Consider the following 288,358-nt stretch of genomic DNA (forward strand, 5'->3'; position numbering starts at 1 on the left):
AGGTAGTCGAGGAAATTCTTCAGGTCTCACGTTAGTTGTCACCCTAGCCAATAAAACCTTTTCTAGATCCTCCCATAACACCCTCTATATCTCCCTTGCAGCTCTTCTGCAGTTACATTCTAACAATGTGATGCCTAGGTTCCACGACAGCAGGGCTCCTGCATGGTCACCATCAGCTACAGTGTGCGGCAATGCCCAACATGTGACAGGAACCCAGGAAACAGCAGCTGAGTGACTGGCAAACTCCAGCAGTGTCATGAGGAGCTAAGTCCCAGTTTGAAACCAGGCAGACTGGTCAGACTGCAACTGGCCAGACTAGCTCACCTGGCAAATGGCTGTTGCTTCGCTACCACTATTTCTCCCCCTCTTGTAGCCAGTACATCCCCTCATTACTGAGACCCTCTCAAGTTCTTCTGTCCTTTCCTTCACACTTCTTCCTCCACCCCCCATCATTCTTCCTTGCTTCTGTAGCCTTTTCTTCATATACCGCTTCATCTCCCCTTACGAATAGCCCAAAGTCAGGTATAGGTCATGGGGAAAGAAAGGAAGCAAGAAAGGAAGAAAGCAAGAAAGCAAGAAGGAAGGAAGGAAGGAAAGAAGGAAGGAAGGAAGGAGAAAAAGAGAGAGAGGAAGGAAGGAAGGAAAGAAGGAAGGAAGGAGAGAGGAGGGAGAGAAGGAGAGAGGGAGTAAGGAAGGAAGAGAGAAAGAGGGAGAGAAGGAGGGAGGAAGGAAGGAAGGGAGAGAGAGAAAAAGAGGAAAGAAGGAAGGAAGGAGGAAAGGAGAGAGGAAGGAAGGAAGGGGAAGGGAGGGAAAGAAAGAAAGGAAGGAAGAGAGAGAGAGGGAGGGGAGAGGGAGGGAGGACCATCAAAATAGAATAAAACAAAAAACCCAAACTGTTTAAAATAGACTATTGCTTAATTTTGAGAGATGTATTCCCAAAGATTCATATACTTCAAAACTCACATAATTCCACTTTCGTTTTTCCATAGACATAAATTTAAATTAAGGAGACGTGTTCCCAGAGAGTGTACACACACAAGCACTGTAAACTCAGGGCCTCATTACGATGGGATTCATATTTCAGCCATGTATCCAACATTTTCCCATTATCCTTTCTAGTTATTAAGATTTTTTTTTGATGCGTTAAAAGTGGACCTATTTTACTATTGCCTCCTATTTTCTAAGCATCAGTGCTAATATTTTGCAGAGAATTTCCTCCTCAATTACTTCTTCACAATGTGTTATTATATCTTCTGTTCTGAATTTTGATTCAGAGGTCTATCCTCCAGCACCAGCAGCAGTATGTAATAAATGCTTGCATAACGTTGTTCTAGGATGTTTAAAAAACATGCGAACTTTCCTTACAGGGAAAGTCCTTGGAGAAGTACTGATGCTCATAAACAGCAGTGTGGTTCACATGATTGCGATGAGGAGAGTAGCTATTTCTGTTTACAAGATAACTTTTGCCATGAAATGAAAATAGCACAAATTTAGTCTACAATTTACTCTGCTAGCAAGCTTTTTTGGATGGGGCTAGGGGGTGATTAGAATTGTTCCCTTTGTTGTGTGCAGAAAATGAGACTTAATTTCATATGGTATTGTTTGAAATGCACACAAAATGTAACCATATATATTTGATGAAAATAACAGGGGCCGTGCCTTTTAAAACCTTTTGGCCGAGGGAAAAACAATCACTGCTTTATTTCTCCTGGTGTTTCTCTAGCTGCATGCTGAACCTATACACTGATTTGGTATTTTTTAAGTTGATGATGGAGAAACAGAGACAGCAGGAAATCAAGGAAATAGGAGTTGTGCAACAACTTGCCATTTTGTAAATTTACTTTTTAAATATTCTCAAAGAAAAAGTAAAAGAACCCAACCTCACCAGCCTTTTGATTGACTAAACCATTAATAACAAAATGTATCACCAGTGGTTGAGTCCTGATTTAAGAGGTGGAAGACGGGGAAGGTTTTCAATGGTTTAGAAATTAGACTATATCACAACCAGAAAGAGGGGAGGGGGAAATATATATATATATATATATATATGTACACACGTATGTGTGTATATGTATATACATATATACGTATATACACACATACGTGTGTACATATATATATATACACACATATATTACATATATTTATATATATATATATATATATATATATATATATATATATATATAAATAGAGATTTGCCTTAACTTGTCTTCTGGAATCAGGATGGTACTTAATAAGTCAATGATTCAAATCTCTCCTCATGAGATACAATAAATACTAAAAAAAAAAAGTGACTTAAAAAATTGAGTCCCAGAAGAGAAATTATTTAATATTGTACAAATTCTCAGAAAATACCCACCCAGACCATTGAAGCAAGTGAGTGTCTGCTGAATGCTCACCCTAGAATCCCATGCTGCCACCCCCCTCCTCACCCTGAGCTGATTTTCACTGAAGGGAACTGCCTTGCTCAAGCTTATGCATCCTACAGAAACCTACCTCGTGCTTCATCTAGGCTCCCAAATATTCAATTGTGTGGGCGGGGGGCGGGGGGGGGTTGCTGAAGCCTTTGTTGCAACTGCATTGCTGCTCATCTCCTCCCAAGGCCCTGTCGTGCCTGCTTCACTCCCTTAGCACTGTTGCTTCTGAGAGCACTCCCCAGCAAACCCCCTAAAAGCTCATCTCCAGCTCAGGGTCAATTTCCAGAGGACTCGTAATAGTAAAGTAAACACGAGAAGAAAAGTGATCTTTTTAGTACGCCTTCATATAGAAATCAGGAAACTATCATTTTCCGATTTCCCATTCAAAGATTGTAGAGAGAAGATTTCAGACAGCAGAACGCAGAGCAACAAGCAGCCTCAGGAATAGAAACGGTACCTCTAACCTCCAGTTTTCAGAAGAGGGGCTGAGCTGAGACTCTAGAATGTTAACAGCCATAGTTCTGGAAAATCCTCACTTTCTTAGACCAACTCTTTTTCTTTTTTTTTTTTTTTTAAGATTTTATTTATTTATTTGTCAGAGAGAGACGAACACAAGCAGGAGCAGAGGGAGAGGGAGAGGGAGAAGCAGGCTTCCTGCTGAGCAGTGAGCCCAATGCTGGGCTCCATCACAGGACCCTGGGATCATGACCTGAGCCAAAGGCACACGCTTAACAAGTGAGCCACCCAGGGGCCCCAGACCAACTCTGTTCTGCCTGACGTGCTGTCAACCTGAGAAGCAGGCAGAAGTCTCCAGCAATTAACTTGACACAACATGTAAATATAAAAGAGAAACTTGGTCCAACAGGTTGTCACATGGCAAGAAAAATAGAGCTCTCCACTGAGAATGGCCCAGTTTGGGTGAGGTCTTCCCCTGACTCTTTAATGGGGAAGAGAAAACCCACATGTGATTCTTATTCCATGATGGTAGATTATCTTTCCTCCGAAAGTACACTAGGTACTATGAAACCCTGTATCCACTCCAAAAGTTCATAAAAATCCTGTCAGTTATGCAGATTTCCTTCCTCTTTTGTAATCATCCTCTTTACCTCCCTACATGTCCTACTTCCAAACCCAGTCTCCTCTGGTCACCATGCCTTTGTCACCCAGTCAACACTCACAAACACTCCCTACATCCCACTTTGCCCTCCCTTCCCCCCATCCCCCCCGAAACACAACTTCCTACCAGTTGACGATATTCTAGATGCTAATCAACCTGTAAGAGGCTTCCCAGAGGTTTCATTTCCCCTCCCCCATTTTCATTTGATTTGATCTCCCTACAGAGGGAGAACCCTCTGTAGTCCCTGCCACAGCTAACTGGGCCCAGGGAGACTAACAAGACCTACTACTGTGAGCAAGTAAATTATCTGACTTTTGCCTCAGTTTCCTCATCGTTCATATATGGATAATGCCACGAAGCTCATAGTGTTGTGAGAATTCAAACTGAATGGGACTTGTGTAATGGGACTTCTCAAAATGAGTCCTGCAGCCTGGACAGTGCCTGACCCATACCAGCAGTCACCTGGCAAAGGAGAGCTAGTATCTCTTCCTCTCATACGGATGATAAAGCCAGATGATTTCCCTTGAGTGTGGGTTGAGTCTAGTGACTCATTTCTAACAATAAAGTACAGAAAGAGAACATTGGAAAAAGCACATCGTAACTTTACAGTGCAAAAGACTGGTTCTGTCTTAGATCCTTGCAGAAAACTCACCTGGCTTTTAACTTTGGTTTTGCTCTTAGGTTTGTCCTAAATCCACTGCAGGTACATGAGTTTCAACCTGATGCCCCATCTCCCCTGATTTTAACCCAGCACAGGTGCCTAGGAATTGAACTTGGGACCAAAGATCTTTTGTTGTAGGAGCATAGTGTTGAGGTTCCAGAATGGAGACAGATTATGGAATCTGCACCATGAAGAAGAAGGATGGGATCCCCTAGGGAAAACATAATTAGGAACAGAAAGCTAGAGGCTGGAGGCAGAACACCAGGGAATATCAAAATTTCTAGGGACCAAGGAGGGTGGTAAGAGATGTACAAGGAGAAGCAGAGTAGAGTGTCAGGGAAACCAAAAACATAAGTTTTCAAGCCATTTGTGAGTCATGAAATCAATTTACTTAGTTGTAACTAGCACAGAAAAAGAATGGAACTGGAAATATCAGAGTTTCTTGAGCGCTCAGTTGGGAAACTTTAGTTCACCTGTGTATCTGTATGTGTTTACTGGGTTGCTATATAAAAAGTTCTTTCTCAAAATGAGTTGCAGTCAAAGAAATTGGAAAAGCACTGAAGTAGGAGTTCCAAGGGGGAGGAGCTGTCCACAGACCCAAATGCAGTAGACAGGTCTAGAAAGGCAAGAGCTGAATCAAAATATCCACGGGGTGTGAGCTCATGCTACAGTGGTAATGATTTCACGATATATAAAGTATCAAATCAACACTTTGTACACCTTAAACTTATGCTATGTCAATTATATCTCAATAAAGCTCAATAAAGCTGGGGGGAACATGTCCATCAGATATGGTAACCTGGAGGCCAGGTGACCTGGTCATAGTAGTTTCCATGGTGCACTGGAGAAGGAGTGCCCACAGCACTGGGTGGAGATGTGTGTGGGAACTTAGATGGGGTGAGAACAAGAATAGGTCTCCTTGTCAAATTTCTTGGCAGAGAAAGGAAGAATCGGGCATCTATGGGGGGCGGGGGTGAAGATCAAGGTGTATTGCTTACTAAGTACAGAACTTAAACAAATCTATAGAAGTGCCTGAAGACATGGGGCCAAGTGGATCATTGATGAAGTGAGCTCTTGGAAAGAAAGGGCCAGGAGAATGGCTGTAAGAGCTAATTGTGGTCAGGGGGAAGCAGACAGTCTAATGTGGATGACATGTGGGTGCACATTAGTGGGGAGTGGAAACTGTGGCCATTCACATGTGAAAGCCTGAATTTCCTCCATAAAATAAAGCTGACATTCAGACAGTAGCTCAATGTGCTATTTCATGGGGCAGCCAGTGACTCAGTCAATTGAGTGTCTGACTCTCGATTTCAGCTCAGGTCATGATCTCAGGGTCATGAGACCAAGCCTTGCATCAGGCTCCATGCTGGGTGTGAAGCCTGCTTGGGATTCTCCCTCTCCCTCTACCCCTACCCTCCAGCCCACCTCCCGCCACTCTCTCTCTCTCATAAATAATCTTAAAAAAAAAAAAATGAACTATCTTAACAATTTTTATAATATTGTAGCTCTACCTACAAGATACTAAGGAATTTCAACTATGGAAGCTACCAGTCACATAATGGTGTTGCCCAGCTAAGCCTAGGACGGTAAGGGGCCCAGGATGGGTGCTGAGGATGGGCTCCAGCCCCTGAGCAGCTGAGAAGAGGTGTGCCCAGGCATGTGTTGCACAGCATCTCAATGTTGGCAGAGCAAGAGATGGGACAGCTTATGCTGTTGGCGGCAGGGACCAAGGTACAGACTCTCTGAGTTCAGCTCAGGTGGGAAGCCAGGGTGTCCAGGCAGGTGCCTGGGTATGATAAACTAGTGGTGCATCTAGCGCTCCCTAGTGGCAAAAGGTACCGTGTGGTTCCCATCCACCAGAACCAGAAACTCCTGTAACATTTTTTGTACACGGGCCAAATACTTAGTATTTTCGGCTTTGAGGGCCATTTGATCGTTGCACATAAAGAAATGAGCATGGTTGTGTGCCAACAAAATTTTGTTTACAAAAACAGGCAGTGAGCCATGGCTTAAGGACCTCTGCACTTGAATATTTTAATAGGAATATTATCAAAACAGCCTGATATTGTTCCCAAATGAAATCATGGCTCAGATAAGGCTATCATTTAGATAGCGATCATACATTAAACAAGGCCTAAAAAATACACAACTTATTTGGAAATTATGTGCTAATGATTGGCACTACCACCCAGATCTTTAGGAAAATAATTTTCTGGTATAGATAATTTTGCCTTTAGTCAATGAAAATCGATGTCATATAAAGTTGAGGCATTGAGTTGTATATTACTGCGTGTTTCCATACTGGTTACCTATTTTGAGGATCATCTTTGAGATGACGAGGAGGAGGATAATTGATTTGGGGACAGTAATGAAAACCTGGAACAACTGAAATAAAGCAGTTGATTTCCATTTCCTAAGGACACTACAATGACTGTAGCACTGCATGAAGAACACAACTGAGGACTAGGATCCTGAAATTTTCAGAGATGTCAAGATTGGGAGATTTCTTCTGAGGACCCACGTGTATCAGCAGATTGTGGGTTGGGGATTTTTGGATCCATGTCAGGCACAGACACAAATGAGTAAGGCATGGTTCCTCCATTGGGCAAGTCAGGAAGTGTTAAACAATTTCTAACCTCATCTAACCATCAGCATTTCCAGGCTTCCCCTAGGGCACTCACCCACAGGTAAGCATAGTTTCTACTTCTGTTCCCATTTCCTTTACTCCCAGTAGCTTGTGTATGTTTACAAGAGGATGCCTGACGTTCAGAATTTGGCTCCAGAAGCCAAAGTACTCTTCTGCTTCCATAGGGAAAACGGCGTGCATATTTCCGGACAGCAGAAAGAGCTGGTAAGTCTGGAATCATCTGATTCCAGATTTAGAGAATCATCTGATTCTCTAAAACGTCTTAAAGTAGTTGTTATTCCCATTGTAGAGATAAATTGACTGAGACTTGGGGAAATGAAAAAAGAAAAAACTTTTCACAAAAAGTAAGTGGCATAATTAGATTTAAATCCAGCTCTGCTTAACTATAGGCTTTTGCTCCTTCCCATACCCTAGAGCAGTGGTTCTCTGTGTATAGTCCCTGAGCCAGCAACAGTAGCACCTGAGAGCTTATTCGAAAGGCAAATTCTCTCATCTGAACACAGACCTACCAAATCAGAGCTGCGGGGGGTGGGACCAGCCATCCACTTTAGCAGGACCCCAAGGGGCTCTGACACGTGCTTAAGTTTGAAACCACTTCACACACAGCCTCCAGGAAAGAGGGGGACTGCAGTAGATTATAGGATGGTGAGCAAGACTAGGCTTGCGTACACTGAGCAGCCCTGAACAAAATACTAAGGTGCTAAGGAAGGCGGCCAGGCAGCCAGATTGCTGATTCTCTGGCCACTTGATGTCCAGCTCTTTAAAGGCAAAGCGCTCCTACCACACATTGCTGTGAATAAAAGGAAAGAAACATACAAGAGCTTCATCTTATTTTGTTGATATCGTCTCTTCTAACAACCTATGTGCTACATAGCATCACTATACCAGAGATGAGGAACAAGCTAGGTAAGGGACCCAGGGCCAAGCTACCACCAGTGACAAATCCTGGGCTTCCAAAGGGCAGCTCTGACCCAGTCCTGGGGGCATACCACCTCTGCCCGCTGGTGGACCGCAGAAAGAGGGGCCGGGGAGGTAAGGGGAATGAAGACCGGCAGTCACTCATGTGGAGGGAGTCGACATGAAGCAGGTGTCATTGAACTAGTGATGTTTTTACACAGCATACCTTCCAGGTGTCCAGGTGAGAACACAAGGTGGACGAAGGACACAGCATCTGTCAGGACTGTGCGAAGTGCCGCCCCAGGTGAATCTGCCCTGCTGTGAGAAAGAGGCACAGCCAGAACATAACTCCCAGAGCCATCTATGGCAATGCTCTCTGACCCTCAGACGTTCCAAAATGATTAAAACCAAGAGCAACCCCAACCTAACAACCCAACCCATAGCCTCGTTCTCGAAACTTCCCAAACCAACGCCGAAACCCGCCCCACCCATTATGCCTCCAGGCCAATGGGCAGGACAAAAATTCAGGAAGAACACTCAATGCCCAGACAAGTAAGTGTGTTGTTTTGTTTTTCCAAGCTGTAGTGACGAAGGTTTAAACAAACAAGCACTCACACCTCCAGCCAAGGAAGGGCGGGAAGGGGCAGTCAGGTGTGTGGACCTGATGAACACAGGAAGCTCGAGGTCCAGACAGGAACCGACCAGCCCCCTGGGAGACCCATGTCTTTTATGTGCTCAGCCAGTGCTTTCCCACAGGGTTCTTGGGCAACTTCGTACAAGCAATGAGAGAGCTGACTCGGAAAAAGGACCTCAAGAGAAGCATTTGCAGATTCTATTTGCATGGCATCGGGTATGGGTTGCCACTCATTATGCCCCAGGGCTAGCAGGCCCTCCTGCAGGGTGGAGACTGGAAGGTCTTTCTACAACCAGGGTGGTAGAGCCTGTTTCAAACAAAATGAAACACTGCTGAGTCACACAAGTTTTCCATTCTTCCTGTTTTCTGCCTCTTTGATTAGATGAGAGTTCCTAACTGGGAGCAATCGTTATTTGTCAAATCTTTCACAACGCTTTTTAAAAGAAGGATCTGAAATAATACACGAGTCACACCCCTCTTATTTCCCCCAAACGGCATTAAGGTCAAGTTGTAGCACTATTGATTTCCAAGTGTTCATTATCTGTCTTTTCTCCAAGGGTAGGCTATTAAAGGTAGTGAGGATAAAAACCATTCCTAACTAATTAGCTCATTCTAGAGCTAACTGCCAATTTTTGGAACATGTTAAAGCTCTCTCAGAGAGCTGGTTACCAAACTGTCACTTCGGTCACTGTTAGAAACCATACAATTTTTTTTTTCTGGCCTCCCACTAACCAAATAATTTACCTCCTGTCTCTTGAGATTTGCACACAGTTTGTGACGCTAGAACAAATATCCCCTGAACATTTTCATGGCACTTACCAAGGAACAACATAATATGGAGTGGGTGTGGGGGGGAGGGGACAAGGGCGGGGGTGGGGGGGGATGGACGGGGTAGTGGGAGGGCTAGAGGATGTAAAGTCACAGCTTTGGCTACCACAACTAGACACAAATGAAGGCCCCAGTCTATATAAATGGTAGCTAAATTTCATTCGGTTCTGTGCCAGGCTTTGACGATAACCTAAGGCTTAAATAATCTCAAATTAAAACAGAACCATCAGGGCAATGATAAATACAACTCCAAATATAATTATAGGTTCACTGTAATTTTCACTCAGAGGGACAAAGCAAAATAAAGCAATAAATTGAGACCACAGACTCCAGTCAAGAGATGTGAATTTTAATTCCAACTCTGTCATGTGCTATTTGATCACAGAAAAGTTATTAAAACTATCTGAATATTCATTCCCCCCTTTGTGAAATGAGGACGCCATGACTTACTTCAGGGGATTGTTCTGAAAAACTGTGTTCGGTTAGCTTGGTGTGTGGCACACAGTGAGTGCTCAGTGAGCACACTACCATGTCGCTCCCCCAAGGAGACAGCTCATTATTGGTTTTAGAAATTAGATGTTGATGCTTCAAAAGGTCATTGGAAGATCAGCCCAATCAAATTCGTATCCAGTCAGAACTCAAGAGCCCTGTCCTGTCAGACTGACTGCCCACTCTCGCAGTTTAAAATGACACCGTCCTTCTGGCGGACTGTGAGGCACAAACATCCTTCTCCAACCTTCCACACAACCTGCTGAACAGAAGTAACCCAATCAGGTTCTTCTGGTCGGTTTCCCTTTCCCGCCAGCTGTCAGCTTCTCAAAAGAAAAAGCTCCAGCAAGGTTGAGGTGTCCTCTACACTCCCCAAATCAGGCTGCATTTATTTATCGTATCCCGGGTTTTCTCCATGGATGACCTATTTCTTAATTCCGCCAGCCCCTCCTGATACATAAAAGCCTCAGCGGTCTCCCTTTGAGAGAAAGGAGACAAAAAAGGAGGAAGTAATGAAAACCAAAGTGAAATAAAGGAGACGTAAGGGAGTAAATGAGCACAAGAGACCCGGACCTTAGAAACTCGAGGACCTTGTGTGGAAATGCAGAGAGACCCTTTTCTCAGGCAAAGGTTGAGTGCTTTCTTGTAGAAACTAGCTTCATCTCGAGGCTAGCTAGCTAGTAAGTCCAGTTACAATGAGGGGGCTGCTGTGAGACCACGGCTAAGCTCACCATTAAGTGAGCCAACAGGACAACTTAAGATTTCCCTCTCCAATTATGTAACTCAGGGGTCTCTATGCAACATCACAGTTGAGAAAGTGTTTTTGGCCAGAGAACCAGCATGGTGTCCTCATTTCTGAGGAACAGTCTGCTTCCTGACCACATACTCTGGCTCCATGGTAGGGACTGTGGAGCAGCTCATAACCTGCTAACAGCAGCAAGACCTGTAAAACTAGCAGCCACAAATTTCCGGAGAGCTGATGTTTCATGTCTCCCACTTAATCCTCACTCTAAGACTGCAAGAGGTCCCCATTTTAGAGATGAAGGACCTGAGGCCCCCTGACGTTAAGTAGCTCATCCAAATCCACGTGGTGGGGCTGGGATTCAAATCTTTATGATGTAATCTTTACGATGCCAGTACTGGACAACGCTCTCAAAACCTTGAACTCCAAAGTGCTCCTTTAAAGGGCATATCTGTGCCTTTTGTTTTTAAATTATTTCACTGCGCAGTCTTCTTATGGATGTATTTTTTTATTTTTAAAGATTTGAGAGTGAGAGAGCACAAGGAGGGGGAACAACCGAGGAGGAGGGAGAAGCAGACTTCTGATGCAGACTCCTGATGTGGGGTTCGACCCCAGGACCCTGAGATCATGACCTGAGCTGAAGGCAGACGCTTAACTGACAGAGCCACCCAGGCGTCCCTCATGGATGTGCTTTAAAACATAATTTGGTTCCTTTAAAACAGCTTAGTGTTGGTCTTGGGTTGATAACTGTTGAAGCTGAGTGATAAGTATACGGAGTTTCATTATATAATTCTACTTTTGTTATGTTTTTGACTATCTGTAATAAAAAGTTTGGGTGGTTTTTGTTTTGTGTGTAGTTTTTGAATTGACTCTTTGGAAATTTGGGGGAGTCGATACGAATTGCTGGAGTGAGATTTCCTCGATCTCACTGAGCTACAATAACCCTGACCACATTCTACGAACAAGCAACTCCAGGACTGTCCCTCCTCAGTGTTTGCACGGCCTTGTCACACTGCCGCTGGAGAACCCACGGCAGGGGTGTTGGTCCCTTTTACATGGCAAGACCTGGCTGTTCAGAGTGACTTTCAGAGAAGGCAGAATTTTTCCCAGCCTCCACCCCACCCATGAAGCATGTCTACTCGGGCGTGGTAGATTTCCCAAGAGGCGGCAGGCTGCTGTGGAAGGTGGCGCCTGGCACCTCCACTGGGCTTCCTTACCTGTGACAGCTACCTAAGAAGTTTTTAGATAGAAAGATTGGGTTGGTCAGGACCACACCTCTGAACTTGCCAGAAAAAACAAAAACAAAAACAAACAAAAAACCCACAACATCCAGGCAAATAGTTCTAGATTTCTTACCTATACCTCTTTTCTATCAATGACTTTCATTATTTCAACTCCTCTATTATTTTTTTTATGATGTTATCCACTTAGGCATAATTCCCTGGCTAAAAACAGGAAATAAGGGGCCACAGGAAAAAAAAAAGTAGGTGAACAGGTCATAATAATCCTTCCTGCTTTTACCTGTCACTCCCACAAGACAAACAGGCAGGCGGCACGTCGAACTCCTCCCTTTCCTGAAGGAAGGGTCAGAGTGCGGGATGGGGGCCACCAGTGCTCCGCTAGGGAAAGGTCAGGAAATTCTGGCACTAGCCTCACAATGGACAGGTATCCTTTTGCATAATTAAGTTTTCCTTCTTATGACAAGAGAGGCTTCACTGGAAAAGGCTGGCATGTTCTTGAGTTGGGTCTCCTTGGTTAATGTTGTTTCCGTTGTGAGGTCTAAGCCTGGTCCCGGGACCCTGAAGGTAAAGGGCACAGCAGTGCCTTTAAATTTACACCATCTGAGCTGCCAGTGTCACCCAGCACGAAAAGGTAAAATGAAAATAATTTTTCCCTTCACAAGTAAGGGGGAAACAAAATACTAAAAGCTGAAAATAAAGCAACAAACAAAACGGGTGAATGCATAGTAAAGAAAATAAGACAAAGGAAACAGATAATTACTTACATAAAATATCCTAGAAAAATTTAAGCACAACCTCTATTCTGTCTACCACATTCCCCCAAAGCTAGGATAAACTGAGTGGTAAAGGGTGGGTTTTATATGAAAATGAACAAAAAACACCATTCGAGTTCTATTGTTCTTTAGCATCAAGATTACTCTTCTTAAATAAAGCCAATTTGCTTATCCATCAGTTCATGAGTTTAGTGGTATCATCTTATAGGCCTAAAGCCTAAAGTATGCCAAAATGTTAAAATGGAAAAAAACTAAACCGGTACTCACAAATTGGGGAGCAAGGTATAAAACTGTCTAGCCAGAAACCAATTCCATGCCATGGTACTTCCAACTCAATAAATAGATTTTAAAATATATACATATATACAAATAACTTAAAAAGCAAAGTGAACACAGTAAATTAATGCATAATAGTAATAGAAAGGTGTATTTGGCTGGTTGAAAACAGGTTTCTACAGAGTCCAACTGGCCAGAAAGCCAGGATCCAAAGTTATTAGTAAGAGTAAGGCACTTCTGGGGTCTGTGCTGTGTGGCACAATGGCAAGCAATTAACTCAAAACTCACCAGTAGTTTAGATATTTAATGGGTGGGAGCACATCGCCAAAGAACTCAGCTACATCTGAACACAGAAGGTGATAATTAATTTTAAAAAGTTGTATCGTTAATTCCAGGATGAATTTATTTCACGGAGAGAAAACAAAAAACCAAGAGTATCATGATTTTCCTAGATATCACATAGCGTCTGGTACTTTCATTGCTTTTTATGACATTATACCAAAAAAAAAAAAAAAAAGGGAAAGAAATCAACAGAAACATACCAAAGCATACCCCCATGCCCCTTAAATTAACAGATTTAAAATTAAAACTGGAAGCAAGTATTTGTTATACTTTGATTCAAACTCTATTTACAAATTAAATTGCACTTACAAAGATAGCAACATTTCTAATATGGTTATTTTGCTTTATTGTGGTTTTATATCTCAATATAAAACTTTTAAAGCTTTCTTCCATAAAAATCATACTTTCTTTTGCAGTACATAGTTAATTTATCCACTGAATTTCTGAACCAGTTTTCTCCTTTTGTGCTTTTCTCCTCTATTTTATTTTACAAATGGCATATACCTTCCAAACAGGTACAATCAGATGCTGCACTCATTACGAGAGACTCATTCATAAAAAGTTAAAGTGTAAGACATGAAATATTAGCAGTCTAATCCTTTGGTTCCTCTTTTTAAAAAAAATCTACTGATAAAATTTACAAATTGGTGGTAACTCTTCTTTTTGGTTAAAAACAAATCCACCAGGTAGATTACTGATTAAAATCCAACACTGCTTTAAAAGCACCACACTCCTAGTCTCATCTCACTGCTCATCGATGCCACTGCGTACAATTGGTTTGACATGATTCAGGATACAGTAAGGCACAAGTGGGTGGTACAAGTGAAAACAAATACTTTAGGACTGTTTTGTTTTTTTTTTTCCTGCACAAATGCTAAAATATGTACCGTTTCCAAGATAAAATAACAAAAAAGAAATACACATTTTTTGTTACGAAATACCTATACAAAATTTTTAAATTTACACCATCTGAGCTGCCAAAAAGTTTTTTAAAAAAGGATCAATTATGCGCCGTACATAAAACTCTCTCTCATCAGTAGGTCCAAGAGAACTTGGGCTCAAAATGTCCCAGCACTTTATGGGAGGGAGGAGGATCAACAAAACTTCCCTTCCTGCGCTCCCTTACCCCAACATAAGACAGAAACAAAGGTCAGGTGTTTACAGTAGTGTATTCTACTTATGACAAATGACTGGAAGTCAGGGGAGAGGCGGCATACCGGGGGCGCACTGGTGCCCTGGCTGGCTGAGGAGCCGGATTAAGGCACTTCCATGGGGACAGCAGCAGCCCAGCATGCGGCCTGGGCCGTGATGCGCACGCGCCCACGTTCCGGGGCGGTGACGGGCACGCACACACGTTCCAGGGCGGTGCCGGGCACGCACAACGTTCTGGTGAAGCCCCAGGGCCACGCGCGGCTCCTGGGGAGGAGACAGGATCTCAACAGCAGGGGAAGACACGGGAGGTAAAACTCGGAGGTGAAGTTCTATACAGAAGTGGTCACTCGGTCAATGGCGTGATTGACCTCGTTTTTGTTTGAATCCAGTCCTTTAGCAGCATTCATGTCATTCCGTAAATTCTCCACTGTCTTTTTCATGTTCTTTAGCTCCCCTGGGTGTGGAGTGGCTCGCCGCAGAAGTGTTCTCTGAAAACAAGCAGGGGAGTGAGTGTGTGGGTTTTATGTCATTACTCTTTCAACAGGCAGCTTCAAGGTAGGGGCACTGGGGGACAAAGCCTCCCTTCTCGGGATGCAGGCGCTCGGAGGGGGCAGAAGCGCCTCCTCGGGAGCCCCGCATGCTGCTTTTCAGCTGCTCACTGGCAGCTCAGGGAGATGAAGGGTGTCACGGGCACCTCAACTGGTCCACTTAGAAGGGTTACTTTCAGAATAAAAGAATACTCTGTAAAATGTAAGATTAGCATAAGATAAAAATTAAGTTCCATGAAGGGCAAGGAAACAAAGATTTTTAAGATGTTGGTGTGGGGTGTGAACAAAGAAAAAGATAAAGGAGTAAACAAATTCTAACTTACAATCATTGCAGTGGTCTACCACTACCTGAAGTGGATCTGGCTTCCTTCAACACGGAGGCACGCGAGTGGAAGGAAAAGGGAAGCGAGAGAGAGAAGAGCTGCTTTTCTTGGCCGCTATGTGTCTTATTTGTATTTACTAAAGAGAGTTCACATTTTTCTAATAAAGGCCACAGTGCTGGGAGTGAAGTGTCTGGGAAGGGACAATCTTTAAAAAAACTCTTATTTGACCTAGCAGGTGCTCTCTGGCTCCTAAGACAGCATTTCTGTCTATAAATGGCCTGTCCAAGGAGTTTCAGGAGGAGGAGCCTAAAGTACGGTGACACAACAGCCAAGAGCACTACTGAGACAGTGAAAGAACCGGTGAATTCCTCATCCTCCGGCCAGCCAAGAGGTAAGCACTGAGGACTCCTTTCTGCTGAAGTCACTTTGTTGTGCCTAATTCCCATTCTGTGCTCCATTACTGTAAAGATAAAATCCCATTTGGTGACAGCTGGAATAACAGACACCACAGCAGTCATTTAAAAGCCACCCTTTGCTTTGGGGGCTGTAGGTACTCCCTCTTAGCTCTGCTTATGAAAATCTCAATTAGCAAAAGGAGTTTAAGAAGCCAAAGTTAACATGTAATAATATTTCAAGAGTTGTCACAGACTCCTGAAGACATCAGCTGGCCGACAGACATTTTTAAGGTGTGGATAGAGTAAGGCTAAGTAATACCTTCAAATCTATTCCTGATTTTTGTATGAAAACTTGTAAATAAACCCAACTAAGATCATAAGCACTCTGCCTGAGGATGAAGAGAAGAATGATTAATTACATAAAGGACAGAGAGAAGGACAGAGAGAAGCACAGCTCCACAGAAGGTAAGCCAAGTAACACTCTGAAGTGCAAATGGAGTCATTGCCATACACCTCTAAATGGTGGTGGGGAGGAGACTTCATTCACCAAGAACAACAAAAACAGAAAACAAATTTCTGGTGCCTGGGTGGCTCAGTTGGTTAAGCATCTGCCTTGGGCTCAGGTCATGATTCCAGGGTCCCGGGACTGAGTCCCGCCTGGGGCTCCCTGCTCAGCGAGGAGTCGGCTTCTCCCTCTGCCCCTCCTAGTGCTTATACACTCTCTCTCTTGCAAAAATAAATAAAATCTTAAAAAAATAATAATAAAAAAGGGGAAAAAAAAACCCAGAGCAAATTCCCAGTTTACTGGAGGCAAGAAAGGATGCTATCACAAATAAGGAACAAGAGTATAAACTATTCCAAGAAAAAATCCCAAAAGGTCCATTTGCTTTATATACATTTGGTGAATCAGTACCTAGAAACCTAATTTTGTCTTCTAAAAAATTCTCACATGCTGAAGGCTAAGCAGAGAACAGACAATTTGAAATTAAAAGAAATCCTTATTAGGTGCCACTATTGGTCTTAGAAGGCTTTTAGATTTTGCATTTTCAGGGAGGCCAACAATCTCCATTTCCATACCGTTTCATTGTCTTCTTCATCTCTCTCATCTTCCAAAAATCGGATTGCACTGACTCTGTTCACTGCACGCTCATTCCAGGCGTCATCCGGGACATCATTCACCAAGCTCTCGAGTGCCCCACAGCGAGGGAGGTTCTCTGTCATGACAAAGACCACATCAGTGGGGAACCTGAGTTTGTGTGACTGGTAACTGCTATGTAGTATTTCAAAAAAATTAAAAAGAAAAGAATCTAGGACAGGGTTACCGTTTCTTTTCAATGTTGCATAATTCTATTTGAGATCATATAAAATATCTGCCAAACTAATGTTTAGTATTTCATCACAGAATGTCATCATAAGTTATAGAATCCTTTTTCACAATTCTTTTCTATAAGCTAACTTTAAAAACTTTATTGTGGTGAGGGGGTGCCTGCTTGGCTCAGTCAGTTAAACATCCAACTCATGATCTCAGCTTAGGTTTTGATCTCAGGGTTGTGAGTTCAAGCCCCCTGTTGGGCTCCATGTTGAGTATGGAGCCTACTTAAAAAGACAAGACAAAAAACCTTTCTCATGACACTGATGTAGTTGAACATGTTGGACTCCAATACTTTCCTTAGTAACACTTCTGTTGTCTTCCCCTTGGGGTCTTAAAAGCTCCTCTAACAAGGCTGGAATTGGCAAAATGGCTTTGGGGCTTTTCCACCTAGGGGATTCCTGTTCTCCCAGTGCACTCTAGTTCTCTTTTATCAAAACCAACTCTCAGCAGATTTATAATGGCAATTTGATGTTAGTGTGAATATTTTTTAAAACCACACATAATTTATAAAACAAAGATACAATGACTTAAAATAACAGACTGGCCTAAAAACTATTTGTCATTGGGGGCACCTGGGTGGCTCATTCGGTTAAACACGGACTCCTCATTTCAGTTCAGGTCATGATTTCAGGGTAGTGAGATCAAGTTCCAGTCAGGTTCCGCACTCAGTGTGAAGTTAGCTTGAGATTGCACTCCTTCTCCCTTTGCCCCTCCCACTCCTGCTCTATCTCTGTAAAATAAATAAATCTTAAAAAAACAAAAAACAAAAAAACCTGTTTGTCAGTGGTGTTCAATACTAATCTTCTAAACCACCAGTCTGGATTTTAAGGGACTCTGTCAACTTTTTTAAGAGTACTTGTGTTTTCAGTCTTAGCAATAATTCAAATACAAAAGGCTGTTTAAGCAGGTGTGAGGGATACTTTTTCTTTGAAGGTACAGAGGAAAGAACCTTCCCAGAGGACATCCACAGTGACCTCACCCCAGGCTGGCTCTAGGGGCACATTAGACAAATTACAGACGCACATGGGAGTAAGAGGTCTTATGGATAGGTATTAGCTCCTACTAATTCTCATAGCCATGTGAATATTGTTCTTAATTCACCTTGGCAAGTAGGTTCAGAAGGCAGCTGAGGAAGCAAGACGCAGGTCAAAATCTTCTCTCCTGTGGTGTGGTCTGTGTCCGTCTGGAACGTGAGTAGGGGCTGCGACTGGTTGTCAGACAACCACAAAGCCTTCAGCTTCAAGGCAGTCAGGGATAAAGGCAGATGTAACAGCCTAATTTAAAGCAAAAGAAGACATCAAGGTCTCAGATTTTATAATTACATCAATTCCTATCAATACAGAAAGAAAATAAAAACATTACAAAGAACCTCCTGGGATTGGATTCAACATGGAACAAGATACTGTGTTTATAATAAAACCCTCGGTGTACTCTTTGTGAGCACACTCGGTCTGTCACTGTGCTTCTGCTGTCCTCTCTCTCATCAACACCTCTGGCCACAGGGCAAAACATTAGGAGGTTTCGATTTAAAGAGAAAAAAAGCCAGTCTGACCATGGAAGGACACAGTAGCAGGAGTTCTTACCGAGTCAATGGCAACAGCCTCCTTGACGAAGGCCTGTTTTCAGTAGCACCTGGCAAAAATGAGGAAGAGTGGAAGGAGATTCCTGGGGTGCTGAAGAGTTTAAGTGGCAGTTATAATAAAGATGAAAACATTTTCTTCCTGCACTGCATTTTCTTTGTCTAAGGAGATTATTTTAGGTATCCATCTTAAGCTTGTATCTTCTAGTTTCTAGAAACTTCCACTTCCCCAGACTCCTATGGGATAGTTAATGTCCACTTCACATTGTTTCAGTTTCAAGTGAGATCATATGTATTAAGGCACTTTAAAAACTGTAATGTGACACCTAAAGATTAATTCTATATTAATGTTAGCACACGTGTCTGACAAAGTGACTGCACCTAGTTAACTCTATTTAGCAAAAACCAGCACCGGGAATCATGTACATTTATATTCACCAAAAGACTACTTTAGTGCGGTGGTTCTTAACCAGGGACGCTTCTGCTTCAGGGACATCTGGCAATGTCTGTAGACATTTCTGGGTGGTACTCTTGGCATCTAGTGGGTAGAGGCCAGGGATGTTGCTAAATATCCTATAATGGTTAGGAGAGCCGCCACATCAAAGAATTATCTGGCTCAAAATGCTAACAACGGCTGGGGGTGAAAAGACTGCTTTAGTAAAAACCAATGCCTTATACAAGTCTACTAATGCACTATGAAAACAACCAAACCTCTGCAGATACCAGGAATTTAAGGTTTAATGAATCTAAGGTTGTATTTGATCAAGTATTTTTACTCTAAAGATGGCTCCATGTGCATTAAATTATAATCTCAGCAGTGACTTTACAAGCTGGACAGTAATGAGCTGGCTGCATTCTGTGAGCCACAAGATAAGGCACATTTTCTTAAAGAAATCCTTGGCCCATGAACTCCGTAAAGAAATCACATGGCAGCATGTATTGTTGGAGCTCTTTTATGAACTTGCATACCTGTCTCCAGTTTAACACATGTGGGAGGTCTACATGTACAGCTTACTTACTGAGAAATCAATACTGCATTATCAGACATAGATGCCACTCTGAATGAGCAGGCTTAAGGAAAATTAATTCGAACTCTATGTAGGGATATGAAGAGAAGTTGTACTCCAATATTATTAAACTAATCTAAATAAAATGTAAGCACAGAATGTTGTTACTTTAACAAATGAAGCAAAAGTTATCAAAGAGTACGTGGAGTGTTAACAACAAATGCATTATTAACAAACTTCCAAAGAACAAATTAATATCATTTACAACATATTTCCAATATACTAGTTATGGAGATGACAAAATATTTTCTTTTCCTAACAATTAGTCCAGCAAAGGTTGGCCCATCCCACACATACGTACTGGGTGCAGTACTGAGTCAGTGGAATTGTACCTTAGGTGGGAGTTAGATTCTAGAATTAATGCATCCATGAGACCTGCATATGTTAAAGTACCCTTGAGAAGTCTCTGTGTATCATACACTCTAGTACTTTGCTAATAAGGGCCAAACTGAGTGAGAAATACATATTTTTAAATCCCAGAATCTACCGAGTTCAGTGATAGGCTCACACCATGAAGGATGCCCAAGGGATCTGAGGAAGCAGGCCTTTACAACTCCACTTCCTATTCTGAGATGTTGGGTCTTTGAGTGAGATAGAAAGTGAAATCTCTTATGCTTATACAAAAAATTATTCCTGCCTCTGCCCAAAGGCTGTCACACATTTACCCAAATGTAAGGAAGTTAAAGACAGATGTGTATTTGCCAGATCTGATGACAGGGATTTTTTTAAAACAATATCCTAGCACACTGTGAAAGCGTTAAGTACTTTAAACTCTTTTTCATTTTAATGAATAAAGGGATGATTCTTTTGAAAGTTTCAGGGTCTTACACAAGAAATTTACAGTCAATATCTCTAGATTTCTTAATCATAAGAGCATAAAGAAAAAAATAGTTGAGATTTGAAAACTGGCACAAAACACAAATACTCAAACATGGTCATTGTATCTTCTCAGAATAATGGGCTTTGCAGCTAAGTGCTAAATAAAGCAAAGGCATAAATAAAACACTAAACAGTGCATCAATAATAAGTAACAGCTTCTAAGGATAGCAAATCATAAGATAAAAGTTAAAATAAACTACTAGTCTCTACAACAACAGATCTTATAATCATATTCAACCAAGCCATATAAGATTAGTGACTTGTCTGGAACACCAGTTTCCCCATCAAGAATCAGTGCCAGCTTGAACATGGCTGCTGCCAACTGAGCACACCACCTCTGGTACCTTCTGTATACTGCAGACTCAACACAAGGAACCACAGCCCTATTTGTACACATCTCACATCTCCCTGTTTTATTAAGGACCACATCCCCTCAAAATAAAAAGCCTGTGGTTACTATTTATATCAATGGTACAAGGACTAAAGCAAACGAATAACCATACCATGAGCTATGTCTCTCATTTCCAATTAAATCCCTGACCAACTAACCTGAGGTGACCTTCCCCACCTCTGCACTATTGTAGCAATTGTGCTGTCAAATTTACTTAACAACTACACATGGCCTACTGACTCGACCTATAGTTGCATGCTTCTTACAACTGAATGTTTCATCTTTTACCTCCTACTAGAATTTTTAGTTCTCAGCAAGTTTTCAAAACTGCTTAAAGATATGTAGAGAAAACATATCAGTGGGAAAATTTAACTAGTACTAAAATATCTAAAGGGAAAGCCCCCTGTAACCTCAGGCCTCCACTCTGCCTCTACGGGAACTATTATTAATGTTTTGTTATAATACATAGATAGGTTGTTTTAAAAGCAAAAACAAAAATGAGAATGCTGTGTTATGTCCAATAGCTATTCTTCTTACTTGGTACCATGGGCATCCTGTGTTACTACACAGAGAAATTATGTCACTCTTCTAACTACTTACTATTCCACAGTACAAGTACACTGCTATGTTGTATTTTGCCTTTTAATAGTTTTTCTCCATTTTACTGAGCTATAATTGCCATGTAACATTGTGTAATTTTAAGGTGCACCTGAGATGATTTGATACATTTATATATTCCCAAGTGACTATCACAGTGGAGTTTTAGTTAACATCTCCATCCAGTCACATAATCACCACTTTTCATGCATGTGCGTGTGTGTGTGTGTGTGCGCGTGTAGCCCATTCAAAGATCTATTCTCTCAGCAAATTTCAAGGATATAAGGCAGTATTAAGTATAGTCACCATGCTATACATTAGGTCCCCAGAACTTACTCATCTGGTAACTGGCAGTTTGTACCCACTGATCAATACCTCCCTACCTCCCCTACTCTTAGCACATGGTGACCACCATTCTACTCTCTATTGCTAGGAGTTTGGCTTTTTTAGATTTCATATGTAAGATCATACAGGATTGTCTTTTTTGTGTGTGACTTATTTCACTTAGCATAATGCCCTCAAGGTCCATCTATATTGTCATAAATAACATGATTTTCTTCTTTCTTAAGGCCGAATAATATTCCATTATATGTATCATACCGCATCTTCTTTATCTGTTCATCTGCTGATATTGTTTAGGTTGTTTCTATATCTTGGCTACTGTGAACAAGAGAGCACAGATCTCTTTTCAATATCCTGTTTTCCTTTCATTTGGCTATATGCCAGAAGTGGGATTGCTACAGCATATGATAGTTAAATTTTTAATTTTTTGAGGAACCTCCATACTGTTTTCTCTAATGGCTACACCAATTTACATGCCCACCAGCAGCAGGGAACAAAGGTTCCCTTGTCTCCCCATCCTTGCTAACACTTGTTATCTTGTTTTTTTTAAATAACATCCACTCTAACAGCTGTGAAGTAATATGTTTTAATATTTTTAAATTTAATTTTTGGGATTGTAAAATTCAAAGGTACAAACTATTTCTCCATTGACAGCCACTGTTTCTAGTATTTGGTACTACTCTCCCTCAAAGATTCTCAAATACTAGATATTGTGTAGTGGGGGGGATAGTCCTATGGGAAAGAGTAAGAATTAAGGAAATGGATTCTGTGTCCATGGGTTGCTGATGATAAAAGACATCTTCTCTGTTACTGTACCAAAAGATTTGATATTTGGTTTCCAAGTGGCATTTTATAATAAGTTACCCTATCAAATATGTCGAAGAAAATTTGTGGAAACTAATATATAGTCTGTGTTATTTGCTATTTTTACATGCTTAAGAGAAGAGGCAAAACTTCTGTTGTATGTGGTATGATTTCCCATGGTGTAACATTTCTGTAAGCTAAAAAGCTGACATTGTAGCCTTTTTTTATTAGTTTCTATACTAATACTTTAAGTAAGTAGTAATTAAATATTTTAATAGGTTTAAAATTTGGTTATGAATCTGTATATACATGTGACACATTAAACTGACTCAGATGACAGATACGTAACTCTATTTTTTAATGGGGTTTTCTCCACCCCAGCCCAAGCATAATAAAAATTTAACTTTCCCTTCTGAGAACTAGAGATTAGAGCCTTCACTCATGTGAAAAACAGTTTTCAGGCATCAGAGCCATCTTCTGCTCAGGAATTAATGATGCAATTTCATGTTCACAGGTGTGGCAAGAGTCTTGGAAGGTTGGGAGTTACTGAGTTTCTACTGCTGGAGTTTAGGAAAGAACAATCCTTCCCAAGCTTTATGCTGCACATGAGACTCCATTCAGCAGAAAGTCAACACTCAACTCAAATTAATCCTGAGTTTCTAGTAACCAGTCAGTGGTTTAAGAATCTATCAAGATGTCCTAAAAGCCTTCACTTGAAAATGGTGGGCCCCCCACTAAGGTTCACTGAGTCCTGCTATTTATTAGCGCCACAACCTACAATCCATTGGCCAGCATGAGAAACGGTGGCTTGTGTCTGACCTAAGTGACCAGTTAATTAGCACTTAGCACACAATCCCCCAAACACTCTTCCGACCGCTGTTGCTATCTCTCATTTAAAATCATTGATCATTTTCCCCTGGCTGGGCACTTTTCCTCCTATCTAACTATGTAACACTTGAAAGCATTTTTAAAATTCCTTTGGTGATGCAGCCTGTGATACAAGGTATTTCGCAGTGGCCACCTATTCACTCTGCAAAACTAACATTTTTAACATTTTCATTTGGGTGACAAATATTTACCAGGTTCTATCATGTACCAGGCACTGTGCAGGGATAAAAGGCACAGTGGCCCAGATATCACATCTGACATCACACAACTTAAGGTTTAGACATTCATATACGCATAGGCTGGCAATTATTATATGGTGCTGTGAGTCCTATGTTAGAGGGAATTCAAAGAAGCAGGCTCCATACAAAGAAAGCTCCCTGGAGAAAATGAAAACAGCAGTGGGAATCAGAGAAGAGGGTCTCAGGCAGAAGGAGTAGCTGGGCTAGGCTCCAGGGAAAGAAAGGGCACATGCAATCTGAGGTGACGAAGTTAGTTCAGACTGGCTGAAACAAATCTATATTCTACACAGGTGAACAGAAGGCATATTCCAAAACCAGGAAGTGGTCTACCATGACCTCTCAAGCACAACTTGAAAAATTGTACTGCTGTGACCTTGGGGAATACCAGATGGGTCGCTCTTCACTTTGATTATGACCACTTGGTGATTCTGACATTAGCCAGAGATCCTTTGGCCAGAAATGTGCCCCCGAATATAATTTTTACAGTTTCAGGGGGTTCAGAATCACCAGCAAAGTATATCAAGATCCCTGGTTAAAATATAGTTCAAACTTGTTGAAGCTCATTCTTCAGATAAGGAAACCCAGAGGTGCACGATGACTTACAAAAGCTACAAAGTTAAGGTAAAACCTAAGTATCCCAGTTCTCAGGCAGCACTGTTTCCCTCACATCACTGTACTGCTGTTCTGGGAAGCATTTCTACAGAAGGGTCTACTTAAATGTCAAAGTGCCTCCCACTCAGGTCATCCCTGACCTCTTTACTCCATCCAGCTCCATCACTCCTGCTCTCAGATTAATAATTTTCTGGGTCCTGGGTCATTCAACTAATTAGTACATATTCTATAAGATGAAGCAAAGGCAAGATGGCAAAGACACATGACAAAGGTTGGGGTGAATGAACATTTGGTTCTTTTTCTCAAAAAAAGCAAACCAGAACATGCTTACCTGTTCCCTGCCACATCCAGGACATGAAGCTCTGTGGCCTGCGACACCTCTGAAGGTATCCGAGTTAGTCTGTTGTCACGCACACAGAATACAGTGAGGCTGCAGCACCCTCCAATCTACAATGAGAAAGAAAATACAACTTTTTTCCAGGTTTTTTTGTGAAAGATGGTGGTGGGACTGGAGTATCTTATTTGTCAAATGGCATGAAAAGGACACATAAAATGATACCACATGATTTTAAGTTTCACTGAGACCAACTATGATTAATTTAAATCATACAAAACACTAAGTAGTCCAGTAAGTTCATAAAAATCTCAGCAATGCATTAAATGTATATGTTCTAAATTAAATCAAGAAAATAAACAGTACAGTTCAAAAAAATCTCATTCTGAAAAGCAAGTCATTTTCCGTTGCTATCTAATGCAATTGTATTTTTTAAATATGTTAACTAGGCTACCCAGGTCCAGACAAATATTATTTGGTAATATAGGTAATATTTGGTAAATATTATTTGGTATATTAAGAATTCTAAGTTTCAAAAATAAGGCCAAGAATGATATATACACACCCCTTCAAAGACCTGCCCATTATATTATATTAAATCCAGTGTTCCCAGTGTCCCCAGTTCATTTAAAAAAAACAAAACAAAACAAAACAAAACAAAAAAAGAAAAAAGAAAGAGGGAAAAAAGGATACTGGATAGATAATACAGTACATTAATTTTCTACTATACATCTTTTAACTACTTTTGGTCACTCACAGCTTAATTTAGTAAATATGTTATTCATTTCCCTTTCACAAAATCAATAATATTTTAGCAAAAACTGAATGTGGTAAATACACATATTAATCTGGTAAACTTAATGCTTGTAGAAACATCGATATCTACATCCACGACAAATTTGATTACTATTTTTTTATTTATTTTTAAAGTCAGCGATTCAAAGATAATTGAGCTTTGTATGAGCCTGGTTTTCAAAAAAAGAACATAAGCACAAAAGAACTGAATCAGTCTCTTGAGCAAACTGGCCAGGGTTTCTATGGTCAGGAAAGCTGAACCAAAGGGATGGAAAAATAACTCAATCTCAGACACAACATTCTGCAGGACTCCATCCAGTACTACATTCTTCCTGTACTCACTATCCTGACCCAGAGCGATTGCAAGCAAAGGCTTATGAAGGAACCTATTGATGTCTCTCTGACACATGGAAAAATACTCCACAGCTTCCCACTTGAGGAGAGGCAGAAGACTTGCATCTTCAATTATATCTGAGTACATCTTATACCCTTTTCTATGTATACATATGTTTAATACATGTATATACCTTAAAAAAGCATAATGCATATTTATGAAATTGCTACATAATTACCTTCATGAACAATCTTACTATGTCTTCCCCTAAGAGTTAATATAAAGACTTGAGATCATGTATTTAACCACAGTATTTAACCATAATGGATGTAAAAGAAAAATAACATGTAAGAAAACACGAACTAACATTTGTCTAAAATGGATTACACCCAGATATGTAGAAAGGCTTTTAGATTGTCTCCATGATCTCTCAGTGTTCACATTTCCCATCCCACCAAGTGGTGCGTTCACTACCCTCTAAAACGTAACATTTTGATTCCACTGTGTCTTACAGAAATGCTCTTTTTTTCTGTCCTTTTAAATCTTATCAACTGTCCAGAAGTAGCGAAACATCCTCTACACCATCGAGTCTTCCCCAAACCCTACAGTCCACACTGATATACTGCTCTGTGTTTCATTTGCAGTTATGGTCTATACAAACCCTCTGACAGATTGTTTCACTGAGTTAACTTGCACATGTCCATATAACCACAGTGCGTGGTAAGTACAGTACCCATCCTACCCACTCATCAACTTTTCTCATTTAGATATGTTTATATGCTTATGTTTATTTACTTACTAGTGAAAGGCTGCTACTTGAAGTTAATATCTCCTTCTATGTGTAGAAATGAAAACCACAAAACTCTTTTTAAGAATCATTAGAGAGGGCTCTCTTAGGTTTTAAAAATGCAGGGCCCCAATATCATGCCCTGAAAGAGATCTACAATAGGATCTTTAAGGGGCTTGGCATTCTTCCCTCTTGAGGAAGGGAATCATTAGTTTTACTCAGATGCCCAGGAGTATTATGGAAGGAATCTAAGCTTTGAATGAAGATAGAGGATAGATATGATTAGATTTTCTCTGATAAACTGAGATGATCCCAACAAAGATCTATTCATGGGAAGAAATCCCCAAGTTCTTCATGGAGGGGAACCCCCCGTGACTCTGCTCCCCATGCACTGGCTCTGGGTTCAGTGGTGGGTCTGTGTGCCATGTGGGAGGTCTTCCAGGTCAGCATGGGGCTAAGGCTGGACCTCACCTTAACCTTATCATCCTGGCCTGGCTTTAACACAATAAGATTTATCTGTACTCCAGGGAGGCAAAGCAGTTATGCACATAGACAACCCTCACAATGGCAAAATTAACTACTGGAGCATGTACAGAACTGAGATTGCATCATAACTGTGGGCACTTTGTCATGAAGCTGTCCACTGCTCCAGCCACCTGTTGGATATCTGTTTGGGCCCCTAATACTATAGCATGTGAACGTTTTCAATTTGTATCATGTACATATATTACCTATTAAAAATTAACTCATTAAAATGGGTCAGAGAGGGCTCTAATAGCTGTTGAAGCAATAAAAGTTCTGGACAAGTAAATACCTCTTAAGACTCTGGGAGGGGGATAATGTGAATTCTCAGTGGAGTGCGTGAGCTATGTACTGTGTTTACATCTCATTTATTTATTTTTTCTTTTTCTTTTCCCATTCTAATCTCAAATCCATTTGAGACCTCAAGGAGTGGAAAACAATTGTATGCAAGAGCCTGCTAGGCACTCTGGGTTGTCACAGCAGGCAGAGTGACCTCCTGATCTCCATTGTTGAAGGGTTTCGGAAAACAATGAAACAATGCCCACAAAGAGAGAGTGTTATTGCCAGTGTGCCGGGACGCCTTCATCACCCTCAGATGCACGCGCCATCCCAGGCAAAACAGTGCACAAACAGAGACCTTTTTCCAAATCATCCAGGAAGGGATGGCATGAGCCTTTGGCTTTGAGAAAAGATTATTAAGCAGTAAAAACCATAATTCAAAAGGTACAGTTTTCACAGACATCAGAGGGGAACATGGAGCCCTGGAATGGATGCTCTGGGATCACACAGACCTGGGCTGGACCTGAGGCTCAATCCTGTGTTTTGTGTGTTTGACTATGTTACTTTAACCAAAAGTAACAATCAGGATTCAATTAAATGAAACCACAAACACAATTTAGCAACTATCATAAAACCTGGTCTAGTAAATGTGGCTGGCAAACCAATATGATGGTTATTGTCTTTTCAAGAAGTCAAAGTCCTGGATCCAAAGGACCAGGTCAGTCAACACTTGTGTGCCTGCTGTGTTGTTGGAAGTGTGCTGACGTTGTTGAGTTCCTCCCAGAACATCCCTGACCTTCTTAAAAATCTCTCCCTTGCGAGGCATCACGGTGACAAAATGACAAAATGTCACTGTGTTAAATACTAGGGATAAATACACTGTGACTTTACTGCTAGTGAAGCACCGGTGTGATCTCAGTACTGTAGGATACATATGGCTCATGTGTGTTTCTGCTTTCTCTCTCAGGTCCAGGAGGTAGTTTACCAGGTCCTTAGTGATCGTCAGAATAAAATGCCTGTACCATTTAGAAATTCTGGGAAGCAGAGTCACTGTTTAAATAACTTATTACCATCTATGTAGGAAGCTGATATTTTTATACTTCCTAAAACCACATAATAGTACCTTCCCAGAATACAAGGGGTTGGACTTGGAGAACTACAGAATGTAGCTGAGAATCTTTGTTTTGCTGGTTTGTGTATCTTAATTCCAGATGATACCTTCCTTCACTGTTTGGACCTGATTTAACCCATCTGGAGGAGATGGGACCTGCCGGTCATTGAGCAAACCCTTAGTCGGGTCAGCTGTGCTACATGTTAATTGCCTGGAGGTGACATTATTCAAGAGGAGATAGTCAGTGATCCAAAGAGAAAAGCCTGTACTAGTCATCATAGCCTACCTATATTCCATTTTCTGAACACCTGCCCCAAGTGTAAAGAAACTTTCATTTTTCCTTCAGTATTGGCCTTTTAATATTCTGTGTAACAGAATGAAACCCTTATTTCACTGGCAGAAAGGGAAACGAACAATAAGCGATATCTGGTGAAAATACAATTTGAGCTGTAATAATATGGTGAGTAATTTTAGAAAGCAAAGACTGTTTTTTGCTTTTCCCACCATCATCTGTGGCATATTATTCGAATGTTCCTATTTCATAAATATTCTGGAAATCATGTGGCTTTGGGACTTCTGAATTGTTGGGCCACTGACATCAAAATATCCACTATTACAGCATTTTTCATTTCTAATTATAAAACAGTAAGTTATGTTGATTGGAAAATAAAAACCATAAATACGCACATGTAAAGGCACAAGGAAAAATCTAAGACCAAATCCTACCCCAAAGGGATAATCGGTATTAACATTCTAAAGTACAATCTTTCAGTATTATTGCCACGCATTTGTGATTTCATATATATATATATATATATATATATATATATATATATAGTGATTTCATATATATATAGATATATATATATTTTACATATAAATTTTATACACGCGCACACACACACACACACATACACACATGCTTTGATGAAATTAGGAGCAACACTATGATCTTCAGCACTTCTGTTTACATATGACATCAGGAATGTCCTCCCACATCAGTATGTTTCTAAAAGGACTTTTATTAACCACATAACTATTTCATTCTACAGATGTCTTACAAATCACAAATCTCCCACTTAAGACACTGCTAGTTGGTTCTGCCATTTTGTGTAATCTTGGGCGAGTTACTGTAGCTGAGTCTGGGTTTCCGGGTCTTTTGGATGTTGATAACGACTTACCTATACCTCACAGGACTGTTGTGAAGATTAGACACGGATATGGAGGAAAGCACAGTGCCGGCCACATGTGAGTTGCCCCTACATCTACATGAGAAATAGCCTTTTGCCTGGTTTTCCTGTGTACCACAACTGTGTTCCTAGGACAAAGCCCTAGAAGTGGCACTGCAGAATCAAAGGGTATGAACACTTTCAAAGGTTTCAATATTACTGTGTTCCTTTCCAGAGAAGATGTAATAATTTATACTTCCCTATCATTTATGCATTTTCCCATACCCTCGCCAGCATTTGGCATCATTTTTTTTTTAATCTTGACAAGTTCATAGGTCAAAAAGTTTCCATTAACATTTCTGTGAATGCTGATGGTGCTAAAATTTTTTCACATTGATAATCATTTCTATTTTTTCTTCTCTGAATCACTTATTGCTTATTGTGATGGGTTCTTTGCTTCAATTTGTCTACTTTTCTCCAGTGGAAACCTCTTTTTCTTAATCATTGGGAAGCATTTCAAGTAGAGTGAGGCGAGACCTCCTTAATCTGTAATGTTCTAAGTGTCCTCTGGCCCTCAGGGTGTCTCTACCTTCTTGAAGATCAGAAATCTAATTTTCATGTAGACAAATCTATCAACTGGGTTTTGTTTTTGTTTTTTTTTTAACACTTCTTTCCACTTTCAAGTTTGGAAATGCCTTCTCCATTTTGAAATCCAGTGGCCAACTATGTTTTATTCTTGTATTTTTAGGTTTTACCTTACCCCTTTTAGCAATAATCCATTTTAGAATATGATGGAAGTTTACACTAAATTGTAATAAGAAGACAGAAAGCTATTCATAAAACGAATTCTCTCTCTGAAAATCAAAATATTTATGGGTGATTAACATTTACAGAGTGCCTGTTTAAAAACAAAAACAAGATTTGATGAATGATCTGTAAATCCTATCTTTTGACTGCGTAAGTGTGATGAAGTCAGAATCACTTTCATTTTGACTTAATGGAGACAAAAGACTAGACTCTAAACTTGGACACATGCTCAATTTCTTCCAGCCAGAAACTCTTTAAATGGTGCAGATTGTTCAAAGGTAAGATTTGGCTGGGGAATGTTATGAAGTTGCTGGTTCTCTTTCCTCATACCCACAATCACACATAACTAACTCTCTTGTCTGTCCACGCATCACACAACACGGTCTCTTTTTAATTCTTCCCTCCACCAAAAACATGCGTTTTTTAGGGAGCCTTCTTTCCCCCAGAAGCATACACACTTACATGACAGGATGAGAAATAAAAGACACAATTAAGTTGCTTGAAAAATCAGAAGCATGCCACATGTAGCAAATAAAGCAAATCTAGTCTTTCCATTAGAGAGAGAATTGTGCTGACAAACTGGAATTCAGTGAAGACAGATGAGCTGCCACGTTATGCCTTTTGGAATTTCTGAATAACTTAAAATGTAATTCACAGAAAAGCATTCTTTTGGGAGAGAACAATCTGAACAAACCTGACAACTGACAAACACATAACAAAATAAGGTTCCAGGCCATGCAGTCATTTAAAAGAAAACAAAAACAAAACTGCGTTTAAAGGAAAATGTCCAATATTTTACAATGAGGAACACACAAAGCAGTCAGTTGATTTGAAATCTTCATGCATTTAAGAAGCAAAATGGAAGTTAGAGATGCAACTATGGTCTGAACAATACTTACAAGATAACAAGTTTACCCGACTTTCCTAAATTTCCAAGCAGCTAACAATTAAGAAAACAAGAGACATTCATTGATTTGCAAACGTTTACTACAAATAACACCACAAAACACAAACAGAATCTATAATTGTGACCCACACAGTACATTTTCCCTCATTTGGGAAAAACAAACAAACAAAAAAAACCAAATAATTGTTGCCAGAGACTAAGGGGCCGTGCTCTAAAACATGATATACACTAGTATCAAATTAAAGAAGAACAAAAAATAGAAAGAACTACATGGCACACAGACCAATCGCAACTAATACAACTGTGGGTTTGGGGCATATATATTGAATCGGTCAGCATTTCAGTTTAGATGTGTCATGCATGCAACTTGATTGTTCAAGAGAGAGTAGTAGAGTTTTGCAAGTGCAGAATCCAATCATGGAAAGTACAGGATATGATCAAATGGTATCAAGCTTGGAGGCAGAGCAAGTACACACACATACACGTAGTCCCTAGGCCCAGCCCCGCTCCCCGATTCCACACACACGCACACACACGCACGCGTGCACGCGGTTACGGGGCCTACCACACTCACGCACTGCACAGACTCATGGCACAGCTGTGCTATGCAGACCAACATGACACACTTCACAGTCAGGTGGCCTGCAGTGGTCCGGCTGCTCAGCCCCGATGGTCAACAGCAAGCACTCAGCAGCCGTTTCTACAGGGTCACCACTGTAACCCACAGCAGAATTAGGGGCATGGGCTCAGCGCATTTTCCTACCGTGGGAGGTGAGTGTGCATGAGTAGCAATGAAGGTATGTTAGAAGAGAGCCAGTTCCTAAAAAGCTCAACTCTCTCTGCTTCCTCTCCCAGCTACAGGAAAGGGCTCAGACTTTATTCAGTTATCAGACTCTACATGCCAGAAAACTAATCACAATTTCAAGGAGAGCAGATAATATGTGACAGCGAACTAAAATGCATTAAAGCTAGAACTACTTTCATACCATGTCCACTTCCCACATCATGAAATGCCATTCTAATAAATTTACACAGACACACAGCACATGGTGGGTATATCCATCTGAAGCCTGGGTTTCATTCTCTTAAAATGTGAAGAGGACAGATGCTCACATGAGGACAGATGCTAACATGATGGCAGTAATTTTACACAAAATGTTAAAGTTGTGCTTAGGATGTATTCCTTTGCAAGAGAATCGGAAGAGGGGCATAGGGAACTGCGTGGGGAAACTTCCTGGGAGATGGACATTCAACTCCCAAGTGCTCTCTTCAGCACTAACCTTGAAAATGTTCCTGAAATGTATTAATTTTATAACACGTCCAAACGAAAGACTGTCTGACCTCTCTTTACCATCTTAAGGTCCTGTCTTACCTCAGGGCCACATGTGGAAAGGCTGGATTGCGTCTGTATGCCCTAAGTGGCCATGCTTTCCTTGGCCTGTGGAACAATAGTGAGCAGGCTGTCGGGGGACACATCTCTGGAGCCCATTCTACCGACTGCTAGCTATGTGAGGCCTGCTAAGGAAGGCTTTTCACCGGCCTTAGCTTCTTCATCTGGAAAATGAGGAACTCTGGCTTACGACCTCAAAAGCTGTTGTGAGGATTCAGGGAGTTAACAAACACGACAGCACCGAGCACAGGACGTGCATCTAGAAAAAAAGTTAAGAAATCTTTTCTACTTCTCTGTGCACGTGTCTACCTGTCCAGTCTGCTACCCATTCAATAAGAATAAAATCAATATTCAGAATATCAGCCCTGTGTTTTGGTTTATCACTGTGAGACCAGAACCACAATGTTCTGATTGGCAGAATCTCTTACTTGTGTCCCAGTTTAGCAGAGGTGTACTGAAGTCTTTCTGTGGGGAACAGTTTTCTTTAAGTGCCAGTGCTCAGAGTAAGGGTGGGTCAGAATATGGTCACATTTATGATAAATACCCTCCCTTGCTTCCTTTCGGTAATGTTGGCTGTCTTGCCCGGGCAGAAGACTGGGAGACAGTGGGTGTAGTGCCACAATGAGGGGAGAGAAAGAGAAGCCAAGCAAAGCTCAGACACCCTGGGAAGGGCCCTAGGAAAACAAGAACCCGCAAGTTCTGGCTGGTGGGATGGTAGATTTGAAATTATCCCAAGAAAAATAAAACAAAATAATAAAAAATATAAACAAATAAAATTATCCCAAGAGAGATGTTGGAAAGGGTCAAAACAGAGAAAGGAAGGACACTGAGCCTGGCCAGGGATCCCATCACACGATATCACACCTTTTCATGTGAGACCTAACAAAGGGGACAGGGCTCACCGACATTCGATGGGGGTAAGAAAGGCAGCTGAACTGAGTTTCAGGCTAACGGTTAACAAAAAAATCAACTACCCATCTCCCAGTTCCCCTAGTTCTAAATAGAAGGTAAGCCTTTTGTTAAATATCACACATGCGTCTTTGTTTCATCTGCTCTGGGTCCCCTTGTTTTCAGCAATTCCCTTGCCAGGACTGAAGTGCCTCTACATCTGTACAACTAGTCCCCACAATGCCTGGTGATAGGCTCTTCTCTTGGTTGGATCACTGACAGGGAAAAAAAATTCCTAAGAATCTGGCTATAGCTTCCCATTCACCTCCCTCAATGTGAATGCCTTTGTGAAGAGTTCGTTCGTTCTCTCCCAGATATGAACACTGCTCGGTATCAATCTCTGTCCAAGAAAAGGGTTGCATCAAGATCCACTTTTATAATTCCAGTGGCTTAGGAAGCAGTTTAATTTCACATTAAACTCAGACCCAACGTTATCTGCTTCCTCTGCTAAACCCCCAAGTTACCTGTTTCTGTCAATGGTTCTCTGTATGGCAAAGCCAGAAATGTCAAATCTCTCCCACTTTTAAATCCTATCAACTCACCTTTCTCAAATGCTCATAGTCATCTGGACTTGCCTACCCTCTTTAAAGTCACTGCTGATGGTTCTTTGATATAATTCCTCCAACCATCTATATGCTCACAAATGAGAGTACATAACATTTAAAAAGCACCACATTAAATCTTTTAAAATGTATGACACTTTTGATCTCCTGTGTGCTATTATTTCTTTATAATCATTATTGTTTTTTTAAAGCACATACCTCTTTTGGTAAAGACACTAATTTATTTCTGTCTGCATTCAAGTTGCTCAACTTCTTAAGTTTTCCAATGCTCTTAGGTAAAGTCTGTTAAAACAACATTTTAATTATTAATTTAATACATTTTTTTAACATGACTCACAGTAAAACAGATCTTTTCAAGGATTTAAAGAATATAATCTCATCCACTAAGAGACATAATTGTTCTTTCTGAATATCAGATAGGTCAAAGCTCACTTGGAAGATGTAAAATTAAATATTCTATATTTTTGTTAAAACCAGAGTATGTTTCAATGAAATGGAGTCAAAGGCATGGGCCTGGAAACAGAGAAACACCTAGTAAAGAGGTAATGCTCTTCAACCTAAGTAAAAATTTGCACCTCAAGATTCATCGTTTATTGCCTGCACCTTTGAGAACCACACTGGGAGAATGGCTTGGATGACCTGGAAGCCAGAGGGCTGGGGGGACCAGAATCCAAAGCGGGGTGCTGTGAAGCGGCAGAAGGGAAGGTGGCATGGAGACAGGAGCAAGGCAAGCAGGGTTGGGGGGTCGGGTACACAAAGCACTCTAGGAATCAGGTAGGACCCTGGTGGAGGGGAGAGCTTCAACACTCTGCTAGAAGCCAGCGGTGAATGTTATGTTTACCTCTGTAATGATAAATATCTGTAAGCCTAAAACCATAAACTAGCATGAGAAGATTTGGGTACTTCCACGACACCCACCAGAGGAGGATGCCCACGCTGCTAGAGGAGAGATGTGGCTTGGCTCCTGCACCAGCTCCCTGTCCTACCCACTCGTGTTATCTTTCTGCTCTTTCCACCTAAAGAGCCTTGCTTATTGTTTTTATAAAGAAAGGAGAAAAGAGAAGAGGAAAAGGAGCAGGGAGAGTAAGGTAGGAAACAGAGTGACAAAATGAAAGAGCAAGGTAGGAACGTAAGCTGAAGCAAACATAGCTGCTACAAGACAAGGAAGAGAGGAGGAAGAGAGGATAGAGTGATCAGTGAGAGCCTGAGGAAAGCAGAGAAAGCAGCAGGAAGGGAGAAGCAACAGAGATCCACTGTCATCCTGCCCATCCGGATCCCCCCAGCACCACGACCAGGTGACTGACACCAAAGCTTTGCCCTTGGGAGAATGGGGAAGTCCAGCCCAAGTGTGGACACCTGCAGCCACTGCCACCCCCAATTTCCAGGGTGGGGTAAGATCTCAGTTCCACACTCAGCCCCCAAAGAGCACTCATCCCCCTGCCCCTATTCCCACCAAGGCTTTTCCCAGCCAAACACCACTTTCTCCCCTTTTCTCTCTTTCCATCTGCTCGAAGAACCCTGAGAGAAGGTTGCCCCTGGCGGACCCTGGACACCATGGTGGAGGCATCAGCACAACCACTGATGGGCTCATCCCTACCCCTCACTGGACACCTCTGTCAGCGGAGCCTAACTACCATTCTCTTCACTGAAGCAGGTTAAAAGCCAGTCGTCTTTATGCCCTGCATTTGCTTTGAAGTCCTTATTTAGATGTAAGAAATAAAATTTCCACACAGTCCACCCCAATTATGAGTAAGTAGAACCTACCCTGATAAGCCTTTCTGATACAGAAACCACACGACACATATCCATTTGAATGTGTACCCCACACTCACCAGGAGCCGGTTTTCTGTAAGAACTAATTCAGTGAGGCTTTCACAGTCCCCAACTGCTTCTGGCAGCTGTGTGAGTCTGTTCTGATCCACCTTCAAGATCGACAATTTCTTTAGTTTTCCTGTAAAAGCATTATTTCAGCTCATAGGTTACAACTGTCTTCCTAATCATTATTTGGTATCTCTTATCTGCTGTTCTTTTTGTTTTAAATAGTTACTTTTTTTCCCCCTCACCCAGCTTTTCACATTATGAAACCACATCTTTCTCATTTAGATCACTAAAGGTGGAGAGTTTTATCGGAACATCAAAAACAGCTAGCAATCAGAAACAAATCATTTTAAAAGTCACTACATAAAAAATTGTATCAAAGCCAGAAACTTGATAGAAAAACAAATAACTAGCTCTTGACAGATCTTTAAGGACAGGAAATGTTTCATGTACAAAGGAGAGAGACTTTCATCTTACTCTAAGAATCATCCTCACTAAAAACAAAAAATAAAGTGTGGTTTATTCTATCACCTAGAGTGAAAGTGGCTTGGTGAAGACTTCTGAAATGAATGGCTCTAGAGATACAGAATAAAATGGAAACCTTTGAAATGCCACATGAAGAACTGAGTGTATTTCACTCAGGGCAGAAAGAGTGGATTTTCTGGTGGTGCCCGCAGGCGATGGAAAACAGGAATGGGGTGAGCACAGCTTCCTCAATGTCCCCACTGAGTGAAGAAAATCCTCAATCTTTTGGATTCTCATTTTCAACCATAATTCAAGGAATAATCCTACAAAACAGATAGCCTTCAATATCTACTGAGAGAGGCTGGCATGGGGACACTGTCCCCAGGAAAATCAGAAAATGGCCTCTATCTTAAAGGAAATGTAAAGCTGAAGAAAAAATGTTGAAAAAATTAACTTGCTTTGTGTGTTGCCACACAGCAGGGCAGGAGAACTAACAGAGTCATAAGCTCTTTGTTTAGCATAGTCAATAACCTACTAACACTGTCTCCAGAGAGTTTCCACCTGTCCTCACCGGCAGGAGAGGCTTTCTCCACAGGGCAGGGCACACTGAATTGAATCGACAGATCTCCCTGTAACTGAGGAGTCTCCTTAACAGTATTACTGGCAGGGCACCTGGGTGGCTCAGTGGGTTAAGCCTCTGCCTTCGGCTCAGGTCCTGATCTCAGGATCCTGGGACTGAGCCCTACATGGGGCTCTCTGCTCAGTGGGGAGCCTGCTTCCCCCTCTCTCTCTGTCTGCTGCTCTGCCTACTTGTGATCTCTCTCTGTCAAATGAATAAATAAAATCTTAAAAAAAAAAAAACACAAAAAACGGTATTACTGGCAAGTGGTGTTGCTGCCTCTCCCTGAACACTTCAAGTTACGGGGAGCTCATCTCTTCACTAAGCAGCCCAGACTAATTTGTAACCAATATTTCATTTATATCCTTCCCCTATAGCTGTCTGAACTAGAAGATGGAGTAACAAATCGACTTCTCTTCTACAGGACGGCCTCTCAAATGCTTGAGGTCAGCCATTTCACACTTCCTACTTCCTATGCCTAGCAACAAAACATCCCCAGTTGCTACAACTATTTTTGGATACCAAGTATCATTCTCACCGACCATCTCTACCTGGACTCAAAATCCCCATCAATTTTCCACCCAGGCCGAACCAAAAGACAACGTCTGTGTTCCTCCCCAGTTGTTATGATCAGATATTGCTTTCATCTTGACCAAACATCAGAAAGGAAGTGGTTCTCTGTCCTAGAGCTTCTTCAACTACTGAAAATCCTTCAGAAACCTGCTTTGATATTTTGAATAAAAGCTAAACAAAGGTCAAAGACAGCAACACTTTGTTAACTGTGGTTCAACATAGTTTCTTACAACCTCTAAGTGGCTTCGCAATGGTAGAGCTCTCGGTCCACGTCTGTTTATACCTTCCTTGAGTTTATTTTCTCACACAGGACTGAATGCCTTTAGGATAAAGGAAATGTCTGAACTAACTGATTTTAAAGGAAATGACAGACAATGGTTAAAGGAAAAGACTATTCTCAACGTATGAAAAAAGGATCAACTCAAACACACCATTCCTCCCTAGGTCATGTAGTGAGGTCAGAGTCACTTTCTCATTAACTACTTAGGATGCTCACATAAAAATTTCTTAAAGACTGCTCCCATGACTGAAACTTATCTATTATTCAGACTAATCTCTACTGAAAACAATGGAGACAAGATGCAGAAGAGACAGAGGAGTCGACACTTAGAAGTAATCATACCTACAACTGCTACTGAACCAGGATGACAGAAATACTTGCCTATCAAGAAACTTCAAGTACATTAAATGTTCTCTGCATTCCTTCTTTAAGAACAAATAAATGACACGGAGACTAAAGGAGCCACATCGCCAGCCTCTGAGAGTGGTGACCAAAGGATCAGAGTGATCCCCAAAGGCCCGAGACAACAGCCAGCACCTTTAGTAGGGAATTACTTTCTGTACTTACCGATGCCATCTGGAATAATTTCTAGTAAGTTCTGGGAAATGACTAAATCCGTTAATGAAGTCAGGCCACTGATTTCTTCAGGAAGTCTTTCCAACCTATTTTCAGAGACATCTAAGCACAGTAGGTTCTTCAGATTTCCTATTTCCTACATCAGTGACACAAAAAAGAGACTCATGCTTCAACCTGCCACAGTACAGAGGAATTTCTTACAGTGATTTTTCACAGTCAAATCCCAAAGTTGTCCCGAGGATGTTTCTTTAGCATTTATCTATATGAGAAGGCTGGAATAAATTTCCAGACCCCTTTCCAATGAAAACGGGAAGCTGTAAAAATCACAGACACGGCTCTGGGAAGGATGCCAAGCCCTCCAACTTCAGGCAGGTAAGGAATCATTCTCACGTAACAGATGAAAAGACTGGCACCAAGAGAGAACAAATGACTCTATGGTTACATAATTTTAAAAAAAAGGGAGTCTCGAATCCAGTTCCTCAAGTTTTGGAATCAATCACTTCAATAAGCAACTCGTACTTCAGGGTAACCCTGAGATTTTCTATTAAGAAACCATCTGTACACACACACACACACACACACACACACACACACACACACTATCTCTCTCTCTCTTTTCCCATCATGCCCCAGATCTGATGTATTACTTTCCTGATAACCCCGTGGTATTTTTATTCCCCATCCTGTGACTCCGAAAATAATGGGAATTCTCCCAACCAGGATTTCTCCTAATTTCCTAGAGAAATCTAGGTATTAATTAGACCTTCACCACATCAGTTGCTAATCTGTCTCCTTTTCCCAAATGCAGCCAAGACCTCAGAAAGAGACTGCAATTATCTCCTTCCTTCCCTTGGCTGTGAGTGAGGTCCTCATACTTTCAGTGCTGTAACTACATCCAGAACATGCTACGAGTGCTTCCTCCTGGAGTTCAACCTCCGCATCAACATGGCCTTCCTCACCTACAGCACACAGCACCATCACACCTGCTTCAGCCCACTGAGCAGACATCTGAGCATCTGATCTGCTTTAAACTAGGGGCACCTAGGCCATCAGGAAATACACCCGGACTTTAAAGACTGGCTATAAGGTATATCAAAGAATGAAATTCAGGAATAGTGAGACAAAAACTGAGTAAGAGGAAAACGCTTGTTTTTTAATTGTTGGGTTTGTTGGCTTATGTTTCTCTGTCATTTTACCAGAAGGCAAGCCTGCTTACAAAAGGACTCCACGAGATGACTATGTACCTAGAAGTCTGTGCAGACTCTAATTCATTTGGAACACGGTTCTCACATTTGATAATAGTCAGAAAAACCTTAACACTATGACAAAACAGCTAAAACATAAGAAGTATTTGCAAAAATTTTGAAATAAAAGCTTTTAACATTTCTTTTACATCAACTATTACAGAAAAGAATGTGGTCACAATCATCCCAAAGCACTTGGCACGTCACAAAGACTGTCAGAAATGGACACCATCTAAGAATCAGAAGTCCTAGCAATTTACAAAGTTGCTGGGCTTGAAGTAAGCCACGTGGGGAGCAAGGATGAAATAAAATACAGACTTCACCAACTAAAGGATGTATTTTCTATCTTTAGAAATGGTGGGTTGAGGCTTTCAATTTTTCTGTGGCAATGTAGCATGATGAATGCTTAATATATGTTACCAAATGTGCTTTTTCAACCAATGTTTTTGGTTTCAAGATCCCCGTTACAGAAAATTACACATAGAAGCAGGGAATATATGAGTGGTGCCTGTGGTTATTTTATAATTTGGGGGAAACAATGTAAAAATCACCACTTACCTGAGGTAATTCTGACAGCTGATTTCCATCCAACCAGAGATCCTTTAGATGTAAGAGAGCTCCAATTGATTCTGGCTAAAACAAACAAACAAAAATAATCCTATGGTAACAAAGTTCCAATGTTGAGTCTTCCACTAAGAAAGAATCCCAATTCAACAGTTAATAAATGGGTACTATACAGGATGTCTGTTGGGACTTTTCCAATACAAGTCCCCCATCCTAAAAGCACTCCCAGTGCTCTCCAAGAATGTTGGTGATTTCCATTTATGCCCGTCATCTCTAGTCCTGACCCTCCCCACCCCTACATCACAATTCTTAACATGTATGAACTGAAGCACATTCTCTCATGTTGCCAAGCTATATCTGTGAAAATACACCCCTACAGATTTCCCCTAAAATACGTTTTGATGACACATAGGGACAAAATTAAATCTAAATCTCTTCAGTACAGACTTACCAAATTATATATTTCATTGTTTCCTAAATCAAGTTCTTCTAGTCTCCGCAGCTGGGTAAGAGAGCTATTTAAAAAAAAGAAGAAGGAACTCTTAGAGAGTACTTAGAAATGCTGAGCAACATGGTATTCCTCACTTGGACTCATTCCCAAAAACATTCGGACTGCATGGCTCTAAGTATTACCAAGGAAAAACTATTAAGGGAAGGCTGGCATCTCCCAAACTTTCCAAAAGACACAGAATCTCTTTTTGACAAAGTACTGTAGTACTTTTTTTTTTTTTAAATACTTGAAGAAATTCATGTAGTACAAAATCCCCTCTTGTTTTGCCCAGAGACTCACTCAGGAAGATATGTAAGAAGATTCTCTCTCAGTTCCAGGGAAGCCAGGTTATAAAGACTAGAAATGAACAAGAGGAAAAAAATATAAGGAAAATTCCCGAGATTCTTCTTCCCATTCCCCCCTTCATAATACACTCCACAAATAGCAATTCTTAATAAAACCTCGTCACTTCCTCCCAGGAGAAAAATATGTATAACCACTACCCCTACCCTCATTAAAAACAACATACTATCTACCCCCTCAGTTTTAATATTAAAATAAAAAGAGAAGCATCATCAACGTAAGGCACCCTTATTTAAATACTTGTACAGTTGATATGTAAAAATAACTCCGTAGTCCTTAAAGACAAACCACTGCTTGGAACCAAGATAGAAGTCAACTGTGTGCTTCCAGACTTTAGAATGTCAAATATGTGCAGGTACCATAAAAAACAGTAATGCCTTTAATCTCACAAAGATCAGAGCTCTTCTTCAAACATCAGTGAGAGACCAATCATGTTTGAAAGTAGTAGGCATCTCAGTCCAGAGGGCCCACATGCTATACCTAAGATCACAAATTCTAGGGATGCCTGGGTGGCTCCGTAGTTAAGTGTCTGCCTTCGGCTCAGGTTATGATCCCAGAGTCCTGGGATGGAGTCCTGCATCAGACTCCCTGCTCAGAGGGGCTTCTGCTTCTCCCTTTGCCTCTGTCCCCCTCTGCTCCTTGCTCATGCTCACTGGCTCTCACTCTCTCTCTCTCCCAAAAATAAATAAAATCTTTAAAAAAAAAGACCACAGGGGCGCCTGGGTGGCTCAGTGGGTTAAGCCGCTGCCTTCGGCTCAGGTCATGATCCCAGGGTCCTGGAATGGAGTCCCGCATCGGGCTCTCTGCTCGGCAGGGAGCCTGTTTCCCTCTCTCTCTCTCTGCCTGCCTGCCTCTCTGTCTACTTGTGATCTCTCTCTGTCAAATAAATAAATCTTTAAAAAAAAAAAAACAAAAACAAAAACCACAAATTCTCAGAGTACCTGGAAGCAACAGTATGGAAATAATGGCCATTTAAATGCATCAAGGACACCTCACGTGGTGCCCAGAACACAAGACCGATTCAATAAATGGGAGCAGTAATGTTTGTTTCATTCCTATGGAACACCACAGTAGCATGCTTTTCTGCAGATTCTGTTGCCTCTCGGGTGTAATCCATGCCTACCAGGAGCATGATGAAAGGAGACAGATGTTTTCCCAGGACACTAATGATCTGGGTGGAAGCTTCATATGCAGTGGCGGCTCTGCCTCACCAGAAACCTCACAAGCCCAGGGACGCATTACTGATTCGGAAGGTAACAGATTCATCTATTACTCCACCAGGTGTTGTACTAAGCTCTGCACCAATCAAAACACAAGGTTTTGCTCGTATCACCACAGTAATGTTCAAATTTGGAGGACTTTTACCATGTAAGCACACAGAACACAAGGAGTCAAACCGTATCCCAACACTCTAATCTGCCTTAATCTTCCATTCTCCTTCCAACATAAAAGCCAGAACCAAAGCTGGTTTCATAACATCAGGAAACGTAAATCTGATTTGCACAAACAATATATATACATATGCGAAGACTATTTGCTGGAAAAGGTATCTTAACTTGATGAAATGCACAAATTCTGTATCTCCTCCAATTTTAGAAAACTGAATACTTTTCACAATTAAAGGCAGAAGCAAACAAAACTCTTCAGAACATATTTTTTTAAAAAATCAAAATCCCTGCTAACAATTATGAATTTAATGCTGACATTCTTAAGAAAAAAAGGAAGGCTGAAGTTGCAGCAATGTAGCTCTACTTTGGGTGGGCCAGGCATTCACACAGAAGACAGAAGAACGGGAAGGAGAGGGAGGTGAGAAGGAATTACCTGGCATCTATTTCCAAAAGCAACCTGTACACGAGGGTGACAAGTAAACACTGTACTGCTTTGCTTTCAGCTTTGGTGTAAACCCTGGCCAGTTTCATTGGGGAGGTAGTAACCTTTAGCTATTTTCACATTCATATTTTAACAATCACTGATGAAACTGTCATTTTTTCTGTTCAACATTCATTGCTTTCACACCAATTTTGACGCATGAAAGGCACACACTAATAAAAGAAGGAAAAAGTCCTTGCTTCACAAACCTTACTGGCAGGCATCACTGAATGCCCTCTTTAAAAGTGGTTTTCCTGGGGTGCCTGGGTGGCTCAGCCATTAAGCGTCTGCCTTTTGCTCAGGTCATGATCCCAGGGTCCTGGGATGGAGTCCTGCATGGGGCTCTCTGCTTAGAGAGGAGCCTGCTTCTCCCTCTGCATCTTCCCCTTCCCTGCTTGTGCTCTCTCTCTTTCTCAATCTGACAAATAAACAAAATCTTTAAAAAATAAAATAACAATAAAAGCAGTTTTCTGCAGGCCTTGATGATGAGCGTCATCCTGAGGCCTCACGCCTGACCTGGACCACCTGCCCACTCTCTGGCACGGCACACAGCTCCTCACACACATCATACTCTCTCATACTCTTGATTAGTAATGACCCGGCTGGGTGATGACAGGCCAAGGACACAATTAGGAACAGGGTGCTTTGTGTAAATTCCATTAGGAAGGGCCAAAGGTACGATCCAAGTCTGGTGGGAAGCCAAAACTGCAGCCCTCACCCCACAACGCCTTGAGGCGTCTCAGGGGCCCTCTATTCTCTGGAATCTCTTTATAATTTCGGTTTTAAAAGCAGCTATCAATCTGGGGCAAATATGTCAGTCTTACCTTCTTAACCGCACCAAGGACACTAGCACTTTTACAGGTTTATGTCATTTTAAAAACAGGATACACATTTTTAAATTAGCTTTACATTTTCTCTTGAGGTAAAAAGCACAGGCCACAGTTACTAAAAGCAATAATGCTTGAGCAAAAATACTGCAAAAATGCCCGCAGACTTCCAAGTGTACAGAACTTGCTAACGACCTGTTACAGTCAACGTACGGTTCCCACCACTACCATGCTAACACCCAAGTAAGCAGAACATCCTGTTAAGCAAAAAAGTTCTGATTCCAAAACTTCTTAGTTTCTACTGTTTGGGGGCCTGGAGGGGAATAAGAATGTATGGGTGTTGCAACAACAAAAAAATACCTGATTTTTCTAACTTTTCAAAATTCAACAATTAATTTAAAACAAAGTATTTAAAATAAGAGCTTTTCTGAGGCAATACTTCCCCTAACTTTAAACTATTTAAAATGAAGGAACTCAAGCATTCCATCGGGCTCTGTGGACCCAGTGGCCAAATGCTACTCTGAGAAGAGTACATAGGGTCGGGCAGGAGACAGGGCCTGGCCCTGGCTCCACTTCTGGCCTGTCCCTCACTAAGTAGCTGCTGGACTGCCCAGCTCAGGTGCTATCCCAACCTCCCCTAAAATAAAGATAAACGTATCTACTATGGCAATTAGGGTAAACTACGTTTTCCATTTTCCCATCAAGTCAAGAGAGCAAGTGTTGCCCCTTATTTCCTTGAGACAGCCCCCAGCCCTGTGCAGTCAGGTACCTTCTAAGTGGGCATGCCCTGCTACAGGACACTCTCTATCACAGGAGTCATCCCCGCTACGGAGGACTCCCTGAAGTGCAGCTCCCAGAGACAGTGAGCTGCTGGCCCTGGCCAACTTGTAGAAAGATACAAGCTACATAGTCCCAGAGCAAGTACAGAATCCTACCAGCCCTCTCCAAACTATTCTACTAACAGCTGACATAAAAGGAGATCTGCCTGAATACAGATTTAGACCAGAGAAATTAATATAAAATGGAATGACTAAATGAATGAATGAATGGTCTCCCTTAGTCTTTCAGAATACAGCATGCATCTTCAATCCAGATGTCAAGATAGTGCCTTCCCATCAAGGCAACCTATTCAACGTAGCACAAACACCTCTGCCTGCCTCCCTTATAGCACCTAATAAAGAAAAATGTGCTCTGGCAAATGCGGCGCTGGGGGAGTCAGACACAGTTCTGTCCGCTTCTGAGACCAGGCTCTAATCCCTAGGACGAGAGAAACAAGGAGACTCAGACTCCACATGTCTTTATCAGCCACTTCAGTTAAAACATGAGAGTATAGAGACCAAAGAAAACGCCAGGTGTTTCTAATATTTTACACGTCAGAAAATGAGACACTGGAGATGCAATACGAGAATTACTGGTTTTTAACACTTCGACTACTAGCAATGATACCAGCAGCTTATTATATGATAGATATTGTTGTAAGCCCTTTATAAGAATCAGCTCTGGGGATGAGAAAACTAATGCAGCAAAGTATTCAGTAGTAAGTTTTCTTTCCACCTTCCTCCCTCATCTATCCAGTTTCCCACCACGGAGACCCTTCTCACTGAAAATCACCCATTTTTTTGTTAGTCACTTATGTATTCATGCAGAGTTCTCTTTCATGCAAAGACAATCAAGTATCTTCCCAGTCTTCACATGCAACTTATTCCACACACATCTAGTACTTTGCTTTGCTCTGATTTTTTTTTTTAAGATTTTATTTATTTGTCTGAAAGAGACAGAGAGAGAGAGAGAGCACACAACCAGGGGGAGTGACAGGCAGACAGAGGGAGAAGCTGAGCAGGGAGCCTGATGCAGGACTCAATCCCAGGATCTTAAGCCAAAGGCAGACGCTTAACTAACTGGGCCTCCCAGGCGTCCCTGCTCACAGATTTTTGTCTCATTTCTTATTTATAAATATCTGTATTTTTTTTTAAATAACTGCATAGTATCTCACTTCTTTATACACCTTAATTTTTTTAATTATTCCCTCATTAACAGTTATTTTACTCTTTAATTTTAATATTTGGCGAATTAAACTTCTATGCAATACTACTGGAGTGAACTCATCCCCATCCTACAAAAACATGATTTTCTCTTCTTCCTGTAACTCCTTTCCACCATTTCTACCAGCAAATGGGGTAAAATAACAATAACCACCACAAACAACTTAATGAGCTCTTACAGAAAAAGAGTACATTAAAGCATTTCTTCTGAACACATTAATGCTTAATGTTTTACACAGTTCATGAGAGCAGGGACAAAAGTTATAACGTAAGTCAGAATGTAGGCCATCTGTATTTTTAGGATTCTATTTCAGGGACTGGATGAGTGGTTACTTTAAAGAATTTACATCTGTTCTCCACTATACTTGAAAAATCCCCTTTTAATCCACTTGGATTTATTTTTCCATTTTGGTAGCCAAAATCATTAAGAAACTAAAGAATAAAATAAATTGAGGTAGAACAAGAAAACAAATGGTAGTACACTATAAAACCATTAAAATATACAATCTATAAATATTCATGGTAATATTATTTGACAGGAGAAAACACCACAATTATTAGGGACAGGGAGAGTTTGCATAAAATTTCTGCCTTTTAAATACCAAATTAGTATTTAAGAAATCTGTGGTAAATTTCCTTATGGTGGTTTTGCTCTAGAAACTTCTAAAAATCTTTATTTTTATAGAAATAAACATTTTATATATATATATGATGAAACAAACATTTTATAGAAATTCCTAGGCCTCAAAAAAGAGTAGCGGGCACCTGGGTGGCTCAGTGGGTTAAGCCTCTGCCTTTGGCTCAGGTCATGATGTCAGGGTCCTGGGATTGAGCCCTGCATCGGGCTCTCTGCTCAGCGGGGAGCCTGCTTCTCCCTCTCCCTCTGACCCTCCTCCTCTCTTGTTCTCTGTCTCTTTCAAAAACTTTAAGAAAAAAAGGGGGGTGGGGTGGGGGAGTAAGATTTATTCCTTTCAGGCAGCATGCACTAATACAATATAGGTAAGCAGCCTGGTCCTAGGCCTTATTAAAATTTATTAAAAGGCCCACTAAAATTAAGGTCATCATTCCCAAGGGTAGCAGACACAAAATCAGACCCGCACCCTCTATTTCCATCTGCCAGGGAACCCAGGGCCTATGTACTTGCTCTACTTTTATTAGCAAATGGCATAATTAAATGTTTACTGATAATAACCATTTCGTGACTGATAGCTACGTTCTGGGCACTGTGCCAGTCCGTTATATATTCCTTCTCCTATAAGAATGCTATTTTTTGAGGAGCAAATTTAAATAGAGTAGAGATATTTGGATATATTTAGACTAACTTATTTTTGTTCTCTTTTTTTGAGGGTATGTTTCTTTAATAACCAAGGATAAGGAATTTCATGGAGACAGATACATAAAGACAAATGCCCCCAGATGGAAACAGAGGCTCCCAAGTTTCTCAAAATTCTCTACAAGTTCCCACTGGAGTCTTATAACCTCTCAACCTTGCTCCCACTCCTCGTGGCCTGAAGGTCTTGGAGGCTCTGGCTATGTGTACCGCCTTGTCACTATGTGAGTAACTGAGGCGAAACGACTTCAGCGCGTTACTCATGAGGCTACATTAGAGAGCATTTCCTGCAAGAATAAATAGGTCAGCCTCCCAGGTACATCCTTCAGCAACACCAGGTTTAAAGTTGGCCTAAAGACCCATCACCACTACCGAATTCTGGAAAACTGTCATCGCCCAAAAAGAAACTTCAGGTTTCTGTTGGCCATTTGGATAAGACACCACCTCACACCTCACACCAGTCAGAATGGCTAAAATGAACAAGTAGGGAAATGACAGATGCTAGTGAGGATGTGGAGAAAGAGGAACCCTCCTACACTGTTGGTGGGAATGCAAGCTGGTGTAGCCACTCTGGAAAACAGCATGGACATTCCTCATAAAGTTGAAAATAGAGCTACCCTACCACCCAGCAATTGTACTAGTAGGATTTACCCCAAAGATACAAGCATACAAATCTGAAGGGGCACATGCACCCGAATGTTTATAGCAGCAATGTCCACAGAAGCCAAACTATGGAAAGAACCTAGATGGCCATCAACAGATGAATGGATAAAGAAGATGTGGTGTGTATATATAAAATGGAATACTATGCAGCCAAAAAAATGAAATCTTGCCATTTGCAACGACATGGATGGAACTAGAGGGTATTTTGCTGAGCAAAATAAGTCAGTCAGAGAAAGATAATTATCATATGATCTCATTGATATGTGGAATTTGAGAAACAAGGCAGAAGATCATTGGGGAAGAGAGGAAAAAAATGAAACAAGACAAAACCAGAGAGGGAGACAAACCATAAGAGACTCTTAATCTCAGGAAACAAACTGAGAGTTCCTGGAGTGGAGAGGTGGTTGGAGGGATGGGGTGGCTGGGTGATGGACATAAGGGAGGGTATGTGCTATGGTGAGCTCTACGAATTATGTAAGACTGATGAATCACAGCCCTGTCCCCCTGAAACAAATAATACATTACGTGTTAATACAAATTAATTAATTAATTAAAAAAAAAAAAGAAATTTCATATCCATCAGAGGTTGTTTCTTATCCTGGCTCTGCCCTCCCAACACTTACCCTCCCTCACTCCCTACCCCAGGCACTGGCAACCACTCATCTAATTTCTGTCTCTATGCATTTGCCTATACTGGATATGTCATTTGAATGGAATCAGACACTATGTGGTCTTTTCTATCCGGCTTCTTTTACTGAACATGTTTTTAAGGTTCATCCTGTTCTAGCATGTATTGGTACCCCAATACTTTTTCGGCTAAATATTTCACTAGATGAATATACCACATTTTGGTTATCAGTTAATCACTGATAGAAATTTGAGTTGTTTCTACCCTTTGGCTATTACAAATAAAAGCAGCTATGAACATCCATGCACAAGTTATTGTGAGGCATGCTTTAAATTCTCTTTGGTAGTGGAATTGCTGGGTTATATGGTAACTATTTCCAGCTTTTTGAAGTGGGACCTGCTTCTTCAAGTGCGGGGCATGCTTCTCTTTCCATTCCCACCAGCAGTGGATGAGGGCTTCAGTCTCTACACATCTTCACCAACATTTGTTATTATTGGTTTTTATTAGAATTAGTGGGTCTAAAGTGGTATCTCACTGTGGTTTTGATTTGCTTTTATCTGATAACTAAAATGATGTTGAGCATCTTTTTATGTGACTATTGGTCATTTGTTTATCTTCTTTGGACAAATCTCCATCTTTATTTTTTTTAATTGGGTTATTTATCTTTCACTATTGAGTTTAAAGAATTCTCTATATATTGTGGATACAAAGCTCTTATCTGATACATAATTTGCAAATATTTTCTCCCACCTGCACATTTTCTTTTCACTTTCTTCATAGTGGACTTTGATGCATAAAGTCTTTAATTGTGGTGAAGTCCAGATTTATCCATTTTTTTCTTTTGTTGTGTGGCTTTTGGTGTCACATCTAAGAAACCACTGCCTAATCCAAAGTCATGAAGATTTACCCATTTTCTTATAAGAGTTTTAGCTCTTACATTTAAGTCTTTGCTCCATTTAGAATTAATTTTTGTATGTGGTGTGAAGTAGGGGTGGGACTTCATTCTTTCGCATATGGATGGATAGTCAGTTGTCCCAACAGCATCTGTTGAAAAAACTATCCTTCCTCACTGAACTGTTTTCGCGCTCCTGTCAAAATCAGTTAACTATAAATGGCAAGGGTTTATTTCTGAATTCCCAATTCTATTCCAGTGAACTCTGTGTCTATCTTTTTGTCAGTACCACACATCTTGATCACTGAACCTTGCTAGTTACGTTTTGAAATCTGGAAGTGTCAATCCTCCAATTTTGCACATCTTCTTTTTAAGACTGTTTTGGCTATTCTGGGTCTCATATCTCCATTTGGGGCTCAACATGTCAATTCGTGCAAAACAAAAAAAAAGCCAACTAGAATTCTGATGGGGATTGAGTTGAATAAGTAGATTTATTTGGGGAGTATTGCCATCATAACCATACTAAGTCTCTTAATCCATAAACACTGAATGTCTTTCCATTTATTTAGATCATTTTTACCTTCTTTCAACAATGTTTTGTACTTTGCTATATACGTGTCTTACATTTCTTCTGTTATATTTATTCCTAACTATTTCATTCTTTTTGGTGCTTTATAAAGGGAACTGTTTTCTTAATTTCATTTTTGGTTTGCTCAGTGCTAGCATATAGAAATAAAACGGATTTTTACATTTTAATCTTGTATCCTGTAATCTTGCTGAATTCATTAACTAACTCCAATGGCTTTTTGTGGATTCCTTAGGATTCTTTCTATATAAGATCATGTTCATCTGCAGGCTAACCCATTTTTGAAAAGTAAAAAAAAAAATCGGTATGGGATTTACTTGAGTAGAAATTGATAAAACTGATCTCAAGAAAAATATTTCATTAGCATGGTTTTTGAAAGACAAATTCACTTACACTTTGTACCAATATTTGAAAACTCCTTAAAGCAAAAGTATCCTTCCTGGCTTTACCGGTAGAATCCTCCAAGAGGTTTTAGTGAGAGAAAAGCAAAAAGTCATTGTTCACCAAACAGTGTTTTTAAGGGCCTATCTGAAAAGTCAGTATTATTCAGCCAGTGTCCTTAAAGCCTACCCAAGCCTGGGAACTCTGCGAAGACCATAAGGAATGCCTCCCTTCTTGGCTGCTGCCCTCCCATGATAACTGGCAATTTCAGTGATATGTAGTCATTTACTTAATTTTACCCCCAGGGTTTTCTAAAAGGGATATAAAGAGGTCTTTATAAAATGCAAACATGTAAAAAATTTCAAGAAATAGAAAGTGCAGCTTCTTCATGGGACAAAGTTTAAGTTCAAAATCCCAGCTCTTCCAGCCACCAGCAACACAACCTGGGCGAACTATCTATCCCCATTTCACAGACAAAGCTTACGAAACTCAGGATGGTTAACACTAACCACGAGTAGTATTGCTGTACTGACGCCGTATATGTGCCTAACAGAGTATCCCCCCCCTTGTAAATGTCAGCAACATGGCTCCTCCAACTCCTCAGTTTCCTGCAACTCATGGATATTAATACAGCTGCTCTCACTGATCATCAAAATTAGCTATGAGCTTTCTCATTTTTGTCTCGTAACAAAAACAGAAAAGGAAATGTGATAAATGTCAGAACTGATATTAAGAGGAAGAAGCTTGGGATGCCTGGGTGGCTCAGTCAGTTAAACGTACGACTCTTGATTTCGACAGGGGTCCCAAGATTAAGACCCACTCTCCCCCTCTGCTCCTCCTCCTGCTCTTACTTGCTCTAATAAATACAAAAAAATCTTAAAACGAAGAAGCTTACCAGTTCTTCTGGTGAGATTCTCCCCCCCTGAAAATATATACTAAAATCTCTCCCTAATGGCTCCTTTTATCAGGGAAACTAAGCAATATTAATGGACAACAATTATTCTTCATTAGAAGGTTTTAAGTGCAATGGAGATAGGTTTCTTTTTTTCCATAGTTTCTTCTTTAATCAACAAATATGGCATTAAGTCAGAAAACTGACTGCATAGGAAGAGGCCAATGTGGTCCTCAAAAAGCTTTAAGAACCTAACTGGGGGGACGCCTGGGTGGCTCAGTGGGTTGAGCCGCTGCCTTCGGCTCAGGTCATGATCTCAGGGTCCTGGGATCAAGTCCCGCATCGGGCTCTCTGCTCAGCAGGGAGCCTGCTTCCCTCTCTCTCTCTCTCTCTCTCTCTCTCTGCCTGCCTCTCCGTCTACTTGTGATCTCTCTCTGTCAAATAAATAAATAAAATCTTAAAAAAAAAAAAAAAAAAAAAAGAACCTAACTGGGTTGCCTCTACCATCAGGGTGGAAGCTAGCAGAGTGAAGGAGGTAACACTGTGCACCTGATCCCGGTTACTCATTCGTTATGACGGAGCAACACTAGGGTTGGTCTAGACACAAAGAGAGTTTAACAACCAAAGACTCCCCCACTTACAGCGTACAATGTGATCCAGGTGCAAACACTTGAACACTGAACCACTAAACCTCTATGTACAGATAAAAGAACTGCATGGGCAGTAAAGCATCGGTCAGGGAACCTGTGCGTTGAGGATCTACATCACCTCTTCCCATCGTTGGAGAAGGCTTAACAAAAGAGGAAGAATTTCAATCATTTAGTGAGGACAAACCTCGGCTAGTTGGTAAAGACAGGAAACAGGGAAACCATTTTAAAGCTCATTGTCATGACAGGCTCTGAAGCTTTGCACTGGCTTTGAGCAAAGCGTGCTGGGTCTATATCACGGTAAAGGCTCCATGGTGCAGTAGACAAGTAGTACTGGACAGCAGCAACAGTGGTCTCCACACTTCACTTGAAAATTATTTGCTGCAGACTTTTTTCAAGCAAATGTTAAATGCAACATCAATATAAAAAAAATTAAAAAGCTAATGAGAGACTTGCCCTGGCACAAACAAGGATCAGCAAACCCCACCCACCAGAGCACCTTTTTTACTCTCCACAGTGCCAGAATTCACTGCGACCCCTAGGGATCTGAAAAAGAACTGAAGAACTGCCATCCAGCTTAACTGACTCCTAGTCTCTTCCAGAATGGGGGACCTCACACACTTAAGTACACAGAGGTACTTTTCACTTAATGTTCTTTAAGTAAAAAAGAAAGCATTTAAAAATATTTTATTAAAAATTTAAATAAAAAATCTTTTGGGCTGTCAGTGTGAGAGCCCTGTATTATGTAGCCAATCTTTTGTTTTATGTCTGGGGACAAAACAATTGGTTCTAAATTATTTTAATGCTTGGTGTAATGGCTACACTAGGTGAAAAAATTCTTCACAAGTTACACTGACTCTTTCAAGAAGAACCATATTCTCAGCTTCATTTATTAAATCGTCATACTAATTTTTAAAAGTATCCTCTGCTTATGGTAAGATCTTTATTGAAATTCTGCTGATAAACTGCCACCCCTCCCACGTCAGTCACTTGTTTAGGAAGACTCATCAGAAGTTGCTGTGTTTTTGTATCTTTAACAAAAAAGAATTTTAAAAGCAAAATCTTTTGAAGACGAGTTAGCATCTCACTCACCGTTAAACATCACCTTTACTTTGAAGGACAAGGTACCACACTAATGTGCAGTCACAGAAAAGGGTCAGCAAATCGGGGACATTAAAACTTTTTAGTAAAAGAAAAAAATGTGTGACTTTGCATGAGGGAACCAGAGTGCTCCAGTGTGGTTCAAAAGATTTTCGTGATTATTCCTCGTCTCATTGAGATGTATTAGAAGGACTCTACTCTTTGAGAGACTTGCTTTATTAAAGTAACCACAGCGCTGGCACCTGGCCGTGGAGTGTAGGACATGAGCTGCAGTGCTCTGCACCCCTGGAAAGCACGACCCCCGTGTGATGCCAGTTCCCTCCCACACTCTGACGGCCAGGGCTCTGTGCTCCCCAGTGTTCCTAAAAGGGCACTCCAGGATTCAGTGGAGCAACAATTTCAGCTTTCATGCACTGGGGTGCCCAGGGAAGCAGCAGCCAGCTCACAGACACACCACAGAATACTTGACACTTGAGAGGGACACGGCAAGACTCCACATCTGTTAGCCGCTACGTGAACCACGAGCTCAGATTGTTCAGTTTCCACACTAGACGGCGTGACATTCCTTCTAAGACATTGTATCTTCGCAAAGCTGGGTTTTCAGTGACAAAAGGCAACTACCGGGTGAAAAATCAGTGTAGAACGGGAAAAGAGCTGGCGGTGTGAGAGGCTGGGCAGTGCCCGGCAGGGACCCACATCCTGCAGAAATATGTGGCGATGTTTAAAAATGAAATAAAAATATTTATTCTTTCCATTTATAGGTATTGCTTTTTCAAATAGCTACCAGGTTGTTAGGGCAGAAGTACTTAAGTTGGTTAGAGTTACCTATTTAATAACTGCCCCAGTTAGATATCACCAGGGCCACTAAGAAAATGTTGCTGTGCCCCCAAGGGCCATGCAGTGGTAGTGTGGGAGGAGTAGTGGGAAACACGGGGCAGAGACCATAAGAGCGTGCTCCTGTTCCAAATCTGCCATCAACCCCCAAACACTCCTCCAGTTACCCGACCATCAGCAAACCGAACACACTATGGGAGAGATGCTCACTGGTGGCCCCAGCTTTGAGGCACGGCAGTTGGCTTGCCCTAAAGGCCTCGCACTCTTCTCTAGGCTGGACGCTCCTGCCTATCGCGAGGTGGCCCACGTCCTTGACACATCCATAGCTTTCCCAGTTCATGCCAAGTACTGTGCTAGTCGCTGAAAAGAGAAACTGAGGTCCCATTTTCAGTGATGCTCAAAAGGCAGACACTGAGGGGGCTGGTGCATTTGACCCATAAGCTGAATTAATTTACACAAAAACTCTCACTTCAGAATCTACAAAGATAACAGTAACTCTGATCATTCAGATGTCCATTCATGTCCTTTTCAAATTTTTTTGGAATATCAAATTCCAATTTGGAATATCAAGTCCAATTGAATTATAAAACCATACTATCTCTGAGTAGCTGTTTGGTTACTAAATATTTGGTTCAGTGCTCTAGAACCATTTGCTCAAGAAACCATCTGGGAATCCCCTGGGAAACTGAAGAATTGTTTTTATGAGGTAAGTCCATAAGTTTCAAATACTGACTTGCTTAAAAATGTAGTATACTTATGCATATATGCAATTTCCACAAGAAATTGCCATTTCAACTATTTCAAGGTCCTTTCCAGCACAGTCTAGGACACCAGAGGTGCCCAATCTTTTCTAAGGAGTCTGTTCTTTGTTCTTTTCTACTAAGTGAAAACTTGCTGTTACTTTAGTGTGCATCAATCTTAAATCCAACAGGTAGAAATCATGGAGTCTCTTCTTTGATTAAAAATAATAACAACAACCAGGAATAGAAAACTCCCCATTTTTCATTTTCACAAATTGACCTAATAGGAAATAGTTGATTCACTTATCTGCCTCGTATTCTTATTTCCTGGGTGATGATTCACCACAGGGTACAAATTCAAAGTGAGAGTTTATTTTAGAAGCAATCAGTATACATAAGGCCATAATAGTAACACAAGATGATTAAGTCTAAAATCAAAACAAAACACAACAGTATCCTTACTATTGACAGAATATGCAGATAAACAAGAAATCCTAAACACTGACAGAGTACAGATACTAAGAGAAAAGATGGAACAAAGGATATGTAATTTATTCTAAAATGATTATTAAGTAACACTTTTTACTAAAACAATGCAGTGGGAAGTGACAGGGGTACTTTTGTCTATAAGAACATATTTTCCCTCAAAGCATTCAGGCTTGTTAAAAAGGATCTGAATTGGGAGACCGAAGGGGTGAACAAGCCAGCAGTCAGTGGGAGGCTGAGAAGGAATAGGAAGGAGGGTATCAAGGGAATTAGATTCCAGAGATTCCTGAGGAGGAAGAGGAGTCAGTTTAGATCTTTAAATGGCTACTACTATATTCATTAGAAATACATGAATCTTGACACAGCAAAAGCGGTAAGTCCTGAAATCCACAGTAAGACATTATTGTTTCCTCTGCAACAGATCCCATAAACTCAGAGTGTACTGGGGGCTTCCTGTCTCCTTCCCCTCCTGAGACATTAAGGACACAAAACTGCATCAGCAAGTCTACTGACAAATGTTTAAACAGCTTACATCTCAGAAAAGCATGAACTTGCAGGCTGTCTTCCGCCTGCATAGGAGGGACAGGAGGGCAAACTTGTCTGTGAAAAAGAGGCTACTTCCACAGACCTCTGGAGAGAGACCCCTTGCAGAACAGACATCTGTCAGACACACTGCAGTTCTCAAAAACGAAATTTCTGTTTTGCCTTAGGACTCAGGCAGGACAGGTGAGCACAAAGAAAATCTTTTATGACCCTGGGGAACACTGGTCCACCAGCTTTGGTCGGCCAGGTTGGGCTTTTAGTTTAAGTGGTAAGGCATGAATCATGAGCCTGACTTAACCCACTGTATGTCCTGGAGGTACGGAAAAGATCTGCTGAGATAATTAATTCATCTGAGGGGATGAGTAAGAGAACATTTTTATTTCTTGCCATAGCCGTTCTCCCTGACCTCTAAGCCAGGAACGTGGAAATGTACTCATCCCACCCCATCAGTCTCCCAGTTCCACACCTGCTCTCCAAACACACCGTTCCCCCTCCCCCACTATTCTCTGGTCTGTATGGACAAACACTGGTGGACACAGCCGTTGTTCAGGGGTTCCCACTCCAAGTTTTCAATAAAATCGCCAAGAGTGATAGTTCCTAACACTACCACTACCTAATTTATTAGCTGCCTATACGACTGGAGTGACCTTGTTTGCTTAAGTTAACTACTTTGGAATCCAACAGTTTGAAGAGCATGTCCAAACAAATTAGGTTTTTCAGTAGTAACAAGCAGCATTATCGTTTCTGGCCCTAAAAATTTAGGGGCAACTGAAAGCAAAAAATACTGGAGTCCGGTTATGATCCTTCTTTAGGGTGAGATTTGAGACTGGGTAAAAGGCTTTCTGAGTAGAAAAACCAGAGCTGTAAAAGAGGAGGCTGGAGTGGATGCTATAAACACCCTTCTACCCTGACATACACAAACCTCACAAAAAACTTACTTGCCAATATTTTCAGGCAGGGACTGCAGTGAGATGTCATTTACAGAAAGACACGTCAAATTCTGTAATTCAGGAAAGCTTTCTGGCAATCTGAAACAGTAATGACAACAAAATGTTGTTAACTGAAAAAGAAAAGTGCATGTACAGTGTAAACTAGACATAAATACGATGAGTTCTGCCATATGTTAATTGAAATAACCTCCTATAAACTAAAGTATAAAAGGCATGTTTGCTTTGTCTTCCTAGACAGAAGGTACTGATAAGGAACAAAACCCAAGGCTCGGTTTACCTAGAAGTACAGAGGCATGATAAATGCTTGGTGGGGGGATCCAGAAATAATTAGAAAAGATATGCAAGCTCTCAGAATAAAGGAGAACAAATGCTGTGGCAGAAAGAAACAGGTAAACAGCTGCTGAAGCAGAAAGTGACTATGAGTGAAAACACTTGATTGATTAGCAGAAAATAAAGAGAAAGTTTAGCCCAGAAGATTATAATAAAACATAGGATAGCAGCTTAATAATTTTTGTTCTGTAGATTATAATACCCAAGGCAAGGCTATGAATTACTCAGAAGTGATCAATTGACAGCAATTGCCGCTTTCTTAATATTTTTCTTTTAACTCGATTTAAGATGCCAGTCACTTGAGATTATTATATGTTTCACTATGTTCTATACAAAAGGAAATTTTTTATACTTCCCTTAAATTCTACTGAAGAGTTAGATTTCAAAATAAAAATATTCAAAAACTTGCAAAGAAAGCTCACTTTCAGTATTTCTGTGGTTACCTCCAGTTACGGAGGAAAAAAAAAACTAAAGTTAAAAAGATCTTGTTGAATCTAAAATGCCAAAGGTCTTTATACATAAATCTGCTGATATAGACAACAGAACACATGACCCATTTTTTTTTTTGGAGGGGGAGGAGGAGGGGCAGGAAGAACTTCTTGCTTTAGCGATAGCCTCTGCATTAGAATCTTGCATTTTTTTTTCTTTTTCTAGGTTCCTTTTTTTTTAAAGCAAATTCTAGGTTACTGTTTAACATAAAATATAGGTAATTCTAAGCTTCAAAAGAAAATCCAAGCCCTGCAAGATGAGAGTTCTATGATTTTACTATGACTGAGATACATTCTCAGGAATGGTTTTAACAAAGTTGAAACCTCTTCCATAGCATAACAGAGGTAAGATTTTTTATTTATACTTAAGAAGGTGCAACTGCATCTGCTTACCTGAGTTTCTACTTAAAGTACATATCATTTTATAAAACTAGCTAAAATGATCTTCAATATAAAGAAAATATATTTTTAAATGGCTGACTTCCTTGTTTTACTGGCTGTCAGCATTAAGGGCTGAACCGGTAAGTGTGAGGCGGAAGCTACAGATATCAGGCTCAAAGAAGGGAATTCTAGTCTGAGCTGCCACTCAGAGGTCACATCATCTCAGAAGGTCATTTAGCCTCTCAGCCTCGTTTCTTCAGCCATAAAATAAGTAGGTCAAACTCAATAATGTTTCAGGTCCTTCCCACTCACAGATAAGTCGTCATAATTCTTAAAGGAGTGCACCTGCCAAATCAAAAAGGCTTTAAGAAACCTCCCAAATGTGAAGCCAGGATAAAAACTGAGTAAAGCCTCCTACAATGTGGGTGTGTTCTGGTCCAGGGAGTTTTGAGATAATGCTAAAGTCATGTGTCAGCAGGCATTAGAAAAGGAAAACTAAAGAGGTAGAAAAGGAGATTAAGCAATTGAATGGCTTAAAAAAAAAAAAAAAAAAAAAAAAAAAGGGAAAAAAACCTTTAAGCAATTGAATGGCTTAAAAAAAAAAAAAAAAAAAAAGGGAAAAAAACCTCCAGGGCAGCATAATGAGAATTTCCCAGCTGCCTAAACCTACAAGCTGCCTTAAGGATAAATAGCTTAGTTCAGTTCACTCCATTCCAGAAATTAAGGGAGAGCTGAAGATAAAATGATAAACAACAGAGGAATATAAGTTAACTTTCTCAGTTTAATTGGGAAGTCTTGGTCAAGGTGAAAACTTAAATATAAGTTCCAAGTGTTAATGAAAAAAGTACAGATTGAACATCTCAGAAGCCCCGCAGAGGGGATTCTGGGGAGTAAGTAAAGGCTTCCCAAAGAAATGTCATGCGGAATATACACCTTACAGGAGTGCAGAAAGAGCAGAGAGTGAAACAAATGACCTATGAGTACTTTATAACAGCGAGTGTGACGTCTGACACAAGCAACAGAGGGCAATGAACGTGGAAAGACAGGCCAAGTTCAGACACAGGGAAGGGGAGGCGGCATAACACCTGGAGAAGCAAGGACTTTACCTCAGGGACAGGGACTACAGAAAGGTCTGAAGAACAGGGACAACTGTATGGATGATGGTTAAGAAAGAAGACAAGATGAGGGCAGCGATAAGTTAGAGCTTACTGAATTTACTGCTTTTCATAAAAATAGATATTATTAGTAACATTCTCACTGAAATCCAAAAGAGGAAAATCAAAAATATTTTAAAAACATATTTACTTCTTAAAAGTACCAGATATGGGGAAAACAACACCAAATAGACATTCCCTGGCAGTCCATACCCAGAAAGACCCAAGCAATGTGTGATATGTATCCCAAATTTTAACCTCATCTCAATTTTCCTTAAAAAAAAAAAAGAACAGGAGGGAAGTGGGAAGAATACATTTATTCTGAGGCTGCTTACAGAGTCTAGAAATCATAGACATGGACCCACCCAGCTTAGAGGTACCTCTAAGAACTTTTCCTGAGGACTGCCTCTGCATTGCCAGATGTACAACAATTCAGGTAACCTGGCAACACAGGCATCTGGAAGGCAGTGATCAGTGGCCTCATGACTCAGCCAGCAGCCATGAGGAGGGGCTAATAACAGTACCACTCAGCTATGCCCAGGCAGGGTGCTGTGTCATACCAGAAGAAGCAAGATCGGAATCAGTAGTAGAACAGTGACAGGTGGCTCTATGTGGAGGAATAACCCCAAAGAAATCCTCACAGTTATTGCTAAAGTAAGGGAACAGTGATGTGAGCAGAGTTTTTGTTTGTTTGTTTTAAAGGAAGAGTTGGAGGAAAGTTGAGACAGTAAGTATGCTTCATTACTGGAGTGGAAAAAACATCCCTTATTAGGACTTGAATAACTAGAGGGTAAGCTCTCTGGGAGTTTAGAACTCAGCCTTACCCCACAAGATAAGCAATAGAGTAGAGTATTTATTAACTACTTCGGTGCTTCACATGGCTTCAGAAATGTAGTCCTCACTCCTGTTTTGTATACTACTACATGGTGCCTCCCCTCACCCAATATCTGTTCAATGTTCCATCAATAGCACATGTGTGTCTTTCACTGCACAGTGTGATTTATAAACAAGTATCTGTGAAAGTCAATCATTTTTTTTAAGATTTTATTTATTTATTTGACAGAGAGAGATCACAAGTAGGCAGAGAGGCAGGCAGAGAGAGAAAGAAGGAAGCAGGCTCCCCACTGAGCAGAGAGCTCAACTCAGGACTCGATCCCAAGACCCTGAGATCATGACCTGAGCCGAAGGGAGAGGCCTAACCCACTGAGCCACCCAGGCGCCCCGAAGGTCAATCATCTTTGATAAAGATGGCCATCCATCTAGGTACCCCCACGATGGGTGACCAGGTTGTGTTCATGGTTTGGTTCTCAAAAAGGGTATCCTCAGTACTATAGACAGCAAAGCAAGCAGAAAGGTTACCTAGTCAGTGGGTTTCCGCTGAAGTCAGCTATCTGCAGTGCTTTACAGAATGAGATGCTTTCTGGAATTTCTGGAATATCTGTAGGAGCAAAGAAAATATCTATCATTTACCACCATCATTACTACTTTTCATCATCCTCAAGATGGACAAAAGTCACAAGAGAATATCTAGTAAGTACTACCTCTACCTAAATGAAGCATGGATTTCTAGAGTATTTTTCTATCTTTATTTTATATTTGCTTTCCTAATAGAAGATATATTCTTAGTAGAAGCACATTAAAGAAAAACTATTCAAGAGCCAATGGATGGACCTTATACCAAATGAAATAAGTCAGAAAAAGACAATGTAGGAACTCAAATTATATGTGAAATCTTATAAACAAACCCAAAAACAACCCATGGAGAGATCAGATTTGTGGTTACCAGAGGGGGGAAAATTGGATGAAGGTGGTCAATGGTACAAACTTAAAGTTATAGGACAGGTAAGTACTAGGGATGTAATGTACAACATGATGACGATAGCTAACACTGCTCTATGGTATATTTGAAAATTGGTAGAGAAGTGCTATAGGTTCTCATCAAAGGGAGAAAATTTCTTTCCCTTTCTTTCTCTTCCTTTTATTTTATCTATATAAAATGATGGATGTTAGCTGAGTGGTAATCATTTCACGATATATGTAAATCAGACCATCATACTCTCTACCTTCAACTTATATAGTGATGAATGTCAATTAGTTCTCAAGAAAAGTGGAGGGAAAAAAACCACGACCACCAAGTCCCATCACCCTATCAGAAGTCACAGATGGCATTCTGTCGTAATTCCCAGTAAGCTAGTTTTTCTTACATTTTCACATAGTTATATCAGTACACAGTATTCCAGAGTATGCATCTTTAAATTATGGGCTTTCTTCTTCTGGGCATAAACGTAACAATTTGGAAATTACACAAAAGTCCAAAGACGAAAATAAAAACCAACAGCATTTCCATCACCTAGAGATAATGATTTACTTTGATGTATTTTTTTTCACTGCCATCACACACATGCACACACACAGTGTATATAAAAAGATTAGATTTCAAAATACTAGATTCATGCTGATTTGGGCTTTTTTCAGTGTACATCATTTTACAAACTTTTCCCATCTTTATTTGTCCAGTTTGCTGTTTTTAATGGCAGAAAACCCACTGCATATATTTTCATATTTCATTTAATCAATCCCTCATTGTTAGACATTTAGGTTGTTTCCAAGTTCCTGATGTTATAATCATATTTATATCCATTTCTGATTATTTCCTTAGGCTAGCTCCCAGAATTGTAATTACTGTGTCAAAGGCATTAGCAAGTCTACAGTCTTCAGTAAATACTATTAAACTGCCTTAGAGGAAGGCAAGTTTACTGCTTATACTTCCATCAGCCTGTACGAGGTGCCTAATTCAACACTTCTCTTCCTCCTTTCTTTCTCTGACTTTTAAAAACTGCCAATACTGGGGCACCTGGGTGGCTCAGTCAGTTAAGCGTCTGACTCTTGATTTCAGCTGAGGCTATGATCTCAGGGTGGTGAGATCGAGTCCCGCATTGGGCTCCACACTGGACGTGGAGCCTGCTTAAGATTCTCTCTTACCCTCTCTCTACCCTGCTCTCACTCTTCAAACAAACAAACAAAAATCCTGCTAATACTATTGGTAAAAATAGCCTGGCAACATTTTGTTTTATGTTCCTTTTATTACTAATGAGGCTGAATATTTTTCACTATGTTTACTGATCACTAAATATTTTGATTTTGAAATGACCAAAATTGTTAAATTTCTCTTTCTCTTGGTACAAAACCTGGGGTTACAGCTTTTAGGGCTTTAAAGATTTATTTTATAGCATTTAATTTCAAGGGTACATTTATTTTGGACATATTAACATTAAGAAGGCCTTAAATAGAAAAGGTTCTCCTGGTCCCATGCTGTTTCTTCTACTAATTCTACAAGTGCAAGCCGAGCCAAAACATACCTAATATTTCTCAGGTGGGAGTGGCAGGGAGAAGAGAGAAATAAAGGGGGAAATGGATGCCCTGGTCCATCAACCGCAAAGTAATCAGAAGCTACATAAACGCTTTTAGTTCAAACTTCTAAGCCAAAATCATTTAAGTTTGTGGTAACATTCTTGTTACACTCCTCTCTGCCTTGCATGGCCATATAAGGTAGTAAAGAACAAACACCATGACCCTAGTTTCATAAACATCACAGCTATAGACACACATGCACACAGACTTTAGTCTGGAATGGATTTTTAAAACACACAAACATTTGGGGGTCCTGAGGTACAAATATACTAGGCGGGTCTATTAGATGTATTACTTTATTTCACCTCAACATAAATTATTTTAACTTCCATTGTACAAAATGGACAGTAAGGCTCAGAGAGATGAAATGACTTCCTCATCATCACAGGCCTATTCCACTGAGTACCTGAGCCTCCCATGCTGAGATCACAGCACCGTCATGCTTAAGCATGAATGACCACACACAAATCCATCACAGAACAAGCACAGCTATCTGGGCAAGTGAGGCAGTGACATGCCGTGGCCTGCTTTGGTCTGAAAGGTGCTGGCTGGCCTGTGCACTCCATGACAGTCCCTCTTCTGCCACTACTTCTAGGCCTGGTGAGTGGTCTTTATAAGACTGAGAAAAGAGGTGTATGCATCACACCAGGAACGTCACAAGTGCCAAAGAAGATCAAGCGGGACACAGAAGTACACATTTTACATCAACTTGCTGCTCTATCCTAGACAAGGAAAAAAAAAAAAAAGGCAAGGAAACAGAAAGAGGAAAGGTATGTCCATTAGGTATCATCTTTAATATTCTTCAGAGCACTAGAAACATCACTGAGGCTTGGGAAGATGGGCCTGTCAGGGGAACACATGAAAAGTGGCTGTGAGAAACTCTGGTCAGGACTGGTCTGGAATCTAGAGATCTGAGGGTAACAAAAGTTAAGTGCCAGAGAACTCAGTCCACACAGAGCTGACAGAGAGGTCTGCCTCATAGGAAGGCATTCCCTCCTTAGTGTAACCTGCTCATACACACAGGAGAAGTAGCAGATCAGCAAAGAGAACACAGGTTTACTGACTCTCAAGACCATTTCCTTCTACCATATGCACGTTCTGAACCTGAAGAAAGAGAATGTATTTGCTTGTGCAAATAGAAGCTTTAGATAAGGATAGGAAAGGTGTGGTATGAAGAGTCCTGAGTACTGGTATGCTTTAGGTTGCTAAAAGTATTGGAATAAAAAACCAAGGAAGAAAACATTTACTCACCCTTAAATAATACCCAGCTAAAATGTCATATACTCAGGGACACCTTCCATGGGTCCCAAGATGAGACTGGATTCACCCACTCTCAGGCTTCACCTTTGTGAGATCTGTGACAGTTTTAATAATTTTGTTTGCAGTCAATCACCTTTATAAAATTCTGTGTTCATTGGAAAGAAAGACCTTGTGGGTATTGTCTGTTGCTGCTTCCCTAAAGCTGACACAGTAGTGAGCTTAAGCAGTACACAAGTGCCAAATGAATGATAGGCTGATGTTACTAAGCACCTATAACAGTTGCTCTCTCATTTGAGTCATGAACTCTCCCCATAAGGTTAGTATTATATTCATTTTATTACTGGTAGGAATACTGCTTAGTCCCAGATCTTTGACAAGATGGAATATAAAGCTTTTAGATTATTCTCAGCTGAAATTCCCTTTGATCCTTAAATGTTTTGCTCAGGACAAACAGGAGGTTTGAGAGTAAAAATATGAGAAAAAAATATATAAATGCCACCTTCTCAATGAAACCTAGGCTGAGCACTAACCTCATTAAAAGACTAATTTGAATCCTTTCCCCCATGCCAATTCTTACATTCAATTTCCAAATCCCTCTCATATTCTCTAATTATTGTTCCTGGTCATCCTTTTCTGTCCACTCCTACTGTTATCAAGTTAGTTCAGACCTCAACCATCTAGATGACTAGAATATCCTCTTTAATGGTTTTGCCCTGTATCCAATTTGTCCTCCATCAAATCCAAAGAGCCACAAGAGCAGTCTGCACCAGTTTTCTGCATTTGCTAGTTTTATGCCCAAGCACAAACTACTTAACCTACCTGTGCCTTGGTTTCCTTAACTGTAAAATGAGTCATCAACAGACTTTTTTTTTTAATTAATGCCAGCACATCATACCTTCGGTGCTACACAAGTTCATAGAAAAGAGAAAATTAGACAAAGAAAACTTACACTTTGAACCAAATAAATAAGAATGGAGGAGAAACCCAGGCATGAATGGGACACTGAATGCAGTGAAGAGAGGGTAAGTCCTGGGGAAATATGGTGCAGCATAAACTTCAGGATATCAATATGGGAGTATGTGAAGAGAAGGCTGAAGCAAGCTCTTGATAACAGATTACCAAATGCCAGGTTGAGCTATTTACAATTAATTTGCTAGACAAGGAGTTTCCTCTTCTATAAAAAGGGGAAGTCACCTCTGGCTTAGAGATGTCCCAAGGATAAAGCAGAGTAGCATGAATAAAAGCACATGGCACTCTGTCTGACCTCTTTCATTAATATTTGAGGGAAACCAGTAGAGAGGACCACTGGTTTCCATTCAAGGCCAAATAATCTGAGGAAGAACAGTAGCATTATTAATAGAGATGAGATGATTTAGAGGGCTTTTGCCATTGTTTTAACTATCTGAGAAGCAGTAATGATTAACTTCTGAACACCTATTTACATAAAAATATTAGAAATAATGAGATTTTCATCTACTCATTAAGGAATGTACCCCTAAAACTTCTACGTCCAAACAACCCCCATAGTTCAAGCTTCTATATAAGGTGAAACAAACAAATTTTAATCATGTTTTTCATTAATTCAAACTGGCTTTGTCTCATCTAGTCTAAGAATAACAGCATAAAATTTGATATTTACAAAATGTCTGTGAATGATTATAAAATTAAGTAATCTTTTCCCTACAACTTTCTTAAGATAACCTTTAATTTGGACCCACTCTAAGCCATGATTATTTCTGAATCAGAATTGCCTCAAATTAGTGAGATATAATCGTACTTAAAAAATAAAAATAGTGAATCTGTAGTTTACCAATATGACCGTTACTACAGTCTGTATACAGGAAATGGAAAATTACCCCTAACCTCTGTCAGTGAAAAATATCTTCACCTCCACCAGAAAACAATCCTGGCACCATTAACCCCAGGGCTTCCGAGACAGACTACAGCTTTCACCACAGATATGATCAGTTAAATAGTAATTTAAAAAGACATATTCTTTTCTGGACATCCATTTGTAACACACCAAGCTGAGATTCTACCTTCCTCACTTTCCTGCCCCCCCAAAATACAGAGGCTTAGCCCACATTCTTGAGTGGGGAATGAGGGCTCTCTTCCTACATGTCCAGAATCCTCATGGTGGACCACACCCCTTCCTGAAAAGCTATTGCCATTTTGGGACCCCTCTAGTGATGGAGATAGATTGGACTGATGGATGTCTCAGGTTTCTGCTAGGCACATTTGAGTTTACAAACGTCCAGGGCATTTCCTTTCATGGAGGACTGTGCACAGTCTGTTTTGATGGTAGCCCCCATACATTGAACAAAATCTTTCTGGATAAATCAATTACTCACTGGCATTTCTCGTTTTATATAAATAGCATCTCTTTTCCTCCTGGGCTCAAAACTTATGTGATGTTAGTAAGTGAGAATACTAGGTTCTCTCCACGGAGAACACCATAAAAACGTTACACAAAACAAAAGTCTTAGATATTTTATGGCTACTCTCTAGGGTTATCTAATTCATGTTGACAGCATTTAGACATAGGAAGTTGAAGAAGCCTAGGAATGCTTAAAGAAATCAAATGCTGACTCCCCCCCATTAATTCATCTTTTTTTTTTTTTTTTTTAAGATTTTATTTATTTGCTTGACAGAGATCACAACTAGGCAGAGAGGCAGGCAGAGAAAGGAGGAAGCAGGCTCCCCGCTGAGCAGAGAGCCCGATGCGGGGCTGGATCCCAGGACCCCGGGATCATGACCCGAGCTGAAGGCAGAGGCTTTAACCCACTGAGCCACCCAGGCGCTCCTTAATTCTTTTTAAAAAATTGCAAAGAATAATATTTTAAACTTCTGGGGCTATTATGTGGCAAGTTGGTAAGTTGAAATGTTATTTTTGAAAGTGGGGCAAGAGCTCTGTAAGCAATCATCTCCACTCGTTGCATCAGCAAGGTGGCTGTGTTAGCTTCATTAGGACAAGGTGCTAGCTAGCAAGGTTGGGGGCCTGGATTTGGTCCAAGTGTGGGGCAGCCTCTTTCCCTGGTTCCAGCCATGCTACACTCTGAGGACACTTTGTAAAACTTGTGACTGAAAAAACAGCCACGGCTGTGCAGCCTGTACTGAGCGCTTAAAAAAGTATCATGCGTGCTTTTCAGCACTGCACAAATTAACTCCCGGAAGTCTTCACGATGACTAGGAAGGCTACGGAGATCGCCTCCATTTTCTGGATGAGGAACAGAGGCACGGCAGGGGTACGGGCCTGGCCAGTAGGCAGGAGGGCCAGGCTTTGAACATGGGCCTTCTCCCTGCAGAGCCTGTGCTCCTCACTGTAAACTTGTCTTGTCTCTAGAAAGAATGTGTGAGGTCAGGAGAAACCGCAAAATCCAACCCGAGCGCCCTGCTGCCAATAGCCGCTGGCGTGAGCTACTTGTGGAAAGCCTAGGGGAGCGCTGCCTCTGAATCTCCAGAAACTCAACTGAAGGGAGCCCAGGGAGGGGGTGGGGGGGGGAATGGGGAGCGCTATCCCATCTGACAGTTTAGGACAGCTTCAAACATTTTGCTTCTCCCGAATTCTTCTGATTAAATAAAACCAAATAATCCATTTTCAAGATAATGTAATAAAAAATATCGAAGTAACAAGGAAGCTTTAAATTTAATCCTGTGGCATGGTTAATCTTAACTTTCGGTTATGACGTAGTATTGAAGCTGAGTCTAGTATTTGATTAATAAGATAACAGTGAAATGTCTCCTCATTATTTCTTGCCTAATGTAACTCCCACCAGGCAAGAGAAAGAATTTAATCAATGCCACTGACAAAAGTGCAATACAGTGTCATGAAACTTCTATTAAACCTTCTTTGAATCCCCTCAGATAGAGTGGGCCTCCCACAGTGCCCAATACTTCTCTCTGTAAGCACTCTGCTCAAAGGTGATTAGTGATAAACATTTACTCAATACCGCGCTTCCCCCTAGATGTGTCCTCCACTAACACTGGGATCAGATCTACACTGTCTCCCAGGGGCTCCCCCACCTTTACCACAGTGTAGGTCTTTAACAGGCGGGAGTTCAACAATACTTCCTCACTCATTGCACTGGGCCTGGATCAGAAGAGAGATCTCAGGGCCAGCACCCTCACTTAGCATAGGTAAACATCCACTGCTTTGAGCCTTGGGTCCCTCACAAAGGGCGTGTTCAGATTATCTGCCTTATCCAACAACCAGGGCTACTGAGAGGTACAATGAGGTAAGATACAGGATAACTTGGTAAAGCACAAAGATGGAAAGGAATAAAAGAGGGGAAGAAAAAGGCAATTCTCCTTAAGCAGCACTGACTGGTTTTGACTGTGGGTCACTTTTTATATCAACTTCTGGGATCTGGGGCGAATGTTTTCTTGCCTTCCTCTTAACCCCAACATAACACTCAGACTAAAGGGAAAAATGTCGTCAAGAACTTCTATCAAAAGACAAGAAATGGGTGTTTAAATAAGTCTTGGTTGTTAGTATCCAATCTTTTTTTTTTATTTCTTTTTTTAAAGATTTTATTTACTTATTTGAGAGAGAGAGAGCAAACACAGTGGGGGGCAGAGGGAGAAGGAGACTGCCCACTGAGCAGGGAGCCAGACACAGAGCTCGATCCCAGGACCCTGGGATTATGACCTGAGCTGAAGGCAGACGCTTAAACCGACTGAGCCACCCAGGTGCCCCATTAGTAACCAATCTGAGAAAAAGATTGGTGTAACTGCATGAACTGTTACAAATTTGAAGACAGTACCTCATTACCACATCACTGATGTTAAACCAAGTCAGAGACGAAGGAAAAATAATGCAGCATAAACAGACGGAGCCATCATAAAGAAAGTCACCCCGTGAACTGCCCTGCAAAGAAATCCAGGGCAGAGGCAACCCTAACAGGAACATAGCAATTCACAGCATGCGCATGGACATCAGAGACAGCTACCTTGCCTGAACGCTGCACCGACATTCAATAATCCACTTTAAGACTTGTTCAAGGATGAACAACTGCCCATCAGAGTTTAATTACATTTATATTTCTAGTCTACAAAGGGAAAATATGTAAGACATGACCTAAAGGTATTAACTCAATTTAAATAAAATAAAATTTTTTAAAAAAGAAAACGAGGGCCATGGCTCACCCTGGTCAGTGCTGAGCGGACAAACCCAGCTGGCCGTCATGGTGGTGCCTGTGTGCACACTTACACACATACATGTAGCCCTCCTTCAGTTATACAGACACTTTACAGTTTCTAACACAATACTGCTGCTTCCGATCTGAAATTGCTACCCGACTGCCTGGTACTCAGAGGAGCCTCTTTTGAAGTTAATCACCTAACAGTTATTATCACTGCCACCTCAGCCACAAGTGGAAACTCAGGCACTCAGAGAAAAAGCTGGGGATAGGCTCAAGATCAGGCCAAGCGACAGTTACGGCTCTGAAAAAGAACTCCTCCCCTCCAATCCCTGCTGTTCCATGGGCCGTCTCCAAAGAGGAAGAGCCGCCATCCTTAGGGCCTATGCTGTACCAGGTTCTGCAAAGGGCATTTTGCATGAAGCATCTCTAACCCCGACAGCAAATTATGAGATTAACAGATGCAGAAGCAGGCTTGGGAAAATTAACCAGATTGTCCATTGTAGAAGAGCAGAGCTTTGAAATTCTAGTTCATCTGCCTCAGGGCTGAGGAAGCCAGAGAGAAAGCTACTGAGGAGCGGGACAGTCAGATCCGATCAACTCCAAACAGGCCGAATAAGAGATGCTTGGGGAGGGGCGCCTGGGTGGCTCAGTGGGTTAAAGCCTCTGCCTTCCGCTCGGGTCATGGTCCCAGGGTCCTGGGATCCAGCCCAGTGTCGGGCTCTCTGCTCAGCAGGGAGCCTGCTTCCCTTCCTCTCTCTCTGCCTGCCTCTCTGCCTACTTGTGATCTGTCTGTCAAATAAATAAATAAAATCTTAAAAAAAAAAAAAAAAAAGAGATGCCTGGGGAAATGACTATGGAGAGAAAGAGGAGGTAGAAACACAAGCCTGCAACTCTGAGCTATCCCATTTGGCAGGCATTTCACACACAGGTGGGGGTGGATGCACAGTCTGAGGAAGCAAGCAAGCGTGAACCTCCTGTTATGGGGCAGGGGCCACCCAACAGGCAGAGGGAAAAGAACTATGGGGGCACAGCCAAGAAGTCAGAGAGCAACGAGTGTCACCAAGCGACAATCAACAGGTAAGGAAGAGGTAGACTTGGCTACTGGGAATTTGCTGTGGCCTTCAAGAGGAAATACACATAATGGTTTGAGGGGAAGTAAAAAAAAAGGAGGCTGAGAGGCCAGTGTTATCCACTGACTTCTGTGGAAAAAGAAAAAGGGAGTATAAAGCAGTAGGGGCTCAAGTCTAGTAAGAGACACAGGATTCCTAATCAGTAGACAAGGCAATTGGGTGGAAGGTGACAAGATTTTCTGATCATGAAGCCAAATTTATCTAAAAGGACAGTTGTCTTCTGTTTCATCAGAAATGATATTCTGCCTGGAGGGCTGAAATCTCTGTCTTTTACTAAAATGGCATTGATAATTTTCCTTATCAAAATAAAGAACAACCCTGTGTCATAATCCCATTTAAAAAAAATTATAAGGCCCCATTAAAAATCCGTAAGACTGAGAACCTGGGAAAGTATGCCTTCAAAAAGCCTGGAGGAGAGGAAAGGGTTTTGTAGCTTGAGGGAGATACCAAGGTCAGGGGAGAAGTTCAAGTTAATGTGTTTGAGTTCGATTTTTGTTGTTGTTTGGAAAATTGGTGGAATGAACAGGGAGGCAGACAGATGTGGAATGGGAGAAAGCTGTGAAAGCACAATCCCATCTTTGCCCAGAAGGCAACAAGAAGGGCGGCACAGGGAGGGAGAGGAGACCTGGAGCGTACGGATTTCAGAGCCCTGGTTATGAGAAAAGGAGAGGAGAGGAGGCTGGGAGAAGGCAGGCCCCAAAATGGAGAGCCGACTCAATGGATGAGACCCACTTATCCATAGCAGAGGCAAATGACAAAATCCCATGATCCATGGTCTTAAGAAGAAACAAGTCATCATACTATGGAAGATTCTCAGGAAAAAAACAAAAAAACAAAAAACAACAAAACAAAACAAAACAAAAAACAAGAAAAATGGGAGGGTCCTATTAGCATGGAATCCTTATTATGTATAAAAAACCATCGATGGAGACCTGGCCAGACACAGAATTCAAACACTGCAACTTATAAACAACCAGTGGAGAACAGAACAAGCATGCAGACAGGGATGCTGACAAGCTGTAGTGAAATACTGAATGGTGTGACTCTGGGCACACTTGGTACATCATATTGCTTCATTGAGAATTATTTACTACTTGGGTAAAACAAGGTCCTTGTGTGCCAAACAGTCTGGCTGATTAAGACACTCTGAGTGCTGTAACGCTGCTTGCCTGACTCGATCCTGCCTAAAATATCTGGGATTGTCAAACAAGACTAAATATGAATCCATGATTCAAGTCTGCATTTGCTGCCACAGCTGTTCCTCTGGGTGTGCAGGGGGAGAAGAAAATGCTAAATGGAAATTTTTTTCAAAGGCATCATCCCATTTATCATATTATTCCAACCACCACAGACTCACCCAGGAGGCAGCCAGCCTTGTAAACAAAGGCCTAATTCCTGCCTGAGCAGCCTTCCCCGTGCGTGTAAAGGCACAACACGGAGCAGAAAGGCTGACGCGGATCTCTCTATACAGAGAGACCCATGGAAGGCCCACAGAGGGAAACTTTGTCAAAGTTTTATTTTAGAGTCTTGGTAACTTCTGCTGCCAAAAAACTTTCCCAGCCCAAAAGGTTTTTGCCTAATTCCAGCCACAATTACCAAAATAACCTTTACGCCTCAGCTTTTCCTCCCCAGCAGAGTTCTGGCTAAGCAAACACAAATATGTCTTGAGACACAAGACTGCGATTTGCAAATATAAAAATAAATTAACCAAAAAGCAAAAAAGAATTACAGAATTGTAAATGTTAGGTTTCATATAGAATAATGGAAAGGGGCAAACAAACAAACAAACAAACCATGTGGACAGTTTGGCATTTGGGTAACCTTGTTCCCAGAACAAAATTCTGAATAGTGCCTATTTAAACCTCTCGGTAACAGCAACTAAATACCAAAAACTAAAAAATAGCATTTGTATTCATCTCCTACTTCCACATTCACTCAAAGCTGCAGTTTATTTTAATTATTACCATTTAATAGGGAAAAAATTAAAACGACTGGTATTTATGCATCAAAATTCTCTAGGAAAATTCTAAGTCTTCCAATAGATGAATGCTCTCGATCCAAAAAATAAAGTCTTCAACTTTTCTCCAAGTCTCCTCCATCTTCCCTGGACAAGACTCCCTCCCCTGAAGTGCAAATCAGCGCCTGTGGTTAGACCCTTCCTTTGCATGAATTCTACGGGCTTGCTTCCCTGTCTCATGTTACCTTTTTGAGTATACTTAATCTTTGCATGAGGATCTGTGACTCTTGTCAACCGAAATTAAACATCCTACTAAACGTGATGTTCTCTTCTCACACCCCCACACCACGCACAGTGTTTGTGAATTGACAGACTCAACCACAGGCTAGAATGAGTCATTCAAACCCTAAAATCACTCTGGGTAACAGAATAGATGAGAGGGTGCAGGGCCGGGAGTGACTGCAGTTCTCCAGAAAGACAAGAAGCCATGTGGCCCAAATAAACTAGCCAAAACACGGATTCCCAACGGCTGTCTTCAGCTCTTTCCGATGCACATCCCTAACCTAGGTCTACTGAAACCACTGCGTGCTCCAGAGCCTAGGGATCCTCAATTTCAGAGTACATTGCAATCAATGAGAGCACTTAATTGATGATAAGGTGCCCCCCCCTTCCCCCCCCCCCCCCCGCCCCCGCCAGCAACTGTTTCACCAGGTCCAGCGTCCCGGGAAGGAATCTGCCTTTTTAATGCAACACTCCTGGAGATTCAGATAAAGAAGGTCTTAAAGCTGCCCCTGAGAAACACTGACGCATTTAACTTAATTGGTTCTCAGTCCTGACTGCGTATCAGAACCACCTGAGGCCAATCATCACCTGAGATTCCAATAAATCCACCTGGGGTGGGATTAGGGCAGTGCTTTAAAAAGGGCTGAATCTAATATGCAGCCATGTTAGGAACCACTACCCATGAGGCCCTGGTCATTTTAGTGTGTATCTGACAATTACTTGTGGCTCCCATCCATAATTTACCTCCGTAATAAAGCTATTTCTGCTCTTAGATTGAAGCAGAGCCAACACGTAAAGTCTGTGTGTGCTGAAGGCTGTGTTAGGTTGCCTCAAATAGGACATAAAACAACACGTAACAAGGGAAAGTGTTTTGTTGTTCAGTTGAAGATGGGGAGTGGATGGAAAGGGGAACCGCTTCAATCTACTTGAACTGCCTCCTTCCCGTATTTAAGTAGAATAAATTTTTAAGAAATCCCTTTACCTATACTACAAGCATACCTTTCCAAAAGTAGCCCTTTAAAAAAAGAGGTTAACCTAGAAAACAGAGTGCAAAAGGTATTCTAAAAAGGGCTCAAAAACATGTTTACAAGATTCAAAGAAATACTGTAGAAAAAGCTTAATGGCTTAAAAATTACTAATTGTCAACTGACAGAAGAAAACATATGCTATTTATAATGTATTTAACTTCTTAAAAAGAATCAAAATGTATACATTAAAATTAGTATTATCCCCTGAAAGCAGTCATCACATGAGGCATGCATACAAATTCTTCTGGCACCAACACTTGCTAAATGTTCTGGAGCTCTTAGAGTTACAGTGAGTGGTTTCTCGCAACTCAATGTTTTGAGAAAAACTTGCAGAACCAATGCTGTTTCTATGAATTATAAAAAATTCAGTCCTAGGGCCCAGTATAAAATATACTCTGTGTTTCAGGGAAACGTCACTCTGAATATGATCTATTATGGCAAGTGTGGTTCTATTCTCATATCCCAGAGTAAGCCTCACAGGCCCCCCAGCCGCCAACCAAGTTTAGGATGAAAAGGGTAAGAAAGAAGGGGAAATGTTTGCTTTTTTACTGAAGGGTAATTCGAGTTGTTATAATAGACACTTGAATTTTGGACTAGGTAAAAATCATTTCCTGTACTTAAGCCATTATTCTATGGATTTAATTGAAGGCAAGAAAGGTCAGATTGTGAAGACATCAATTTAACCTAAATGCTGTTTGGGATCTTGACCCCACCAGCAACTGTTTAGGTTCTGTTAGTCCCCTAGCTCCAATTTAAATTTACATGAGCTTTCCTGGGGATTAAAATGCAGACTCCAGGGACCCTGCTCAGAAATTCTGATTGTGCAGTCCTTATGTAGGGTGGAAATATGCCATTTTAACAAGGATTCTAACAGCGGTAGTGTCAAGCCCACCTGGAGAAACACTGCTCCAAGTGAATGAAGAGCGTACTCTGAAGTCTAAATTTCTAGACAGAAGGAATACTTGTTCTCACCATTCCTATAAGCCCCTTCTTCTGTGGTCTAATGATCAGCAGGGCATTCTCATTTTCCCTTTTATTTTTTTTTTAAAGATTTTTTTATTTTATTTATTTGACAGAGAGAGATCACAAGTAGACAGAGAGGCAGGCAGAGAGAGAGAGAGAGGGAAGCAGGCACCCTGCTGAGCAGAGAGCCCGATGCGGGACTCGATCCCAGGACCCTGAGATCATGAACTGAGCCGAAGGCAGCGGCTTAATCCACTGAGCCACCCAGGTGCCCCTCATTTTCCCTTTTAAACCTATAAATATGGTTTTGCCCACATTGTCGGAACATCTCTGGGGGTATACTGTGGCCTGTCATCACTTGGACAGAATTATTCCTCCTACTGCTGTATACGTGATAGTTCCTCACTGCCTGACACAGACGGGAGGCACAGTAAAGGCTGTTTGAACTCAGTGCAGAAGTTCAGACATACTCCTTTTTAAGAACCTAAAACGCATTATAAATATCTCACCTTCTAATTCCACGGAAGTGCTAAGCTTGTCACCCCTGACAGTCATCTACCAGGTTCTGAATAGATTAACTTTATGCACATAATTGAAGAAATTTGCCCCTCCAGGCTGGATGAAGGGACTACAAACCCTGTCCCTTGTTAAACAGGGTCATCCATATAAGAAGCGCTCCTACAAATCAAAAGGTGCTTTCCTCTCCGCCAGTTTCTCTCTGAAAATTACAGTAGAAGGCATGGAAGCAATACTACCAACGGCTAAAAACATTGATTTGTTCATTTATTCATTCATTTGTTCCTTTACCCATTTATTTAAGGAGCTGCCTATGTGGCAGAAAGGACAGTGAATAAGAGAGACACAGTCTTGACCCACTGTGATCCACCATCCAGTGACTGAGAGAGGTATCAGAAACATAGCCCAATATCATGTGAGGTCCACGACCAGCAGTCTCAGCCAAGGCTGGAAGAGTCTGGAAGTAGAAAGGGCAGGTTGCTGACTTTTCCTTCACTTGCCTCCATCAAGTTTTTACCATATACTAGTTTTATAATTTTTTTTTTTTTAATCGCAAGGACAAGTAAACTTGGAAATACCAGGGGTACATGCAATTATTAAAAGGTCTTAGACAGAGAGAACTCTGTCTGTGGGCTTTAATACTCAATGGGGAATAACCAGACTTAAAATGTCCAGAGTCCACTCTGGTCCTAGCTCTAGCTAAGGACCCGACTCCAGAAGAAAAATATCAGTGGCCGGTGACCCGCACCTTTTCACCTTGGGGTCTGCTTCTCCGGCAGCAGCAAAGCCTGCATAGCTCATTCCCAAACATGTACACATTACAACTGGAGAGTTATGAAATTCCTCCCTTAATTATATCACGGTTCGCTATCCAAGACATACAGCACCATCATGACGGCTCACATCCCCTCGAACTGGCAGATCCAGCAGGAAACAGTGACTGCTGCTGTTTCCTCCTGGAAATGGTCATTGTTGGTGTTTCTCAAGCCTTCCTCTGATCTCTCAGAGTCCGGGGAAAAGTATAAAACAACAAACAATATGGGCTGTACACCACTTTTGACATTGCTTTTGTAGTCACAGATGACCTCCCAGATGCCAAAACCAATAGAAACTTTTCAGTCCACGTTTACTGGACTGTTCCACCCCATTGTACGCTATAGCCTTTCCGGATGTGCTTCCCTGCCTTTGGTTCCACCTTGAAGCTCCTGTGGCTCTTCCATTTCTCCTCAGGCCTTTCATGACAGGGCCTGCGAAGGGGCTGCCTTTCTACAGCCGGTGCTTCAGCCACTACAACAACTGCATCCATTAACCTGCAAGCCTGAGCGCCATCCCACAAGCTCAATGCCCTCTGTGATACTTAATGTGATGACTCAGCTCACCATTCTCTTGCTGGGCCTTTTCTGCAAGAGCAGTCAACAGTGCTGACAAACCCTCCTGCTGTTCCTTCTCCGGATTTTGCAGTGGGCCTCTTCCTCTGCTTTCCCTGTAACAGTAATATTCTGCAGGCTCATCTCCCCCTCAACACTGTATTCTCCTCCTCTCCGTGAGTGACCTCATCTATGCCGATAGCTTCAATATCACCTACACATGAATGACGCCCAAACCTTTACCTCCTGCTCAAATTTCTCCCCTGAGCGTGAGACCCTTATACTCAGCTGTCTACTGAACCACCTCCATTTAGATATCCCAAAGCATTTCACCTTCCACATGCCCACAGACACGCTCATCTTTCCCCTCCACGCCTGAGCTTTCTTCAATGTTTCCCGTTTCTTCTGCACTGGGAAACGAGGATTTAACCTCTCCCTCACCCTATTGCTCCACATCCAGCAATCTTCCCACTTGTCACCCACACGCCTGGCCTGACATCTCTTCTCCTGTTCCTCTCTCTGGTCTTTCCACCCCCAACATGGCCTTCTGCATCCAGGCTGCCCTCCATCAACTTCATGTCCCTGCTAGTGCCAGAATGAGATGTGAACCACCCCCCTCCTGGAAACAGTTTCACAGCTCCCCACTGCTCTCAAGAAAACATTCCTCAGCCATGCACACAGAATCTTCAAGATCTCACTGCCATGCACAAATGCCGTGCATTTCCCAAATTCATCAGACTATTTCACACCTTCAGACACACACTCGTGCCATTTCATCTGCCCAGAAATATCCTTCCTGTCCTTTATCTCTACCTGCTACTTGTTCCTCAGAGCCTGAGAGTCATCCGTTCCAGGGAGAAGCCTCCTTAATATCCCCTTTCCCAGGAATGATCAGAATGATTAAGACCCTCCCTCCCTAGACTCCTTCAGGCAGCCTCTGAGATTCTCCACATAGTCCTGGTATCACAGATGGACTTGGTCCCTCCTCCCTTGTGGCCTCAATCGCCTGAGAGCCATCACTAAACAGACTTGCTATCTCTAGCTCCCGGCACATAACTTACATACCTGGTGCTGGTTAAAAATTCAGGAAGTGACTAAAACTTATTCTAAATCTCTGTTCTTGCTCCCACCTACCTTATCTCAGTGAAACATACATTCTAGCCAGGACTTCAGGAGTGCTTTGTTGTGCTTTTCATAATGAAATCTGATGCCTTCATTTAGAACATTTCTTTGAGCTTATCTCTTCCCATATGGATCCCTTAGAAAGGTCAATAGAGTTGGTAACACAGAAAAGAGGGATTTGGGAGATAAGATTAAATTCAATTGGCAGCAGGAAAGGGCTGTAGACCAAAGCATCTGCTCAGAAAATGCCATGCAACTACAGGGAGCAAGTCTCTCTGCCATGCTCGTCGGTCAAAGCTGAAGGCGGACCAGTCCATGACAAAAGCCAAAGGCAGGGACCGCAATATACAGGAAAAGCAACACCTACCTGTTCTATTTGACAGTGTGCAAAGCCCCAAATAGAGTGATGCTTTAAAAGGCGTGTGAGGAGGTATAGGGCAAGTCATGACTTCCGGATGCAAAGGTGCTCCCTGTAATTGTGCTAAAGCACACGCCCATGGCATTTGACTCACTTATGGCCAACTTCAGGCTGGCCCAGGCCCTTGCTATGCTGTGGACCCTCCGTCTTAAACAGAGAGGCCGCTATGCAAATAACCAGCTGAGGAAAGGACAGATGCCAGGGACCTGCTCAGTCCCCTCCAGCGGTGTGCTGCCTCCCCATCTTCGCTTAGGCCTCCCCTGCGAGAGCTCAGTCTCCTCGGCCCCTCTGGCATTAACTCAGGAATCCCTCCCAGCACTAGGCTGCTTTTGCTTTGAACATGTGTCAAGTTATCGGTGCTCAGACCTCCCACTAATTTGCTCAGACCCCCTTGTTCATCCTGACCCCCCATTCATCAGCCCCACTCGCAACACCATCAAACAAAAGTGAAACGACATAAGTTAAATACTTCAAGATAGCAACTCTTACTGTGTTAATGGTACTTTCACCAGGTACCCTCATGAACAAAGCATACGTTAGGTAAGTAGAGAACTAATTGCTTCACAATACCTTAAAAGCAGGTGAGCACATAGACTTGGGTCTGCTTCTCTGCCCACATTCCTTCCATCTGTACCTCTGTAACTATATGGCCATAGGGACTAACTGTGCCTCCCTGACTTCTTTCAACACAAAAATCCCAAATCAGGTAGAAATTTCTAAACTGCTTATTCACCTCCTCCTTCACTCTGTTTGGCTCTGAACTTACCACATCTGTCTGGAAATTCCCCTGTCCTATCAGTTATTTAGCTAACACCAATCCTACCTTTGAAACCTACAGCTTCCTGTTGTGTTAAAGTTATAGATCTGTTCATATTTTTCCCCAGAAATATAAGAAAGTAGGAGTTAATTAATCTGCCCTTTCAAACACTTTATCTGCCTTTTACACTTTAACAACAATGAGACTAAGTGAACAAAAGTAAGATACATGTGCTGCATAATCTCAATTTTATAAAACCGGTAAAAAAAAAAAAAGGAAAAAGAAGATAAATAAAATACATTAAAAAACATTGTTGATGATTATTTCTCAGTAATAGGATATAAAATTTTTATATTGAGGAGATAGAACTGTGATTTTGGAGTCTAATGAGCCCGGGATCAAATACCAGCTCCCCTATTCATTAGCCATGTGCCCAAGAAAAAGTGTTTTATCTAAGACTCACTTTGTTTTGATTGAGGTATAATTGATGTATAACCTTACCTAAGTTTCAGGTATGCAGCGTGATGATTCAGTATTTGTACATATTATCAAATGACCACCACAATAAGTCTAGTTAAAATCCATCACAAGTCTTCTTTCTCGCAATGAGAACTCTCATGGTGAGAATGTAGTCACAAGTTGTTTTGTTTTTTCTTTGTCTTGAGAATTTTTAAGATCTACTACTCCAAACAACTTTCAAATTTGTAGTACAAGGTTACTACTTATAGTAATTGTGCTAAATATTACATTCCTATGGCTTACTAATGAAACTCCATGTTCTCATCTGTAAAGAGAAGATACAAGTGTATTTCTTGGAGCTGATCTGAGGATTAAATGAGATACTACATGATGCACAGAAGTGCTCAGCCTCTTAGCTGGCATAGAACTAGCACCCAGTATATATTCTGATAATAGAGATTCACACCATTCTCTTGGCTTTCCAATAACGTGGATTCACTTTTATTTGTGATTCACTATTATTAACTCTTAATAATGGAGGGCTGCTTCCAAGGGACATTCCTGTTGTCTAATCTCTTTCCTTCCAAAGGTAAAAATCCTATCCAGTCTTAGTTTTTGGCTCTCCTTGTTCTACACTTCTAGCAAGGCACCAATCTTCTGTGATTGCGAGCTTTTGCCAAAACGGCACAATTACCTTAGAAGTGTGACACTGCAGCTTATTGAGAAAACCCCCCCACCCCATCCTTCAGTAGATGATGTTCCTCTTCTGGCCAAAGAAGATTTACAAAGCACCTCTTAAGGTGGGCCACTTCTACAGGTACTGAATTCATTTACTATGTACATTTCTAGGAGTTTAAATGTCTTTGAATCATTTTTCCATTTTAATCTCCAAATCTGGGGAGCACCGAGTCATAATACTGTCCACATCCTTTCTCTAACATCAAATGAAACGAATAGCCCTACCTTGATCATCTTCAATATGCCCCCAAAATAATTAGCAGGGCCACTCTTCAGGGTTTCTTACTTCAGCCCAACCATAAGCAGGAGTCTGATTTGGCGCATAGCTCATTTTCTTCAAGCCTCAGTTTGCTCATCATTCACCCTGAGGTGCCTCATCTTACAGGATAGCATGTGCGTGAGACAAACACAGGTGTGAAGAGGTAGCACAGTGCCTGGCCATAGGAGTCAGCATCTAAACGGCACGTTGGGCGGGAACATCCCTCACCTGTACCACTCCAGCCTTCAAACTTGCCGTGTCCTCACCCCTGCCCTGCATTCTGAATCTCACAGTGCTAGTTCAGATCCCCATGACCCAACATGAAGGCAAAGATGGAATTAATTACAGCAGCTAACACTGAGTGCTCCTCGTGCACAAGGCATGGTTCCAAGCACTTTACATACACAGCCTCTTTTAAGGGTGACAGCACCTCTATGAAGTCAGTGCTACTACAGTCTCCATCTTACAGATGAAGAAACTGAGGCATAGAGATGTTAAGTAATTCGCTGGAGATGGTGATTCCTGGCTTGAAAACCTTAACTTTTGCCTAGAGCAAATGCTTCAAACATTCCTCAACTATAAAATTCTAATTTTCAAAATATATTTGTTTCTAAAAATTCAAATTAAGAAACATACTTCCATGCTTGCATAGGTTTTATGCTAATTATTAGGATCAGTGGCTATCAATCATCATCTATGCCTGGGTTTAAAAATTTTGGTGCAGATGTGGGAAGGAAGGCTACCTTGTCCTCCTATGGGCATGTACCTAAACTTCCTATAAATGGATCACTCACTGGGAGGTTGGGATAGTGCAATAGGATCTTGTGTATGTGTGCATGTGTTTACTAGGGCAGCATGTGATCAGTGACATAAAAAATCATACAATTCCAGCATTCAATTATTTGCCAGTTGTGGCAGATGATGCTAGTGCTTACGCAAGGTTTCTCTTCCTATACAGGTATCTAACTTCATAACATAAATCGGCCAAGAGAACATGGACAGAAATGACGTAGAGCACTTCTCAACATGACCCATAAAAACTGCCCATGAAGTGGCACCTGGTGGCTCAGTTGGTTAAGAGTCAGATCTTGGTTTCAGCTAGGTCACGATCTCAGGGTCCTGAGACTGAGCCTGGCGTCAGGCTCCATACTGGGCAGGGATTCCGCTGGGGATTCTCCCTCCCTTTCCCTCTGTCCTTCCCACCCTGCACTTGTGCTCTCTCTTTCAAATAAAGGTTTTTACATAAACCCTTAACATAAAATTACCCATGCACAATCCCCCAACTTCTCCCCCTCCCACGAGGACCTTGGAGGCTACTAGTTGAGTGAAGATGTAGCATTACAAGCAGCAGCCTGGATCCTTAATTGTATAGAGCCTCTCACTACCGACCTCCCTAAGTCTCTGCCCACCCCTCTCTCCACTGGACTATAAGTTGAGCAGTAATAAAGTTGAGCACTTGAGATTTTGGCTTTTTTTTTTTTTCTTTAAATCAATAGTCAGTCTCTCTTGATAACTGCAAAGAGCTTGGCATTTCACCTGACAGAACAAATCCTTCACAACACAGTAATAGTCAGCTATATAATAATAAGAGAAAGAATCCCATGACAACTCATACAGTTTCAGTTCTTATGCACTGGGTACACTTCTTTGATTTTTTGATAAATCTTATAATTTTCAGTGAATATCTAAAAGGCAAACACTGAGATATTTGCATTTTTTTTAAGATTTTATTTATTTATGACAGAGAGAGAGATCACAAGTAGGCAGAGAGGCAGGCAGAGAGAGAGGAGGAAGCAGACTCCCTTGCTGAGCAGAGAGCCCGATGTGGGGCTCGATCCCAGGACCCTGAGATCATGACCTGAGCCGAAGGCAGCGGCTTAATCCACTGAGCCACCCAGGCGCCCAGATATTTGCATTTTTAATGATACTGTTGACTCTGTAAATCTATAACAAACATTTGAAAGAAATATCCAACAATGACACAAGGCTGAGGAAACCATTCATTATTACCTCCCTCCAAATTTACAACTAAAATACAAAAATTTTTAAAGACCATCTGATTTCAACTTGAAACCACAAGAGCCCCATTCTCCCTTCAAGCTTCTTTCAAATCAGTTACAGTTACTGACAAGGCTCTGCAAGCCCCAGCACTTTATTTATGTAATAGTATAATAGCTGTTACGGGCAGTTCCTCACATAAGTCTGTTGGGCCTGTAGATTTACCTCCTTAAAGGATGTAAAAGTAAGACAAAGGGCCTTACACAAATATAGTAGGTGCTCAATAAATTTTACTTAAAATAAAAAGATAATTATTATTATTCTGGGTTATAGTTGATAACTGTAAATATAAAAAACAAGAGGCCAGGGTCCAAGACTTTTTCAAACTGAAAAATAATTCAGAATCATCATTCATTATTAACTTTGAGCAGATATGTTAGGTTAAAGATCTATTCAACACTTATAAGGCTAATTTTAAAACCAAATCATTTCTATATATAATCCTCAAGCTGCAGTTCTCAGTACTGCTCCTCAATCACTTTCTCCTTCTTGGATCCTTCATCCCTTTCTAATTTGTGCCTTTCCCAGCTTAATAAGCTCAGAGCATCATTTGCATTCATGGCAGCATGTCTCTGTCAGCATCCTGACAAAGAGATGCCATCCAGCCTTTAGCTGCCTAGAGGCTCAGCATCACTTGGCTCAAGGCAGATTCACATGACAAAGTAGGTGACCTCAAAATCAAAATGAAGCAATATGGCTGCTCACTTGCAATCACTTTGAGAGCTGGAAACTGTCAAAGTGATGCCTACATAAATTGCCTAATAAAAAAAGGAACAGAAACTGTTATCCTACATGTTGGAGTTTTGTTTTATTTCAGGAGAAACCATTTTTTTTTAACAATTATTTTTGCTTCTCTAACTTTGCCTAATTTAGGCACTATGTAAATCCACCATTGTTTTTGGAAATTTTGGCATCTAACAGAGCACAGCATTTAGAGACCAAGTGAATGAATGAAGTGAGCAGGGACAAAGGAGGGAGGCTGACAAAGAATTTAGAGAACCTCAAACTAACCAAAGAGCTTGTTGACCTAAAAAATATATTCAGAGGTGTTATTCTCAAATTCAAAGGTTACCATCTCTACTGCAAACCTAATTAAAAAAAAAAAAAAAAGCAAGAGAGAAAGTTATATAAACCTACAACTTACTCACAAAAGTCACAGCTTTTCTGGTAATAGGGAATTAAGCCATATTGCCATAATAAATAACCACAGTTTACTCTTCTATACATTCTGACAAAGCAAGGACAAGACAGGCAACCTAGGGAGACCCTTCTAGATGCCAGAAAAAAGGATTCAGATATTTGGGAGAAAGGCTAAGAAAAAAATGCAATAAGTGTCAAATATGGCCATCAAAAGGGATCTATAGTATCAAGGGTTTAACTTCTGTAGATTATCTGAAAATAAAAATACATAATATTCAGACTTTATTTCACTTGTGGAGTCATTGTGAAGCATATCTCCATAATGGTTTATATATAATATATAAAGCAAGCTTAGTTTTTTTTTTTTAAAGGCAGCTAGTACTAAAAGAGAAATAATAAAAAATGTGTAGCTATACTGGATTCTTAGAAGATATGTGGTCATGAACTTCAAAACTCTGTCTTTGTATTCTGAAAACAGATATAACAGAAAACATATTTAAAGGTGTACCTGCCCTTTGGTAGTTAATACATGATTTTCAGACCTGTTTCCATTGATCAAAGTTTTATGGAACCCTTTTGAAATTGCTATCTGAAGCAGATGTGGAGTACCATGATAATCAGTGTCCTGCTTTATTGCCTAAGTTGGCATTAAAAAATGTTTGGCTGTTTTTAAAAACTAATTCATTCTAAAAAGTAAAACTACTAGTCTGAGGATATGCAAAATCATACATTACAAATTCTGAAAGAGTTCCAAAAACATTTTGAGCAAAGACAATGTTCTAAGAATTTCCCTTCTGATTTAATAATTTGTAAATTAAATTGGGATGGATTTTCAGTTGTATTTGCTAAAGTACCATGGATGTTCCTTTACTATCCAGCAGGGAGGGACATATATGTAAAGCTCATTTCAACTTTTTCAGTGTTTGAAATGGTTTCTGTACATACTCACATTTCAACAATGCTCCCTGGTTGCGGGGGGTGGGGGAACCTATTTGAAGCATGTTAAGGTGATTAGAAATATCACATAAGCCTAATTTATTTCTATCTCTGCTTTAAAAATAATAGCTATTATTATTATCTGAAATTAAAACATGAGGAAAAGGGAATTTTTTTTTTCTCCATTAACCCTTCTTAACTTAACAAAAGTGAAGGTACAAGCTAAGACAGAGAAAGCTCTCATGATAAAAAGTGGCAGGTCTTGCAAAGCTGAGACAGCAGGCTCTGGGTTGGAAAGTGTCCTGCTCTCCAGACACAAGGCAGAGTGGCCCATGGGGCTTCCCTTTATGGGATGTCTCCTGCAAGACTTCAACAGTGCTGGTGACAAGAAAACTCGTCTACTGTAATATTAAGTCCAGCCACCAGAGCGGGGTGCTAAACAGAGTGATAAACTTGGGCCAGAATCAGGCTGTGAGAAACAAGAAAACAATGGCTTGACTGTGGCAAGTCTGAAGTCTGCATGGGTAAAAGCTGGCTTCTGCCACACTTGGGGTGTGGGTACATGTAGTTACTACAAAAAAAAAAAAAAAGGCTAACTGTTCACAATTAAGTAGGAAGACTTTTAGGCACACTGGATTTACTGCTTGCCAGAAAGAGCTTTTTTCAGGACATCCTCAGAAGCATCAAGACTTGATGTTATACAAGGTCATTTCAGTAGGCTTCAAAAACTGGCTTTGGATTTCATTAAACAAACCCACAGCCACAGACCACAGACAGAGGTCAGCATCTTGTGGCTGGACAGAGGACAGCTAACCCATGCATTTAATCAATGTCTAATCTCTAGACTTTAGGGGATGATGACCCTGCTGGTAGACAGGCAGTCCATCCACTCACTCTAAAGTGTCGTCCTGATGCTTGTGATGACTTGAACTAAAACTATCCTTTAGTTTCTTCAAGTCTGCACAGTACTTAGCCAGGGTATGTGGTCTCTGGCTGTGTTTTCCTGTATGCAGTACTATCTGCCCCATACATGAAATAAATTCATGGGCTTTCTGGCATAAGATGCTCCTACTAAGCAGTGGGGTTCGTCCACACCAGCCAGCCCTGTCCTTCGCAATGCCGGCCCTAGCGGTAAGCACCTGTATTCTTCAGCAGTTACTTCATTCTTTAAATGCCCTCTTCAAATCTGAGTGAAATTCATTTTTAAAGAAGCAAATTGCTTTAAGTCACTAACATGAATAAAAATAGCTGCCCCCAAATATGGAAGATAAATGTAATAATAAATATAGTGTCATTAAATTCCACCAAAAGCAAACCAAAAGGAATATTTTTTTTTTAAATGGTAACTTTCTTACCATGACTCAATATTAAAAATGGCGGTTTTGTGGCTCCACTTAAAATCAGCTCTAGCAGTACCAGTGGTGTATGCCTCGCACTTTGGGAAAAACTGAACTAAATGGATGATGATACAGTACTGTGATGTAAGTCAAATTACAGCATAGGCTATAAAATTCAAATTACCAGCCCTTCAGGCAGGATGCATGACGCATTAACAAAGTCGGCCTGAGATTCTTGGATAGCAAGATAATACTATGGGGTAATACCTTTTCTTACATATCCAGAGGTCGTTTCCCTCAAACAGCTAAAAATCAGTTAGCAGAGAATACAGACATACAGTCCAGGCATTAAAATGTTTGCATTTTACCACGGAAAACCGCTTCAGACCTTAATTCAGGGCCGTAAGGTTTCTTTAGGCAATTTAACACCATATTCAGATACCAATTTCTTACACTCCAGTCAGCTTTTAATCTGTGTTTATAGGAAACACCTCATTTCTTTTATTCCAAGTTTATTTTAGCTATTTGCCTGATTAAAAAAGTAATCCACTGTCAGAACATGAGAAATCTGTCACTTTCCTCGCCTCCCGCAGGGTTTGTGTGAAGTGGTGCCTTACCCCAGTCCTTCTCAGGATATGGCTCAACCCTGGCAGGTGAGGCCTGTCCATAGTTGGCCCAGTGCTGAGCAGCAAAGCCAGGGCTCCCACCCAGAGTCCTGCCTGCCAAGCATGTCCAGCCATTTTGGAGGCAAAACCATGCTCATCCCAAGCCTCTCTCTTTTTACCCCAGAAAAGTCTCCACAGCCCATATATAAACTCCAAGCACGCTCTCTTTCTTCCTAAGCTCACTGTTCTCTTTTCTAATACAGTACACAATCCCCTTGACTTTGTGCCTGAAATAGCAGAAAACAAAGCCACAAAAGTCAGGGATTGGAGGTCTTGGCAGTTCTTCTTAGCATAGGACATGGGCCTATAAAAACTTCTTTCCTCCTCATTTATAGATTTTTCTGGAGACAAACACAAAACTTGTCTTTTCTCCCTCACTTGAGGAGGGAACACCAGGACAGGTATAATATTTCTCCTGGAATGAAAGCCAACTGGAGCTTAGGTTGGTAACAGCATCTTACCCATTGACCAGTAATATCCTGATTCCACACGAGAAGGTACAGGGCTGCCGGGGAGCAAAGTCATGCTCATAACTATGTGAAGCAGCTGAAGGAACATTAGTGGTGAGTTTTGGGTAGTGATGGGTCACATCCTGTTACTTAGCGTGTTCAGTGGGATCAACAGGGTTGGCAGCCGCTGGGGACTTCTTAGCAATGCAAAATCTCAAGCCCCTCTCCAGACCTACTGCATCAGAATCCGTATGGTAACAAAATCCTATGGTAATTCATCACATGTTCAGGTTTGATGAGCATTAATCCAATGACTTGAGTGGTCTGGTATTAATATCCTGCCTCCCACCTCCACGGCCAAGCAATGTTCTCTGGAAAATCAGGAATTGAGGAAGCCAGTGAAGGTCCTACCATGACAGAGACAGAGACAGCCCTGGCTATAGAACAGCCTCTCGACCGTGGAGAAGCAGCCTCAGCACAAGCAACGGAAAACGAGAGGCTCCCACAGGCCTCCAGACTTAAACCCGAACCCTCACAAATGCCTGTATCCATACAAACAAGGGGTTTTCACAATGCCTCTCAGGCTACAGACATTGCAACCCTTATTTACCCACTCAGTTGCCTAGGAAATTCACATTAATGTGATTTTATCTATCAAAAAAAAATAATTATGAGATAGAACAGTGAGATTGTCTGACCTGGAAATAGCTCAAGAGCCATGTTCCTGTTGGTTAAGCTAAATGATGACCTTGTTCTGCTCTGTCCACACACACCACACACACACAAAACATACCACACACACCACACATACAATAAACACAATACACCACACACACACCATATACACAAATCACACACCACACACATAACACACATCACACACCATCTACACAACTCACACACCACACACAACACACACATCACACACACACCACACATCCATGCTATTGAGCCAGAGTAAGGCTCTAACCAATAGGGGAAGGGGCAGCTGACTCCTCTCAGCATTTCTAAGTGAGCCTGATAAGAAGGTGACAGGATCTGTAGGATCTTTCACAAAACTCTCAACACCTGCAGAAGGGAAGGGATCATTTTGTGTCCTGACACTGACTTCAGAGAAAACTTAATTTCTTTCATCAACATGCAGGAAGGTATAAAGGGACACATGGGAAGAAGCATGTAGCCATTCCTTTTTTTTTTTTTTTAAAGATTTTATTTATTTATTTGACAGAGAGAGATCACAAGTAGGCGGAGAGGCAGGCAGAGGGAGAGGAGGAAGCAGGCTCCCCGCTGAGCAGAGAGCCTGATGCGGGGCTCGATCCCAGGACCCTGAGATCATGACCTGAGCCGAAGGCAGCGGCTTAACCCACTGAGCTGCCTAGGCGCCCCAGCCCTTCTTTGTAAATAAGAATGTTTGGCAAGAAACAGCTGATATGAGTACTGGTAAACAGGGCAGCTGCCAATGCCAACTTCCCACAGAGTGGCCCGGTCACGTCAGACTGGGCATCTTCATGTTCTACGTGTCTCCTCTCCCAAATAATTAAAGCCAGTACTTCGCCCCCTTCTCAAGGATTTCTGGACCCCTGCTTATTTTCCCTTCTAATGCCAATTTCAAAATTGCTCTTCTATTTCTTCAGATCGTGTATTTCAGTGACCATTTTCCTAAGTCACTGCTTCCTTGCAGAATTAATAGCCAGCTACTCTTTATGATGGAAATGATTGCTGAGACAAGGGAGAACAGTTTCAGTGATATATACATTAGATAAATGTGATACAGGATAGCCTTAGTGGCAACTCTGGCCTCAGATGCCTGTCCCATGTCACACTCTGGGTGTAAGGGAAGCCACATCTGTGCTGAGGGGTGAGGCCAAGCTTTGCAGGACCCGTCTCCCCTGTCCTGCGGCAACTGATTCTTAGGCTGTCCAGGGACCTGGAGTTTATGGTTTATATTTGGCTTTTAAAAGATGAGCTGGGTCAACCACTTCTCACTTAGAAATATGTCACTGGCAAAGAGATGCCACAGCAGGGGCAGAAGCCAAAAAGTGCACAGAAAGAGACCACAACCATTTGGGCCTGGAGAGGCCAGTTTCAAGAGAGCAGATTACTCAGGAAGGAAGAACAGAGCACAGACCAGCAGAGGCAGACACACTGCAAGACAGAGAGAGGCCATGAAACTCCAAAGGTGGTCAGATGTCGGCTCCAGGCCAATGCTTCTGGAATGTTAGCTCCACCCCCATCCTTAAAATCAATAACCTCTACCTAAGCAGATCTGGGTCCTCTGCAACCAAATAAGTCACTCCAAAACACACTAAATAAGTGAATTTATTTTTCATTTAAAAAAATATATATTTTTTTACTTTTACCATTACCTTCAAACTAAGAAATAATTCTCAAGAAAAATAAAAGTAGACCCTATGTCAAGAACATATAGCCTGGACTACAGACCGTTTCCAATTCCAATTCCAATGGGATCTGGTAGATGACAGAAATTTCAAAGCTGTTAAATGTAGAAGGTGGGGCACCTGGGTGGCTCGGTGGGTTAAAGCCTCTACCTTCGGCTCAGGTCGTGATCCCAGGGTCCTGGGATTGAGCCCCTCGCATCGGGCTCTCTGCTCAGCAGGGAGCCTGCTTTCTCCTCTCTCTCTCTGTGCCTGCCTCTCCGCCTACTTGTGATCTCTGTCTGTCAAATAAATAAATAAAATCTTAAAAAAAAAAAAGTAGGAGGTAAAGTAATTTTTCCTTCAGCACATTTTCTATCAAGTACTGATTATCACTGTTGTCTTAGAACAGTGACCCACCAAAAAAAATCCCTGTCTGAGCCTTGCACTTTCTGTGGAAGACATGAGAATGAAAGATCAAGACCTGAGATTCACTGAGAAGAAACTTGTAGATTTTTGTAGGGAAGCAAAAACAAAACATGAAACAGGTATGTAATATGAGAGAGAAGGAAAAGGATCATCATTTCTATAAATAATTCACAGCACACTGGGGCCTATCCCAAGGAAATTATACCAGTCTTTGTGAGAACTGAACCCCATCACTAAAGACAGGACCACTGGGAGCTGCCGTTTTAACTGAAAGTAATTAATCGTGTATGCCATGACAGGCAGGGGTACCAGTCCACTCCAGGAGTGCTGTTGGGGCTATAATACACGAGGTTAAAACAGGGCACCCATTCAAAAGTGAAAGGCTAAACAGACTATAAACCTAGTAGAATGTTCAAGTAAAAAAGGAAGTACTTCATTCTCGTGAAATCTGGAAATCAAAATAAACTCACAAATACACCACACAAACTCAAGTGAGCAGAACCACCAATGGCCCAGTTAGAAATAATTAAACTGACAGAGAGGCCCGGACAACAAGCTGCTCTGTTCACTATGGGGAGACAGATTCTCACAGGCATGTACCAGGCCACTGAGCCACAGCCAGAGGAACCAAACTCCCCAAGGACGGCTGCCCCTCACCTCAGCAGCCTCTGAGCACTGGACAAATGACCACACCAACAGCTCTCAATGTCATGTTCAGTAAAACAAGGTGGTTGGGTTATATTATCTACCAGTCCCTTCTCTAAATCAGACTAAACCTACTTTGAGAAAATCACCTAAAAACTGTGTTATGAAATACCTCTGGTAAATACCCACAAGCTGACTAAACCATTCAATAATGCCATTAATTTCATCCCCAAATTTATACATAGCTTTCCCATATCCATCAGAAAAAGCATGTCCAACAGCATTCAACCAGCTATATTTACTCAAAATCATGCCCAGCACCAAGAGAGACAAATGGACAATTCAAGTGGAATCTTTTTCTTACCATTTCGAGACACATCAAGTTCCACCAGCTGCATGAAGTTTGCTATTTCTGGAGGGAGCCGCTGAATTTCATTATCACTAAGTCCAAGCTTTCGTAATTTGACTAGCTGGAAAAATTGCTGAAAGAGAAAATAATTTCACATGGATCTCATATATATTTGCAATGTAAACTTTCTGCCCAATATGAAATGTAAAAGAATGTCTTTTAAAAACTAGTGAGGATTGTACCAATATCAATTTCCTGATTTTGGTATTTTAACAGTCATGTAAAGATACTACCACTGGGATAAACTGGGCACAAAGGACGTCTCTGTGCTATTTTTGCAACTTCCTATCAATCGACAATTATCTTATAAGTTTTAAAAAATGAGTTAGTACCTCAATGAGAATGGTAATTACTCCTTTAAACTATCCAGTGGGTGGTCACATTTTCTACTTCTAGAAACAGATAATAAATCTGCAGTGTTAAATAAACAAATGTAAAAATTAGAAAATATTTTAGAGGACATTTTAATAAGAATTACTGTGCATCAGAAAATATATAAATATCCCACAAATGTGTAAAGGGAAAAAAATTGTTTTTGACCAATCTAAAGCAGAGCCTGCACCATACACTTCCATTAACCGTGGCACACTGAGCACACGCCTTTTTCCCCACACCTTTTAAAAGTGTACTAAAATGACACTAAAAGAATACAGAAATGAATAAAATATAAAAATATGAAATAAATGCATGAAGACAATTAAAAATGAGAGGGGACAAGAAGTACACCAGACATGCCACAAAATCCTCGAAGCCAGAAAACAGATGAACAAATGGGAACTAACAAAAGAATCCAAACAAAGCTGAAATTCAAGCCTGTGGAGTGAGAAGTCAATAGGAAATTAGGTCCAGGTGACCTCTGAGAAGGAAGAACTGGTTGAAAATTTATATAAAGAACAGTTGGGTCCCCATATCTTCTTCTCTACCCTGCACAGCCAAGCAAGAGAGTGGCAATTTCCTCTCTAGGAGAGTTGACTTTAAAGGACAGCTTAGGGCAGGGATGAGGCCTCCTACTAAAAATAGGGGGACTCGGGGCGCCTGGGTGGCTCAGTGGGTTAAAGCCTCTGCCTTCGGCTCAGGTCATGATCCCAGGGTTCTAGGATCAAGCCCCCGCATCGGGCTCTCTGCTCAGCAGGGAGCCTGCTTCCTCCCTTCTCACTCTCTGCCTGCCTCTCTGCCTACTTGTGATCTGTCGAGAAAATAAAATCTTTAAAAAAAAAAAAAAAGGGGGGGACTGATCAAAGCCCGATCAGTGAGATCCCACCCTCTTCCCACAGCCAAGTTTCCAGGCATGAGAACAGACCCTGTAGATGTGAATTATAGATGTGAAGTTCCAGGTTGTAAGCCTCACCCATGCACACAGAGCTTCCAACCATCTCCACGCCCCTACCGCCCCTTTCAAGTGTCTGGATATTTCATTTAATCAAAGCCAAGGTTCTCTAGACACTTGAGGAAAGCCCCTAACATGCACGAGACTATCCATGTCCCTTCAAATATGAAAGAAATAGGATGTGGGAGGCAAAAAAAAAAAAACTTCATCAACTAAAAAATGTAAGTAACACCCTCAGAGAAATAAGAGAAAATGAAGCAACATGATACCATAAAAAGGAAGCTTCAAAATAATAAGCTTTTGGAAATAAAATTAAAAAAAAAAAAAACCTGTAGCATTAAAAAAGAATCCAATAAAAGAGGTGAAAAATAAAATTAACAAAATCCCTCAGAAAGTAGGGTAAAAAGACTACAAGACAGAGATATGGGAGAGAAAAAGACATGAGATCAGTCCACAAGGTATGATATCCAACTAACAGTTATTCCAAAAAGAGAGCACAGGGGACTTCAAAACATGCATTTTCTGTTTTGGAAAAGTCCACCACATGGCCAATAAAATTAATGATAGAGACATGGAAGAATACCAAGAAATATAACAATTCAGAATACCAGAAATAAGAAGATTCCAAAAGCTTCCAGAGACCAGGGGGGTCAGGTGGGGGGTCATAATGAAGAACTGGAATCAGAAAGGTGCTGGACTCCACAGCAGCCTTGAAAGTAAGAAGGCCTTGGAGCAATGCCTTCAAAATTACAAGAAAACATTATTTCCAACCTAAAATTACATATCCAACAAAACCATCAATCAAGAACGACGACAAAATAAAGACATTTTTAGACATGCATGGTTTTAAAACAATGTATCTTCCTTGCACCCTCAGGAATCCATTAAATGTGAGCATAACTCTCAAAGGAGGAGGATCTGATATCCAGCAATCAGAGAATCAACAAAACAGAGACAAAAGAAATTCCCATGATAGAACAGTGAAGGGACTTCCAAGATGTTGGCTGAGTAGCAGGCCCTGGGAGGGACCAGTCCACACTGCAAACAGGGAGGCTCCCAGAGGAAAGATTATTGGGGGCAAAACACACATCTTTGGGATTATCTGATGTGTTTGAAAGTATCAAGAAGATTTGTTTATTGATAAATTAGAAACAGGGGCACTTGGGTGGCTCAGTGGGTGAAAGCCTCTGCCTTCGGCTCAGGTCATGTTCCCAGGGTCCTGGGATCAAGCCCCACGTCAGGCTCTCTGCTCAGCGGGGAGCCTGCTTCCTCCCCTCTCTCTCTGCCTGCCTCTCTGCCTATTTGTGATCTCTCTCAAATAAATAAATAAAATCTTTAAAAAAAAAAAAAAGAAACAAAGTAAGCAAAAAAGGTAGGAGTTATTAATTTCAGGAAAAATATAAAGTATGAGAAGTCATATTCACAATATAAATTTAAGACCTGATTATGAAAAATATTTAGTTGTAATGTTTTAATAGCTACATATTGATAAAAACAAAATTGGTGTTACGTCAATATTTCGAGGATAGAGAAGAAATCGTAAGTGTTAAAGTCTCATTTTCTATAGAAAGAAATCAAAAGATAACTATAAAGTGAAAAAAAATCAAACTAAAATTAGCAAGCTTAGCAATGTGGGGGCATACAACAGTAGAAAGAGCTTAGAGCTGGGGGTTCTCAAGAGCCAGAAACTGGAGTGGGGACAGGGAAGGCAAGAGGCTACTCTTCTTCCCTGTCACACTAGGCTTATTGGATTAAAAAAAAAAAAAAGTGATTTGCATATATTACTTCGCTAAAAACAGAAATTGAATTTACAAAGGAAAAAGTCTCTGTAAGATTATAGGCTGCTCAAAATGAATAATTCTGAAAGATGCTAACAATTAATAAATGTCAGTTTGGGTTTTTTTTTTTTTTGTAAAAGAGACTTTTTACTTCTATAATCAAAAAGAAGACACTAACAACACTTGGGAAGCAATAAGGCAATACATGGAACATAAGTTTTCAAGTTCACTGACATTTTTTTTTTTTAAGATTTTATTTATTTATTTGACAGAGAGAGATCACAAGTAGGCAGAGGCAGGCAGAGAGCCCGATGTGGGGCTCAATCCCAGGACCCTGGGATCATGACCTGAGACGAAGGCAGAGTCTTTAACCCACTGAGCCACCCAGGCACCCCAAGTTCACTGACATTTTAATGATACTTTAAACATCTGTCCTTGTAATATAATTGAAAATAAGAAAAACAAGCTATAATGCACAAGATGTCTTTGCATTATCAACAAAAATGAAAAACTTGAAAACACACATATCAAAGAAGGGAAATGGTTAGCATGTTATTAAATAATTCAATACTAAGTGACAAAAAGGATTACTATGAAGACCACATAACTTGAAAAAGACTTAGAATGCAAATATAATTTTAAAAAGACAAAAATGCAGGTACATTATGTAAAAAAGCATGTGTGCACGTTGACAGGAAGGAAACACAAGAAAAAAGTGGTTTCAGGTAATAAGGAAAATGCATAAACAGCTTTATTTTTTAACAAAAAAGAAAGATATTTTTAAATAAAATGATGAATCTCAGAAAACGAATGCTACCAATTAGCTGTATATGATAATGAAAGTGCTCCGTGAAAGGACTAATCCTTTGGATTTCTTTAATCATACAGTTGAGATTTAATTTCTTAAGAAAGGTATTGAAGTTTCTTGATGCTGGTTGTATGAAAGCATTAGCTGACACAAAAGCCATTCAAAAGAGTCACATATTTGAATAATTGAGCTTATGCCAATTGTTCAAAGAGGCTGACAGTTTCATAATGCATCAATGTGTTTACTCAAGCATGAAAACCTCACTTTATTTTCCAGGAAAGATATAATAGCAACAGGACAAAAACATCACCAATTCCATACATTCAGGGACCATTCAGAAATAATCCAAGAAATCAAGTCACTAAGGTACTTCGATCTGCAGTGAATAATAAGTATGTTTTACGACTGTGGCAACAACATACAAATCCTCAGAGCCAGCAGAAATCATAACAGCAGGCAAATTAAAGTTTTGTTCTGCATGTTAAAAGCACCCTCAAAGAGACGGTCACAAACACTACCTTCTTCAACTTGGGAAGCAGATACCAGACATAAAACGACCCTATCTGACAGGTTCCCAAAATGAAAACAGTAATTCCTAAGACCTTCCCTCACTGCCCTGATGGGATCTTAATTCATCATCCAAATGTTTTATAACTATTTTCTTACAAGACGGACACAATGCCTCTGAAACTTTATGAAATCCTCAGGTTTTCAATGTCCTCAGGGTGAAAAAAAATCCAACAAGATCTAAGCTCTTCTGCCTCCTCTTTGACATTAGCCAGGGCACAGGAAGAACAATTCACGTAGCTGTCTTGGCAGGGCGCCAAGCGCAGAGCGATCATGTGACGCAATACACAGACACCATTCTTCAACTATACCATGTTTGATTACAGCACACTGGCCCACTTTAGAGGACACTGAGTACAATTACATGCAAAGGAACCCAAACGGCCTTGGCTCGTTAGGCCACACCACAGCCTTCTTATAGCCACCCTTGCTTTTAGTAGATGCAGAGTCTTTAATTTGGCTGTACAGCTCGTTTCCTTTTCCCAGTACACATTTCTGACAAGATTCTTTTTCCCTCTCTTTTGGTAGACTGTTGGTGACCTTCTTCTTCTTAGAAAGGGACATAGGAGTATTCCTGGGCTACGGAGGTGGTTCAACATTCACAAATCAATCAATATCATACATCACATTAATAAAAGAAAGGATAAGAAACAAGTGACCCTTTCAATAGATGCAGAAAAAGTATATGACAAGGTACAGCATCCATTCTTGATAAAAACCCTCAACAAAGTAGGTTTAGAGGGAACATACTCAACATCCTAAAGGCAATACATGAAAGCTAGTATCATTCTCAATGGTGAAAAGCAGAGAGCTTTTTCTAAGTCACAAACACAAAGGATGTCCACTCTCACCACTGTTGTTCCACACAGTACAAGAAATTCTAGCCTCAGCAATCAGACAACAGAAAGAAATAAAAGGCACCCAAACTGGCAAAGAAGTCAAAATTTTACTCTTCACAGATGACATGATAATGTATGTAGAAAACTCAAAAGACTCACCAAAGGGACGCCTGGGTGGCTCAGTTGGTTAAGCAGCTGCCTTCGGCTCAGGTCATGATTCCAGCGTCCTGGGATCGAGTCCCACATCGGGCTCCTTGCTCGTCAGGGAACCTGCTTCTCCCTCTGCCTCTGCCTGCTATTCTATCTGCCTGTGCTCGCTCTCTCTCCCTCTCTCTCTCTGACAAATAAATAAATAAAATCTTTAAAAAAAAAAAAAACTCACCAAAAAACTGCTAGAACTGATATAGGAATTCAGCAGTATGGAAGGATATAAAATCAATGCACAGAAGTCAGCTGCATTTCTATACACTAACAATGAAGCTGAAGAAAGAGAAATCAAGGAATCAATTCCATTTACAACCGCACCAAAAACCACAAGATGCCTAGGAATAAATCTAACCAAAGAGGTTAGTAAAGGATCTGAACTCAGAAAAGTATAGAAACATTCATGAAAGAAATTGAGGAAGACATAAAGAAGCAGAAAAACATTCCATGCTCATGACTGGAAGAATACTGTTAAAATGTCTATGCTACCCAAAACAATCTATACAATCAAAGCAATCCCTATCAAAATACCATCAGCTTTTTTACAGAGCTGGAAAAAATATTCCTGAAATGTATATGAAACCAGAAAAGATTCTGAATAGCCAAAGGAATGTCGTAAAAGAAAACCAAAGCTGGTGGCATCACAATTCCAGACTTCAAGCTCTATTACAAAGCTGTCATCAAGACAGTATGGTGCTGGCACAAAAACAGACACATAGATCAATGGAAACTGAACAGAGAGCCCAGAAATGGACCCTCAACTCTATGGTCAACTAATCTTTGAAAATGCAGGAAAGGAAATCCACTAGAAAAAAAGGTAGTCTCTTCAACAAATGGTACTGGGTAAACTGGATAGCCACATGAAGAAGAATGAAACTGGACCACTTTCTTACACCATACACAAAAATAGACTCAAAATGGATGAAAGGTCTAATTGTGAGACAGGAATCTAACAAAATCTTCAAGCAGAACACAGGCAGCAACCTCTATGACCTTGGCCACAGCAACTTCTTCTTACACACTGTCTCCAAAGGCAAGGGAAACAAAAGCAAAAATGAACTACTATGATTTCATCAAGATAAAGTTTCTGCACAGCAAAGGAAATAATTAATAAAACTAAAAGGCAACCTATGGAATGGGAGAAGGATATTTGCAAATGACATACCAGATAAAGGGTTAGTATCCAAAATCTATAAAGAACTTATCAAACTCAACACCCAAAGAACAAAAATCCAGTCAAGAAATGGGCAGAAGACATGAATAGACATTTCTCCAAAGATTTCCAAATGGCCAACAGACATATGAAAAAATGCTCCATATCCCTTGGCATCAGGGAAATACAAATCAAAACCACAATTAGACACCACCTCACACCAGTCAGAATGGCTAAAATTAACTCAGAAAACAACTGATGCTGGCAAAGATGTGGAGAAAGGGGAACCCCCCTACACTGTTGGTGGGAATGAAAGCTGGTGCAGTCACTCTGGAAAACAGTATAGAGGTTCCTCAGAAAGTTAAAAATAGAGCTACCATATGGCCCAGCAATTTCACTACCAGGTATTTACCCAGAGGATACAAACACAGTGATTCGAAGGGACACCTGCATCCCCAATGTTTATAGCAGCAATGTCCACAAGAGCCAAAATATGGAAAGAGCCCAGATCTGTCTGTCAACAGATGAATGGATAAAGATGAATGGATAAATGGATACATATATACTTCTTTATCCATTCATCTGTTGATATACATATGTATGTGTGTGTGTGTGTGTGTGTGTGTGTGTGTGAGAGAGAGAGAGAAATACAGTGGAATATGAGCCATCAAGAATGAAATCTTGCCATTTGCAATGACATGGATGGAACTAGAGGGTATTATGCTAAGCAAAATCAGTCAGAGAAAGACAAATACCATTTGATTTCACTCATATGTGGAATTTAAGAAACAAAACAAAACAAAACAGGGGAAGGGAAGGAAAAATAAAATAAGATAAAAACAGAGAGGGAAGCAAACCATAAGAGACTTTGAACTCTAGGAAACAAACTAGAAGGGAGGTGGGTGGGGGGATAGGGTAATTGGGTGATGGCACTAAGGTGGGTATTTGACATACTGAGTACTGGGTTTATATGCAACTGATGAATCACTAAATTCTACCCCTGGAACGAATAATACAATATATGTTAACTATACTGAATTTAAATAGAAATTAAAAAAAGAAAGGGACATAGGAGATCTCAGTCCTAAAAGAGCTATGTCTTTTTAATTACTATATGGTCAAGGATGAGTCAATTATCCCCCTATTGCCCAAACTTATCCTCAGAGTAAAGAAAACATAAAGCATTGTTACAGATTCACCTAGAGGACAACAGCATAAAGAATGTTATTAAACTCCTGAAAAATTGTTTGATTCCAGCTATAATGACACCAAAATGACTCACAGATTTCCCTTCTGCATTCAAATGCTTCAACTAAATGGTCACCCCTTTTCATTCTACGTAACTCTCATCACATTCCTACTCCTTTACCCTTTGACCTGAACTACCTTTTTGGACAACTTCTTTGACAAAGCTATGGTAAACCAATGGTTCTAATCTTGAGAGAGATTAACACCTGTTACAGGATAGAGGTAACCCTTAAACAACACAGGTTTGAACTGCATTTTTCAATAAATATGGTATAGCACTATAAATGTATTTTCTCTTATGATTTTCCTAATATCTTCTCTAGTTTACATTATTCTAAGAATACAGTGTGAAATACATAGAACATACAAAATAGGTGGTAATTTATTATTTATATTATAGGTAAGTCTTCCCCTCAACAGTAGGCTATTAGTAGTTAAGTTTTGGAGTAGCCAAAGTTATATGCAGATTTCTGACTGTCCTCAGGGGTGAAGGGTAGCAGCCCGAATCCATTATCATGTTGTTCAAGGGTCCACTGTATATCATTTGTTCTTTTTTGTGAAATTTATAAAAAAGTGACTATAACTTCCTTACCCAGAAATTCTATTCCTAGGTATACACTTCTTTTTTTAAATTTTCACATATGTTATTTCAGAATACCTCAAAGAATGTGCTTGACAGAATTATTTATAATTGCCCAAAACTATAAATAACTCAAATACTCATCGATATTAGATCTAACAGAGAAGTATATTCTTTTTTTTTTTTTTTTTTTTTTTTTTTTTTTTTTTTTTGACAGACAGAGATCACAAGTAGGCAGAGAGGCAGGCAGAGAGAGAGGGGGAAGTAGGCTCTCTGCAGAGCAGAGAGTCCAATGTGGGGCTTGAAGATGCTGGGATCATGACCCGAGCCAAAGGCAGAGGCTTTAACCCACTGAGCCACCCAGGTGCCCCCAGAGAGGTACATTCTTAAAATGAAATTCTACATAGCAATCAAAATGAAAGCTTATTTACTGTTAGTCATTATAGGAAGGAGTCTTAGAAATAATATTCAGCAAATGAAGTTTTCACCAAAAAAAAATGCATGTATGTGTGTGTACACACACATACACAATATATATAAAGCTGAAAACTAAACTACTTTGTTTGGAAATGCACACAGAGGTGGTAAAAACTATAAATAAAAGCCAAGAAGTGATTTCTGTGAAATTGGGGTAGTGGTAGTGGCTACCTGTAGGTATAAGGGAGAAGACTGTGACCAGGAAGAACACGTAATGGACTTTTGGAGTCCAAGCAATGTTAAATGTCTTAACCTGAGTGACAGTTACAAGAATTCATTCCATAATTTGTTTTAAGTTACATTTACACCTTGTGCACTTTGCTATATATTTGTTTTATTTCATAGTAGAATAGTTCTGAAAGTTTTAAACTATTTACTAATCAGGAAGGAAAATACTAGACAATTAGCACCAAGGACATCCAATTCTTTAGCTCATCATAGTGAATGATAATGAAAAGGAATGACATAATACCTGGAGAAGAGTAGAAAGAAAACGACCATAGTGACCAAAAGCAACAGGAGTAATGATCATGCTACAGCCAAAATGATAAAGCGACTGGCCTCTGTTAAGGGATTCTCTGTGCTTGGCCGTAAACTAAGGACTTTATAGGGATTACATTCTTTAATCATCTCAATGTTGCCACCATGCTGGTACCTACATGTACCAGTTAACATCTGCTGCATAACAACCCATCGCAAATTCTAAAATGATATTTTTTTTTTAATTTCTCACATTCTGTAGGTTGGCTGGGCAGTTCCTCTGCTGCTTTCATCTGAGCTCACTCATGCAACCCTGACCGTCGGCTGGAAGGTCAGAAAGGCTGAAGATCCACCCTGGCCTGACTCGTATGGTCCGGCATTTAGTACCAATTGTTAGCCAGAGCACCTCTGTTCTCCACATGGCCTCTGCCCTCTCCCTTGTGATACACTGGCTTCTCTACATGAAGCTCTCCAAGCAGAACTCAAAGGTGGCAAAGGAAGAGGCTGCAAGGACTCTTGGGGCCTTGAAATATGCATGCTGTCATTTCTGCCACGTTCAGGGGGCTGGAGAATTAGTCTGTACCGGCAGATGAAAGAAGCAGTAAAAATCACATTGAAAAGAGGCATGATGGGAGAAAACTGGTAGATGAAATGGTCTACCATAAAGTGAGTAGGAGCCGCAGGGATGCCACAGAAAAACATAAAAACTGGATAGATTATCCTAGAAACTTCTATGCTGGATCACAGAGTAACAACTGTTTAAAGAAAATTTAAACAGAAAATAGAACAATATATTGTACAAACTTTGGCCAAGATTTTTGAGTCATGAGAAAGTTACAGGTAAAGGAAGAAACCCAAGAAATATTCACAGAATAGTGACAGGATTGGCTGTCTGAAGCAGAGAGTTCAAATAATCATATTTTACATCTAGGATCTGAATTTGAAAGAGTTCTAGCAGACACTCAAAAAGGAGAACTAATGATGAAAGAAGCATTAACAAGACTGTGTGTGTGTGTGTGTGTGTGTGTTTTGGTAAAGAGCTATGGAATGGGAATGTCCCCAGGTGAATCACTTTGTTCCCTTGTTTAAAAAAGGTGGGGGGGAGCATAAAATGATTGAAGGGTTTTTAGTTCTAAAAATTGTAAGATTGCATTTCAAAATAACCTTCAGTGCACTTTAAGAAAAATGAAAGTCCTATTAGCACACAACACAACAAGCATGAGGTTAAAAATGCATAAAATTACAAAAAGTAGATTAGTGGTTGCCTACCAAACAGAGAATGACTGCTAATGGGTATGGGGTGACAAGGACATTCTAAAATTAATTGTGGTAATGGCTGCACAACTCTGCATATACTAAAAACCACAGTATCAAGCACTTTAAATGGGTACACTGTACAGCGTATAAGTCATAGCTCAATAAAGATGTCCAACCATGCACAGGACTGGCAGACATCAATGAAGAAGAAATCCCTTTTGGTGATAAAAAACTAAGCAAGGGGTACCAGGATACCTCATGTAGTTGAATCCCTACAGGGACCAAGGAAGCTAAGTATTTTATCTCCACTTAACAAATAAGAAAACTGAGGTTTCCACCTCATTCAGCGGCTTCCCTAGCACTGCTGCTACTGTTAGTCAATAACATTCTTTAAGGAAAATTCTAAAGCACAATCACATTGAAGGCTCAGAGAGCAAATAAAATGCTCACATAGCTTTGCGCAGTGGCAGTATCAGAGCCAATGAGGTTTATCTGAGGCCCAATTACTGCTAATTAAAATGTGCAGGTAACTGACAAAAAACATTTGGGAAACTATATTTTCATTAGCTAAGTAAAACAAAGCCAGGGGAAAGGGGCGTTCAGGCTTGGAAAAGGGTAAGGAGTTAAACTGCGCCAATGCTGTATTTCATCTTGATGAATGAGTTGAAAGGGAAAGGAAAGAGCACGCTAATGAAAGCAGCATGTAAGAGCACATAAGTGGTGTTGCTGCCCACGAGATCTGGGCCAAAAGAGGAGACATAAAAGGAAAGTAATCTGGACAGATGAGAAAATGAATCCACTTCTTGGATCACGGGCAGGGCAAGTAACTGCAGATAAAGACTGAGGCAAGGGGAAGACTGACAAAGACATGGAAAGCAGGAGACAGAAATCTGAAACAAGTTTATAATATGATATAGCAAAAGAGCATAGAAAGAAAAAAAGGCTTGGTCCAGTTTGGGGGCACAGGGGAAGGTATCACCCAGCTCCAGGACAGTCTTGGTAAAATTCAAAAAAGACTAACAACACTGTCTATTCAACTGGCAATCCAATTTCTTTTTAAACCATTTTCAGATAAACTTACAAGGGTATTCAAAAGAGTCACAAATACTTAAGAATTTGAAACACTGATTCACAAAATTGAAAGCTTCTATCCATGCAATATTACATGGGCCAGGTCACAGATACTAAATACGAAATGAGATAAAGGTTTAACTCCTCAATAAAACTAACCACTTCCTCTATAATCTAAAGCAGGAAGAAATCTATTTCCTTGCCCACTTATTTGTCCAAATAAATGAAACATATCACAGGAGAAAAGTCTCCTGTTTTAAAATACAAATTTTTTTAACTGGTTCACAATTCAGCAGCACAGATACCCTTTCTTTGTACAACAAAGAGAAGAATGTGGGCTCTTATCTTTATGTGGCCCTTAAAGGTCACAGGTAAATCAAATTTCAGAGAAGGAAATCAGTTTCCCACTGAGTGCTAGGATGTATACTTGAACATTTACAATAAAGATGTTTACATTTACCTTGCTTAAAATATTTCTCTTTCAAATTTTTCTGTCTTCTGGGCTCCACCAATAATTTTGTGTTCTCCCATTTGTTAATGTATTTCCATGTTTTTGAGGTGCTTTCATACATCATTAAGCTATAACCATTACTGAACCCTAACAAACGTTATGAGTGCCCTAAGGATATTCATAATACCATAATACCCACCCCCAACAATTAAAATAGCTCAGGTGTGAATCACCTTGAAAATCATGAAGCCAGGAATGTTTTATTTATTATGCTATGACCAGAAGAGTAGATAAAGCTGGCAGAGGTATTTGCAAGGGTTTAAAGAGGAAAAACTTCTATCAAAATGAAGATGAATTAGGTGCTTGCTTCAGCAGCACATATTATAAGTAGCATAAATTAGAGCAGCACTACTTTACTGAGAACCTGAGTGAGGGGACAAGCCAAGGACATGGAAGGACACGCTGATGGCACAAATGGAGCCTTGACAAGACTTGGATTGAGCAGGACCAGCACAGCACAGAGAAGGGTCAAATATGACAAAGTTGGGAAAAAGGATCAATGTGAAATGCTACAGGGGAAGGATTAAACATAGGATGGTAGATTCAAGCAATAAACCATTATATGACCATTAAAAATCTTATTTCTCTACTGGAACTATACCAGAATAAAAAGCTTCTGCACAGCAAAGGAAATCATCAACAAAACAAAAAGGCAACCTATTGAATGGAGAAAGATGTTTGCAAAAATGTATCTGATAAAGGGTTGATATCTAAAACATACAAAGAACTTATACAACTCAACACTAAAAAATATGATTAAAAAATGGGCAGAGGACCTGCATATAGACAAATTTTCCCAAAAAAGACATCCAGGTGGCCAACAGTCACATGACAAGATGCTCAACATCACTGATCACCAAAACACAATGAGATATCACCCCACACCAGTCAGGATGGCTAGTATCAAGAAGATAAGAAGCAACAAGTGTTGGCAAGGATGTGGGGGGAAAAAAAAGGAACCTTTGTGCACTGCTACTGGATTGTAAATTGCTGCAGCCACTGCACAGAGGTTCCTCGATAAATTAAAAATATAAATACCATATGATCCGGCAATCCTACTACTGGGTATTTACCCAAAGAAAATGAAAACATTAATTTGAAAAAATATATGTATCCCTACGTTTATTACAGAATTATTTACAATTGCCAAGGTATGGAAGCAACCTGATCGTCTACTGGTAGATGAATGGATAAAGACGACGTTGTACATGTACACACACACACACACACAGAGGAATATTTCTCAGCCACAAGAAAGATTTTTGTCATTACAACAACATGGATGGACCTAAAGGGTATTATACTAAGTGAAGTAAGTCAGAGAAAGACAAACACCACATGACTTCACTTATATGCGGAATCGAAAAAACCAACCAAACAACAACAAAAAAAAACCACCAAACTTTTAAATACAGAGAACAAGTTGGTGGTTGCCAGAGGGGAGGTAGGCAAGGGAAGGGTGAAAGAGATAATGGGAATTAAGAGGTACAAACTTGGAGCGCCTGGGTGGCTCAGTGGGTTAAAGCCTCTGCCTTCAGCTCCGGTCATGATCCCAGGGTCCTGGGATCGAGCCCCGCATCAGGCTCTCTGCTTGGCAGGGAGCCTGTTTCCTCCTCTCTCTCTGCCTGCCTCTCTGCCTACTTGTAATCTCTGCCTGCCAAATAAAAAAATAAAATCTTTAAAAAAAAAAAAGGTACAAACTTCCAGCTTTAAACTAAATAAGTCACAGGGATGAAAAGTACAGCACAGGGAATAGCCAATAATATAGTAATAATGTTGTACAGTTACAGATTGTGACTACACTAACTATGGTGAGCACCAACTAATGCACAGAACTCTCAAATCAGTACGTTATACACCTGAAACTATAATACTGCATGTTAATTATACTTCAATAAAAAATGTGTAAGTCATGTGTCTGAGGAACATTGAATAATACAAATACATGTGTTCTAGGGTTATCAAAAAGAATTTTAAAATTGTATATATGGTATAATTCCTATTTTGGTTATATGTAATAGGAATTTCAGGGAAAAACCTTTCTTTCTTTCTTTCTTTCTTTCTCTCTTTATTATAGTTTAAACTCTAGGTACTTAACATACAGTGCAATATTGGTTTCTGGGCAAAAATTACTTTAAAAAGGTGTATCTTCTGGGGAAAAAAAGAACTTAAACTCAATGATTTATGATCATTTTGATGTCTTGATGTTTTGTATTATAGAAAGCCAAAGATTCTATTTATCTGAAGAAAGAGTTGCTTTTCCTTCAAACTTGAGCCAACTGTAACTTCAAGCAAAACTTGAAACCAGTTTACATACCGAAATAGTTCTTCCAAAAGAAGTCAAAGAAATATTAAATTAAGTTTTATTAAAAGGGGCCTTATATTTTGGCACAGGATATTCAATAAGGTTGAATTTTTCATATATTGTATCAGGAAAGCATTACATGACTCAAATGGAATAAAATGTGTTTAGTGGACGTTCTATCTTGGATTCAAGACAATTTATGCACACTAATAGCATTAATAAGCACTACATATATACATAATAGGCCTAGCTGATACAGAGTTTTTAAGTGCAAAAAAAGATGTTCAAATAAGATGTAGTTCTTACTTTCAACAGACATCGAGGAGCTGACATAAAACCAGTGGCTTAAACTACAAAGAAGAAAAAGTGAAAATCATAATAAATGAGGCACAAAATGATACAAAAGGATAAATGCCTCTTGTCATAAACTACATGTTATGCTCTTTCAGGTTAAATTTTAAAAAGTCAACTAGGGTGTTTTATGGTCAGTCACGCCATACCAATAAGAAGATCAAAGATTCCTATGAATCAGATTCCTTTGAAAGGTTCCTATGAATCCATTCATAAGAATGGATTATTCAGGGGCAGCTGGGTGGCTCAGTGGGTTAAGACTCTACCTTCGGCTCAGGTCATGATCCCAGGGTCCTGGGATCAAGCCCCACATTGGGCTCTCTGCTTAGCGGGGAGCCTGCTTTCTCCTCTCTCTCTCTTCCTCCCTCTCTGCCTACTTGTGATCTCTGTCAAATAAATAAATAAAATCTTAAAAAAAAATGGATTATTCAGGGAAATGTTGAGAACACTGTTTCTGAATTTTCCCAGGAAATACACCAACGTGTGGATCAACAAGTAGTTCTTCTGAAGTACCAGCCTCAGCTAAGAAAAAAGATGGGCAACACCGATGCGCCCTTACCTTGGAAGCAGAGATGATCTTGGACTGCCCATGAGTTAATGTTTCTTGTCTCCTGAACATTAAATGGACACCCTCCCGAGCGAACGTTTGATCTTTCCAGACAGCAAGAAAGAAATGGAGGGATTCAGTCACTGACATGGTATTTCAAAAATTAATCTGAGTTACCAGAGTGTGATCATTCAAGAATGGACCATAATCTTCTAAGGCAACATTTAACAGCACTTTAGTGTGTATTTATTTATCAAGAGATCTTGAAGGGCTGGGGGAAGGATCTCACTAACCACTTAGCACATACAGCATTTGGGCCTCCTGCAGCCAGGAACCCGTCTCCAACCAACAGCAGCATGGCTTACACGGGAGCCCTGCAGCAGCCACCAGGATGTTACTATATTTATTTGGGAGAGTGGGTTTCAAGGAATTGCCAGGGTACTTTTCCAAAAGAGGCGGGAGTGTATCACCAAGCCATAAAATATAGCTAACATTAAAAGAACAAATAACCCAAGCATCAGACGCAGACCTACTGAAGTCTCACGGGACTCCAAATAATTTAAATGTGTGACTTGATCTCTGCATAGGCTAAGAGGTCACTGTTAGGCCCTAACCAGATTCGGGCATTTAGAAACATGATAATCACTGCAGAATTTAATAGTGGAGAAGGGTTTTACTTGCCCTAAAACATTTTCTACATATTCTAGATACATATGAGCTACCACATACATTTTGGCATTTCTAGAATCACATTTTAAGATTAAAATTGTGTAATGAAGTAATTTTAGTAGAAGAGTGTCCCTCCACCTAGACATATTTGCCTTCCAAAGTGTTTATAGCTCTTCTAAGAGCAGCCTTGCATCGTTAAAATAGTCCTCTCTGATTTAAATTTCTCACACACACTAAATTCACACGGTTTCCTACTGGCTGACCAAAACACTTGTGAAAAGCAAGATGGAAAAAACTGAGAGTAGACTCCCTAGCAACTCACAATTATGCAAAAACAAAACAGAGCTCATGCTGATCGCTACATTTTCGCCCCACAAACTGAACTAAATATTAAATTCTAATATTAATCCAGATGAAGAACCACAAACACAAGGCCTAATTTTGAAAACTTTCTGAATCGCCCTACTGTTTAAGGAACAAGAGAAACCATTAGTGCCAACTGATTCTGCTCAACTCCCATGGTCTGCAGTTATCTCTGATCAAATGCTAAAGCCTAACAAGTCTGCTTTCTTTGTGGCGAGGAAAGGAAAAGCTCTCTCAGAGCTGCATCTTTAAGCTGCTCTTTCTGACATTCTTTAAATTTTATTTTACTGTTTACCAGCAAACTTAGTAAGAGGCCAAGCTGACATTCCTGGTGCTCATTTAATGTAAGGATATACACCTCAACACACACACACACACACAAAAAGGAATGTACCACCGTGCTACATGGTGGCCTGTAGGCCACACAAGGAACCACTCCACTTGCTAACCACAGCATCCATCTAAGGACACGGTTCTTTCATTGTGATGAAGCTCTTCAAAAACTTTCTGTCAGTGAGCTTGTATGGCTGACCAGCTGGTTCCCTGGGATGAAGACCACAAACCAAGCACTTATTCATTCAGAACATCACCCCCTCAGGAGTTCTCAGTCAGAAATCTGTGACATGAGATCAGCAAGAACAGCTTAGAAACATTCAAGAAAAAAAGGAAATGTAGGAATCCTAAAGAAAATGAAGAATCCCAAAATAAAGTATGAGGGACAACAGATTTCCTTCTGTTCCTGGACCTCCAGGAAATAACCAACAGCTCCAAGCATCCAGACAAAATGAAATGCCATGAACCCGGCTCCATAGAATATCCTGAGGAGTTCTGTGTTCCCAGACTTCTGTGCTATTGGCCCAGCCTCCTGTTCCCAGCTGAGTCGAGCTTTCTACCCAGATACCTGTAACTCATTTTTCCGTGTTGTGGCGCACAATCCCATATCATCAGCACCAATGTGGGCTGGCCCTGACCTGGTACCACTGTCCCCTTTTCTCCCTGGAAAGCACCTTCCACAGTCTGGCAATCCTGAGGGATGACTCATCAAGGACTTCTTTGAAGAAAGAATATCTCCTATGCATGGATTAAAGCAATTTAAAATTAAAATGCTGCATTATGAGAGCAGACTTCGACAAGTCTAATTTCAAAAACTTTCCAACACTTTACTTTTTACAAAAGCAGCTCTCAAATAATGAGAAATGCTTCCAAGGTGGCAGGTACTAGTCTGCATACATAATGTCACTTACTCCTTTAACTCTGAGCCAGGTGACCACTTTAATTTCACAAATAATGAACCCGGAGCACAGAGAATTTACAGTTTATAGAGGTGTGTCCACCTGTCTACTGTAAACAGTAGGGCCAAGAAGCACGATGGAATCCAAGGTCTGTAATCCCAATTCCCTGATTTACTGGTTGGCTGTGTGAGTTCAAATGAGTTGCTTTGCCTCTCCATGCCTCGGCTTCCTCATCTGTAAAAGGGGGTAATAAGAGCTATAATCTCTCTCACACAGAACTGTAGGGATAATTACATGAGTGAGTGTAGGTTAAGCGTTTAGAACAGTGCCTGACATGCAAGAAATGTTTAATAAATGTAAGCTACCACTACTCTTATGCCGCCACATTCACACGCCCTCCTCTATATCCAAGTTAGTGAGACTCTTCAAATCTAAGACATTCAGATCCAATTATACATCCTGCTGCCTTTGGAGTGTATGGTTAGGATGGAGCTCAATGCTGAACAAGAATCATGCCAATACAAGACTTTTTTTAGACTTCTTTCTTTTTAGACTTCTTTCATTTTCGAAAGGAGAGAAGGACCACAAACAAAAAGTCATTATACACATAAATCAAGAGATGGCTAGATGGCTGGGGCCCAAAGCTTAAAGCGCCTCAAGAAGAGACCATAAGTACTAGCCAGCAAGTCCAGTAACCCATATTCAACCAAGTACTCAAGCTACTATGCAAACACAGCAAGTAAATTCAAAACAACTGTTTCATCAAATCATTCATCATAATCAAATCATTAAAAACAAAATAAAGCAGAAAAGTAAACTGAAACAAGAAAGGGCTGTATGGATTTCGGGGAAGCTCAGTAACCCAGAGTGTGCAAAGCAAGTCAAGACTCAAGGTGGATCTGACCTGGGCACAAACAGAACACAGGGTGGGAAGGGAGGTCTGGGACGTCCGACCACGAGGAAGATGCTGTGTGCATCAGAGACTTCTGGGCAGCCCGCAGCTCAACTTGCCAGCTCTCCTGGGGGGTAGCCTGCCTGGTTTGGCACTGCAGGGGGCTGCCCTGAGGCAGGACTCCTTCAGTCCTGGTCCTGCAACTAGATCTCTGGGCTTCCTTTCCAGTGCCAACAGTCTTTAACTATGAAAAAGGAAGGAAGGAAAGCAGGTGATACCAATTACCCGTGTTGTTTTTCATTGGCCTTTAAACAGAGAGCTTCCAACTCTCAATTGGGTTATGTTCCAAACAGTCATTTGTAGGTCACAGAGGGAAACTAGGAACGCACACCCATATGCATAGAAACAACATTACTTGCCATGATTAAGCCTTCAAGTGAGCCCAGAAGTCTACTCAACCCATACCAGTATAAATGTGTCTTCTCAAAAGTTTCCAAGGGCTGTCCACTAGTCCCAGAACAGAGTACAAACTCCTTCTTAATCTCCTATTCAAGGAACCCTTAACCTGGGCATATTCTATATTACCCACCATCAAGGTTTTTGTAGGTTTTGACAACTTATAAAGTGCCTTCTTCTGTGTCATGCCACCAAAGAACCAGCCAGTGAGCAATCAGTCATTATGAACTGAACTTTAGAAAGGCAACACGGCCCCTGAGGCCACACCTGCACGCAGCCTCTCTGGCTGCCAGTCCAGTGTCCTGTCCAGTCTACTTTCTGCCCCACGACTGCCCTCGTGGTCGTTCTAAGGTCAGTTGCCACACCCACAGACCCGTGCACCCCACTTCTGGCCCCAGTGACTCACCTGTTATGCATCAGCCTTCAATGTTCCAAACACCCTTTTCTGGCTATCAACATCTTACTCAGCCTTAAAATGCTACACCCTCTCGGAAGCCTTTCTACCCTACCCCCCGGGCAAAATTCAAACCATTCCTCCAGAACATTTTGTCTGTGCTCCTCCACTAGGTGAATAAGCCTTCGGGGTATTACACACACCACCGTGCCCCTCGGAACACCTACTACAGCTCAGCTACACAATAAATACTCAACCTGAGGTTGTCCGGTGAAGTGGCCTAACACTATTTTGGCTGTTTTTTATTAAAATATTACTAGAAAATGAATGCTACATCCTAATTCAGGATACTTAGAGCCTATCTATGCTCTGTAAGCAACACTAGCCCCACACCCACAATCTCGAGTCAGGAAAACGGCGGGGGGGGGGGGGGGGGGGGGGGGGGGGGGAGCGGTGGTAGGGAGGAGCGGCTTTTGCATCAGAATGGAGAGAACCAAACCGTCCAAATTTTAATAATTACTGGGGCATTTATTAAGCATGGATTCCTAGGCCCCACCTCAGACCTATTCATTCACCATCTTCAGAATGAAGGGCTTGGGGATCCAAGAGTTTAACAAGCACTCCCAGTTAACTCTTTTGATCAAGTAAGTTTTGGGAACACTGGCTTTGACTACTGGGTCTCCAACATGGCTGCATGTTAGAATCACCGAAGTAGAGGCACCTGGGTGACTCAGTGGGTTAAAGCCTCTGCCTTCGGCTCAGGTCATGATCTTAGGGTCCTGGGATCGAGCCCCGAATCGGGCTCTCTGCTTGGCGGGGAGCCTGCTTCCTCCTCTCTCTCTCTCTCTGCCTGCCACTCTGCCTACTTGTGGTCTCTGTCTGTCAAATAAATAAATAAAATCTTTAAGAAAAAAAAAAAAAAAAAAAGAATCACCGAAGTATGCCTTTCCTGAGGAAGAGCCAGGGTTAAACCATGCATTCATTACAGGGCTGATATAGTCCCCAAGAGGATGACAATTAACGGTGGGGTATTTTAAAAGTCTTACCTATGACAATGGTCTGGGTTCACAATACATCTGTGGTATTAAAATTTCATGATGGAAGGTGCAATTAGCCAAAGAAGCTCCTGTGGGGGAGAGGGTGGGGGTCATACCCGAGCACACACACATGTGCACATGCAGCAGAGTGTCACCAGGCGGCAGTGACAGCCCCAGATGAAAAACAGATGAGCAAGGAGAAGAAAGGCAACTGTGATCATGCCCTTCCTCTGCCTGAAACATCCTTCAGGATGTTAGCCAGGAAGTTACTCGAAGGGGTAGAAGCCAGCAATAACCAGAGAAGGAGAATGGAAAAACATAGGCAATAAAAAAGTATATACCATAAGAAACCAGAAAGTAGATCAATAAAATATAAAATATAAAACATATTTATAAATATAAAAGTCCTACTTTTAGAATAGCTTAAAGACAATTCAGTTTATGGTCCTAAAAGCTGGGCTATCTCCTGTCCCCCACTTGCCCCAGCAAACCGGTTCTTAGCATAAGCCTCAGGTTCTGAGACTCCATCCTCAGAGAGTTTGAGCCTGCACTGGGGCTGATGCACTTTCATTTATAAAGTTCCCCAGGTGATTCTGTTGAGCAGCCAAGTTCTGGAAACATGATTCTAGACCTGCTTTTATAAACAAATAACACAGCTCCCTTCCTCTTCATAAAGGTCTTCCATCCCCCACCTACTGCTGCTCTTTTTCTGAAAGCTGACTCAGTACAACTTCTAATGCTATTTGGCCAAAAAATTCTTTGTTTCTAAAGCCACTATGAACTTATCCTCTTTCTACACCTCCAGGGACAGAAAGCATACCTATAGTGTTTATAAGACTCCCTATTTTCCACACCAAAGACTCGCCCGCCGATTCCCAGTGTTAATTTTCAAAACGGCAGCAGTAGAGAGAGTTTGCTGAATAAGAGAGGTTGAGCCTAACATGGCGTCCAGGTTCCACGGCCGAAGAGGACCCACCAGCTGCCCAAATTAGCAGGCTCCTATATAAGTACATTTTTAAGGCAAGGCAGCCAAATTTTAGAACCTGGTCACTTTTCAAACATTTCTTCCTCCGTGTAGACCCATGAAACTTTACAACTAAAGTGTATTCCTCCCCCATTACATATTCAAGATTTGGAACCTACTACCACCATGAAGTGTTCCTAAAAACCACACAAATCAAAAGTGTAAGGAAAACTTCACACATCTTCTCCATGTATGGTTGCCAGGAAAAAGTGAGTACTTGCCAGGATACCAGACCATGCTCAGTACAGAGTCACCAGAACAGCAAAGCTAGTGAGAAGAGTTGGTCACAACCTGTGAAGAGCTGAAAGTGGGTCAGGAGAGATTTGCAGGGAATGTCAAATGGCCTCTAAGTATTCGAAGGCTTGTCACACGGTCAAAGGATGAGAGTTGTTTGGTATGGCCCAGGGGCAGGAAACTAAAGTCAGAAAAATGTTCCTCTATAAACCGAGCTAAAATGTGACAGGGTCCTCTGGGAATACAGTGAACCCTGGGTGTAGGCACAGCCCAGAGGACTACTTTGTATGGTTTTACGAAGCAAACTGATAAATCCGATGGACAGTCCTAAGATTCTACAATCACAATTTCCCTACCATAGTCTCCTCCTCCCACTCAAAATTTTCCAAGGTTCTTAGATAACAGTTTGTGATATGCACTTTGGCCTACAATTACCTAGTACCAAGTCCAGTATTTGCAAGAAGCAGCAAAGCAATCTACAGATTATCTGGAGTGAGAAGACAGCATCCAAAATTCAAGTCAGAACATGATGTCACATCCCCTGGAGAAAAAGAGGAAACATTGACGAAGTCAGGTAGCAAAAAAACAGCACTACTTTTCTTGAATACTGGATGGAGGGAAAAAAGAGTGTGGCAAGACAGCATCATTGACTTGGCTTTTTCATGAGGACAGATGCTGCAATATACTCTTTATGGAAGGATTCGCATCCTTCCTTGTGAGTTATAAAGAATTTTTAAATATGGAATTTTAATTGATTCTTATTAATATTTTCTATGCTAATAGAAGCCCCTTGTCCTATTTTTAAATTTTTTTTAAAGATTTTTATTTATTTATTTGACAGACAGAGATCACAAGTAGGCAGAGAGGCAGGCAGAGAGAGAGGAAGGAAAGCAGGCTCCCCGCTGAGCAGAGAGCCAGATACGGAGCTAAATCCCAGAACCCTGGGATCATGACCCGAGCCGAAAGGCAGAGGCTTAACCCACTGAGCCACCCAGGTGCCCCCCCTATTTTTAAATTTTAAAAATAAGCCTCCTAGATGGGAACATTGAGAGTTGGAGAGACATTTCTGAGTTAAGTGCCGAGATGTCTCAGACAGAGAACAAATGACCATTGCTTTAACTCTGATCCTAATGAGGATCGGGGAAGATGGAGAGTTCAGGAAACCTTAAAAGTTTGAACTTGGGAGATGCATTCTAGCATACAATCTATTTTCATGTCTTTGTGATGGCTGAGCTAGAAGAGCCAGAGGACACATCATATGATAGGGTTTGCTCAAACACCGCTTCTAGCACCTAAAAGGCTCACCCCCTAACTGGGCTCAGCCTTCCCTACAGATGGGAATGAGTTCACAACTCCCTGGAATACACATGTGGGTTAAATGTCTACAAGAACAAGACACCACAGAGAAATGTATTCCCCATGAAACCATTGTTCCGTTGCATTATGAAGAACCATATGGTACCAGGACCCAGAATGGAAAAAATGGAAGGAGAATTCAGTTACAGTCAAGGAGATCTCAATACTTTGCCAGCAACAGGGAGGAGGCCATTTGTCTGGTAATCCTGAGCGAACCACAATCAAAATGTGAATCAACTGCTTCACTGTCCATGCATCTAGTAGGACCTGGCTACCAGCCTGGCCACCCTACAAGCACTGAAAACTTGCCCTCCCTGGCAACCTCGAGGAAGACATGCTTTCACTGCCCAAAGTCATTACTTAGGAGGATAATGGAAATACCAACAACATTCCAGACTACAGAAAGACTGATAGGATAAACCTCACCTGATTTTGCCTTGACCTCTTCCATTCCAAGGGTATACTTGAATGAGTGAGCTTTCTCTGGCTTTTCGTGGGCCTTTATTTTAGTGTTCCCCATCTGTTCGAACACTCAAGAGGCAAGTTTTAACCACATTCTTTGGTCTCTCTCTGGCATCGGAGCCTTTGCTATTGCTGTATCCTCCCCAACTCCTCTGCAATTTTCTTCCCTCGATTGCTATGTTCTTCTTGTCAAGGATCTGTACTCTTTACTGGCCACCTGACATTTTAACAGTGGATGAGCTATTCTTACAGGACCTAGAAATATACAGCTGGGGTAGGAACAAAGAGAAAGTGGTATTTCAATTCATGACAAGTGCAGTAATTATATTTCCTGTAATAAATTTATTTCAAAATAATCACTGACAAAGCCTAAGCACTTTTGATTGGCCCCATTCAAAAGAGGGGGAAGGGAAACAATCATATATACCACATATATTTTAAAATTTTTTAAAAAGCCTAGCATTAGAAAGCAAAGCATTAACCTTGACATGTTTCCAAAGTCAATCTTGCAATGCAGCGTTAATAACATGGGCCAGAGCAGTTAACTGAAAAAAACCTCCTTTCCAGCCATCTTTAGTAGGGCAGGAATCTGCATAGAATCTGGGAAAGGTTACCAAGGCACAATAACCTGAGAGGAAGTAAAGAGAATGTATTAAAAAGGAAAAAGCAAGAGATTACTTCTCAGATAGTTATCAAGACCATCCCATATTCTCAGAGTAGACGAGATACAAAACAGAACAGTACCACCATCATAAATTGTGTGCCCCTCAAAGTGCAGTGGGGGCTCTCAGTGACAGGTACAATGGAGTCTGAGAGTCGGGTGACTCAGCCTTTAGGCATGGGAGGCACAGGGCTGAGAGTCCAGGATACTTGGAGGGGTGCTCAAAAATGCTTTAATTTCTTTGAAGGTGAAAAGGGAAAAAATGAATAAAATAACAATGAATCCAGCCTAAATTTTATTTGTCTATCACAGACACAAAATATGACCAATAATAATTTTATGGGGGAAGTGCCACAAAGGCAAAGTGCCCACGCTAGAGCCCAGGAGAGCTGTATCCAGCTCTGCCTGTAGAGAAAAAGCAAATGCTATAGAGTTTCTCGGGTCTGAGGCAGGCATGTGAGAATCTACAAGGCATTCAAGTGAGGCACAGCATTAATACAAATGATTTTCCACAGTGAAAGCTCAACAGTGAACTCTATTACAAAGTAAAGAAAAAAAAAATAACTTTTGCTTTCAATTGTTCAAAGAAAGCGTGGTGCAAGTGACAGATTCTTTAAGTTTTTTTTTTTTTTTTTTTTTTTTTATTTATCTGACAGAGAGAAATCACAAGTAAGCAGAGAGGCAGGCAGAGAGAGAGAGGAGGAAGCAGGCTCCCCGCTGAGCAGAAAGCCCGATGCGGGGCTCGAACCCAGGACCTGGGATCATGACCTGAGCCGAAGGCAGCGGCTTAACCCACTGAGCCACCCAGGCGCCCCGCAAGTGACAGATTCTTAAGTGTTCTCTAAATGACAGAAGATAAGCTCTGACACCGGAAGACAGATCAAGTAAGTCTTCAGAGCCTGAAGGAGATCCTTCTATGTAATAATAGTGTTGACCTTCTAGTGTGTTGCCTTGTTCTTTTCTCCCCTACTCACTTCTATTTCACTTTAAAACTGTCTTCTTACCAAACTGTGATTGTACTCTATGTACAATTCAATGTCTTGCCCGTTTTTTTTTTTGTATATTATATCAGAATAATTTCCTAAGTCCCTCAACAGAACATCTGGAATGCACCAAGGTCTGCGATAACACCTCTTACAGTGTTCTCGACAAAATGCCAAAGGATAAAATGGAGGGACTCAAGGCTGGTTCAATAACCAAAGTCAACCCAAAGCATGCTGACCAGTGGGCTCATTAGCTACCTGTTGGACGAACTACAGGGCTATGCTATGACCCAGGTTTTAACTAATGAATTTAAGACACTGATACTCATCAGCAGAGTGCCTACTATGTGCAAAACTGCACTACATGCTTTATACACATGGACTCACCCTACCCTCATAAAAAGCTTGTGAGAAAAAGATTTTCCCATTTTATACCAAGGGAAGAGTATAGGGATGGAAGTTCAAGGAGACTGACGATCTGCTGAAGGTCAAAACTAGCACAGAGCAGAAGAGACGTCTCAGTTCCGTCTCCAGCTCCTACCTTCTTTCCATTTGATGGCACTTTTATTCCATTTTCAGGGTTCCTGAAACGAGTCAGTAAGTTGTGTAAAAATCAGATGGAAGAGGATCTCTTTAAAGGCAGTTATAGAGCCAATGTGCTAATCTAATGAGATTAAATTGAGCCCTGAGAAATGCAAAGTCTTACAACTGGATCCGAGGAGACTAAAATTCTGTACAGAATGATGGAGACCTGACCCAAAATCAGCATGCACGTACAAAACTTGGGGATGGCTTTACCTAGAAAGCTCAGTGTTGAGTCTAAGAGTTGTATACCCAAAGGTATACACACTAAACTATAAGCTCACTATGAATCCAATAGTTACATATGCATTTGTATGCTTTAGGACTACATTCATAAAAATATTAAGCCCAGACTGAAGGAAGTGACAGTTTTTTGCCCTAGGCTGGTGTATGTCCTCTGGGGATCACATTCTACAAAGTTTTGGCAAAAAATAACATCTCTATAAAAGCATAACCAGGTAAATTAAATGGACTGGAATTTTCTCTTTTTTTTTTAATATGAGACTAGCTGGAAGTGGGGGTAGGGCTGACTCAAGGACAGAGAGGACAGTGGCATACATTCCTTCAAACACACAGAGCCCCCACTGCCCTCACCCTTCCGTCTGACTTGGTATTTCTTTGGCCCACGCAGTGGAGGGTTTGCACTCCTTTACAGATGCATGAGCAGATAAAGTACCTTCCCAATCCAGGCCTAAAATATTGAGGATTCTGCTAATAGCAATTTAGACTTCTCCCCCAGAGCTTACTTCATATCCACTCAAGTCATCATTCAGGCACTTCTGTGAAGAGAAGGCAGGGACGCCATTTCTTCAAGTACTTTTCAAGGCCCCGCTGAATGACATCCACCTCCCACTCCTTCCTGCCAGAAGCATGAATCCAGGGAAGGATAAGAAGATAAACGTGACTGGTAACAAAGGGACGTGCTGAGACGTAAACCCAGAAAAGCTATCTGAACATCGGTTCTGCAAACTGCTTTTGCCTTATTAACCCTCATCATCTCAGCACTTCCACCTAACTCATTTTTCCAGCACAACACCCCAGTCACCATCTGACTCTTAACTGCCTCCGTCTTCCTCGGCTCTCAGCAATTCTTTCCTTTGATCTTCCAGGGCTTTAACCTGGCCTCTGATCACTCCCCATGCGGGTCACCGCTGCCTCTTCCCCAGCCTCTCCACCCAGCAGTGCAGCTGGCTGGTGAGTCCTCCCTGGTGCTGCTCACTGCCCCTGGCGGGGTCTGTGCCCTCCCAGATGGCTTCAAACCCCCCACACATGTGCTGCACAAAGCCTTTAGCTGCCCTAGGTGAGTTCTGATGCTCTGCCTCAGATGACTCAGACCTCAGAACATAAGAACACTGATGAAATAGGATTAAATGAGGATTGAAGTACCCACTGCCACTTCCTAGAAGTAAAAGGAAGTAAATCTGGCAAATCACTTGTATGACCACGATGCTGACTCCACCAGGAAAGATTCAAAGGCATGTTCAAGAAACAAGAAGAAACAATTTAGAAAGTATTTCTGATTCCTTCCTTCTCTATCTTTCTCCATGCTCATCACATCACACATAAACATGCAGACACATGGTCACTTAGAGTTTATCACTGTTCTGTTAAAAAGAGATACTGTGCAATGCAATCTACACCTTTCTTTTCTTACAAAACAATGTATCAAGAAAGATCCTCCATGACAACTAACGAATAAAGCTCTACCTCATCTTTGTAAGGATTGTACCAGACTCATGGCACATTTGCATCATGATTTATTCAACCATTTCCCTGACAGCATTCATTTTATTCGCTTTTCCTTCCCTCCCAACCCCCCCCCCCCATTCATTTTTTGTTTGTTTGTTCTTTCACCACCACAGGAATGCATTAATAAAAATCCTTCCATATATATCTTGACACACTGGTATTTCTATTTTTATTTTTATTTTTTTTTAAATATTTTATTTATTTATTTGACAGAGAGAAATCACAAGTAGGCAGAGAGGCAGGCAGAGAGAGAGGAGGAAGCAGGCTCCCTGCTGAGCAGAAAGCCCGATGCGGGGCTCGAACCCAGGACCTGGGATCATGACCTGAGCCGAAGGCAGCGGCTTAACCCACTGAGCCACCCAGGCGCCCCAGGTATTTCTATTTTTAAAACAGAATGCCATGCCATGGAATTGCTGGGCTTGATTTTTCAATTTTAAAAGATATTGCCGAAATGGCTTCCAAAAGGGCTATTTCACTCACATATCCACCATTGCCCTACATCCCAGAGGCAGCCTTTTAAAAGATCATTTGTATTAATGCTTGGATATCCACGACTATCTCTGGAAAGATACAAAGTAATAGAAAAGCAGCTTTCTGGTCTGAAGAGAAGTACAGGCCTGGGGAAAAGGGAAGGGACACCCACTTTCCACTACACACACTTTCTGCATTGGCTTAATATTTTACCAGGTGCCTATATTACAGGTTCAGGATATAAAATGCTCTTTAAAATATTAGTAGACATTTCAAAGAAAATAAGCATTGTCCTTACAGTATTGACTCTATGCAACTAAATGTTGTGAAGTTAAAATAAATGGAATTTGGTTTAAATGATCCTTTTGGAATACCTACGTTACTCTACATTTTAGGGATATAAAAATTACAGCAGCCCCTTCCCTCAAGGAGCTCCGAGTCCAGGAAAGAAAAAGACCCGTGAGCGGCATCCGCAATGCCCAGGTGGCAGCTAAGATGTTCGGGGTGAAAGACGACTTTAGGTTTGCTCGGGAGCCAGGAACTGGCATGCAACTGAAGTGTTAGACAATCACCACCTCTGGTTTACAAGGGACTTTTTTCTTCTGCCTCTTTAAATGTTTCTGTATTTTGTCAGTTTCAAAATGGGCATCAATATCACTCCCACAGTCATGGCCAAAAAAAAAAAAAAAAGGTACTCCCGCCCAAAATTCAAGTGCCAGCATAAAAAATGTTAACCCAAATGAATTTTTTTTAGCTTTATTTTTTTTTTAAGATTTTTTTTATTTATTTGACAGACAGATCACAAGTAGGCAGAGAGGCAGGCAGAGAAAGAGAGGAGGAGGAGGAAGCAGGCTCCCGCTGAGCAGAGAGCCCGATGTGAGGCTCGATCCCAGGACCCTGGGATCACGACCTGAGCTGAAGGCAGAGGCTTTAACCACTGAGCCACCCAGGTGCCCCTAATTTTTTTTTAGCTTTAAAGTTAAAGCATTAATTAAAATCCTGGCTATCTCTTTTTGTCTTAACTAATGTGCTACCATGTTTTTTTTGTTTGTTTTGTTTTGTTTTTTTTAAAGATTTTATTTATTTGACAGAGAGAGAGAGATCACAAGTAGGCAGAGAGGCAGGCAGAGAGAGAGAGAGGGAAGCAGGCTCCCTGCTGAGCAGAGAGCCCGATGCGGGACTTGATCCCAGGACCCTGAGATCATGACCTGAGCCGAAGGCAGAGGCTTTAACCCACTGAGCCACCCAGGTGCCCCTACCATGTTTTTAAAAAGGAAGACAGCTGGATTGTTAGAGGGCAATCGGGCTGTTTCAGATTGCCCGGCACATGGGAAAGCACTCACAAGAAGTAGTGCAGGAACGGGAAAGAAGAGGTGTCATTGTGTCCCTCCTCCTTCCCTCTAGTCCGCATGAGGTTATTTACAAAGATTTAGTTTACAAAGTATCCTGGAAAATATTTAAAATCTTGAAAGCATTTAAAAATCTTATCCTTGGGAATAAGGAACTGTAATATGCTATTTATATATCCTACTGTAGTAAAGCTATATTCAATAACATTAACAACAAGTTTAGCATTACTTTGATTTTGGTAATTCAAAACGAACATAAAAAGGCTTTTCACAGATTTCTATAGTCACAAGGAACTTAGAATTTCCATCTCTGATTTCTCCTTCCCCACATGTTTCTTTTCCTAAGATTCAAGGACCTGCAGAGAGAGATATCATGGGGATCAATTCCTAAAACAAGTCTATATCTTCTGTAAGGTAACAAACACAGAAGCATTACCATATAATAAGAACACAGACCTAACAGCTATTTTGTAGTCCAAGGCTAAATTATCCTGAATATAATTACCAACCCAAGAATGAGGAAACATACCGAACAGGAAAAAAAAGTGCCCTTTGGTACCACACTCACCATAATTTGTATGCTAAAAATACCTAATAGTCCAGCGTCAAAGGCAATGAAGACTAAAGCCTCTTTTACTTTAAAACTGCTTCGAAACTTGAATTACATTAGACACACCTTCATGCATTTGCCAAAAGAGCTCACGTTATAAAAGCTGAACTTTCAATTAAAATTTTAAATGATTAGCAAGAAAAGAATGCAGAGTTGTTCCACTTCAAAAGTTACAAAGGGGAGATGAAAACGAAAAGCAGCAACATGCTTAGGTACTCGTTAAACCTGCTTAGATTGGGGATACAGGAAGTGTTTTGTTTTGACAGCACCATGGGCCAAAACCAAGGCATTATTTTTCAGTGCTAGCATTAAAAACAAATAAAAATAAAACATGTTGTAAAAACTGGCCTGCCTGTCTTCCCGGAAGATCAAGATCACGTTGGCCAAGAGGAAACGTTTCATGGGGACCACTGACTGTGCACAGGGCACCCAGTCTTCACGTTCCTGTGGTCACAGGAGAAAGGGAATTTAACCTAGATTTGTCCACTGAAAACTGACACATTCATCTCCCTGTACGTGGAACAAGCATAGGCCAAATGTATGGTCTGGAGAGTCCCCGCGCCTTGGCAGGGCAGGTCTACAGACAACCATCACCATGTTTCAGTGACCTGAGGGGAGAGGATGAGACCTGAGCAAGGCCTCAGAAACAGCTCCTGAGGACACTCTCAGCTGTGTGTGTGTGTTGGGGGAGGGGGTGGTGTATGTGTGTACACGCAAGTACATAGGAGGAAGAAGCCCTAAGGTACAGTGTAAAACAAGAGACAGTCAAATCTCAGGTTATGAACTTGGAATTACAGGCTGTGCCATAAACAGCAGCACGAAGCAGAACAAAGAGGCTGCCATCACCCATGTGCCCCACAGAATACTGGACTCTAGAACACAGGAGAAAGCATAAAATGCGATCCTTATCCTCAGGGGTTAGTTATATACTCCCACGGACAAATATGCCAACTTCAGAGTAGGGATAGGGATCCTCTATTTGTGCCCAACAGAGCTGGACGCTTTGTGTATTATCAGTGCACCCTCACAATGCCCTCCCTTGGTACTATCACCATTCTCATTCTCAAACAATGACAAAACCGAGGCTCACGGATGTTAAGTAACTTTGCCATCTTTCCAAAATCACGTAACACTAAGTCTCTTCAGTCTCAAAGCCCACTACACCAGCGTTTCTCATTCTGTGGACACAGGATCACCCAAGATCATTCACCTGGGTCACCTCCAAACATTACAGATTCCTGGGGTCCCACACTGATGTAATGAATCCAAATCTCTGGAGATAGAGCCCTAGCATCCATGTTTTAAAACAACTCCTGGGGGCACCTGGATGGCTCAGTGGTTAAGCCTCTGCCTTCGGCTCAGGTCATGATCCCAGGGTGCTGGGATCAAGCCCCAAATGGGGCTCTCTGCTCAGCGGGAAGCCTGCTTCTCCCTCTCCCACCCACCCTGCTTCTGTTCCTTCTTGTTGTGTGTCTCTCTCTCTGTCAAATAAATAAATAAAATATTTTAAAAATAAAATAAAATAATAACTCCTAGCTGCTTCTGATAAAGAACCAAGTCTAAATGAGCCACTGTGGTGCCCCCACAAGCGATTCGCCAGTGAGAAGCAGCCTGGTTCTTTAATAGACAGACAATTTAGCAATAGGCTGTGTGTGTGTGTGTGTGTGTGTGTGTGTGTGTGTGTGTGTTTGCATTCTTTAAAATCATCACTTAGGCTGGCTCAATCAGTAGACCATGCAACTCCTGACTTCAAGGTTGCAAATTCGAGCCCCACATTAGGTATAAAGATTACTTAAAAATAAAATCTTAAAAATTACTTAAAAATAAAATTCTTTTAAAAATCATCACTTAGGAAACCCATTCCCCAGTGGTTCCTAACCTAGAGTTTCCAGAGTTCAGCAGGTCCACAGTGACGATAATGCAGGTCCCAAAGGCTATTTTAGTATTTCGAAGGCCAAGAGAAATTGTACATTCATCTCCAAAAGACTAACTAAATGTCTTTGGAAATGGGAAATTTTAACTGTTAAGCCACTTAACAGATACAGTGTATCTGGAAGCAAAGTCTTTAAAGCTGGACTGAAAGGCACATCTGTGCGCCCCCCCCCCACCCCCAGGGACACACAGCTGAGCAGCACAGCCAACACGGTAGCCTTACTTCACGGTCACACTTCCCTTTCACACAGAGCTATGATCTTGCCCAGGCCAATCCATAACCTTATTCTTATTCAAGAACCCAGTTCTTAGCCTGTCCCAACACTAACCGCACCATCAAAGGGACAAAGATCCGCAAATACAGGTGATGGCTGAAGCTACATGTAGGCGGTCTGCAGACAAACAGTGCTTTGAAATTTGAGTAAAACCCAAGAAGTGATTAATCTGAAGGGCAAAACATGCATTTGGATGTGAAATGCCTAAGTTTCACTGTCATTCCTCTATAGTCACAACTCATTAATTCACAAATTTTAAAAATTAAGAAAATATAAAATTTTACTGAATCAATACCAAAATAAAACAAAACAAAAACTACCCATTACTTTAAACAACTAACTCGGCCTGAACCCTGTAAGAAAATGAAGAGGAGATAGAGAAGTAAATACAGAAAGAAGAAATGAGAGAAAAAAGGGCAGGAAAGAAAATGCCATGAACAAGCAAAAGAGAAGGTATGAATCAAGAAAGAAAGGAGTTTGGGGCACTTGGGTGGCTCAGTGGTTTAAAGCCTCTGCCTATGGCTCTGGTCATGATCTCAGGATCCTGGGATCAAGCGCCCCCGCATGGGGCTCTCTGCTCAGCAGGGAGCCTGCTTCCCGCCCCCCCACCTGCCTCTCTGCCTACTTGTGATCTCTGTCAAATAAATAAATAATATCTTTAAAAAAAAGAAAGAATCTTTAAAAAAAAAAAAAAAAGAAAGAAAGAAAGAAAGAAAGGAAGGAAGGAAGGAAGGAGTTCAGGGCACCTGGGTGGCTCAGTGGTTTAAAGCCTCTGCCTATAGCTCTGGTCATGATCTCAGAATGCTGGGATCAAGCCTCCCAATGGGGCTCTCTGCTCAGCAGGGAGCCTGCTTCCCGCCCCCCCACCTGCCTCTCTGCCTACTTGCATCTCTGTCAAATAAATAAAATCTTTAAAAAAAGAAAGAATCTTTAAAAAAGAAAGAAAGAAAGTTCAAGAATAGTGAACAGAATTAAGGATGCAGGAGTTTCCGAAGGAGCGAGCTGATTTTGTATCACGATCTGTAGTTCACTTGAGCCATAGGCTTCAGATTACCATCACCACCTATTAGCTCCTACTGAAAAACTAATTAGCTAGTTAGTTCTTTATCTTTCAGACCTCCATCCTACAAACGGAATGAAATGACCAGGAAGGTAAGGCATTTACCAAGACTCTGGGATTCAGTTCACAAACACCTCCCACCCACCTCCTTCCTGCCACAGTCCTAGGAATGTCAAGGGGTTTGTACAGCAGAGGGCACAAACAGCCCAAGTCCAGTCTGTACACCTGATAAACAGTGAATGTTTAAAACCGTTGAATAAGATGTCAACACCTAAAAATCGGGAGACCTCACATAAAAATTCTGATTTTCAGGGCAAAAACAAAAAACAAATAGCAAGCAAGCAAGCACTGAGTGAAGCAGCGCACGTGCGTGCACTTGCGCGCGCGCATACTCACACACACACACACTCATACACGCACCAGGCCCGCATCCCCATGTGACAGGGCCGGGCTGGGGCTGAGCCTGGGCCGCAGTGGTAATGGCTGTCCTCTTCATATGCCACATGTTCTCTCTTCTGCTACAGCTCTGTCTGCAGCTAGACCTCCTGAGCCTACACTGTCCACAGGAGCCTGCCACAGGTGTCTAGCCTCATGGCTCCTAATGGAGGTGACCCATCCAACAAGCAAGCCTAGCAGCTCCTGCTGACTTCCACACCCACTGCACATTACCATCCTCTCCTGGGTCCCCGCCCTGGAATCCTGACCTCACCCAGAGGTGCTTCCTTTCCCCAGAGCGGTTTCCTTTCCCCTACATTCAACTCCAATATTTCAGATCTGGCCATGACCTCTCCCATGGCTTCACTTCCATTATTTTCTCCTGACCATCAGCCTCTTGCTTAAAAATTCCCTTCTTTCTCTGCTTATGCAGCATCACAAATATCTTTTCCATCAGAAACATCAGTGGCCTCATTCCCTCCTATCCTGCCACCTACAATCTACCTTTCTGATCCTGGAATGGTATGGTTGAGCACGCTAGAGGGAAAACAAAAAACAAAAAACAAAAAAAACACACAAATCATGAAGGCTGCTGGCACCACCAGAAATTCTCACCAATCCAAGGAATGCCCATTAGCCCCCTTTCCAGCTCCAGCACCCACAGGAACCCCTGCTTAACCCCCACCTCTCACGTAGCCACTGCCCTATCTCATCTTTCCCTGAGGAAAAAAAACCACCAGACTCAATCTCTCATTTATCCACATGCATCCTTTCCCTCATTCCTCAAATCCAGTTAAGAGGTACACAGTCACTGAAGCTGAAAACTCAACTGTTACCCTATTACACTTGACCCCTGCAACCATCAGACTCTCCATTTCCAATGTGGTCAGTCACCAAGTCGCCTATTTGCCTCCAAAGTATTCTCCCAGTCTCCAATCTTGTTCCCCTCAAAGCCATCCACAATCTGCTTCAAGTCTGACAAGACACCCCTGGGCTTAAACTCTGGTGACAACAAAACAGCCGCCAAGCTCCCTCACCTGGCATTCAGAGCCACCCATGATGGAGCTGCTGCCTGCCCTCTGACACTCTTCCCCGTGCACCTCCCACAGCACTTGGCTGTGTTGTCCCTCCAGCCCTCCACCACCAGGAACCTTTAGCCACCAGCTCTAAAACTAGGCCTTCATCACCATCTGCTTGGGTGCCTGATGCCATCACTAAACCCCAACACCAAACAGAGACTGGCATTCATTTTTGCCTCCCTGGAGCCTGACAACGCAGTGGGCCTTCAGTGCCACGCCAGCTGCATGAAGATCTCAAGGCCACCACTTGACCAGATCTGCCAAAGTAACATCTCACAAAAAACATCAGCCTTTGGAGTCTCGCAGACCTGGGTTTAACCCCAATCAGGTTGTTTCCCACATGAGTGACTCGGTTTTCTCACCTGTAAAATGGGCCTTTTAAAAATCCCCCATGTAAGGCTGAACCCAAAGACGGAACAAATTCTGTGTAAGTGCCTGCAAGTGCAGCTGGAAAACTGTGGGCAGTCAGTGAAGAGCTGCTATTCTCACTTTCAAAACTGCAGCTGATGTTTCATTCCACTCTCCCGAGGCGAGGGCAGGTTATCCCGTGTGTGCAGGGTGTGGGCAGCCCAGCCCACGGCTTCAGAAACACTTCCTGCCTCTTGGCCATTTTGCTCCTCATTAACACCTCCACTCAGAGGCAAGGGAGAGAGGACCGTCCTTCTGTCAACATGACTAATGATGTGTTATCTCTCTGTGCTACTGTTGACCCTCTGCCAACAGGACGTGCTGACTCAGCCCACACCACCACCTCGCTCTCAGGTGGACAGCCAGAGGACGGGACAGACTCGCTGGCCTGAGAGGCAGTCTGGGGCTGCCCAGAGATCCTCAGGGGATGCTGGGCTCGGACCAACCCAGATGAGCCTGTGGTGCTGGCACCGTCAGCTCCTCAGAAGAACTCACTACAGAGAGGCACTAGAAGGGAGCAACAGACACATAAGAAATGTCTGAGGATTTATGTACCTAAACTACACCATAAAAAAAAAAAACATTTTTTTTCAATGCAACAGACATTTTTGGAGCATTTCTTTTGAATAAGGCACTAAATTCCCAAATGTCTGGGACAGAGACACATAAAATCAGTCCCTGATGACAAGCTGAGGGGAATATACAGTTGACCAACAAAGCCCAGTCCTGACAAACAGGAGAGAAGTGAACTGAGAAAGGGTCAGGGGAGCATGGAGACGCAGATGTGACTGGAGAGCTGGGTAGACTTCATGGAGGTGGTGGCATCGGCACTGAAGAAGAGCATTCCGAGCAGAGCACTGACAAAGGCACAGAGATCGGGAAAATCTGAGACCGTGCAGTCACAGAAATTTAACACTTAAAATGTATAAGAGAAAGTACCAGGAAGTACTTAAAACATACATTAGAATTTAACAATTTAGAAAACAATTTGGTAATTTAATCTTTATATTTGGTAATTTAACCTTTATAATATCCTATTTACTTCTGTTTTCCTCTCCTGAAATTTCACACATAGTGTGAATAAAATCTAGGGAAAAAAATGTCTACAAGTATGAGGTTTTTTTTCCTTTCTTTTTTTCAAGAATACTTTGAAACAGAAATCTCTCCTACTAGAGACTTTTCCTGAACAGATGGTCCTTGTGTTTTTGGCAGAAGACATGGGTTAAACCAAAGAGAGACATAACAACGACCCACTACTCGCTGGCGGGAAACGAGGGTATCTGCCACAGTCAGCCAGGCTCATACTGTCTGTCTCCCCTGCCCTCCTCCAGCAGCAGGCAACTACACCCCACACCCAGCCCCAAACCTCTTATGCCCATTCTTGCCTATCTAAGTCCCGCTTAGAGCGGAAAAACAAACAACAACAACAGACAAAGGGAGGCCCCATGACTCTGTGGATGCCTCTCCTGGAGATGCCACCCTCTGAGGGGTTGTGGCAGGATAGAGGCTCAGTTGGTCCCACCGAAGGCCCACCAGTGCCCTGTGCTGCCAACCCGCTAAAGCAACCCCACCAGCACCTTCCTCCGGGCCTGCTTATAGGTGAGGTGGCGACAGGCCTACTGAAGGCATTTTAGGCTGCAAAGCTTCTTATTTGCAGTCAAGAGTATTCCAGATACACTCCTCCGTTTCTCCAGGACAGACCCTCTGTCAGGAAAAACTACCAAGGAACTGAAACCACAGAAGATCCCTGACGCTCCTCTTGAGCCAGATTTACTTGGGATCTACACCTGAACCTTGCAATAAAACACTGAGATACATACATTTTAAAAAGGCTATAGAAACTACACCTCATCAGCAATAACCCTCTACTTCATTTACCCTACAAAAAATACATATATAATTTTATACATATATACTATAGATTTCAAATATATATATTATATACTTATATAGAGACTATAAATTTTACATATATAGGTTATAGATTAGATATATAATTTGATCTATAATCTTTCTATATAATATACATTATATAGATTTTCTTTTTCAGTGGTTAGTTACTAAGGAGAGGCAGGGATGGGTTAGGGTGAAGACTTGGTATAGGATTAGCTTCTTTCTTCTCCTGGCCTCAACAGAACTCAGTGAATCACTCAGCAGAGATGCGAGGCATATGTAAAAACCTCTTCTTGCCATTCTAGAATGAAGTTACCAAGAACAAGGTATGTAAATAATTGTAACATGCCATGCACCAAGGCAGGTCTATTGTAAAGCACATATTTTCTGTTAACTTCATCTCAACGGCATCCATTTCCAACAGTACTGGAATATATGCAGTTCCAAAAGGCACATTAGAACCTCTTGATGAGGGCGCCTGGGTGGCTCAGTGGGTTAAGCCGCTGCCTTCGGCTCAGGTCATGATCTCAGGGTCCTGGGATCGAGTCCCGCATCGGGCTCTCTGCTCAGCAGGGAGCCTGCTTCCCTCTCTCTCTTTCTCTGCCTGCCTCTCCATCTGCTTGTGATCTCTCTCTGTCAAATAAATAAATAAAATCTTTAAAAAAAAAAAAAGAAAAAGAACCTCTTGATGATAATAACCTTTAGAGTCAAGGCCAAGAACTGCCTCATAAGCGAATCAAATATTTGAGATCATGCTTTGAAAACAGAGACCAAGTGCATAACAGCTGAATAATTATGACCAGAATTAGTGAAGGTGCTGCTATGATAAAACCGGTGTTCATTATGTTCAGTGAGACCCACAGGTTTTCCAAATGGATGTGCTTTTCCTTTAGGAGTTTGTAAGGCTGCAGCTATAAGTTACTTGCTGAAGGAGAGAAATCCAGCACCAAAGAATGAGGGCCACTGATCTTCTTTTAAAGATTATGCTTGAGTGAGCACATTAATCTTTGGTGACCTGATTCTTAAAATGATATTTCAGCTCAGCGCTCTTTTTCTTAATGAGGCAAAAATAACTCAGGCATCAGGGGTATCTCTCTGTTCCCTTTCACAGAACAGACACAACTCCTGGCCCATCAGGTGGCTCTTCATGCAGATGACATGTCGCCCCATATTTAACCTTAAGGAAGGAAGACACAGTGGTTAGGAATAAGGGCACTTGAACCAGACTGCATCCCTTGACCCCATGCTCTGCTGCTTACTGGCTGTGTGACCTCAGCAAGTTAATTCATCTGTGTCCCAGTGTCCTCAACAGCAAAATAAAGCTATTTATGTAAAATGAAGTAATGTTTGTTATGAGGATTAAATGAGTTAATCAGAGGAAGTTATTTAGAACAATTCAAGGCACACTGCTCAAAAAAAAAAAGTGTGTTATCTCTATTATAATTATCATTACCCAGACTTCCTCTCCTAAGTTCTAGGTCTCATAAATACTCCTGACGTGTCCCAACTCAAGTACTTACCAGTTCCTAGTTCCCATGCTGCTATATTCCCATTCCCAGTCCTCTCTAACTCAGTAAATGGCTCTGCCACCCCCCAGGTGACAAAACCAAACCCTGAGTCCAATACAGCAGCAGGTCTTCTTGACTTGACCCCTAAGACATAGCTCATTACTCATGCTACCACCCTGATCCAAGTCACCATCAGCTGTCCTCTAGAACCTTTCATTAAAAAGCCTCCTCTCCCAGTGTCCCCACTTCTCTGAACTCTTCCTCTCTGCAGTCTCTAACCAGCAGACAGAAGGAACTTTCTAAAGCCTAAGTCAGCTATCCTATGGCTTTATGAATCATCATCATCATCTGAACTCCTCAACAGGGTCTCAGAGCCCCGACATACATAAACCCCACTAACATGTTCACCTTGATTTCCTACTCCTTGTCATACTGTGTTGCAGCCTCACTGGCCCTCTTGCTGCCCATAAAATGGCCAAGCTCCTCCACAAGTCTATGTAAGGACCTCTGGCAAATTCACGGTTGCCTTACTGAGCGACACAAAAGTCACCTCCTTAGAAAGGCCTCCTCCCTCCTATTGCTCCCTACCTCCAGCTCCCTATTCGGTTTTCTTTACAGTTTTTCTTTACAGTTCTTTACAGTTTTTATCCTTATCTGAAATTCTTATTTACTTTTCCACTTACTGGCTGTCTCCCTTACCGGGCACGGAAGCTTATAAGAATAAGGCAAGATACCTATCTTTCTAGATAGAACAATGCCTAAAGCACAGCCAACACTCAGTAAATCTGGGCCATGGATAGAGGAAGGAGGGAGGCTGTGTTAGAATCCAGCAGAGATGCACCCCAGTGCCCATTCCTGAATGGAGCTGCCTAGGAAGCCAAATACCAATATCTAGTAAAAAGCTGCTGCCTTTGATCCTAGCACACTCCCTGAAAGCCACCTCAGTCTGAAATTAATCCATCCAAAGAACCCATATTCATCTTCTTCTTCTTCTTCATTTTAACTGGGGAGAGGATTTAGAAGCAGGTTTGGAGCTAACCCACGCTTGGGCGTGGAGCCCAGTAGGGGACTTAAACTCATAACCCTCAGATCAACACCTAAGCAGAAAACTAGAGTCAGACACTTAACCAACTGAGCCACCCAGATACCCCCAAAGAACCCATATAGTTAATCATCAGTCCCCAAACTAAGTTTGCCTAAATACAGTCACAGTACTCAAATCAATGCAAAGTAAGGTTTAAAACAACCACCTCTGAACTGTTTCAGTTCATTTAACAAACTCAATACCCCAAAAACAGATAATCATGTCAATAAATGGGCAGAAGACATGAATAGACACTTCTCCAAAGAAGACATACAAATGGCTAACAGACACATGAAAAAATGTTCATCATCATTAGCCATCAGGGAAATTCAAATCAAAAGCACACTGAGATACTACCTTACACCAGTTAGAATGGCAAAGATTAATAAGATAGGAAACAAGTATTGGAGAGGATGCAGAGAAAGGGGAACCCTCTTACACTGTTGGTGGGAATGCAAGTTGGTGCAGCCACTTTGGAAAACAGTGTGGAGATTCCTTAAGAAATTAAAAATAGAGCTACCCTATGACCCTGCCATTGCACTACAGGGTATTTACCCCAAAGATACAGATGTAGTGAAAAGAAGGGCCATCTGTACCCCAGTGTTCATTGCAGCAATGGCCACAATTGCCAAGCTGTGGAAAAGAGCCAATATGCCCTTCAACAGACGAATGGATAAAGAAGATATGGTCCATATATACAATGGAGTATTACACAGCCATCAGAAAGGATGAATACCCAACTTCTGTATCAACACGGACGGGACTGGAGGAGATTATGCTGAGCGAAATAAGCAGAGACAGTCAATTGTCATATGGTTTCACTTACTTGTGGAGCATAAGGAGTAACACGGAGGACATTAGGAGAAGGAAAGGAGAAGTGAATTGGGGTAAATTGGAAGGGGAGATGAAGCATGAGAGACTGTGGACTCTGAGAAACAAACTGAGGGGTTTGGAAGGGAGAGGGGTGGGGGGACGGGTGAGCCTGGTGGTGGGTATTAAGGAGGGCATGTATTGCATAGAGCACTGGGTGTGGTGCATAAACAATGAATCCTGGAACACTGAAAAAATAAAATAAATATTAAGTAGATATCTGATAAATTATTAAATATCCAACCACATCAAAAAAATAATAATAATAATAAAAAATAAAAGGGACAAAAAAGTCCCAGCCTTGTTGCCCATTTCACTTCACTTCTAAAAGCTGGGTAAATGCAACTGACATGGAAGAACATCTCAGTGTTCAAAAGCTGTTGGTGTGTGGGGATAGGGGGAGGTGAGAGCATGTTGGGGGAGTTGGGGGGGCATGGGCCTATAGGATGGGCATGTACCTATGTGCAGGGGCTGTGGGTATCTGTGAGGGCATGTGGGTATGTGGGAGGGTGTGGGTATGTGGGAGAGCGTGGGTCTGTGGAGAAGGTTTGAGTCTGTGGGGATGTTAGTCTATGGGGAGGGTGAGTCTGTGGGAGGGTGTGGGTCTGTGGAGAGGGTGTGGGTCTGGGGGGCTGTAAGTATGGGGGAGGGTGTAGGCATGTCAGAGGTGGGGTAATGTTGAAGGGGGTATGGCTATGGAAGGCTGTGTTGGTTTTTATTGTTGTTGTTGTTGTTTTTGTTTTTTTTTTTTAAGATTTTATTTATTTGTCAGAGAGAGAGGAGAGCGAGTGAGCACAGGCAGACAGAATGGCAGGCAGAGGCAGAGGGAGAAGCAGGCTTCCCGCCAAGCAAGGAGCCCGATGTGGGACTCGATCCCAGGACGCCGGGATCATGACCTGAGCCGAAGGCAGCTGCTTAACCAACTGAGCCACCCAGGCGTCCCTGTTGTTGTTTTTGTTTTTTAGGGCTGTGTTTTAACCAGAGAAAATCTGCTGATCTTTTTCCCTTAACTGGTTCTGGAAATCAACAGCAGACCACAGGTGGGTATTTGGAACAGCTTCTCCTTATCACCAAATCCTTGATTATAATTATTAAGTTTAGACTTGTGGTTCTACTAAACCCCATTAGGCAACCTCACAGAGTATGTGCACAACTGTGGGGTCACTCTCCTAAGGTTAGCACTATGGCATGAAGTCATAAAATTTCATAAAATTAGCATCAAGTCATACAATTTCACAAAATTAGAACTCAAAGGGACCCTAAACATCACTGACACCATCCCTTCATCACTCAGATAAGGAAACCCAGGCTCAAAAGATTAGATTATTTGCCCAAGGTCACAATGCTAGGGCCGTTGAGCAAGGAAAAAAATTAGGTCTGACTATCAGGACCATGCTGATCTCACTCCATCATGATGCTACCCATCCATGCAAAGACTACAGAAAGCCCAGCTCTTCTTGTAATAATCATTAAGCTCTCACCTACAGGTCTCGTCCAAACCCACTTCTAATTCCACTCCCCAACAGGGCTGAAAACTTCCCCAAGAATGCTACTCAAATATGTATTAAATGTATGCTCTGTGCCAACCACCCAGTTAGGCAGCAGGAGTGCAAATAAGAAAAAGTGTGTAGCTTTAAGAAACTCACTTTGATGGGAGGCAGAAATAATTACAAAGAGGTATGAATAATGACACAGGTGTCCCCAGAGACCAGAGAGGAGGGAAGGGAAGGCTTCCCAAAGGAATGTTACCTCCCTAACTGTATCCCACAGGATGAAGAGCAATGAGCCACGCAAAGAAGTAGAGAAAGAGTAACTCCCGGAACACAGAGTAATAAAAAATGAAGACTCAGAAGCATGAAATGATATGTTGGTAACCAAGGGCAGCTAACTCTTGCTGAAACACAAGCTGGAGAGCTCACGCTGGAAAGAGATGGGAGATAAGAGAACAAAAACATTGCCAGGTTGTATCCTGAAGGTGTGAGAAGCCACTGCAGCAGGAAGTCATTCGTCACATTTCTGTTTTAGAAAGATCACTCACCCAGCTAAGTACTAAGAAAGGATTTGAAGGAGAAATGGCTGAAAAAGTTTGAGCCTCTGGGAGAGGCTGATCCACACAGTCAGCACACCAAGTCAGCACTCATGCTTCCTGTCCCCCAACATGCTTTCTATCATCTTGGCCCCTGCTCCAGAAACAGAACAAAGGCAACCCAGAGCGAGGGTCTCTGCTCCACGGCACAACTTTGTGTCGCCTCACAAAAGCTCCATCTGCAATACCTGCCCAACTTTCCCAGCCCATCTGAACCCACCTTCAGTGAAAACCAGAGTCTTGCTTTCCTGATGCCCCAATGAGCCTTCTGCAAGGGGCCACAGCAACTCTTGGTTTACTGATCCATGTGACTCTGAGCCACATTAGAAATTCCATGACCCCAAACTTTTCTCCCCAACTAAAGAGTGTTGACTACCTAAAGGAAAGACTTAGCTGCCAGTCTTTCAAAGCACTGGAACACATATCTGATTAACTGACTAAAGCCCATCTGAGAGCTTTTCCAGCCTAGAGGAAAAGAGTCACAGTCAAAAATAAAGGAAGCAGAGATGACAGAACCAGTCTCCAGGCTCCTAGAAAATCCACTATTAAAGAAACATTTGTATAGCAGTACAAAATATGTACCAAAGTATTTAATCCAGCATGGTTCATCACTGCAAAAAATTAGAAACAATTTAAATGTCCAGCAATAGGAGAAAAGTTAAACCAGTCAACTGTGGTATATCCAGTAAAGTGAAATACTACAGCACCAGTATCAATGCTAAAATACATCTACGCATACTGATAGAAAAGATGTCCAAGACAGCTTTAAGTAAAAAAACAGGCAGCAAAGTAACTTATATAGTAAGAGTTCTTCATTATAACAATAATAAGCATATGGCGGACTAAGGACCTACTTAGAAACTGTCCCTGCTCCCCTTCCCGTAGGGGATTTACTTGGAGACAAGTCCCAGAAACCAGCTTCAGGTAACAAAGCCCAGATACAAAGGTGGGTCAGGCCAGGTGGAGACATCCGATCAGTGGGGGGATGCATACTGTCTCCCTGGTTACCAAGGAGTATGAGCCCCGCCCTTTGGGCGCCAATCCCAATCAAGGTGTAATAGGCTGGTTCAAATGTCTACTAGGGTCAATTGTAACTCAATGGGTCACCTAGCATCACTGTGGAGTTTCCTGTGTGTGTTACAATCTCATTGGCCACCTGTGTGTGGCCAGGCCCGACCACATGGCCTTTGCCCTTAATAGCTAGTCTGTGAAACAGAGAAGGGTCACCCTCTCTTGTAAGAGGTGCAGCCCCGAACGTTCGGTTAGATTCTTGATGCTTAGTGCGAAATAAAGCTTTGCTTGACCTTCGCTTTGTATCAGTCTCGCTCCTTTAATCACGGACCCATTATTGGGGCATAACAGGTGGTATATGAAGAGAAAAGATCTGTAAGAATACATCCTAAAATTGCTAATGGCTGGCATCACTTCAAAGAAAGCAAGGGAAATATCACTTTTTTCTCTTTGAATTCTTTTAAGCATCCAACCCATATTACTCCTTTAATGAGATAAAAACAAAGCCACATCATGGTCCAAAGTCAGGCCAGTTGCGCTAACACCATGAGCTCTGAGGTCTCAGCATCTACCAAATCAAGTGAAGCAGTTGGTGCCCATGTCACATACTCACAGGTTTAGAAGCCACTTTCTGGCCTTTGCACATGTTCATCCAATTTGAGCTCCTAGTTTCTACCACAAGTCAGCCGACAGCCCCTCCTGATGATTTCCCAAGATGGGGGTGTAGATTGTGGAAAGAAAGGTGACTAGAGTGGCCAGGGCAGACAAAATCCTGTTCATCTGGCCACACTACCCAGGAATCAGTCTGGAACATGCTGTAATTAGGTGTAACACCTCCTTCCACCCACTACATAACAAATCCATTCGTTGTGGTTCTTGGAAACTGAAATACTATATTTCTTCCAACTATGTCAAATTCTCTAGACTCTAGAGTTACAGCCTAGATAAGGAAACTCTTCAAAATAATAATGAGCAAAAAAATATTTTTTCTTTTTTTTTAAATATTTCATCTTCTAAGAGTTCAAAGTATTTTACACTAGACGCACATACACACCATTAGATCTTCCAAAATACCACATGCAATAGTAAATTACCATTCCTGTCCACTAAATAATACCTAAGAGAAAGTAAATGGACATCCAGAAGTTTCTCCTATGCATTTACGAAGATCTGGCCCATGATCTCATCATCCCTCATAACTATCAGATGAAGTAGAGGACAAACATTTCTAGCCCTATGTTCTGGGTAGAGTCCTAAAATAAGCAAACTTTCCCAAGACGTCTGTGAACAAAGACAAAAGCCTGTAGCAGTCACTAGATCCTCACCTAAAAGAATCTAATGCCTGTTTGTTCCATGGCACAGCAAGATCATAGTTGAGATTTTTGTCATCATTGCTAAAAAATGTTTACCTTACTATTTCTGACCCTCCTGTATAAATATCAACTATGCTTTATCCCCAGAATGTCAAGTTGGTGGTACAGAGTCCTTTTTAAGAAAATCCCAAGTACCCTATTTATTATGGTATAGAAATTACAAATTCTGCACTAGGAAGCTGGGAGGAAGGTTCAAGGTTCCCCCTTTTTCACTGAAAGAGGGGAGGAGGAACTGTGGAAACAAGCTTGTTTTGCTATTTTACCAGTGTGCCTCAACTTTGTCAATTCCAGAAAAGTTTTATTAAATAGTTTTACTTCTCCTCAAAGATTTGAGCCATTAAAAAAAAAAGACATGTAACTTCCAAGTAACTCAAAAATAATAATTCTCCAAGTATTAGTCTTTCAAAGCATCAGATGATGATGAAACTAACATTCATGGTACAGAACAAACATAGTACACCTTCATATTACTCAGAAAAATGGAACGCACAGGCTTGCCAGCATTACTGCGGGTTCATTTTTATAAACTCGATGACCACATTTATCTGAAACCCAAAAATAACAATCTCTTGCCATTCAGAGCACATCTGGCTGTTCTTCTTTCCCCTGAGCCAATGCCTACATACAATCCTTGCCATGTCTTAGCAAGCAATTTGCAAACTGAATGCAGACACATGCTACAATTGAGAAAAACGTGGAGGTAAATGTTTCTTACTTAGCGTTTCAGAAAGTATGAAGTACCCCACTCAGTGCACTATTAGAAGGCAGCACAGCGGGAAGAACATTGGATACAAGAGCAGGAAATGCCCAGTGTGAATATTGTGGACAAAGCTGTCTCCCCTGTTCATCCCCACAGGTGCCGTATCATTTTCTCTGGCCTACACCACCACAACAGGCTCCTGACTAGTCTCCCTGACTCTGTACTCTGCCCTGGAATTATCTAAACAAAGCTCTAACTGTACAGCATCTCTGCTTACACCCTGACCATGGGCCTCCTCTACCTACAGGACAGGGTACACCTCCTTCGCAAAACTGTCAAGAGCCTTTCATGATCTGGCCCCAGGCTCCTCTCCAGCCACTCCCTTCCACTCAGGTGTCACCCACTCTAGCCATCTGGAAAGGACTGGGGTTTCTCAACAGCTGACGTGCTTTTTTCTTCCTTCCAGTCTAGTGTGAATGTCACCACCTCTAAAGCCTTTGTTCAGCTCCTCAGAGAGTGTGAGACTCCTCAAGGTTGCCAAGAGCTTTCCGTACAGGCTCGCTCCTAAGCTTCGACACAGTGCCAGGCCTCCTTGCTCCCAGGTGGGCTCCCAGGTGGTAAATGCTCACACAGAGTTGGGAGTCCAACATCAGCTCCAGAACTGACTTTGACCAACTTCCCCTAACAAGATTCTTAAATAATTTTCTTAAATAAGTCTCAATTCCTGCCTTTGCAAAAAAACTGAAAAAAAAATTTTTTTTGCAAAAAAACTGAAATTATAATGGCTAAAGTATGCTGTTACTCAATTTAAGAGAAATAACTTAAGTAGCTAATGTCTGGAGCTCAGTGAAATCTCAGTAAGTGATGTTATTCTACTTAATAGGTACCAGGTACTCACTCAAAGTCTCTTAATCAGACAAAGTCTACCTTCCACTTACCCAAGGCAAATTACAACTTCTCTAGGTCAGTGTCCTTACCTACAAAAGGAGGGGGGGAATTGAGGGCAGGCAAGAGGTAGAAGGGGAGTTAAACGAGTTAAACGAACACAGAAGAGAATCACAAACAATTGGGATCCTGGATGGTTCAGTCCGTTAAGTGCTTAAGGGTCTGCCTTCAGTTCAGGTTATAATCGCAGGGTCCTGGGATAGAGCCCTCCCCCACCAAAGGCTTCCTACTCAGCAGGGAGTCTGCTTCTCCCTCTCCCGCTCCCTCTGCCCCCCTGCTTGTGCTCTCCTGCCTGCGAGCTCGTTCTGTCAAATAAATAAAATCTTTTATTCACAAAAAGAGAGAGAGAATCACAAACAATTAAGAGCTAAACTGTATAACAAGGTGTCTGAGAAATGAAAACAGCTTTCTTATCTTGACAAATGTGTGGATCATCACTTTTAGAGGGAAGCCCTCTCCTGGGCTCCCTTCTTCTTAAGCTTTGACTTAAGTTATTTTTATGATAATGTTATTTAAGTATGTCTAAACATAAAACTAGGTATGTCCTCCCTGTGCTTTAGCTCTTACAAAACTAGAAGGTGAATCAAGGTAAAAATCTGACAAAAACCAACCAGAAAGAACTCAACATTAATCTAACATGACAGATGACAACGATGCAATTCTGCAGTCCTCGCATGGCTGCGTACAACGGTACAGCAATACCTCGGAGCAGGTTCCTGTCTGCCTGCGCCGCCGCGGGCTCTGTGACCCCTTCAGCTACCCATCACTCTTCTCTAACAAACGGCCATGAAACCTTTGTTCATGGAACTTCCAGCGATCACCTGACACAAGCACATGATCTCTACAATAAGCCCACGTCTGTTCTTTTCCCCTCGGCTAGAAACAATTAAGGGAGTGCTCAATCAAACACAGATTATGACACTACTAAAGACCTTATGGATCTACTCACTTGTGACTTCATCTAGATATATGGAATCTATGATTTTTTTAAATTATCTTTGAAGAGAACATTAAAGTTTTAATTCTGGTTTAAAAAAAATCATTTACAAACTCCCAGGAAAATGTTTTCCAATTCCAGGTTAAGAAACATTGTTTTATATTTTTAAAAAGGGTCTTGCCATAGTATCTACAAAGACAGACATCTTATATTTGACTGTAAGTGCTCTGAATGCATTCTCTCTTTAGTCCCCAGAATAACCCTAAAAAAGCAGGTACTACAATGATAAGTGAGGAAACCTAGTCCTGGAGAAAGAGTCCAAGTGATGGAGCAGCATTTGAGCTATCTTATTCCAGCACCCCTGGCCTCTGCTCCTTCAAGACAAGTCCAAAGAGCCTTGGTCCACAGACTTGTCGGCTAGGAAGAATGGCTGTACCACCCATCAGAAATTGAACTGCAGGAGACAGACCTAAATTGAAACATGGTAAATTTAAGACAAAAGGGACTTATTCCAAGTGGGAATGGATATCCTCTTAATAGGTCACAGTTGGAGATGTTGAAGTCATAGTGAGAAATTATGTTTACAATGTATAAAAATTATTTCAAAAACAGAAGACAAACATGCCCGGCACAAAAGAAATGAAGACTGGTAAGACAAGACTACTAAATTCAGAATGACTTTATGCCATGACTAGTTTCAATAGATTTGTGTACAGGAGCTGTGAGACTGTAGGGAAGGGAACACCATGACTGAGAAACAGGGGCAGACTACCCGTGACATCACATGGGAAGACATCCATGCAACAAGCATGTGAGTGCCCACTATATACCAGATACTGTCCTAGGTTCAGCCATGAACAAAAACATCCCTGTCCTCATGGAGCTGACGTTCTGGTTGGGGAGACAAAGAACAAGTAAGCAAGCATATAGTCTAGAGTTAGGTAGTAATAGTGCTCTAAGGGCTGGGGAAAAAATTAAGCAGGATATGAGAAAGAATAATGGGAGGGAGTAGATATTTGAGATAATGTCATCTGGCCATCATCAAAAGGCCAACTGAACTCTAATTAAGAGCAGGTAACAGGGGCACCTGGCTGGCTCAGTGGGTTAAGCCTCTGCCTTTGGCTCAGGTCATGAACTCAGGGTCCTGGGATCGAGCCCCACCCACATCAGGCTCTCTGCTCAGCAGGGAGCCTGCTTCCCCCTCTCTCTCTGCCTGCCTCTCTGCCTACTTGTGATCTCTGTCAAATAAATAAATAAAATCTTTAAAAAAAAAAAAAAAAGCAGGTAACAAGATGAAGCTCAGTTTTATAAGCTTCCTGGGCTCAACAGCATTCATTCAAAATATTTGCTGCCCATTAGACGAGGCTCTGTATTGGAGCCAGAGAGAGCACAGTAAAACACACATATGCCAAGGTATTCAACAATCCATGTACCTTGAAGGGAAAACTGATGGTGTCAGAAACACTGAGGAGGTACACAGTGGGGCGGAGGATCTTGTAGAAGACAAAACAGCTCCGCCATATCAATGACCTTTAACTTCTGAAGTGCTTTCCAGCTTGAAGCAGCCAGAGACGGTGTGTCTAACCAGCTAGACAGTCCTGAAAAAAACCACTCCCAACTTGAATGTTCTCAGACTATATTAGAAAAGGATAGATGTCAGAGCAGTGATATGCTCAAGGGAAGAGAAAGAACCAAAGGAGGAATATTTGTATCCGACTTGGCTAAGTTCATTCAACAGATAAAAGCTGTTTACTGAGCAGGACGTACTGGGTGCCAGGCTCTGTGCTCACTCCTAAGAATAAGCAAAAACACACCAGCATCTCAAGGAGTTTAGAGACTGTCTCTGTTAACACACATGCCACAGAGATCTAGCTGGGAGGAAGTGGGAAGGAGATGGTGGATGGGAACGGGATGGTGAGACTATCACCTATCTGGGGTCAGGCTAATCTCCTAAGCCCTCCCTGCGGAAGAGCAGCACTGAGAGGCTATCACAAGATAGACAGCCTGTTGAGGATGGGGATGCAGATTCAGCAAAAGGTTAGGTTAGGTAAGTAACCATAACTGCGATGCCCCCTCCACTCCACACTCACCACATCTGTCTCCCCACAAAGCTGTGACTAGCTCCTAAGAATCATACCTTCTTTAATCTCTATATCCCCACCAACGACAAATGATGAAAGGTCAATAATTGTTTGGCAGAGGCCAGGCTTAATGATGTGAGTAAAACAGGAAGGGTCAAATAACTGAGGTTTTAATGGATTTGAGAAACTGAATATGCCAGGTTCCTCCTAGGTGTCCAAAGGTGCAAAATGGGGCAGGGGGTGGTGGGGCGGAGAGGGGAACGACAACTATCCAGCTGGACAGCCTTGAAAAAGTCACTTCAGGTCTGAGTTTCAATTTGCAAAACAAGGAAGTTGGATCAAGTCAGAGGTTACAAACCTTTTCATCATTCTGAAGCCAGGATAGTGTGTGTATCTTTGCTGCTGAGGTAGGGGGTGCAGTCTTCCCCCTTGTCTGTGCTTCCAAATAAATTACAGAGAAGAGAACAGATAGCCAGCATGACCACCACAAGGACCTTGGGGGTCTGTCAGCAAAAAGAGGCCCCCTAGTGATGGGGCAGGTAAAGAGAAAGGGGTTGGAGGAGAGGGCAGGGACAGCAGCAAGCAGCGCTAATGAGCACTACAGATCTCAGAGGTGAAATAACAGCCCAAGGAAAGACTGTACCTTTGAATGAAATATCTGAGTTTTCAAGGTGGTTGTTCCTGTCTGGTTTATACAAATCCAGGCACCCAGACACAATAAGTCATGAAGTAACAGGTTTTCAACAACCTAGAAACCATAAAACTAATTTCAGAGCTCTAAGAGCAATAATTACCCATAAGCAAGACCACCTTTAGTCTCTGAAAAGCTTGTTTATTTGCTGTATCTATAGAGTGCTATCAGACTATTTTGAGCTTTTGAGAAGTTTCCAGTTAGGATCAGTAAGGATACCTAACACTTTCAAAACCCATAATTTCCCCTTACGAAGCTGAATTCCCCAACATTACAGGAAAACCCACAAACTTTGCAGAAGAGAGTGAAAAGCCAATCCAGTCAAAGGAAATCTTCCAATTCTACTAAAACAAACAAACAAACAAAAATACCACAAGGAACACCAAAACATTTCTAGTTAAATAGCTTTTCACTCAATCTTTTAATAACTTCATTCTGACACACTTGAAAAGTATTAAATAATATAGTCTGTATTTATGGCAATAGCAATGCCTAAAACTTATTTACAACTTAAGGCTGCAAGTGAGCTTATGACTTTCAAGTCAAATTTAAGGAAGTTAAAAGCCAGACAAAGCCATGTTTTTTGAAATGCCTGCAAAATAATAAATGCCTGAGGGAATTGGATGGCTTTTCTGCTTCTAAGCTAAATAAAGCTTGGTGGGGGGGCGCTTTACAAAGATCCCAGTGAGGATAATCTGCGTGATTACACAGAGCAAACCATCCAATTCCACATGAACCAAGGAAAAGTTAATCCAAGAATAATACTTGAAATATTAAGAAAAAGCACATTGTTCTCCTTTTTAAAACACTCCAGCAGGGCTGAAGAAGGTATCAGGTCATTTTAACAAGCCAGATCATTTGACTAGCAAGTGTTTCTGTGACAGTGCCTCGGCCTCATGATCACTAAAGGACAAGAAAGATATCTGTGTTCCAACTCCAGGCCTCGGGTCCTCCCCCCGACTCCCAGCAGTCTAGTCTCCCTACTTCCTGCACACCTTTGGATTACTGCACGCCGACTTCCTGCACACCCTTGGATTTGCGATACCTTCCTCTTCGCGCTTTACTCAAGTTAAATTCCCGGCGCAAGTTCGAAGGTTAAAAGTTCGCAGTCGCAGACCCTCCATTAAAGCTCAATCAGCATCTGTCCCTTAACAAGTTCGGCCTCAGACCACTGATTAATTTACGTAAACAACTCCGGAGAGGTAACGCATCACAGCAAGGACAGAAGTCAGCAGGCTGAAGGTACCCGCTTAGGGAGAGGCGGCTGCAAGACTGGCCCATCAGGCACGGCCTCTGCTGACATTCACAGCGACTCCTTCCACGCAACAGGTCCACGCAGGCAGGGGCCCAACAGCGGGCACCTGCCCACAGCTCCCAAGGCATAGCTCTCCTCCTACCCGATCTCCTCCTACTCACCCCCTATTCTCGACCGGTCCCGGAGCCAAGACCGGCCAGCCAAACTACAGCACTTTCAAGCACTGCCCACCAGCGATAAGGCCCAGGGCACATTCCTCGGAAGATGCCGAGATAGTGCGACTCTCCTGAGGGCTGCCCACCTCCACCGGACCTGTCGGAGCCAACGGGTAAGCGCGCCCTGGCCAGTGATCCAGTGATCGGGGAATGCAGCGCAGGGAAAACTGCCCAGGGAGCGATGCCATGCTCTCCTTTCACCCGGGAACAGCCGGAGCCACCTGGCTCCTCACCTGCCCGGGTATCGGGACCAGCTGTTAGTACTTAGACGTGTATCTAAACTACTTACCAGACCAGAACGTTTCCCTAGTCGCACAAGCTCCAGTGACTACTGGGAAAACAGCAAGTCGCTCACTTGTACAAAACGACAAGGAACTTTTAATGCAGACGGTGGGGGTGGGGAGGAGTAAGGGAGGAAGAAGCAGGTGAATACAGGTAGTGGTGGTTCTGTGGGACCTGCGGCCCGGATCTGGAGATGGGAGGACGGTAGAGTGGGGAGGAGAGGGGAAGAGGGGGAGAGGGCTGGCCAGGCTCGTCGGTGTTCTCCCGAAGACTGCGCGCAGGTGAGGCCGGACACTCACCTCTGGCAGCTCGCGGAGCTGGTTGGCGTCCAGCAGCAGCTCCTCCAGGCTGCGGGCGTAGCGGTAGATCTCCTCGGGGACATAGACCAGCGAGCAGTGGCGCCTGTCGATGGTCTCCACATGACGGTTGCACCGCCACAGGGGGATGCAGTGGAACATCGCCGCCCCCGCCGCCGGGTCCCGAGCCGAGTCGCGGAGACTCGGGCTCTGAGCCCGCTCCGTCCCGCGGCTCCGCTCCGCCCGCTGTCCACTCCGCACTCGTTGGCTCCCGTGCTCGCTAGCTCCTCGCGCCGGGGTTCGCGGTCCCAAACACTCCCAGGAACCTCGGGCGGGAGCCCCAGCCGCGTCCCAGCGCCCCCGCCCGCCAGCGGGTGCGTCCCCTCCCACCCTCCAGTCGCGCCGCCGCTGCTGCTAATGCCTCGCGGAGCTTCCTACTCGCGGCTGCCGCGCGACTGAGCATGCGCGCCAGTGGGCGCGCGCGAGGGCGTTTCCCGGCCCGGGGGATGCTCCGCTCCGGGTTTTCCTGGAGACCCGGAGCCAGAGAGGGTCGAAACCTGTGGGCCGGGTGCACGGTGTCCCCCTACTCAGGCTGGGACTCGACGAGCGCCCGGCCCTCCGAGGAAGTCTGACCCCAGTGGAGCTTGAGATAAAGATGAAGCAGAGGAGAGATGGCATGAGGGGAGCAGAACAACTTTGATTTTTACTTAACTCCCTCTCGGCTCCTCGCTCCCCTTCCCCAAAACAACTTTCTCTTCCGGGGTCAGGCAGGACCGCCCCCCGAAGCGTACCTTGCGCGTCCTGGGCGCCCGAAGCTACGAGATTCGGTGTGGTTTGAGGTGCCCTGGCCACCAGCGGCCTCAGAAGTGAGCCGGCTGCCCTCAGCCCCGCACCGCGTCGGGGCCCCGACCGTGCCCTCTGGTCCGCGGGCACCGCCTGCAGGCTGTGTAACCTGGGCGCACCTCTTCAGGAATCATTGTTTATACACTGAGTCAGAGGAAGTCCCTCTCCCCATACCAACAAAAGCATAGGAGTTAGAATCTGTAAGATTCTCATTGGCGTGGATGCACCCCATCAGGAGTCCAAATGCAAAAACGAGGTCGCAAAGGTGAGTTCCTGCGCCTGTTCTAACCTGGCCAGATGTTGACTGGCCCCTGGCAGCTATTTTGGGCTAGTGAGGAGGGCGGAGTGAGGGGAGGTGGGGCAGATTGGCTGGGGGCAGGTGAGCATCCTCCAACCAGATCCTGCGGTTCAGCACCAACACCCAGGGTCTTGCAAAGAGAGATGGTAGCCCAAGAAGGAGTAGCTGGGGAGGACTCAGGAGGCTCACTACTGGATAATAAGCGACCATTTATTCCGTTGCCCCTGATTCATTCCCACAGACTAGGACCAGAACCCAGAACACCTCTTCTCCCTGTCTCCAGAAAACCATCTGGCTCCTTTACAAAGGGCTGTCGACCAGATCAAAGTCAATCACGTCGATGGATTGTCTTTTGGGTCCTACTCTGACTCCCCTCCTAGCTGCCCCCAGTCCTCACACCTTTCCCTTCAAGATCCTGCCTGTGACCTCTGCCAGACACAGCGGGGCTCTCCCGCCCCCAAGTTGCCACAGCTAAAAGCTGGGGTCATCCAATCCACTTTTCTACAGAAGACTGAAAGCTGAGCATAATCAGTGACCAAGGGAATTTTTGGTCTAGTTTATACAGGGTGTACATGTCTACATAGACTTCCAGTTCCAGCTGCGTGCGGGACAGTTTCCCATGGGGTTAGCAAGGAGGAGGACACTTCATTTCAACTCTAGGAGGAGGACTCCTTTCTTCCCAATCAGTGAGGATGGATCTGAGTACCACTTTGTTTTTGAGCCCAGAATTATCATCTTAACTTTCTAATTCTGGACAATCCCTAAAGTCCATTGCCAAACCCACTCCACTCTCTTTTTTGTTTGTCCTGGTGTGATTTCTACATTCTCAGGGAAGGAAGGCCACCTCAACTTTGGACCTTAGCTACTTACTCTTCCATCATTCTCACATTCCAGAAACCCATTTTATGCCACTGTTAGTGGAAAACTGTGGTTCCTGACTAAGAGACTAAGTCTGGAATGTAAGCAAGTCATAGACTTGTCTTCTCAAGTTTTCTAACTACTTTAAAAAACAACAAAAATAAGAAAGTTCTGATTCCTTCATTCTAATCTTCTTTGACTTCCAGAGATTACCACACTAGATTATTTTAGTAAACACCAAATATGTTTTAAAGATATGGCTGGTCTCTTAAAAAATTGAAACCTCAATTAGTATTCCCCATGTATCTCTCTGTGACACGTACACTTGGTTTATGATTATTTTTGTATCACCTTAATCCCAAGGAGATTGTGACCTCTTGGAAAACAAGTACTGTCTCACTCATAGATCTCTATAGCGACCACAGTGCCACATGCACATTAAATAATTGGCAAACTTCTGTTAACTGTGTGAAATCAGGGCCAGAATTCTTGACTTCCTTTGTTGCCAAGGATCTACTTAGAATTTGTCTTTTTTTTCCATCTTTTTTTTTTTTTAAACCCACTGACCATAACACAGCTCATCTGCTTTGAAATTCTCCAGCTTTGGGGCTCTCAGAAGATGCTGTTGTTAGGCCTGCCTCTTGGTGTGTTTTTGTTTTTGATTAAGAGAATTTTTTTTCATTTCATTTTATTTTTTTTTCCATCCTGATAAGTGTACTCTTTAATCCTCATCCCCTAATTCTCCCATCCCCACCCCCACCCATCTCCCCTCTGGTAACCATCAGTTTGTTCTCTATAGATAACAGTCTGTTCCTTGATTTTACTCTCCCCACTTGTTTGTTTTGTTTGTTAAATTCCACAGATGATTGAAATCCTCTGGTGTTTGTCTTTCTCTGGCTTATTTCACATAACATTATACTGTCTAGCTCTATCCACTGCAAGATTTCTTCTTTTTTTATGACTGAATAATATTCCATGGTATGTATATATGTATACGTGTATATATAATATGTACATGTATATATACATACATACATGTATATATACATGCATATATGTATATGTGCACATACGTACATACATACATATGTACGTATATGTGTGTATCTTCTGTATCCATTCATCTATCAATGGACATTTGTGCTGCTTTCATAGTTTGGGTATTGTAAATGATGCTGCAGTAAACATAGGAGTACATGTATCCCTTTGAAGTAATGCTTTTGTATTTTGGGGGTAAATACCCAGTAGCACAATTCCTGGATCATAGGGTAGTTATATTTTTAACTTCTTGAGGAATCTCCTTACTGTTTTTCACAGTGGCTACACCAGTTTGCATTTCTACTAACAGTGCGAGAGTCTTCTTTTTTCTCCACATCCTTAACCAACACTTGTTGTTTCTTTTTTTTTTTTTTTTTTTTTAATTTTAGCCACCCTGACAGGTGTGGGGTGATACCTCCTTGTAGTTTTGATTTGCATTTCCCTGATGGTAAGTGATGAACTTCTCTTTATGTTCTGTTGGCCATCTGTATGTCTTCTTTGGAGAAATGTCTGTTCATGTCTTCTGCCCATTTTTTAATTGGATTATTTTTTGGGTGTTGAGTTGTATGAGTTCTTTACATACTTTGGATACCAACCCTTTACTGGATATCTCATTTGCAAATATCCCATTCCAAAAGTTGCCTTTTAGTGTTATTGATTGTTTCCTTTGCTGTCCAGAAGGTTTCTATTTTGATGAAGTCCTAATAGTTTATTTTTGCTTTTGCTTCCCTTGCCTTAGGAGACATGTCTAGAAAAATGTCGCTGCAGGTGATGTCGAAGAGATTACTGCCTGTGTTCTCTTCAAGGATTTTTATGGTCACCAGTCTCACATTTAGGTCTTTAATCCATATTTATTTTTGTGAATGGTCAAAGTGGTCCAGTTTCATCCTTTTGCAACTGGGTGACCAGTTTTCCCAAGACCATTTGTTGAAGAGACTTTTTTTTCCCATTGTATATTCATTCCCCCTTTGTTGAAGAGTAACTGATCATGTGATTATGGATTTATTTCTGGGCTCTCTATTCTATTCTGCTGATCTATGTATTTATTTTTGTGCTAGTACCATACTGTTTTAATTACTACTGCTTTGTAATATAACTTGAAATCTGGAATTGTGGTACCTCCAGCCTTGTTTTTCTTTCTCAACATTGCTTTGGCTCTTCAAGGTCTTTTGTGGTTCCATACAAATTTTAGGATTGTTTGCTCTAGTTCTGTAAAAAATGTTGTTCGTATTTTGATAAGGATTGCATTAAATTTGTAGATTGCTTTGGGTAATATAGACATTTTAACAATATTTGTTCTTCCAATCTGTGAGCATGGAATGTTCTTCCATTCTTTGTATTGTCATCAATGTTTTATAGTTTTCAGAGTATAAGTTTTTTACCCCTTTCATTAAGTTTATTCCTAGATATTTTACTGTTTTCAGAGCAATTGTAAGTGGTATTGTTTTCTTAATTTCACTTTTTTTTTTTTTTTTCAAGTAGGCTCTATGCCCAGCATGGAGCCCAACATAAGGCTTGAACTCACAACTCCGAGATCAAGACCTGAGCTGAGATCAAGAGTTAGATGTGGGGGTGACTGGCTCGGTCAGTTAAGCATCGGCCTTTGGCTCAGGTCCTGATCCCGAAGTAGAGATTGAGCCCTGCATCAAGCCCCACATCAAGCCCCACACTGGGCTCTGTGCTTAGTGGGGAGTCTGCTCCTCCCCCACTCATGTTCTCTCTTACTCACTCTCTGAAATAAATAAATAAAATCTTTAAAAAAAAAAAAAAAAGAAGAGGAGTTAGATGCATAACTGACTGAGCCATCCATGCACCCACCCCTCTTAATTTCACTTTCTGCTGCTTCATTATTATTGTGTAGGAATGCAGCAGATTTCTGTACGTTGATTTTATATCTTATGACTTTACTGAATTCATTTATCATTTCTGATAGGTTTTGGTGGAATCTTTAGGGTTTACTACATACAGTACTGCATAGAATTTGAAACATCATCTGGTAAGAGAAAAAAATGAAAATAAGGGAACCAATTCTTTATGCTGAAGAGTTTAGGCTTTTCTTATTGATATAATTTCTAGCATTGTTCCCCATATACAAATGTCTTGATTGTGTTGATGGTTGCATATGTGTATACATTTAGCTCATCAAACTATACTTTTTTTTTTTAAAGATTTTATTTATTTATTTGACAGACAGAGATCACAATTAAGCAGAGAGGCAGGCAGAGAGAGAGGAAGGGAAGCAGGCTCTCTGCTGATGTGGGGCTTGATCCCAGGACCCTGGGATCATGACCTGAGCCGAAGGCAGAGGCTTTGACCCACTGAACCACCCAGGCGCCCCCAAACTATACTTTTAAAATGGGAACTTTTTATTATATAAAATTATTCATTAATAAAAGTAGTTTTAAAAGTTAATAAATAATATACAGGTAAATGTATTTAAGAGGCAGTCTTAAATTACTTCTAGGACCAGGAATCATATTGTGTCATTTATTTAATGCCCATGGTTGTGCCAGTCACTGGCTTAATTTTCTGGGGAAATAAGAAGGAATAAGACAGAGTTTTCAGTCTTACTAAAAGAAAAGCAGTTATCCAGGGAATTATAATAATCATAGTATAATTTTTTTCTTAATCTGGGGAGTCTAATCTTTGTCCTTTAAAAGGTCTCATGGATGGCCCTCTGAGTTGTTTATATGCAAGTCAAATAGGCAAATTAAATCTTATTGTATGCAATGCTGGACACTAGGAAGAAATTTGCAATAGAATCCCACAGCCCTGGGGCGCCTGGGTGGCTCAGTGGGTTAAGCCGCTGCCTTTGGCTCAGGTCATGATCTCAGGGTCCTGGGATCGAGTCCCACATCAGGCTCTCTGCTCAGCGGGGAGACTGCTTCCCTTCCTCTCTCTCTGCCTGCCTCTCTCCCTACTTGTGATCTCTCTCTGTCAAAAAATAAATAAAATCTTTTAAAAAAAAGAATCCCACAGCCCTCTGGGAGAGGAAGCACTCAGACCCTAACCTCTGTTTCTTCAAATTTGAATTTAAGGACATTTTCTAGAGATTATATATCCTTGCTAGAAAGGAAGGACACCCAAACCATTCAAAAAACATGAGAACCTACACAGTCTCATGGGTAAATCAATGTAGAATTCAACAATCTATATAATCAGAAGTAAAGTTGCTGGTTTAAGATTTCTCTGATTTTCTTCTTGCTACTAAATTAAAATTCCACCCCCTCCCAATTCCTGGCTTTTTACTTTGAATGTTTAGCCCTTTAACATTTAATATAATTACCATCTGACACTTGAATAATGCAAGGGTTAGGGGCACCGACCCCTTCATGGTAAAAAATTTATGCATAACTTTTGATGCCCCAAAACTTAACTACTAATAGCCTTCTATTGACCAGAAGCCTTACTGATAAACATTCAATTAACACAGATTTTGTATATTTATTATATGCTGTATTCTTACAATAAAGTAAGCTAGAATAAAGAACATATTATTAAGGAAATCATAAGGAACAGGAAATACATTTATAGTATAGTGCTATAAAAAATCTACATATAAGTGGACTCACATAGTTCAAACCCAAGTTGTTCAAGGGTCAACTGTATTGCTGTGGTTGGATTTAAGTCTGCTATGTTTTATTTGCTTTCTGTCTGTACCATCTGATTGTTCATCCTCTGTTCTTCCTTTTCCACCATGTTTTGAATAAATAAACAATACCATTTCATCTATAGGCCTTCTAGTTGTAGAGGCTGTTCTAGGGATTACAGTAGACATCCTTAAATTTTCAGTTTACATGTATATACTAAAAGATGTAAAACATAAGACTCTTGCAATTACCTAGGTCCATTTGCCACCTCTCGGCTTCTTTATGTTTTAGCTCTTATGTGTATTACATTTACCTATGTAATAAGCTCCACGACAGAATTTTATGATTTTTTAAATAACCATGTGTATTTTAAAGAAATAAGAAAAAAACAGTCTCTTACATTCACTCATATGTTTACTATTTCCATTGTTCTTTTTTCCTACTTGACCTCATTCCTCTCACCTTTCAGTGAAAGTCGGTTGGCAGAAGATTCTTTTGGTTTTATTATGAAGCGTCTGTGCCTATAAAATTCTGGGTTGATAATTTTTTTTCTCTCAGCATTCTAAAAATGAACAATTTTCTTCTGATTTTCATTGTTTCTTATGAGAAGTCAGCAATATTCAAATTGATGCTAAGCTGTTTGTAGTGTGTCATTGTTTCTGTTTGTTTTCAAGATTTTATTTGACTATTATATGCCCGTATTTATGCTGATGGGAGTTTACTAAACTTCTTGACTCTATGAACTTAAACTTTCGCCAAACTTAGGATATTTTTGGCCATTGAGTCCTTAAAATTTTTTGCCCAATTTTTTACCTTTTTTTTGATATTACAATTTCACAAATGCTGAACATTTTAGTAGTGGCACAGATGTACTTGAGGTTCTGCTTTATCCCCTGTTGTTTTGTTCTGTTTTTCAACCTGGATGATATATATATATATATCTATATCTTCACATTTACTGGTTCTTCTGTCATCTCAAGCATCATTAAGCCCATATGAAATACAACTTTAGATAGTGTATTTTGTAGTTCTGGAATGTCTGTTTCATTCTTTTCATATGTATAGTTTATATTTCTTTGAGAGATTTCTTATTTGCTTATTAAGAGTATATGTTCCTGGGCACCTGGGTGGCTCAGTGGGTTAAGCCTCTGCCTTCAGCTCAGGTCATGATCCCAGGGTCCTGGGATCGAGTCCTGCATCAGGCTCTCTGCTCAGCAGGGAACCTGCTTCCTGCTCTGCCTGCTTCTCTGCCTACTTGTGATCTCTGTCTGTCAAATAAATAAATAAAACCTTAAAAAAAAAAGAGTATATGTTCCTTTATATACTGCATATTGTTAATTCCTACTTTAAACTCCTTGTATGCTAATTTGAACATCTGGTTCATCTGTGTTAATCTCCATTGAATGCCTTTTCTTTTAAGTGTGGGTCACATTTTCCTGTCTCTTAAATATGCCTAGTAATTTTCATTTGTATCCCACACCTTATGAATGATAGAATCTCTGGATTCTGTTAAATTACTTCAAAGAGTATTGATTTTTTGTTTTAGGACACAACTTCAAACTCTTATGTCTTAGTCTCTTCAGGCTGCTATAACAAAAATACCATATACTGGGTAACTTATAAACATCAGAAATTTATTTCTTATACTTCTGGAGGCTGGACATCGACGATCAATGCAGCACTAGATTTATTGTCACATGAGGACCTGCTTCCTGGTTTCTAGATGTTTTTGTTTTCACTCTGTCTCTACACATTACAAAGGGATGAAGGAGCTCTCTGGGCTACCTTTGTAAGGACATTAATCCCTTGAGGTGGGACACATATTTGGCCTATACTGTCTTATTTTCTCTGTGATGGATGGCAGCTGAAATTTTATATTCAGTTACTTCATTCTTAATGGTGCTGCTTCAAACAGAGCTGCACATGTATAGTTTTTAGGGGTCATGGGTGGAGTTTATATGCAGAATTTGAAGCTTCTCCTCTCCCTCAGTCCCTTCCAAGGTTTCCTTCTCTCACTTCCCAACTGCCACGGTCACTCATGGTTACAGTACCTCAAGGCAGTCAGATTGCTATGAACATTGCCTGTTTTAATTTATTCTTTAAATTTTAGTCCTTTTATGTAGTATAACGTCTATGCTCACCAAAGCCATAAAAACAGAAAATTCACGCATGATATTTGCTTCTTCCAAGTGTACAGTCCCCTTCAGTTCTTGCTTGCTTTTTGTCACTCTCTAGTACCTTCAGATAGTTTTTTTAAAAAAATTTTGTCTAGCATTATTATTGTTATCTATGGGAAAGTTAGTCTGATAGTAACCACTCAGTCATTACTGAAAGAAAAACACTAGTCCTTGATTTTTATTAATTATAATCATTTATTTATTCAGCTTCACAGATTGTAATAGTATGTAGAAAATCCAAAATTTCATATTATATAGATTTTAATCTACTCCTCCATTCAGTGAAGTTACAAATGAGCAGCTTGAGTTTCATTTGCTTTTCTATTTTTCTCAGTCTCCTAATAAATGTGCTAATGATGAGTCTAATATTGAACAACATTTTGCCTTGGTGGAAATGGGCCAAACACTAATCTGTCACATGGGGTGGTATAAAGAACTCATGATTTTGCATCAAATTCTTGCATCTGCCACTACTAGGGATTAGATCATAAGTGAATCGTATTAACTCCAATATACATTTCTTTATTTCTACAAAAGACATGAAAACTGCCACCTTCAAAAAGCTATTGAGGGGACTGAATTAATGTAGTGGAAAGAGCTTTCTGTGCTGCAGAAAACTGCACATTAGGCATTGCCAATACCCTTTTCTCAGTTACGAGCAGAAAGCCTAAGATGTGAGTACCCTATTTGGGAAAATAGTATGGTGGTTAGTAGAAATGAGACTGTAAAATTATTTCAACATGAGTGAGAGTACAGGAGGGGAGTCCAGTCAAAACAACACCTGCCCCTGAACCCATCTTCCCCCACCCCCTGCTTCATAGCCTCTTTCTCCAATAAAACTGAAAACTTGAAAGATGAAGCCTAAAGGAGGCTTACAAGCAGTCTTTCCTCAGATTGTGGCAATGCTTTACATTTGTATATGTTTTATAGTTCAAATGAACTAGCAATATCCATTATCTTAATTGATCAAAATACATCCTTTAGTCATTTAAATAAACACAGATGCCTCAGTTCTTTTCCATATTGATTTACAAAGGGTTTTAGGAGATCATACAGATCAATCTTGTTCTAGTTACAGTTTTATAGTTACAGTTCTTCAAATATGAATTAAATCAATACAGACACGAAGTTTTATAGTTACAGTTCTTAAAATATGAATTAAATCAGTACAGACTCTAAGTTTTCATCTTAGGCCAATAACTATGTTATGAAAATAAGAAAAAAAGATATAAACAAATGGAAGTGTGCCCTTTCTACTGAGCAGTGCCATTCAGACAATTCAAATACCACTACTAATAAATGTTGATCAGTTAACTAAAATAAACCTAAAGGATGCCATGTCTCTCCAGTTAAAATTTCACCCATAAAATTTGGATTGTAAGAGGAGCAAAGGATATCTCATTGTGGTTTGATTTGTATTTCCCTGGTGGTTAGTGATGTTGAACCCCTTTTCATGTACCTGATGACCATTTTGATGTATTCTATAGTAAAATGTCTGTTCAGTTCCTCTGACTATTCTTTTAATCAAATTGTTTGCTTTTTTATTATTGAGTTATACAAGTTCTTTATATATTTTGGATATTGATCCTTTATTGAATATATCATTTATGAGTAGCTTCTCCCATTCAGTAGGTTGCCTTTCATTTTGTTGATGGTTTTCTTCACTGTGCAAAAGCTTTTTATTTTGGTGTAGTCCTGGTAGTTTATTTCTTCTTTTGTTTCCCTTGCCTCAGGAGACATATCTAGAAAAATATTGCTAAGGTCAATGTCAAAGAAATTACCACTTATGTCTTTTTCTAGGAGTTTTATGGTTTCATGTCTCACATTTAGATCTTTAATCCATTTTGAGTTTATTTTTGTGTATGATATATAATAGTGATCCAATTTCATTCTTTTGCATATTGTTATCCAGGTTTTCCGGCACCATTTCTTGAAGAGACTGCTCTTTCCCCATTTTATATTCTAGACTCCTTTGTTGTAATTTAATTGAGCATATATGCATGAGTTTTTTTTCTGGGCCCTCTATTCTGTTTTAATAATCTATGTGCCTGTTCTTAGCCCATACTGTATTATTTTGATTACTATAGTTGTATAATACAGTTTGAAGCAGGAACTTTGATTCCTCTAGCCTTGTTCTTTCTCAAGATTGCTTTGGCCATTTGGGGTCTTTTGTGGTTTCATACATATTTTAGGATTGTTTGTTCTATTTCTGTGAAAAATGTCATTGGAATTTTGATAGGAATTGCATTGAATCTGTAGATTCCTTTGTTAGTTTAGATATTTTAATAATAATAATTATTTTAATCCATAAAAAGAGAATATATTTCCATTTATTTGTGTCTTCTTTTTTTTTTGAATCCAGTTTTGTTTTATTGACCTAATTTTTTTTGAAATTGAATAATGAATTTTATTTAACCCAATTTCCCCAAAATAGTAATGTTTTAATGATAATGTGATCAATATTAAAAAATTACTAATGAGCTATTTTACATTCTTCTTCTCCTTTTTTTTTTTTAATTTTCAGCATAACAGTATTCATTGTTTTTATACCACACCCAGTGCTCCATGCAATGCATGCCCTCTCTAATACCCACCACCTGGTTCCCCCAACCTCCCACCCCCCCACCTCTTCAAACCCTTCAGATTGTTTTTCAGAGTCCATAGTCTCTCATTGTTCACCTCCCCTTCCAATTTCCCCCAACTCCCTTCTCCTAACTCCCCATGTCCTCCATGCTATTTGTTATGCTCCACAAATAAGTGAAACCATATGATAATTGACTCTCTCTGCTTGGCTTATTTTACTCAGCATAATCTCTTCCAGTCCCGTCCATCTTGCTACAAAAGTTGGGTATTCATCCTTTCTGATGGAGGCATAATACTCCATAGTGTATATGGACCACATCTTCCTTATCCATTCGTCCATTGAAGGGCATCTTGGTTCTTTCCACAGTTTGGCAACCGTGGCCATTGCTGCTATAAACATTGGAGTACAGATGGCCCTTCTTTTCACTGCATCTGTATCTTTGGGGTAAATACCCAGTAGTGCAATTGCAGGGTCATAGGGAAGTTCTATTTTTAATTTCTTGAGGAATCTCCACACTGTTCTCCAAAGTGGCTGCACCAACCTGCATTCCCACCAACAGTGTAAGAGGATTCCCCTTTCTCCACATCCCCTCCAACACATGTTGTTTCCTGTCTTGCTAATTTTGACCATTCTAACTGGTGTAAGGTGATATCTCAATGTGGTTTTAATTTGAATCTCCTTGATGGCTAGTGATGATGAACATTTTTGCATGTGTCTGATAGCCATTTGTATGTCTTCATTGGAGAAGTGTCTGTTCATATCTTCTGCCCATTTTTTGATATGATTATCTGTTTTGTGTGTGTTGAGTTTGAGGAGTTCTTTATAGATCCTGGATATCAATCTTTTGTCTGTACTGTCATTTGCAAATATCTTCTCCCATTCCGTGGGTTGCCTCTTTGTTTTCTTGACTATTTCCTTTGCTGTGCAGAAGCTTTTGATTTTGATGAAATCCCAAAAGTTTATTTTGGCTTTTGTTTCCTTTACCTTTGGAGACATATCTTGAAAGAAGTTGCTGTGGCTGATATTGAAGAGATTACTGCCTATGTTCTCCTCTAGGATTCTGATGGATTCCTGTCTCACGTTGAGGTCTTTTATCCATTTTGAGTTTATCTTTGTGTACGGTGTAAGAGAATGGTCGAGTTTCATTCTTCTACATATAGCTGCCCAATTTTCCCAGCACCATTAATTGAAGAGACTGTCTTTTTTCCACTGTATATTTTTTCCTGTTTTGTTGAAGATTAACTGACCATAGAGTTGAGGGTCCATATCTGGGCTCTCTACTCTGTTCCACTGGTCTATGTGTCTGCTTTTATGCCAGTACCATGCTGTCTTGGTGATCACAGCTTTGTAGTAAAGCTTGAAATCAGGTAACGTGATGCCCCCAGTTTTATTTTTGTTTTTCAACATTTCCTTAGCGATTCGGGGTCTCTTCTGGTTCCATACAAATTTTTAGATTATTTGCTCCAGTTCTTTGAAGAATACCGGTGGAATTTTGATTGGAATGGCATTAAAAGTATAGATTGCTCTAGGCAGTATAGACATTTTAACAATGTTTATTCTTCCGATCCAAGAGCATGGAATGGTCTTCCATCTTTTTGTGTCTTCTTCAATTTCTTTCATGAGTGTTCTGTAGTTCCTTGAGTACAGATCCTTTATCTCTTTGGTTAGGTTTATTCCCAGGTATCTTATGGTTCTTGGTGCTATAGTAAATTGAATCGATTCTCTAATTTCCCTTTCTGTATTTTCATTGTTAGTGTATAAGAAAGCCACTGATTTCTGTACATTGACTTTGTATCCTGCCACGTTACTGAGTTGCTGTATGAGTTCTAGTAGTTGGGGGGTGGAGACTTTTGGGTTTTCCATATAAAGAATCATGTCATCTGCGAAGAGAGAGAGTTTGACTTCTTCATTGCCAATTTGGATACCTTTTATTTCTCTTTGTTGTCTGATTACTGTTGCTAGGACTTCTAATACTATGTTGAACAAGAGTGGTGAGAGTGGGGGTACCTGGGTGGCTCAGTGGATTAAGCCTCTGCCTCCAGCTCAGGTCATGATCTCAGGGTCCTGGGATCGAACCCCACATCGGGCTCTCCACTCAGCGGGGAGCCTGCTTTCCCCTTTCTCTCTGCCTGCTGCTCTGCCTAGTCATGCTCTCTCTCTCTCTGCATCAAATAAATAAAATCTTTAAAAAAAAAAAAAAAAGAGTGGTGAGAGTGGGCATCCTTGTCGTGTTCCTGATCTCAACGGGAAGGCTGCAAGCTTTTTCCCATTGAGGATGATATTTGCTGTGGGTTTTTCATAGATGGGAGTTGATGAACTTCAGGAATGTTCCCTCTATCCCTATACTTTGAAGCGTTTTAATCAGCAACGGATGCTGGATTTTGTCAAATGCTTTTTCTGCATCAATTGAGAGGACCATGTGGTTCTTCTCTCTTTTCTTATTAATTTGTTCTATCACATTGATTGATTTGCGAATGTTGAACCATCCTTGTAGCCCAGGAATGAATCCCACCTGGTCATGGTGGATAATCTTTTTAATGTGCTGTTGGATCCTGTTTGCTAGGATCTTGTTGAGAATCTTAGCATCCATATTCATCAGTGATATTGGTCTGAAATTCTCCTTTTTGGTAGGGTCTTTGCCTGGTTTGGGGATCAGGGTAATGCTGGCTTCATAGAAAGAGTCTGGAAGTTTTCCTTCTCTTTCAATTTTTTGAAACAGCTTCAGGAGAATAGGTGTTATTTCTTCTTTGGAATAATTTGGTTTGGTAGAATTCCCCAGGGAATCCATCAGGTCCTGGGCTCTTTTTTGGGGGGAGGTTTTTGATCACTGCTTCAATCTCGTTACTAGATATCGGTCTATTTAGGTTGTCGATTTCTTCCTGGTTCAATTTTGGGAGTTTATAGTTTTCCAGGAATGCATCCATTTCATCTAGGTTGCTTAGCTTATTGGCATATAACTGTTGATAATAACTTCTGATGATTGTTTCTACTTCCTTGGTGTTAGTTGTGATCTCTCCCTTTTCATTCATAATTTTATTAATTTGGGCTTTCTCTCTTTTCTTTTGGATTAGTGTGGCCAATGGTTTATCAATCTTATTGATTCTTTCAAAAAACCAGCTTCTAGTTTCATTGATACGTTCTACTGTATCTCTGGTTTCTACCTCATTGATCTCAGCTCTAATCTTGATTATTTCCCTTCTTATGTGTGGAGTTGGTTTGATTTGTTGTTGATTCTCCAGTTCTTTAAGGTGTAGAGACAGCTGCTGTGTTCTGGATTTTTCAATTTTTTTGAGGGAGGCTTGGATGGCTATGTATTTCCCCCTTAGGACCACCTTTGCTGTATCCCATAGGTTTTGGACTGAAGTGTCTTCATTCTCATTGATTTGCATAAATTGTTTCAGTTCTTCTTTGATCTCCTGGTTGATCCAAGCATTCTTAAGCAAGGTGGTCTTTAGCTTCCAGGTGTTTGAGTTCCTTCTGAACTTTTCCTTGTGATTGAGCTCCAGTTTCAAAGCATTGTGATCTGAGAATATGCAGGGAATAATCTCAGTCTTTTGGTATCGGTTGAGTCCTGATTTATGACCCATTATGTGGTCTATTCTTGAGAAGGTTCCATGTGCACTTGAGAAGAATGAGTATTCTGTTGTTTTAGGGTGGAATGTTCTGTATATATCTATGAGGTCCTTCTGGTCCAATGTGTCATTCAATGCTCTTGTTTCTTTATTGATTTTCTGCTTCGATGATCTTTCTATCTCTGAGAGAGGCGTGTTAAGATCTCCTACTATTAATGTATTCATATCAATATGACTCTTTATCTTGATTAACAGTTTTCTTATGTAATTGGCTGCTCCCATATTGGGGGCATAGATATTTATAATTGTTAGATCATCTTGGTGGATAGTCCCTTTAAGAATTATGTAGTGTCCTTCTGTATCTCTGACTACAGTCTTTAGTTTAAAATCTAATTTATCTGATATGAGAATCGCTACCCCAGCCTTCTTTTGAGGCCCATTGGCATGAAAGATGCTTCTCCATCCCTTCACTTTCAGTCTGGTTGTATCTTTAGGTTCAAAATGGGTCTCTTGTAGACAACATATGGATGGGTCCTGTCGTTTTATCCAATCTGCAACCCTGTGCCGTTTTATGGGCACTTTAGGCCATTCACATTGAGAGTGATTATTGATAGATACATTTTTATTGACATCGTGTTACCTTTGAAGTTATTTGTGTCTTCTTAAATTTCATCAGTGTCTTATAGTTTTCAGCGTATGGACCTTTCATCACTTAGTTAAATTTATTTTTTTTCTTTTTGTTGCAATTGTAAGTGCGATTGTTAATTTCTCTTCCTGATAGTTGGTTATTAATGTATAGAAAGACAACTAATTTAGTCTATTGATTTCATATCCTGTAACTTTACTGAATTTGTTAGTAATTCTAACCGTTTTTTTATGAAATCAGTATTTTCTATATGTAGAATTATGTCATCTGCAAACAGAGACAGTTTTCTGTCTTTTCTAATTTGGATGCCTTTTATGTATTTTTATTATTATTATTTGTATAGTAGTTCTGGCTAGATCTTTTGATGCTATATTGAATAAAAGTGGCAAGAGTGGCCATTCTGGTCTTGTTTCTGATCATAAAGGAAAAGCTTTCAGTTTTTCACCATTGAGCATCTGTGGGCGTATCATATAAGGACTTTATTATGTTGAAGTATGTGTCCCCATACCCAGTTTGTTGAGCACTTTTATCATGAATGGATCTTGAATTTTGTCAAATGCTTTTTCTGCATCTATTGAGATGATTATATGGCTTTTTACCCTTCATTTTGTTAATGTGGTATATCACACTGATTTTGAGTATTGAACCATCATTGCATCCCTAGAATAAACCCTCTTGATCATGGTGTATTGTTGAATTTGGCTAATATTTTGTTGAGGATTTTTGCCTCTCTTTTTATAAGAGATATTGACCTATAATTTCCTTTTCTTATATTGTCAGGGTAACGTTGGCCTCATAAATTGAATTTGGAAGTGTTCCCTTTTATATTTTTTGGAAGAGATTGAGAAGTATTGGTATTAATTTTTCATTAATTGTTTGGTAGAATCCACCACTGAAGCAGTCTAGTCCTGGACTTTTTTGTTATTGGAAGGTTTTTTATTACTGATGCAATGTCCTTACTAGTCTTTGGTCTGTCCAGATTTTCTATTTCCTCATGATTCAGTCTTGGGTAGGTTGTATGTTTCTGGGAATGTATCCATTTCTTCTAAGTTGCCCAATTTGTTGACATATAATTGTTCATAATTGTCTCTTGTGATCCTTCTGATTTTTATGATATTAGCTGTATTGTCTCCTCTTTCATTAATAATTTTGTTTATTTAATTCTTCTCTCTTTTTTTCCTAGTAAGTATAGCTATAGATTTGCCTATTTTGTTTTATCTTTTCAAAATGCCAGCTCAGGGGTACCTGGGTGGCTCAGTCGTTAAGCATCTGCCTTCAGCTCAGGTCATGATCCCAGAGTTGTGAGGGTCCACGCTCAGTAGAGAGTCCACTTCTCTCCTTCTCCCTCTCCCTCTGCTCCTCTTCCTGCTCTCACACACACACACACTCTCTCTCTAAAATTAATTAATTAGTTAATTAATTAATTTTAAAAAGCCAGCTCTTAGTTTCATTCATCTTTTCTATTGTGTTTTTAATCTCTATTTCTTTTATTTCCATTCTGATCTTTATTATTTCCCTCCATCTACTAACTTGAGGTTTTGTTTGTTCTTCTTTTTCTAGTTCCTTGAGATATAAATTTAGATTATTTGAAATATTTTATTTTTCATACTATAGGTATTTATTATTACAAACTTCCTTTGTAGAACTGCTTCTGCTGGATCCTGTATTTTTGTGTAGTGTACTTCCATTTTTATTATCTTGAGTAATTTTTTATTTTCTTTTGATTTTTCTTCCATTCATTATATGTTGAGTAGTATGTTGTTTAATCTCTACATGTTTGTGAATTTTGTTTTCTTTTTTAATTGATTTCTAGTTTCATACATTTGTGGTCAGAAAGGATGCTACTATGATTTCAATCTTCTTAAATGTATTAGTACTTGCTTTATGGTTGAATATATGATCAAAACTGGAGAATATTCCTTATCCACTTGAAAAGAATGTGCATTCTGCAACTGTTGGATGAAATGTTCTATAAATGACTGTTAAGTCGATCTGATCTAACATGTTTGAGTTTGGTTGTCTCTCTGGATCATCTATCCATTGTTAAATGCATTCAAGTCCTCTAACTATTATTATATTGCTATCTATTTCTTCAGATCTTTATCTAGATCTCTGTTCACATTTGCTTTACATATTTAGGTGTTCTTATGCTGGGTTGATAAACACGTACAACTGTTACATCATCATGTTAAATTGACCCATTTATCATGATATAATGACTTTCTTTGTCTCTTATTACTTTGGCTTAAAGTCTGTTTTGTCTGATGTAAGTACAGTTATCTCTGTTTTTCTTGGTTTCCATTTGCATGAAATATCTTTTTCCATCCATTGTCAGTTCACATGTGTCTTTGAAGCTGAATTTATTTTAGGCAGCACACGGTTGGGTCTTGGGTTTTTTTTTTAATACAGCCACTTTATGTCTTCTGATTAGAGAATTTAGTCCATTTACATTTAAAGTAATTGATAGATATGGATTTACTATTGCTATTTTGTTAATTATTTTTGTTAATTATTTTCTAGCTGTTTAGTAATTCCTTTGTTCCTTTCCTCTTGTTCTCTTTCTTTGTGAATTGATTATTTTCTGTAGTGATAGGCTTAGATTCCTTTATCTTCTGTATAACTGCTGTAAGTTTTTGCTTTGTGGTTATCACGAGGCTTACATAAAGCATCTTATATTCATAATAGTCTATTTTTAGGTGATACAACTTAAAACACAATCTAAACCTTCACATTTTTACTCTCCAATGCCCACATTTTTTTGTGTTTGGTGTCAAAATACAGGTCTTTTTTATCTTGTGTATCCCTTAACAAATTACTATAGTTATTTTTAATACTTTTGTCTTTTAACCTTCACATTAGATTTATAAGTGATTAACAACTGTCGTTACAATATTAGAGTATTTTAACTTTAACTATATGTTTATTTTTACCAGTGAGGATTATACTTTCACATGTTTTCCTCTTACTGACTAGTGCTCTTTCATTTCAGCTTAAAGAAGTCCCTTTTACATTTCTTGTAAGACTGGTCTAATGGTGACGTACTCACTCAGCTTTTGTTTGTCTGGGGTACTCTTTATTTCTCCTTCATTTTTGAAAGACAACTTCGCTAGATAGAGTACACCTGATTGGCAGTTTTCTTCTTTCCATTTCTTTCAGCTTTTTCAAAAAATATATTGTGCCACTTTCTTTAGGCCTGTAAATTTTCCACTGAAAATTCTTATGATAGCCATCTTATAAGGATTCCTTAATACAGAACAGGTTTCTCCTTGCTGCTTTTAACACTCTTTTCTTGTCTTTAACTTTTGACAGTTGAATTGTAATGTGTCTTGATGTGAGTCTTTTTGGATTCGTCTTGTTTGAAATATGCTGGGTTTCCTGGATTGGATGTCTGTTTCTTTTGCAGGTTAGGGAAGTTTTCAGCCATTATTTCTTTTCTTTTCTCTTCTTTTTCTCTTTTTTTTTCTCCTTTTCTTTTTTTTTTTTTAAGACTTTATTTATTTATTTGTCAGAGAGTGAGAGAGCACAAGCAGCAGGAGTGTCAGGCAGAAGGAGAAGTAGGCTTCCCACTGAGCAGGGAGCATGATCCAGGACTCAAACCCAGGACCTTGGGATCATGACCTGAGCCAAAGGCCGATGATTAACCACTGAACCACCCAGGCATCCCTCAGCCATTATTTCTTGAAATAAGTTGTCTGCCTGCCTCTTTCTCTCTTCTTTTTCTGGGACCCTTATAAAGTGGAAAAGTGGTCCACTGGATGTTTTCCCTTAACTTACTCGAGCTGTTTTTGTTCTTTTTTCCTTTTGCTCTTCTGATGGGATAAATTCCACTGCACTGTCTTCAATGGCTCTGATCCTTTTCTCTGCTTCATATCATCTGTTGCTGAACCCCTCTATTGGATTCACATACACATATACTATAACTATAGTTCATTTGACAGACTTACTTCAGATTTCTAAATCTCTTAGGTGATGTAAAAAATAAGAAATGTACAAGTAAAAACTTAAACTAATTCTCTTCCAGATCATAAAGTATAATTATTAATAAAAGCTACTGAATTAAGAATTCAATGAATCTCAGCCCTAGCTCTTCAACCAAATAACACTGGCCATCAAAAGATTAATCTCTTTCATTCCTGTTTTTCACCCTAAGGGGAGCAGATGGGGGTAGCAAAGTATATAAGGTCTCTGACAACTCTAACAGGACTAGGAGTATACTTCTTCCTCAAAATGTTCTCCTTATTTATCTTTTAGTGAATGTAAATGGCACAAAGTCCATCATAAGTAAGTGATCCTATCACGTTTTCATTTTTATAAACATTTCCCTTTTATCATTCACAGCCAGTGCACCTGTTTTTTCATTATCACTTTTTCTCTCCTCTTTCCCAATGTAACTATCATCATCAAATCTTTTTGTCTCAGAATATGTACCTGCTCATGGCTCCTTATATTTCTTTCTTTAACTATTCATCTGGCTCATTTCTGTCTACTTTCCTGAGAAAGAACATTTCAAAAGCAGAAGTTATTTAGTTTAATGGACTTATTGGCAGTCATAGACAACCCAAATAATTAAATACTATCTCTAATAAAATAGAGTCTCAATAATTTATAGAAATGGAAGAATGCAAATTGTCAAACTGTTATTATTGAATCTACCTTTTTAATATCCAGATTATATTTATGTAAAGTATGTGTTTTAATATTTATACAATAAGGTTTTAATATTTTTAATACTTATTTAATATTTTTGATATATTTTACTAGTTATTATTCATATTTTTGTATTTATATAATCCTTTTCCTAAGACTGAGAAGACACAAATATCAAATTTGACCCATGTCAATTCCTCTTGGGAGGTTAACACAATTAGGCAATGCTATGACTAAGAGCAGCCACCAGGAGAAAGGGAGAAAAGGAGCCAAGATCATCCCAAGGCAGGATACTTCACTCAAGGGAGGTAGCTGGAGCTATGACTTAATTGGGAATAAAAAACAGGTTGCCCTCCAAATATGGGACTGGGAGTAATGTTTATATTTCACCATGACTACCTACCTGATCTTTGCTGCTCTCTGAGGAAGGAAGCTAGAATGTGTGTGTGTGTGTGTGTGTGTGTGTGCGCACATTTGTGCATGTGTCTATAAACCAAAGAGGGAGGAGTGGGTGGAAAATGTACCAAGGACACAGCCAAAGGGGAAATGGCTTTTAAGAAACAAACCAACTGGGTGCCTGGGTGGTTCAGTTGGTTAAGCAATGGCCTTCGATTCAGGTCATGATCCCAGCGTCCCAGGATGAAGTCCCGCATCAGACTCCCAGCTCCACAGAGAGTCTGCTTCTCCCTCTAACCTTCTCCCCTCTCATGCTGTCTCTCACTGTCTCTCTCTCAAATAAAAAAAAAAAAAAAAAAAGAAACCAACTTAGAGGAAAAGTATAATTATGCATAGAGTGGGAAATGAAAGGTACTGATAACATGATAACTTGCAGAACTATGAAAAGAAATCATTATTGTTACCATTTTTATGTTGTGGAGTATGTTGAAGTTATTACTGGTATAGCCAGTTACCTACTTAGCAAAGTAAATGTTTCCAAAGTGTGTAAGTTCCTTATGTAAATACAGGACTTTCCGTAAAAACTTTTCCAGAAAATCAGTGAAACAACTGGGCACATCACAATCCCTAAGCTAGCTCTCTACAATATTTAAACCATGTAGGTAGACAGACTCTCATATGGCCCCAATTATCTCCACATCTTGATATTCATGCTCTATATTATTCCTTCCTATAAAAAGACTCTGAATGGCTTCCATCTTGGGTGCTCTCTCTCATTCTCTTGGATTGCTTCCTCTGGAGAAAACCAGCTGCCATGGCCTGAGAGCCCTGTAGAAAGGTCCATGTGAATAAGCTTGGCAACAAATCTCCTGAGGCATGTAAATAGCCACATGAGTGAAGTTGGAAGCAAATACTCTCCCAGTTGAGCTTTGAGATGACTGCAGGTCTAACTGACATCTTGGCTGTCAGTTATCTTGACTACACCTCCTGACTACACCACCTGCTAAACTGTTCTCAGATCACTGATGTACAGAAACTTTAAGAGAGTAAATACTTATTGTGTTAAGCTGCTAAGTTTGGGGTAATTTGTTGCAAAGTAATAGAAAACTAATGCAAACCAAAACAGGTAACACATAACATAGCTGAAATGCTGTATGAGGTGCAACAGAAGTAGTCAGAATCAAGGTAGGCACAGCGTTATAGAGGACCCACATCAAGAATGCTCACGAAGCACCTGTGTTGCTCTAGGCACAATGCCAGGCACCTTACAGACACATCTTAGGTTATCCTCATTACACTATAATACTGGAATCATTATCCCCACATCACATATGAGTAACCTAACATTCTGAGGGATTAAATACTTTGCCTAACTTTATACTCCTAATAAGTAGCAGATGCTGGGTTTTGAACTTTCTCTCCTCCATCCTCCATATATACATATGGATATGGAATAACTCCAAAGCTCCTGCTTCTAATACAACCTTAATTGCAATGAATAAAGCAAGCAGATACCTCATAACATTGATAATGAGTGCAAATGTACCCAGCTGAGCCTTTCAGACATAGACCTAACATTTTATGTGATCACAGCTGAGGTAGTATGAGTAGAGTGCTGTGGGAACATGAAGAGAACAACTTCTCATAGCATGGTTGAGGATGTAGTGTGGGAAGAAGATGGAGGGAAAATCCCACAGAGGGGATTACATTAGAAATGAACAGCACAGCTTCTCTGTTACCCCTGGCAGGGCCTGGGCTCTGGAATCAGACTGACATGGGTTCAGAACAGTTTTTGGCTCTGTGACCCAGACAAGTTACTTCTTGCCACCATAGTTTATCTATATTGATTAAATGAGGCAATGCATATAAATTGCTTGGCAGAGGGCCAGATATATAGCAGACATAGATGTTCATAATTAATAATGCTATTGTTTTCTCTTCAAAACTGACTTTCTTTTCATGAGTGTGTTATTACTAGTATTATCTTTTATGTTTACCAGTCTGAGTGATTTTTTAAGGGGGAAAAATAGCTCCCTATGCTAATCGGGCAAGAGTTGAAGGGAGAAAACAAAGAGAGACACTATGAGAAAAGGTGGGTGAAAACAAACTGTATATGATTGGGAGGTAATGATTGCATGAGGCCAGTGACTGTCTCTGGGAACAGAGGCAAGGACTCTCTCTGTGGGGAGTAAAGACTGTGCATTTTTCATTTTGTCACAACACCATCGGGTCTACAGTCCTTCAGAGAGTGTACAATGAACTCATTCATTATTGAATTCAGCAGATACTATGGAAACCTCTTGTACACCATCAGGCTTCCGTGAGGGTAGCATCCCAGGGCTTATATACTAATGAGGCAAGACAGGCAATGAATACATCACATACAAAATAAAACTGTATGTAGAAAGGATGAATACATTTGGAATATGATAACAGCTAGGGAGACATTAAAGCAGGAAAATGGGCTGGAAACACAAAGGAGGGTATTGTGTTGTTTTAGCCAGGGTGATCAGGAAAGTCCTAGATGAAGCAAGAGATGCTGCAGCTGACAGCAACACGCCCCCTCAGAGCCCTGCGGCCAGAGCCTGCGACACACTCACGCAAACGCTGAATCAAGGGACAGGTAGGAATGGGAAGACTAGGTGCTGGTTAATTTCCAAGCGATCATAAAGGTACTAACTTCTAAAGTGTAAAGGCTATGATTTCTTCGACAATAGTTTTTAAAAACATATTTAATAACCATTTATAAAAAGGGAAAAGTATGCTTTACTCATTGACCCAGAATTCCAAACATGCTGTTCTTTACCTCCATTGATCTGCCAGCCCTCCCTGTGTTGTTTGCAATGCTGTTCAGGACTGCTGTGGTGAGGCCAGTGAGGAGCTGAGGGGGCATTGTGTGATTCTGATAGGAAATGCCTTCCCAAATTTCGTATCCCAGGCTCCTGGCTGGCCTCACCATAGATACCAGCCCTGATTATATGTTTGATTGGTCTGTTAGTGGGTTGGGTTTTGCTTTTGCACTGTACTGACTTAAAAAAAATTGATATGGGCGTCTTATTTAAAATGTCACTCAATATAAAAAATCAAAGGGAGAAAGTAATAAAGCATCCCAGGTCCTTCTGCCCAGAAATAACTAACATTAGTCATTGGCATACATTGTTATAATATCTCTATGCATATATTAAAGAAGGCTGGTAGATATATAAACAATATAGTTAGTCAAAGAGATAAACAGGTATAAACAAATTATTTTATAGAGAATAACACTATACACGATATTGTTAAGAAAAATATTAAATCTGATTTTTTCTTAATTAAATTTAAATTACAGGAATGACTGAAACTTAGGTGAATGTTTCTTTACCCTTTTCCCCAAAGGGTCCTTCTAAAATTAAAGAAAAATAGTTACTGAAATAATTCAAGTGTGGAGAGTGTTAGCAAGAATGCCAGGGCTGAGGAGAAGAGCTAGATTTTTCCAAATCAGTGTTGATTTGCTCCAACTAGAAAAGATGAGATGATTAGCACACTCACTTTCCTCCAGACTTCTGATTTTTTTGTTTTCTTTTATATTCTATTCTGAAACCATAATTTACCCAGTGGTCTAGAGATAAATTCTGTAATTGATTCACATTAGCTTCCCTGTTCCTATCCTTGCCTGCTACAGAATAATCAGCTTTTCAACACCTCAGTTTTAAATATGAATGGACAATCAAAAATCACAGGGCATTTTGTTCATTCCTCCTATATTAAATAGTGGAACCAAGATAACTTAAAAAAATTAAAAGACTCTTAGAGGAGGTAAGAAAGGATAATTAGAGTTCTACTTCTGGTTTCTGATGTGATGGTATAAAAGGCTTCACAGACCTACTCCACAGACCTACTCTACTTATGTTCAAAAACAAAAACAAAATTATGTTCAAAAACAACAATTTAAAATATCTGGAGATTACCCTAAGGGCAAAGAGCAGAGGAAGACACATTTATTCAAGAAAATCTGCTATCACTTCACAAGAACAAGAGTCTGTGGCATTTGAATCAAGACCTATTACTGGCCCCTTTTCCCAGCTCAGAGAGAAAGCAACTCCATTCCAGATAGATGCCACCGAGAACACAGGGCTCCCTGTGCCTCCAGGTTAGGATTAGAGGGCTATATTCTCAGAAGTGGCAGGACATCACTTTCCAACTCATCTCTGAGGCCAGGATTGCTCTGATACCAAAACCATTCAAAAACAGCAGAAGAAAATTATAAACAAATAACTCATGTAAATACAGATATGAAAATCCTCAGCAAAACACTAGCAAACTTATGAAAAGGCATATAAAAAAGAAACAAAAATTTTATATATGTAACTACATATATAATATAAAATATACATATAAATAAAAATAATTACACACCATGCTCTAGTGGAATTTATCCCAGGAATTAATACCCAAAAATCAACTACTGTAATATACCATAACTATACAAAAACAAAAAACAAAAGAACAAACAAAAAAACCATGATCATCTCAATAAACACAAGAAAAACATTGACAAAATGTATCATACTTTCATGATTAAACAATGGTGGAACACTGGATGCTTTCCGTCTAAGATCAAGAACAAGACAAAGACATCCATCCTTGCCACTTCTGTTCACCAGTGTACTAGAGGTTCTAGCCAGGACAATTAAGGAGAAAAAAAAAAAAAATACAAAGCATCCAGAAAGGAAAAAAAGACATAAAACTATCTCTATCTGAAGATGACATGATCTTACATAGAGATAATCATGAAGAGTCCACTAAAAAACTATTGGAACTAATAAACAAATTCAGCAAGTTTACAAGAATACAAAACAATTATACAAAAATTGACTGTATTTCTAAACTCTGCAACAAACAATCTGAAAATTAAACAATGCCTAACAATAGAGCACTGCTTTCCAAACATCAAGGGATATGGTTTCTAATCTCCAGGTGTGCATTCAGCAAGGCTATTATTGAAATGTAATATAAAGATATTTTCTGACATGCAGAGCCTCAGAAATAATTTCTTTCTTATCTTAGGAAGTTTCCAGAAAATATGCTGTACAAAACAAGAGAGTACACCACAAAAGTGAAAAACCAGAACTCTAGGAGGTCCACAAGGGAATGATACCAAGAAGATCTAGGGGTAGAGGTTGGAGCAGCACAGAAAGCTCTATGAGAGTTTTACTGGAAAAAATTTAAAATAATAATAATAATAATAATAATGAAACCAGATAAATATGGAGATGCTTTTTTATTTTAAAAGATTTTATTTATTTATTTATTTATTTATTTATTTATTTATTTATTTAAGAGAGAGCAAGCAGGGGTTGGGGGACAGTGAGAGAGAAGTCTGAAACAGACTCTTTACTGGACATGGAGCCCCATGCAGGTCTCCAGCCTACAAATGGAAGGTCATGACCTGAGCCAAAACCAAGAGTCAGACGCTTAACTGACTGAGCCACCCAGGTGCCCCAACATGGTGGTGCTTTTAAAGAACAAGAAGGAACAAACAGGGGCACCTGGGTGGCTCAGTGGGTTAAGCCTCTGCCTTTGGCTCAGGTAATGATCCCAGGGTCCTGGGATCAAGCCCCACATTGGGCTCTGTGTTCAGTGGGGAACCTGCTTCTCCCTCTCCCTCTGCTTGCTGTTCTGCCTACTTGTGATCTCTCTCTCTGTTAAATAAATAGATAAAATCTTTATTTTTATTTATTTATTTATTTTTAAAAAAGAAGAAGAAGGAACAAACAAAACCACCAACAAAACGGAAGGATTGTTGTAAGGAAAACATTGCAAAAGAAAGGAAAGATGTTTAGGACAAGGACGAAGGCACACAAGAAAAAAGTATACTCATAGGATACTATTTGGTTCTGCAATGACACTTTTATGCAATTATTTTCCATTAATTTAACAAAAAACAATGATATAACTATATTGGAGGACAGAGAGATGAGATGAGAGTGTAAGAACTAAATCTTCATTTGTCACAGCAGAAGGTCTCACACTGATAAACTGAAAAACAGTAATAAGAACACATTATTTAAAGACATGATAACACTTATTTGAAAACATAGCCAAGTAGTTAAAGTTGGTTGTTCCTTAGAGATGGGTAGTGATGAATGCAAAAAATGGCTATCTTTTATTATAAGCTTTTATATTATTTGATACACATTTTTAACAAAGTAATATATTCTGATAAGGCCTTTCATTATGTAGAAGAAAAAATAATCTGCAAAATAATGATCAGCTATTTAAAGACCTATGGTATTTTGGCCAGGAGACTTTTCACCATGAATGTTGCCATTCACCCATCACGACCGCAGTAATGTTGATAATAATATGTTCTCTAATTTGGGGCAACACAATGGTTAACTTTTTTTTTAAGATTTTGTTTACTTATTTGACAGAGACACAGTGAGAGAGGGAACACAAGCAGGAGAAGTGGGATAGGGAGCAGCAGGCTTCCCGCTGAGCAGGGAGCCCGATGTGGGGCTCAGTCCCAGGACCCTGGGATCATGACCTGAGCCAAAGGCAGACGCTTAATGACTGAGCCACCCAGGCACCCCCACTTTTTGTTGTTGTTACTTTTTGACAACTCTGTTGGAGACCAGACCTACATTTCTGGATCTATCTCTCATCTTGGTGTTGTTTTATTTGTTTCTTTATCTCTTGTATTGCCTATGAAAAGGAAATTAGGCTTAAGGGCTTGAATAAATACAGGTGAAGCATTCTTGGTAAGCATACTTCACAGTTGCTGTATTTCATTTTGAGAACTCATCAGGAGATTAGTGATGTTAAATATGGTTACTTGGTTAAGGTGAGGACTACCAGATTCCTCCATTAAGAAGACATATATTTTTTTAAGATTTTATTTATTTGACAGAGAGCGAGATCACAAGTAGGCAGAGAGGCAGGCAGAGAGAAAGGAAGGGAAGCAGGCTTACCGCTGAGCAGAGAGCCCGATGTGGGGCTCGATCCCAGGACCCTGAAATCATAACCTGAGCCAAAGGCAGAGGCTTAACCCACTGAGCCACCCAGGCGCCCCATATGAAGACATATTTTAAACAAAAACCCAAAACACTGACCTCTCACTCCTTACTTATATCACAGCCTGAGGATGCCTTCTCTGGCCCCCTATCTCTGCCCCATTCATTGAAGAGTGGCCCACTTTTATCTGTTTGGGTAATGCAACAAGTTGTTCTGAAATGAACCAGCAGCTTGTCGTGGGAGTCAAAGCCTGGGACAGGGAATGCAGGGGAGATGCTACAGAATGACATGAAACCCAAAGCCAATGGTAAAAATGAGCAACACATGAAAAATGTGGGATGGAAAGAAAAACATAAAAATCATAACCACATCTGACCTGTCCAGAAATGGAGCAAAACAGAGCAAGTAACACATCTGGCTGTCTTCGAGTCAGAAAGATTCATCTTCACTATTCAGTGGTGAAGGAGAGCCTTTTCTGTGATTTCAACCCTTTTCGCATTGTTCCATGTGCCTTTTATTTCTTTTGCTTTGGCCAGTAATTTCAATCATCAGAGAAATCTCCAGGCACAAAATAATGGATAGACTAAATTGATGCTTTCTGAAGTGTGCCTCAAAGACAATGATTTGGGATGTTGGGAGAAAAATCCGTAATAGCCTAATTGTTTTTATCTCACTGTTTTAAAGATTTCATTTACTTATTTTAGAGAGAGTGTGTGTACGAGTGAGGGGAGAAGCAGAGTGGGAGGGAGAGAGAGAATCTGAAACAAACTCAGCCCTGAGCGCAAAGCCCCTCGTGGGGCTCCTTCTCAGGACCGGGAGATGGCAACCTGAGCTGAAACCAAGAGTCAACGCTTAACCGACTGAGCTACCCAGGCACCCCTATCTCACTCTTTCAGATGTATTTTTGCGTTTATGTTTTAGAAATGCATCAGTACAGTAGTGTATGATTACAGCATATAAATAAGTAAAATATATATTGGGAGAATTGATTGAAGAAAAGGAAATGTTTGTTTAAGAAAATCCACAAGTATTTTGTAGGGTGCTACTTAAGCACCACATAAATATTGTTCTCTAGCCATCTTTCACCTATCTAGTAGTTTTAGCATTCATTGGTGATTTTTGCCGGCATCAATTATTTCTTTAACAAAAAAAAAGATTTCACTTATTTATTTGACAGAGAGAAAGCGAGAGGGAGAACACAAGCAGAGTAAAGGGCAGAGGGAAAAGCAGACTTCCTGCTGAGCAGGGAGCCTGATGTGGGGCTTGATCCTGGAATTCTGGGATCATGACCTGAGCCAAAGGCAGACGCTTAACCGGCTGAGTCACTCAGGCACCCTGCGTCAATTATTTCAATGGGAACTGCAAAAATCGTGCTTTTTCTAGGTCTATTCTTCTAAATTTGTTAACTACTTTTGTTCTGAGGAAAGAACTTTCTTTTATTGACTGGGGATTAACTGGGACCGTGGAATTTTAAAATTTCAGCCACTAATGACCATTGATATCTCCACCAGAGCTCCTTGTTTATTATAATTTTGCACATTGTGTTTTGCACATCTCGGAGATGGGTGGGGTAGTTGAAAGAGTAGTCATTGTAGACTTGAGTAATTATTGTGACAATTTTCTAGAAGATAGAAAAAAGCCTTTAGGAGGGGCCTCTTTCTAATTTAGATGGAGTTGCATCTGGGCTAATGGCTGGGACATATATACCCCATCCCTGGCCGCTCACCTTGGAACCCTGGAAAGGGAATCAGCATCTGGAAACCATTCCAGGGCCTGGTCTGTTCCCCAGGTGGGCACCTCTCCCCAAAACTCTATCCTACCAGACACGTTTCCTCCATTCTTAGCTTCCTTAACTACCTTCCTTTATCATCTACTGATTGATAGCATTGAGGCAACACTAAATAATTTGGGGTATTTTCTAGTGTGAAGGAAGAAAGGGAAGGCACCTGTCCTTCACTGACCCAAAGGTTTCTGATGTTTCATGTGCTCACCATGTTTCAGGATTTTCTCTCTTCTGTCCTATGCAGGAGTAAACATACCCGCCATTAATTTCTTTATCTCCTTATATTTCAAACAGACTATAATTCTACAAAGCCATACATTTTGCAGTGCATTCACAGGCAGCCAAAAGAAATTGCAAGATATCTTACACAAAAACATTTGCATACCAAGTCAGTGATTTTTTTGTGAAGGCAGTCTCTATCTAGCGGAGCAGAGCAAAGTGTCTTCTTCTGGGCTCATTAAACATCTGCAGGGTCACTCTATTCCTGGCTCACCTAGAGCAACTGTCAGCTTGAAAGCTGTCACATCCACCTCCCCTTTGTGCTCTGTGTTAGAGCAATTCACAGAGGGCTTTAAATTTTCCCGTTTTTCCTCTTCCTCTCTTACCCAGGGAACCTGTTGGCAATCACAACCTTTACTTGACAAGGTCCTTCTGACACAGCATGCTGATGTCAGTTGCCTCCACGAGGGTTCTGCTGTTTTAGAAACAGGGTGACAGTTATCTGCTTCGCTATCTGCTGGCTACCACTTTTGTTGTTAAAACTTTTCCAGGACTTTGGAGGGTGGTTATTTCTTCTTGTACCATCATGACAATTTTCTTACCTCTCCATGGGTGCTGTCGTATATAATTAAACTCTGTGCTCCAAAATAAAGTCAGCAATGGTGATTACATTACTATCCATTGATGCCACTAACACTATCCCTATGAAATTTAGAGAAACTTCATGTGGTGACTTTTAGTTTTGTTTGCTTTTAACAAGAACTGGTCTAAAAACTACAAGACTGGTTTGAACCATCCTGTCTCTATCTTGAAATCAGGATTTTTCCACCTTGGCACTATGAACATTTCAGATTAGATAACTCTTTGATGGGGAGAGGGTGTCCTGTGAATTATAAGGTGTTTACCAGCATCCCTGCCTCTACCCACTAGATGCCAATCCTCTAAGCTGTGACAACCAGAAATGTCTTCAGACATTACCAAGTGTCCTGGGGGATGGGGGGACAGCAAAATCATCTCTAGGTGGGAATCACTGCCCTAAATGATAAAGTATGGATATAGATTGTGTTCTGTTTGGTAGCATACATTTCCTTCTTTTATTCTTTCTTTTATAAGCCTCACAATACCTCTGCTTTGCTTCAGCATATAATAGAAATAAAGTTTTTAATCTTACTTTTCTAAAGAGTTATCCAAAGTGATGCCTAATGAATTTAACCAATGAATGGGGAACAGGGAAGGGAATCCTTTTATTCTGTATAATAGGCTAGGCAATGCCCATTTATTCACAGTGGACGACTTCAGTAAAACTAGAAACAAATTGATGTATTTGAGAAACAAATACTGGTCTTCACCAAAATAATGACAGTATTTGTCGAAAGGATGTTGTGAATGCAGTCAAAGATCAATGTAATTGGGGCACCTAGGTTGCTCAATTTAGAATTTGACTCTTGATTTCAGCTTAGGTCATGATCTCAGGGTTGTGAGATTGAGCCCCATGGTGGACTCCCAGCTGGGCATGGAGCCTACTTAAGATTCTCTTGGGACACCTGGGTGATGCAGTTGGTTAAGCATCCAACTCTTAGTTTCAGCTCAGACCTGATCTCAGAGTTGTGGGATCGAGCCCCACCTTGAGCCCTCCATCAGGCTCCATGCTCAGTGTGGAGTCTGCTTGAGTTTCTCTCTCTCTCCCCTCATCCCCTTCACCCCCCTTATCCCCTCCACCCCCTTCCCCACTCTCTTTCTCATGCTCTCCAAAATAAATAAATCTTTAATGTAAGGATAGTCACTGGATGAAAAATAGGGTGACAGGTGATAACGTATGCATAATACTAGCCCGCACTCACATAGTTACTCTGTGCCAGATACAGTGCTTACCTGCTGTGACCTCAGAACAGCCCAAGACAGGACATCATTGTCTCCATTCCATCGGTTGGGAGATTGAAACACAGGCGAGATTAAGTATCAGGCTTGAAGTCACCAGCTAGGAGGTGGCAGAACCAGGGTAGGAATCCAGGTAATCTAGCATCAGTAGCAAGGCATTTAGCTACTATCCTAAATTCTTCTCAAAGTATAAAAGCTAACTGGTTGATTCACTGATATCTGGCTTTGAATCCCAGCTCTGCTGGGTGAATGTGGACGAGTTAGATCATTGACTCAGCTTCTTCATTTATAAAATGGGAGTAAAAACACCTGCCTCATTGAGATATCATTGGCATTAGAGTGAATGACCTACAGTACATAGTAGGTGCCCGTTAAAAGTAGCTTTAATTGGGGCGCCTGGGTGGCTCAGTGGGTTAAAGCCACTGCCTTCGGCTCAGGTCATGATCCCAGGGTCCTGGGATCGAGCCCCACATCGGGCTCTCTGCTCAGCGGGGAGCCTGCTTCCCTTCCTTTCTCTCTGCCTGCCTCTCTGCCTACTTGTGATCTGTCTGATAAATAAATAAAATCTTTTTTTTAAAAAGTAGCTTTAATTAGGATAACGATTATTCTCTGAGGTTGGGGAGGGCAGGCATGCAGAGAATGATGACCCAATTGAAGCCCACTCAGGACAGCGGGATTAAAATCTTTTTCTCCAACTGAAAGAGCAGAGCTGGAATTTAGCAGGTTTGTGCTGGAGACAGAGAAGTAAGCCTCCCCATGCTGTGCAGAGTATGTGGTCTAAGTCATGGAAGTTTTATTCTCACTGAGGGAGATAGTAAAAGGAAAGAGGAAAGAAGGACAGGCCAGAAGCTAAGACTTGTCTACACACAGACTGTGGGAAGAGGAGCTAAGAAGAAAGCAAACAAGGAACAGGGGAGGCACCAGGGGACTGAGTATCATAGAGGAGAGAATCTCAGCATGGGGGACATGGTAGAGGGGTCCACAGGAGCTCCCTGGGTCCTAGGAAAGACACATTTCTGCAGAAGTCCAGTGATAAAGGGTTTCATGATAATTGGAGGTGAGGGACTGGAAGCTGGAGAAGGAAAGAGGAAAAGGAGTGACAGCTTAAATAGAGAAGCGAATCAAAAGCAGCCCCTTTAAGAGACAGGAGATCTGGGTAATATAGAGAAGTGGAGGGAGAAGGCAGTGAACAGGCAGGTGAGAGAAAGACCACTCAGGGAAGCAGGAACAGAGCCACGAGTGTTAGCTCCCAGAAGGAAGAGGAAGGAGGGAGATAAGTGAAAATACTGAGGGATTTGCTAACGTGGAGAGGAAGGAAGTTGATCCTCACAAGGCACAGTCTCCAAATTCATAGTAAAGGCATGATGTGGTTGTATGGAAGGGTGAGCCACTGAGGCCTGAAACACGGAGGGTACTGCCACAGGAAGTGTGACAGCGAGTCCAGAAGAGCTGATTCAAAGATGGCTGACTTCAGAGAGGCCTTAGCCCAAGCCCCGGAGGGACTTTGTTAGGCTGCACCACTGAGCTTCTGCATGGAGGAGATCACTGGCTGCCCTTAGAAAACAGGCTGAGCGTGGATTCCCATTACATCTTGCGGCCTACTCTCTGTCCATTCAGATGCTTATGGCGTGGCCCCTGGCTGTTCTAGACCTGAGCCCTGCTCCTGTCCCAGCACTAAGTCTCAGGTATTCATTCATGTGATCCCAGGAATGTTCCCTGTGGACTCACTTAGCATCACTCTTGGTCCATGAAACTGGTGCCCACATCCTGGCCTGATCCCTGACAGGTCTGGCTACATCTTCATAGGACTGGGTTCTTCTTTGAGCACTCCCAGCTGGTTTTGCCTAGGACCCACCAACAATACCTCTCTGGGCTTCCCAGCTAATGTTTCAGGGACTGAATAAATCCCCCGGCTTCAAAAGGATTTACTCCCTATTGTAATAAGATGTTAGTTAACAGTACCTGACGTTATTGTACCAGAAATACAGAATCGGGTAAGAGTTAAGCAGGATCAAGGACAGGAAAGTGAGAAAATGTACATGAGGTGGGTGATTTTGAGCTGCTATTTAGAGCAGTAAATAATCGAAGTAAGTGAAGCCAGAATGCAGATTATACGTTAAAAGAAGAAGGAACATCAGGATGAGATGAGTATTTTCAGTCAGAGTCAGGAAGTGTGCTGGAAATAGCACAGGACTCAGAGTCTGTCAAACCTGGGCTCACATCCTAGCTGTGTGATCATGGATAATATACTTTACCTCTCTGAACCTTAGACTTCCAATGCAAATAAGTGGGGGGGGGGGGGCTCTGCGTTAACCAACGCTTATTAAAATGCCGTTTTTTTTGAAAAGGAAATCAATGAAGTCTGCCTTGTATGGTTATTGTGGAAATGAAAAGGTAATGTATGTAAATATCCAGCGTATGCCAGTCACACACCAGGCGCTCGAACTTTGGAGGATACTGTGACTGCTAGGGAAAGCTAAGGGAGTTTAATTCAAGACGGGGACTCTGAATGTCTTCGATCTCGGTTAAAGTCAGCTTGGACTTGACTATCTGTATCTTCAGTTTGAATGCACTGAGAAGTATAGTTGCAGCCAGATCTCCTGTTCATGTGGCACAGGAAGGAGCCAGAGACTATAGTTGAGCCAGACACTATTAAACCACTGACCTTGAAACAAAGACCAGGGTGACACTTGTCCTGCCCCTCTCAGATCTTCTTGCTCTCCCTTTAGCCTGTTTTTTTTTTCTCCTTTTACCCTGGAGTCATTTGTGGCAGCCCCCCTCTCTTCCCCCCTCCCTGCCACTGTGACCAGTTAGTTCTCTCTCTGTTGGGTTCTCCACATCCCCTCTTACTGTCCACTGCCCTGGCCCTGGTCTTCTCATCTTCTTTTTGGGCTCTGAATAACTCTCATTTCTACCGAGTCCTTCTCCTCCATCAGAAGATAACCTGAGGCATATTAAACATGTTAAGAGTTTATTTGAACACATATCAATTTGAATCAGGCAGCACCACACCCACAGGGGTTAGGAGTACCTGCCCCCCCCACACACACACAGGAGCCAAGGGAGACTTTTATAGAGAAAAGGCAGAAGAAGGAAATCATTGATTGGCTATAACCTAAGGCCTATTTGGCTCTTTGTGATTGGTTGTCCTTAGTGTGTTGATTTCATAACCTTGAGACATTTATAGACCTAGATCTTGGTTTGTTATGTAGACCAGCCACCAAGGTATTATATTACCAGCCCACCTCAGTCTAATGGTCTCCTTTGTTTAATAAATTTCACACCTCTAACAACCTTCTATATTGCTTGGTACGTGGCAATTTTCCATGCAAAAACTGTTCTAAAAATAAACTTGTATTTACTGGCATGTACAGAATGAAGTTAAAGTACCAGCCTACATTTATTACTCTCAAAATCTGGTTCCTACTTACCTCTTCAACTTTTTTTCCCAGCCTCTTCCCAAGTCAAGGCTCAAATGTCTTTAAACTCACCTATGTGTCCCTACCTTCCTGCCTTGTTCTCATGATTCCAGATCATTCTTCTTCCACCCTGGTTCTGTTCACCTACCTGTTGCCTATTTCTTGGGGCTGTGTGCTTTTCCTTTGCCTCCCTGAAATGCTTCCACAGAACCATAAATCCAGCCCAAAGTGATTCCTTCCTTCCCTAAATCCTCAGCGTGTACCTTCTACAACAGAAGCTCCTCCCCATTTTCTTGGAATGTTAATAGATGTTACACAAAAACATGTTCCATGTTGAAATAAATGAGGAACTCTGAGCTAACAGATGATGTACAGATTATATAATAATGGGATCTTTTAATACACTTGTATGCATGGAGAACCTCCAAGGAAAGACCTGAATATGAGTGTTTCCCCAACTTAATTGGTCTCAGGACACTTTTCACAGAGCATCTCATAGGACTGGTATTTCTCAGAAGAGTTTTCTGCATTATTCATGTAACACTTAGCACTGCCACCTTACATTTTTATCTTTGCATTTCATTTTGCCTTCCCTGAAGCATAGAAGAAACTCTAGGGCAAGGATAAAATCCTAGCCATATAGCCAGGAAATGCTCTATAAATGTATGGATATAAAAAAAGCACAGTCTACCCCTGCATTTCAGGCCAATACAGCTGGTTGTGCAGATTGAGAGTATCACAACGTTGGGGGCAACATTTGTCTATATTACAGTGTGAGTAGCACCTCCCCAAAAGTACACCACCTGGGTGAATATAGCCAGGGGCCCCTATCTTCCAGCCCCTGTGCTCAAGAGGGCTGTCGTGCTCTTCTCTTCACGTCCCAGAACATGCAGATCTCCACGTGCTCTTAAATTCTCCATTCACACGAAACCATTAATGAGTACCATATATTTTACTGAAGATTTTAGAGGAGAGATGCCAGAGGGAGTTTGCATCACACACCTACAGCATACGTTTAAAAAAAATCATTCATTAGGGGTGCCTGGGTGGCTCAGTTGTTAAGGGTCTCAGGTCACAATCCCAGGATCCTGGGATCGAGCCCCACATTGGGCTCCCTGCTCCACGGGAAACCTGCTTCTCCCTCTCCCACTCCCCCTGCTTGTGTTCCCTCTTTCTCTTGTGTATCTCTCTCTGTCAAATAAATAAATAAAATCTTAAAAAAGAAAAAATTGCCCATTAGACATTTCTCATTTTCCAAAGACAGTAGTTAGCTCTGCCACAACTTTGGAGATGTTTTCCCCTCTGTCCTTCCCCCTAGAGGCACACTGACTTTCTTCCTTTTTTTTAAAAAGGAAGTGAAGGAAGTAAATACCCTCAAGCCACCATGGAAAGTCTTTATTACGTCAAAGAACCGCTGGTGTTTGAGGGTTTTCAGGGATGAAGTGGGAATGTCAGCAAAACAAACCAACATGACTCATATTTAATGACCCAATGATGAATAACCACACAGACCAGTTGTCTCATCACAATGGGATAAGGTCTAAACCATGTGATAGAAATGATTTCTGTGCTGAACTGGTAAATACTGCTGAGTTCTCATCCCTGCCCTAGCTGTCTGAAACTCTCAGCAGCTCATAAAATGCTTCTAGCAGCATATGTGTGCTCTGAGCACCCCCAGCAGGGAGAATGGTGTTGTGTTGTCAGAACCTTGTAAAGGGCAGCATTGAAGGTAGACCCTTAGGGTCAGTCTTCAGCCAAGTGCATTTTGTACGTGAGGTCAATTAGGGGTTGGGAGGTGAGGTAGGGGTCCATTTGAGACAGGATCGGCAGATTTCCCAGTCCCATGAGTCCAGAAAGCAGCTTCTTGCAACTGATCTTAAAAACTAATGACCTTCTTGGAGGGCAAGGCCCCAGACTAAGGAGAGCCACTTTTCTTGTACTGAAACACAGAAGCCTAGCACAGTAGACCCACCCTTCAGCTCTAAAGCCCTGAGAGGCTGGGGTCTTTGGACCATTCTTTGAAGTAGTTCTCAGAGCTTGGAAAGAAGGGGAGGGCTTGGGGCACCCGGATGGCTCAGTTGGCCTTCAGCTCAGGTCATGATCCCAGGGTCCTGCGATTGAGTCCAGTATCGGACAGCCCCCTTCTCCCTCTGCCTCTCTCTGTCTCTCATGAATAAATACATAAAATCTTTTTTTTTAAAGGGGGGGGCTATAAGCCGATTTACACCCAACTGTATGATATTCAACATTTGTTTCTCTAATGTTACTTGGTATAAAATAGAAATGGCTGGTAAAACATGCCATCTTGTTCTGGTTAAGCCCTAAGCCAGTAATTAGTGCAAATCTGAAGAAATATTGTATTAGCACCTTTAATTACCGACAGGCTGCCTCTATGTCCTGTGCACACTCTCAGATGACCCTCTCTTGCTTCCTCTCACTGTGTCCCCATGCAAGGCAGGCAGCAGGGTCATGGCAAGCATGGCTAAAGAAGGTAGCCCTCATAGAATGAAGGAAAGAAAGCTCTCCGACTACCTTCCAGAGTGAGCCCAGATGAACTGTTAAACTTCAAAAATAAAACTCCTTGCCAGCTCTTTTACTGGCAAAAGATGGGTTTATTTGGGAATAGCAGAGAATTGCCATCCAGAGCAAAGAAGCTACAGCAAAACCCTGGGCAGATCCCCAGAATGAAGGAGAGGAGGATTCTTTTCTAGAGCAAAGAGGGTTATTGGGAAGGCTGTTATAAACAAGAAGTCCATTGGAGTAAACCGAGAGACTGATGCACAGCGGCTTTTACTGACTGAGTTGTGACAGTCTCTCATTGGCTGAACCATTGCTGCTAGGAGAAGGAAAAACCATTCTTCCTGCCGCAGGGGTAGTAAAGTAGAAAACACATGCAAAGTCCAACTCTTCCTGTCGGACTTGCAACTGATAATGAGTGATAGGGCACGGGGAGCTCCTCCTTCCAGCCTCCCTATCCCATTCTAAGGGAGATTTCCTTTACTAATTCTCACAAGTTGCAGTGCAGGGTTGGACCCACCCACCGACAGAAAAGAACATGAGAGATCTCAGTTCAGGAGAGGGAGGCTCTTGTGTGGGTCATCTGGATTGCATGGGGACCGTGGCATGGGTGGTGACAGAATTCACCCAAGGCAGAGCAAAGGAGATGGAGGGAGCCACAGGAAGGACAACAAAGGAGAGACTGTGAGCCTGAGGCACTGGAGGGTGGGGAGGGCCTATAGTCATAGGGCAGAGTAAGGGAATATGGGGACATACGGAATTTTACCTTTTTTGGTAATCTTTGGAACTGTGCCTGGTTGTAAGGATCCAATTGGTCAGTTAGGGCCTATGGCTTAATAAGCCTTTTTGCATCAGGTCGGTGGTCCCGTGGACCCTATTGCCTTGCTCAAGGTTAAGGTTCAAGCCTGTTCCCTAAAAGTGGCCCCTGCATCTTGGTGTTTGGGTGCAGTTTGCTGGCCCCTTGGGAATCCTGCAATTCTTTCCAAAGATGCTGGCTGTGTCCTTAGGATGTGTTCTGCTTCCCAAATCTGTATTTTTCTCACCAGCTCTGGGTTTCTGAAAGGCCAGCATTGCCCAGCCAAAGTGATAATGTTGTTAGTAACAAATAACATAAAATAATTTTCATTTCTGATTATGTAAGTAATGCTCTATAGAAGTACCTTTCAAAGGCACAAAAGAGTATTTTAAAGGGTGCTTAGATTTTCATCACACTGAGGTAATTCAGTCTTTTCCCTTGTGGAGTTTGTGATTAAGATATAAGCAATTGGAAGTGGGACAGAAGAGACAGATTCATGGAAAGACACAGGACAGAGAAAGAACAGGGACTTGAGTAACTCTTACACAGAGGAAATTTAGATCCTCTCTCCCCCAAGTGTGGTCTGCAGACCAGCAGCATCAGCATCACTGGGAGCTTGTTGGGAATGCAGAAACTCAGACCAAATTCCAGACTTAAATCAGAATCTGCATTCTGAGGTTCCCAGGTGATTTGCGTGCTGAAGTTTGGGAAACACTGCCCTAGATGACCTGGAGGCCACAGCTGTGTTAGATTCCGAAAGCCTTTGTCCTCCTGCCTTCATGAGGCCCAATGGTATGTGTCTTCCTGTATTCCCATGAACACAGGGTGGAGGGAGAGAGAATCTTAAGCAGACTCCATGCTGAACACAAAGCCCAACGAGAGGCTTGATCTCATGACCCTGAGATCATGACCCAAGCTGAAACCAAGAGTCAGATCTTCAACCAACTGCACCACCCAGGGTCCTGGAGAGTTTTCATTAAAAAAAAAAAAAAAAAAAAAAAAAAAAAAAAAAAAAACCCTCGAAAATAGCATTCGGTGTTTTGCAATGAGCCTTTTTATATGCAGCCTTAGCAGCCTCAGGGAAGTATTTTGACCAACACTTAGGCTTTCTTACTTCTTTCTTTGCACTGGGAATTTCTTTAGAGGCTCTTGTATTTTAACTTTAAATAGATCAATCATCTACCCTGACCATGAACTATAATAAAACATGCTCACAAGTGCCCGGACCCAGTCTAAAATAGATTGGGCTGTCTGTGTAGGGGGAAAAGGATAAGTCCACTTGCTTGAACGCCACACTTAGGCAATTAGTTCTATTATGGCGATATGAGGCAGGAAAGGAAAAAAGATGCTGTCAAGTGCACTGTGAATATAGATTCTGGGGGATTGGAAAAGACTCCTAAATTAGGTTTGCCCCACAAAGGCAAATTAATTGTGACTGATGGGGGGAAAAATTCTACATTTTCCTTGCAATTGCTGATTTGAGTCACAATCCACTTAACATTTAGTATTTGGGGAATACTAGTTTTATTTTTTTTTTTGCTTTTGTTTTATTCCACACAACATACAAAGTGTATTATATTGATCTATATGCCCTGGAAGAAAATAATTGTGAATAAAGAACGAAGGAAAGTGATAAGATGAGGCATAGTCAAAAATTGTACACTATAAATTCTATACATCCAAGGTATGAAAGCTGCTAATTACTAAGACAATGGGCTACTAGTTGGACTCTAAGATTTATTGTAGCAAAACAATGTATTCAAGATTTCCCCAAATAAAAGTCTATTATTCCTGTAACTGAAACTAAAGAAAAAATACCTCTTGCATTGTCATAAAGAGGACCTTGTACAAAACTGAAAAACATCTTCAACTTCTGTATAGGCAGGAGCTTCATAGGATCATAGCATCAAGGCAGGGAAATAGAAATTCCAAGGAGGGGCAGACCGAGTATATGTTTATTTATCCACTACAAATGGCTATCTGAGCGGCCAGAACACTGTCCCTCTGGACTCTGACTCCTTCGGGATAGATTCTGGTGCACTTCAGTGAGGGAGGCCTATTTGCCTATCATGCAGCCAGCCCATGGCTGAGGCATTGGGTATAAGAGCTACAATTTATTTTTGCAACCTTTACATACCGTTTGTACTATTTTGAATATTTTTCTTGAAATTGACTTTAAATTTTATTCATTCTAAGCAAAAATGTTTGTAATACCACACTTGTGAAAGATATTTTTCTAACACACATTAAAGTATAATAGTTAATTAATAAGTAAGTAGTTAACAAACAAAATATTTAAACATTTCTCCACGAACTGCCTTAAGTTGTGTCTCACATCCCATGCTGTAGAAATCACAACTTGCAGAATATGAAGGATCCTGGATTCAGGGTAGCACAGTGGTTTGAAACCGCAGACTCTGGAAACAGACCACCAGGGTTCAAATCCAAGCTCTGTTTCTTAGTAACTTTGGGACATTGAGCAAGTCACTGAATCTTTCTGTGCCTCATTGTCCTCCTCTGCAAAATAGGGTGATATCACTAGTACTTCTTTTTTTCTTTTTTTAAGATTTATTTATTTGAGAGCGAGAGAGTGCAAGCTCAGAGGGAGAGAGAGAATTCTCAAGCAGACTCCCTGCTGATGGCAGAGCCTGATGTGGGGCTCCACGCAGGGCTTGATCCCAGGACCCTGAGATCATGACCTGAGCTGAAATCAAGAGTCAGATCCTCAACGGACGGAGCCACCCACGCTCCCCATATCATTAGTACTTCTGATGCAGGACTAGTGTAAAAGCTGAATGAGTTAATCCATACAAAGTACTTCTAACAGGGCTTGGTGGATGGTAAGTACTCTATGCCTATGTATCATTATTATTAGGACACAGTAAATAGCTTTTGCTCTTCCAGACTGGTGACTCTGCAGAACTGGGGAGAAAGTGTTTTGGGGATAGTGCCAGGAAGTGATTCTGTCCCATGTCTCACGCAATCCATCCCTCAGATGACTTGTGCTAGTAGTTTACCTTTTATATCGAATCTGAGGAACAAATTCATGTCTTCACCTATGGATCTCTTACACCTAAATTTTCTGAGTTAATAAAATATAATGAGGGCGCCTGGGTGGCTCAGTGGGTTAAGCCTCTGCCTTTGGCTCAGGTCATGATCCCGGGGTCCTGGGATGAAGCCACGCATCGGGCTCTCTGCTCAGCAGGGAGCCTGCTTCCCTTCCTCTCTCTCTGCCTGCCTCTCTGCCTACTTGTGGTCTCTCTCTGTCAAATAAATAAAAATCTTTATTAAAAAAAAAATATATATATATATAATGAGATTTAAAATTATAATTTGGGAGAGCTGTTTGTTACTTAGTGATGAATAGCAAACGTAAAGGGAAATGGTGGGGGGAGGTGCCGAAGAAGGAGGAAAAGAAAGGATGGAGGTGGGAGGGAATAGCAGGCCTGAGAACTTCGAGAAAATCTGGTCAGTCAGCTTCAAAAAGATGTGGCCAGGTTAAAATAAAACATGCAAGTGGCCACCAGTGAGTGATAGGATAATGAGTGAATTTTATCTTCTTCTTTCTGCTCTTCAGTATTTACAAAGTCTTCTACAATGAATGGGCATTGCTTTTATAACAAGGAAAAAATGGAAAATATTTATCAAATGTGTCATTGGAAAACTCCAGATTACAAAGTTATTCAGGGAGGCAGGAATTCAAGTGAATAGTAACTGCATGGACAGTGGGAGAGAGGCTATGCCACGGTAAAAATTTGATGCTCACTGTAAAAGACAACCAAGAATTTCAAATGCATAATTCAGGAAAAGCATTAGCCTCGAAACAGCTTTCTCATAGCTCTCTGGTTTCAGGGTTAACTTTGCTTGGAAAGTAGATTTTCATCACATGGAAAGAGCTAAAGGATGGGGAGGCTGTTGGCAGAGACCACAAATCCTCAGAAGCCCACCTTCTAACAGCTCAGTTCGGGCTTGAGCCAGCAGTGTTTGGTTTCCTGGGGAGATGTTTCCCCGTCTGGAGTGACCCAAGAGCCTGGGGCCAGGGAGGACCTGCGTGTGTGAAATGAGGTGCCCTAGCCCTGTGCCCTGACTTTGAGAACCGGGTTCTCCCCGACTTACAAAGTTGTCATATCCTAAAATGCGTCATTTTTCTGAACACCCAAGCCTATATGTCTGCAGAAACCCTGTTATGATTATTAAATAGGATTCCACATTCCAGTTGGTCGTTCAAAGACATTTTGTATCCTTTTTCTCATTTTAATCTGGTACAGACTTAATTCCTTTCTTCTTTATCTCTGCTTCAAGGGGAGAAGTATTGAAATCTGTCAGCTTCTGAGAGGGGAATAATAAACTCTCCTAGTATGACTTGGAGTTTGCCAGTGTCTCCCTGTCACGTCAGTTTGTTTGTTTTCTTTTTTCCTTTACAAATCTATTTCATGTCTCTGTTCTAGGTACATATATGTTTGTTAGAGTTTCTTGGGTTATTTATTTCTTCATTTGTTTGTTTAAGCAAGCTCCAGGCACCATGAGGGGCTGGAACTCATGATCCTAAGATCAAGAGTGACGTGCTCTACTGACTGAGCCAGCCAGGCACCCCCTATTGGATTATTTCTGTTAAGACATATCACACCTCTATTCCTTAAGGGCTGATGTTTTACTTGGCAGGTGGGAGGGTGCCCAGGGCAGTGCAGGTGAGGAAGAAATGTCAAGTGCAAGTGCAAGGCCACATGAAGCAATGAGTTGCTCTACTGGCCAGTACTTCCCAGATGACTCAGAAACATAGCTTTCACTGTTCGCTGGTAGGACTTTCTCCACAGGGATTACAAGAACAGAAAGGACACCTGGCTAACTCCTCCCTCCCACTTGCCTTTGATTGAGTCTTATCCCACTAGGACATAATTCCTCCATACCTCAATGTTGTCATCTGGCCCTTCAAAAACTCCCAGGAAGCCAGCCCCAATATCCAGAAAAGTAACCTCCTATCCAAATCCAGAGCAGAATGGAGTAGAGGTTGATGAGACAGGTACTTGAGAGACTCTGAGAAGGGAAACAAGATTTACGTCTGGTCTATCTCTCATAACAAGTGTTCTCGTGTTATAATAATACCCTGAGGTCAATTCAACAAAAACCCACCCACACACACACACACACACCAAAAGACTGACAAACTCAGAATCAATTCAGTAAACACATGTTGAAGACTTAGCTTGTGCAAGTCACTGTGCTAGGTTCCCTGAGGGGGAAATGATGCACAAGAACTGATTTGGGGCCTCATGGGAGACGAGCCATCTCTGGAACAAAGATTTCAGGTTCAGACAGACCTAGATTTGAATTTTTGCTCTGCTTCTTAGTGCTCTGTGAATTTGAATATAATATTTAACTTTCTAAGGCTTGGTTTCCTGAGGAGAATAACAGTTGTTGCTTTACAGGCAGGATTGTAAAGACTGAAATGAAGTAACAATGTTCAAGTAGCCAGTACATTTGATTACTGTTAAGTGTTATTTCCCTTTCAGGGGCTTAACTCAAGGGGTCAACTCAGATAACTACAAAAACATCCATTCTAGGCAAAGGATGAACAAAGGACTTTGAAGCACAGAGAAAGGAAGGGAGAATTTAAGCCAAGGAAGCTCCAGGAAGGCTTCCAGGTCCATAGTAAAAGAGAAAGAGAATCCCTTCCCCTTTCCTGGTGTATGGTCATCCCTTGGCAAATTTTCTCTTTTGGCAAACTTGATCTTTGGCCATCTACTTGCCTTATGTACCCATCTCCTGTCTCATGTTTCCTCTGTCCTTTCAGTCCTTACATGGTGTTAAGCCCGTCCATGTTGCCTGACTTGGAGGTGCAGGCAGAGCAGGCCATGCTCCCCCCACCCAACTCCCTTGCCTTTGGAGGTACTACTGTTTGTTCAAAATCAAACGGATTACCGAATCCCAGTGAAGCTGCGTGACTGGTAGTGGCCATTACCCTCCTCATGTTTTGTACTTCTTCCTCACTGAAGCTCATTCCACCAAGACAAGTCTAATCAGAATCACCCTCATGAGTGTCTACCCATTGAGATAGCTCCCCTACGCTTTGTTGGCTTTTTGGGATCTTACTTTCACCACCCTTAGATCCACAGGCTCTCTGGAAGCTGCCCGGTTTTCCACAGCAGCTTTCCTGGAAGAGTTCCAGCCCACTGAGCATGATGCTCCCTTGTAGGGAGCGGGTTTTTACCAGTCAGGAGCTGTTTGTTCACAGACCATGGAGGAGCTAGGTTTCCCTACTGCTTCTCTGCATTTTTCAGTCATAAAATTTCCTCTCATAAAAATCCTTTCTTGGGATGCCTGGGTGGCTCAGTTGGTTGGACAACTACCTTCGGCTCAGGTCATGATCGATCCCGGACTCCCGGGATCGAGTGTCCCACATCGGGCTCCCAGCTCCACGGCAGTCTGCTTCTCTCTCTGCCCTTCTCCTCACTCATGCTCTCTCTCACTGTCTCTCTCTCAAATAAATAAATAAAATCTTTAAAAAAAAAAATCCTTTCTCAGCATTTTCCTTTTTTTCCCCTTAGCATTTAGTCCATGTATTAAAGACAGCAGCCACGTATCAATTTTTTGGTTAAGGAGAGACCTAAAGAGCAACAGTGCTTTTAATTGCCTGTTTGAAAAATCCTAGTATTCATATAAGAAACATGCAAAAACAAACTCCTTATTTGATCAGATAAAAGGGGTGAGGCTTACCAAGAACTATGACACACACTTCACCTTCACGTAGTCATTTCTCCTGTGCTCCCACTTAGCCTGAGTCTTTCTCTACAGTGAGCCCAATATGAAATGGCTCCTATCTTAATATTTATTCTTCTCACCTGATGTATCAAGAAGTGTGCCTGTAGAGAGTGAGAAGGCCAGCTGTGCAAACCTTAGAGGGTACTTTGAATTAAATTTAGTGAGGTCTTCCAGAAATGCTAGACCCCATTGGTAAAGGATCCTCTTGCCCTGCCTTGTGATGGTGGTGGCAGATCTAGGAGGAAGCAGAGGTGATGGGCCAGTGGAAGGGCCTGGATTGACACTGGGACAAGGTATTTACTGAACCACTTTGTAGCTGTACATACGACACAGCCAAGTTACTCATTCTTGTGGGGCCTCTTTTTCCTCACATTTAAAATATCAGTGACCCAAAAAAGTAAAAATAAAAATAAAATGTCAGTGACAATAAAATGTAACCATGAGATCAACGAGAAAGGAGATGATTTGACTCGTATAACATATGAACACCTGTGTGCGGGACACCGGGCTAAGTGCTGGGGATGTAGATTTGCGCATGATGAAATGCCCACCGTCAGTTAGTGCAGAGTCTGGTGGGAAAGTCACACTTGTAAACACATATATCCAGTGTTGTAGAATTCTATTCTGCAGTGGTTTGCAAGATGGGAGATTATATCAGACACACATAGGGAGCTTTTCTAATTACACACACAGCCACCCCCAGGAGAAAGGCGCTACACTGTCAGTAATTCTCACTTCTTTAAAACTGCTATGACACCTATTTAGCCACGGAAGGCATGTAATTTAAGTCAACTCCCTGGCATTTTCCATATAACCCTTTCCCGCCCCAGATCCCTAGAACCTCTTCTGTATACCGTATCCTCGGGCAAAACAAGTCACCACCTAACCTTCAACTTCCACTTGCTTGCTAATGACTGAAATCTGTATTTGTGACTCAGATTGCTCTGCTGAGCTCCCAAACAATGGACTAGTGATGGATATCTCTCTTGTGGATGACCCATGGGTTCCTTGTTTGCAATAAAAGTGATGCTTAACTCTGAGCCCTTCTCCTTTCTTCCAGTGGACCTATTCTCCCATGTTCCCCACTGTCCTGAAGGACATACAGTTTGTCCAAACTAACTAACCTTGGAGTCATCCTAGACTCCTTCCGTCCTTGCATCATTTTTAGTCAGCCACCAAATCCTATAAATGCTGTCTGAAACACATGATATAGATCCCCAGCTCTCTATTCCCACTGCCCTGATCCTAGTTAAAATCTGCAATAATCTGTCTTCATTTTTTTTTCTGACCTTCTTGTCTACTTTATGACCTTCTTGTCTACTTTAGAATGTTATTCTGTCTAAACTATAATGTGTCTTTCCTGCCAGTAGATCTGGTGATGTCATCCCTAGCTGAAATTCATCCGATGATTTATCCTCCTTCCTCTTTAGCCCAACACCCACAACTGTGTCTTATTCTTTTTGCTGCTTGATCAGTTCTGGGGCAAGTTGAGGGACTGGTGTGTCCTGGGGAAGGAAGACTTAGAAGAAAAGAATTACAGAAGAATCATTTATTGTTCAATTTGGAAGACACCAGAAGAGTCAAAAACGTACAGGTTATTCGGTGATCACTTACTGAATACCTGGGATACGTTAGGGCACCAAGCTGGTTCTCAACTGCAATGGTTAAAATGCATGGTTCCTTAACACTGGAGCTGGGAAAATTATGACATAGTAAGTTTTGCACCTTTGAATCTGTAACAAGTACTACCAGAGCATGGAGCTGGCCTTGTGACTTGAAGGTGGGGTAGGAGGCTGGTGGTGGGCCTGGGGAGATAAGGGAACCAGAAGTTACAGCAATAGGAAGGATGGTGTTGGAGAAATAGAAAGCAGTTCATTGCCACAGGAGGGTAGGTGCTCCGGGGAGGATGATTAGGGGGGCACGAGAGCAAAGGGTTATTGTGAAGCCTTTGTTCATGTATTCACTTTTTTTGTTGTTGTTGTTCATGTATTCAACCACAAATATTTATAGAACATCCTTTCCAGAGTTTCCTATTAGCCCCGTCAGCCCCAGAGAGCTATGCCTGTGTCCGGACTTAAGTCAAGAACCTGAGGGTCACCTGCGAGGAGATACGAATTCTAAGTGAAATCACCATCAGTCTGTCACTTCCCTCTCCCCAACCTTGCTCTCAGCCCCCATAAGATGCCTTTGAACCCTTAAATATTTCCATCTACTGTGCCAGCCACGGATTAGAGATGACATCCTGTAAATGAATTAGAATGAAAGAAAATAAACCCAACTGAAGAGAAAGGGCTTCAACAGTTGCACAGAAACGTCTTTGCTACAATAAATATTTAGCATAGGAAGGCCACACCCTGCCACATTCAGTGTGTAGTTTTCATGTTCTAAACTCCCAGTGTTCAATCATTGCTCTTGTACTGGCAGTCTTTTCTTTGTGGCATGGGAGTTTCTCTCTATTAAATAAGCCTCTCTGTTGGAAGAATGCTTATGGCAATGACTATAATTACAGCCCAGGGCTGAGCTGGAAAATGCAGTGATGTGACAGCTTTTTGTGATAGGAAGGGTAGAGAAAGAATGAAAGCTTATAATTTTCTTTGAGGTATCTTGAAGTCTGACAGTAGCCCTGCCCTTATGATGTAAATGTGCAGTGACCTGGAGTAAGACCAGGACAGAGTAAGCCAGGCAGACAAGCCAAGTCCCTGCTACATGGTCTACCAGTCAGCAAGCCAGAAAGACACGCACAGTGCGGAACTCTCTACGACTTCTTTCAAGGGAATAGGCTAGAATGGTCCCCTCCTCCCCCATTTTGGAATAATGTCAAAATGTTTCATTTGTCATATGAAATGTTTTTTATACATGATTTGAGAAAATACATAATGATTCAAGCAACTACACATTTGTTATTATGTTGCGATAAATGCATTTCATCAATCACACCCACATTTATAGATACCTGAAAAACAGAACATACGTTTTTGAAAAAAAGGATTTATTCGGTCTGCCAAGCAAGTTTGGCCCCTTATGTATTTGATAACATTTGCATCAGCCCAGAAGTCTGTGATTTCCTTCTCCCTCTCACTGCCCCTACTTCAAGGTCACAGACTTGGAATAGTGTGTTCCTTTCATGCATTCATTTGTTCATTTGTTTAATTGAATCTTTTCATATAAAAAAGAAAAAAGCATAGTGGCCTACTGTATTTTGGCCATCACCCTAGGGATCACTGATACAAGGTCAAATCCTACCTGATACCTGGCCTTGAGGAATTTAAATCCATTTAGGGAGACAGATGTATAAATTTTAACAGTACAGTGGGCATAGAAGAGGATATGGTCAGTTTTACTCAGGGGAGTTATTAGAAAAACCCTCATGCAAGAGGTATATCCATCAGCTATTGCCACAATAATGTCATGCAACAAATTAAAGACATGATGACTTAATACTTCTGAGCCATTTTTTAAAAGATTTTATTTATTTATTTGACAGAACACAAGCAGGGGCAGCAGCAGGCAGAGGGAGAGGGAGAAGTAAGCTTACTGAGCAGGGAGCCCGATGCAGGGCTCGATCCCAGAACCCTGGAACCACGACCTGAGCCGAAGGCAGATGCTTAACAACTGAGCCACCGAGGCACTCCACTTCTGAGCCTGTGGTCTGCAAGCTGATGGCCTATTCCCTGGACTGTGCTTGACTCCAGGCTTTGGGCTCCATTCTCAAACTTGCATGTCGCATTCAGATCTGCCCTCCACGGTCCTCATCTTCCTTGGACCAGATGTTCTCATAGTGCGTCACTAACAGGAAAGAGGGCCTGACTGTGCAACCATTGTTCCAGTCCCTGCTCTTGCTGCAGTCACTAAAATTCCATTGGTCAAAGCAAGTAATCTGGCCAAGCCCAAAGTCAAGGAGTAGGGAAGTATACTAGACCTTTCCATAATATGGATATGGGGCTACTACAGGGAATAAAGAACTGGGACCAAAGGAAGAGAAACCTTTGATTTACATTCTGAGAGATGATTACAAGTTTATCAAGTGGACCCAAACATCTGAAATATGAATCGGGAGAAAGAGAGGAAACTAGTGCACAGTATTTGGCGTGAAAGAAATGTTCTGACAGATAGGAGTTGGGGCTTTTCTGTGGGAGCCCTGCTCGGTGTCTGTCATGGAATATCCTGGGGCCATTATTGAGTGGAGAGGAGCACAAAGTAGGCAAGCCAGAGCTAGAATGATCTGGAGGAGATTTAATGAAAGACCTCATCCTGCTGATTCTGGACCCAGATTGACCATGAAAGGGCAGTGTCTCTGGTTTTAACCCAATGTTTCTGGTTTGATGACCATGAAATCTAGAAGAAAAGCAGGATTCACATTCTCACAGCCTTCTGTACTAACCCATTCTTCATACTGTTGTTTTCAGAGTACTGAGGTTGTGGTTTGTTCGTACAGGTTTCCTCTTGCCACTGTAAACAAATGATCACAAATATGTAATGACTTAAAAACAACACAAATGTGTTATTATTTATTAGTTCTGAAACAGGTCTTATGGACTAACATCGGGCTGTTGGCATGGCTGCAATCCTTCTGGAGACTCTAGGAGAGAATCTGTTTCCTTGCCTTTTCCCCATTCTAGAAGCCAACAGCATTTCTTTGCTTTGTAGTTCCTTCTTCCATCTTCAAAGCCAGTAGTACAGCATCTTCAAAACTTTCTCTGACTCTGAACTTCTGCTTCCCTCTTCCACCTTTAAAAGACCCCTGTGATTATGTTGGGCCCACCTAGTTAATCCAGGATGATCTCCTTATTCTAGGACTAGCTGGTTAGCAACCTTCATTCCACCTACAAACTTAATTCCTTCTTGCCATGCAACATAGACACGTGGATGGGTTTGAAAGGCCATTATTCTGCCTCCCACATGGTTCAGGGAGAGGGGGTGATGAACAGTGCCTCACACTGGTATTATGCTTTATGACATACCAAGACTTTTTTTTTTTTTATGCTCTCACTTTTGAATCAGCAGAATAGAAAGCCGAGAACCATTTTGTGTATGTGCAGCCGAAGGGAGCACAGCGGAGAACCATTTTGTAAGTGAATAAATTGTAACTCAGATACATTAAGTGGCAACACAGGATAGCATAATAGTTACTTGCCGCTTGTTCAATTACCTCAGAGTCCTCTGAATGTATCTAGGTTGGCCCCTGTCTCCCTCTGTTGCAATTATCTGTTACATGTCTGTCTTACCACCTCAAGGCAGACATGGAGTCATTTCACCTTCTGTGCCTTAGCAGTTAAGGATGGTGAAAAAAAAAGAGCCTTTATTAGACACTTAAACTGTGTCCATCATGTGTCAGGACTCTATGTGATTTGTACTTTATTCTTCCCCATCCTTGGAGAGGAGTAAACATGGGCTCAAGGTCACACAGCTCTCAGCACAGAACAGGGCTGGAATTCACATTGAGATCTGCCTGACTCCAAAGCCAGCATTCTTTCCTTGTTTCTTATGGGCCAGAGGTCCCTCAACTGAGTTTTAAAGAAGGGACAGTATGGACTACCTGGATTTAAATGTCTGAAATCAAGGAGCAGTTACAGTGCTGCGTTTTTGTTTCTAAATGACTTTGACTTTTCTAATGGAGAAGAGGTCCAACCTTGGTTTGGACCTTGGTTTCAACCAAGCTAGTTTCTTTTATAATGAGGAGGTTGGAGTAGGTGACTTCTAAGTTTTCCTCTGTGATTTGAGACTTCTTGATATTCACACAGGTTAGTATAGGAAGCGATGGGACTGAGACAGATTTTGTGTCCAGAGCAATGCACCTTTTTTTCATTATCCCTACTGAGTCTGTGGACTATTCTAGTTTTAAGAGAGAACTTTGGAATGAAAAGTACATAATTAATATCTTTGTCCGAATCCATAGAATATACAACACCAAGAGTGAACTGTGGACTTTGGCTCAGTATAATGTGTTAACGTAGGTTCACCAACTTTAACAAATGTGGGGCATGCCGATGATGGGGGAGGTGTGCCGTGAGGGGTCAGGGGTATCAGGGACAATCTCTGTACCTTCCCCTCAATTCTGTTGTGAACCTAAAACTGATTAAGTTTTAGTATGACAAAGTCTGTTTCTCTAAAACTACATATATTCTGGCCAAATAAACTATGACACTTTAAAACTCCATTTTTCAAAGATGTAGTGAATTTCTTTGAACTGTTTTCATTGCCTTTTTAAATCAAAACTTATGAAATAATTCAAACATTTTTTAAAGGGAAATAACATGACACCATGTACCCAGTACCCAAATTTAACAAATATGTACATTATATAATACCTGTTTCAATTTTTGATAGAAATACAATGTTACAGATAAAATCAAGTGCCCTAATCTCATACTCCTCACACTTCACTACCCTGAAGCCAGTGTGTAATCATCCATTCCTTAACTTTGATAAATACATTCATATCCATAACACTTTTATATGATGTTGTTTTGAGTATTTTTGAAACTCATAAATGACATCATGCAAGAAAGATTCTGTTAACAATTTTTTCCCTCAGTGTCTTAGTTTTACAATCATCCATGTTAATATGTGTAGATCTAGTCACACTATGGAGTATTATGCCTCCATCAGAAAGGATGAATACCCAACTTTTGTAGCAACATGGACAGGACTGGAAGAGATTATGCTGAGTGAAGTAAGTCAAGCAGAAAGTCAATTATCATATGGTTTCACTTATTTGCGGAGCATAACAAATAGCATGGAGGACAAGGGGAGATGGAGAGGAGAAGGGAGTTGAGGGAAATTGGAAGGGGAGGTAAACCATGAGAGACTATGGACTCTGAAAAACAATCTGAGGGTTTTGAAGGGGCGGGGGGTGGGAGGTTGGGGGAGCCAGGTGGTGGGTATTAAGGAGGGCACGGATTGCATGGAGCACTGGGTGTGGTGCAAAAACAATGAATACTGTTACGCTGAAAAGAAATTTAAAAACAAACAAAAAAAACAGTGCTGCACTGAACATTCTCCTATAAGTGCATCTCCTTGTTCCTGTGGGCTAGAGTTAACTAGCAGGGCTCCTCAAAGCATGGACCAAAGATTGTTACCAGTTAATGACTAGAAAGAGCAGAAATTGAGAATAAGCATTTAAACTTTAAAGTATGGGGCACGTGGGTGGCTCAGTGGTTAAAGCCTTGCCTTCGGCTCAGGTCATGATCCCAGGGTCCTGGGATCGAGCCCCACATCGGGCTCTCTGCTCAGCAGGGAGCCTGCTTCCTTCTCTCTCTCTGCCTGCCTCTCTGCCTACTTGTGATCTCTGTCTGTCAAATAAATAAATAAAATCTTAACCAAAAAATAAAAAATAAAAAATTATTCAGGCTTGAATTTTGTCTGTTTTTAAGGTTCACTTGTTTTATGTTTTTACTGTATTCTACAAAAATATTGATCCTCAGCAGGTTGGAGTTTAGCACTTGGTTTTCCAGAGAGTTTGAGAATCTTGATACAGTTTCTACCTAGAAGTAAAATGTCTGAGTTGACCAAAAGGTGCATCTTTAGTTCTATAAGGTGTTAACAAATTGCGCTCCAGAATGGTCAAACCACTTCCCAATTTCATCTGGTGTAGATGAGAGTTTCCCTTTTTTCCCAGTTGTGTTGTCAGACCTTAAAATCTTTGCCAATATGATATCCTTGGGAAAATATTTCATCTTAATTATAACATTTATCTGATTAATAGTGAGGTTGCACATCTATATGTTTGTTCAGTCTCCATTTGTGTGACTCTAATAAGGTAGATTTTCTCAGTTCGCCATTGTGGGAAAAATATGCCTATAACAAGCTAGCTGTGGGAGGTAAAGTATTATAACAGGTATAACTGGTTTTGACCAGGAAAAGCCTAGAATAGCTCGTTTGGACTTGATGAAGGACAGGAAAATCTCACTGTAGCAAATTAAGGCATACCAGGTCTTTCCTGGTCTCTGGGGTTTGGGACAATGATTCGGTCATTGCCACTAAAGCCTTTTCTTCCACAGAGAATCCTGTACTTGTCATCCAGTTCTTTTTTTTTTTTTTTTAAAGATTTTATTTATTTATTTGACAGACAGAGATCACAAGTAGGCAGAGAGGCAGGTAGAGAGAGAGGAGGAAACAGGCTCCCCGCCGAGCAGAGAGCCCGACGCGGGTCTCAATCCCAGGACCCTGGGATCATGACCCGAGCCAAAGGCAGAGGCGTTAACCCACTGAGCCACCCTTGTCATCCAGTTCTGATAGCCGGTGAGTTTCGGGTCCTAATGAGGCTGACGACACCAAGTGAGGCTGAATTCACCTGTGAACTTCTTTATTTTCTGGAGCTGCGATCTGACCTCTCACTCACTCTACCTTTGACATGGGTGAAAGAATTGGGCAAAGACGTGGAGCGGGCATGCTGAACCGGCGTTCCCTTCCAATCACCCTGTGGCCAGCCTGGCTTCTTTTTTTCCTTTTGGTCTGCTCGTTCTTTTTATAACCTTTAGCGAAAGAGGTATATTAAAGCCTCCCATAATGATTATGAATTTATCTATTTATCCTTTTTAGTTCTGAGAATGTTATTTCATGTTTTTTGAGGTTATGTGATTTTTAAGTACACACACACACACACACACACACATTGTGATAATAGTCCAAAGAACCATTCCAACAGGCAAGCCTGAGTTATCCAGTAGAGATGAAAAGACCCCTGGCCTTGAGCTCTCACATAGCTCGTTTTAGCTCTGCTACTCTTGGATGTTAGTGGCCTCCTTGTGTTTTGGTACATGCTTAACAAACTCCTGCCTTGGGGCCTTTGAATTTTCCATTCCCTGCCCCTGGAGCACCCTTCTGGGTGTCCTTAAGGCTTACTTAGTGAGAGATGCGTGGTTCACAGCAGTTACTGTAAGAGGAGGGAAGGAATGCTATGAGTTCAAGTGTAAGGAGAGCTTCATGGACAGTCATTAGGATTCGCCTGAAGAAAATCTGAAGAGGGATGGAGAAAAAACATATTTTAGTAGTAAACCAACACATGGAGCTACGAAGGTGAGTGCTTCTCTAGAAACATCGTAATGACTCCAGGGTTCAGGTAGGGAAATGGTAGCTAATAGGTAAAAAGACAGAAAAATAAGCTGAATCACAAAATAAAAGTCCATGAGGACTAGGCAAAGGATTTTGGACTTTGCATTATAAGGCCTCCTCCCAGACTCTTGATTTCCTTCCTTACTAGAGTATCAGATTCCTGAGGGCATACCCAGAAAGATGCCCTGTAGTTAACAGGCAAGCAGTGCTCCATGTGCTGGTGATGAAGCACTTAGGCCATGTGGTGAGGTTGTCTGGGTTCAAATCTTGTTTTATCCCTTCCTTACTGCATGGCCTTGGACAAGGTGCCTAAATGCTCTACACCTCTACCTCCTGGTCTGTACAAAGGGGCTGAAGTACCAGGCACAATGGGTAGTTGCAAGGGTTAGCCATGACATATAAAGCACTTGCTATACCCTTATCATATAGTAAACATTAGCTGTTATTAATACAGAAAATTCCTAATTTCTACCTTATTTTGAATTTCTATGTAATTTTGAATCTCTAATGATTCAAAATTTTGCCCTAAGGGAGAAATTGGTAAGTAGAGTTGGAGGAAGAGAACTCACACCAGCCCACCCAACCTAGTAATTATACCCTATCCCACAGCTCTTTTTAGTTTCCTTGTGACAAGTATTGTCTCTGTTTCCAAATTTTGTTCAGTCAAGTGACAACATAGCAATGACTGCTGGGATTTTGATGTTTCCATGACACCCAAAACTTAAAAAATAAGGAAAGGATGATTGGGAGGCCTTGTGCTCTGATCATCACTTTGCTTCCAAGAGTGACTTCTCCTTGTTTCTCCCCTCCTGAAGCCTAGCTATTCAAGGGCTGGTTAGAAACCAGCTGTGTGCAATGCCGTAACAGTTGATTTTCCCGACTGTTGTGTTTTATAGGTGACTAGTGCAGAACAGTGCCATCAAGAACAAGAAGAGACTTCCCTAGAACAGGTGAAACAAAACCTAAAATGCAGAACAGATGCAACAGAAAAGCTTTTCCATTCCTGGTTTGTGTTCTAACTTGTCGTTGAAGTGTGTGCCGAAAGAGCTTGGTGGGACAGGTGGACAGTACCAGCACCGAGACAACACTGTTACCAAGAAAAGTCACTTGACAAATCCGTGTCTTGCAAAGAGTCATGCCATTCGAGGCTCCGATGCTAAGATTAAATTACGGCCGTGCCCCAGGAAAACAGACCTCTACCAGTAAGATCCTCCCACCGAGTGTCCTTCATGTCTGAGCTTAATGTTCTCAACACTCCTCTCGAGGTCTATTTTCAGTTGCTGTATGAAGGATTAGTGAAAGTAAGCCTTCTAGTGTGATTAATGTTTCAGAAATATGTCCCATTGTAGAATTCATTGTAGAAGACCCCTGACTTCCTAGAGAAAAGTCTTCAGAAAAATAAGATAAAGGAAATAAAATCATAGATGTTTGAGGATAAGCAGTGGAATTTTTTCTTTTGATATTCAATAATGAATTTTGGCCAATGAATATTTATTTCAAAAGAAAACACATGCACAGCAGCTTTTCTACTAATGGTAGGAAACTACACAGCTATCTAAGTGCCGAATAGTGTGGGGCATCTAGCTGGAGTGGTGGGCTGAGCACCGACTCTTGGTTTCAGCTCAGGTCATGAACTCAGGGCTGTGGGATCCAGCCCCAGGATGAGTCCCACACAGAGCCCCTGGGGTCAGGCTCTGTGCTCCGCGCGGAGTCTGCTTGAGGATTCTGTCTCCCTCTCCACCCTCCCACCCTGCTCTCAAGCACGCTGTCTCTCTCTCTCAAATAAATAAATAAATCTTTAAAAAAATAAATATTGAATCAATGCAAATTAAGGTGTAAATGTTGATATTGTTCACTTAGTGCAGAGGTGGACTGCACATTTTACCTTTACTCTCATCTCAGTTATATTTTCTGTTGAGCCATGATGACAAATCAGTCCTCTTTTGGAGGACCCAGTGTCCAAATCATTGTAAAAGAAGGGGGATAATACTACTGACCTCACATCATTCTTATGCAAATAGAGCAAAATTAAGTAAACAGTAGTTTTAAAACTATTAAGAGCACAGAGTTATTAATGCATACTAGTATAAGGAAAGGAACACAATGAATTCCAGTCTCCTAATATGATCACAAAAATACCTGCATGCATATATGGCTATGTATTTGTGCTTGTTAACTTGAAGCACAGCTTTATAGATCTATACCTAACAAAGGTCTCTGGGAATTTTACAATTAAAGCTAGAGATTTTTCTATCAACATATCAAGCACCTTCTTTGTTTTCTAAAACCATGGTAGCAAATTTTATATTTACTATACCAGAGCACAATTGTGATTATTCTCTTGAACACAGATAGAACTGTATAAAAACAACAGGTGCAAGAACTCAATGATAGTCATTAATGGCAGAGGCTCTGAGGATTTGGAGCCAGAGCTATAAAATACTGCAGAAGCAGGTGTTCTAGGTATTCCTACGGCTCATATGAGCACTTAGAAATATTTGATGTGGTGGATGGCAGCTTGCTTAACGACCAGGCTGAACAGGACAGCTGGCAAGAGGATTAGTGGCATGTGGGATTGGAGGACAGAAAAAGGTACCGTTAGAGCCCCAGCTGCGGCCAAATCTGGTCGAGTCGGTTTCTGTGTTCCCATGACCGTCTGTCTGCTCTGGTGTCTCATTCGGATTCCATGTGTTCTCCACCAGTGGACTGAACACTGTCTTTGTACTGGGGAGCCCTTCCCCAGCTCCTCTCATGATTGGCTCCTTCTCATTGTTTAGGGCTCAGCTTGTGCTACTTCCTCAAGGAAACTAACACCTCCCCATCCCTCTAGTTCTCTCTAGCCTTTATCACCATCTGCAACTCTGTTATTCAATCATTTGTTTACTGTTCACAGTGGTGCATTGCTGCCCAACAGAAGGTGAGCTTTGTAAGAAGAAGAACTACATCCCCAGCAGGTTCTGCGTCATAGAAAACATCCATCAGACAACTGATGAATGGAGGCCCCAGGTGGCTCAGTCCATTAAGTGTCAGACTCTTGCTCTCCACTCAGGTCTTGATCTTGGGGTCTTGAGTTCAAGCCCCACATTGGGCTCCACCCTGGGTGTGGAGCCTGCTTGAAAAACAAAACAAACATAAACCCTGATGAATGAATGGATGCATTGATCTCCAAGGCCCTCTACCCCTTGACCATCTTCTCCTTGATTATCTCTTCCCTTAAAAAACATTGGTTTTGTTCTCCATTTACTGCAGTCCCCCCTTCCCAATTTTTGAGGTAACAGGATGTTAACCATGGCTGATTCTCGTTAGCATGTTAGTCAGCAAATATGACCACACTTTCACCTAACAAAATGATGTCACCTGGTTAAAATTCCTTTGTGATCTAGTTCTTAGAGTATGTAGGGGTGTCCATTTCTAACTATATAGACAATTGTAGAGCCTCCAATTATAAAACACTTAGAAATGCTGAATGAATTATACCATTCTTTTAAATGCTTGGCTGAGGTTACAAGAAACTGTGGGAAAGTATGAGAAAGCCCCTAAAACTAAAAATGAGGATGTTTCAGAGGACATGAGTACATGGTTGTTCTGAGGAGCAAGCAGGAGACAGAGAATGTTCACCCAGTAGTCCAAAGCATGGCATATAAATATACACATGGAGACAGGAGATGCGGCCCCGGACCCATGCACGGCATGGAACTCAAAGTACCGTGTTTTCAGAACAAATATATAGCTCGCTGAAGAACCATGCCTCTAATCCAGACCTCACAGGATTTTCACAGATGAAGGCTCACTGGATAGAAACTACAATCTAAAATTCTAAAACACAGGCCACGGTGATCAAGACCACAAATAACATGACTGGATGCCTAAGAGTTTAAGAAATAAAACAGTAAGAATTAGGAGGAAAATAAAATTGCAAAGATGAAGGGAAAAAACACAAAACTGCATTTGCTGAAATTAAAAACTCTAAACAGGTTCGGAAAAGCTAAGAGAGCATTCTCATAGTGGAAGATAGAGTGAGTATGAATCACAGGGAGATTAAGAGATGAAAAATATGAAGAGAGATGAAAAGGCATTGAGGGTGAGATGAAATGTTACCTAATAGGAGTTCCCAGAAGGAAAATTTGGGGCGGGGGGGGGGGGGAGGAAGAGGCCATATTGGAAGGTACAATGACTAAGTATTTTCCAGGATATATGAAACATATAGGTCATCTGATTCAGAAAGTTCACAAAATCCTGAACAAGATAAATAAAAGTAAATCCGCTCCTAACACACTGTAGTGAAACAGCAGAATATCAAAGACAAAGATGTTAGCAGTGAAAGCCAGAGAAATGTACCCAAAATATACAATAAGTAGACTTAGATATGCAAATTCTCAATAGCAACACTCTAAGTAAGAAGACGGTGTGTGCACTCGTATCTCCAAGGTGCTGAGAGAAGATAGTCATCAAGCTAAAATTCTATGCCAGACTAAATTATCATTGAAGTAATAATACTAATAATTGGGGCGCACCTGTAACAAACTCTACTTCAGGAAGAACAAAATTGAGCTCAAATGGAAGAACTGAGATGCAAAAAGGCATAATCAGCAAAGAAATGGATAAATATTTAGATAATTTTATATAGGTCTTTGATTGTATAAAGCTACGTCATCGTGATTGGTTTGAGACTTTAAAAATAGGATGGAATCGAAACAACATGGAGGTGATTTGGGCTGGAAGTGTCCTTAAAGTTTTTCAATTAGTTGGGAGCTGAGACATTGGTTAACCATGAAATAGTTGAAAGGCACATATGCACAATCCAATGCTAACTACCACCACCAATGGAAATATATATTTTTCAAGATACAGTTTTCAAATCAATAGGTGATGTCAAAAAGCTTATGGTCTAGTACTGCTGACAAAGTGTTTCTCAGCACCAGAGCTGGCTTTCTACCTGCTTTTTTCTAAGTCCTCCAGACTTAGAAGTCCATTCCTCTCTCTTCTTGGGGGCCATGGACAAATCTGTAGAGCACATTGTTGTAATGGCCAGTTTCTTAGGTCAATTTCCAGTGCCTTCCTCACCATTATATCCCAGTACCTGGCACAGAGCTGGTGTTCCCATGATTCTAGAATGAACGGATGCAACTTGCTCAATGTCACACGGCTACTGAGTGGCAGATAAGAATGAGAACTCAGATCTTTGCTCACCCAGGCATGTTCCTTTTGGGAGGGGGAAAGTTATATCTGAAAAAAAATCATTGTGTCCTATGAAAACAGTGGTCACTTGATTAAAGTGATAAGAAATCCCTCTGAGATCAAAACACCAAAGAAAACAGAAAATTTCACATCAGTAACTGTTGCCAATCTTCTGTTTAAAGAGAATCCACACATTGCAGATTATGCTGGTTAGAGAACAGGAGTCCTAAAACTCTCCCTGATTGTGCCAGGGAGTACTTGACCACATCTGTCCTCAAGGCAGCCTCTCCAGGAACATGTCCCAGGGCATAGAGAGCATCCCTACCCACCAGCTTGTCACTGCTGAGAAGTAAGATGTCTTGTTAAAATGCAGTGTGCCTTGAGAACTTATTGGTGGTCAGCTAAAGAGGTGGAAGGTGAAAGGGCTGAGAGCTAGTTGAGAATTTGCTCTTAGAAGGTTCTTCACTGAATAAGCAGGGAAGGAAGAGGATTTGAGGAGGAGGTGGACAGGGAGGAACAAGAAGCTAAAGGTGAAGGAAGATACCAAATACCTATTTCATAATTTTGCTCAGGGCCAACTCTGTTCAGATTTTCAGCCCCAACAACCCACATTTTAAAATGGGAAGTTCCACATTTGATCTCCCTGATCTCACCACAAAATTAAAGGGTGGGAAGGAGGTGGAAGATCTTTTGAGATTCTTCAGTGGGCAGTGGGCACCTGCATTAGAGAGAATCTCAAAGGTCTGTCTCTATGCAGCCTTTTCTCCAGCCCTTTCTTATCAGTCAAGAGCCAAGAGGGGCAGGTTATTCCCAAGGCAGCTTTCCTTCAAGAGGAGAATGGTGACAGATGGCAGCAAGGGGAAGTAAGGACTGAGAGTGGGCAACCCTGCACAGGAAGGAAAAGGAGGCCCTGAGGATGAGAGCTTGAGTTTGAGTTCCTGTCTAAACTTAACAGAGGTCAGAGTCCTGCTATGTCTAGGTATATGCCTGTGGCAAAAGGATGAATGTTCTTAAATCAGCCTCTTCCAAAGCTGGGGTGGCAATCCTTATATCAGATCAATTAGATTTTAAGCCAAAGACTATCATAAGAGATGAGGAAGGACACTATATCATACTCAAAGGGTCTGTCCAACAAGAAGATCTAACAATTTTAAATATCTATGCCCCTACCATGGGAGCAGCCAACTATATAAACCAATTAATAACAAAATCAAAGAAACACATCAACAATAATACAATAATAGTAAGGGACTTTAACACTCCCCTCACTGAAATGGACAGATCACCCAAGCAAAAGACCAGCAAGGAAATAAAGGCCTTAAATGACACACTGGACCACATGGACATCATAGATATATTCAGAACATTCCATCCCAAAGCAACAGAATACACATTCTTCTCTAGTGCACATGGAACATTCTTCAGAATAGATCACATCCTGGGTCATAAATCAGGTCTAACCAGTATCAAGACATTAGGATCATCCCCTGCATATTTTCAGACCACAATGCTCTGAAGCTAGAACTCAATCACAAGAGGAAATTTGGAAAGAACCTAAATACATGGAGTCTAAACAGCATCCTTCTAAAGAATGAATGGGTCAACCAGGAAATTAAAGAAGAATTGAAAAAATTCATGGAAACAAATGATAATGAAAACACAATGGTTCAAAATCTGTGAGACACAGCAAAGGCAGTCCTGAGAGGAAAATATATAGTGATACAAGCCTTTCTCAAGAAACAAGAAAGGTCTCAATACACAACCTAACCCTACACCTAAAGGAGCTGGAGAAAGAACAAGAAAGAAAGCCTAAACCCAGCAGGAAAAGAGAAATCATAAAGATCAGAGCAGAAATCAATGAAATAGAAACAACAACAACAAAAAAAAACAATAGAACAAATCAACAAAACTAGGAGCTGGTTCTTTGAAAGAATTAATAAGATTGATAAACCCCTGGCCAGACTTATCAAAAAGAAAAGAGAAAGGACCCAAATAAATAAAATCATGAATGAAAGAGGAGAGATCACATCCAACACCAAAGAAATACAAACAATTATAACAACATACTATGAGCACCTCTACGCCAACAAATTTGACAATCTGGAAAAAATGGATGCATTCCTAGACACATATAAACTACCACAACTGAACCAGGAAGAAATAGAAAACCTGAACAGACCCATAACCAGTAAAGAGATTGAAACAGTCATCAAAAATATCCAAACAAACAAAAGCCCTGGGCCAGATGGCTTCCCAGGGGAATCCTACCAAACATTTAAAGAAGAACTAATTCCTATTCTCCTGAAATTGTTCCAAAAAATAGAAATGGAAGGAAAGCTTCCAAACTCACTTTATGAGGCCAGCATCACCTTGATCCCAAAACCAGACAAGGATCCCATCAAAAAAGAGAATTACAGACCAATATCCTTGATAACACAGATGCGAAAATTCTCACCAAAATACTAACCAATAGGATCCAACAGTACATTAAAAGGATTATTCACCACGACCAAATGGGATTTATTCCAGGGCTGCAAGATTGGTTCAACAACCACAAATCAATCAATGTGATACAATACATTAATAAAAGAAAGAACAAGAACCATATGATACTCTCAATAGATGCTGAAAAAGCATTTGACAAAGTACAGCATCCCTCCCTGATCAAAAGTCTTCAAAGTGTAGGGATCGAGGGCACATACCCCAATATTATCAAAGCCATCTATGAAAAACCCACTGCAAATATCATTCTCAATGGAGAAAAACAAAGCTTTTCTGCTAAGGTCAGGAACACGGCAGGGATGTCCATTATCACCACTGTTATTCAACATAGTATGAGAAGTCCTAACCTCAGCAATCAGACAACAAAAGGAAATGAAAGGCATCCAAATCGGCAAAGAAGAAGTCAAACTATCACTCTTTGCAGATGATATGATACTATATGTGGAAAACCCAAAAGACTCCACTCCAAAACTGCTAGAACTTATACAGGAATTCAGTAAAGTGTCAGGATATAAAATCAATGCACAGAAATCGGTTGCATTTCTCTACACCAACAGCAAGACAGAGGAAAGAGAAATTAAGGAGTCCATCCCATTTACAATTGCACCCAAAACCATAAAGTACCTAGGAATAAACCTAAGCAAAGAGGCTAAGAATCTGTACTCAAAAAACTATAAAGTACTCATGAAAGGAATTAAGGAAGACACAAAGAAATGGAAAAATGTTCCATGTGCATAGATTGGAAGAACAAATACTGTGAAAATGTCTATGCTACCTAAAGCAATCTACACATTTAATGCAACCCATATCAAAATACCATCAACTTTTTTCAAAGAAATAGAACAAATAATCCTAAAATTATATCGAACCAGAAAAGACCCCGAATAGCCAGAGGAATATTGAAAAAGAAAGCCAAAGTTGGTGACATCACAATTCCGGACTTCAAGCTCTATTACAAAGCTGTCATCATCAAGACAGTATGGTACTGACACAAAAACAGACACATAGATCAATGGAACAGAATAGAGAGCCCAGAAATAGACCCTCAACTCTATGGTCAACTAATCTGTGACAAAGCAGGAAAGAATGTCCAATGGAAAAAAGACAGCCTCGGGGTGCCTGGGTGGCTCAGTGGGTTAAGCCACTGCCTTCGGCTCGGGTCATGATCTCAGGGTCCTGGGATCGAGCCCCGCATCGGGCTCTCTGCTCAGCAGGGAGCCTGCTTCCTCCTCTCTCTCTACCTGCCTCTCTGCCTGCTTGTGATCTCTCTCTGTCAAATGAATAAATAAAATCTTTAAAAAAAAAAAAGAAAAAAGACAGCCTCCTCAACAAATGGTGTTGGGAAAATTGGACAGCCACATGCAGAAAAATGAAACTGGACCATTTCCTTACACCACACACGAGAATAGACTCAAAATGGATAAAGGACCTCAATGTGAGAAAGGAATCCATCAAAATCCTTGAGGAGAACACAGGCAGCAACCTCTTTGACCTCAGCCACAGCGACTTCTTCCTAGGAACATCGCCAAAGGCAAGGGAAGCAAGGGCAAAAATGAACTATTGGGATTTCATCAAGATAAAAATCTTCTGCACAGCAAAGGAAACAGTTAACAAAACCAAAAGACAACTGACAGAATGGGAGAAGATATTTGCAAACGACATATCAGATAAAGGGCTAGTATCCAAAATTTATAAAGAGCTTAGCAAACTCAACACCCCAAGAACAAATAATCCAATCAAGAAATGGGCAGAGGACATGAATAGACATTTCTACAAAGTAGACATCCAGATGGGCAACAGACACATGAAAAAGTGCTCCATATCACTCAGTATCAGGGAAATACAAATCAAAACCACAATGAAATACCACCTCACACCAGTCAGAATGGCTAAAATTAACAAGTCAGGAAATGACAGATGCTGGCGAGGATGCGGAGAAAGGGGACCCCTCCTACACTGTTGGTGGGAATGCAAGCTGGTGTAACCACTCTGGAAAACAGCATGGAGCTTACTCAAAAAGTTGAAAACAGAGCTACCCTATGACCCAGCAATTGCACTACTGGGTATTTATCCTAAAGATACAACTGTAGTGATCCGAAGGGGCACATGCACTTAAATGTTTATAGAAGCAAAGTCCACAAGAACATAACTATGGAAAGAACCTAGCTGTCCATCAACAGATGAATGGATAAAGAAGAGGTGGTATATATATATACAATGGAATACTATGCAGCCATCAAAAGAAATGAAATCTTGCCATTTTTCGACAATGTGGATGGAACTAGAGGGTGTTATGCTTAGTGAAATAAGTCAGTCGGAGAAAGACAACTATCATATGATCTCTCTGATATGAGGAAGTAGAGATGCAACGTGGGGGGTTTGGGGGGTAAGAAAAAAATCGATGAAACAAGATGGGATCAGGAGGGAGACAAACCATAAGAGACTCTTAATCTCACAAAACAAACTGAGGGTTGCTGGGAGTCAGGGGGCTCGGGAGAGGGTGGTGGGGTTATGGACATTTGGGAGGGTATGTGCTATGGTGAGTGCTGTGAAGTATGTAAACCTGGCGATTCACAGACCTGTACCCCTGGAGCTAATAATACATTATATGTTTATAAAAAAATTAAAAAAAAATTTTTTTAAGTGCATGTGAGGGGCACCTGGGTGGCCTTGTCAGTTAGGGTCCAACTCTTGATTTTGGCTCAGGGTCCTGGGATTGAGCCCTGCATCAGGCTCAAGCTGAGTGGGGAGTCTGCTTGGGATTTTCTCTCTCCCTTCCTCCCTCTCTCCCTCCCAAATAAATAAATAAATCTTAAAAAAAAAAAAAAAATCCGCCTCTTCCCTCCACGTAGACAATCCTTTCTCTCCTTCACCTGCCTCCCATGGGAAGAAACACCAGAAAGCAAATACACTCACCAAAAGTACTGAAAGAGGTTTGTGTGTGTGTGTGTGTGTTTAATGTGTTATCAAGAATGGACAGAGGAATTTGGGCGGCAGGAATACTGAAGTGACTAAGGTTAATTTTCTATCCATCCTTCAACTCTGAGGTACCAGATGAATCGCTCTTTTTTCATTAATTAATTTCTTCGACACTTTTCCCGAGATTGTGGAGATTTACCAGAGAGGGATTTCATCGCGATCATCAAGTAGAATACAGTGGAACCCTACAGGCTTCCAAGGAGATTCTATAATTAGCATTTCAGTCAAATCCCTAACTCTGCACAAGGAAAGCATAATGTGGAACAAGGACTGTTCTGCCTCTGGCTCTCTGGGGCTCTGAAGGAGCCGATTGTGATCTAGCGCTGAAAACAAAAGCAAGCTTTCTCTCTTGAGCCTTGCTGTTTGTATTTGCTCAGAATGCATGGACTAATACTTTGATCTGTGATCACTTGCTTACTTCCCGGTAACTCCCTTGCACATGTTTGTTGGGAGGGAGGGAATCTCCATTTTCTCACAAGTGGATTGAGGTGAGAAGAATCCAGTTAGAGGTAAAGTTTTCATCAGGTAAACGTTTCAAGCATCAGGGTATATGCACTGCCATCATCATTTGTCCGAGTGAACAGCTGTTATAAAGAAGTTCCTTGCAAAATGTTACCTGTGGAACTGTTTCCGTGCCTTCCTTGACAACAGATGCTTGGCGTTAATGAATCCACCACTGGGTTAATTAGAACTCAGACTTGCAGACTGTTCTCAGCTCATAGAATAAACACTGTTTTCCTTTGACCTAATTGCAAGATGTTCTTAAACATCATCATTTTGTGAAAGAAACTGACTACAAATTGCTTCATGAACCACATCATCGGGACTCAAAATGTGCCTGCAATTTGGAGAAAGTGTTTGCAATTTGCCGACAAAATACCATCCATAGAAGACAACACTGTTCGCAGGCCGAGGGTATATTTTCTCTGCAGAAGCTATGTTCTTCCTCCTGTTTTTCCTTATCTTCCACTGAGCCCCTATTGGAGAAGGGTTAGTTGAGCATCAGAAAACCAACAAACACAAAATCACCACACCACACTATCCACAATAAAATTCAGAAACAAAGTGACTTTCTTTAAGTCAGTGAGACTTGATTGAACACCTGGGGGTACATAATGGGTCAACTGTTCAGACCACATTGGGCTGTTATTGTAGGATTTTGCTTGAGTATTTACCCTAAGGGATTATAATGCCTGGAGCCTTACCAGACCTGATTGCACAGGTGCCCTTATGTAGTCCGGGAAAATACCTGGGCAGGGAAGGGAGAAAACATCCGAAGGGGCCTGTGGGATGCTCCTGGGATCCCCAATTTTCAGAGTGATAGACTCTCATCTGAAACTCCCTTCCAGAGAGTTTCCTCTTCATCCTCCTGTGTATGACTCCAGCCTTTAACCAAAGGACTGTAAGCTTCTTATTTAAAAAAGGATAGCAAATGAAGGCTGAGGTAACAACTGTGTATGTAATACACACATTATTATACAAACTGGAGTTTCAGTACTATTCTGGAGAGCTTTACATGGTAGTAATCCCGTCTTTGAAGGTATTTTGCAACTTGGCCACCACTAGAGGGCGAAGCAGACCACTTTCACACATTTCCTCCCACAGAAAGTCAAAAGGAAGTTCTCAGCCAAGGAGCTGAATTCTGAAGTCTTTCCACCCCTTAACTTTACCCAGTCTGGGCATCACTTCTGAAGGTTAGGGGTAGAAGGAAGGGAAGGGCAGGCGAGTACAGCATGACAATCACATGGAAATTAAGTATTTCATTGAAGAAGGGAATCTTGCCTTTGATAATTTTCATCTACTAAAATGTTTCAGCCCTTTCCATAGGTCCAAGACTGGGGAAGTCAATCCAAGTAGCTGTTATTTCCTTCTACAGGCTTACAGTTTAGGCAGCAAGGCCAACATGGGTGAATTCATCAAGACACTCATTTTCTTTTTTTTTTTTTAAAGATTTTATTTATTTATTTGACAGAGAGAGATCACAAGTAGGCAGAGAGGCAGGCAGAGAGAGAGGGGGAAGCAGGCTCCCCACTGAGTGGAGAGCCCGATGCGGCACTCGATCCCAGGACCCTGAGATCGTGACCTGAGCCGAAGGCAGAGGCTTTAATCCACTGAGCCACCCAGGTGCCCCAAGACACTCATTTTCTAAATGCAGTACAGCCGAGAGAGGAGAAGTTAAATCAGATTTGGGTGTGGCTCATGATCAGGCAGCATCTCCCCACAGACTTAAGCAGCAAATGTGCTGGGAGCTCGAAAACCAAATCAGAAGTCACTAAGTAAAGGAGAAAGATAAGGCAGAAAGAAAGGGGTTTTTTGAGAAAACGCTTTCAGTATATACAGAATATATGACAGGGGAAAAAAATACCCAAATGCAAAATAAGAGTGAAAAGTCAGTAGCTATTATGAAGAAATCTCCCCCCCCCCCACTATAACCTTTTCTAGATTTCAGAAACTTCGGGATAAAAGCAACCTAGGAAGAAAATAATAACATGACCAGACTACAGTGCTATGAAATAAAGCCATTTAAATATCATTCCTGTTGTGTGTGCAGGGGTACCCCTGGGAACTCTGCAGGCCACTCCAAGAGTCATGGTAGAACATGTTGCCATTTCTCCAAAATGTCTACCTAATCCACCAAATGTGTCTGGAGTACATTAGCCAAGTGCTAATGGAATGGGCTAGTCCCTGCTTCACCAAGGTCACTCAGGGAGCTTCTCAAACAAATGTCCAGCTCCAGCCCCCCTGCCAGCTGTGATTTAATTTCAGATAATCTCTATAGGTTATTCTAATGTGAAATCAGGGTGGAAGCCTACTGAGTTATATGACATTCCAGAGGGAAAACACAAAATTCCATTTAGGATATGGGCATCTTCACCTCCTTCTCTTGAGCACCAGAAATGAACTGCATCTTCTATGTTAACTTTTTGTACCTTCCGTGCCTAGAATGCCTTGAAGGGAAAATAATGGTATCCCAAAGAAGATAACATTAAAACAAAAATGCATACACAGAGGGTAGAGAACATTGCAAACTATTTCTTTTTACTGTTCTCATGAGTCTTTTTTTTTTTTTTTTTTTTAATTTCTAAAGAGTCCCCTAACTCTGAAAGGACATCTGGAAATTCCTCCCTTTGGTCTTTCTTCTGTCCTGCCTTCAGGATGCTCTGGATACCAACCACTCCGCCCTTCCCTGGGGCTCCCAGCCTCATCTTGGAACAGCAGAGTGAGATGCCCCAACCTCCAGAACTCCTTCTTGGCTTCATTCTGGACGTTGGGTGGCAGGCAGCCCTTCCTCTGCTTCCTTATGAAGTTTATGTGGCGATGGTTAGCACTTTTGAATTCTTTATCCCACAGCATCTATGAAGCTGACATTGCTACCATTTACCTCCTCTCATTTTTATGCTAGTGCTTCACTTAATTTTGTCAGGCTACATCCTCTTTCAAATCACTTTTTCCCCAGGACGGTGAATTTGCCTGGACCATGGGACATCCAGAGAAACAGACTAAACTTTATTTCTGTATATCTGCAAGGGTGTTTGTAGGGGAGAATGAAGCATTTGAACTGGTGAACTGAGTGAGGGAGCTTGCCCTCCCCGACATGGGCATCATCAACCTGCTGGGAATATGAATAACACCGAAAAGCAGAGGGAGGTTGAATTTCTCTCTCTCTCTGCCTGACTGCTTGAGCTGAGAGGTGATTCTTCTGCCTTTGGGCAGGCCTTCAGACTCCGACTGGAATTCTACTACCAGCCTTCCTGGGGTTCTAGCTCCTGGACTGTAGAGTATGGGACTTCTCAGCTTCTGTAGTTGTGTAAGCCAGCTTCTTTATAATAAATCTCTAGATAGTGGATGGATGGATGGATGGATGCTTACTGGTTCTGTTTCTCTGGAGAACCAGGACTGACTACTTGATTCCCCATCAGGAGGGAGTATGAGAGGACGGAGGAAGATAAAGGTGTGGTGAAGAGGGGACTTGTCTCACACCTTGCCAGTCTTCTCCAGTGTGCCGAATTGCAGGCTCGTATCAAAGGATCCCAGGAGTGGCATATTGAATGCATCAGGATGACCTGCCTTTCTTGCGCACTTTGACTTCAACTAGGGTCCAAGACAGCTGCTTTTAAAGTTGATTCTCGTCTAGCAAGAAAGCTGCATCAAGCGAGAGCTCTATTACTGAGAACTTGCCAGGGCTGAAGGCTGATCTTTGGCCCTGTCCGGCAGCCAGGAGGCTGGGGAGCCCCTGCTCTGACCTCCTTGTGCCACTAGAGGGCAGGGCAGAGCAGCGGCGCGAACTGGGAGGCGGGTAGCTCGCATTTCAGCCCGCCCTGGCCGCTGTAGCTTCTAATGAAAAAAGCACGGAATAAAGTGTCGCGAGGAAGGCTCCTTTGGAATTTTACTAGAAGAGCAGAAACGAAAGGTAAAGGGTAAGATTTGCTTCAAACAATTGAGTAATGAGATTTTCTTGCAGTAACCACAACAGCAGGTCCTTTAGAGAGACGGGGAGAAGGGAATTTGGAGGTTCTTTGAAAAAGTGGTTTACCTGAGTAGAGACATGGCACGTGTCTACACAGACAGTGGCGCCAGAAGAGGAGGAGCAGCGTTCAACCCTCACCGTTTCATCTCAGATGGAAAGAAAGTCCTTTCAGGGAAGGCTTTCCGCCATCACATATTTTATATTCCTGTTTGGTAATGCCAGTGCTTCTCCCAGCCTTTACTGAACCTTCCACCACCCCCCAGCATGGAGCTTTATAAGAGAGAATCACACGCAAGAAAAAGTGGATCCCAGCGCCCAGAGAGTTTCCCAGTGTCCTGGAGAAGCTGGGAAGTGTTTCGGGCAGGGTCCCAACACAGAACAGGTGGCATGCCCCAGTATCAGGAGAGTTCATTTACTGATATGTGGGAGAGGTGTAGGTGACCCAGGAGAGAGCCGAGAAAGGAACACAGAGTGTTGGCTGCAGGGTGCAGGGAGGGAGGGGACATGAGGCCGCTGATGGAGAGGTCACGGAGAGGCCCCCCTGGAAGAAGGCTGACACAGGATACAGCCAACATCCGGTGATGCTTTAGTGATGTTTCCCTTTCACCATCGCTGTTCCAAATAAGTTTTTCCTCAGTACCGTGGCCCAGCAGGGAGTAGATCTGAGCCCAGGGGTTGGGCTTCTCTGTGACACTGAAGACATCCCAGTGGGTACACAGTGTTTTGCTGAACAAGAGGAAACACTTCCTGTAAAAGAGAAAGAAAGAAAGAAAGAAAGAAAGAAAGAAAGAAAGAAAGAAAGAAAGAAAGACAAAAAAGGAGATTCAGATACAAATGAAGAAGATTTAGTCATGACTGAAGTGCACAGGTAAAGAAACTGCTTTATGGTCATCGGGGAAATGATTGTGGACCCTAAATCAGGATGCCAAGCCTGAGAGGACTTACTGCTAAAGACCCACATGGCTCTCCGAGGAGGGGAAATTAAGGCTAATGCGGAAAATGGAGGTTTCCTGCCACCTACATTTTTAGACAATTATAATTTCTGAAAGATTGCTTTGTGATCACAGCACTAATTACATTATATACATGATCTCTCGATGCTCACAACAATCCCGTAATCTAGGTGCTATTTGTTCCATTTTGGTTCAGAGAGGTTAAGCTACTTTTCCAAGAACACATAACTGCTAAATTCTATAGCTTCTATAGCTTGAATTCAAATTCAAATAGGGAAAGGTTTACCTCCAAAACCTATATCTGAACTATGAAAGAGAGCAAGTCCTTTCTCCCCGCCCCCAACAAAAGTAGTCCTAAAACTTGACTGAAAATGCTATTTCCCTCTGAGGTTTTCAGGCTAGGCCAAAATGCCATTCTGTGTAAGAGTCCTAAAATTTTTATTCTCTTTTGTTGTAGTAAAGCCATGTTTCATACAGTTAGAACTTTTCAATAGCAAACTGTTTCTTATATACTATTAAAGGAAAAAAACAAGGTGCAGAACAACATTATGGCTTTTGAACAGAAATGTGTATGTCTGCAGATAGATACCTATTTTAGGATATATGCTTTTTTTGAGGTGTAATTGACACATAGCATTATAGTAGTTTCAGACATACAAAATAATGATCTGATATTTGCATATATTGTGAAATGGTCACCATGATAAGTCTAGTTACCATCCAGCACCACACAGTTATAAAAAAAAAAATGTGTTTCTTGTGATGAGTACTTTTAAGATCTGCTCTTAGCAACTTTCAAATATGCAGTACAGAATTGTTAATCTGAGTCACTGTGCTCTACTAGGATATCTCCTTTTTTATCATGAGGAGATAAAAAGAGGGTGAGGTGTAGGGGAATCTTTTCACCCTTCATTATGTATGTACAGTTCTATATAGATTACAAGTGAGTTAAGTGGATGGAGAGGTGTGGTACATAGTTTGGTTTGTTTTTACACTGCCTTGGATTGAAAAATGGAATTAATATTCATTGTTTTCACAGTTATCTTTTGGAAGTCACTCCTGAAAGGTTTTTCTATCTTAAGAAAAAGTAAAGCAGGGGCGCCTGGGTGGCTCAGTGGGTTAAGCCGCTGCCTTCGGCTCAGGTCATGATCTCAGGGTCCTGGGATCGAGTCCCGCATCAGGCTCTCTGCTCAACAGGGAGCCTGCTTCCCTCTCTCTCTCTCTCTCTCTCTGCCTGCCTCTCCATCTACTTGTGCTCTCTCTCTGTCAAATAAATAAATAAAATCTTTAAAAAAAAAAAAAGAAAAAGTAAAGCAGGTGAAAAAGATTTCATGATGAAGTTTCCCTCTCTCGAGATTCTGATAAAGAGCATAATTTAAATTAATAATTGCGTGTATCGCCCTCCACCTGAAAACTCACAGGGAGACTCCAGACTACCCCAAACAAAAGATTTGTGTACTTGAACCAAGCCCATATGTATTTGGAGCCCAAATCATCTTGCTTTGAAAAGTCAAGAGAATGACTGATGATAGTACTGAGAGACAATAGGACCCTGGGACACTTGGTGAATTTGGCAACTTTCTACCCTTTGTGCATGCCAAAGGAACAGTTTTCCTGATCCTGTGTTCTTAAAAAATGGCTTTGCTGCTTTATAAAAGTGTTTCACCTAAATACTTCAACTGAATTTACGTTGGAATTTAGAAAATTTGAAGATAGAGTACTTCACATAAGAAAAATAACATGTTTTCTTGGTTTTAAAAAAAAAAAAAATACAGAACTCTCACTACTCAGTAAGGAGACATTTTCCTAAACCACCCCAGAAAATAAGTTTCACTTGTTGGTAGTCCTCTTGCATATTATTATGATGAATACTTTTTTTTAAGTTTATTTGTTTGAGAGAGAGAATGAGAGCAAGCAAGTTGAGGGAGGGGCAGAGGGTGAGAGTGTCTAGCTCACTCCCTGCTGAGCATGGACCCCCCCCCAACCTGGGGGGCTCAATCCCAGGAACCTGAGATCATGATGTGAGCCAAGATCAAGAGTCAGACGCTTGACGGACTGAGCCACCAAGGCTGAATACTTTCTAGCAGCTATTCTGAATATGAAGTTGGAAGCCTTAGCAGCCAAAGGATATAATTTATAAGACTCCCTTTGAGGCGGAAGTGGAGCTCAGATGGTGGGCGATCAAACAAACAAAGAACAAACAGGGTTTCAACATATGTGCTTCCGAAGGATGCCACCTTTGACTGGAGTTCTGCAGGCAGTTAACAAGGTGGAGGAGGGAGAGAGTGGGAAGTGGTGCAGACAGAGCGTCCTATCTGAAGTTCTCAGTCAGGAGGGAATATTGCAGTTAGACCAGAAATTGGAAGAAGACCGTGGAGTGCAGATTGTTGAAGGGACAGTGTGAAAGACCATGGCATTGTAGACCATGCAGAATATTTTGGCCTCTGTCCACAGGCTGATGGGAAATTATTGAAAGGTTGTCAGTGTGTGGGGGAAGATTCTAAATGAATTGTAAAAAAGTCAGTAGCCTGATCTTGTTCCTTTGGAAGTAATCCTCTTTTCATCATGGCTGTTTGGCCATTTTTGTTACAACATGTGTAGTGTGGATTAGTGTCCCTCACCAACTGTGGAAAATTCTCAGCTGTCAGCTCCTTAAGTGTTTCCTCTTTCTCATTTCCCATTTCTCTTCTTCATTGAGAATTCTAATTCAGCTTGTTAGATCTACCTACCCTGTGCTACTCGTTTCTTAACCTCTTGGTCAGGTTTTTCTAGCTCTTTTTCTCTCTGTACTGCATTCTGCAAGATTTCCTTAGAACATTCTTCTAGTTTATCCTTCCTTCCTTTTCAATTCTAGAGGTTCTACTTACTTTTTAAAAATTTACTTGTTCATCCTTTTAATTATCCTAGTCACTGCTTATATTATCTAGTTTTTCCTCAAATTTTATTAGACTTTTATTTTGTGATCTTTGTAGATTCTCATGTAGTTGTGAGGAATAATACAGCCAGTTTCCTCCAATAGTAACATCTTGCAAAACTGTAGTGGAGGGTCACAGCAGGACCTTAATTTAAAATATATATATATTATATTTCCTTTTAGTATTCTGTGTCTGATAAGGCCAACAATAGAAAAGCCTTTGTAGGTGTTTTTAAACATATGATTTTTAAAATTTATTTCATTTTATATATTTATTTTAGAGCGATTGAGAGAGAGAGAGTGTGTGCACACACATGAATGGTGGGGAGGGGCAGAGAGAGAGAATCTCAAGCAGACTCCCCATTGAGCATGGAGCCTCTGATGGGTCTTGATCTCAAGAGCTTGAAATCATGACCTGAGCTGAAACCAAGAGTCAGAGGCTTAACTGACTAAGCCACCCAGGTCCCCATGGTCTTTCTTTTTCTTTCTTTTTTTTTTTTTTTAACAATTTTCTTATTTCTTTTGGTTCCTGTTCATGGTGGCTTACTTCCTTTGTGACAATGAACTGTTTTTATTTGGTTCTGTAAATAGGGGGATTGATTTTAGCCTTTGGATTGAAGTGGAATTCCATCAACCAGGACTTGTCTTGGATTCTGGCCAGCTCATTGTGGCACTACCAACCGAAGTCTCCTTTACATTAAATTCCTGGCTGGAGGTATTTTGGAATGACCCAGACAGTTTGAATTTCAGTTGCAAACCCCCATGCAGGCTGTGAGGTGGCTGTTTAGAAAGGTGATGTCTGGGCCTCCTAGGTGGCTCAGGTGGTTGGGCACCTGCCTTCAGCTCAGGTCATGATCTCGGTCCTGGGATTGGGCCCCAAGTGGAGCTCCCTGCTCGGTGGGGAGTCTGCTTCTCCCTCTCCTTCCACCTCTCCCCTTGCTGGGCTCTCTCTGTCTCTCTCTCTCAAATAAATAAAGTCTTAAAAAAAAGAAAGAAAGGAAGGAAGGAAGGAAGGAAGGAAGGGGAGGTCTGCTGGAGATGGTGGGAGTCGAACTTCCATGTAGTTCATGCCACAGACACAGTGAGCTCAGAAGAGCCCTTTACTGGGTTTAATGCTCTGCTGTTACTGTCTTAAAATTCTTGGTAATTTTGAATGAGGTGGCCTGCATTTTCATTTTGCACTGAGCCCCATAATTTATGAAGCTGGTCATGGAAGGGGTATGGCTCTTTACCGAACCCAGCTTTATAGGCTGATATCTCCTATTTTGTGGGACTTTTTTTTTTCTTTCTTGTACTCTGTAACTGGTAAGTCCTTTAAACTTCAAAACTCACATTTGAGTAGTTTGGGAAGAGCACCTTCTGTGTTCTTCTCATTCCATGTTCGTATTATAGCTTTGTCCTGAATATACTTCGCTGTTTTTCCAGGTCATCAATGCTTTTGAGATGATTATTTCAAATATGTATTTTTTTTACTTCAGTGAGAGAGTCAAACCAGGTGCTTAGTCTCAAATGCTGCTGGGACCAGAAACCCGGGCAGTGCCCCAGTGCTTACCCTATTTCCCTTGGAACTCCCCATGCCCCCCCACCCCAGGTACACTCCTCCACTCATAGGATCGCCAGCCTCCTTCCAGATCATGCTTCATCCTCTCCTGTTTCAAGCTCCACATCTGTGCAATCCTAATTTGGTCTGCAGGGCCAGCACCAACTATTTCTTCTCCTATATGTTGGTTAAGGCACAGACCCCATCCCCTGATTCCTTTGGGGTTTAGCTCTTTTGATTCTCAATAAGCTTTTCTTCTATCAAAAGTCTCTGGTTTTGCAAATCCAAAGCTCTTTCAAAAATCTGTGTTGTGGGCACCTGGGTGGCTCAGTCCTTAAGTGTCTGCCTTTGGCTCAGGTCATGATCCCTGGGTCCTGGGGGAGAGCCCCCTCATCAGGCTCCCTGCTTGGCGGGGAGCCTGCTTCTCTGTCTCCCACTTCCCCTGCTTGTGTTCCCTCTCTCACTGTGTCTCTCTCTGTCAAATAAATAAAATCTTAAAAAAAAAAAATCTGTGTTGTAAAAATCTTAAATGTGTTTAGAACTTTGAAAAACAAACACTGAATTTTTTTTCTTCTTCTTTGCTTTCCTACTGTAACAGTCCTGATCCTTCCTCTGGGAAAGGCCACCTCTGAGTCAGTGGGGGTGCTGAGGGTGAGCACAAGGGAACAACAAAGCAAACCTTGTTCTATGGCTCCCGATCATGTCCTAACACACCGTGGCTTGAGTGCTGGCTGTCTCTGAGACCAGTTCCACAGCTGGATTTCCTAGTTATAGGGGCAAATAAATTCTGGTTTTTGGATGTAAGAAGTTGATTCTTACCTTCCAGATGAAAGACTCTCAACTGATGCAATGGTTAACCAGATGTTGGACAGCTCTGAACCCCTTTCTCAAGAAGTTAAGAGTGGGGTCCCAGCGAGCTCCAATGCCTATTTATTTGGTGGAAAATAGCAACAGGCAAAGCCAGTTTGGGACACTTGAAGTGTGATTTTAGATTTAGCTTTCATTTCAGGAGAGAGGAAATGTCCAAAGGTCAAGGACTGGAAATACCAAAGTCAGTGGTACTTCCTGGAAAGCGGAGCCGGAACAAACATGGTCTACCAGTTGGTGGCAGCCTAAGTCTACATCAGGTATTTCAGGGTCTTCTGGGCTACACCTAGTGATGGCTGATCTTCCCGAACCAGTAAGAGTTCATTAAAATGGGATGGGCTGTACTTCTCACTTCTGCTTTAAATTTGGATACGCTATGTTGATCCATTTTAATAGAAGCATCATCTTAAGTAAAAGTTCAAAGAAAAAGCCTCAGCAAAGCATTTGCCTTTATTTTTTTGTCTTAAAAATCCATGTAAATGCTCTGAGAATATTTTCCTAAATGCTCGGAGCCTTGTTGTTCCACCAGAATTCATCCTTTCTTCTTTTTTCTTTAGCAGACTTGGGACAAAAATTCATTTTAAAAGTTCTCCTTTTTCCTGACTTTCTGGATAGCCAACATAAGTCCTTCCATTTTTTTTTCAAGATTTGCTTTCCTTTCATTTCTATTATCTGCTCCGAGTGAGATCTCCCAGATTTTGAAGGGTCCCTTTCATCCTTTGAGTGTTCTGGTAGTTGCTTTGCGCACCTCAAGATAATCTCCTCCTTGGAAACAAAAGTTCCGTGGCTCCACCTTTCTTGTTTCCTTCAGAGGCTGGTTTCCTTTTAGTGTTGAATATACACTCAGCATGAGAAACAAGCTTCCTAAAAGATGCTGTAATAGAGAAACATTGGCCATTGTAATCTACCACCAAGATGATTATCTCAGAAGCTGGCTGATGGCGGCCTCAGGCCAGATACCTTGAGGTCATGCTTGGTCCAGGGTGACAGGATAAAGCCACCGTGGCTCACATACCACCCTCTGTGGGACCTGCCCCAAGGCCACACACAGGGAGGGGGAATGCACTTTTACAATCAGAAACATTACATTCGAGGCTAAAAAAATTGGCACAATAGTTCTCCCTTAACCAAGACCTTCAGGTGGCTGAAACTGCAAAAGTACTGAACCCTATAGAGACTGTTTTTTCCTATATATACATACAAATGATAAAGCCTAATTTATAAATTAGGCACAGTGAGAGATTAATAATAATTAATAGCAAAACAGGATACATATAACAACATACTGTAATGAAAGTCCGGTGAATGTGGTCTCTCTCTCTCTTTCTCTCAAAATAGCCTGTTGTCCTGTACTCACTCTTCTTCTTCTTAGCCGCTGCCTTCTCCTCCTCCTCCTCCTCCTCCTTCTTCTTCTTCTTCCTCCTCCTCTTCTTCTTCTTCTTCTTTTTAAGATTTTATTTTTAAGTAATTGCTACACCCAATGTAGGGCTTGAACTTAAAACCCTGAGATGGAAAGTTGCACACTCCACTGACTGAGCTAGCCAGGTGCCTGTCCCCACCCTACTTCTCATGATGATGTGAGAGGCTAACATGCCTGTGCGATGAGGTGAAGTGAGGTGAATGACGTGGGCAGTGGAACGTAGCATTAGGCTACTACTGACCTCCTGACAATGCATCAGAAGGAGAGTCACCTGCTCCTGGACCACAGTTGACTGTGGGTGACTGAAATCGCAGAAGGCAAAACAATGGGTAAAGGGAGACTACTGTGTACATTTCTTACAATTACTGATAAATTATATTTATTTCTGCCATCTTCTTGGTGATCTCTTCCATATATTTTTTGCTTGTTTCTTTTTCTTTTCCTCCTGATGTGTTTCAGATTATTTTCTCACTCTACTTGTACATTATACACTCTACTTGTATTCTTTTAGTGGTCACCTTTAAAATTATATGTATAATTTAATAAAGCTCCAAGTAAAATAAAATGCAGATTCTGCTTTCCAAAAATATAGGAATCTTAAAAATTTTACACCTCTAATCATTCCCTCTGGGTTGACCTACTATTGTTGTCCAATATTTTGGCTCTGTCTTCTCCATTGGAAAATTGTTATTTTAAAATGGGATACTAAAAATATGTAATATCACTTTAAGTATATATTTCATGGATAATTATTCTGTGTTCTATGTCTGATAATTCCAAGATCTGAAATCTTACTGGGGTCTAGAACTGTTTGTTTGGTTTGTTTTTGTGGTTCTGGTGAGTCTCACTCATGGTATAATGTTTCCTAGAGCATCTGGTTATTTTTTACTATGAGCTCAGATTTGAGTAACCCGCGGGAGCTTGCTGAGGGTTTTTCTGTCTGGAGAGGATGTGCAAATGTACCAAGACTGACAGTCACCTGGGAATCACTTCATTTCTAGGTTTGGGGTGTCCCCCGACTAAGCGGGGAGTATGGCTTGGAATCCCAGATCCTCAGAAGGGCAGGCCTCTGATTACAGATCCTTAGAGAAGAAGTTGTTACTGTCATTTTTTCCCCCATCAGCAGTATTTTTTTGGTTTGTTTGACTGTCGGCTTTTGGCGGTGCCTTTTGCTGTGAGGCAGATTTTTGCCCAGCCCGCCAGTTCATTCCACTGAGAATGTGACATCTTCAGGTGTCTTGGCTGTATGGAGAGCAGGGGGCATCTCAGGTTTAGCCCTGCTTCTATGTTTTCTGGTTTTTTATGTTTACTTACTTATTTTTTAAGATTTATTTATTTACATTAGAGGTGGGGGAGGGGCGAAGGGAGAGAGAATCTCAAGCAGACTCCGCACTGAGCACGGAGCCCGACATGGGGCTTGATCCCACCACCCTGAGATCATGACCTGACCTGAAACCAAGAGTCAGACACTTCACTTCACCACGCAGGTGCCCCTCTGGTTTTTTATTTTTAAGACCTGTGTCCTTTGGGCTTACCTTCAGGTCTTAGAAGTTCAGCAAGCCACGAAAAGGTGGAATTTATCCTTCATGTAGATGGTTTCAGTGGGATGGCATTCAGAATATGGCCCTCTCCTCTCTCTCCTAGCTTCTCTGGGCTGCTTTGCACTCTCCTGTCACCTGGGAGGACTTTGGGTCTGGAAGCACTGAGAAGCTGCATCAGTTCGCTGAGAACCATTTGGGTGACAGTGACATTGAAATAACCACAGAGCCAAAGCCAAGATGGTAAGGAACACTGAAAAACAGAGAAGGGGGGAAAAAGGCAAGAAATCCCTAGCCTAAAGAGCAAGCACTCCATTGAGAAAGATAAGAATGAAATGACACTTCAAAATATTTCAAAGATAATCTCGTAGGTCATATCACCACCTTGTACCACATAATCATGAACATCACATTAGCCATAACCAACTCATGTGGGTTCGTTGAAGTAACAGCACAGAGTGCTAGAAGGCTTCAGCATAGCCACAGGACCCCGGTACTGCCACTGGAATCCGGAGTAAGCCTGCCCTGCAAAATTCCCATCAACACATCATTCCATCCTTCTAAAGCCTTCGTTTCTCCATCCTCAAGGAACACATGAATCATCGCGGCCTCCGATGACAGGATAGCCAACACGCACCTGACAAAATAACTTGTTGCAAATTAGTTGTTAATGGCTTTAACAACAGTTCGCTTCCTAAAGACTTTAACTCTTGTTCCTGTCCTAATTTTCAGGTTTACAAAGTAGAGAGACCATCATAATATGGCAGTCACATTTTACTGTGTAGTACTGACCTTCTTCTAAGAGGTAGCAATTCTGATATCGAATGGCATGACTCCAAGTCCAAACAAGTAGACCCTATTGGACTTCCAGGATAATAAATGAAAGCCTACATAGGAGGAATTTATTCTGAAATATAATTACCCTTGCCTAGAAGTCCTCTGTCTTAAGATTAATGAAATGTAAAAGCAACCGCTGTATCCTATGAAGCTTTCACCAAAAATAACCAGTCAAATAAGAATCATGTGTCACTTCTATAGCACATGAAGATTACAAATGACATATATAATTTTTTAAAATAATGATTCACAAAGTACTTTCTCTTACATGAGCTGTGCTGTGTTAAGACTAATGCTGAACACTCAGAAATAGTCTATGATGCCTCATGCATCAGGATCACTGGCTTCGGAAAAGAATGAGCCCCTCTGGCAGCGGGCCTAGTCCAGAGTCAGCAGGACACCAGAGAGGTGACCAATGCCTAGCCATTGGCCTTGGGAAGGCAGATGGTTCCAGCCAAGCCCTGGGATTGGCACACTGACTCAGTCAAGCACAAAAGGTGTTCTTAGTCACAGAGAGACCTCAGGGTGTACACAGGCTCCTGGGGAGGCCAAGCAAATGCCTTCACAGAGTTCAGTCTGCCTAGGATATATCTGGGCTTTTGGTGAAGTCTAGGAACAGCTGAAGCCCAACTTAGAGCCTGAACTCAAATCGAAACTAGGGTCTTTCTACACACACATACACACACACACACACACACACACACACACACACACACTCCCAGAGTGTGTTAAAGTTCCAGTTCTCTTGCTGTTGTTTTATATCTGCCTCTCCGCCATCTTTCTCTGCCTCCTCTGTGTCTCTGGAAGCTGACCTTTAGATTGCCTCGTCAGGGTCCCTTGCGCTTTAGCTTTTCGGTTGGTGTGGCCACTGGGAACACCTGCAGAATATCAGAAATCAAAAAGAGAAAGAGGAAGAGATATTTATTCTCTCTGCTTCTTTCCTATGTTGCCGTGGCTCTTCATTCCATTGTCACAGCTCTGCGTAGGCCGTCTGCCTTCTGAGGGTCCCAACTCTCTCTAGACTCCATAACAGTTATCTCCCTTTGCCCCTTAAGGATAAGGAGTATAAAGGCTTCTCTCTCTTGCCAGCCCCTTGGTGCTTTACCTTCCTTCAGTGGTTCCCTTAATTCTGCTCCCCACACCACCACTTCTTAGTTAAACCCTGGGAGGGTGTTGGCTTTCCTATTGGTATCCTAACTGATATATATGCCTTCCCAAAGATTTGTGTGGGCTCCAGAAAGTCTTATGGTCACATGTTCACTGCTGCCCAGGCATTTCTGCTTCTCTACATTGTAGATCTAAACAAGAAATATCTTCTTTAGTGATTTCTAAACAAAGCAAAATTTAAAATGTAACAAGGCATTCATGAGTATAATAAAGTTTACTGGAAAGTTGGGGGCAATGGCAAGTAGTCCTATCACATGCTTTACAGTCAACAAGTTAAAAATCCACATTAGTCCCATGTAACCAAGTGTTTTGGACCATAGGCTCTGGAGTCAACTCTATTGACCAAAAGCCATCTCTTCCACTTTCTAGCTGCTGTGTGATCTTGGGTAAAATACCTAATTTCGGGGTGCCTGCATGGCTCCGTGGATTAAAGCCTCTGCCTTCGGCTTGGGTCATGGTCCCATGGTCCTGGAATCAAGCCCCGCATCAGTCTCTCTGCTCAGCAGGGAGCCTGCTTCCTCCTCTCTCTCTCTGCCTGCCTCTCTGCCTACTTGTGATCTCTCTCTCTGTCAAATAAATAAATATTTTTTAAAAAAATACCTAATTTCTCTGGACTCCAATCAATTTCTCCCTTCCCCATCTGTCCCTTCCTCCCTTCCTTTCTTCTTTCCTTCCTTCCTTCCTTCTACCCATCCTTCTTTCCTTCCTTATCCTGTCCCCCTCTTTTGTAAATTGGGGTGGTCGTAACTCCTACCTCCCAGGGTTGTTGTGAGTAAATTAGTATATACAAAATTCTTAGACACCTGGCCATAGACATTCCCCAGATGCCTTCTCAGCTGGGTTTCTTTGTTTCTCTCTGGGTTTTTATCAACTTGGAACCCTCCAACTTCCCATTCTCTTCTTCCTTTCACTTGTTTTCTCCAGGACCACCCCAAGGGTTGGTGGGGTAAAGCGGACAACTTATTTGCCAGGGCTTTGTCTGTATAAACAACTTGAGTCACTGAAAATCAGTCTGTCAGCCCCATGCTGGCTGCCCAATTTTATGCAGTTCCATGTGAGAAATACAGATAGTGGAGATGATCTACTTGCCAAACCTCCCTCCTAGAACTGGGACCCAGCCCCAGGAATCCCAGAAGACCCCATACGCACAAAGTCCCCCTCCTCCTCAGGGCATCTAGTCAACCACATATGGGGAGTGGAGGGTAGAGGACCAGAGATTGCCCCCAAAAGGGAGGAAAAGGAACCAGAGCCCATGGGGAACCTAGGGCTTTATACAATTCCTAGTCTGGGCTCAGGGCACCCCACCAAGAAGATTCTGCCAACCCCTCCCAGGCACTAGAGGATGACTTAGATGATTTTGAGGAAGTCGGCAGAGATTGAGGACTCCTGAGGTGCTGGCTAGGTCTTCTCCTCAGTTCCTTCCTCCTGGATGTTCCACGGGGTCTTCTGCCTCTATAAGGCAGAGTAATAGAACATTCCATAGTCCCAGGTTTCCATGGCCTCACCAATCAAGGTGCTGCTCTGTGGATGAAGAGGACTTCCAAGCTCACAGGACCTAATCTCCCTACAAAGCACATACAGTGATAAACCTTTGGTAGTGACAAATAAGGAAAAATAAGAAGAGAAAAATTACCCCTGTTTCTACTTCTGTTACCAACCAAGATTGCATGGCCACATTGAGACATGTGAAACCATATGCCAGCTTAAACAAACAGATAAACCTAAACATGCAGATACAGAAATGTGTTTGTAGTAATAAGAAGACAGGACGCCCAGTGAAATTTGAATGTCACGTCAACAGTGAATCATTTTTTAGTATAAGTTTATTTCATGCAGAATCTGAGACATATTTATGTTGAAAAAAATTCTTATGGATCTGAAACTCACGTTTAACAGGGCATCCTGTAGTTTTACTTGCTAAATCTGACAACCCATTACTAAGTGAAAAAAGCAAGTTGCCAAACCTGATGTTTAGATTGATCCCATAAATGTAAAGAAAAATTAATCTATGCATAAACTTGCTTGCCTAGACACAGACAGACACTCATAGATAAAAAGCTCTGGAAGACTTTACCAGAACTAGTGCCTCTTGGGTTAACAAACAGAAGAGAGGAGAGCTTTTACTTTTCACTTGACTCACTTCTATGTTATTTGTTTACATTTTTAAGCAAAGTAATTTAAAAGATATAATGAGGGTAGCCTGGCTGGCTCAGTCAGGGGAGCATGTGATTCTTGGTCCCGAGGTCATGAGTTCGAGCCCCATGTTGGGTGTGGAGATCACTTAAATAAATAAACTTTTAAAAAAAGATGTAATGAATGTAATGTGGGTGAAAATACTGATGAAATAAATGAACAAGCAAAATGTATAACTGTATATACAGTATAATTACATCTATAATGATTAAAAACCCTATGCAAGAATATAGACTAAAAAAAGTTGATGGTTCTATACACGTGCTAGGGGCTTCCATATATTAACATCAGTCCACTCAAATGGTAGGTGTGTGAGTCTGCTGTTTGATTTGCTTTTCCCTCCTTTAGATCACCTCCAGTTTACCCAGGGAGACGGAAAAATTGGACGTCCACAGAAACAAGAGGGTCTCCTGGCAAGGCTTCAAGCTGTGAGTTCATCGAGCAAGTCCAGGGTGACATTACGTACGTGTTTAGTAAGTGCTCATTTAGTACCATGGCATTACCAAAGATGTTCTCTGAAGAGTTAAAAACTTGGAAGGCCCTTGACACCATTTCATTTTATTTTTTCAGTAAGTTTTCTATTTTAATTCCAGTATTATTAATGTGCAGTGTTATATTAGTTTCAGGTATACAATACAATGATTCAACAATTCTACCCTTTTCTCAGTGCTCACCATGATAAGCGTACTCTTATTTCACCCATCCCCCACCCACTTCCCCTCTGGTAACCATCTATTTGTTCTCCATAGTTAAGAGTTTCTTTCTTGGTTTCTGTTTCTCTCTTTTTTTCCCCTTTGCTCATTTGTTTTGTTTCTTAAATTCCACACATCAGTGCGATCATATGGTATTTGTTTTTCTCTGACTGACTCATTTCTCTTACCATTATACTCTCTAGCTCCATCTGTGTTGTTGCAAATGGCAAGATTTCATTATTTTTTATGGCTGAGTAGTGTTCCATTATATATATGTGTGTGTGTGTATTGATCACTTCTTTATCCATTCATCTATCAGTGAACACTGGGGCTGCTTCCATAGTTTGGCTATTATATATAATATTGTAATAAACATAGGGGTGCATGTATCCCCTTAAATTAGTGTTTTTGTATTTTGGGGGTAAATACCCAATAGTGTGACTACTGAATTGTAGGGTAGCTCTATTTTTAAATTTTTGAGGAATCTCCATACTGTTTTCCACAGTGGCTGCTCCAGTTTGCACTCCCATCAACAGTGCAAAAGGATTCCTTTTTCTCTGCATTCTTACTGACACTTAATTGTTTCTTGTATTTTTTATTTTAGCCATTCTGACAGGGGTGAGGTGATATCTCATTGGGGTTTTGATTCACATTTCCCTGATGATGAGTGATGCTGATCATCTTTTCATATGTCTATTGGCCACCTGGATTTCTTCTTTGAAGAAATGTCTGTCTGCTCATGGCTTCTGCCCATTTTTTAATGGAATTATTAGTTTTTTGGATGTTGTTATCAGTTCTTTATATATTTTGGATATTCACCAAAATATATATTGGCTATATATTGGACATGTCATTTGCAAATATCTTCTCCCATTCAGGAAATTGCTTTTTAGCTTTGATGATTATTTCCTTTTCTGTACAGAAGATTTTATTTTTATATAATCCCAATAGTTTATTTTTGCCTTTGTTTCCCTTGCCTCAGGAGACATATCTAGAAAGATGTTGTTATGGCCAATGTCATAAAAATTACTGCCTGTGTACTCTTCTAGGATTTTTATTATTTCAGGTCTCACATTTAGGTCTTTCATCCATTTTGAATTTATTTTTTTATGTGGTGTAAGAAACTGGCCCAGTTTTATTATTTTGCATGTAGCTGTCCCATTTTCCCAACACTATTTGTTGAAGAGACTTCTTCTCATTGTGTTTTCTTTCCTACTTTGTTGAAGATTAATTGATCATTTAATTGTGGGTTTATTTCTGGATTCTCTGTTCTGTTCTATTGATCCATATGTCTATTTTTTCCAGTACCACACAGTTTTGATTACTACAGCTCTGTAATATAAAGTATTGAATATTGAAGGCTGGAATTGTGATAGCTCCAGTTTTGTTTTGTTTTGTTTTTCAAGATTTCATTGGCTATTTGGGGTCTTCTCTGGACCCATACAAGTTTTAGGATTGTTCACTCTAGCTCTATGAAAAATTTTGATAAGGATTGCATTAAATGTATAGATTGCTTTGGGTAGTATAGACATTTTAACAATATTTGTTCTTCCAATCATAGAATGTCTTTCCTTTTTTTTTTCTGTTGTCTTGAATTTCTTTCATCAATGTTTTGTAGTTTTCAGAATATAGGTCTTTCACCTCTTTGATTGTTTATTCCTGATATTTTGCTATTTTGGTGCAACTGTAAACAATATGTTATTTAATTGAAGCAGATCTCTATACTGTTCTATATCTTGCAGCTTTACTGAAATCATTTATAACTTCCAAGATTTTTTGGTGGAGTCTTTAGGGTTTTCTCCTTAACACCATTTCAAACACCATTTCTCCTTAACACCATTTCAAGGGTTTCTTCTTAACACCAAAACAAAGTAATTTCCATTTACTATGAAAATATTTTAAATTGGGTTCCTAAGATACTGAGGACATTGTTATATATAAGAAGCATCATATAAAACTTCAGAACCTTAGGCTGTAACTGATACTGGCAATGTTACATGTTTAACTTAATCTCTATAGATGGCACATAGCTATGAACTTGACCAATTGAGCTTTTTGGCAAAAATCATGCCTTAAAACTTTCCAGATCTGTGTACTTCTCATCCTCTTCTATAACATACTTTCATTTCTTGACTCCTCCAGCCTCCTGCCCCTCAAAATAGGTTGTCAGGCAGACCATTTGTTCCCTTTGATTCTATTTTTAGAGTGGCTTTCCTTGGGACGGGGTCATTAGAGCAGCTGCAAGTGATTTCTGATCATCTGTAGCAAGGGAAAAAAAAAAAAAAAAACAAGAAGAAGAAGAGGAAAGAAAAGACCTTCACAAGCGAGGGGACACAAATACCCTCCCTGAACCACTACAAATGCAGCTCTAAGCGGGCGAGCCCTGCTGGTCAAGAGAGGTAGGGTCCTTTTCTTCGAACCAGTTGGTGCTGGATTGAGGGATATTTGTAATAAAAATGTGGGCATAAAAAAGGAAGTGGACTAATTTATAGCAGTTAAGATTAAAAATTACTTTTTTAGGATATATTATCAGAAAGCATTAAAGAATAAAGAAAGGAAGGATTTACATATGCCTTTGCTAGGTTGAATCAAGGAGGACTCAAATATATGTTCTGCTCTCAAGGAGTGAATAGGTTGAGACACAGGGAAGCAAGTGATGAATTTTGTATTTAACAACTAATATTTTTGCAAGCCGACTGCGTGCCGGTGCTCTCCTAAGCACCTGAACCTGTTTCGCTCATCTTCCCAACCACTCTGTGAAGGAGGCTGCTGGGAAAACAGACAAGAACTACAAGAATCAGGCAATTACCAGGAGATTAAGTGGCATTTAAAAAATGTGAAATTTCATTTCTTCATTCCCAGCCATGGGCTACGTAAACTAATCCCAAATACCAGCTAGGTGGAAGCTCAGGGGAAAGGAGGACATGTGTCCACTTGCTGGGTATCCCGTAACCCAACCTGCTTCCTCCTGCCAGCAGCAGCCCCAGCAGGCCGCCTGTGCCCCCGTGCTTTGCCCACAAGATCCAAGACCGTTCCCGGCGCTTCCCTCAAATGGCCATGAGCAGTGCCTCGGTTGACATTTCTGAGATGAGGGACAAAAGTAGAGGGTCAGTCTGGAGCCAGAGAGGCAGGTAGCCAGTGATGGTTGCTTCATAAGAGGTAACATGTTTAGCTCTAAGTTAAAGTCCACCGTAAGCTATTTTTACCCCTGGCTACCTCAAAGGAACCTTATTCTTCCCAGAGAGTAACTCAGGCACAATCTGGCTCACGTAAGTGACCTCAAATTGTATTAAAATGATTTCAGCTCATGAATGGCTTTAGGGCAGAGTTGTCAAAATAATGAGCCCCTCCACAGGCCTCCTCTCTGTGGATGTATTGTTTTTAGATTTTGCTTCCCAGGTAAAGCTGAGCAATAAATTTGGGACAGAGACCCTGCCTCTGGTCCCCAGTATCCCCCAAGGCCCATGGCAGCACTGGGACACAAAGTGCAAGTTCAAAACATCTTGACTGAATTTATCGCTGAGACGTAAGTGTTAATTCATTATGGCGTGTCTTCATGTTCTAAGGGGAATCGAAAAGATGCCAGCATGGAGGAGGTATCCCACTTTTCCTGGTTGGCAGGCAGAGAGTGACAATTTCCCTTTACACTCTCCCCTCACACTTTCCCCTCCCCGCCAGAGCCTGCCATCTGTTCTGGAATATCATCATGCATGCAGGGTTACCCCAGCAAGCCTTTTTAGACCGTGTTTTGTCATGAACTATAAGTAGCAGTGATCCAAAAGAGAGGTTAGAGATGCATTTACTCCTCATCCCTTCCGTCAATACATCCCTTCCATCTGTACAAGAACGCGGTGCTGGCTCCTATCGCTGAAGAACACCCCAAATGAGTGCTTTTCTGAGACGTGCACCCAGCTCCTGGACGTCACCCACAGGTGCCGCCATGTCCACCATTCATAAAGTACCTGTTGAGCAGTCTGTGTGGGCCAGCAGCTGTGGGTGGCACAGGATGAGTAAAATATGGACATTTCCCCAGGGGACTTAGAGAACAGCAGGGGAAATGATATGCACAATTGTAATGCAAAGCAGGAAGGGATAAAGTGCTGAGAGAAAGAGACACAAAGGACACTGGAGGGCTTGCAAGAGAACAATCCCCAGGTTTGGGAGTCAAGGGGAAGAAAGCCTTAAAGGCACCTGAGCCAGGCCAAAGCAAAAGGTAGGATTTAGTCCTGTGCAGTCAGGGCCTAGCAGGGAGCAGCAGAAGTCGAGGCACAAGGTCGGGCATCGTGTGGACATGGGAATTTGATGTCATCAGCATGAGGGTCCATCAAGGGCAATAAGAGGAAATTAAAGTCAGACTCCTGTCAGATCAGGAACCATGTCAAATTACAGGCTACACAGTTAGCCTTACTCCTGGGGGGCCAGTGTTTGGTGCTTAGCAGTGGCATTCAAGGTGCATATGAAGGAATCTGAACCTGGGGACCCTCCCGGGAGGCAGCTGCGTGAAACTACCTCTGGGTGCTTCCCAGGTGGAGCCAGAGGACAAGGGAGCTTCAAGGCACAGTGCCCAGCAGGGAAGGGTAGATCGACATCTGGTGGGGCACAGAGATGTCCAGCCCAGCTGACCCTGTACCCCATGTCACAGGGGAACAAATGGAGGCATGAGAGACCATGTTGTCTGGTGCTGAGTACACTGTCATCTGAGGCAGGATCTGAACTCAGTTGCATCTGACTTCAGAGCAGGTATTCTTGAATTGTCTTAGCCTTGACTTCCTTGCAGAAGCGTTGACACCCATTAGATAACACAGACACGCAGTTTAATTCCCATGGCACCCGCTCCATTTCAGCAATCAACCTTTGGGTCATGGTGGCAGGTGATCCAGAGGGTTGGAGGATGTTACTGTGAAGGGACAGGGTGGGTCCCCCAGGCTTGGTAAAGGAAAAAGAGAATCCAGAAAGGCACCAGGCATCTTTAAAAGTAATGAGGGGTCTAGGGACCAGAAGAGGAAAAAAGAAAAACCGATTATAATAATAGCATCTTGGTAAGTGCTAGTCAATGTTGAAACAGTTTACTTATGTTATCTGAATTTTCACAGCAGCTCAATGAAATGGGAATAATTAATATTGTCCCTGGCACAGAGAGGTTCATTAACTTGTGTGAGTTCACACAGCCAAGAGAGTGGCAGAGGCAGGATATAAAGCCAGGAATTTCCGACTTTAGAGTCTGTGTACAGAGCCTTCACAAACTATTTCTCAAAGATGTCAAGGAAAGACATAAGAAGGAAAGATGTCAGGAAGACATACTCTCTAAATACGGAATAAGACTCATTAGGATTTTGGAGGTTTGTGCTTACTACAAAATCACATAGCCTGTGGCTATCTTGAGAGGGCTTTTTCCAAGGTAATCATTTATTCTTTATGTCAGGTCAAAGTTTGCTTCCTTTAATTTGCCTCCACAAACATACCGCCAGGGCCTCCCCACTCAGACACTGTTGTTAGCTCTGGCCACTGCTCAGACCCACCTGCCTCTTGTTCCCGGCACTAAGCAGTCATGTTCCTGGCCCTTTAGGGCTACAAAAAGACTCAATTTCTGGAAGCAGGAATTTCAAGGATCCCCTTAGACATTCCCCCACGCCCTGTCTTCAGTAATAGCATTTTCCTCCCAGGGGCTTCAAAACTTTGAATTTGGAAAATTTAATCTCTCATGGCATCTCTCTAATGTTGGTAGGGCCAGTCAACACTGGAGCACACCTGGCTCTAAGGTCTTCATTCGTATTAGCTCATTTATCCTCAGAAATAACCTGATGAGATGTTACTATAGTTATCTCCATAAGAAAATAGGTTCAGGGAAAGAAAACAGGTTATTTTATCTCTTGTTCCCTGGTCAGATAAACATTGGAAGCAGGCAAAAATCTGTGTTCTCCACTCTGCACATAAAGTTAGGGCTCATTTATGGTTTACTGGAGCCCTGGACGTCCCATGATGCTGAATATTAACATGATCGTATCTCTGCTTGGGGGATGGTTGGTAGCCTTCATTCTTGATGACATGCCAAAAAGCGTGGAACCACAGTTAAATCACATTTCAAAATCACAGTCGTAGACCTGAAGGCTTATAATGCATCTACCCACGGCACCGTGTTACAGGAGGCGGGAAAACTGACCCAAATCACTTGCAGGCATCAGCAGCACATGCCCCGCTGCCATGTTGCAGAACCACCCTACCTAGGATGGGAGCCCCAGAGGGGCAGGGATTTGTGGCTCCTGAATGGTAGCTTCAATAGCAAGTTCCACAAGACAGCCTGTGGTTGAGCTTTGTCTCACCTTAAATCTCCACGTTCTTAGCAAATATCTGTATTCTCTGTGGAATCAACTCTGATAGTGACCAAATATTGACCGATATTGATCAAATTGACCAAATGAACAATGCTTAGTTTTTATGTTTGCAGTCAAATGCTCTACCACTGAGTTATACCCCCTTTGGTTTTTTTTTTTTTACTTTGTTATGGACAGAGGCAGAAAAAAAAAAACTCTATTCAGATAAACTGATTTGTATACTCAGAAAGAAAAATTAAGAGAAAGAGAAAAGTAACAACTTCCCATCAGTGAAATTCCCCTTTGTGCAAAGTTTTATAATACTATCTTAGTGCCCTACTCTGAGTATTTCTTTAGTATAAGTTCCTGGAAGTAGAGCTGTTGTGTCAAAGGATATGATGGAAAGGCTTCTGCAGTTGACCTTTGAACAAAAGATTTGAAATGTGCTGGCCCACTTACATGCAGATTTTCACAGCACTGAACATGTATTCTCTCTTCCTTATGGTTTTATTAACATTTTGGTTTTATTAACATTTTTTTTTCTCTAGCTTACTTTATTGTAAGAATACTGTGTATACAAAAAGCATACAAAATATGTGTTAATTGACTATCTTCATGATCAGTAAAGCTCCTGATCAACAGAAAGCGATCAGTAGTTAAGCTGTTGGGGAGTGAAAAGTTATACTGGATTTTCCACTGTGAGGGTGGTCGGCGCTCCTCACACCCCTTGCCCGCGGTACTCAAGAGTCAGCTGTAATAAGCTTCACCAAACCGTCCTCCAGGAAGGTGTCGCCCAGCATTCCAGAAGACCTCTGCTTTCCCATGCTTACCCATGCTGGTATTATTCAGACGTTTTTGAATTTTACCCCTGGAATGTGTTCAGATTCTGCTTGGTCTATTTTAATTTCCTGGGAGGGTCTGCAATGCACACAGTCTAGCCCCGTCTATCACTCTGATCCTGTTTCACACTCTAACTCATCCCTGCTCAGCTCCAGCTCCAGGGGTCTCCTTGCGTCTCCTGCCTCTACAACATCTTTGCACATGGTGCTCCTTCCTCCTGGAATCTCTCTCCCCAGGTACTACCTGGTGGACTCATACCTTTCCTTCAGCTCTGCATTTGGCCATCTCTTTCTCAGGAATGCCATCCTTCTTTCCCACATGAAAATCAGACCTGCGTGAAGCGCCCTTCAGAGTACCTCTCCGGTGAAACTCAACCCACTATGTGATTTACTTATTAAGGTTCTATCTCCATGACTAAATTTGAGCTCTGTGAACCCACGGTGTTCTGTTACTGTTGTTACTGTTGTATTCTTAGCCTCTGAGTGCCTAGGGCATGCGAGACACCCAAAAATAATATTTGAGTAAATGAATTAATGAATATTAACAAACCAAGAGAACTTACCTTCAAGCTGCTGTGACACAGGGACTTTAAGTTAAACCCCACTAAATAGACTGATTGGTGAAACCCTGGAGAGTCTTCTTAGGTCTCAGAGATGTTTTCATTTAAAGAGTTCTCCCTTAATTACTTGGAACCCTTCTGATTGCTCTCACTATATCCCTCCTTGACATTAATACCTAGACCCGTCCCCTAACTTTTTCCATTGCCCTTGCTCTGTAATCCAACCACAGACTTCCTTCCTATCACAATGAAAAATTCTGGGATCCCACTCCAGTGACCAAGGATGACCTCTTTTCAGAGTATTTGACCATTTTCCTGGCTCAGATATAATCTGCCACAGCCCAGAGTCCAAATAAAGAAAACAATGGTCTGTGTGTAGACTGGTGAGTATGCAACACTAGCCAACAAACCAAGCCCCTCTTCTCTGCAACATCTCCTGACTGATTTTCTGCCTGAGCAGTCACTTACTTGTCAAACCCTGAATGTGGCTTCTGTAGAAAAAGAAGATGACTTAGATTTAGAAGCAACCCAAATGAAAAATGAGGCTTTTCCCCCTCATTTCTCCCATCAGAGTAGATCTATCTGCTTGACACTGGACCACAATTCAAGTTCATGATATATTTGGTATAACCCAAGAACCAAGCAGATTTGAGGGTTTATGTTAGGGGACTCAAACAGACTACCCCAGGCTGAATCCAGCCCCCCAAAAAGTTTATGTTTATCCAGAACAGCGTGTAAGTGACTGCGAATGTCTGCAGGCAGGGCATGCCCTCCCCAGCCTGTCATGGCACCTCCACGTCAATGCTGTCCCCACAGAGCAGCCCACACCCGCTTCTCACACACACTGGCTATCAGGGAGTCCCTGGGATAGAATGCAGCAGATTATACTGATTTTCCCACTGCCGATAACAATGACTACTCTTCCCACACATATGTTTTCCTTTTTTTGTTATTGTGAGATCTTTTTACCTCTCCCTGTTATTTTAAGAATTCTTCTAATATTTTCTTTCCAGTCTTTCCTCCCACCTTTCATCATACATCCCTTTCTACTGTTCACTTGGCCACAAAATCCAATTGTTTTGGAGCCTAACCCTGCGCATGGGCTCCAGCTTGAATCATGAGACGAGGCTTTATTCTGGACTCTGCCCTTGATAAGCCATGTGATGCTGGGCAAGTCACCTTGGAGCCCCAGCCCCCACCTGCCCATCCCAAAGTGAAGAAACGGGCATAGATGACCTCACTTTTCCTACCGACTGTCACATTACACCTCTGTGATTTTTTTTTTTCTTTTGGTCACAATCCAAATAGAAGAAAATGTCAGGAGAAGAGTAACATTCACTTCATTTACTCAACAATTATTAGTTGAACAATGAGTAAGTGCTGGGGATAGAGCAGTGAGTAAGACAGGTGAAGTCACCACCTCTGCTAGAGGGAGAGAGTAAGTAAATAAATAGGTTGTCAGATTGCAGTACCTGCTTTAAAGGAAATAAAGTACAGTCACTTCATAGAGAGCTACCGAGTGGTGACTGATGAGGCCAGGGAGGGCATCTCTGAGAAGATCACACCTGAGAAGAGCTGTGACCTGAGAGAAAGGAAGGGGTGAGCCCCACGAGGAAACTTCAAGGCAGAGGGAACAGCAAGTGCAAAGGCCACGAGGCACATTTAAGGAACGAAAAGCTGGCCGATGTGTCTGAAGAGTGCCAAGCAAAGGGATAGAAGGTACAAGGAGAGGGTAGAGAAAGAGGAGAGGTTGGGTCATGCAGGGCAAATTCTGCCCAGCGGCACAGCTCAGCTCTCCACGGAAAATTTCATTTGCTAGAGAGGAAAGGCACATATTCAGGGGACGCCTCTGGTATCTGTCATGGTGTCTGTTAGTTAAGGGCTGTACTCAGTCTGATCAGCTCCTTAGAACTGATTGTGGGCACAGGTCTGAGTATGCTCCACACGGTGGTTTTGTGGGTTTTTTTTAAATTTTTTAAAACCATGTATTCATTTATTTTAGAGAGAGAGTGCATGAGCAGGGAGACAGAGGAAGAGAGAATTCTCAAGCAGACTCCCTGCTGAGCATGGAGCCCAGACCCTGGGCTGGTGGGGTGTGGGTAGGGCGGGCTTGATCCTAGGACCCTGAGATCATGACTTGAGCCGAAATCAACAATCATCTGCTTACCCCACTTAACCCAGGTATCCCACGCACAGTGTTTTTAAATATTCAAACCTGCAGCTGAGATCATCACTTAGTACAGCCTCCAGTCATATGGAGTTATGCTGCTGAATTATCTGAGACCCTTCCTAACTGGGGCAAAAGAAAAGTGAAGCCTGTTTAGCTGTCTTGAAGGGAAAAGAGTGAAATCTTGACCAACTTCTCACCCATTTGGGCCCTAAAACTCATAAATTTGGTTGTTTTATTCAACTCACGAACCCTGACTTGTTCAAGTGTATTAATATTTCTGCTCTCTCAGGATGATCATTTTAAGAGGCTTCAGATAAACAGGTACAAAGTCATTACTGAGCTTGGTTCGCTTCCAAATGGCAAAAGCCTCATCTAGACTTTGAATATTTTCAGCTGCCATTTGCAGATATTTCTGCTCATTTCCACACGAGCAAGGGTGGAATCCCAAGCTCATGTCCCAAGTTCACTCCCAGCACTCATCCCTTGAAAGGCTGCAGTTGTCCAGAAAGTCTTTTACTTTTCATGGCTTGAGTGGCTCACAAAGGCTTCCTCACTCTCCAGATCCCACCTTCCAATACTCCCCAAATGATGGCTATTAGACCAAGGGAATAGGGTATCAGGTACATGCTTTTTCCTATTGTAGGGAATTTTGCTGAAGCCAGGAGGAAAGGGGAAAAGTCACTACCACATCCAGCAGCTTGAGGCAGCTGCCTTCCCACAGGGTTGATGGAGAAGTCCCCATTCGAGAACTGCTCCCTAACCTACCCACGTCTACCCCCATTCTTTTTTTTTTTTAAGATTTTATTTATTTATTTGACAGGGACAGATCACAAGTAGGCAGAGAGGCAGGCAGAGAGAGAGAGAGAGGGAAGCATGCTCCCTGCTGAGCAGAGAGCCCGATGCAGGACTTGATCCCAGGACCCTGAGATCATGACCTGAGCCGAAGGCAGCGGCTTAACCCACTGAGCCACCCAGGTGCCCTACCCCCATTCTTTATAGGATAGCCAGGTGGGAAAAGGGAAAGTGGTCTCCTCTCCCCAAACTCTGGACAGGAAGGGAGCCTTGCCTCTCTTTTCCTCTGTTCAAATCAATCTGCCCCAGCCTGGCAGGGCTGCAGGGGGCAGTAGAGGGGTACCCTAGGCACCCACCATTTGGCACAAGTCTCTCTTAGAGTGAGAGGAACATAGAAGGAGGGTCACTAGGACTGGCTGCTTCTCTGCCTGGAATCCTTCTTTATACATGTCTCCTTCTGGCCATTCATTGCTCAGTTTGGACATCATCTCTTCAGGGAGCCCTTTGCCCTCTGGATCTTATGCTCCAGAACAAGAGTATTCATTCAGCGGGGGGCATCTTGCATCTAGGGTGTTCATTTTATTACCATAGAGATAGTCCTCAACAACCTCAGTGGGAGGCCTAGGAAACAAAGCTCTTAGAATATCTGGCTTCCGGGCACCTGGGTGGCTCAGTCATTAATTGTCTGCCTTTTGCCTTTGGCTTAGGTCACGATCCCAGGGTCCTGGGATCAAGCCCCATGTCAGGCTAGCTCCGTGGGAAGCCTACTTCTCCCTCTCCCACTCCCACTCTCTCTGCTTGTGTTCCCTCTCTCTCTCTCTCTGTCAAATAAATAAATAAAATCTTAAAAAAAAAAAAAAAAGAATATTGGGCTTCCTCCCAGAAAGGAATTCAGATAAAGGAAAGTACTTACAGATATTTCAGTTCAAAGATTCAAGTAATTGAAATACTCCAGAAAGTAGAGATGATTATTAAACAATTCATAGGTCAGGCCATCTCCATTCCGACCCACCACCAGCGGTTTCGCATGGAGGGGAGAGAGACAAGATATGTGCTGCCAAAAACTTTTTTTCTGTGTAGACTAAAAAGTAATCATCAATGATAACGAACAGGGTAAAAAACAGGAATGAATCAGTTGCATGAAAGACTTAAAAAAATGCTTAGACTTTTGAATGTGCCTAAATTTTTCCATAACTGATTTCTTGGTTTGGCCCTTCCTAATACACATTAATTCAGAATTTAGGTTCTATCGTGATTGTGAAATTCAATTCCTTCTGACTGGGTGGACTGTCCTTTCAATATTGGCACTTTGATGTCATTTGTAATCCAAGGGAGGCCAAAAGAAGATTTGGACAATATCCACATGACCAATTTATTAGAAATGTGTTCACAATCTACCAGATTCTGCGAAAAGCCTTCCTACACTCAATGCAGATAAGTGGGGGAAAGGGTGAGTATCATTCTTTTTGTTCCTTGCAGGACAGGCATGCAAGCATTTTGGTACAATGCAAACTACTGATTTGACTGACATTCCAGGTTAAACAAATTAGATTACTTGGTACGATCACTCTCAGTCATATGCCTGGTTAACTCCTATCCTACCCTGCACTTCCTTATCCCCTTTCCTCTGTTTTCTTTTTCTACACAGCATTGACCAGCATCTGGTATATGATTTGCCTTTGTTTATTACTTATTATCTTTCTCTCCCCTGCATGCTCTCCATCAGGGCAGAGACTTGCCTGTTTTGTTCATTGCTTCCACTGCTCCTAGAACAATGCCTGGCACATAGCATTGGAGACAACCAATAAATAGTTGTTGAATTTATGAGACAAAGACTGAACATGGGCTTCATCACCAGGTATAGGTTTCACATTTATTTACCCTACTTACTGATTGTGACTTGGGAAAATTCTTAGTTTTTATTTTTAAATAGCTTTTTATTTCTCTGATCATGCATAGGCATGCACACACACATACACAATGTATATTTGCTCATTAGGAAATATTCAGAAATATAAAAATAATAATAATTCCAATCCCCAGAAGTCAACATTTTTCATATATAGCCTCTAAACACTGGCCTTGGTTTCCATTTATAAGAAATTGCAAGTATAGCAGACATTTGGTGGAACTGTTAGAGATAATGTATAGAAAATGACCATCCCTCAGTGCTGTTCTTTATCTGGATGGAAGGCAAGCATGATAATGCTCCAGACACATAGGACACACTCTGTAATTTTGAGACAAGTTCAAGAAAATTTAGCTTCAGTTTCAGAGGGGTAAGAACTGATGTGATAGAAGTTGGTCATCATCAGACATCCCATTCCAGGAGAGAACATCTAATGCTACTGGTAATGCTAAGGTGGGAGGAAGAAGGCCTTCCTTTAAGAAATAAATACGTAGAAGCTGGCGGAGAAGTAGCTGGCTGAGACGACATCAGGTAGCAGGAGTTCAGCTAGATAGCCTATCAAACCATTGCAAACACCTACAAATCCAACGGGAGATTGAAGAGAAGAAGAACAGCAATTCTAGAAACAGAAAATCAACCACTTTCTGAAAGGTAAGACCGGCGGAGAAGTGAATCCAAAGCGACGGGAAGATAGACCACAGGGAGAGGGGCCAGCTCTCGGCAAGCAGCGGAGCAACAGAGCACAAAATCAGGACTTTTAAAAGTCTGTTCTGCTGAGGGACATCGCTCCAGAGGCTTAACCGGGGTGAAGCCCATGCGGGGTCAGTGTGACTCCAGGTCCCGCAGGGTCACAGAAGGATCGGGGGTGTCTGAGTGTCGCAGAGCTCGCAGGTATTAGGCCAGGGAAGCTGGCTACAGAAACAGAGCTGAGGAGTGAGCTCTCAGCTCGGGGTTACCTTGAACCGGTCACAGGCTCGGTGAGCTCGGAGCGCAGCCAGAGGCCAGGGAGACGGGAGTAATTGGGTGCTTTTCTCTGAGGGTGCACTGAGGAGTGGGGCCCTGAGCTCTTGGCTCTTCGCAGCCGGAGATTGGGAGGCCACCATCTTCATTCCTGTCCTCCGGAACTCTACGGAAAGCGCTCAGGGAACAAAAGCTCCCGAAAGCGAACCCAAGCGGATTACTTAGCCCGGCCCCTGGTAAGGGCAGTGCAATTCCACCTGGGGCAAAGACACTTGAGACTCACTACAACAGCCCCCCTCCCCTAGGAAGATCAACAAGAAATCCAGCTAAGACCAAGTTCACTTACCAGGGAGAGCAGCAGAATTCCAGAGGAGGAGAAAGCAAAGCATGGAACTCATGGCTTTCTCCCCATGATTCTTTGGTCTTGAAGTTAATTTAATTTTTTTTAATTTAAAATTTTTTTCTTCTGCTAATTTTTTTTAACTTTTACCCTTTTCTTTTTTAACGTTTTTAAACTAGTTTATCTTAATAATACCTTTCACACAAAAATAATAATCATCATTTTTGAACATTCATTATTATAGTCATATCTTATCCTTCTTTGTATATAACTTTATTTTTTTGTATACACGTAGGGTTTTTACTTCTAAAAAAATTTGGGGTACAACTTCTTCTAATAGATCAAAATATACACTAAATCTAGCTCCAGAATTGTCCTAGTCTCCAGCCCGAGCAAATTCTCTCCACTTTCTTTTTCTTTAGTCTCCTAACAAACTTACTTTATCAACTTCTTTTTTAGAAATTAAAAAAAATTTTTTTTTCATCTTTATAGGCATATTCCATCCCTTCATTGTGTTTACCCTTATATACGTTTTTCATTCTTTAAAATTTTGGGAGGTAGTTTCTTCTAAGCGACCAAAATACTCCCAAAATTAAGTGGGTGGCCCTGTTCTAGTCACCAGTCATATGTATATATATTTCTTTTTCATATTTTTTCTTTATTTGATTTCTTTTTTTAATTTTTATTTATTTATTTTTTAAAAAATTTTTTTGAAGATTTTATTTTTATTTACTGGACAGACAGAGATCACAAGTAGGCAGAGAGGCAGTCAGAGAGAGAGGAGGAAGCAGGCTCCCCGCTGAGCAGAGAGCCCAACATGGGGCTCGATCCCAGGACCCTGGGATCATGACCTGAGCCGAAGGCAGAGGCTCTAACCCACTGAGCCACCCAAGTGCCCCTGTTTTCTTTTATTTTTTATATTTTTTTTTCTGAACTTCTTTTTATTCCCTTTCTCCCCCCACAATTTGGGGTCTCTTCTGATTTGGTTAAGCGCATTTTCCTGGGGTCTTTGCCATCCTTTTAGTACTTTCTTTGCTCCCTCATATACTCTTATCTGGATAAAATGACAAGGCGGAAAAACTCACCACAAAAAAAAAGAACAACAGGCAGTACTGAAGGCTAGGGACCTAATCAATACAGACATTGGTAATATGTCAGATCTAGAGTTCAGAATGACAATTCTCAAGGTTCTAGCAGGGCTTGAAAAAGGCATGGAAGATATTAGAGAAACCCTCTCGGGAGATATAAAAGTCCTTTCTGGAGAAATAAAAGAACTAAAATCTAACCAAGTTGAAATCAAAAAAAGCTATTAATGAGGTGCAATAAAAAATGGAGGCTCTTACTGCCAGGATAAATGAGGCAGAAGAAAGAATTAGTGATATAGAAGACCAAATGACAGAGAATAAAGAAGCTGAGGAAAAGAGGGACAAACAGCTACTGGACCATGAGGGGAGAATTCGAGAGATAAGGGACACCATAAGACAAAACAACATTAGAATAATTGGGATTCCAGAAGAAGAAGAAAGAGAGAGGGAAGCAGAAGGTATATTGGAGAGAATTATTGTAGAGAATTTCCCTAATATGGCAAAGGGAACAAGCATCAAAATCCAGGAGATGCAGAGAACCCCCCTCAAAATCAACAAGAATAGGTCCACACCCCGAACCTAATAGTAAAATTTACAAGCCTTAGCACCAAAGAGAAAATCCTGAAAGCAGCCTGGGAAAAGAAGTCTGTAATATACAGAGCTAAAAATATTAGATTGGCAGCAGACTTATCTACAGAGACCTGGCAGGCCAGAAAGACCTGGCATGGTATATTCAGAGCACTAAACGAGGAAAACATGCAGCCAAGAATACTATATCCAGCTAGGCTATCATTGAAAATAGAAGGAGAGATAAAAAGCTTCCAGGACAAACAAAAACTGAAAGAATTTGCAAACATCAAACCAGCTCTACAGGAAATATTGAAAGGGGTCCTCTAAGCAAAGAGAGACCCTAAATAGTAGTAGATCAGAAAGGAACAGAGACAATACACGGTAACAGTCACCTTACAGGCAATACAATGGCACTAAATTCATATCTCTCAATAGTTACCCTGAACGTTAATGGGCTAAATGCCCCAATCAAAAGACACAGGGTATCAGAATGGATAAGAAAAACAAAACACATCAATATGTTGCCTACAAGAAACTCATTTTAGACCTGAAGACACCTCCAGATTTAAAGTGAGGGAGTGGAAAAGAATTTACCATGCTAATGGACATTAGAAGAAAGCAGGAGTGGCAATCCTTATATCAGATCAATTAGATTTTAAGCCAAAGACTATAATAAGAGATGAGGAAGGACACTATATCATACTCAAAGGGTCTGTCCAACAAGAAGATCTAACAATTTTAAATATCTATGCCCCTAACATGGGAGCAGCCAACTATATAAACCAATTAATAACAAAATCAAAGAAACACATCGACAATAATACAATAATAGTAAGGGACTTTAACACTCCCCTCACTGAAATGGACAGATCACCCAAGCAAAAGATCAACAAGGAAAAAAAGGCCTTAAATGACACACTGGACCACATGGACATCACAGGTATATTCAGAACATTCCATCCCAAAGCAACAGAATACACATTCTTCTCTAGTGCACATGGAACATTCTCCAGAATAGGTCACATCCTGGGTCATAAATCAGGTCTCAACCAGTATCAAAAGATTGGGATCATTCCCTGCATATTTTCAGACCACAATGCTCTGAAGCTAGCACTCAGTCACAAGAGGAAATTTGGAAAGAACCCAAATACATGGAGACTAAACAGCATCCTTCTAAAGAATGAATGGGTCAACCAGGAAATTAAAGAAGAATTGAAAAAATTCATGGAAACAAATGATAATGAAAACACAACATTTCAAAATCTGTGGGACACAGCAAAGGCAGTCCTGAGAGGAAAATATATAGCCATACAAGCCTTTCTCAAGAAACAAGAAAGGTCTCAAATACACAACATAACCCTACACCTAAAGGAGCTGGAGAAAGAACAAGAAAGAAAGCCTAAACCCAGCAGGAAAAGAGAAATCATAAAGATCATAGCAGAAATCAATGATATAGAAACAAACAAAGAAACAACAACAACAACAACAAAAACCACAATAGAACAAATCAACAAAACTAGGAGCTTGTTCTTTGAAAGAATTAATAAGATTGATAAACCCCTGGCCAGACTTATCAAAAAGAAAAGAGAAAGGCCCCAAATAAATAAAATCATGAATGAAAGAGGAGAGATCACAACCAACACCAAAGAAATACAAACAATTATAAGAACATACTATGAGCAACCCTATGCCAACAAATTTGACAATCTGGAAGAAATGGATGCATTCCTAGACACATATAAACTACCACAACTGAACCAAGAAGAAATAGAAAACCTGAACAGACCCATAACCAGTAAGGAGATTGAAACAGTCATCAAAAATCTCCAAACAAACAAAAGCCCTGGGCCAGATGGCTTCCCAGGGGAATCCTACCAAACATTTAAAGAAGAATTAATTCCTATTCTCCTGAAACTGTTCCAAAAAATAGAAATGGAAGGAAAGCTTCCAAACTCACTTTATGAGGCCAGCATCACCTTGATCCCAAAACCAGACAAGGATCCCATCAAAAAAGAGAATTACAGACCAATATCCTTGATAACACAGATGCGAAAATTCTCACCAAACTACTAACCAATAGGATCCAACAGTACATTAAAAGGATTATTCACCATGACCAAGTGGGATTTATTCCAGGGCTGCAAGGTTGGTTCAACAACCGCAAATCAATCAATGTGATACAACACATTAATAAAAGAAAGAACAAGAACCATATGATACTCTCAATAGATGCTGAAAAAGCATTTGACAAAGTACAGCATCCCTTCCTGATCAAAACTCTTCAAAGTGTAGTGATCGAGGGCACATACCTCAATATTACCAAAGCCATCTATGAAAAACCCACCGCAAATATCATTCTCAATGGAGAAAAACTGAAAGCTTTTCCGCTAAGGTCAGGAACACGGCAGGGATGTCCATTATCACCACTGCTATTCAACATAGTACTAGAAGTCCTAGCCTCAGCAATCAGACAACAAAAAGAAATTAAAGGCATCCAAATCGGCAAAGAAGAAGTCAAACTATCACTCTTTGCAGATGATATGATACTATATGTGGAAAATCCAAAAGACTCCACTCCAAACTTGCTAGAACTTGTACAGGAATTCAGTAAAGTGTCAGGATATAAAATCAGTGCACAGAAATCAGTTGCATTTCTATACAACAACAGCAAGACAGAGGAAAGAGAAATTAAGGAGTCCATCCCATTTACAATTGCACCCAAAACCATAAAGTACCTAGGAATAAACCTAACCAAAGAGGCCAAGAATCTGTACTCAGAAAACTATAAAGTACTCATGAAAGAAATTGAGGAAGACACAAAGAAATGGAAAAATGTTCCATGCTCCTGGATTGGAAGAACAAATATTGTGAAACTGTCTATGCTACCTAAAGCAATCTACACATTTAATGCAACCCATATCAAAATACCATCAACTTTTTTCAAAGAAATGGAACAAATAATCCTAAAATTTATATGGAACCAGAAAAGACCCCGAATAGCCAGAGGAATATTGAAAAAGAAAGCCAAAGTTGGTGACATCACAATTCTGGACTTCAAGCCCTATTACAAAGCTGTCATCATCAAGACAGTATGGTACTGACACAAAAACAGACACATAGATCAATGGAACAGAATAGAGAGCCCAGAAATAGACCTTCAACTCTATGGTCAACTAATCTTTGACAAAGCAGGAAAGACAGCCTCTTCAACAAATGGTGTTGGGAAAATTGGACAGCCACATGCAGAAAAATGAAACTGGACCATTTCCTTACACCACACATGAGAATAGACTCAAAATGGATGAAGGACCTCAATGTGAGAAAGGAATCCATCAAAATCCTTAGGAGAACACAGGCAGCAACCTCTTTCACCTCAGCCACAGCAACGTCTTCCTAGGAATATCGCCAAAGGCAAGGGAAGCAAGGGCAAAAATGAACTATTGGGATTTCATCAAGATAAAAATCTTCTGCACAGCAAAGGAAACAGTTAACAAAACCAAAAGACAACTGACAGAATGGGAGAAGATATTTGCAAACGACATATCAGATAAAGGGCTAGTATCCAAAATCTATAAAGAGCTTAGCAAACTCAACACCCCAAGAACAAATAATCCAATCAAGAAATGGGCAGAGGAATGAACAGACATTTCTGCAAAGAAGACATCTAGATGGCCAACAGACACATGAAAAAATGTTCCACATCACTCAGCATCAGGGAAATACAAATCAAAACCACAATGAGATACCACCTCACACCAATCAGAATGGCTAAAATTAACAAGTCAGGAAATGACAAATGCTGGTGAGGATGCGAAGAAAGGGGACCCCTCCTACACTGTTGATGGGAATGCAAGCTGGTGCAAACACTCTGGAAAACAGCATGGAGCTTACTCAAAAGGTTGAAAACAGAGCTACCCTATGACCCAGCAATTGCACTACTGGGTATTTACCCTAAAGATAGAAACATAGTGATCCGAAGGGGCACATGCACCTGAATGTTTATAGCAGCAAAGTCCACAAGAACATAACTATGGAAAGAACCTAGCTGTCCATCAACAGATGAATGGATAAAGAAGAGGTGGTATATATATACAATGGAATACTATGCAGCCATCAAAAAATGAAATCTTGCCATTTTCTGACAACGTGGATGGAACTAGAGGGTATTATGCTTAGTGAAATAAGTCAATCGAAGAAAGACAACTATCATATGATCTTTCTAATATGAGGAAGTGGAGATGCAACGTTGGGGGTTTGGGGGGTAGGAAAAGAATCAATGAAAGAAGATGAGATCAGGAGGGAGACAAACCATAAGAGACTCTTAATCTCACAAAACAAACTGAGGGTTGCTGGGGGTCGGGGGGGTAGGGAGAGGCTGGTGGGGTTATGGACATTTGGGAGGGTATGTGCTATGGTGAGTGCTGTGAAGTGTGTAAACCTGGCGATTCATAGACCTGTACCCATTGGGATAAAAATACATTATATGTTCATAAAAAAAATTTTAAAAAATTTTTTAAAAAGTCACAATTAAAAAAGAAAAAAAGAAAGAAATATGTATTTATCTGGGTGGCTCAGTCAGATAAGCATCTGCCCTCAGCTCAGGTCATGATCACATGGTCCTGGGATTGAGCTCCGCATTGGGTTCCTTGCTCAGTGGGGAGCCTGTTTCTCCCTCTGCCTGCCACCCACCCCCCGCTATGCGCTCTCTCTAAGAAATAAATAAAATCTTTTTTAAAAAGCTAAATATTCGGGGTGCCTGGGTGGCTCAGCTGGTTGAGCAACTGCCTTCGGCTCAGGTCATGATCCTGGAGTCCTGGGATCGAGTCCCCCTTTGGGCTCCCTGCTCTGCAGGAAGTCTGCTTCTCCCACTGACCTCTCTCCTCTCATGGTCTCTCTCTCTCTCTCAAATAAATAAATAAAATCTTAAATAAATAAATAAATAGCTAAATACATATGCAAATAAATTAAATAAATATTTTGAGATGTGTACTCTGTGCCAGGCTCTGTGTTTATTGTTTTCAGGTATCTTTGCATTTTAGCTTCATAATAACCATGTTACTATTATTATTCCCACTTTAAGGATGAAATGGTGGTAGAAAGAGATTTAGGCAGTAACCTGTCCAGGTCATAGGGCTTGAAAGTGAGGAAACGAGAATGTCCACCCTAGATCTGACCGGAGGGTCCTCATTTATAGAGCATTACAAGCACCATCCAGTGCGAATGTGTTACAGACATTTGGGGGCCTACGTACAATGAACAAATGTTGGAAAAGTTGTAGAGAAAGGGGAACCCTCTTACACTGCTGGTGGGAATGCAAGTTGGTGCAGCCACTCTGGAAAAACAGTGTGGAGATTCCTCAAAAAATTTAAAATAGAGCTTCCCTATGACCCTGCAATTGCACTACTGGGTATTTACCCCAAAGATACAGATGAAGTGAAAAGAAGGGCCATCTGTACCCCAGTGTTCATAGCAGCAATGGCCACAGTCGCCAAACTGTGGAAAGAAACAAGATGCCCTTCAACGGACAAATGGATAAAGATATGGTCCATATATACTATGGGGTATTATGCCTCCATCAGAAAGGATGAATACCCAACTTTTGTATCAACATGGACGGGACTGGAAGAGATTATGCTGAGTGAAATAAGTCAAGCAGAGAGAGTCAATTATCATATGCTTTCACTTACTTATGGAACATAAGGAATAGCATGGAGGACATCAGGAGAAGGGAAAAATGAAGGAGGGGGAATCAGAGTGGGAAACAAACCACGAGAGACTATGGACTCCTGGAAACAAACCGAGGGTTTCAGGCGGGGGGATGGGTATTAAGGAGGGCACAGACTGCATGGAGCACTGGGTGATATATGCAAACAATGAATCATGAACACTGCATCAAAAACTAATGATGTTGCTTAGCGAAATAAGTCAATCAGAAAAAGACAACTATCATATGATCTCCCTGATATGAGGAAGTGGAGATGCAACATGGGGGGCTAAGGGGGTAGGAGAAGAATAAATGAAACAAGATGGGATTGGGAGGGAGACAAACCATAAGTGACTCTTAATCTCACAAAACAAACTGAGGGTTGCTGGGGGGAGGGGGGGTTGGGAGAAGGGGAGTGGGGTTATGGACATTGGGGAGGGTTTGTGCTATGGTGAGTGCTGTGAAGTGTGTAAACCTGGCGATTCACAAACCTGTACCCCTGGGGATAAAAATATATGTTTATAAAAAATAAAAAACTAATGATGTACTGTATGGTGACTAACATAACGTAATTTAAAAAAAAAACAACAGAAGGATGCTAAATAGGAAGAACATTCGGAGGATCGAGAGGATATGGATCACGATCAATAAGCATGAGCATTCTGTTCCATTCTATCAGTTTGTGATAGGATTATTCAGTCAGTTGGCTTTAATCGATATGAACCTGCCCTTTAAATCCTGATCACATCTAGGTGCACTGATGAAAATACTGCTCCTCAAGGGATGCCTGGGTGGTTCAGTCGGTTAAGCATCTGCCCTCAGGTCAGGTCATGATTCCAGGATCCTGGGATCCAGTCCCGCGTTCGGGCTCCTCTCTCTGACAAATAAATGGGAAAAGAAAAAAAGAAAGAAAAGAAAATACTCTTCCTCAGACTCCAAAGTTCAGTTTCAGACTTTGGACTTATAATGACTTTACTAAGGTGCAGGTTCCTGCTGTGGCCAAGATGGGACAGCTGCTCTCGCTCAGCAGTGGCATCAATGCCATCGATGAGACAGTCTCTCCTCAAGCTGGTTTCTGTTACCTGATAGAGAAATCAGAAAGATGGTTGGAAAATACATAGTTCTGATCCAAAAGAAAAAAAATTAATGCAGTGATTAGAATTTAATTCCTAGTATGTCAGTTCATCCTTGGTAACATAATGGAAGGATCCTTTGATTGGCTGGGCATACAGAGGTCACAATGATGACCAGTCTGATTAGAAGCTGGAGCATCCCAGGAGAACTCCAAATGTTGCCTACTTTCACCCTCAGGCCTCCAAACATGCATCCTACTGATTGTTTCCTGCTTCACCAACATTCCAGTATCCTTATTTCTTACAGAAGTCCAAGACCCTGCCTTCAGTTCTTTGTGGCTCCCTTTGCTCACATGCTTGCTGTTAGTGTTCTTGACTTTGGGCCACACCTCGCTGCACATAAATTCAGAACTTGGACATTGCTGACCCAGAAGGAAGAAATATTGTTGAAAGAAATCAAGGAACTTAGAGGTCAGACCAACTTTGTACTATAATTCAAACCGCACATTCACTAGCCATGCCGACTTGGACTTCTTGTCTCCAGAACCAATTTTTTTTCCCCCGTGAAATGGAGAAATTACCTCTGATCCTGCTCACTTGTTGGGGCTAGATGAAACGCTGAGTAAGCAAAGGTCTGTGGCACTGTTGAGACATTTTAGGCTCTCAGTAATTTTAGCCTTTTTTCTCCAAGCTGCCTGCATGATTTTCTAGACCAGCCAACTATTTCTGCAAAGGACCAAAGGGTGAATATTTCAGGCTTTCCTGTTCATAACTACTCACTCAAGTCAGTCAAGCTCATTAGCTATGTAAATTGGCATCAGGGTTGTACATGAGCATTGCATTCCACAATCAAACTGCAACCCAATACTAGAATTACTGTAATTTAGTCCCTAAGAAGGTCCCTGACTCTGTTTCTCTTGTAAGTCTTAGGCACCCAAATACAAATTAAGCAATTCCTTTCTCCCTCATCCTGCTTTTAATTTAGATGGCTCGGGGACAGCATCAATTTTCCTGAAATCCATCCAGCTTTACAATCTTAGGAGTAAATTGCTGGTATATAAGTTTTATTTCTTTTTTTTTTTTTTTAAAGATTTTATTTATTTATTAAAGAGAGCACATGCGGGCTGGGGGGAGGAGCAGAGGAAGAAGGAGAAGCAGGCCTCCCGGCTGAGCAAGGAGCCCAGTAATGTAGGACTCAATCCCAGAACCCCGAAATCATGACCTGACCCAAAGGCAGATGCTTAACTGACTGAGCCATCCAGGTGCCCCTGTAATTTTCTTCTGCTGACAGAATGACTCGTTTGTGTGGCAACACAAAGGTAGGAGGAAAAAAATCTAATCTAGGCATATTTTAACCATGAATCCAAAGTGGCCAGAAAAATAATCCAAGGAAAGAAAGCATGTCTATATGCCTTTTAAGATTTGTACAGACTTTTACAAATCAACAACAACAAAAACCACAAGAGCTCGCAAAGAGTGTGACTTGACTTTTCACCTTTAAAGAGCCTGTGCAGATGGAAGTCTGGTTGCGCAATGCCTCCTCCTCCAGGCTCAGCAGAAAAAGTAACCCTAGCTGATCTGAGATCAACAGCGACTATCACAGCATTTCTTTCTTCCTTCCTGGTTATACAGTTCATCACAGCTAGTGAATAGTCCTGGAGACGTCCCCGCAGCAAAGAAGAGAGATGATGTTTTAGGCTTAATATAATGATAAATAAGAAGCAGGACTGGCAGTGTCATAGAAATGATCTACCAAGCACCTACTCGATGCCATGTAACCTCAGAGAACCCTTCAGGATAGATTGTCCTCATTTTGTATTCAAAAACAGGAAGGCTCAGGATGCCTGGTGGCTCAGTCAGTTAAGTGTCTGCCCTCAGCTCATGGGACCAGGTACCAGGTTGGGTTCCTTTCTCAGCAGGAATCTGCTTCTCCCTCTGCCTGCTGCTCCCCTTGCTTGTGCTCTCTTTGACAAATAGATAAATAAAATCTTTTTTAAAAATGAAAAATATATCAACATGGATGGGACTGGAGGAGATTCTGTTGAGTGAAATAAGTCAAGCAGAGAGACTCAATTATCATATGGTTTCACTTACTTGTAGAGCATAAGGAATAACACAGAGGACATTGGGAGATGGAGAGGAGAAGTGAGTTGGGGGAAATCTGAAGGGGAGACAATCCATGAGAGACTGTGGACTCTGAGAAACAAACTGAGGGTTTTGGAGAGGAGAGGGAGGGGAGGTTGGGTGAGCCTGGTCGTGGGTATTAAGGAGCACACATATTGCATGGAGCACTGGGTGTGGTGCATAAACAATGAATTATGGATCACTGAAAAAAATTAAATTTAAAAAATTTAAAAATACAAAGTCTCAGAGAGTTTATATTCTTCTGCCTAAATTCACCTAAATGGTGGGTATCAAGGGAGACTTAAAATCCTCAAATTCTCAGCTATAAATGATCATTCTGCTTGTACAACAATAAAGATGCCCCTTTCAAAGACAAGGAATAGCATACTACCTTGGGAAATCCTACCCTCCCGTTACTTCGTTTTCTAATTAGAACTAATTTTACTTGATCATCAGCCTTCAAAAAACAATGTCTTTAATTCAATTGTGCCTAATAAATTCTGTTTAAATAACTTTCAGCTACATTGTGGGTCATACAGGCTTTCCTGAACTAGTCTGAAAATCTATTCACCCCGTAAATTTATTTTCCCTACGATAAGTCCACCAAATTGCTGAGAAAACTCACTTATTAATACTCACTTAGAGTAATGTTCAGTTACATCTTATGGATTTCCAATGTCAATGAGCAAAATATTGCCAGAGTGTTACAGAAAGTATTAAAATTTCTGCATTACATTTACATCAGTTCATTTTTACTAGACTTTTATTAGTTCCAAATGGCTGTGACTTATGAGTAGGAAAGATGGGAGAGAAAGTTAAGATCAATGTAAACCTCAGCCTTGGGAATACCAAGAAATCACCCAGGGAGCTTTTTATTTATTTGTTTGTTTGTTTGTTTTTAGACTTATGTATTTATTTTAGAGAGAGGGAGGAAGGGGAAGGAGGAGAGGAGGGAGAGGGAGAAACTCTCAAGCCGACTCCACATTGAACAAAGAGCTGGTTGCAGGGCTTGGTCTTATGACCTGGAGGTCATAATCTGAGCTGAAATCAAGAGTCAGACACTTAACCAACTGAGCCACCCAGGCACCTCAACACCTGGGGAGTTTTAAAATGTACAATGTCTGGGTCCAATGCTTAGAGATTCTGATAAAATTTGGGTTGAAGCCTTGGTATCAGGTTTCCAGCTTCCTGGGTAATTCTAAAAAGCAGCCAAGATGAAGAAGGAATAAAAAAGAAACAACAATAAAAAATGCTCTGTAGAAAAACGATATCCCATAGAAAATACAACACTAGGAGTGGACCCCAATGTAAACTGTGGACTTTGGGTGCTTACCATGTGTCAGTGTAGCTCTATCAGTTGTAGCAAATGCACAACTCTGCTGGGGGCTGGTGATAAAAAGACGTAGGCATATGGGGGGAGTAATAAGGAAAATCTCTTTACCTTCCCCTCAGTGTTGTTGTGAACCTAACTAAAACTGCTCTAAAAGAAAAGAAGTGTTTAATTTTAATAAGCATACAAAATAAATATTTCCAAAAGAATTTCTTTTTTGATTTGGTTACAGGAAATGTCAATATATGGAAATATGTCTAGGAAAATATTTAATCAAGATCATAATGTAAGCAGCTCTTTTAATTTTAAAGACTTTTTATTTGATACACAAAAGCACGCTTTTAAAAAGTCATGCCTACATGTGCCAGAACTTTCTAAGTGTCTTACATCTGCTATTTCATGTAACCAAAATCATACTTCAAGGAAAATGTATGGCTTGTAACTGTATATATTGGAAAATAAGGAAAACAAAATAAATGATTCTAGCACAAAACTCAAGAAACCAAAAAATAACAAAGAAAATGAAAGAAAAAAGATAATGAAGGGAGGAAACAATGAAGATAAAGGCAGAAATCAATCAAATAGAAAATCTGAAGAAAAAATGAATAGCAATTAAAAATGAAAATTTGAGAATTTGACTGGTTGGCTCAGTCAGTAGGATATGCAACTCTTGATCTCAGGGTCATGAGTTCAAGCCCCATGTTGGGCATAGAGCCTACTTAAAATAAATAAATAAATGTCTTTTTTAAAAAAAAAAGAAAAGTTGAAATGAGAAGTAAAATTACTAAATCTAATCTGGCAAGCAATCACACCAAAAAGAGATCATGTATAAGCAACATTAGGGATAAATGTGGGAGGCCACAGTAAGGCTTGAGACGAGGACCAAACCAGGCCCTGACTTGTGCCTCCTTTAAAGGTTGAATGGCCGAACAAAAGGCTTAGGTCGATAAAGTCGAGTAGCACTGAGAAAGGGTCTGTGCTATGTGTTGTGCGCTCACCTACGTGACTTCCCACACGATTGCTAGTCAGATAGAAACGATTTGGTCGGGGTCATAAATTCTTGGCTGGTCCTTGCTGTACTTGCACGGGCTATAGACAACACCATTGTAAGATTGTGCTGTGCTTACATAAACTATGTCTTGAGTGGCCTTAAAGTCAGTACATCTGGCACTAGAGGGTCTGCTATTGGTGCTTGGGAAATAGATAATGGGAAAGCTTGAAGGATTTTCTGTGCATGTTGCAAGCTCTTTAGTAATCAGCTAAAAATAGATACTTTCTTATGATTGTTTCTGTTAGCTATATAATGCCTCACAGCCTTGAATAAAATTGGCACTATTGGACATCCTCCTTGGTGCTCCTCCTGCCCCCATCTCTTTGTCTCTTAATTTCTTTTCACCATCCTCTTACCCTCACGTTCCTGATCAATTTGTCACGCCGTCCGTGACAGATAAAATAGAATCTATAGTTATAAATAAAGTAGGGAATAAAACAACTTGAAGATGAAACTATAGTCAATAAACTTAAAAGTCTATATAATTTTTCAGAGAGTTTTCTAGAGATACACAAATTAAGATTAGTTGAAAAAGGCTTAGGATACCTGACTAGAATAATAACCACAGGAGAAGACAAAGAAGAAGATAATTGTGTTCTTTCCCTCTTTCCCTCCTAGGAAGGAGACTTCTTTTGTGTTGTTGTTGTTTTAAGATTTCATTTGTTTATTTTAGAAAGAGAGGGAGAGATGGTACAAGCAGGGGAAAGGGCAGAGGGAAAGGGAGAGAAAATCCCCAAGGAGACTTCGTGCTGAGTGCAGAGCCCAAAGCAGGGCTCAAGCTCATGACTCTGAGATCATGACAGGAGCCACAACCGAGATCAGCTCCTTAACCAACTGAGACACCCAGGTGTCCCTAGGAATGTGACTTCTTAGAACTCCCACATCCAACGTCTGCTGCCACCTCATTAGCCAGAACTTACTCACATAGCCACGAGAATTTGAAAAAGGTAATCCTTACCGGGAAAAGGAAAAAGAAAGGTGGAACAAAAGGACAAGGAGACATTGGGAGGTGGCTAGAAAGATCTACTGCAAGCAGCAACAATCAACTAGATAAAATAATGGGAAAAAGATATAGTTAGGCTCTTTTTTTTTTAAGCCACAAAAGTAACACATCCAAGAAATACATTAATCATTATATAAGAAGAAAAAATCAAGTGTTTGCACCTGCAGGCCCAAGGTGATGTCAAAGGTGGCTTTTGGGGAAGGAGCATGGGGAGAGCTAGGACAGGTCACATGTGTGTACATGAAGCCCTGCTGGGCCTTTAAACTACTTCGACCTATGATGTGTGGGCCTCCCTTCATGCTCGTGCTCCAGCCCTGTATATGTTGAGGACAAATCTGGCCGGTGGATAAGCGTGGGGATTCCTATTTTATATAATTCACCCTCCCTGTTATGGTGAGTGAGCAGAGAGCTGAGGGAAGAAAGAGCAATCCATATGGGTCACAAAACAAGCAAGTGAGGAAATCACATTTAAAGGAATACAGACGAAGCAGCAAATCAGCCCATCCATACCCAAACCCCATACACGTTCATGTCAATGGAAGCCATGGGAGAAATGGTTTTTGAACAAATTCTTGGGAAATCCTGATTATGTCATGACCTAGTCAGCTTTTTGAACGGAATTATAACCCCCCCTAGCAGGAGTGCAGAGGCCTGAAATGGAGCGGCTGAGTGCATGGTGATGTCAGCATCTATGTGTGGTGTGAGGGCCAGAGGGCTCTGTGACACTGGACTATAACTGGCCAGTAGAAATGCCAGCAGGCCGGGATGGCAGCCAATGAAGAACCTGAACTCAGTAATCGCAGGAGCAGAAGTGACATTCGCATTCCTGCCCATTAGTGAGAAGCACGTGGCTCTTTACAGAACAAACTTCCAGCGAAACGGTCTTGGCAGGTTGAACACACTTATTCTTTTAAGAAGTACGTCAGCTAATTAAATTGTGGGATTAAAATTATGTGACAGAAGCTCTGCAAATATTAAAAGAATGAAAACTGATCCAAGTAAAATGGTAATAGTTTTCCTTGGTTATTGGGGTAATTTTTTCTACATTTCTAATTTTCTCTCTCACATACTCAGTAAGTTAATACTTGAAAAAATAAACTAACAAATGAATTTGGTAAAAATCAAAGCTAGCTCTAAAGACAACTGATTAAATTTTTAGGCCTTATGAACCTGGTAAGATTGATAATTAGGACATAAATATTTATTTTTTTAATTTGTTTTTAGGAGATGAATATATTTAAATCAGCAGTTGTCCCGTATTTTCATAATCAATTACAATGATGATTTGGAAAGAGATGTCACTGTATATATAGTTCGCCCAGGAATAAACTTAACAAGAAATGTGCAAGATCTGTGCTTGTGAAGAAATATTAAAAGATACACACACACACAAACACATAGAGAGAGACATATCTTGTTTCTGCATGGAACAGTAAATACTATAAAAATACTATAAAAATCCACATTAGTGTATTAAAATGCAATTTCAGTAAAAAAAATTCCAATTAAGTCTAATGAATATATTAAAAGACATTCATCTTCATGCATTCATCATGACATGTAGACTAAAGCATTAGTAGGAGCCATTTTTCATACATTAGATAGGTTAACATTGAAAAGAATGATCATACCCAGTAGTTGCAAGGTGGTGGGGAAAAGGCATTTCTAGATGTGATGTTGGGAACGTAATTTGGTGAACCTTTTGGGGGTTAATTTGAGAATAAATATTTAAATAACCCAGCAATTCCACGCCTGGAAGTCCATTCCACAAAACAATCTGTACACATAACCCTGGATATGTGCCCAAAGTGTTATCTATAAAACTGAAAAATTAGGGGCGCCTGGGTGGCTCAGTGAGTTAAGCCTCTGCCTTGGGCTCAGGTCATGATCTAAGTGTCCTGGGATGGAGCCCCGCATTGGGCTCCCTGCTCAGAGGGGAGTCTGCTTCTCCCTCTCCCTCTCCAGTTCCTCCCAGCTCATGCACTCTCTCTCTCAAATAAATAAATAAAATCACTTTTAAAAAACTGAAAAGCAAGAATCGACTGAACACTTAAAAGAGAGATTAGTGAGGTGAATTCTGGTTTAACTGTGCTAGAGGATGTAATGCAGGGTCAATAAGTGCGAAATAGGTCTGCACGTAGGAACGATGAAAGAAGCTCATGACATAGCACTCAGTTAAAAAACTGTTGCATGAATGTGTGCAGGGATAGCTTAATTCAATTTTTTTTAAAGATTTTCTTTATTTGTCAGAGAGCAAGAGAGAGAGCACAAGCAGGGGGAGCGGCAGAGGGAGAAGCAGGCTCCCCGTGGAGCAAGGAGCCAGATGCGGACTCCATCTCATGACCTGAGCCAAAGGCAGACTTTTAACCAAATGAGCCCCCCCCCCTTTAATTCATTTTTTTTTAAATTATTTATATTATGTGGAGAACGGAGGATTTTTCATTTTCATTTATAAACTCTTATATTGTTTCAAATTTTATTACTCTTTTCTTTAAAACACTCAATATAGCTGAAGTATTTAAAATTAAGTATCTCTCTGTCAGTCCAAGAGTCCAACTTTCCTGCCCTCACTGGGGTCCAAGCTACTCATCACCTCTACTCTGTATAAAAGTTCCCCGGAAAGCTTTTAGAAAATAGTGATTATCTCAGGACAAGTAAGTCAGAATCTCACCCAAAGCATGGTCTGAGAGCTTGTTAGAAATGCAGACTCTCAGGCCCTACCCCAGACATACTCCATCAAAACATGCCTCTTAAATCACATCCCCCAGGCGATTCATTTGCACATAGATTGAGAAATGCTATTTCATTTACTGACTCAGAGTCCATTACTTAATGTCTGTAAACTCTACTTTCCTCGATTGTAACATAGGAGGAAATAATACCTGTGGGAGCTAGGTGAGCCCCTGTGTATAAAGGGTCCTGTGTCCCACCAGGCACGTAGTAGGGACTCAGTTAATGGTAACTCTTTTTTTGCTGATCACTTCCAACTTTGCACCTCCAAAGTAGATGGCTCACCCAACTGACCTCCCCTTACCGATTCATCAGAAAATCCTGTGCTCTCCGTTCTGTCTCTGAGACATACAGACCAATGTTGAGGATACACGAGCTGGTGGGTACTTTCCAGAGCACCAAAGTGCTTCTGCTCCCACAAGGTCAACTCTATGTTTATCTAGAGGCGGCTGGGTGTGTTCCCAACCCTGTTTATGCCAGTAGTACTTGTTATGGAATCACATACTTTAATTAAATACTATGTAACTGCAGTCCCATTTACAATTGCACCCAAAACCATAGGATATATAGGAATAAACCTAACCAAGGAGGCAAAGAATCTGTACTCAGAAAACTATAAAGTACTCATGAAAGAAATTGAGGAAGACACATAGAAATGGAAAAATGTTCCATGCTCCTGGATTGGAAGAACAAATATTGTGAAAATGTCAATGCTACCTAAAGCAATCTACACATTTAATGCAATCCCTATCAAAATACCAACAATTTTTTCAAGGAAATGGAACAAATAATCCTAAAATTTGTATAGAACCAGAAAAGACCTCAAACAGCCAGAGGAATATTGAAAAAGGAAGCCAAAGTTGGTGGCATCACAATTCCAGACTTCAAGCTCTATTACAAAGCTGTCATCATCAAGACAGTATGGTACTGACACAAAAACAGACACATAGATCAATGGAACAGAATAGAGAGCCCAGAAATAGACCCTCAACTCTATGGTCAACTAAACTTCAACGAAGCAGGAAAGAATGTCCAATGGACTAAAGACAGTCTCTTCAACACATGGTGTTGGGAAAATTGGACAGCCACATACAGAAAAATGAAACTGGACCATTTCCTCATACCACACATGAAAATAGACTCAAAATGGATGAAGAACCTCAATGTGAGAAAGGAATCCATCAAAATCCTTAAGGAGAACACAGGCAGCAACCTCTTCGATCTCAGCCGCAGCAACTTCTTCCTAGTAACATCACCAAAGGCAAGGGAAGCAAGGGCAAAAGTGAACTATTGGGATTTCATCAAGATCAAAAGCTTTTGCACAGCAAAGGAAACAGTTAATAAAATCAAAAGACAACTGACAGAATGGGAGAAGATATGCAAACGACATATCAGATAAAGGGCTAGTATCCAAAATCTATAAAGAACTGATCAAACTCAACACCCAAAGAACAAATAATCCAATCAAGAAATGGGCAGAAGACATGAACAGACATTTCTGCAAAGAAGACATCCAGATGGCCAACAGACACATGAAAAAGTGCTCCACATCACTCGACATCAGGGAAATACAAATCAAAACCACAATGAGATACCACCTCACACCAGTCAGAATGGCTAAAATTAACAAGTCAGGAAATGACAGATGCTGGTGAGGATGCGGAGAAAAGGGAACCCTCCTACACTGTTGATGGGAATGCAAGCTGGTGCAACCACTCTGGAAAACAGCATGGAGATTCCTCAAAAAGTTGAAAACAGAGCTACCCTATGACCCAGCAATTGCACTACTGGGTATTTACCCTAAGGATACAAACGTAGTGATCCAAAGGGGCACGTGCACCTGAATGTTTATAGCAGCAATGTCCACAAGAGCCAAACTATGGAAAGAACCTAGCTGTTCATCAACAGATGAATGGATAAAGAAGTGGTATATATATATATATATATATATATATATATATATATATATACACACAATGGAATACTATGCAGCCATCAAAAGAAATGAAATCTAGCCATTTGCGACTACATGGATGGAACTAGAGGGTATTATGCTTAGCGAAATAAGTCAATCAGAGAAAGACAGCTATCATATGATCACCCTGATATGAGGAAGTCAAGAAGCAACATGGGGGGTTTGTGGGGTAGGAAAAGAATAAATGAAACATGATGGGATCAGGAGGGAGACAAACCATAAGAGACTCTTAATCTCACAAAACAAACTGAGGGTTGCCAGGGGGAGGAGGGAAGGAGATGGTGGTTGGGTTATGGACATTTGGGAGGGTATGTGCTATGGTGAGTGCTGTGAAGTGTGTAAACCTGGTGATTCAAAGACCTGTACCCCTGGGGCTAATAATACATTATATGTTAATTAAAAAAATAAAATAAATACTATGTAAACAGATGAAATAGGAGTCCAAAAAAGAAAATTGTTTCTATGAAACACTAAATTGAAGGCTTTTAGAAGACGCAATAAATGCACATTTCTAAAAATGGGTATGGGTGAGATGACCATAGAAGACAAAAGAAATGAAATCCTATACATGTATGTAGCTATATTCAAGTTGCTTGGCAAGGTTTGTAAAATTTACCGTCCAATATAAGGAGGCAAAAATCAACTTCACAGTTGATGTTTTGTGGGTGAGTTTAAGAAAGATCCATTCACCTGTGCTCACACAGAAGCGTTGCTCTAAGTAGAAAGATTGGGGATGAGTATTTATTTATATGTTTCAAGTTAAAATAAAGTGTTTCCAGTATGGATGGGCATCTCACTGAAAGATTTCCCAGGGGGTCTGGTCACAGAAGGCCTGGCACTCAGCAGGGCCCAAAGAGAAATTGTCTCTGTGGCCGCCTCTCCTTTGTACCCACTGAGGGTCCTGATTGTACCCACTGTCCCCTGTCCTTATCCAAAGTCCTCAAGCAGCTTTCCCAGTCACTCTGGGTGTGAATTGTCCTGAGGTCACCTTCAGTCTTATGGAAAGCCTTATTTTAGTAATTAAAATAACATATTTTTTCTCTTCCCCTCTCTAAGGCTCTATTAAGGCCAAGAAACCTGGGGTCTCGGGAATCAGGGGCACAGGGGCCATTAGGGCTGGTGGCTACCTCTTTCAATGCTTCCCCTTACTAGCTGCCCTTCCAGCCCCTCCAGGGTTGGGCCCAGGGCACGCAGGGTTAGACAAAGCACACAATCTTCCATGGATGGTGCCTCTGTGACCCGGCATTGCTGCTCGTTGGTCTTGGGTGTGCAGGCCCGACTCGCTCATGAGGTACTTTCCCCATTGAGAATCCTCACTGAAAACTGCATGGTGAAAGCCCTAAGTCCTCCTCTTTCCTGCTCTCATTGCTAACACTCAACCTCAGGCTGCTAGTTTGAGGAAATCTCCAGAAGGCTTTTTTTGGGTGGTCCTTGAGAAGACTCCAAGCCAGCTCCCTCACGTGAACCCACACACAATGAGAAAATCTCTCACCTCCTTGTCCCAGTGTTGGTAAAAGTAAAACTTGCTTCCTGTGTTACTACTAAATAGCTGCTGTTCCAGCCACAAGAGCTTGCCTCCTCCCAGTGTCTCCAAGTACCGTCATACAGGTTATAAACATTGTCATTTGAGTGGTTGGCACCCCCTGCAGTTGTGCAGTGTGCAATCTGAACAATCATCCTCAGAGTTCAGACACTAAGTCCACTGAACTCCAGAGAACACACATCAAGCTCCTCAAGTGACTCCCTCAAAGCCTTTCTCACTTGGATGGCAAAATGAGGAAGCACATCTCTCCCAGCCCCCACCTCTGACTAAGAAAAGGGGGAAATTCCTGGCTCTCCAAGAACTTTCTCCATAAGAATTTGCAAGAAGCAAATTTCCTTGAAGACCTTCCAACTGCGGTGAAACTACAGGGCCATTAGTTGGAGAGCGATATCCTGTTAATGACCCTGATGCCCAAAGACATTGCCGGGTGGGAGTCGTTTTTGTTTTGTTACTATGGGTAATGTTGAAAAAAATTCATTTCCAACCTTTAGATATTAGGATATCTCATGTGAAGTGATTTTTTTTTCTTACCTTAAAATTTGAATCTCTCTCGATATACCGGGCCTGAATTCCTGCATGGCAATGGATAACTCAAACACTTTTCTTGATATCCTGTGATAACAAACACATTTGAAAATGTAGGCCCTGAAATTGTACAGTGGTGTCCAATGGTAAGATGGGTCACACAGATAATGCAGGTTTGCTTAACTAACTTCAAAAAGATTCTCCTAAAAGTAAAAGCTAAACTTGAAGTTCTCTTCAAGTTCTCTTCAATCAGCCAGGGTTGATTCCCTGGGTTTCCATTATACCTAATTCTAGTTAGCCTGTTACTGATTACATAATCATCATGTGTGTCCACAATTGGACTGTGAGCAATTTGAGAAAAAAAAAAAAAAGAAGTAATTTACAGGGTATTCCGAGCATCTAAGCTGTAATAGCCGATTAATACTTATTTAATATCACCTACCATCCTTCAGGTCTCTGCTTAAATATAATTTCTGTGAAGAAGGCATTCAATCTTTCCTGACTCAATTGACTTTACCAGGACCCCTGTTATGCCTCTTGAAATCTGGTGAACTTCTCTCATTCACAGTAGCTGTTACAATGGTAGTTCATTGTGTGGTGGGAATTATTTTTTTTTTGAAGATTTTATTTATGTATTTTTTTATGTATTTGTTTGTTTGCTTATTTATTTAATTGACAGAAGAAGAAGGAGCACAAGCAGGTGGAGGGACAGGCAGAGGGAGAAGCAGGGAGCTTCTCCTTTGAGCAGGGAGCCTGACTAGGGGCTCTATCCCAGAACCCTGGGATCATGACCTGAGACACTTACCCGACTGAGCCACCCAGGTGCCCCTGGGAGGAATTATTTGTTTGTGGTGGCCTTCCTCCACCATATTCATGAGGTGGGACCTATATCCTCTTGCTTCTCACTGTATTCACCCATCTGCCTTGTCCAGTGTCCAGCCTCATTCTCAAGTGGTTGGATGGCTGGTTCGTAATCATCCCGAGGCATGCATACCCAGCGTTCTTCAGCTGCCCCAGTGTCCCTGTTTGCTAGCGTCCATCCACGTCTGTATGTTCCAGGAGCAAGGGCCCATGCTTTCTATTGCTTACTGTTGTGGTTCCAGTCCAATGCCTAGTTCAGTGCCTGTGTATGGAGTACCACCCATACCCACCTCCTGTTCCAGCCACTGCCCCAGTCCCCAGTTCTTTGCAAGCATTCCCCTCCATGGCACAGGTATAATTGGTCCGCACCTCAATGGGCCCACTCCACATAGCTCTCTCTTCCTGCACCGGTGCTTCTCTGGCCTGTGGTGTGGAATCCCAGGAAAACCCACTTGACTCACAAGAATACACAAGCCAGAGGCCAGAGTGTTAATGCCTGTGGGGCAACTTTTGTTCCGTGTGGACAGTTCTGAGATCCACTTCAGAAAGTTTCTCAAGAGGTCCAGGGGGCTGGACCACAGCAGCCCACAGTGCTAGCCAACTTTTTAATGCATCCTTGTGCTACTGTCTTCCCCTCTGTCCTTTTTCAGTCTCCTGGCCTCTCACTCCTCCCTGGGATCACTTCCCAAATACACCTCTTGTCTCAGGCTCTGCTTTCAGGGAGATCCAGGCTAAGACATGATGCAACAATTTGTTGTTGGAAGAATGAATGAACGACCCAGTGAATGAATAAAGCCTTAATAACTCTTGGAAGCAAGAGTGTAACTGGTTCACCAAAAATATCATGAATGAATATTTACCTTCATTATAACTCCTAAGAACAGAATTACCTCTGATAGGTAAAAAGATGTTAACCCAAAGAATATCTTTAAAAGAACACATTCATTAAAAAGCAGGAAGAGAATGGTGGGTGTTTGCTAGGGACTGGAGGGAGAGGGGTGGGGAGTTATTTTCAACAGGTACAGGATTCCAGTTTATGAAGATAAAAATTTCTGGAGATGGCAGGTGGTGATGTTTGGACAACAAGCTGAGGATTCTTAGAACCACTGAAATGTACACCTAAAGATGGTTAGAATGATAAATTTTGTTAAGTATATTTTACTATAATAAAGAATTATAGCAAAACTATAGATATATGGTTATAATGATAAAAAATACAAAGAACATAAACAAATATTAGTAAGAAATAAATACAAATGTTGATAGATATAAGAGTGGGATTTTGGAATATGTTATTTTTAGCTCCCAATTTTCTCTACCATTCTTCTATTGCACTCTTGACCTAACAGTGCGATGATAAAGCTCTATCATTCCTTTGAGATGGCACCAAAACATAAATCTCTATATTTTAGCTAACATTAAATCCCAAGTACAAAAAGAGACTTACTAATGAGACTGCCTGTCTTTAACAATGATAATTTAATGATGATAGTGGGAAATTTTGTTTTGTTCTCTTCAATTTTTCCTTCATGAGGACTTAATTTTGACAGGAGGTACAAATGAGACCGTAATCATTGTATGACTTGCTTTTGTAATGTATCCATTATAACATATATTACATATATTAAAGTCTTATGTAAAATATGAACATCAAAGGAAAGAGTCCTTTAACTTTTTACAAAAATAAAGCTAAGCCCCCATTAATTACCTTCTTAACCTCCTTACCACCTCCCATTCTTATTGTTATAATGTATTTTGCTATCACTGATTCTACATTAACATCGGTGTTTATCAAGGTGGTCACTTTCCTCTCCCACTATTATGGATTTAACTAAGCCAATTTATCCCCAGACTTAGTGATCAGTGTACACACTCCATATGCATCCTGCTACTACTACTGATGTCAGGATTCTGGGATTCCGACTCAGTTTCATCACAGCCACAGTTTCTGTGTTCTGGAGCAAGTTGCTGTATCTTGTTTCCAGCTGACTTTTCAGAAACAGTAGAGACAACATAATAAAATTTAGAAATCCTTAAGAATCCCTATATGAATTATCCAAGGGTAGTCCCATGAAAACAGGTTTTATGGTCAAATATATATGAAGAAAGGCTACATGTTTATCCTCCTATTAGAGACCAACAATGAGCAATAATATTTTAAAGGCTCTAAAAAGTCCTTCAGTAAAACAAAAACAAAAACAAAAAACAAAAAAAAAAGAAAGAAAAGAAAAAAGTAGTAATTTATATTTGCTGATAAATGAATAAATACCTGACTATTGAAATTTTTCTTTTATGTAACACCAATTTTAAAAGATCTTATTTATCCTTTTTTTAAAGATTTTTATTTGTTTCTTTATTTGACACAGAGAGAGAGATAGTGAGAGAAAAAGAGCATAAGCAAGGGAAGTGGCAAGCAGGCAGAGGGAGAGGGAGAAGCAGGCTCCCCAAAAAGCAAGGAGCCTGATACGGGGCTCCATCCCAGGACCCTGGGATCATGACCTGAGCCAAAGGCAGAGGCTTAACCGACTGAGCCACCCAGGAGCCCCAGATTTTATTTTTTCTTTGGGAGAGAGAGAGCACATATGAGAGTGCGAGTGGGGTGAGGAGCAGAGGGAGAGGGAGAAGCAGACTCCCCATTGAATATGGAGCCCTTGAGGCCGGGATCAACCCCAGAACCCTGAGATCATGACCTGAGCTGAACAGCAGACACTTAACCAACTGAACACCTAGGCGTCCTATAACACCAATTTTAACATCCCTTGGAATAAAGGTTCTATAGAACATACTTGGGGTTTTACACAAATAAAAGTAACCAATTCTAGGTGAGCGGGAGGCAAGAACATCTTCTTGCTGCAGTGGAGAATTCCCTGTCACCGTAAAAACGTCAATGGTATGACAATTAGAAAATGGACCATGATGTGAAGCTCTTTGTGGCAAACTGAATTGCCTCCAGTGGCAAACAGTTGGGATGGGGGCTGGGCAACCCACATGTCAGCAGTGGAACTGACCCACAGGGGTTATGTGCCTCTCTCTCAGGTGCAGTCACCACTGAGCGTCAACTACTCTTCACATGTACCTGCCCAGGCCTGGTACTGCCAGTTGGTATGATTGCTCATGAAACCGCCTTTTCTACGGACGTTGCTCTATGGAACAATATACTGTTCTGTGCGGGGCGCCTGGGTGGCTCAGTTGGTTAAGTGGCTGCCTTTGGCTCAGGTCATGATCTCAGGGTCCCGGGATTGAGCCCCGCATCAGGCTCCCTGCTCCGCAGGGAGTCTGCTTCTCCCTCTGCCGCTCCCTCTGCTTATGTGCTCACTCTCTCTCCCTCTCTCTTTCTCTCTGACAAATAAAATCTTTAAAAATAAACAAGTCTAAAAAGTGCCTTTAAAAATATATATTGTTCTGTGGACACCCCTTTATTCAAAAATATTAGCTCAATAAGACAAAAAAAAAGGAAAAACACTGTAAAGGTTAAACAAAACACTTGGGCAACCCAAATTTGGTCCATAGGACAACTGTCTTAAGTCGTCACAATGATGCTCAGAAAGAATACCCCTACCCTCAAAGATCTAAAACTGAGGGTTTGGAAATTCCTGTGCCGTGTTTTCAACAGTTGGCCTCCATCCCAATCCACTGGCCACCTCTTGCCATGCATGCCTTCTTGATTGCCTGGGCACCAACCTGATTGAAATATGTGACAAAAGAATGAAAATGCATTGAGTGAGGATGTGAAGGGACCTCCTATGGGGAAAGAATAAGGGACCTATAATATCTGGGTTTTGATCATTTATCCTTTCCAGCTGTTTTCCACTAGCATGGAGTCACTTTGTTGTCTGAAAGGACTCAGGGACAGCCATCCAGCTTTCAGAAGATAATTTTAATAAATTCTTCTGTTCAGAAATAGATTTTACAATTTAAATCTGTTTTAAGACAACCTAGAATTGATTCCAGCTTGCACAAACACAAGCTACTATGGTTTCAAGATTTTATGATTGCTGTTCTTTTTTAAAAGAGGGGTGGAGGCTGGAATGAAATTGATTGATGAAACTTTACCAAAAAGACACCACATCTCTTCTTTCAATTCTTTAAATCGTGCATAATGATAGAGCTTTTGATCATGGTGAGGCAGAGGAGAAGGATTTTAATGAAAGAGCTGGATGGGTGAAAAAGGAGAGCCAGGTAGGAAGGAGAGAGTGGGGCCATCACTTATCTAGGGCATTGAGTAAAAGGCACTTTCAGTCTTTTAATTACCTTTTGAAGGTAATTTGACAATGCAATTAATGAGAAATCAATCTTCAGCATCTTGTCTAATCTTGTTTAATTCCAGAGTTAGTGGGTCATTAATGTAAGCAAATGGGTCATTTCTAGAGTGAGAGACTTTCTTGAGTGCTGACCAGGTACCAGACATCATACTGGGTATAGAGATTAAAAAAAAAAAAAAAAAGACACTACAAGGACCTTGTCCTCCAAGATGTCCCAGGTCAGGGAGGAGAAAACCACGTTATTATAATGTGGTAAGTGCCACAAGAGACAGCTATAACCATGGCATCACGGGGACATGGAAGGAGTCACCTAACATGGCCTGGAAGTGGGTAGGAGAAGGGGAGGCGGACAGGTCAGGGAAGGAGTGTGCAAGAAGAATGTAATTGATGGAGAGACACCATTCACCCTTTGCTAATAGAGAAAGTTACCTCATTTTAACTCAATATGGCCACAGGAAGACTGTGGCCATTAAAGCAAGTTCCTGAATAAGAGGTTTCTACGTTTTAGATGGGTTGACTCTGCAGTAGTGCCATAGCAAATGAGTGTCAGTCTTCAGCTTTCATATATAGATCATTTTTATTATTTGGTATCAAAAAGCAACCCTCAGTGACTGTGCGCTTACAATCATCGGAGAAGCGTGCTCTGTGTTTTGAAAACGGTCAGACTCTTAACAGGGCTTGCAATGAATACATTTTCTCCTTTACAAGTGTGTCTTTGTACCAAAACAGCACTGCTGCCCTTAAAATGTCATAACAGAGCATGTGGCTTGTGTGTGTCCTCCTACGTCAAGAACCTCTTAACTAAAACAAGTACAGTCCATGCACAATTGGCATCCGTGGACACTATTGGATTAAGGCTGTATAAACTTACGCATTAGGCGCAGTTTCCATGTAAGTTTTTATGTCATTGACTGCTCTCATGTTTATTTTCCAAAAGTAAGAATTTAATGGGACCTATGAACACCTCTCTGTTGGATGTTGCTAGTCAATGTTGTCTGCTTAACACCTATGTGTTTAAAATAATGAACTAGAACCCTTTGTGTCACCTCGAAAAGACAATGCTTCACGTCTGCTATCTGAAAATTCTTGGCATATGGACTCTCCTAGCTTGCCTCTTCCTTTTGTCTTAGAGATTCACTAACAGCTCCTCTTTCAAAGATTACTAATCCCGTGATAAAGATAAGAAACTCTTGGTTGTCCCCTGTGACCCATCCCTGAGCTAGTCTAGTCCTTTCTAGTACAGACAAATAGATTAATATGGGTGTTACCCTGATGTCAGCTGACTTCTCCAAGCCTTTCCAATATTTAAATAAAATTGCCTTAACATTTCTAAGTCACAGCCATTCCATGCCCTCACCAGGATTTGGGGGAATGAGCCAGGGCCCTAGGCTCACATGCTGTCACCTCTGAATCCAAGTTACTGCTCTGTTGAGCTGTCCCTCACAGCCCATCTCCGTACTCTCCTGCCATTTTTTGTTCTGTGCCAACCTGGGTGACTTCTCACTGATTTCCACTGAAAACACCCACCCAGAATATCTATGTAGAGACGTAGAACAGTCTTTCCTGAAACTTTTGTGCCATGCAGATCATTTACAGCGCAGAAATGCAAACTGAATGCTCAACATGGATAATTAGGCACCTTTGTTGGCACAGGTCCCTCAGCCACCCAGCCATCAGAAATGACTCCATCCTCCCTGGCTTCCCCACCCTCCCCTCCACCAGCAGACCACAGCTCCGGTCTTATAACTCCACCCGCCTCCCTCAAGACTCCCACCATCTCTGGGCTTCCCTGTTTTCCAGGCTGCCCTCTCCCCATTTCTGTCCCTTGGGTCCCCTCATTTCATTACACAGAGGAGCTGAGCTCCTGAGCCCCCCCAGCGCAGTAACCGAGGAAGGAAATCTACTGAAAGGATACCATGCAGCTCCCGCGCTGACTCCTGGACCGCCAAAGAGGCCAGGAAAAGGACAGGAACAAGTAAAGACTCCACAGCCATAGAGAAGAGCCCCAGGCACTACGGCTACCCCTACGGAACAGTAGAAGCCACTGCTGGAAGTCCCTTCACTTCCGGCTCCAGACGCAGAGGCTGCCACCCGCCCTGCCACCTGCGCGCAGTCCTGCAAACCGATGTTGCTGGTGCTGCTCACCAGGGCCTGCCAACCCCAGAACAGCTTCCTCTCTGACCTGCTTCTCTGCATCACTGGCTCCCAGTTTCTAATGCAGGGTACAGGCAGCCGATCAGTCAAACCCATGACCCATCCCTGCCATAGCAGACAAGAAGCCAGACAAAAGCATTTGACTTTTTTGGCTTGTGTGGTGGAGACAGACTCTGCTTCCCACCCAGCCTCATACAGTGGGAAAGTAAATACACAACCATCGGAAAGGGGTTCAGAGGTCCAGAGTTTACTTCAGAGCCTTAAGTAAAAATATCCTCATCACTTTCCATTGCCTATTTGTCTCCTGGCCTTTTGGCTCCGACCAGCCAAAGACTTACAATAACCTTTGCAAAACAAAGGGAAACGTTCTCCACCCCTGCCTTCAAGGAACGCAGACACTGTCAGTTTGGTTCTCTCAGACTTTCCTGTCTTCTACCTGAAATGAAACTGCATATTTCAGGCAACCTAAATTTTAGAAGCATCAAGGCAGGTGCTCAAACCCTACTGTTTGAGATGACACATCGTGATTTTTTTTCCAGTTTCCATTTAAAGAAAAACTTTAAGACAACTTCTGTCCCTGAAGTTCAGTTCTTATTTTGCACTGTTTCTAGTACGTCCTGGTATTCTAACAGAAGGACTAACTATAAGGACAAAAGATAACTGTTGACTTCCAGACTCTTTGTCTTCCTTCCAAGTTTTCTTTACACCTGCACTGACCATGCACCTACATTGTCCTTATCCTCAGTGTCTAATACTAACTACTGGACCCTTGAAATAGGGCGCATCCGGATTTCAGCACTTGAAATGTCTCAAAAGTATAAAAGACAGACTAGATTTTAAAGATTTAGTACTTACTTAGCATGCAAAATACCTCATAATTTTATATTGATTGTCTGTTAAAACAATATTATAGATAAACTGAGTTCAGTAAAATGTTACTAAAATTCATTTCACCTGTTCCCTTTTTCCATTTTCTGATGCAACTCCTAGAAAATTTGTAGTTACATATGTGGCTTACATAATGCTTATATTACACTGCTTTGCACTCTGAAATACACCTATTTTTTTTTATTTTATTTTAATTCTGGTATGGTTAACATACAGTGTATTAGTTTCAGGTTACGGTATAGTGACACAGCAATTCCATATATTACTTAGTCTCATCATGGTAAGTGTACTTACTCCCCTTCATCTTTTTCACCCATTCTCCCACCCAACTGGTAACCATCTGTTTGTTCTCTAAACTGTTAGCCCAGTTAAGAGATTGGGTTTTTGTTTTTTTTGTTGGGTTTTGGTTTTGTGAGGGTATTCTTTGGTTTGTCCCTTTTTTTTCTCCCTTTTTTTCATTTTTTAATTTCTTAAATTCCACAAGTGAATGAAATGATTTGGTATTTTGTCTTTCTCTTGACTTATTTCATTCTATTCCTACATACCACAAAATGGAAAAAGCCTTTGAGACCAAAAAGGAACAATTATACTGAAAATACTCTTATAAAATTCCTTTGCATGAACAAAAACAAAACTCATTTAGCAATTTTCTAAATTAAGTAATGAATTAACCAATTATTGATCACTAGTACACGTCAAATCTTGCATTGTTGATTGGGACTACAGTTGTAAACAAATCAGTTACAGTCACTGGTTCATGCAGAATGAAGTGGTTAAAAGCACAGACCATGGAGCCTGACAATGTGGGTCCAAATTTTGGCTCCACCCCTTACCAGCATGTGCTCTGGGATAAGTTAAAAGTTCTTCAGTTTTCTTATCTACAAAACATGGATCCTGTCTGATAAAAATATTATGAGGACTATGTTAGTTTATAAGGAAAAGCTCATAGAAGGGTACTGTTATCAGTTACCTATTGCTGCATAAGTAGCAGCTTAAAACAATATACATTTATTATCTCACAGTTTCAGTAGGTCAGGGATCCAAGCAGAGCTAAACTAGAGTCTTTCTTTCATGAAATCAAAATACTACACAAAGCACTGTGCAGTTTGATTACTAAATCATTAGTTGAGAAGCAAACCTCAGAGAACAGCTTCATGCCAGCCAAGACCACAAATACCATGTATGACAATTTAACTGACAGATTTTTACATGTTCAAATACAACATTAGTGCACATTGGGGATCACTGGTGCTGGAAACAAGGGCGACAGGGGGGCAAAGCTAGTCCTTAGTAGTTTCACCCTCCTTGATTTTAACTGAAGCACTCTCTTCAGCTTTGGCCAACATAGAGCAAATGATCTCCAAGCCAATGGCTTTGATCAGGAATGGCAGGACTGTGTTACCCACCTGCCTGTGCTTATCCAGGATGTTCACAAGAGTTGAAGTCTCATCTGAAGGCTCAACTGAGGAAGGGCCCACTTGCAAGTTCATGCAGGGGTGGTTGGTGGGATCCCACATCTTTGGGGGATGTTGGACTGAGGGCTTCATTCCTAGATGGCTGTTCCTGCCTGGGTATTTCAGGTGTGACACTGAGCTTCATTAAAGCCAGCAAGGAAAAAAGTCTGCTCTCAAGATGGAAGTTGGAATCTTTTATAATCTACTCATAGAAATCATATCCCTTCAACATTAAGGTATTCTATTATTTAGAAGTAAGTTGCTAAAAGTTAAGACATTATCTAATGCTCTGAATCATGGGAAACAGAGATCATTTAGGGATCATCCTAGAAGCTACCTACCACAGGTACCTGGTAAAGAATAAGTACGTGCTGGCCCTTGTAGTCCAGTAAGGGATTGTTGAACTGTGAAGTGGAAGGGGAAATAGCATCTTGGAAGCAAGTATGATGACCTTAAGGCAGGAGAGAGATATGGTATATTTGAGACACTTGGAAAGGATGGGTTTTGCTGGTGCATGAAGATATCATAGAGAAAATCAGGGATCAGGTGCTGAAAGGCACTATAAACCAGAGAAGGATTTGGGCCTCTCTCCTGAGGAAACAGAAAGCTATTGAATTTTCTGCAGGGAAGTTACATGATGAAATTTGAGAATATCACTTTGGCTACATTGTGGGAAGGATGGATTGGAGAGAAGCAAGAGTGAACACTGGAAGGCCATTTTGAGGAATTTCACAATGGTCTAGGTGAGAAGTAATAATAGCTGGGACCAGAAGGGTAGCAGTGGGAAAGATATTACAGATATATAATAGCAGGACATGGTGAATAATGAGATGAGGAGACAGAGGTGCAGGGTGGAGAAGATGAGGCAAATGATGATGCCAAGTCCACCCTTTAAGGAACTAGATGAGTAATGGGAATACTGTAGAAAGAGCATATTTTGAGGGAAAAGATGACTTGAGTCTCGGAAATAATGATTTTTAAGGACCCTATGAGATATCTAAGGATGTGTGAGCTCATCTGCCAAATACAGCTTTGAGAAGTGAAGAGAGTCTAAGATGGCTCTGAAGTCCTTTAACCTGCAAGAGTTGCATCAAAGATCTTCTAGAAAGAGAGCATGAGAAGAAATGACCAGAGCAACTGGAAAAAAAAAAAAAAACCAACACGAAAAGAGAATTTTTAGTCAAAGTGATTGGTCAACTGTGTGAAGTAATTCCGAAAGGTCAAGCACTGGCAAATGTCCAAAAAAATGAGGCGACCCAGGGTTATTTATGACTTTTCCACAAGCCCTTCGGTAGAAGGGCAAACAGGGAAGCTTAGTTGGACTGATTTGAGGAGAAAATGGGAAGCAACACGATAGAGGCTACAGATACAAATACATACAATACATCTGAGAAGTTTGCCTTTGAAGAAGTGGAGAGAAATATGGCCTCATCTAGAGGGGGAAATGGACTAAATTGAAAGCTTTCTTTTGTTCCACTGGTTTTAAATAGAAGAGTTTGCGTACCATTAAACAGAGGTAGAAATTGGCTAGCAGAGACGGGGCAGGGGGTTGCTGGGTAAGAGTAGTATGAACTGATACAGCAAAGTTCCTGAACAGGTGGTTCTATCTGTAACCCAAAGTACCAGTGTGGGGGCTGGCTTTCGAAAGAGGGCTCCTCCGTTGTAACAAGGCAAAGAAAGAGAGCTTGTAGACTTCTTCCTGGTGGATTTGTAGATTGGTATTAGAACATTGAATGTGTTCTGATAGAATGGCTTTTACTGCCTTTTCAACAAACCCTCTTCCTTCAGGTGTTAGGGAGCCAAAGCACTCTAAATCCTTGCTTCTCCAAGTGTGGTCTTTAGATCAGCAATATCAGCATCACCTGTGAGCTTATTAGAAAAACAGAATCTCGGGCTCCAGCCCAGACCTACCTTATCAAAACTGATTTTTTTAAGATTTTATTTATGTATTTGACAGACAGAGATCACAAGTAGGCAGAGAGGCAGGCAGAGAGAGAGATGGGGGGAAGCAGGCTCCCCGCTGAGCAGAGAGCCCAATGCGGGGCTCGATCCCAGGACCCTGGGATCATGACCTGGGCCAAAGGCAGAGGCTTTAACCCACTGAGCCACCCAGGCGCCCCTCAAAACTGATTTTTAACAAAGTTCCCAAGTAATTTTCTGCTTACTTCTTGAAGGACCTTTCCATAATCATGTAATCATTATCATAAATACTGATCTAAAGCTCATTTTTATCACACTACTAAGAAGAGAGTTGAATGCCTTGGCCCTTGACTGGAATCAAGGAGGGGGAAACATGAAGAATTACCTGGGAATGATCCTCTGTTAGTTTTGTGTAAACTGTACAATAAAGTTCTTTGATTTACTTCTGACACATTTGAAGCTGGATAGCTATGTGTGAAAACAAAGAATTTTTTTTTAAATCAAAATAGTTTTCCCTGCTAAAAAGCTGAATGGAATTTAAGTCTAAGTGGTAACTAAGATGCCAACCAGTGAGCTGAGAGGTGTGGGAAGTCTGGAAACCAATACCTATGGCATCATAGAGTCTTAGAGTTGGAATTATATCAAGGATGAGCTAATCCAAGTGCCCAGCTGGAGTGAGAGTCCCTACATCACCTTTTACCTACCCACTTCCACTCGTAAGGAACTGGCTCCTTTTCATCATTAGGACCCATTTTAATCATTAGAAGCCAGTTGCTACCAGAGTTTTCTTTCCTTACTTTTAATATTTCCCTGGAATATCCACCCGTTGGGCCCAATTTTGGCCACAATAGAGTATAAGAATGTTCGCTAAATCCACTTGTTGCCCAACAACCCCCAATACACTTGCCACAGGTGTTTCATCCATCCTAAGTCCTCTCTCGGTATTTTCTTCAGATTGTCCCAATAGTCACAGCTTCTGAAGTTCTCTTCATTCCCGCCACCTCCTTCAGGGTGCAGAATAATTTCCTAGTGTGCCAACAGGCAAAGCGATGCCTAACACATCATCCAACAAATGAAAAATAATTACAACATGAATTTTCCAGGACCTATTTTTCCATTATTGCAGTCTAATATCACATTAACTCTTATTAGACGTTTCACACCCTTGGCGTCTATTAAAAACACCCTGGTCAGTTGTAATCCTCTGATTTTGTTTGTTTGTTTTCATATGGAGTGTTGCCGAAGTGGGTATTTCTACACCTGCCCGTGTGCTAGAGTGTGTGTTAGTCTCAGACATCCCTGGGGATCACTGGAAAGTCAAGCACTGGTCCCAGACCTCACTCTGTGCAACTATACCATGACCCTAATCATGTTGATGCCATATCTGAGGTACCAAAGAAAGCACTTTGTCCTCCTGAACATGCGCTCCACTTCTGAAGAACAGCCTATTTATAAACTCGATCTTTTCAGAGGACCTGAGGTGACCAGGGGATTGACGTTTCTAGAAGCTAATTTTTTCTTCACCAACTTCCCTTCTTCTTACCAAGTATGTACCCTGAAATCCCTGCTTCCAACCATTCAATTCCCACCTAATTAATTTTCTTTCCTCGCACCCAGGGTGACAGACTCTTGACTTACTTATTTTTTTGTTTAAACAGCTGAGCAGGCCAAGAAACCCAACCCCTCTCCACCAACCAGAGCCCCGCCTCTGCCCCAGGAGACCTGGAGTTGAAGGCCAGAGAGGGAGAGGGGACTGTACTCTGGGTGGGGGAGCGTGGGCTCTGCTGCCTCATCCAGTAGGACCGCAAGGGTCACTCTAAAAATTGCTGCTGCTGGGACTCATCCGGTGGCTGCTGGTGGCTCCCCACTGCATTTTCCTTCTCCCTCCCTCCCTCTCTCTCCCCACAGATTGCTTCCCAAGAGGAGCCTCCTGCTGAAAACTCATCATTACACATCCAGACACCACACAGGAGGGTAAGGAGCTGGGACCACGATCTCCAATTCCTGACTTCTAGATTCTAGGGTGCGTATGGGTGGGTGGGTGGGAGAGGGTGGAGGTATCTGTGTGCTCATGGCGGTGGGGCTGTGCCACTGACAGGCAGTCTATAGCCGGACCACAGGGCTCATGTTCTGGATCTGAAATCAGGAGCCAGAACACATTCTCTCCCAGTGTAAGGAATGCCAGAGATCAGGAGAATGTCATAGTAACAGAAATGCGTGAGAGGGCTGCTTTTAAAAAGTAAAATGACTCGTCATTTCCATTAATAATTTTCAGTCTCTGAAGCCTAAAACATGTTCATCTTCCTCCATTTTATAGAGAAAGGAGGGACAAAGTAACATTTGTAGGTTTTGTTCACAAAATTTTGAATTCCGTCTTCATTTTTATCAGGAACCATGTAAACATTCAGTACCTGATAGCTTTAGATGAAATATAATCAGTTTAATTCAATCGGTAACACAAAAGTCAGAGAACTCCTTGAATTCCCAGAAATATCCATATTGGCAACATAGAAAGTCCCTCTATAAAAAGAACACAGGTTTTACTTAACCATAAAATGAGTTTTTGTTCTTAATGTGCACCTTTGGCTATCCTGACCTCAGTTTTACGTTAGAAGTGAAACGGTGAAATGGAAAACCCCCCCTTAAGTCGGACTTCACTTAAAATGGCAAGTGGCAGAAGCTGGAATGTTTCTATTCCGGGAGTCCGTGCTGATGAGCTGGGACAGATGCAGCGACTGGAATGTGACAGGACAGGGCAAAGGCGCAGCTGATTCGCCCCTTTGGCAAAGACACATTCTGGGATCCCAGTTCATTCTGGCATGAGAGTGACAGTGACACTTTTACACACATGGCTTTGCAGCTTGCCCTGTGTAGAGTCTCTCCCAGGAGGCAAGGAGAGAAGGCGACAGAAAAGAGAATGTTCTTAAATATAAAGTGACAATTCTTTTCTATAATCAGTAGAGGTTTGCATCTGAGGGCTGTGTCAGGCCAGGAGGAGCTTCTCTCTAGGGTAATTCCTCCGCTGGGACTTGCCGGCTCCTCCAAGAGAGTAGAATTACATTACCATTTCTTGTCTTCACTGTCCTCAGCCCAAAGGTTCTAGGTCTATTTTGGGTCATGGGTCTTTTTCAGAACCTCATGGAAGCTCTAGGCCCACTCCTCAGAAAAAGACACATAAACACGCATGCATAACATGTTTCTTAATATTCTAGAAATTTCCATGGAATTCATGGACTCACTTGAAATGCAAACCAGAGCAGGGTTGCTAGATAAAATACAGAACACCCAGACTCCATTTGAATTTCAGATAAACCACAAACCACTTTTTTGTATAAGCGTGTCCCAAAATAGCCCGGGAGATATACTTATTCTAAAATATGATTCATGGTTGATCTGAAATTCAAATTTAACTGGACATCATGTATTTTTATTGGCTAAATCTGGCAACCTAGACCCCACTGCGTGCCTCCTAGGTGAAGAATCCCCTGTCCCAGTTGGTGTGTCTCTATCTGATAGAGTTGATCGTAGGATTCTGAAAAACCATATTGAGGGGAGAAGAGACCAGACCAGACTTTGACAGCTCTGGCGGCAAAAGCCAGCTGCTTATTCTTAACTCTGTGTAAAGTTTTAGAAGAGAAAGTTACACATATCCCCATCTAATAGATGTTTAAACTGAATTCCTAGTTCACTAATGTTTTGCTATAGGTCTATTAGATGGTTAGAGCAAAAAGAACACTAAAACTCAATTTCCAGTTCTGTGACAACCAGAGAGACATGAATCTGAAAAATTATATTTCCAACCACCCCTTCCCACACATAAACACACAAAAGACTAAGAAGAGAGAGAGCTGTTTTCCTGAAATTCCAATAAAACCCAAACCAAAAGTTTTAGCACTGGATCTTTGTGTCCTGTATGCAGCCTTGGTGAATGGAATTATAGTTAACTTTGTGCATAGTTTCTATATACTTAGATAAAAGCCAGGCATAATCCTCTAGCTAAATTAAAACATATGGAATACATATTTGTTTTTAAACAACAAATTGGGTTGGGTTGATAATTTCATATTCAACCCAACACTTAAAAGGAAGTGCTTTGTGCTCTGATCAGAGCAACCAATTCATGCAGAATCTCCTTGAACCTCTTTTGTTTTTGGCTTACCCAACCTGTGGGAGTTTTCTGTCTTTACTACCTGTAACAGAATTAAGAAATCCACAGGTTTACTTCATCCTCCGATTTATTTTAAACTCAAAAAGGCAATCCTTTTATTTCAGTGTTTGGAGTTACAAAGAACCATTTCATGTTCTCTATATCCAAATTTTATTTGACAACCTCAGGTCTGCGTCAGTCTCTCTCTTCTCATGCTGGAAAGAGCTAAATTTAACCTGCTACAGCTTTTAACCTACCCTGCCTTTGAGGGAGGTGATTATGGTGGTCAGGACTCACTCTGGGTTTGAGTCTTTTCTCCACTATGGGTTGCATGCTCGTGTGGCCTTGGATATGTTTTCAAAGTCTCTCTGACTCTTAATCTCTTCATTTGTAAATGAACATAATATAACCATCTTTTCGGATTTCAGTGGTGCTTAAATTTAAAAAAATAATAATAATAAAGTCATGTAAAGTATTAAACCCAGGGCTCCGCACACAGTTCTCAATTAATAAATTAATATAATTATTATTTCAATTAGAAGTGGAGGTAATAGTTTACAATTAATACATAATATAGATTCATGCTCGGTGACTTATATTTAGGAATAATTATTAATGTACTTAAATTTGGCAAATACAAAAGATGATGAAAAATACAATAGCTCACATCACTGCCCAGCTGTTTATTGGATGTCAAATGTATGACGCTATCGTAATAGAAATGGCACGGGAGCCAAGGTCTGTGGTGGACAATGGGAGGAGAGTGTGGAGGTGCCTTTGTATTATCCTTCTATCTAGTTGTGAATGGGCAGCTCTTCCAGGAATCCGAGAGACTGTTCTGGGTTATCCTGGACCCAGCAGAGAGAGGAAGGAGGCTGTGGTGTCCGTGACCAGAGAAAAAGAATTCTCTTGTGTGTTCTGCACAGAATGAAGGCATAGTTCGGAAGCAAAGGGAGTCTTCTATAACCCTCTGCACCCTGTCCAGAGTCTTTTCTTTCACCCAAAAAGGGAAGGACAGGAAAGGATTTGCAGTGCTTTTAAAGAGCTGTTCACCCCATTACACAACCTCCCCTGCTGTAGCTGGTCCTCTTTCCAGCAGCAGTGGGAAAATTGCAAGCTCTAACGGTCTCAGGGAGTGTGTATGGTTCTTCCTTTCTTTCATCCCCCCCATTGGGAGGGCTCCCCCACCCTGCAGCTCACTGAAGCTGGGTCGGGAGGGAGAATCAAGCCTGTTGTGCTGTAAGGAAAACAGAGAAACAATCTTGAAACTCTGCTAGCCATGGGCACCTCAGCAAGGCTGTGTGCTCCTCACCATGCAGCCCAAACTACGACCCCAGTCAAAGCCCTACACCCCCCCACCCCCTTACCCCCCTGCCAATGGTAGCCAGGGCGACTGCCCAGGTACCAAGCCCAGAGAATCCCTGAGCAGCTGGCCACAAGGCACTCACTCAGTTTTAAAAAAAGAAAAAGAAAAAAGCTTTAAAAAAATAACAATAACTAAAACCCTCATCCAACTCTGAATTAATATATAAGGGAATCAATAAGAATGGGGTGCTTTCAAAATTTATTACTTAATGTCTAGGTTATACTCTAGATTTTCCCAGCTTCAGAGGGGTGAGTGGTCCTCAGGTTTCTCTGAGGCATCTGTGGAGTCCTGATTGGAGGAAGAGGACACAGACTAAGAACACCTGGGCAGGTGGATAGACAGCCTCACCTCCAAGGTGCACACCTAGGAAAAGGATGTAGTGGCAGCACTCGTAAAGAAAGATTGAATTTGCGAGCATATCTGGGAAAATATGGCCACTAGGAAGCGGAATGTAGGCTCTGATTTCAGTGGTCTGTTAAATGGTCTCCTGTTTTTCTCACTCTGCCTCCCCTAGAGCTAAAGAAGCCACTTACCTCTACAGAGTGATTTTAAGGGCTCTAAAAGCCCTCTCGTATTTTAAAAATGTATATATTAAAATATTGTTTTAAATATTAATTAATAGGAGCACCTGGCTGGCTCAGTCGGTAGAGCATGTGACTCGATCTCAGGGTTGTGGGTTCAAGCCCCACATCGAGTGTAAAAATTACTTAAAAATAAAATCTTTGGGGGGCGCCTGGGTGGCTCAGTGGGTTAAGCCGCTGCCTTCGGCTCAGGTCATGATCTCAGGGTCCTGGGATCGAGTCCCGCATCGGGCTCTCTGCTCAGCAGGGAGCCTGCTTCCCTCTCTCTCTCTCTCTCTCTGCCTGCCTCTCCGTCTACTTGTGATCTCTCTTTGTCAAATAAATAAATAAAATCTTTTAAAAAATAAAAATAAGAAATAAAAAATAAAATCTTTGAAAATATTAATAATATTAAAATCGAATTCATTGAATCAATTGTTGTTATTTAAAATAGCATTTACAGAATAAAATGACATATCCATAATAAACAGCTAACCCTTGAATAGCACAGACGATGGGGTGCCAGCCTCCTCCATAATAAAAAATCGGAATATAACTTTTGACTCCCCCAAAATTGAACTACCGCCATACACAAGTTACTGGGGAAACAAACTCTTTATGCAGAGAAGATTAAGGTCACACAGCATGTTAAGAGAATACTTGCAACACTTGAGCTCACTGTAATAGTACCAGTAAGTTCTACCACATTCTTAGGTAGTGTAGTATGGACCACCGTTGCTTTTATGCAGCTATGACTTCATACTGTAGCTTCACATCTGTTTACATTTCTCCCAGCTATAAATGGTGTCATGCATGGTCTGTAAGCATTTGTATGCCTAAGTTTTGACAAGTTCTAACTTTTTATAATAGATTTGTGTATATCTCATGGTGGTAAACAATAAAATAGGCTAGTATCTATGTATGTTTTATGCATTCATGACAGACCAAACTTTTCCTTAATTTTTTCAATATTTCTAGACTACATGGCTCATCTGGTTTTTTCTTTTTTCAAATTATTGCAAGTCTCCAAAAATATACTTATTGAAAAAAACCTGTGTAAGTGGACCCATGCAGTTCAGACTTGGGCTGTTCAAGAGTCAACTGTGTGTGTATATATATAGATATATATACCCACACATACATAAAGGAAATAAAAAGTGGCAACAGGAAATAAGAGAAGGAAGGACTGGAAGAACTACCAATTCCCCTAGGGCCTCATATTGTCTTCTCCATTCCTGGAGATTTTGTAATCCTTCTTGATCACAAAGGAATTTATTGAGTCCAAACTCTTCTCAGCATCCAACATCCTTTAAGTATTGACCTAATATGCCCACCCACTGTCTCCATCCTTTATGAATTGGCCTAATATGCCCACCCACTGTCTCCTTCATGACTCATTTATCTGAGTCTATGCATACCATGCTGAGTCATGGCTCCCTGCTTCAGCAAGAGGCATTTCCTCTACTTCTAACGACCTTCTCCTTCCTATACCCACTCCTCTTAAAAATTCTTGGTTTGGTACCAGGACCAGCAAGACTCCTATTAACTGCAATTCTTCCCATCCCAACACCACTTCGTCAAAATGATCAGAGAACGTACTCCGTATGACTTCAGTGCTTTTAAATTTATGGAAACATGTTTTGTGGTCCAACATAGGGTCTGCCTTGGTGAGTGTATCATATACACTTGAGAACAATTTGTATTCTGCACTTGTTGAGTGTAATGTTCAAGAAATATCAATTAAGTCAGGGTGATTAATAATGTTCTTCAGATAATCTATACCTTTACTGATTTTTTTTTTGTCTAGTAGTTCTGTCAGTGTCTGAGAGACAGTTATGAACATTTTCAAATATAATTGAGGAATTGGCTATTTCTCCCTTTAATTCAGTCACATTGTTTTACATCACATAATTTTGAAAGTCTGTTATTTGCACATATACATTTATATTTGTTATATCTGTGATGATTTGACCTTCTAATCATTATGAAATTCCCTCTTCATCACTGATAATTTTTTTTTTCTTGAGGTGTATTTCACCTGGATATTAACATATCCACTCCAGTCTTCTTAGGTCTACCATTTCTATGGTAAATCTTTTTGTGCCCATTTATTTTTTTACCTATCTGTGTCTTTGTATTTATAGTGAGTCTTTTGTAGATGGCATATATTTGGGTCTTGCCTTTCTTATCCATTCTGAAATCCTGTGCCTTTTCATTACAATGTTTCACCCTTTAGCATTTAATATAATGAATAATATAATTGGATTTAGGTTGACCATTAAATTATTTGGAGTTTTTCTTTTTTTTTGGTCTCCTCTAATTTTTGTCCCTCTGTTCCAAATTTCCTGCCCTCTTTTTTTTTTTTTTATTTGACAGAGAGAGATCACAAGAAGATGGAGAGGAAGGCAGAGAGAGAGAGAGAGAGAGGGAAGCAGGCTTCTTGCTGAGCAGAGAGCCCGATGTGGGACTCGATCCCAGGACCCTGAGATCATGACCTGAGCCGAAGGCAGCGGCTTAACCCACTGAGCCACCCAGGCTCCCCTCCTGCCCTCTTTTGAATTCCATTTAAATTTACTTATTGGGTTTTTTCAGCTATATTTTGCATTCTTTAAGTGATTGTTTTAGGGCTCTGCTATCCATTACCAGTCATCAGTTCACATGTAGCTATTAAGCACTTGAAGTGCAGCTCGTCCAAAATGAGCTGTGCTGTAAATATAAAACACACCATGTGTTTTGAAGACTTAGGATTAAAAAAATGTAAAATATCATATTAATAATTTCATTCCAATTACATGTTGAAATGATAATATTTTATAAATACTAGGTTGAATAAACTCTACCATCAAAATTAATTTCACCTGGTTCTTTTTAACATTTTAATGTCCCTACTGGAAATTTTTTAATTGCATATGTGACTCATGTTATATCTCTATTAGCAAGCACTACTCTAGAGATTACGATATACAGTTAAACTCTCACAACTATAGAAGTTAATACTTATTACTTCACATAAAATATAGAAACCTTGCAACTGTAAGATTCACTTACCATCACCCCATCCTTTATGCTGTAATAATCATATGTGCTACACCTAGAAATGTTAGAATCCCCATGAGACAATGTTATCAGTTTTGCTTTAAAGAGTTATATGAATTTTAAAGAAGTTCAGAGCCTTTTATATGCATCCAGATATTTATTATTTCTGATGTTCTTCATTCCTTCATTCCCCTTTTGGGATCTCTCTTGCCCAGAATTCCCAGCTCACTTTCCAGGGGATGTGGTTGCCACAAACCCTCTGCTTCTTCAATGCAGCGATACTTTCTGTTGGAGTTGTTGCTGCCCTGTAAAGTACCAATTGCAGTCTGCTCTTAGGTGAAAAGCCACCCAAAAAAACAAACAAAAAAACCCTAAAAACAAAAAACACCCCAAAATCTTTCAAGGGTTGGGGGACTCATGCTATACTATTTCTTTTTTTCAACTCTTGATTCCTCTTTGAAATTATCCTGTTTTTTATACTCCCTACAGACCGTGGATAGTCTCCCTTACTTCTCTCCCTACCCCCTCCAATCCATGGCCCCCCACCCTCACCCCCTAGAGCTCCTTTTTAAACTCAAGTGGTTCTTCTTCAGAGGGTGGGATTTTCCCAACAATATTATGATATTCCTAAAGGCAGAGAGTGAGCTAGTCAGCAATCTATCAAACTTAATTTAGGATACTTGAGGATGCCTCAATTACGTGTGATATAGGAGAATAACAATGTAGCAAAAGAAGATTTGAAACTGGAAATCATATATTAGTGCCCCTACAGTTCACCTTTGGATTCCTTTGGAATTCCCTGCTGGCCCTTTGTCTCCTTGGCCTCATCATATCGCTATGTTGTCAAGGCCAGATTCTCTCTTTTCTCCAGACACCTCAGAATTACACCCTGTCCCTGGGACAAGAATGATTGAGTACAGTATACAGTTGTTAAAATAGAGAGATCCTTCTGTACAGAGTTGGTAAATGGGCTAATGAACAACCAAATAGTTGCTGCCCTGAACTCCCCCTGAAGCCCTTCCACCCCTCCATCCTTCCCCGAGAAGCCCCTGGGCCCCACTATTATCCAGCAACTGAACACTTACACAGAGTCCTCCAGGGAAGCCTCTGGAACCCTGCTCCAGAGCTGTGGCCTGTGAATCCATACTATTTAGTAGGTGCCCTGTTTTATCAGTTGTTGAATATTTAAATACCACCCTGCACGCTACCAAGGAAAACAGGAGTTCCCCCTTATCCACAGAGAGACCTTCCAAGCCCCTTGGTGCTGCCTAAAATTGCAAATAGTTCTGAAGCTTCAATACACTATGTTTTTTTCCTATACATATACTTGTGATAAAGTTTATTTTATAAATTAGACACAGTAAGATATTAGCAACAGTAACTAATAATGAAATAGAACAATTATAACAACATACTATATCAAAGTTATGTGAACCTGCTCTCTCTTTCTCAAAATATCTTATTGTTCTGGGTTCAGAACAGAACTTCTTCTTGAGGGGATGGGAGATGATAAAAACGCCTGCATGATAAGAAGATAAGAGGAATGGTGTAGGCATTGTGACATAGCATTAGGCTAACACTGACCTTCTGATGATATGTCAGGAGGATCATTGCTTCCTGACCACAGCTGACCATGGGTAACTGAAACCAAGGAAAGCAAAACCACAGATAAAAAGGGGACTACTGTAATCATTTACTGATAGATAAACAGAATATTTACCATTTCAGTCTAAAATATACATGTTACTCCTCAAGGTCAGGATTGCTTTCAAAATAAGGAGTGGTCATGAGCCCTACATCTGCAGGAATAGAAACATCTCCAAAGGGGTTCTTCCAGGAAAATAGACAAGGCTTTTCCCAAAGACACATTGGTGCTTCTATTCATATGGTAGAAACTGATGCTTTAAAAAAAAAAAAAAAAATTCTGCTATGCTTCCCTAATTACTTGTTATCATTTTGTACTTGTCCTATCTTGTCTGTCTCTCATAACTTACATATTGTATGGCTCCATGCTTCCCAGCATGGTGCTGCCCACACAGCAGTAGGTGTTTGATAACTGAACAAAATTTTTAAAATTTTTAAAATTTAAAATTTGCTCCAGAAAAGTCCATCACAGGGACACTTGCCACCTAAGTCAAATGCATCTGAAGACTAAACTGATGGTGGGTTGGAAATCTGTTTCACAAGGTAAGGCTGCATCTGTCATTGCTTGCAAGAAAGAATGAGGAAGGACAAATGGGCTGTAGTTTGTAGGCAAATATGAATATGAATATGACAATTTGAGCTTAATGAGGAAGACAAAGTCCCTGGCAAAGGGATAGGTTTCTGTTTCCCACCCACTTGCTTTGCTTCTTCCACATGGAAAGGAATAAGGACAAACACAATAGAAAGGTTATAGAATGTTTAAACATACTTCCCCATAATTAAACTGAAGGGCTTTTCAAGGGGGATCAAAGCCGACTTTTACCCTTCAGGGTGAACTCAGCAGTTGACTTAAGAGAAATATGTACACATACATCCACACACCCCTCAAGAAAACTATGAAACTCCTAAATACCTAAATGTCCATCAGTCGAAGCATGGCATAAGTTTTGTATATCTTTAGTATGGGAGACTATAGAGAGAGTCAAGTATCATATGGTTTCACTTGTGGAGCATAAGGAATAACAAGGAGGACATTGGGAGATGGAGAGGAAAAGTGAGTTGGGGGAAATCGGAGGGGAAGACAAACCATGAGAGACTGCGGACTCTGAGAAACAAACTGAGGGTTTTGGGGTGGGGTGGGGGGTGGAGTGAGCCTGGTGGTACTAAGGAGGACACGTACTGCATGGAGCACTGGGTGTGGTGCATAAACAATGCATTTTGGATCACTGAAAAAAAATAAAATTAAATAAAATTTTTAAAAAAGAATGATGTAAATTTATGTGTGTAGCAATCTGGAAGGAGACCCATTAGTTACTGCTAGGCGAACAAAGCAAACTGCCCAATAATAAAGCATAAAAATGCTTTGATGCAAGTTCTCCTAGAGTGGTATGCTGGAAGTGACTTATACTGGCTCATGGGAGGCAGTTGTTACATTTTCATGAATTTGACAGGCTGGTTGTTAAACAGTAGACACTTTAAAATCAGCTACAATGAGTGTATTCACACCAAAGAAATCTACACCTTACAAATAAGGGCTCTCCCCCCACCCCCACTACCACCCCCAACCCCTTGCCTCCTTAGAGAGCTGGTTTATCAGCACACCACTGCTCAAAAATGTGCAGATACAAGTTTGTGTAAGCATAGCCAGTTATCTGGAATAATATATACCAAACCGTGAATTGTTGAATTTACGCATACTGATTTTATAATCTTTTCTTTAAAGATTTTACTTATTTATTTGACACAGAGAGAGACAGGGAGTAAGGGAACACAAGCAGGGGGAGTGGGAGAAGGAGAAGCAGGCTTCCCACGGAGCAGGGAGCCTGATGCAGCGCTCAACCCCAGGACCCTAGGATCATGACCTGAGCCGAAGGCAAACGCTTAACAACTGAGCCACCCAGGCACCCCTGATTTTATAATCTTAAAAATGAAAAAAAAAAAAAAAAAAAGAATAGTCTCACAAAAAAGTGAATGCTACCATGCTGTAAGTAAAATCAATTGAAAAGTCCAAGTATAACATCTTCTGATAACTATGCTCAGTATTTTGAAAAATTCTAAAACAGTTTAATCAATGATATTTTAAAGGTTCTGCATGTATTTGCTAAACTTAATATATTTCAAGTCTGCTTAATACTAAAGCTGCTTAGAGCTGCCTTAAAGGGTCAGACCACCTCAAACAGGTTTAAAAACTGGTTCAAATATTGGGGCTCCTGGGTGGCTCAGATGGTTAAGCATCCAGCTCTTGGTTTTGGCTCAGGTCTTGATCTCAGGGTCCTGAGATTGAGCTTGCGTTGGGTTCCGCACTGGGTATGGAGTCTGCCTAAGATTCTCTCTCTCTTCCTCCCTCTGCCCCTCCCCTGATCACTTGCGCTAATTCTCTCTCTCTCTAAAAACAAACACATGAACAAACTGGCTCAAATATTTATAACACTGATAATAGAAAATGGTTCTATTATATATAGAACCGTATGTATATAGAATCCATATAAATATGTCCTTATGAGGCTATATCTCTATGAGCACATTCCTACACTTAGATTTAATGTCAAAGCAAAGATTGTATCAGTCATACTCCCATCAACAGTGCCACAGCAAAATCTGATATTGTGAACACTAAAAAATATTTTAACCATCTGATAAGCAAAATGTGTCCACCAAAAAGTAAAAAGATTTCTGTGTTTCAGTTGACAGTTCCCTGATTATAGCTTAGCTTTAAAAAAATATGTTGATCAACTACTTGTATTTTATTTTCTGTGAACAACCTAGTTTCCTAATCACAGTCTTTGAGAATTTTGAGTTGAATTACCTGTTCCTTATTAAATTGTTGGAGTTCTTTAAACATGTCAGTTAACCTTCTGTCAAGAATGTCACAAACATCTTTCACTATCAATGCTTGTCTTTTAAACATCTGATGTTTTATGGAAGTTGTGGGGTTTTGTTGTTGTTGCTGCTGTTGTTTGTATTCAGATGTTTCAGTCTTTTTCCCTATGGCTTCTGGATTTTGGGCTATGCTTAAGAGGACCTTTCCTACCCTAAAATTAAAACAAACAAAAACCTACTTTGTTCTACTTTTTGTGTGTGTGTGTGTGATCTAGCAATTTCATCCATCTGGAAGTTATTTTAGTGACTGCAGAGAGTAGAAATCAGTTGAACTGGGGCACCTGGGTGGCTCAGTGGGTTAAAGCCTCTGCCTTCAGCTCAGGTCATGATCTCAGGGTCCTGGGATCGAGCCCCCGCATGGGGCTCTCTGCTCGGCGGAGAGCCTGCTTCCTCCTCTCTCTGCCTGCCTCTCTGCCTTCTGCCTACTTGTGATCTCTGTCTGTCAAATAAATAAATAAAATCTTAAAAAAAAAAGAAAAAAGAAATTGAAACTGAATTGAAATTCAGTTGAACTAATGTATCGCTTCAAGTCCTTACCCATTGATTTTTAAGTTCCATATTTATTCTGATATGTATATATATACACACACATTTTATATGGATTCCTGAACTTCAGTATTTTTCTGAGGAAAACTTTAGAGTTTTAATCTTTAAGCCCTTCATGTGATGTTTAACTACTATTCTGTAATTGCTGTACAGCTAGATCAGAGACTATCTGGTCATTTCTGCTATATAAAATGACTTGGCGTAGTGAGAGGGTGGTGGGGTTATGGACATTGGGGAAAGTATGTGCTATGGTGAGTGCTGTGAAGTGTGTAAACCTGGCTATTCACAGACCTGTACCCCTGGAGCTAATAATACATTATATGTTTATAAAAAAAATTTAAAAATTAGTAAAATGACTTGGCAGTATAGCTACTGGGAGGTCATATTTGATAATATAAATCTTTCTAGAATTGTCTTCAGTGCTTGATGCTGAAGTAAACTCAATAAAATGTGCATTTAGTTTAATGTAGGTCTTTAAATCCCCTTTGAAGTTTAATCTACATTACGTCATTCAAAAACTATTATGGAAAAGAACAGTTTCTCAATGTAGCATTTCAAAGTCCAAAGAGCCATTAAAATAAAACCATGCTTTTTTTTTTTTTTTAGCAATATCTTGCCTGTGACAGTGTGTTTGCCAACATGGCCCCCAAAAAGAAGACTGTAAAAAAGAGCAAAGGAGATATTAATGAGATGACCATAATCGTAGAAGATAGCCCTCTGAACAAACTGAACACTTTGAATGGGCTCCTAGAAGGAGGCAATGGCTTTAGCTGCCTTTCTTCTGAATTAACAGATGCCTCTTATGGCCCCAACCTCTTGGAAGGCTTAAGTAAAATGAGGCAGGAGAACTTCCTTTGCGACCTAGTCATTGGCACCAAAACAAAGTCCTTTGATGTTCACAAGTCAGTGATGGCTTCGTGCAGTGAATACTTCTACAACATCCTAAAAAAAGACCCATCTACCCAAAGGATAGATCTCAATGATATCTCACCGCTGGGCCTGGCTACTGTCATTGCATATGCCTATACTGGAAAGCTGACGCTCTCTTTGTATACTATAGGAAGCATTATTTCTGCTGCTATCTATCTTCAGATCCATACCCTTGTAAAGATGTGCAGTGATTTTCTGATACGAGAGATGAGTGTTGAGAATTGCATGTACATTGCTAACATTGCTGAAACATACTCCCTGAAAAATGCCAAAGCAGCAACCCAAAAATTTATCCGGGATAACTTCCTTGAATTTGCAGAATCAGATCAGTTTTTGAAACTCACGTTTGAGCAAATTAATGAACTTCTCATAGATGATGACTTACAGTTGCCTTCTGAAATAGTAGCATTCCAGATTGCAATGAAATGGTTAGAATTTGACCAAAAGAGAGTGAAATATGCTGCAGATCTTCTGAGCAATATCCGCTTTGGTACCATCTCTGCACAAGACCTGGTCAATTACGTTCAGTCTGTACCAAGAATGATGCAAGACGCTGATTGTCACAAACTTCTTGTAGATGCTATGAACTACCACTTACTTCCATATCGTCAAAACACATTGCAGTCTAAGCGCACAAGAATCCGCGGGGGCTGTCGAGTCCTCGTCACTGTTGGGGGACGTCCAGGCCTTACAGAGAAGTCCCTTAGTAGAGACATCCTGTACAGAGACCCTGAAAACGGATGGAGCAAGCTTACAGAAATGCCAGCCAAGAGTTTTAATCAGTGTGTGGCTGTGATGGATGGATTTCTTTATGTGGCTGGTGGTGAAGACCAGAATGATGCGAGAAATCAAGCCAAGCATGCAGTCAGCAATTTCTGCAGGTATTTGATCCTTTATTAGGAACTGAAAGGGTTCAATATTGTGAGGAAATTGCTCTGACATAGAAGTAAATGAGTCCTGCCTGTTAGCTTAGTTCATTGGCTCAGTAAATCAATAATGCCACATTACATATATACAAAAATCCACATTATATAAAGTATATGCATATATAAATTGCACTCCAGATTTCTGAATAAGCCTATGAAATGAGGTGGGAAAATGTGGTTATTCGGATCTTACATGTGAGAAATCTGATACCCAGACAAGT

General features: G+C 41.3%; 2 protein-coding genes, 2 long non-coding RNA genes and 1 pseudogene across 9 annotated transcripts in view; 3 read left to right on the forward strand and 2 right to left on the reverse strand.

Moving 5' to 3' along the window:
* Nucleotides 1–13,014: 13,014 nt before the first annotated feature.
* Nucleotides 13,015–143,084, reverse strand: LRRC1 (leucine rich repeat containing 1). Of its 5 annotated transcripts, none has more exons than XM_047733942.1 (15): nucleotides 142,655–143,084; nucleotides 116,016–116,058; nucleotides 90,164–90,281; nucleotides 60,317–60,395; nucleotides 56,593–56,682; nucleotides 41,131–41,187; nucleotides 40,792–40,855; nucleotides 40,335–40,409; nucleotides 38,524–38,668; nucleotides 36,034–36,152; nucleotides 34,400–34,483; nucleotides 24,587–24,702; nucleotides 17,959–18,131; nucleotides 16,563–16,699; nucleotides 13,015–14,707 (listed from the first exon to the last, which is right to left on the reverse strand). In XM_047733942.1, exons 1-15 carry the CDS (start codon nucleotides 142,774–142,776, stop codon nucleotides 14,549–14,551), a joined length of 1,581 nt encoding a protein of 526 aa, XP_047589898.1. In that variant the 5' UTR covers nucleotides 142,777–143,084; the 3' UTR covers nucleotides 13,015–14,548. The 5 variants fall into 5 exon arrangements, with proteins under 5 accessions (XP_047589898.1, XP_047589900.1, XP_047589899.1 ...); XM_047733944.1 differs by lacking the exon at nucleotides 142,655–143,084 and adding an exon at nucleotides 116,803–116,822; XM_047733943.1 differs by lacking the exon at nucleotides 116,016–116,058.
* Nucleotides 14,282–33,845, forward strand: LOC125102608 (uncharacterized). Its single transcript, XR_007128161.1, has 7 exons — nucleotides 14,282–14,432; nucleotides 14,463–14,527; nucleotides 15,326–15,481; nucleotides 26,363–26,438; nucleotides 27,455–27,750; nucleotides 29,612–29,665; nucleotides 32,661–33,845. It is a non-coding gene; the product is annotated as an uncharacterized LOC125102608 (long non-coding RNA).
* On the forward strand, nucleotides 101,379–101,494 carry LOC125103345 (uncharacterized; annotated as a pseudogene).
* A 75,475-nt stretch (nucleotides 143,085–218,559) lies between the features above and the next one.
* Nucleotides 218,560–221,176, reverse strand: LOC125102488 (uncharacterized). Its single transcript, XR_007128141.1, has 3 exons — nucleotides 221,078–221,176; nucleotides 220,522–220,784; nucleotides 218,560–218,996 (listed from the first exon to the last, which is right to left on the reverse strand). It is a non-coding gene; the product is annotated as an uncharacterized LOC125102488 (long non-coding RNA).
* A 52,627-nt stretch (nucleotides 221,177–273,803) lies between these two features.
* The window catches only part of KLHL31 (kelch like family member 31), an 18,149-nt gene continuing 3,594 nt past the window's right edge, over nucleotides 273,804–288,358 (forward strand). Inside the window, exons 1-2 of one of the 2 annotated variants that reach the window (XM_047733821.1) lie at nucleotides 273,804–274,076; nucleotides 286,888–288,092. In XM_047733821.1, coding sequence (XP_047589777.1) covers nucleotides 286,921–288,092 — 1,172 coding nt within the window. In that variant the 5' untranslated portion in view covers nucleotides 273,804–274,076; nucleotides 286,888–286,920. Of the gene's footprint in view, nucleotides 274,126–286,887; nucleotides 288,093–288,358 lie in introns of both variants that reach the window. The other variant, XM_047733820.1, reaches the window with a different exon arrangement.

This window comes from Lutra lutra, chromosome 6 (genome assembly GCF_902655055.1).
Source record: "Lutra lutra chromosome 6, mLutLut1.2, whole genome shotgun sequence".
NCBI classification, from domain to species: Eukaryota; Metazoa; Chordata; class Mammalia; order Carnivora; family Mustelidae; genus Lutra; species Lutra lutra.

What these genes read in the sequence shown, in the direction of transcription:
- LRRC1 (XM_047733942.1), bottom strand. Translation starts at nt 142,776, where the DNA reads ATGTGGAGACCATCGACAGGCGCCACTGCTCGCTGGTCTATGTCCCCG. An exon ending in AGCGGAAACCCACTGACTAG is followed by an intron (nt 56,683 to 60,316) that starts GTAACCTTTCTG and finishes TTACTGTTTCAG; the next exon opens with ATTGCCAGAAAGCTTTCCTG. An exon ending in CTTCTTACATATCTTCCTGA is followed by an intron (nt 40,856 to 41,130) that starts GTGAGTCTCTGG and finishes TTTTTTAAATAG; the next exon opens with CTCTCTTACCCAGCTGCGGA.